General features: G+C 41.9%; 2 protein-coding genes and 1 pseudogene across 17 annotated transcripts; 2 read left to right on the top strand and 1 right to left on the bottom strand.

The window, feature by feature from the left end:
* The first annotated feature begins 83,060 nt into the window (after positions 1-83,060).
* On the top strand, positions 83,061-165,620 carry DEUP1 (deuterosome assembly protein 1). 5 transcript variants are annotated; one of them, XM_038568327.1, is made up of 15 exons: positions 83,061-83,366; positions 83,881-83,951; positions 102,354-102,525; positions 103,910-104,005; positions 111,167-111,301; positions 115,384-115,497; positions 117,666-117,908; positions 125,976-126,121; positions 129,277-129,382; positions 134,370-134,567; positions 136,417-136,503; positions 142,629-142,652; positions 145,795-145,991; positions 153,773-153,887; positions 165,477-165,620. In XM_038568327.1, the coding sequence occupies exons 2-15, from the start codon at positions 83,923-83,925 to the stop codon at positions 165,603-165,605; spliced, it is 1,791 nt and encodes a 596-aa protein (XP_038424255.1). In that variant the 5' UTR covers positions 83,061-83,366; positions 83,881-83,922; the 3' UTR covers positions 165,606-165,620. The 5 variants fall into 5 exon arrangements, with proteins under 5 accessions (XP_038424255.1, XP_038424254.1, XP_038424252.1 ...); XM_038568324.1 differs by lacking the exon at positions 165,477-165,620 and adding an exon at positions 162,632-163,359 and having other exon boundaries at positions 83,063-83,366; XM_038568329.1 differs by lacking the exon at positions 165,477-165,620 and adding an exon at positions 162,426-162,535 and having other exon boundaries at positions 83,063-83,366.
* An 11,564-nt stretch (positions 165,621-177,184) lies between these two features.
* LOC119864919 lies at positions 177,185-177,688 on the top strand (annotated as a pseudogene).
* Positions 177,689-186,970: 9,282 nt separating this feature from the next.
* SMCO4 (single-pass membrane protein with coiled-coil domains 4) lies at positions 186,971-249,715 on the bottom strand. Of its 12 annotated transcripts, XR_005375485.1 has the most exons (4): positions 249,701-249,715; positions 243,879-243,919; positions 208,370-208,441; positions 186,971-187,749 (listed from the first exon to the last, which is right to left on the bottom strand). XR_005375485.1 is itself a non-coding variant. In XM_038568330.1 (2 exons), the coding sequence occupies exons 1-2, from the start codon at positions 189,805-189,807 to the stop codon at positions 187,386-187,388; spliced, it is 492 nt and encodes a 163-aa protein (XP_038424258.1). In that variant the 5' UTR covers positions 189,808-189,908; the 3' UTR covers positions 186,971-187,385. The 12 variants fall into 12 exon arrangements, 1 of the variants encoding a protein (XP_038424258.1); XR_005375488.1 differs by lacking the exons at positions 243,879-243,919; positions 249,701-249,715 and adding an exon at positions 246,918-246,939; XR_005375486.1 differs by lacking the exons at positions 243,879-243,919; positions 249,701-249,715 and adding an exon at positions 237,525-237,741.
* Positions 249,716-288,358: the final 38,643 nt, after the last annotated feature.

The following is a 288,358-nucleotide window of genomic DNA, read 5'->3' as shown; positions in this document are numbered from 1 at the left end:
GTAATAACGAGTTGTACTGGAAAAAAGGAAGAAAAAAATAGGAGGGGGTATCCTCTGGTTCTTTATACTGTAAATCTCTCGACTTCCTCTGGAACTTTCCAGCGCTGCTCGGCCCAGAATTTGCTCTTCCCCTGTCCTTCCAGCTCGTCTTCTGGGGGAGGGCCTGCTGTGCTGATTCTCAGGTGTGTGCACTCTCAGCTGCCCTGCCCCCTGCAAGGTGCATGGCTCAGTGGGAGCTGTTTACCCCGGAGGCCTCTGTTCCCTGGTGGCCCCACTCCATTCCAGGCACAGGGTGACACCGGGAGGAACAACCACACTGGCAGCGGCCAGCTCTCCAGCCCTGGAGTCAGCTTCCTGCAGTAACTCCCGCGGTCTCCCCGTCCACACTTGCCTGGATGCTCCGGGGGGCAAGAGGCACTGATCTGCACAGCTCAGGGGCGCCCGGGGACAGAAGAGTCCTCACTGTCTTGTGCCCTCCCGCCTCCGCCTGTCCCGGGGGAGCGCAGGATCCTGGGCTGTGTTCCCCGGCGCCCTGGGCTCCGGGGCCTGTGCTGCTGGAATCGCGCTCCCAGGGCCCCGGCTCTCGAAGGCAACAGGGCGCAGCCCCCTCCCCACAGAGCCCCCACCGGACCCACTGGCTTCTCCTGAGGCCCCGCCAGTGCGCTCCAGCCCTTTACCGAGCTCAGCCCATGGTGTGCGGTGCGCTCTCCCCCGGAGCGCCCCTCCTCTGTTAGTGACCCCAGGACACTGGAGGCTCTACTCCCCTCCTGTAATCCTGCTTGATTTCCCTGTTGAGCGCCTTTCCATCTGGGAAGAATCCGGTGCGGATTTTTTAAAGTTCCTGCTTCGGGATTCCTGGGTGGCACAGCGGTTTAGCACCTGTCTTTGGCCCAGGGCGAGACCCTGGAGATCCGGGATTGAGTCCCACATCGGGCTCCCAGTGCATGGAGCCTGCTTCTCTCTCTGCCTGTGTCTCTGCCTCTCTCTCTCTTTCTCTCTCTCTCTCTCTCTCCCTGTGACTATCATAAATAAGTAAAAATTAAAAAAAAAAATACTTAAAGTTCCTGCGTCTCCGGGGCTGGGCTTTCCTGTCCTCCAGGCTTTCACCTCCCCACCCCACGCCCCACTTAGCCTCACTCCTCACGGGGGCCCTCCCCCACTTGATTCTTTTTTTTTTTCCACCTTCCTACCTTGTTAGGAGCAAAAACCCTTCTCTCTGTCACATTCCAGCTGTTCTCTAAATCTCAGGTCGAATTTGTAGGTGTTCAGGATGGTTTGAAAGCTATCAGGTAAGTTGGTGGGGCCAGGTGAGTTGAGGACCCTATTCCTCCACCATCTTGCCCCAGCCCCCTATTTTTGTTTTTCTGTAACTGAAGACACATCCATCTTGATCTGGCCAAGTACAGACTTAAAACTGGGGCATATAGTCAGGATTAATGTACGCTCTGACACTGCACATAGAGATGGGTTACTTTTGAATGAAGATGGGCCATCCACACGCCATCTTAAGTTACCACTTAAGTCATGCCTTGCTTCCATTTCTCTGAAAACTGACCTGCAACCCCCCCCCCTTTTTATTGAATTTATAACCCCGATCTCTATAGTTTGGTTTGGGTGATCATTTTTACAGCAGAGTTTGACCTCATAGCTTTTATGTCAAGGGCAGGTATCTGATGTGTGGACTCTAGAACTAGCACTGGGAGAGACAGAATGGTCTCTCTGCTCTCTTATAAAAATCGGGAGCTGTGGGCAGCCATCCTCCAGCATATGGAGGGCAGAAGGAAAATTAATGCAGGCACAGTAACAGCTGTAACAAGATGTGTTGAGTCCCCATCTTGGGACAGGAACGGTTTGGGGTGCTTGGCAAGTATCACACTTTGACTTCTTTTGTGCATTTCCTGGATGAGAGCCTTGAGGCACAGAGAGATTCAGTAACATTCCTGAGGTGAAACAGACATTAATGGATCTGGGTGATCAACCCAAGGATTCTGAAAATAGAGTCCACAGGTGACCACTGCACTCTACAACCTCTCATACATTCTGGATCTTGAGCCTGTCCATTTCTGCCTCCTTTTCATCGCCTAATTATGGCCTCACTTTTTTGGGGAAGGGTCTGCCTTCCTTCAACCTTGTTTTTCCCCCCAATAGGAGTACAATTCCATACCCCTCACCTGCTATGTACACACTATTACCAGGTTTTCGGGGAAACAAACCTCCCCACCCAGTCATCCCCTAGGAATTTCCTGGTATGGAACAGCTCTCCAGAGGAAGTGGGACTTCATAAAAACCTTGACAACACAGGAAATGGGGAACTTTACTCAGAAAAACCTTTTTTAGTTAAAAACAGTACACAGATCATAAATAAGTAGCTTACTGAATTGTCACCCAGTGAACATAGCTATGAAACAAGTCAAGATATGTTACCAGCATGCCCAGAAGTCCCCCTCGTGCCCTTTTCCAAATACTATTCCTCCCTCTTACCTCAAAGTGAACCATTTCAAAACTCTACAGTAACTTTGCCTAGTTTTGAATTTTACATAAATGGAATCGTACTTTACATATTTTTTGTATCTGGCTTCTTTTGCTCATTAGTAACTTGTAAGATTCATTATGTTGTTTGATGTGGCTATGGGCTGTCTACTTTCATGAATGTGTAGAATTCCATTATATGAATATACTATATGTTTGTCAATTCTGCTGTTAATGGACATTTGGGTTGTTTCTAGTTTGAGGATATTATGAATAAAGCTATTATAAGCATTCTTGCACATGTCTTTGGTGAACAAGCACATAATTTTGTTTGATTTATGTCTGGCAGTGTAAAAGAACTTTTAACCCAGGAGGCAGGATGCTGAATGAGACATATTTGACAACAAGATCATAGGAAAAACAATTTCTGACGAATGAGGACATCTTCAGGCCATAACCTTTAAGAAATATTCTTTTTCCATTTAAATTTGGGAAAGCTTATAAAAGCATGCTTCTCAGAGAACAGGAGCTTCTGTAGAAGGTGTTCATGGGCAGACAGAATTTTTTCAGAGTACATTTATCATTGAGAGATACTAGCCTGTGGTTTCTATGATAGTAAAAGATAATAGAGCTAGAGCAGTAGAGCTACATGGATCAGAATGTGTGCAGTTATTGTTCAAAAGCCTGACATTAAAAAAAAAAAAGCCTGACATTTCAGACACAGAGTCTGAAACCCATCTGGATTATCAGGAAGCAATTCATCCAAAGAGACTGGCATGGATGGGAACTTGGGAAGATGGGAGAGTAGGAGGATCCTGAGCTCACCTCATCCTACATTTTCAACTAGATATCATCCACATCCAGGTCAACAAACTGGAGAGTGATCTGAAGATTGGTAGAAGAAACTCCACAACTAAATGTAGAGAAGAAGTTGCATCTGGAAGTGAGGAAGTTCAGAAAGGTAGAAAGACTGCCTGCAGCGGGGAGAGAGTGCGCATGGAGAAGGCAGAGAAACAAGTTTCACACCAGGAAGTTCACACAGGGAAGGCTAAACCTTAAAAGGTTTGAGTTTGAAAACCAGAGGGGCTGGGGGCTCCTGGGTGGCTCAGTTGGTTAAGCGTTCATGCCTCCAGCTCAGGTCATGATCCCAGGGTCCTGGAATTAAGCCCCACATCTGGCTCCCTGCTCAGCAGAGAACCTGCTTCTCCCTCTCCCACTTCCCCTGCTTATGCTCTTTGTCAAATAAATAAATAAAATCTTTAAACACACACACACACACACACACACACACACACACACACACAAAACCAGAGGGGCTGAATTCTGTGAGTTTGTAAAACCAGTGAGACTTGGAGCCTGGATCATTAAAAGTCAGCTTAGTACTGGAGGAGCTTGAGGGTGGTGGTGGTCAATAGCTGGGTCACCACCCATAGAGACAGCAGTCTGCATGGGGAGGCAACATAAAAAACACAATGCTGAGTGGGAGGGGCAAGACGGCGGAAGAGCAGGGTCTCCAAATCACCTGTCTCCACCAAATTACCTAGAAAACCTTCAAATTATCCTGAAAATCTATGAATTCGGTCTGAGAATTAAAGAGAGACCAGCTGGAATGCTCCAGTGAGAAGAGTTTGCGCTTCTATCAAGGTAGGAAGACGGGGAAAAAGAAAGAAATAAAAGGCTTCCAAGGGGGAGGGGCCCCGCGAGGAGCCGGGCTGAGGCCGGGGCAAGTGTCCCCAGGACAGGAGAGCCCCGTCCCGGAGACGCAGGAGCTGCACCGACCTTCCCGGGGGAAAGGGGCTCGCGCGGGGAGGTGGAGCAGGACCCAGGGGGACGGGGATGCCCTCGGGCTCCCGGGGACACTAACAGACACCTGCGCCCCGGGAGAGCGCCCGGAGCTCCCTAAGGGCTGCAGCGCGCGGCGGGACCCGGAGCAGCTCGGAGGGGCTCAGGCAGCGGCTCCGCGGAGGGGGCTGCGGGGGGCGGAGCAGCTCGGAGGGGCTCGGGCAGAGGGAGAGGCTCCGCGGAGGGGGCTGCGCGGCCCGGGAGCGCGAATCCAACAGCGCAGGCCCCGGAGCACAGGGCGCCGGGACACAGCCCAGGATCCGGCCTCCCCCGGGACAGGCAGAGGCCGGGGGGGCCCAGGACAGCGAAGATGCTCCTGCCCCGAGCTGAGCAGATCAGTGGCCCCGCCCCGGAGCCTCCAGGCCCTGCAGATGGAGAGCTCTGGAGCTACTGCGGGGGCTGAATCCAGGGCTGCAGAGCTGGCCCCGCCACTGCGGTTGTTCCTCCTGGGGCCTCACGGGGTGAACAACCCCCACTGAGCCCTGCACCAGGCCGGGGGCACAGCAGCTCCCCAAGTGCTAACACCTGAGAATCAGCACAACAGGCCCCTCCCCCAGAAGACCAGGTAGACGGACAACTTCCAGGAGAAGCCAAGGGACTTAAAGTACACAGAATCAGAAGATACTCCCCGGTGGTTCTTTTTTTTTGTTTTTGTTTTGTTTTGTTTTGCTTTGCTTTTTGATTTGTTTCCTTCCCCCACCCCCCTTTTTTCTCCTTTCTTTCTTTTTCTTTCTCTTTTTCTTCTTCTTTTTTTTCGGTTTTTTCTTCCTTTTTTTTTCTCTTTCTCTTTTCTTTCCTTCTTTCTCTCCTCTCTTTTTCTCCTTTTCCCAATACAACTTGCTTTTGGCCACTCTGCACTGAGCAAAATGACTAGAAGGAAAACCTCACCTCAAAAGAAAGAATCAGAAACAGTCCTCTCTCCCACAGAGTTACAAAATCTGTAACTTACAATGTCAGAAAGCCAATTCAGAAGCACAATTATAAAGCTACCGGTGGCTCTAGAAAAAACCATAAAGGACTCAAGAGACTTCATGACTGCAGAATTTAGATCCAATCAGGCAGAAATTAAAAATCAATTGAATGAGATGCAATCCAAACTAGAAGTCCTAACGACGAGGGTTAACGAGGTGGAAGAACGAGTGAGTGACATAGAAGACAAGTTGATAGCAAAGAGGGAAACTGAGGAAAAAAGAGACAAACAATTAAAAGACCATGAAGATAGATTAAGGGAAATAAACGACAGCCTGGGGAAGAAAAACTTACGATTAATTGGTGTTCCCGAGGGTGCCGAAAGGGACAGAGGGCCAGAATATGTATGTAAACAAATCATAGCTGAAAACTTTCCTAATCTGGGAAGGGAAACAGGCATTCAGATCCAGGAAATAGAGAGATCCCCCCCTAAAATCAATAAAAACCGTTCAACACCTCGACATCTAATAGTGAAGCTTGCAAATTCCAAAGATAAGGACAAGATCCTTAAAGCAGCAAGAGACAAGAAATCCCTGACTTTTATGGGGAGGAGTATTAGGGTAACAGCAGACCTCTCCACAGAGACCTGGCAGGCCAGAAAGGGCTGGCAGGATATATTCAGGGTCCTAAATGAGAAGAACATGCAACCAAGAATACTTTATCCAGCAAGGCTCTCATTCAAAATGGAAGGAGAGATAAACAGCTTCCAAGACAGGCAGCAACTAAAAGAATATGTGACCTCCAAACCAGCTCTGCAAGAAATTTTAAGGGGGACTCTTAAAATTCCCCTTTAAGAAGAAGTTCAGTGGAACATTCCACAAAAACAAGGACTGAATAGATATCATGATGACACTAAACTCGTATCTCTCAATAGTAACTCTGAATGTGAACGGGCTTAATGACCCCATCAAAAGGCGCAGGGTTTCAGACTGGATAAAAAAGCAGGACCCATCTATTTGCTGTCTACAAGAGACTCATTTTAGACAGAAGGACACCTACAGCCTGAAAATAAAAGGTTGGAGAACCATTTACCATTCGAATGGTCCTCAAAAGAAAGCAGGGGTAGCCATCCTTCTATCAGATAAACTAAAATTTACCCCAAAGACTGTAGTGAGAGATGAAGAGGGACACTATATCATACTTAAAGGATCTATTCAACAAGAGGACTTAACAATCCTCAATATATATGCCCCGAATGTGGGAGCTGCCAAATATATAAATCAATTATTAACCAAAGTGAAGAAATACTTAGATAATAATACACTTATACTTGGTGACTTCAATCTAGCTCTTTCTATACTCGATAGGTCTTCTAAGCACAACATCTCCAAAGAAACGAGAGCTTTAAATGATACACTGGACCAGATGGATTTCACAGATATCTACAGAACTTTACATCCAAACTCAACTGAATACACATTCTTCTCAAGTGCACATGGAACTTTCTCCAGAATAGACCACATATTGGGTCACAAATCGGGTCTGAACTGATACCAAAAGATTGGGATCGTCCCTTGCATATTCTCAGACCATAATGCCTTGAAATTAGAGCTAAATCACAACAAGAAGTTTGGAAGGACCTCAAACACGTGGAGGTTAAGGACCATCCTGCTAAAAGATGAAAGGGTCAACCAGGAAATTAAGGAAGAATTAAAAAGATTCATGGAAACTAATGAGAATGAAGATACAACCGTTCAAAATCTTTGGGAGGCAGCAAAAGCAGTCCTAAGGGGGAAATACATCGCAATACAAGCATCCATTCAAAAACTGGAAAGAACTCAAATACAAAAGCTAACCTTACACATAAAGGAGCTAGAGAAAAAACAGCAAATAGATCCTACACCCAAGAGAAGAAGGGAGTTAATAAAGATTCGAGCAGAACCCAACGAAATTGAGACCAGAAGAACTGTGGAACAGATCAACAGAACCAGGAGTTGGTTCTTTGAAAGAATTAATAAGATAGATAAACCATTAGCCAGGCTTATTAACAAGAAGAGAGAGAAGACTCAAATTAATAAAATCATGAATGAGAAAGGAGAGATCACTACCAACACCAAGGAAATACAAACGATTTTAAAAACATATTATCAACAGCTATACACCAATAAATTAGGCAATCTAGGAGAAATGGACGCATTCCTGGAAAGCCACAAACTACCAAAACTGGAACAGGAAGAAATAGAAAACCTTAACAGGCCAATAACCAGGGAGGAAATTGAAGCAGTCATCAAAAACCTCCCAAGACACAAGAGTCCAGGGCCAGATGGCTTCCCTGGGGAATTTTATCAAACGTTTAAAGAAGAAACCATACCTATTCTCCTAAAGCTGTTTGGAAAGATAGAAAGAGATGGAGTACTTCCAAATTCGTTCTATGAGGCCAGCATCACCTTAATTCCAAAGCCAGACAAAGACCCCGCCAAAAAGGAGAATTACAGACCAATATCCCTGATGAACATGGATGCAAAAATTCTCAACAAGATACTGGCCAATAGGATCCAACAGTACATTAAGAAAATTATTCACCAAGACCAAGTAGGATTTATCCCCGGGACAGAAGGCTGGTTCAACACCCGTAAAACAATCAATGTGATTCATCATATCAGCAAGAGAAAAACCAAGAACCATATGAACCTCTCATTAGATGCAGAGAAAGCATTTGACAAAATACAGCATCCATTTCTGATCAAAACTCTTCAGAGTGTAGGGATAGAGGGAACATTCCTCGACATCTTAAAAGCCATCTATGAAAAGCCCACAGCAAATATCATTCTCAATGGGGAAGCACTGGGAGCCTTTCCCCTAAGATCAGGAACAAGACAGGGATGTCCACTCTCACCACTGCTATTCAACATAGTACTGGAAGTCCTAGCCTCAGCAATCAGACAACAAAAAGACATTAAAGGCATTCAAATTGGCAGAGAAGAAGTCAAAGTCTCCCTCTTCGCCGATGACATGATACTGTACATAGAAAACCCAAAAGACTCCACCCCAAGATTGCTAGAACTCATACAGCAATTCGGTAGCGTGGCAGGATACAAAATCAATGCCCAGAAGTCAGTGGCATTTCTATACACTAACAATGAGACTGAAGAAAGAGAAATTAAGGAGTCAATCCCATTTACAATTGCACCCAAAAGCATAAGATACCTAGGAATAAACCTAACCAAAGATGTAAAGGATCTATACCCTGAAAACTATAGAACACTTCTGAAAGAAATTGAGGAAGACACAAAGAGATGGGAAAATATTCCGGGATCCCTGGGTGGCGCAGCGGTTTGGCGCCTGCCTTTGGCCCAGGGCGCGATCCTGGAGACCCGGGATCGAATCCCACGTCGGGCTCCCGGTGCACGGAGCCTGCTTCTCCCTCTGCCTGTGTCTCTGAGCCTCTCTCTCTCTCTCTCTCTGTGACTATCATGAATAAATAAATAAAATCTTTAAAAAAAAAAAAAAAAAAAAAAAGAAAACCAGATAAAGACTACTAAAAAGAGAACTACAGGCCAAATCTTTGATTAACATAGATACAAAAATCCTTAACAAAATACTAGCAAACTGAATTCAACAATACATTTTTTGAAAAGGCTTCCGCATAGCAAAGGAAACAATCAACAAAACCAAAAGACAACTTACAGAGTGGGAGAAGGTATTTGCAATGACATACCTGATAAAAGGTTAGTATCCAAAATATACAAAGAATTTACACAACTTGATACTAAAAAACCCCCAAATAATCCCATTAAAAATAGGCAGAAGACATGAACAGATATTTCTCCAAATCAGGGATATGTAAATCATCATCAGGGATATGTAAATCAAAACTACAATGAGCTATCCTAACTTCACACCTGTCAGAATGGCTACAATCAAGAACATGAGAAACACCAGGTGTTGGCAAGGATGTGGAGAAAAAGGAACCTATTTGCACTGTTGGTAAAAATGCAAACTCGTGAGCCACTGTGGAAAACAGTATGGAGGTTCCTCAAAAAATTAAATATAGAACTACGCTACAATCCAGCAGTCAAACTACTGGGTATTTACCCCAAAAATACAAGAACACTAATTCAGGGGTGCCTGGGTGGCTAAGTCAGTTAAGATTGCTAATTCAAAGGGATATGCGTCTTGATACTTGTAGCAGCATTATCTACAATGACCAAGATATGGAAGCAGCTCAAGTATCCATGGATTGATGGATGGATAAAGAAGAAGATAGATAGATGGGTAGATAGATAGATATAATGGAGTATTATTCAGCCAAGAAAGGAGTGAAATCTTGCCATTTGCAAAGACATGGATGGATTTAGAAAGTATAATGCTAAGTGAAATAAGTCAGTGAGAGGAAGACAACCATATGGTTTCACTCATATGTGGAATTTAAGAAACAAAGAAGCAAAGGGGAAAAAATAGGAGACAGACAAATCAAGAAATAAACTCTTAATTAGAGAGAGCAAATTGATGGTCACCAGAGGGGAGACAGGTAGGCAGTTGGGTGAAATAGGTGATGGGAATTAAGGAAAGTATTGTCATGATGAACACAGGGTGATGGACAGGTGTTGAATCACTATATTGTACACCTCAGACTAATGTAACACTGTATGTTAACTAACTGGAATTAAAATAGATACTTTCAAAAGAGAGAGAGGGACTGGCATAGACTGAGATAGAGCAGGGCTTAGGCTGGAACATAAAGGTACAAACCTAACAGCAGGATGAGAGCAAATGAAGAAACTCCAGGCAGGAACCAGCACAGGCAAGATGCTGAGCACACTAGCTGAGGCATATACTGTGTTTCTCCCACCAGAATGCAAGCCCCACAAGGGCAGGGAGAAGGAAGAAAAGATAAGATATGGGGTGAGCAGTGCACAAGAGGTATTGTATGACATCCTGGGGAAAGCTGTGCCTGGATTTAGCTGTGCCTGAGCCGGATGCACCCTGACTTCCCAGTTTCACGAATAACACAGTTCGAGGTAGGTTTTTACGGCTTGCATCCAAAATGATCTTCACTAACAGTAACTTACCTTACATGTTGAAGAGCCCATCCTCTTCCCTCCTACCCTGCACTGCAGGGAGAGCTAGAGTTAGATGGATTTGATAAAATAGATATGATTAAAATTAATGAGAGACACAGAACATATTTGAGAACCAGAACAATGTCCAGTGCTTGTGATAAGTCGTAGACAAATAATGGCTGCTAGAGAAATAAAAGGGATAGTTTCCTGAAAGAAAGATGTTAAATTTGGTTCCTTAAGGTATCTGTGTGCATAGACATCACTTTGCATCGGAGTCTTCTTACCTGGTGTGGCAAGATTTACATCCCTCTGATTTATTGGTGTTAAGTTCTCAGCATGGAGACTAGCACAGAGATGTTGCTATGACCAGATGATATAAATCAATGATTCTCAACCACAGACCTGTGTTGAAGGGACTTAGAAATATTGCCTGGAATCTATGAACTGACAGAGTGTCTGCCTGGAAGTAGATGTCCATAAAACCTTGTTTCTGAAAGAAAGAAAGAAAGAAAGAAAGAAAGAAAGAAAGAAAGAAAGAAAGAAAGAAAGAAAGAAAGAGAGAGAAAGAAGAAAGAGAGAAAGAGAAAGAAAGAACGAAAGAAAGAAGAAAGAAAGAAAGAAAGAAAGAAAGAAAGAAAGAAAGAAAGAAAGAAAAAGAAAGAAAGAAAGAAAATGCACATAAAGCATTACCAGTGAAATTACAAATGAAACATTTGGCTCATACAGATATATTCTAATGCTTTAGATGATATGATTAATAAAATAATAAAATTTCACTAAAAGGCTTTATTGATTTAATAAAAGCTCCTTTCCCCTGCTAATAGATTCTCAAGTAACAGCTACTAAAATACCTAATACCTAATCATTATTTTATGTTAAAAATGCATCATTAAACTTGAAAATGGGGACCCTGTACAGACGATAAGTTTCTTAAAGTTAGAAATTTGTCCCCCATCACCCCTATTATAGTGCCTTGCATGTACTCAAAATTATATAATGAACAGAATACAAGGTGAGTAATAATCATACCACATGAGAATACTTCTCTCATCCTTTAAAATTCATGTCTTAAAGCATCATTTTATTGTTAAATATAGCCTACAGTGATACAAGTCCATATATGTACATTTTTAGACTTATGAAATTAATACCCTTTGGTCACTTGTGGGAAAAGAAGTGGAATATTGCCAAAATTCCAGCCCCTTCTCCTAAAAGTGTCATATCCTGATCACAAGCCCTTCCTTTTCCTAAAAGTAATCATTCACCTACCTTTAATGATAAATATATTATTTTTAAATCTATATATCCATCCCTAAACTAAGTAGTTTAATTATGCCTACTTTTGAACTCTCTACATAGAACATGTCATATGCATTCTTTTGTGTCTTGCTTCGTGGCTCAGTATTACATTTGTGTGATTCATCCACGCTGTTGTGTATAGTTGCAGTTTGTTCTTTACTATTCTTTTTACTTTTATTTTTTGCAGTATAATTCATATTCCATAGTGTATCTATATTGCAATTTATCCAGTATACTATAGATTCACATCTAAGCAATTTCCAGTCTGGGCAAATGCAGTTTTAACAGAACATTTAGTTAATTTGTGTTTCATGGAATTACTGATATGTTTGGGTTTAAATTCACCATTTTATCTTGTTCCTCTATTTATCCCACCTATCTCTTTATTTTTCTCTCCTTTATGTATTTTTTGGATAATTTTCTATCATTTCTATTTTTTTCTATTACTAGTCTAGAATGTATACCTGCTGTTCTTTCCTTTCAGTGGTTCCCTAAATATTACAAAATCTATACTCAAATTTAAAACTAAATTAATCAACACTTTGCCCCCCCTTAGATAATATTAGAACCTGAGAATATTTTAACCCAATTTTCTTACCCATCCAACTTTTGTGTTATTCCTATCATAAGTTTTAATTCTCTTTTTGTTGTCATTAACCTAGGAATGTATTATTGTTTAGATAAACTCACTTATGCGTCTGTTTCCCTTTTCTGGATCCAACTCAGGGGGTCTTGTTTCCTTAGATGCTTGATTATTTATGACACTATGCTGGTCATTTTTCTTGAAAAATTATTTGTGGAGTTTCTTTGAGATCTGGCATGAAGGTATTTTCCTCCAGAGAAGATATGAATGTGCTTCCTCATAATGCCTAGGAATATATCAGCCTGGGATTACTTTAAACCAGATTTGTATTTTGGGGCATTTTGTACTACCTAGATGAAATTAATTTGGGCTGCAAAACTGTATTAAGACCCATTAATCTGAGACTGGTTCCTTCCAGCTCCCCCTCCCCCACACACACACATTCTGATCAGCAACAAGGCGACCTACACTTCCATCCCCCAGGAAAAGTGATGAGAATGGATTTACTCTGGCTCACTTTATTCTGAAGGTATAACCCTTTGGGATTCCAACATAATGTTGAGGCAGCATCTTTAGAGTTCATACTTGGACAAGCTCTAGGCTTTTTTTCTTCCCTCCTCACTTTGTGATACATTAAAAGCAAAGCTCAAGTTTTCATGGATTGTCATGAAAGTGACTTTCATGTTTTTCAAACCTCTCTGGGTTCCCATTTCTTCATACATTTTAGTCAAATCATTTCATACAACCTTGTTAGATCTTTAATTATTTTAAATAAGATTTTATTTATTTTTTTAATTTTTATTTATTTATGATAGTCACACACATAGAGAGAGAGGCAGAGACACAGGCAGAGGGAGAAGCAGGCTCCGTGCACCGGGAGCTCGATGTGGGATTCGATCCCGGGTCTCCAGGATCGCGCCCTGGGCCAAAGGCAGGCGCCAAACTGCTGTGCCACCCAGGGATCCCTAAATAAGATTTTAAAACCATATCCATTTCTAGTTGTTTTCAGTAAGAAGGTGTCCAATATAAAAGATGTCCAAAATTACCACAAATTTTTCTCATCCATATGTAAGTCCCTTTGTAATGTGTCTTTGTCAATTTTCCCTTCAGGAGGCAGATTTCTGCTTTTCCACTGCTTGAATCTAGGCTTGGCTGCTTGCCTTGCTCTGGCCAATAGAACATAAACAAATGGAATACAAGCAGAGATTTTCTTGTCCTTTAGGACTTGCTCTCTCTTGGTGCTTTTGGGAACTTTATAATCATCATGATATGAATGGATCTAAGCTAATTTACGGAATATTAAACTACTTCCATCACCCATGCTAGCAGATAGCCATCATCAGTTGTATGGGTGATGCCAGCCACATGAGTGAGCCCAGCCTCTGCCATGTGGACAAAAGACAAGTTATCTCATTTGAGCCCAGTACAAACTGCTGATCCACAGCATCGACAGCATTGAGCAAATGTTTTAAACTGTTTAGCTTAAGATGACTTGCTATGGGTAAAAAGTCAACCAATATACCCTCCAATGCGTAAAAGCAATGTCCTTAGTTATAATTTTTTTTTTAATAGGGGGCACCTGGGTGGCTCAGTGGTTGAGCGTATGCCTTTGGTTCAGGTCATGATCCTGGACTCCTGGGATCCCACGTCAGGCTCCCCACAGGGAGTCTGCTTCTCCATCTACCTGTGTCTCTGACTTTCTGTGTCTCTCATGAATAAATATATAATTTTTTTAAAAAATGGTTAATAGGTTATATATCATCACTAAAGAAAATTGTATGTATGAAAAGAAGAAAATTCTAAGAACACCTCAGAAATAACAAATGTTGATATTTTAATTTATTTGTCTGAATATGGGTGTCTTTATGCTATGTGTTGTGGGAGATGAGCTGGCAAGTTTTGGTGTGCGTAGGATGATAATACATGACTACATATACACACACCAAAATATAATACAGACCTACACATACACAGGCCAATCTTTAGCAGAAACACATGAACAAAAGATTATAAAATATGCACTGCTTTGTAATATGCTCTCTATGTTTAATCATATTTTTATATAGGTGAAATTTAGTTAACATTCTTTAGTATCCTTCAGTATCCTTTAGCTGTTAGTATCCTTTTTTCAAAGGGGAACGCTCTTGCACTGTTGGTGCAAGCTGGTGCAGCCACTCTGGAAAACAGTATGGAAGCCCCTAAAGAAATTAAAAATAGAGCTACCCTACGACCCAGCAATTGCACTGCTGGGTATTTACCCCAAAGATACTGATGTAGTGAAACACTGGGACACCTGCACCCCAATGTTCATAGCAACAATGTCCACCATGGCCAAACTGTGGAAGGAGCCTCGGTGTCCTTCGAAAGATGAATGGATAAAGAAGATGTGGTCTATGTATACAATGGAATATTACTCAGCTATCAGAAAGGATGAATACCTGCCATTTACTTCAATGTGGATGAAACTGGAAGGCATTATGCTGAGTGAAGTCAATCAGAGAAAGACAATTATCGTATGATCTCACTCATACGTGGAATATAAGGAATAGTGAAAGGGACCATAAAGGAAGGGGGGAAACTGAGTGGGGAGAAATTAGAGAGGAAGAAAAACCATGACAGACCCCTAACTCTGGGAAACAAACAAGGAGTTTCAGAAGATGAGGAGGCAGGATGGGGTGATGGGCACTAGGGAAGGCACTTAAGGGGATGAGCACTGGGTGTTATCCTATATGTTGGCAAATTGAATTGAAATAAAATATTTTAAAAATAGCACTACAAAAAAAGTATCCTTTCTTCAAAGGAATTAAATAGGGAATGTCAGGAACCACAAACTGGAGTTAGAAGAACATAGCAAGTGAGTACCTCAGAAGGGCAATTGATTGATGAGGTTAGTGAGAAAAACAGGAAATGGTTTCTTGCCTGTAAAAAATTCTGAATTTTTTATTCTGACCATATTTATATTTTATCTGACCCTCTCCCTCCAAACATGACATTTGTTTTTTGTCTGTTCAACAGAGCACTTCCTATTATGGCTACAAAATTAAGGCTAATCCCTGTGGTTAGCTCTGAAAGTAGTTGCCGAGAGGTCTCAGACTCCTTACCCTGGTACTCAGGCTTTGTTGGCTCCAGTGTACCTGGGCTGTGGAGGCCACACACACAGCTGCTGTCTGAGGACTCCACAGCTCCTGCTTTTTCCCGTCAGGGTAGCAGGATACCTTCAGTGTGAGTGATTTTAAGCTGTGTAAAGATCTAGGTTCTCAGAAAGTCTCCAGAGTGCTTAAGACCAAAACACCAATTTGCCTTTCTGGAACTTTTCTTTATAGAAAAAAGAGTACCTGAACAACATTTTTCTGATCCTGACATAGGCAGGAAATGGCAGTGAAATGAATCAGTGAGTCAGCAGCCTCTGTGGGCAGCTTTCTCCATAATGGCAGCCTCCACACTACATCAAACCATGAATATGGCAAGATGTTGCCCATGTGATGTCAGGCAACTGTTCTGAATTAGTGAAAAATGGTTGTTTCAGCACAAGGTGGGCAAAACCTGTATTTGTGAACATTTCCTCCCTTGATATATTCCCGGGAATCTTTTGGCATCCATGATCTCAACATTGGTGTTCAGTCCACTGATGAAAGTCAATGTCCTTAAGGACTACTTTTGAATGACCTGGCATCGGAAAAAAAGGAAAAGAGAGCTTTTGAGTCTCATTTTCCTTGAGGCTATGAAGAAAACTACTGGGCACCTGAGGTAACTATTCTCAATGTGCCATCTCTGAATAAGGAAGGTGCAGATTTTACATCTACAAATTAGATACTTAGATCTAGACTGACACTATAGTGGGGCTTGTTTTATGTGTGACTCATTTGAATAGTATACACTCATCACAGCATCAACCTCTTGAGGTTGCCTTAATGAAAGAAGCTCATCAAGGATTTTCTGGCCAGTCTAAAAGGTCCAAAGCTTGAGCTGTGAAAATAGTTCCAGAGTTAAGTATACTATATTCCTCCCTCACCGCTACAACCTCTTCTGTTCCCCCATGATATTTTTTTAAAGAATTATTTATCTATTTGAGAGAAAGGGAGACAGAGAGAGAAAAAATGAGAGAGAAAGAGAGAGAGAGAGAGAGCAGGAGGAGGGGGAGAGGGAGAGGCAGAGAGTATTAAGCAAACTCCAGGCTAGGCATGGAGCCTGACTTGGGGCTCCATCTCATGACCTTGAAATCACAACCTGAGTCATAACCAAGAGTTGGAGGCTTAACTGATGGATGCACCTTGGCGCCCACCCCTTACAAAAAATTTTAAATGGGATGTTTCTAATTTAAAAAAAAATCTGGATTTCAAATATTGCCTTGTAAAATCAGAAACTCTGCCCATGCATGACCTGACTTCTCATCTGGCTGGTGTAGAGAGGCTATGTCCTCCTTAGAGGGGGCATACACTCTGTAGTTAGCCTGAGCCCAGCATACTCTATTGCCTCACTCACTCAGAAGCTCAGTATACTGTTTTACTCAACTGCTTCCTTCCTCTGTTTGCCTACTGGACTCTACATTCATCTGACGTTTATCTCCGTTTAATTAGTAAGTTAGTAAATGAAACTGTGGTCAGCCATTTGACATCCTCAGTCCCTCATTCTTCAGGTTGCATCTAGACCTTTTGCCTTATCTTCCCCTTCATTTTCCTCTCTTACAGCTAAAATTCAGAGTTCCCTTTACCCAGATCTCAATGACATGAAAATTTTGGCTGTTGGGAAGCCCACATACTATGGTTTACACTGAGACCTGTATCTTCTAGAAATAGTACCATTGTCTGTCTTCTTATGACTTTCAGAGATTTATACTATTATTTGTACAGGCCAAAAGAGCTATGTGAGTCTGGTAGGTACCTTCCTGAAATAAAGAAAACCAAGACAGTAATTTTCTTTTTACCTTTGATGTTTATTTCATGTGATCTTTATTATCATTCCAGGTAATTCTGTTAATAATAAATATGATTTTGACCCCTTGCTTATTTCTTGACCATTATGAATCAGAAGAGTGGGGTTCAGCTTTGTAAATGTTACTGTTTTAGAATTGAGAAAATATTTCTTAAGCCTACATCTGGATCTCTGTATTATTGGGTGAGGCAGCTCAATCATCATAAAACAGTTCTCTGACCTCTGGGGAAGAGATACTTCTTTTTCATCTGCATTTATGTATTCAATTTGAGTCACACTGTTAATAGACTATTTAAAGTACATGCTTTGGTTGATGTATTATTTTCTTGTTAATTCAAGTTGCTTCATCCGTGCATGTTTTATCTCCCTCTCGTGGCTAGTGGTTACTTAGTGCAGTTTTAAACCATTGATTTTGCTCAGGTCTGTGTAAAAGATCGAAAGTGAGAGAAACTTGAGGGAAGGTCACTTGTAGGAGACTACCGCAATAGTCTAGGTTTGTGGAATCATATTGGCGGTGGCCAAGCTGAAAGCAGTAGGATTGGAAAGAAAGGCATACATTCATTACCTGATTAAAAGGCAATGAGTTAGAAAAAAATCCTTGAGAGTATAATGCTAAGCAAAAGAAGCCAATCAGAGGAAGACAAAGACCATGTGATTTCACTCATATGTGGAATATAAGAAACAAGACAAATGAACAAAGAGAAAAAAAGAAAAAGAAAAAGAGAGGCAAAATGAGAAACAGATTCTTCTTTTTTTAAAAAAAATTAATTTTTTATTGGTGTTCAATTTACCAACATACAGAATAACACCCAGTGCTCATCCCCTCAAGTGTCCCCCTCAGTGCCTGTCACCCACTCACCACCCACCCCCCGCCCTCCTCCCCTTCCACCAACCCTAGTTCGTTTCCCAGAGTTCGGAGTCTTCATGTTCTGGCTCCCTTTCTGATATTTCCCACACATTTCTTCTCCCTTCCCTTATATTCCCTTTCACTATCATTTATATTCCCCAAATGAATGAGAACATACACTGTTTGTCCTTCTCCGATTGACTTACTTCACTCAGCATAATACCCTCCAGTTCCATCCACGTTGAAGCAAATGGTGGGTATTTGTCTTTTCTAATAGCTGAGGAATATTCCATTGTATACATAGACCACAGCTTCTTTATCCATTTATCTTTCGATGGACACCAAAGCTCCTTCCACAGTTTGGCTATTGTGGACATTGCTGCTATAAACATCGGGGTGCAGGTGTCCCGGCATTTCATTGCATCTGAATCTTTGGGGTAAATCCCCAACAGTGCAGTTGCTGGGTCGTAAGGCAGGTCTATTTTTAACTCTTTGAGGAACCTCCACACAGTTTTCCAGAGTGGCTGCACCAGTTCACATTCCCACCAACAGTGTAAGAGGGTTCCCTTTTCTCCGCATCCTCTCCAACATTTGTTGTTTCCTGCCTTGTTAATTTTCCCCATTCTCACTGGTGTGAGGTGGTATCTCATTGTAGTTTTGATTTGTATTTCCCTGATGGCAAGTGATGCAGAGCATTTTCTCATGTGCATGTTGGCCATGTCTATGTCTTCCTCTGTGAGATTTCTCTTCATGTCTTTTGCCCATTTCATGATTGGATTGTTTGTTTCTTTGGTGTTGAGTTTAAGAAGTTCTTTACAGATCTTGGAAACTAGCCCTTTATCTGATATGTCATTTGCAAATATCTTCTCCCATTCTGTAGGTTGTCTTTGAGTTTTGTTGACTGTATCCTTTGCTGTGCAAAAGCTTCTTATCTTGATGAAGTCCCAATAGTTCATTTTTGCTTTTGTTTCTTTTGCCTTCGTGGATGTATCTTGCAAGAAGTTACTATGGCCGAGTTCAAAAAGGGTGTTGCCTGTGTTCTTCTCTAGGATTTTGATGGAATCTTGTCTCACATTTAGATCTTTCATCCATTTTGAGTTTATCTTTGTGTATGGTGAAAGAGAGTGGTCTAGTTTCATTCTTCTGCATGTGGATGTCCAATTTTCCCAGCACCATTTATTGAAGAGACTGTCTTTCTTCCAATGGATAGTCTTTCCTCCTTTATCGAATATTAGTTGCCCATAAAGTTCAGGGTCCACTTCTGGATTCTCTATTCTGTTCCACTGATCTATGTGTCTGTTTTTGTGCCAGTACCACACTGTCTTGATGACCACAGCTTTGTAGTACAACCTGAAATCTGGCATTGTGATGCCCCCAGATATGGTTTTCTTTTTTAAAATTCCCCTGGCTATTCGGGGTCTTTTCTGATTCCACACAAATCTTAAAATAATTTGTTCTAACTCTCTGAAGAAAGTCCATGGTATTTTGATAGGGATTGCATTAAACGTGTATACTGCCCTGGGTAACATTGACATTTTCACAATATTAATTCTGCCAATCCATGAGCATGGAATATTTTTCCATCTCTTTGTGTCCTCCTCAATTTCTTTCAGAAGTGTTCTATAGTTTTGAGGGTATAGATCCTTTACATTTTTGGTTAGGTTTATTCCTAGGTATCTTATGCTTTTGGGTGCAATTGTAAATGGGATTGACTCCTTAATTTCTCTTTCTTCAGTCTCATTGTTAGTGTATAGAAATGCCACTGACTTCTGGGCATTGATTTTGTATCCTGCCACGCTACCGAATTGCTGTATGAGTTCTAGCAATCTTGGGGTGGAGACTTTTGGGTTTTCTATGTAGAGTATCATGTCATCGGCGAAGAGGGAGAGTTTGACTTCTTCTTTGCCAATTTGAATGCCTTTAATGTCTTTTTGTTGTCTGATTGCTGAGGCTAGGACTTCCAGTACTATGTTGAACAGCAGTGGTGAGAGTGGACATCCCTGTCTTGTTCCTGATCTTAAGGGAAAGGCTCCTAGTGCTTCCCCATTGAGAATGATATTTGCTGTGGGCTTTTCATAGATGGCTTTTAAGATGTCGAGGAATGTTCCCTCTATCCCTACACTCTGAAGAGTTTTGATCAGAAATGGATGCTGTATTTTGTCAAATGCTTTCTCTGCACCTAATGAGAGGATCATATGGTTCTTGGTTTTTCTCTTGCTGATATGATGAATCACATTGATTGTTTTACGGGTGTTGAACCAGCCTTGTGTCCCAGGGATAAATCCTACTTGGTCATGGTGAATAATTTTCTTAATGTACTGTTGGATCCTATTGGCCAGTATCTTGTTGAGAATTTTTGCATCCATGTTCATCAGGGATATTGGTCTGTAATTCTCCTTTTTGGTGGGGTCTTTGTCTGGTTTTGGAATTAAGGTGATGTTGGCCTCATAGAACGAATTTGGAAGTACTCCATCTCCTTCTATCTTTCCAAACAGCTTTAGGAGAATAGGTATGGTTTCTTCTTTAAACGTTTGATAAAATTCCCCTGGGAAGCCATCTGGCCCTGGACTCTTGTGTCTTGGGAGGTTTTTGATGACTGCTTCAATTTCCTCCCTGGTTATTGGCCTGTTCAGGTTTTCTATTTCTTCCTGTTCCAGTTTTGGTAGTTTGTGGCTTTCCAGGAATGCGTCCATTTCTTCTAGATTGCCTAATTTATTGGCGTATAGCTGTTCATAATATGTTTTTAAAATCGTTTGTATTTCCTTGGTGTTGGTAGTGATCTCTCCTTTCTCATTCATGATTTTATTAATTTGAGTCTTCTCTCTCTTCTTTTTAATAAGGCTGGCTAATGGTTTATCTATCTTATTAATTTTTTCAAAGAACCAACTCCTGGTTCTGTTGATCTGTTCCACAGTTCTTCTGGTCTCGATTTCGTTGAGTTCTGCTCGAATTTTAATTAACTCTCTTCTTCTGCTGGGCTTAGGGTCCATCTACCGTTTTTTCTCTAGCTCCTTTATGTGTAAGGTTAGCTTTTGTATTTGAGTTCTTTCCAGTTTTTGAATGGATGCTTGTATTGTGATGTATTTCCCCCTTAGGACTGCTTTTGCTGCCTCCCAAAGATTTTGAACAGTTGTATCTTCATTCTCATTAGTTTCCATGAATCTTTTTAATTCTTCCTTAATTTCCTGGTTGACCCTTTCATCTTTTAGCAGGATGGTCCTTGAGAAACAGATTCTTAACCATAGAGAACAAACTGATGGTTACCAGAGGGCAAGTGGGTGGGGGGATGGGTGAAATAGGTGATGGGGATGAAGGAGGGCACTTGTCATGATGAACAGTGGGAGATGTATGAGATTGTTGAATCACTATATTGTACACCTGAAGCTAATATAACACTGTATATTAACCATACTGGAATTAAAATAAAAGAAAAAGAAAAATTCTTGAGAAAGGAAGCCAAGAGGAATTTCTTCAAGCATTGAAAGAGCTTCTGCAATAGGTTGTTTTCTAGAATTCTAGTTTCACAGGCTGTTAAAAGAAGAAAAGTTTGAAAAGGTTAACAATTTGTTGTGCTTCCATCATCTTAGATATTTTAATATGTTAGTGTGCTTTGTGAACCTGCAAGAGTGTGATAAATTAGGTCACATTCACCAAATTTGTTTGAATATGGAATTCTTTTTGGAGGACATCTCATAGTATTAGTCTTCTGTGGAATACATTTTGAGATAAAAGAAGACAAGCAAGACACTGAGGACTTGCTAATAAAGTGCTACCCTGGATTGAGAAGAGAGAATTTTCAGATAGTGCTTAAGTAACTTCAGAGAAGATACTTTCAGTATTGCAGTGTGCTATGAGACAACATCCAGGTGTCCCCTTCAAAGTTAAGGAACTCACTTTGTCAACTTTGAGGCATGTTGCCAGCAAACAGCTTACAAAGGAGGTCTTGTCCAGAAACTTCTCTTGGATGAAGGTAGTTGCTTTACCCAAATACACAGTCCCTCCCCAGGGGCAGCCTACATCCAGTGATAGTTGATACGAAGGTACAGAGGCTCAGGTCCTTGTTTTGATTCAGATTATTTCTGATATGTCATTCCAGTTAAGAGCTCCCCCAAGGGTTGGCTAAGACCTCTGTTAAAATGCATCATCATTCAGTTTCTCCTTTTGTCTTGTCTGAGCCAACTTTCAGGCAGGAAATTGGTGAAAGGAGAGGCCATGTCCCGTAAGGAAGGAACTGGCAACATTATGGCAAGTATATGGAAGCAGTGATCCTCCCAGTTCTTCCCCAAAGGGATCTACAGTCATTTATTCAAGCTACCATACACTGAAAGGAGAATATCCAAACATTTCAAGGAATTTGGGACACTGAGTCCAAGTTGACTTTGATTTCCATATGATCAACTGAAGTCTTTGTCACAAATATGTCATAATGGCCACTTTATGAAATTGGAGTTTAATGGGGATTAAGTGATAAATGGAGTCCTAATCCCATTTAATACAGGAACCCCTTGATCTAGGTCCTGGTTCACTATGTGTTCACCAGCTCCACGGATCTACCTAGTAATCCAATAATCATTTCTCCAGTACCTACATTATAATTTTCATGGACATTCTGGTCATTGGCTGCAACTTCTTCACATTTATTCTTTTGCCTATGGGGTAACAGCTCTCATACTGTGGAAAGCCAAATGGTAGCCTCTGAAGAGGCTATAGAATATAGACTATAGAAACAAGACTATAAAATCAAAACAATATCACTTCATGGAGGAATGGCAGAGATTGGCACTACCCTTAAAGACCTATAGAAAAAAAAAGACCTATAGGATATAGGGGTGGCAGCCCCTATCATATCCCTTATTCATTTAATTCACTAGTCTGGTCCCTATAAAAACCAAACAGATCCCAGGGGATAAAAGTGGATTATTACAAACTTAACAAAGTAATAGTCCCAGTTTCTGCTGCTGTATTAATTATAGTATCTGTGCTGGAGCACATTAACAGAGTCTCAGGTGAATGGTAAGTAGATATTGATCTGGTGAATGCTTTCATTTCCACCTCTGTCATGAAAGATGATCAGTTGAAATTCAAGTGGGATAGATAACAGTATACGTACAGTCTTGCCACAGGACTATGTTAACTCTACTATCTTCTGTCGTAATATAGTCTAAATGGATCAAGACAATCTGGACGTCCATAGTACAACATATTGCTTTACCACATCTATGATACCGTGTTTATTGAGCCAGATTAAACAAGGAGTAGTACATCAGAAGCTTTGGAAGACTTGGAAAGACATACTTTCACCACAAGGTAGAGACGAACTCTTCAAAGATTCAAAGACTCCTATCAAGGCAGCCTGAGTGGCTCAGTAGTTTAGCACCACCTTCAGCCCAGGCCGTGATCCTAGAGACCCGGGATTGAGTCCCAGATCAGGCTTCCTGCATGGAGCCTGTTTCTCCCTTTATCTATGTCTCTGCCTCTGTGTGTGTGTGTGTCTCTCATGAATAAATAAAATGTTAAAAAAAATACTCCTATCAGTAAAGTTTTTAGGAATCCAGTGGCTGGGCCATGCTGGCACATCCCCTCCAAGGTGAAGTACAAATTATTACTTGTGCCTCCCACCATTAAAAAAAGAAGCACAATAACAGGAAAGCCTCCTCAGATTCTGAAGGCAACAACTTCCAAACGTGACAACATTACTCCAAACTATTCATCAACTGACATGGAAAAAAGCCTCTTTGAGTGGGGACTAGAGTAGCAAATGGCTTGGCGGCAGTTCAGTTTATGAAACAAGTAGCCCCACGGCCTGAGCCATACCAATGACAGTTCTTATGGTATTTGATATGTATCTGGTCATGGAGAGGCCATGTGAAGTTTATGACAAATCTCAGTAGGAAAATCACAACAAAGGGCACTGGGATTCTGGAGCGAGGAATGTCATCCTCAGCAGAGAACTATATGTTATTTGCAAAAGAGTCACAATAGAGTCTAAGATATAAATGAGGAAGGAACCAAAACTCTCCATCATGAGTAGGATTCTGACAGTCTTGCCAAGTCACAAAGTTTGGCAGCTCCAGAATCCACTCTCCAAAAAACAGAAGTGGTACATCTGGGACCAGCATGAGCAGAGCCAAAGGGAGCAAGTAAATTGAATAATCAGGTCATTCAGACTCCTATGTTATCCACCACTATTGCACTGGTGCCTCTTCTTTAGCTCACACCAGGGTAAGTCTATTATGACCTGAAAGAAAAAATAGGATGAGCTTGGTTCATTGGTGAGCAAGCCTAATATATGGGTGAAGCTGTAATTAAACTGTTACTGCACTGCAGCTCCAATCAAGAATGGCCATAAAAGATAGCAGTGAAGGGAAATCCTTGTAAAGAGCAAAGTTTATGAAGTGTCATGGTCATACACTTAGAAAGAGAAGTGTCTTACCCTGATATTAAATGTGCGTGTGTGTGTGTGTATGTGTGTGTGCATACTCATGGGATATGGCAAATGTCTAGCTTGGTTGGTGAAAGAAATAGGAAAGGAGGAAATTAGAAGGTCATAGCCCAGAAAAAGTGGGAAAGAAGCATTATATACCTTAGGGAGTGGGCACTCAAAAGTGTGAAGATCTTTGTATGATGTGTTAATTCACACTGGAGAGTATTCACTATGGAAGAGGCACTAAACCACCAAGTAGGCAGAAAGACTTGGCCACTCCAGTACTGGCACAGTGGGCACATGACCAGAGAAGCTATTCTTTCAAGGAGTAAGGCTATGCAAGGATCCCATAACATGGGTTCCCACTCTTCAAGGCCAACACAGGTACTATTGCTGTGAAATGTCTAACCTGCAAGCAACAGAGATGAGGATTGAGTTCTCAATATTATGTCATTCTTAGAAGAGATGAAGCTTCCATTTGATGGCAGAATAATTACATGGAACCTCTTCAACCCTGTCACTTCATCTTGACTAGAATGTGTATGTATTCTAGTTACGGCTTTTTCTTTCTTGCCCATATGACTTCATCCAGCACTCTCAGAGGGCTCATGGAATAACTGATCTATTGGTATGGGATCCCATATAGCACTGTAATTGACCAAGGGATTCACTTACAGCAAAGGGGTTCATACCATGGGAGCCACTGATCCTATTTAAATTCACCACCCAGAAGCTATTGGCCAGATAGAGCAATGGAACTGCTCTTTGAAGGCAAAATTAGGGCACCAGACTGGAAATGTTGCTTTATAAATATGGGGCACATTCTTTAGGACCCAATATATACTCTAAACCAATGATCATTATAAGGTACTATGTCCCCACTATATAGGCTACCTGGGTCCAGGAACTAAGGAGTGAAAGTAGTAGTCCCATTTATCATCACCCTCAATAAAATACTTGAAATTTATGCTTCTATCTCCATAATGTTAGACTCTGCAGATCTAGAACTTCTGATTCCCAGATGTAGAATGTTTCCAACAAGGGACAAGCATGGGTCCCATTGAACTTTAAGCAGGTTGTCTAATCTCTTTGCGCTTTGCCAAGGCCAGTAGGCAAGGAAAGGAGTCACCAGCCTGCCAAGGGTAATTGATCCTTATCATTAGGAGGAGAGATGGTTGTTGTTAAATTACAGGAGCAAGCAAGAATATGTTTAACTCCCAGGTTAATCACTACCACGTGTCTTGTTATTCTCTTGTTTAATTCTAACAGTAGCCATGGCCTAAGAATTGCATGTTGACCAGGAGGTTCAGACCCCACAGGATGAAAGCCTGAAACACCCCACCAGGTCATCCACCTAGACCAGCAGAAGGTGCTAGCTAGGATGTGGGGAATTTAGAATGAGCAGTAGAGTAGGATTACTTGTAGCCTTATGGCCATTTGTAGCTGCAGGGGCTTACAGTTTAGTCTACTAACTTTCTTCTAGTCAGTTTACCCAAGAACAGAGACCAACAAGAATACTCAAGTTGTTTTCCAAGATGGGGTGAATTTATGAGAAGCAAGTGGATTCATGTAGCACAAGAGAAGGACTTGTGTGGGTGTTGTGATGTGCTACCAAGATCCCCTCTTTAGGACTGAGCAGTCATCCCCCCAGCTGCCAGGAGGCCTTCCCCCAAGAATCACCTTTGGACAAAGGGAACTGTCTCACTCAATATCATGTCCTCTTCCTGGAGGCAGCTAGGATCCTGGACTACATGGGGAACAAAGGCCTTATGTCTCCTGCTCAACAGGATGTCTCTGAAAGGTCATCTCAGCATCAGAGCTTCCCAGAGAATCAGCTGAAGCCTCTGTTACAACTGTATTATAGTCCCGCCTTTCCTTTTGTTTGATACAGCTTTCCCCACTCTCTGACAGCTGTTGTAACTGAGAGTCCTCCCCATAAACCACATGCACATAAATCTTAGAGTCTTTTTCCAGGGGAGCCAATCTCATGACAGATGTGAGATTTAAGGGTTCTCTCTATAGCTTAGGCAGCCTGATATAAATCAAATGTCTGATCACAGTCCGATGATTATGTTACACTAAATCAAGCTGGGTTTAATGGACACTCTACGTCCTTCTCAATTTCCTGCGGATATGGTGGGAACCCTGAAATTTCTTTTCAGTGTGACAGAATAGCTGGGTGCTTCAAAAGCTAAGGGAGTGTTAGTGTGCCTAGGAAGGGGTTTTGAGATCCTAGGAAGGGGTAGCGAGATCATGGTCCTGAGCCTGTGGTCTAAGAAGGATGATTGTTTGTTGCATATCAAGGAACTTCTGTTAGCCCACACTCTTAACTAAGAATGGAAAGGGTGTGTTGGGTTCCTAGGAAAGAGATATGTCAGCAGATGTATGCACAAAAAAAAAAAAAGCCAAAGATAAGCTTTTGTTTCTCCAAATGGAATATAGGCTTTGTGATGATTATGTTAGTTTACTACTTTCAAACCAGACTTGGCTGAAATGAAACATTTTTGATGAGCTTCAACATAGGTAACTCCAACCCCAACTTAAAAATTCCTGCGATCCATTAATTCTATCTTTGGTAGACACCCCCAAAGAAACTCTTGTACATTTGAAAGAATGTTCACACAGCATTGTTCACTGTATCACAACTCGAAGCAGCCCAACTATCCACTTATATGATGGAATATTGTAATATTCAGCAACAGAATATAGCAGTTGAAATGAACTACAGCGAAATGCAAAAATATGGATGAATTTAACAACAGAACATTCCATGAAAAAAGGAAGCACCAAAGGATTACATAGGATATGATCCCATTTTTATAAGAGTACAGAAACTACTAAAATTTTTTTTGAAAAGGTATTTTGTAAGAATACATATAGATGTAATAAAACATGAAATGCAGGCTGATGGTTTCCTAGGATAGGGGACTGTCAAGAGATGCTTGATTAGATGTACATCATTGTCATGGACCTAGCTTTTAGGCTGGTGGTGAGTAGGTCTATGATGTTTATCATGTTATGAAGTATTTTGGGATCCATACATAGATCACTGGTATGAGTGTATCATGAACCAAAGATTATGATCAATAATCCAATTCCAGTCCTGAAAGGGGCAAAAAAATAAACCAAAAGATGACCATATCTAATTTGCATCTGAAATGTTACTCAAGTTTTTAGTATTACCAAATTATATACCCAGAGTAAGTACTCTAAGTTGACTCATTGGACCCCAGTCTGCATCCTTTTTAGCATGCAGAGGCCAGAGAGTACAGTTCTCAGACTTCCTTGCATCTAGAGATTCACAAATCAAGTGTAGTCAAATGAGACTTTGATTTAGAACTAAGGCCACATGAGAAGAGACGTAAGATGTCACACCATTTGGTCAGTGCAGAGATGGTTAATAGAGAGGCAGTGTATTCAGGAGCAGGGGACTGGGATATTAGCTTCCTGAATCTGCAGTCTCCTGACCACTGCAGAGGCAACTACTCCCCTGACCCAGATCCACAGTTTGTATTGGGAGCTGTTCTTGCATGTTCAGCCAAGGGGGGCAATTCTTTGCCTCCCACTGGCACAATAAACCATAAAATAGGCTTTAATAAATCCCTTTCTCTTAAACTTGCTGAATAGGTTCTGTTTTTCAGAAACTTAATACTGGCTGATGCAATACCCATAACAGATGTTTTCCTATTTCTCTATTAGCAAGATAATATTAAAAGAAAAACAACTGTCATTGATCAGTCCTTTTTTTATTCAAAGCTTTCTTTTTATTGAAAAGGACCTAATCTTCCCTGTTCTTTAATTTAAATAAGAGTGACACATATAAATGGGAAATATGACAGATAAAAGTTTTTTATTTCTCAGAGTTTATCTCATTTGAGATAGACAATATGGTCTTATACCAAATTGCTATGCAAGGGTCATACTTCTTTATAGTGAAACAATATGGTACTTACTTAGTATTAAAATTCTACAAATGTAGAAAGGTGTGTGACACTGTGATAATTAAATAAAATTCAACTTGCTATTAAAGTCACATCTACTGAGATGTTCCTAATACATAATCATTAATGAAGAAGGCTTATTACAATCCCAAAGTGACAGGAAATGTATGTGATGTGGATACTTACTCAGATAGGTCACTTAACTAGGGAAAAAAGAGACTCAATGGGGTATCGTTCATCTTCAGAGAATGGCTTAATCTCAAGGCAGGAGTCCTGCCTGATTATGTAGTGTGGCTCTTCACTGAGACATGCCTAGATTGGACAGAGTCTCTGCAAATGACACATCCTGGGGAGGACCCTTCTGTTTCCCATGTGTTGAATATGTAGCAAAATGACAATCAAGGACATGAAAAATTATAATAATGTAATTAGAGTAAGACCACTACTTACTGCTAGGCTCGTCTTCCTGTGATTTGTTTTCTGCTGTAAGTGCAATTGAGCCACTTAAAACGATAAAGTAGAAGACATTTCATTAGCTGCCCAACTGAGCTTCCAGAAGGGCCAACCATACCTACAATGGGTGTTGAGGGGCATGCAGGAGAGTGTTGGGGGAAGAAGGCAAGAGAGGAAGGATTAGTTACAGCTAATTTCATCTGTGTTGAACACCTGACTAGAAGAAGCTCCAGCAGAGAATTTGAATTCTGATCCACAAAAAAACCTAACATCAGTGGTAAATCTGATTCTTAGCTGGGGCTGGAGACTGTTGGTCATGTGCAAGAGATAAGCCAGTAAAAGAAATTCACGGGTAGAAAGAGCCAGAGTGAAGCAAACAGAAAGACACACAGACACAAAGAGGCTCCATAGCCTCAATCTCCGTTCTGCTAAGAGAATATAATCTATTCTTAACAATGCCTCAAAGCCATGCATGAAGACACACCAAGGCAACCTTCACAAGCCATCTGCTTAGATACTGACCAGCTGCCACATTGAATAGACAATAATTTCCACAACCCCACTATGACTTTCATGGGATGTGGGCACTTTTGCCTTCATGAGTCCTTTCTTCCATAAAAAAATTACGTGTTATATTTTATGACTGTGGTGGTATAGATGCAAATATAATCTAGGCTGGATCCATTATTACATATCCATGGTCATTATTACCATTTTCCCCTTATTTTAAAAGCAACTAAAATTAAGATATCTCTGTGAGCCCTGAAAGCATCATGCGGCACCTGGGCATAATATCATAGTACTGTGAACCTAACGGATGAGTCAGACCTGTGAATTTCTAATACTTCTGAAGATTGGAACAGAGTCTCTGCAAATGACACTTTCTACCCAATAAGGTATAGGGACTTCTATAGAGCATTAAGTTATAATTTCAATTCTCCCTATTCATTTTAATAACTCTTCAGTTTCCTTTTAAGGTGGACTTTAAATTCTCCACATACATCATGTAAAAAGGCGTGACTTGTTTGTCAGCAGATACTTCCGGTTCCAATACATCTGTAATCTGGCTGTCGGTTTTTACATGGTTGTCATTCTCATCCTAGAAATTGGTGCGTTCATTTCCCCGCCTCACTTGAGGAAGTATGTGACTTTGAACTGAGCCACCTTAAGGCATGATTAGCTTTCCAAAATGAGACTGTCTCCTCAGAGTATCAACTGAGAAGTATTCAGGGGAGAGACAGAAAATTCATCAGAGGACATTGCAAGAGACCCAGTGCAAAACTTGCAGGGAAAATGGAATAGATGTGACCAGCTTGTTCCAGATCTGATAAATTTTAACTGAGTGACTTGGCTCTAGAAGCCATCCTTTAGAAGCCTAGCCTCCTTGTCAGTCTCAAGGCCCAGAATTAAATTAGCAAAGGCCACTTAGTAATATTCACAAGGTGGATAAATAGTAGCTATCAATATGACAGATTCTCAGGGACTCTGTATATTAATAAAATATTTATAACTTTTGTTTGAGAATAGCTTTTGATGTTGATTTTAGGTTATTTTCAGTAGTTTCGCTTCTCTTTCTTAGTACTTCACAAGTCAAGTAGGGTATAGAGCAGATTTTATTAATATTTGGGGAGTCACAGGAGTGCCTGGATGGGCTTGGTCAGTTAAGTGTCTGCATTCCGCTCGGGTCGTGATCCCAGGGTCCTGGGATGGAGCCTTGCATCAGGCTCTCTGCTTGGCCAGGGGTCTGTTTCTCCCTCTCCCTCTGCCCCTGCCCCCCAATTTGTGAGCATATTCTCTCTCTCTCAAATAAATAAATGAAACCTTTAAAAATAAGTATTTGGGGAGTCACAGATCCCTTTGAAAATCTGAAAAGCTGTGAAGTTGCCCTCTATAAAAGAAATAAAAAGCACTCACAGATCTCCTGGAGCTCATCCATGGATCACCCATTTGAAAAATCTTAATATAGGGGCACCTGGGTGGCTCAGTGGTTGAGCGTCTGCTTTCGGTTCAGGTCATGATCCTGGGGTCCTGGGATCGAGTCCCACATCAGTCTCCCTGCAAGGAGCCTGCTTCCCCTCTGCCTTTATCTCTGTGCCTCTCATGAATAAATAAATAAAATCTTTTAAAAAATCTTAATACAGAGAAGATAAATAATTTAATTAATGGAATATTTAATAAATATATGTAGAATTATATGCCTAAGAAAATTAGGATTTCGCACTTTTCCTTTTCATGTGTTTATAGGAGTATTGACAGAAATTGATCATATAGTAAACCACAAAGTAAATCTTAATAAACTCCAAAAATAAAAGTAAACAGAGAACGTATCCTCAATATTTTCTGATCAGCATATAATTGAGGTAGAAATTATTAACAGAAGTTTGAACCAAAAATTCTAACTTTCTGAAAATCTTAAAACTCTCTCCAAGAAACTTGGATCAAAGCGAAACTCAAACTGTGCTTACAGACCACTTATAAAATAGCAAGGGTAATGCTGCATATCAAACACTTGAAATGTGGCCAAAGTTATGCTCAGAAGCAAATTTGTACTTTTAAATTCTTTCATTGCGAAATAATAATGGATGGAAACACGTAAATTAAACACTCAACCCAAGACATTAGAAAAAGAGAACAGCAACACAAACATAAAGGAAACATTAAAGATGGAATTAATAAAAATTTAGACAGAAATTGATGAATTGAAAAATAAGAAATTAGTGGAATTTATATTGAAATGTACACAATTTGTATGTACTTAATGAACATTGGTAAATTGTTCTGGCTCTTATCATCCTCAGGATATTCCTGAATGTCTTTTTTATTGTTTCTGGTAGTAATAAGTGGAATTATGGTATAGATTTTGAAGCTAATAAAAATATTAACTAAAAATTGTAAACCCTTTAGTGGCTTATGAAACAATGCCCTCTGCTTTATCTTCCTTAACACTTAAAACAACTCTGGTGGCTAGGTATCAGCATTCCTATGATTCCCGTCAGACAGATAAGGAGACTGAGAGAAGCTGACCAACCTACTATATAGAATATTTCCTTAAATGCCATTCATGATCATCTAACCCCAGACAATGAGGAGAGGTGAAACAGATGTCGGTGTATGTTTGAGAATTTTCCCATGCCGAACATCACTTTGCTCATTACCCCTGGAAAGAGGAATAAAACGCGTGCTATTGTGTTTAGAATTCAGACAGCAAGTACGTTTGGGCTTAAAACTCAGTACTAAGAACCAGATAACTGAAGTTAGCCAGGAAAATGGTATGCTTCGTGCACCTTGTCTTCCGACCAGATAAAAACTGTGAGCCAATAAAAATTAGACCTTTGCTCTTCACCTGGGAATGAGAAGAAAATAAACCAATGAGAACCAATGAGGGGATCCCTGGGTGGCGCAGCGGTTTGGCGCCTGCCTTTGGCCCAGGGCGCGATCCTGGGGACCCGGGATCGAATCCCACGTCGGGCTCCCGGTGCATGGAGCCTGCTTCTCCCTCTGCCTGTGTCTCTGCCTCTCTCTCTCTCTCTCTCTCTGTGACTATCATGAATAAATAAAAAAATTTAAAAAAATAAAAAAAAATAAAAAAAATAAAGAACCAATGAGTATGACTATGCCTGATGTTGCAGAGGTGTGAGATGGGAACCAGCGGGAGGATCCCTGGATCTGATGGATAGTAGCTGGGGTGCTGTGCAGGGCGACAGCTCCGCAAAACTCAGCAGCCTTCTTTCGGCATCCATCCTGCTTAGGGCACACCCTGAGACACAGGTTTGCTTACTTTTGCAGCACCTTCATATAGGAAGCTAGTCCTGGAGAAATCGTGATGTCCATTTCCATTCACCTCAAAAATAAGGATGCCTCCCCACATGGACAGGGGATCCCAGAGCCAGCAATAAAAAATATGTGCTATTTGGCAGTTATTCCCATTTCCATTTATTCCTTTTTGTCCATATCACTTAAATTACAATAACATCCCTTGCCTTTTCTTTTTTTTTTTTTCTTTTTTTTGGTGTCTCCTCTATAGGGTCCTTAATTGGATGATAGCACGTGATTTGGTCGACTAAATTTTAAAAGGTCTGAAAATGACTTGCCCTCAACCAGAAGACATTCTGTCCACCTGCCAAAGATTCTGCTGTTAAAGAAAAGATGTTCTAATTCTGGATCTGATGTTTTTCTAGTTTTGACCTCTCCCACTACTTCATGAATAATTCTACTGCAGACAAAGCTTATCTTAGGGTGGTTTTCAGAGTCCCTAGTTCCTGCTATTACCCTGAATTTTCTCATCACTAGTGCTAAATAAGGTACTAAATAGTACTAATAGTACTAAAAAGGTTTCTGTTGCACAAATATCTTCCCCATTCACTTCCTAAAGTGCCAAGTTAGAGTCATGTAGCGACTCTCCATGTGAATGGAATATAACTTCAGAATCTTGAAGCAACAGAAAGTTTTATAATGGAGAAGATGGATATGGTGAAAAACAAGAATTAAGATCAAAGAAAGCAGAAAAAGGTAAAAACACTTTTAAAAAATGATAGACACAAAGGAGAATAAGGTCTACTCTCAGTCTCATGGGATAGTATAATAATCAAATTATTACAGTTTTAGAAGGTAACCTGCCAATTTGGACTAAGACCAATCACACATTCACTGTAATAGCTAATACTGATTTAAATTCTACAAAACTGCAGCACATGGAAGTGAAGGGATCTGCCGAAAATCATATAGCCAGGGACTAGAGTAGCTGGAATCTGATCCTGGCTGGTCTGGCTCCAGAGCCAGGGGGCTTAAGGAAGTTAAGGCACATGTCCAGGTTCACAGAACAAGCAAGAGACAGAGCCACGATGCAAATGCAAGCTGGCTAATTCCAAATTCCCTACTTTCCACCTCCACTTAGTCTTGTCTCTAAGAGCACTCAGGAGTGCTTGCATCTTTCCCAACCTGGCCTTGGCCTTCACTAACTAAAAGTACCTCAAGCAGTAAATCCAGGCAGGTGGGCCTTTGGGGAAAGCAGAATTAGCTAATGTCAGGTCATGCAGATCCCCTCCACTCCCCCAGAGGCAGAGTCAAAGGCATTGCCCTTGTGTCCTAGAAGGGATTCCCTACACCATTTCTGGAATGATATACAGGGGATTTGCTCTGTCAGACAGTAAGCAATGTCTCCAGTGGAAGTCCCAGGGGTGGGGGCTGGCCAGTGTTAAGGGGAATAATTTAGAAGAGAAGAGAAAAGTATTTTCCCTTCTGACCTGAGGGGGCCTGTGTCTTCCTGTCTATACTGTTCTGGATTTAGAGGGAGAACCAGACAGAGAGTTGTCAGATCTAGCCGTTAAAAACACAGGATGCCCAAGTAAAATTTGAATTTCAGATAAATAACAAATAATTGCATATTCCATGCATATTTTATCTGGCAATCCTAACTGGATGGCATGTTTTTATTTTGTAAGAATGGGATGCCACTTTCAGAAGATCATCTGTACATATAATATTGCTGTGCAGCATTTTGCCTTCAAACTTGACTTTCTCACTGGTGGAAGGTCCAGGCTGATGTCTTACTCTTAGACTTCACCTCTGTGCCTAGCAAAGTGCCTGGCACACATAAACATTCTTTCAATTCATCTGAACCCTAAGAGTAGGTTGAAATGAATAAGTGAATGAATGACGGGAATTTATTATTATAAAGTAGACTATTTAGAAACGATTTCAGCATCTTTCTGAAAAGTGACCTCCTCTGTGAAGCCTTCCCAATACTCATCCATGTCAGTCAGAGTTCTCCAGAGACACAGAACCAATAGGGTGTGTGTGTTTGTGTGTGTGCAAATATATAGAGACAGAGAGAGGTCGATTTATTATAAAGAATTGGTTCATGTAATTAAGGAGGCTGGCAAGTCCTAAGATCTGCAGTCTGCAAGCTGACCCAGGAGAGCTGACCCAAGAGAGCTGGTGGCACAGTTTTAGTCCATAGGTTAGCAGGCTTGAGACCCAAGATGAGTTGATGTTTCAGTTTAAGCCAGAAGACAAGAAGAAAATCAATATCCCAGTCAAAGGCAGTCAAGCAGGAGGAATTTCCTCTTATTCTGGAAAAGGTCAACCTTTTTGTTCTATTTAGGCTTGACTGGTTGGGGCCCATCCACATCAGTATCAGTGAAAGCAATCTACTTTACTCAGTCTATCAATTTATTTATTTTTTTTAAATCTTTATTTATTTATTTTAAATTTTTATTTATTTATGATAGTCACACACAGAGAGAGAGAGAGGCAGAGACACAGGCAGAGGGAGAAGCAGGCTCCATGCACCGGGAGCCCGACGTGGGATTCGATCCCGGGTCTCCAGGATCGCGCCCTGGGCCAAAGGCAGGCGCCAAACTGCTGCGCCACCCAGGGATCCCTCAGTCTATCAATTTAAATGTTAAATTTATCTAAAAAACACCCTCACAGAAACACCCCAAATAACGTTTGACTAAATATCTGGGCATGCCATGGTTCAATCAAATTGATGCACAAAATTAACCATCACCTCATCCCCAAGCGAATTAGTTGTCCCCTATGGGCTATACAACATGTGAAGGACAAGTATATTTAAAGAAAGGTACAAGCCATTGGCCTAAGCACTTTAAAGTTATTAGCAACATTTTAAGTGTTGGCTATTCCCACTCCTCTACTGGCAGATTCTTCTAGTCTTTTTGGTCCTTTGCACACATTTCTGTGATGGCTACACCCCAGCCCATTGTGGGTTCCTTCAGAACAGAAACTTAGTGCCTAGCACTAAATAAGACCTCAAGTATAGATTATTTTTAAAAATCTATTTGTCCTCTTCCCTGAGCATTGCTTTTTTTTAAAGATTTATTTATTTATTTATTTATTTATTTATTTATTTATTTATTCATTCATGAGACAGAGAGAGAGAGAGAGAGAGAAGCAGAGACACAGGCAGAGGGAGAAGCAGACTCCATGCCGGGAACCCGATGTGGACTCCATCCCGGGTCTCCAGGATCACGCCCCGGGCTGAATGAAGGCAGGCGCTAAACCGCTGAACCACCCAGGGATCCCCCTGAGCATTGTTTTTATAGATAAAATGCTCTTAGTTGTTTTCAACGTGGAGGTACCAATGTGTTCTGAACATGAAGGACAGACAAGCTGCCCAGGGACATGCTATAGGGCATGGGAAAATCATGACCTAGTGACTGTAACCCCCACAAGCTGCTGCCACATCCTGCCATTGGATGGAAAATCATCATTTTATAGATGCCACTGCTGACATGACACATACCAATCCCATTTGGAGGCACCTGAAAAGATATGCTCATTTGTGGGACTCTCTGTAGGGTGATTTAGACCTTGCTTTCTCCCCAAAATCTCCTCCACTTGTCCACTAGGGGGCTTGAATTTTAATCAATAATCACACAGAACAATGCCTGCAGGTGTGGTCTATGGACTACCTAAATGAGAAAGTTTCAGGTCATTGCTGGAAATGCAGACTCATGAGCTTAAATCCAAACATATCATATCAGAATCCCTGGGGTAGAAAAATCTCAATTTTATTTTAGTTTTTCAAGATTTTTTTTAAAGTAACCTCTACACCCATGTGGAGCTTGAGCCTACAATCCTGAGATCAAGAGTCACATGCTCTACCAACCGAGCCAGCCAGACGCCCTGAAAAAAATCTCAATTTTATTAAGTTCTCAAATTATTCTTACATCCACTAAGGTCTGAGATCCATAGCTTTAGAGTTTTCAAAACACTTTCATATATATAAAACTAGCATCAAAATTTCTATTAGCCTTGCTGTCATTAGTCGTATAATACAAATTAAGAAACAGAAACATTGTATTTATTTCCTAACACTTCTTTAAGAAATTACCACATATCTAGTGACTTAGCTTAAAACTGTACAATTTGTTCTTTCATGATTCTGGAAGCCAGGAATCTAAAATCTGTTTTACTGGACTAAAATCAAGGCATCAGCAGGATTGGTTCCTTCTGGAGGCTCCAGAAGCTTCTTGCTTCTTTCAGCTTCTAGAGATTGCCTTGGCTCATTCCTGTATCACTCCAATCCCTGCTCTGTCTCCACATTGCCTTCTCCCACGTTATCTTCCTGCCCCCCTCTTTTTTTCAAATTTTATTTTATTTAAATTCAATTAATTAACATACAGTGTATTATTAGTTTCAGAGGTAGAGTTCAGTGATTTACCACTTGCATATAACAACCAGTGTTCATTACATTGGGTGTCCTCCTTAATGCCCGTTACCCAATTACCCTGTCTCTCCCCATCCTCCTCCCCTCCAGTGTCAGTGTGTTCCCTATAGTTAAGAGTCTCTTATGTTTTGTCTCCCTCTTTGATTTCATCTTACTTTATTTTTCCCTCCCTTCTCCAATAATCCTCTGTTTTGTTTCTTAAGTTCCACATATGAGTGATATCATATGGTATTTGTCTTTCTCTGAGTTATTTCACTTAGCATAATATGCTCTAGTTCCATATATGTTGTTGCAAATGGTAAGATTTCATTCTTTTTAAGATTTTATTTATTGGAGAGAGAGAGAGGAGAGGGAGAGAACACTAGCAGGGGAAAGGGAGAGGGAGAAGCAGATTCCCCATTGAGTGCGGAGCCTCAGTTGATGTAGAACTCAATTTCAGGACCCCAGGATCATGACCTGAGCTGAAGGCAGATGCTTAACTGCTGAGCCACCCAGGCACCCCAAGATTTCATTTTTGACACCTGAGAAATATTCCATTATATATATATGCTATATATTTATATATATATGTATATATATTGCATCTTCTTTACCCATTCACCTGTCAGTGGACATCTGCGGACCTTTGGCTATTGTGGACAATTCCCGCCTTCCTCTTGTAAAGATTCCTATGATTACCCTGAACAAACCTAGATAATCCAGCATAACCTCCCCATCTCAAGATACTAATGTAATCACACCTACAAAGTTTCTTTTCGAGACACGTTACCACATGCACAGGTTCCAGGGATTACAATGTGAACACCTTTGAGGACACAGCACAACTTGCTGAGATCCCTAGCTAGTGAATGGCAGAGCAAAGATGCAAACCAAAGACTTGTGTTTTCAAATTGAAAATTCCCACGGTTTGTCTGTATTGTCTGTAGGTACATCATTGAGCATGCGTTCCTCAAATTAGCTTCAATTGGGTACTTGAATTGATTGGATGTGTGACAGAACAATTCAGAGCATAGGAAAAAAACTATGCTCAAGTGGAATGCCACAGTAAGAACCTTGAGTTTTCATGAGGTGCCCTGCAATGGGCATCTGGAAAGATAAAGGTGGATGGAGAAGCACCAAGAACTTGAGATAACTTGGGGACAGGGCTAGAGGCAATGCCACCAGCTGAGGAACTTCTACATTTACTAGAGACGAACTCTCTTCAGACTCCAAATTGGAGAACTTAAGGATACCCAGGGCCATAAAGGAAGGCTTGTAGTCTTCCTATCAAACTATGGACCCAAGCCAGTAGCACCAGCAGCACCTTGCTAGAACATAGACACCTAGACCCCACTCCAGACCAACTGGATCAGAATCCACATTTTAATGAGCTCTCCAGTGTTGTGTATGCACATTGAATTTTGAGAAGCATTGGCTTTTGTCACAGCCTATTGCCTTTCTCTTCATAGAAAAGTAGAGCTGTTCATACCTTTCAGGTTCAGGGCATCATTATGATCTGAAACTGGTCATTCTTAAAGGGATGCTGTAAACTCTACATGAGCTGACTGATATAAAACACAGAGGAAAGGTCTAGGTCAAGATGCCCTCAAGGTTATCTGTTGTCGAGTTGGGATAGATACTGGATTCATTAAAAAAAAAAAAAAAACAATTCCAAGCAAAAGAGGACAAGAGTCAAGGACATTCTTTGAACATAGCCTCTGTTCAATTTAAGAAATCTGGAAAACATCCAAGTATGATCTTAGAGCTGTAGTCGTGTAATGCTAAAAGCTACTGCCAGGTCAGAATAAACTGAAAAGAAATGTAAATGCCACCTGAATATAATATAAGAATGCATGTCATCCAAAGGTTAGCACATTAATAGAAGAGCAGATGTAAAATATGAGAAGTAATTACAAAGCTTTATTCAATTATTTTTAGAAAAATCAATTACTCGAAAAGTTATATATGACTTATGTTCTAATTTGGTTAAGCCTGACATGGATACATTTATTCATCCAACTAGGCAAACATTTGTTGAATCCATCCTACAAGTCAGGAACAGTGGGTATAAAGGTAAACAAGACACAGAATTTATTCTCAAGAAATTCACAGATGAGACATATAAATATTTTGTTTGTTTTTGTTTTTAAAGTGCAGTATAGGGTAGTAAGTTCTGGGCAGTAAGTACAAGATATCAGATGTAGATAGGAATTATAGGGTAATGATAAGTGTGTGTAATAAGTACAAGATAGTAAGTGCAGGGTAATAGCTACAGGGTAATAAGGCACAATCTGTGACAGAAGCAAAAAGGAAGAAGCAACAGTGTTGGTGCATAAAGTAGAAGCAATAGAAATTTTAGAAAATACAAAAGGCAGGAAGAAGAAAATAAAAAGGATGTACCAGGGGTGCCTAAGTGGCTCAGTTGGTTGAGCATCTGACTCTTGATTTCAGCTCAGATCATGATCTCTGGGTCATGGGATCAAGCCCTGCATCAGGTTCCATACTCAGCAGGGAGTCTACTTGGGATTCTCTCTCTTCCTCTGACCCTCCCCCTCCCCATCATTCTCTCTCTCTTTCAAATAAATAATCTTTTTTTAAAAAAAGCATATACAGACTCACTATAGGATTTCACAATTAAACTTTTGCCACGTACCCTTTAGGACTTTTCCCCAAGCACACACATCTTGTATTTACTTCTGATTTACAAGCTGAACCATCCGGAACTGCTCCTTTTATAGACTGAAAATGATTGACTATTGGCAAGTTCAGATGGTTCAACTTAACACTTTCAAAAATGTCTGGAGATAACTTACAATAGTAAAATACATAAAACAGATTTTAAAAAAAATGAGAACAGAATGCACTGGAAACAGCAGGTATATAAATGGTCCCAGGTATCTGAGATGCATTAATTACTGCCTTTGCACCTTATAGTGTGGCTGAGTTTCCTGGCAGCTAAGCAAAGGCTGAAAACCTATTCTGTTATTAAAATTCTCTTTGTAATTAAAGGAAGCACATGTTGTTCACCTGGAAAAATGAACTTTTCCTCCCAGTGAAACAAAAGTAATTTATTATTTTAAATGATGCTCCTTACTTGACTCTCTTCATTGGAGCAAAAACCAACAGTGGCCTAATTTAATGCTGGGAGAGAATTTCAAGAAGCTCAAGGTCTGGAAAACTAACAAATCTCTCAGACTCAGTCTCAGAAAACTGCTTCAAGTGAGCTTTTAGCAAGTGTCAATTTATAGACAAACTAGCTCCTAAATTCTCTTGAAGTGCTGGTCATCTCTGTCATTAATTAGCACTTCGTGTATTTTAGGTGCCGGGAATGTTGTCAGAGTTCACGTTCTTCAATGACAATTTCTTTAGGAACCTGGTTCTTCCCCAAGCAAAAAATCATTTCTCTGTTACTTACATTTGCTCAGGGAGGAGGCCAGAGATGACCTCAGGTGACTTCTCTGAGGAAATGTCACATTATCAGGCCTAATGAGAGCTGAAATGCTGAATGTCTTTCAGGGTCATTTAGTGTGTCCAGTATTTCTGTGACCTTGCTTACCCCTAGAGACATAGCTATCATTTCACCCTTTCTGGTTCCTGCCAACGCCCAGGAACCTAAGCCTGTTCTCTTTGTCTTTACTTCTTTTATATTTCTGTTGTTTCCACCCTTTCTCTCCGCATCACTTTCAACATATCCTCCAGGAAGAGAGGATTTGACTGAGTTATAGCTATATGGAGCACCTTTATGAAGCAGAATAAGGTGACCACATAGGCTGTGGGTTAAGAATAAGGGCCCGACATGCAACTCTTTTTTTGTGTGCGTGGAGTTTTAAAATGTATTTATTCATGAAAGACACAGAAAGAGAGAGGCAGAGACATAGGCTGAGGGAGATGCAGACTTCCTGCAGGGAGCCCAATATGGGACTTGGTCCCCAGACCCCGGGATCACGCCCTGAGCCCAAGGCAGACACTCAACCACTGAGCCACCCAAGACCCCCCCTGCATACAACTCTTAATCTTGGGGTTGTGAGTTTGAGTTCCACTTAGGACACTTAAAAAAAAAAAGAGTAAGGGCTCTAGAGTTAGGCAGACAGAAAGACTTTGGGTTCAACCCCAGCAACTCCACTTCCTACCTTGTGACATTGGGCTGGTTACTAAGACTCTCTGAAGGCATGTGCGGGCCACAAGACATATGTGGTCATTAAATATTTAGCTATTATTACCATGTTCAGCTCTTGACAACTACTTTTGACTCTGATTTCCAGGTCAATAAATTTTGGCCAGGTAACCAGCTCACATGCCCCTAATCCTGGTAACTTTAAATGCGAGGAATTATCTTTTCTTCTAAAGAGATGATAAATATGGAAGGCAATTAGTGCTTTACATATTGTTCAGAAAGGTCCCATTTTTGCATGAAATGGGTTGCATTTAGCATCGTAAGCCTGGAAGATATAGTTTGAGCTTTAAATAATTAAAGACATTATTACAAACTATTTTCTTTGACTACAAAAAGAAAGAACTAGTAGAATAGCATCCTGAGAGACTTGCCAAGATTCATCTACTTTTGTTTCTTAATTATTTCCTAAACATAAATCTTGATGCCACAGCCAGATTGGGAGCTTAACACAAAACTATATATTTCAGTTTCTTTTTAGTTCCCCAAATTCCTAAGCAAATAAATAATAGATTCTCCAAAAGCACGCATGGTCTCTCTCATTGAAGACATTTAAACATTAACTGAGTGGTAAATGGAAATAGCCTGCATTTTTTGATGGTGGTGGTGGTGGAATGCAAACTGGTGCAGCCACTCTGGAAAACAGTGTGCAGTTTCCTCAAAAAGCTAAAAATAGAACTATTGTGCAATCCAGCAATTACACTACTCGGTATTTAACCAAAGGACACAAAATAGTGATTTAAAAGATACATGCGGGAACCCCTGGTGGCTCAGCGGTTTAGCGCCGCCTTTGGCCCAGGCCTGGAGACCTGGGATCGAGTCCCACGTCGGGCTCCCTGCATGGAGCCTGCTTCTCCCTCTGCCTGCGTCTCTGCCTCTCTCTTGCTCTGTGTCTCTCATGAATAAATAAATAAAATCTTTAAAAAATAAATAAGAAATAAAAAGATACATGCACCCCAATGTTTATAGCGGCATTATTTCCAATAGCCAGATTATGGAAGCAGCCCAAGTGTCCATCAACAGATGAATTGATAAAAAAGATGTGGCATATATAAATATATATATATATATACATATATTATTCAGCCATAAAAAAGAATGAAATCTTGCTATTTGCAATGATGTGGTTGGAGCTAGAGACTGTATTGCTAAGTGAAATAAGTCGGAGAAAGACAAATACTATATAATTTCACTCATATGTGGAATTTAAGAAACAAAACAGGTGAACATAGGGGGAGAAAGAGAGAGAGGCAAACCATAATTACAGACTCTTAACCACAGAGAATAAACTGAGGGTTGTTGGAAGGAAGGTAGGCAGGGAGATGGGTTAAATGGACGATGGGCATTAAGGAGGGCACTTGTTTATGACTTTCAAGGTATGGAGCAGAAATTCTCTTGGAGTCTTTTGAAAATGCTGTGCTTTTATCGTTTTATGCCCCCTGCTCCACATTTACCACGGTATTTAGCCGAACTATGGTTGCATGGGAAACAAGACAGACCCAGGTCACTTCCACTTCTTGTGGCTCCTGCATTAAAAAGAAGTTTTAGGGGCACCTGGGTGGCTCAGTGTTGAGCATCTGCTTTCAGTTCAGGTCATGATCCCGGGGTCCTGGGATCAAGCCCCACATCAGGCTTCATACAGGGAGCCTGCTTCTCCCTCTGCCTATGTCTCTGCCTCTCTCTGTGTCTCTCATGAATAAATAAATAAAATCTTTTAAAAAAGAAAGAAATTTTGCTTTAAAATATTTCTTGGTTTCACTTTCTTCTCTCTGTTCCCACCGCCATCATCCACACCCAGATCTCTCATAACAACTCTCCTTTTCAATCTCTGCTGCTGCCAATTTATTCATTTGAAACACTGCTTTCATTATATCATGCCTGTTGAAAACATATAGCAATGGTGGAGACTAATCTTTGCACATTTTCATCATTTACTTAACAGTTTATAATTTTACATGCTATTTTATTCGATATACTGCAAACTCTGTGAAAGGCAGGGACGGTATCTGTTTTGCTTACCATTATACAACAATTCCTAAGCATACAATAAATATTTTTTGCTTAACTAGAGTTTTGGACACTCTTGTACATGAATAGTAGGAACATAAATTGTAGGGAAATTTTCCAGTGTATTTATATGCATAGAAAAAACTGCTAGGGAAACACAAATAATGTTAATAGTGGATATCTCGGAGAAGTGGGATTATGGATGGCTTTTATTTTCTGGGTCATCTAAAAACAAAACGAAAACAAAAGCACCCAGTTCCAGTATTTTCCCTTAACCTACTTAAATATGTCTCTTCCTTCCTTCCTTCCTTCCTTCCTTCCTTCCTTCCTTCCTTCCTTCCTTCCTTCCTTCCTTCCTTTCTGCCTCCCTCCCTTCCTCCCTCCCTCCCTCCCTCCCTGCCTCCCTCCCTTCCTTCCTTCCTCCTTTTCTTCCTTCCTTTCCCTCTCCTTTTGGCTTATCCTTTAAAAGGGCCTTCATAACCCTGCCTTATGATATATGGGAAAATTGTTAAGACAGTACATCCTGTGGAGAAAAAGGAACACTCATGCACTGTTTGTGAGAATCCAAACTGGTACAGCCATTGTGGAAAACAGTATGAAGTTTCCTCAAAAACTTAAAAATAGAATTACCATATGACCCAATAATTCCACTACTGGGTATTTAGCCAAAGAATACAAAAACACAAATTCGAAACAATATATGCAGCGCTGTGTTTATAGCAGCATTATTTACAAGAGCCAAATTATGGAAGCAGCCCAAATGTCCATCAATAAACTAATGGATGAAAAAGATGTAGTACACACACACACACACACACACACACACACACACAATGGAATATTATTCAGCCATAAAAAAGAATGAAATCCTGTCATTTGCAGCAACATGAATGGAGTTAGTATTATGCCAAGTGAAATAAGTCAGAGAAAGACAAATACTATATGATATATGTGGAATTTAAGAAACAAAACAAATGAGCAAAGAAAAAAGGAGTAAAAAAACAGACTCTTAACTATAGAAAACATAGAGAGGAGGGAGGAGGAATGAAACAGATGAAGGGAATTAACAGTGCACTTACCATGATGGGCACTGAGTAATGCAGAGAATTGTTGAATTGCCATATTGCACACCTGAAACTAATATAACTGAATTTAAATTTTAAAAAGAGAGTAAATCCAGGGCAGCCCGGTGGCTCAGCGGTTTAGCGCTGCCTTCAACCCAGGGCCTGATCCTGGAGTCCGGGGATCGAGTCCCACGTCAGGCTCCCTACATGCAGCCTGCTTCTCCCTCTGCCTCTCTCTTTCTGTGTCTTTCATAAATAAATAATAAAGAAAATCTTAGAGAGAGAGAGTAAATCCAAAGAGTTCTTATCACAAGATGAAATTTTTCCTTTTTTCTTTTCTTTTTATTGTATCTATGAAAAATGGATGTTAGCTGAGCCTACTGTGATAATTATTTCACAATATCTGTAAATCAAACCATCAAGCTGTATGCCTTACACTTACACAGTGATGTATGTCAAGTATTTTTCAATAAAGCTGGGGGTGGGGAAGCCCTTCAAAATCTAAACCCATCTTACTAGATCTCCCACTGGTCTCTCATTAGAAAGCCCTCCTCCAGTTAATTTTTTAAAATATTTTATTTATTTATTCATGATAGACAGAGAGAGAGAGAGAGAGGCAGAGACACAGGCAGAGGGAGAAGCAGGCCCCATGCCGGGAGCCCGACCGGGGACTCGATCCGGGGACTCCAGGACCACGCTCTGGGCCAAAGGCAGGCACTAAACCACCGAGCCACCCAAGGATCCCCACCTCCAGTTAATTTATCCATCCACCTATCCAAAAAATATTTGAGAGCCCATGTGCCTGGCACCATGGAAGGTAGGAAACAGACTCATGAACAATTCATTACACTCCAGTGTGGTTGATGATATATTAGAGACACATACAGAGGGCTATGGGAGAGCCATGGAGGGAGTAGCTGACTTTGCCCAGTTGTTAAAAGAGGCAGGGGAAGTATCTGGAAGAGAAAACCATATTTGAATGGGACCTAGGAGAGGGATTTAGTCAGGCAGGAAGGTGGATGAAAAATATTCTAGGCAGAATGGGTAGCTTATAAGCAATTCCATGAGGGGGTGCCTGGGTGGCTCAGGCAGTTAAGCATATGCCTTCAGCTCTGGTCATGCTCCCAGGGTCCTGGGATCAAGCCCCATGTTGGGCTCTGTGCTCATCAGGGAGCCTGCTTCTCCCTCTCCCTCTGCCTGCTGCTCCACCTGCTTGTGCTCTCTCTCTCTCTGTCCCTCTCTGTCAAATAAATTAATTAAATCTTAAAAAAAAAAACCATGACCATGAGGCCTGCAATTTCATGCATTCCATTAGAAATACAAGTGTCTGTTTTACATGGGGTGAAATATCACATCCTTGGATCTCAGTCCACAGGTGGGAGTCACTATCTACAATGAGATAGCTTAAGTCCTGTTTCCTCCAGTAAGTCTCCCTGGATGCTCTTGGTACCCTGGGACTTCTTCCTTCTTGCAGACCCATTGCCCAATTATTTGGCACTTGATTCAAGACCTCTTTTATTATTCTGTTTTATTTCTCCCATCTGGTTTGCATCGTTCTTAAGATCAAAGAATGCACCTTCTATTCATTTCTCTCATACCCACTTCAGTACAGTCAGTGTACCATTGTGCATCATAAGTTCTTAAAACTCATTGCCAACTGATAGATGCATGGCCCTTTAGCTTCTGTTTTCAGTTACAAGACCATCTGAATGGTTAATTCTCAAGGTGACCCACTGGAGCATTTTGATAAACCACTGGGATAAGTACTGATGTGCAATCATCCCAAACCATCTTCTGAATCTTCTCTCACAGTAGAAAGGGCAGGTCTACCACTGGTGCAGAACCAGAGTTTCTATAAATAAGGCCTGCTGTGGCCCCATCAGACCTTTCACTGCTGACTGAAGAGTGGGGGGTATTTAGTAAACTCCTGAGATCACTAAAGTCTGAGGTAATCTCTTATGCCTCATTAATCTGCGATGTTTGAAGTAATCGTTAATGTGCAATAAATCTCTAGTCTCTGAAGGTTTAAATCACACAGATGTGTTGCTTCAGATGAATAACAACAGAAATGATTTTGCCATCCAGTCACTGGACCCACATTTAGGGAACTGACAATGTTCAAAGCACTGAACTGGGGTCTTTTCCTGTGCCTCACACTTCTGTGTCTTCACTGCTTTATGTCATAGTGGAAAATGGACTAGCTCACAAAAAAGTGGACTGGAAGTTCTGTGAATGCAAAGTAAGTGGTTATTTAGTTTTCAAATAAATCAAGGGAGGGGCGCCTGGGTGGCTCAGTTGGTTAAGTGTCCAACTCTTGATTTTGGCTCAGGTCATGCATGATCTTAGGGTCCTGGGATCAAGCCCTATGTTGGGCTCCCCACTTAGCAGGGAATGTGCTTGAGGATTTTCTCTTTCTCACTCTCTGCCCCTCTCCCTGTTGTCCCCCAACCCCTGCAATAGATAAATAACTCTTCAGAAAAAATAGATCAAGGGAACTTTTCCTATTGATTTAAGGGTAAAGACTTCAAAGTTCTTTCATTCCCCCATTCCCTCCTTCTTGCCTTTAAAAAATGTTTATAGAGAATCTAGATCAGATACTCGAAACCAAGGATATGATGATTAAAAAAAAGAGAGAGAGAGAGAGACATAAAAGATACAAACTTCCTGATATAAAATCAGTACATCCTAGGGATATAATGTACAGCCTGGTGCCTATAGTTAATAACAATGTATTGCATATTTAAAAGTGCAAAACAATGAAATCTTAAAAGTTCTCATTACAAGCAAAGGTCATTAACTACATATGCTGTTAATGACAGATGTTAACTAGATTTATGGTGGTGATCATTTTACAAAATATACAAATAGCAAGGCATTACGTTGTACACCTGAAACTAATGTAATGTTATATGTCAGTTATACCTTAATTTAAAAAAGAGAGAGAGAGAGACAAGATTTCTGCCCATGTGGAGCAATAATATTTTTCACCTAGAAAGCAGAGTTGTCTAGAGCTCTCTATTCCTTTGATCTACTGAATACCCATTTTATGCCAGGCATTAGTAGGGTCAAAATAGGTCATGGGAGTTATATATGTCCATTACTTGAAAGGAGGCCTTTTATTTGGATGATGATAATAGTAAGTACTTAGAGCATGAGATTCGGATTTAAAAGACTTGAGTTTTCCCCTGCGTTATATTAAGTATGTGAACTGAGAAAATTCTATCTTTCTTTGTGCCTCTGTTTCCTTATCAACAAAACTGGGAGAGTAATAAATACCCAATTCTTGGGGTTTTGGGGAGCATGTAAGATAACGCTCTATGCGTCTGGATCTGCCTATCTTACTCCCCAAATTGTCTTTCCTACCTCCCCATCCCTTCTACCTCACTAACTCCTACTTATCTTTGAAACCCTGGCTTAAGTAGTATCACTTCCTGTCAGGAGTATTTCTCTTTCTATCCCTAATGATGTTAAGCAGTCTCTTCTTGGCCATCATTGTACCCATCCAGGCTTTTATATTGTAATTACCACAAGATACTGTCCTACAGAAGGGTAGAGCCTATGATTTATTCACACGTTCTGTACCTAGCATAGTGCTTGGCTCATAAGCAACACTTAAAAATCTGTTGAATAAGTGAATAAAAAAGACGTTGGGAAAAAGATAGATTTGAAAGTATTAAACCAAAGTAAGTTACTATCCTCAGCATCATTCTGGGACAGGGGCACTGCAACCAAAAGAGGACTTGGCATGACTGAGCTATAGATGTGTATTCTATTAGTCCTCTGATATTTTGCCATTTTGAAAATCACCACAGCATACTCTAATCTATCCTGACTGATAAAGTCACCAACTCAAGTTGGAAAAAAAAAATAGAGCAATTTCCTGGGAATATAAACATGCTAATAATATCAAAAGCATGTAGAAAAAACTTGCCTAAAAAGTATGTACCTGAGTTGAACCATAATACGAAGAATCTTGTATACTTTATAGGGGGTGTTAAGTCTCCGTTGACTTGAGTCTCTTTAAAATCTAAAGAAATTTCTCTAGATTTCTCAGCACTGAAGCAGGAACCAAATTCTGAACTTACATCAGAAGGAAATTAGATGCAATACTTTTTGAAACAAGGCTTTTAGCAAAACTTGTTCTAGGATCTTCTACTAACACAATCACTGCTTATGTGGCCTATTCCTTGTACCTCTTCCCTAAATGTGAATGGTAATGAGGATTGTCTCATGATTTTCTACTCCAGGAGTACAAAAGAGGGAAACATTCTTTTATGGGTTTAGTTATGTTTTCTTTTTTGTTTGTTTTTATTGTGAAATACACACACCACACACCTAAGTATATGAAATGTATATTTGCAACTTAACAAAAAAACCTATAAAGTGAAATTGATATAGCCACTACTTGGGTCAAGAAATAAAACGTTGCCAAGACTCCAGAAGTGCCACCACGTACTCCTCTCTCTGGAGGAAACCACCAGTCTGGCTTTTGGGAAAATCATTTTCTTACTTTTCCTTGAAGTTTTACTGCAGTAACTATTTTAAAACGTGTTATACCACATATATGGTGGTAAAATTTATGTACAACAAAATGTACCTTTAAAGGATATAGTTTAGTGAGTTTTGCAGATGTACATACTTATGTTACCAGTACCCTAATCAAAATACAGAATTTCTATCACTCCGGAAAGTTTCTTTGTGTCCCCTTGCAGTAAATCTTCTAGGTCCCAACCCCAGACTACCACTAATCCACTTTCTATCACTATTGGTTAGTTCGGCCTCCAATAGAATTTTACATAAATAGAACAATACAGTATATATTGGCTTCTTCCACTTAGCATAATCTATGTCTGATTTTGAACAGAATCATAATGTATGTCATAATTTTTTTGAGTCTTGCTTTTTTTGGTCAACATTTATAAAATTCATCCATAAATTTGCATGTACCTATAATTCATTCAGTTTTATTACTGTATACAAACCATTGTATGACTACAACATAATTTATTTATCCTTTCTGTTATTAGTACAGTTGGGATATTCTATAGTTCCACTGCTGACATGTACTGATTCTGTAAGTTGATTTTATATCCAGCTAGCTTGCTTGCCTTCTTATTAGTAATAGCAACTCCTCTGTAGATTCTTTTGGATTTTCAGTGCATATATATATTCATATTATCAGTGAATAATGACATCAATCCATAAAATCTCTATATGTCTTATTCATTTTTCTTGTTTGTGTGACTGCTTTCACAAGAACCTACAATACAAAGTCAGATAGAAGTGCTGATAGCAGTATCCTTGTATAATTCCAAATCTCAAAGAAAAAGTTTTTTATTTTTTAAAATGTTTATTCTAGTGTAATTATTATACAGTGTTAATATTAGTTTCAGGTACAAAATATAGGGATTCAACAGTTCCATACATCACACTGTGTTCATCACAAGTACAGTCCTTAATCCCCATCACCTATTTCACCCATCCCCCCATCCTCCTCTCCTGGTAACCATCAGTTTGTTCTCTTAATTAAGAGAGAAAATATATACTATTTTATATTCCATATTCTTATGTATATCACATCTTCTTTATCCATTCATGTACCAATGGACATTTGGGCTGCTTCTATAATTTGACTATCTTTGGCTTGAGAGGATGTCTATTACCAAAATACAGAAAATAAGTTGGCAAGGATATGCACAAATTGGAATTCTTGGACATTAATGGTAGGGATGTAAAATGGTGCAGCTATTGCAGAAAACAGTATGGTGGTTCCTCAAAAAATTAAAAATAGAATTACCATATAATCCAGCAATTTTACTTCTGGGTATATATACAAAAGAATTGAAAGCAGGATCTTAAGGAGATATTTCTATTTATTCATGTTTTTAGCAGTATTGCTTATAATAGCCAAAATGTAAAAGCAACCCAAGTGTTCACTGACAAATGAAGAGACAAACAAAATATATTTATACACATACAATGGAATATTATTCTTCCTTAAAAAGGAAGGTCAGACATATGCTTTAACATAGATGAACCTTGATGGGATCCCTGGGTGGCGCAGCGGTTTGGTGCCTGCCTTTGGCCCAGGGCGCGATCCTGGAGACCCCGGATCGAGTCCCACGTCGGGCTCCCGGTGCATGGAGCCTGCTTCTCCCTCTGCCTGTGTCTCTGCCTCTCTCTCTGTGTGTGTGACTATCATAAATAAATTTAAAAAATTAAAAAAAAAACATAGATGAACCTTGAGAAATGAAATGTGCAGCCCAAAAAAGGAGAAAAACTATATAATTCCACTCATATGATGTACCTGGAGTAGTCAAATTCATAAAGAGTAGAATTGTTGCCAGGAGCTGAGGGGGTGGATGGGAGATAGGAAATGGGGAGTTGTTGTATAATATAGAATTTCAGTTTTGCCAGATGGAAAGAATTCTGGAAAACCCAATACCCCTTCATGATAAAAACCCTCAGTAAATTAGATATAGAGTGGAACTTTCTCAAACTGATTAAGACCATCCACAATAAAACCTACAACTAATATCATGCTTAATGACGAAAAACTTGAAGCTCTCCCACAAAGATCATGTACAAGCAAGGATATCGCTTTTCATCATTCCTTTTCAACATCATATTGGAAGTCCTTTTAAAAGGGAAGAAAAGAAAAGATATACAAGATAGGGAAGGAAGACATCAAACTGCTTCTGTTTGCAGAGAACATGATCATGTATATGGAACACTCGAAAGCATTGATGAAAACCTCCTGTAACAAATAAGTGATTATAACGAGGTTGCAGGATACAAGGCTAATGTAGAAGAATCAATTGCTTTCCTATATACCAACATGAAGAAGTGGAATTTGAAACTCAAAACGTGACACCATTTAAACACTAGTACACTCCCTCAAAATGAAATGCTTAGGTGAAAAACTGACAAAATATACATAGGACCTATATGAGGAAAACTATAAAACTCTGGTGGAAAAAATCAAAGAAGAACTAAATAAATGAAGAGATATTCTGTGTTCATGGATAAGAAGACTTAATATTGTCATGATGCCAGCTCTTCCCAACTTGATCTACAGATTCAATTCAATTCCAATAAAAAATTCCAGCAAATTAGTTTATGGGTATTGATGAACTAATTCTAAAATTTATATGGAAAGGCAAAAGACCCAGAATAGCCAACACAATATTGAAAGAGAATAACAAAGTTGGAGGATTTATACTACCTGATGTCAAGATTTACCATGAACCTATGATAATCAAGACAGTAGTATAGATGAGAGAATCAATAAAGATCAAAGGAATAAAATAGAGAGATGAGAAATAGACTCCAAAAACATAGTCAGCTGATCTTTGGCAAAGTAGGAAAAGCAAAGCAATGGAGATAAGATAGCATCTTCTACAAATGGTGCTAGAGCAACTGAACAACTACATGCAAGGGAAAAAAAAACCTAGAGAGAGACCTTAAACCCTATACAAAAATTAACCCAAGATGAGTCATAGAAAGACCTAAATGTACAGGTCTAAATGAAAAACTATAAAGTTCCTAGAAGATAACATAAGAAAAAGCCTAGACAACCTTGAGAATAGTAATGAATTTTTAGATACAACACCAAAGATATGATCCATGAAAGAAGTAATTGATAAGTTGGCCTTAATTAAAATTAAAAACTTCTGCTCTGTGAAAGACAATATCAAGAAAAATCACAAAACAAGCCACAGTAGGCAGAAAATATTTTCAAACATCTGATTTAGGACTGTTATACAAAATCAACAATAAGAAGACAACCCAATTTTAAAAATAGGCCAAACACCTTAAGAAAAACCTCACCAAAGACAAAATACAAATGGCAGCTATTTGCCATGTTTGGCATAAGAAGAGATATTCCATATATGTCATACAAGAAATGCAAATTAAAACAATAAGATACTATTACACATGTATTAGAATGGCTTAAATCTAGAACATTGACAACATCAAATGCTGACAAGGATGTGGAACAACAGGAACTCTCATTTATTGCTGGTGGGAAGGCAGTGCCACTTTGGAAAATTGTTTGGAGGTTTCTTATGAAACTAAACATACAACCCAGCAATCATGTCCCTTGGTATTTACTCAAAGGAATTGAAAACTATGTCCACACAACACCTGCAATGGATATTTATAGCAGTTTTATTCATAATTGCTGAACTTGGAATGTCCTTCAGCAGATGAATGGTTAAACTGGCACCTATAGACATTGGAATATTATTTAGTACTAAAAGAGAAATGAGCTATAAAGCCATAAAAAGATGAGAAGGAAATATAAAGGGATATTTCTTAGTGAAAGAAGCTAATTTGGGAAGGCTATATCCTGTACAATTTCAACTGCATGATATTCTGGAAAAAGGCAAAATTATGGAGACAGTAAAAAGATCAGTGGTTACCAGCGGTGGGGAAGTGGAGAGATAAATGGGAAGACCACAGAGGATTTTTAGGATGGTGAAAATACTCTGTATGATACAATGATGGAATATGTCATTATATATTTGTCCAAACCCATAGAATATATAACAAAAGCATGAACCCTAAGGTAAACTATGGACTTTGGGTGATTATGATGTATCAATGTAGGTTCATCCTTAGTAAAAAATGTACCATTCTGATTAGTGATATTGATGATGGGAGAGGCTATGCGTGTGTGCACACAGTTTTATGAGAAATCTCTGTACCTTCCCTTCAATTTTATTGTGAACCTAAAACTGCTCCCCCCAAAAAATCTTAAAATTAAAACAGAGAGAGTTCAGGAAATGGATGGTGGTAATGATTGCACAACAGTGTGAACATACTTAAAACCACTTAATGGCACACTTAAAAATGGATGATGATAAATTTTATATATATTTTACTACATTAAAAAAATTCTAGGAGGAGAGTTGGCTCAAATATACTTGTTGACTATTACTAGAAATGGAAGTTGTCAACTCACATTTATATTAAATAACTACTCTTCGGCAGGATGATGCCATGTGCTTTCCATTATTACTCATAAAGTTAGTAATAATTTAAGTAAGAGCTACTTGTTTCTTTGGCAAGAGCCACCGAGCAGTTGTGTACTTATGATATAGGTAGGCATGGCGCTAGGTGCTGGAGGTTCAACAGTAAACAGCATGAGCTCAGGGCTGCCTGGGTGGCTCAGTTGGTTAAGCACCTGCCTTTGGCTCAGGTCATGATCTGAGCCATGATCCCCGGTCCAGGGATCAGGCTCTGCACCGGGCTCCCTGCTCAGCAGGATATCTGCTTCTCCCTCTGCCCCTCCCCCACCTCTTGTGTGTTCCCTCTCTCAAATAAAATACATAAGATCTTTAAAAAAAAAAAAAAACAGCATAAGCTCAGTTCATGCCTGCAAAGGGTTAACAGTCAATGTTCTCCTGCAAGATACAGATGCCAGAATAGGATCACATGTAAGAACAAAAGAGGAGCACTTCTTCTTGGCTCCTGTGTTCTAGGCTTCCTGCTAAATATTTGCCTACCTTATTTAATTCATCCCAGAACTTTGATGAATTTAGGAATTCCCATTCCCATTTTACAAAGGATAATCTTAAATCTCAGATTTCACTTACGTGAGATTGTACAACTGCTAAGGGAGTGGTAGACCTGAAATGCAAACACCAAGTCTGCTTCTCTGTAGCCCAAGTCCTCTTTGCATGTGGGTTCCCAGAACAGTTCTGTGGATTAAGCTGCCTGGAGGCAGTGTTTCACCATTAATACAGAGAAGACAGTGAGGACAATACAGTGAGTTTTCTATCAAAACAAAACAAAACAATATTTCATTAATAGTCTGTCCTATATACTGCAACTTGCTTTCTTTTATAGTTTGGTACTAAATGTTTTTTTTTTTTTCTCTTATGAACTGATCCCCATCATAATAGATAGTAGTTGTCATCTGTTTTTAGGATCTCAATATCTAAACTCTATTCCTGTTTGAAAAATTATGCACTTTATAAATCTTTGTGGCAAGCACAGCCTGCCTCCAAACCTAAAAGCTCACTTACCCACCTATCCTGCAGCAAGGACATGAGCCCAGGAGCTACTCTCCAGTAATGATAAATTCACCCCAGACTTAGAGTTTGAAACCAGAGTTATGAAGAACCAAGAACTGCCCAGACTCCACTCTGGCAATGAGTGGTGGCAGCAGCAATGGCTGTATCTGGCTCCAAGGGCCATATGTCAGTGAAACCGTCCAGTGGCAGCATTAGTGATGTTAGTAGTTAACATGTGGCATCTACTGCTTGAAGGCATGAGCAGTGGTGTTTTCATGGTATCAAAGATACAATCCCCACAGGGGGCCTGATGCAGGACTCGATCCCAGGACCGTGGCATCACAACCTGAGCCGAAGGCAGATGCTCAACCGTTTAGCCACTCAGGTGCCCGAAATTCTTTCTCTCTTAAATCAGCCAGAATTAGTTTCTGTTGCTTGTAGCTAAAAACTCTGTGAGAAGAGTTGTTTTAAAACTCTTCTTGACACTCTAAAAAGTATCAATATTAAGCAGTTCCCCCAATTTTGGGAAAAAAAGGATATTGGTGTATGAAATTTTAAAATATTTAGGAACCATTGCTTTGTATTATGATGCTCTGATTTGTGTATTCAAAGCCCTATCTAATGAATTAAGCTAGAATTGATTTTTCTTTTCAACTAGTTATAATGACTAAACATAACTCTGGGTAACCGTGTGGGCTGCATTATTTGGTTGTTAATATGGCCAGACTTGCAACAAGTCTGTCTTAGCAAACAAGCCAGATTAACTATGTGTCTATATAATTGCTTTCTCAGCCTTTGTGAATTGTTTGATCCAGTTAACTTTATAGATTAGCTCCTCTTTTTAAAAGATTAAAACAGCATGTAATTAATTAAGTGATTACCGTATTGATTCATTATATTTACTTACTGAACGCAGCTATAGGTTTTTACCAAGCATGATGCCTGGCACACGCAAAAGACACAAAGCTTATGATCTCAACTATAAACCATTCTTTTCAGCTCCCTTGAAAACACCTTTAGCAGGCCAACCACAGTGACTTCTTATCTGGGCTTTTCTAATTGCTCCCTAGCTAGTTTTTCTTCTTACCCTTGCTCTTCAACAATCCATTTTCCATTGAGGAAGTAGGGCATTCTTTTAAAACATTAATTGGATCATAGTATTGCTCTGCTATAAATCCTTCAAAAATGTTCCAGTATCCTTAACCTTAAATCTAAAGTTTTTAATACAACCTGGAAGGCCCCATGCAATCTGCCTATATTTCTAATCTTATCTCACTCCTGCCCCCTGCCCGCTGCCCCCATGTCCCAAACATACCATCCCTAGCCCCCCCACCCCGAATTTCTGAAATGCTTTCATCTCTGGCCTTCACACATATGATTCCTTCTGCCTGGAATGTTTTCCCTCCTAACTGTTCACCTGGATAACCCCTACTTAGACTTCCTGTTTTAGATTTCACTTTCTCAGACACCTTCTCTGACCACCCAATGTAAGATAGACTCCTGATTTACTCTCTCAACATATGATTTTTATTGTGAGATTTGTTTGTTTGTTTGTTTGTTTGTTTATGAGAGACATGGAGAGGGAGGCAGAGACACAGGCAGAGGAAGAAGCAGGCTCTCTGCAGGGAGCCCGATGCGGGACTCAGTCCCAGGACCTGGGATCACAACCTGAGCGAAAGGCAGATGCTCAACTGCTGAAGTACCCAGGTGCTCCACACATGTGATTTTTATTATTTTCTTTCACGGCTCTTATTGCAATCTATAATTCTATATTTTGATGTTTGCTTAATGTTTGTCTCTTCCACTGCAGTGTATAAGCATTAAGAAGATAGGGGTGGCTGTCTTATTTACCACCTAGCATCCAGTAAAACTCCCTGAATGGTCTCCTTAAACACTTGTTGAATGAAGTTAGCAAACAAATCCAAAGCTTATAAAATTCCATGTAAAAAATGGTGTCCTGGACAGGAAGTGCTAGAAATCACAGAAACGAGGGAATTCAGCAGAAAGCTAAGGAAAGTCTCAGGGAAAGTAGCACTTGAGGGGGACCCTCAAAGTTTGGGTAAGATATGAACAGGCTCTGGTGAGACCTCTGGGGAGAAGCTTCATTGATCAGGGCAAAAGGGGTGACCAGGGCAAAGGTGGCCTCTGAGGAGGAGGCAGAGGGATCTCCCTGCTAGATAACCGAGTAGTTAGATATCAAGCGTATGGCTTGCCTGATTCCACGCCAGCCCCTGACAGGAGTGTGCTTGCATCGTGCTGGAGCCTAGAAAGCTGAAACTATCCACCCAGATTCAACCTAGAGCCTATCAGGCAGATAGCACCATGCCAGGTTTGGGCAGAAGTGAACATCTCGCACACGAGTCCACACTTCTGCTACTGCCTTTTGCAAACACAGTTGTCAAAGCACTTGTTTCTTTTGCTTTGCTTTGCTTTGTTTTTTTGAGGCCATTGTAGCAGAGATTCCAGAGTCTGGTTACTAGCTTCCTGGCTATTGCGAGGCACTGTGTATCCCTCCTTGCTCTAAACTTGATTTAAACGTAAAACTTTCTCACTTTCCAGACCAAAACTGGGTAAGACCTGCTCTAGTCTGGCCACTTGCAGGGTGTTTGAGGATATCATCCTCTTTTCTTTCTCTGTTCTTTATCCACCTTGCTTTCTGGTTTATGATCGCTCTGGGGGTGGAGAAGAGAGGGGTTGGAAAGAGAAGGGGAAAGGAAGGTTCTTAGAGCACTTTGTAAGATGGCCTCACACTTCCTGGGTCTGGCAGACGTTTCAAGTTGCCTCACTTTTGAAGGTTCTTTAGAGACCCTGCTCTCATGGTGGGCTTTCACCTGTGGTCTTCCTGATCTGGCCAAATACCTGCTATTCCTGCACTTCCTCCCTCTCTGAGCTCTAGGGAATGGGTGACCCACTCAGCGTCATTTCCATTGAGATCTCATTGTCCCTTCAGGGTTCCTCATGGAAAAGATCTGGAACAGTTCTCCTGACTCTTGAGTTCACGCATATGGCCCACATCCCTGCCAGAGGAAACATTCACACGTTCCTCTTCCAGGAACTGGTATGCTACACATAGAAACCATGTGTAGCATACCAGTGCTTTTCTCTCCTCTGCCACCAAATCAGTGTGCAAGCCCAGCTCCAGCCTCTTGAGTTCACCAGGAGAGGAGCCAAGCTGCACCCAGTTGATTCTCCAGCTACGGGGAAACAGGGAGCTAGCTACCAAAGTAAATCTTCGCAGCCCATCTGACTCAGCCTGTGCTAAGGGTGGACACCCTGCCCCCGTAGGATGGAGGCTTGAGATACACAGCACACCGGCATCATTCTTTCAAATCCTTCACACCAGACCCTCTCTCCATCTCCGTTCTGTACCATTGAAGCCCATTTGAAGTGGTAGGAGTGACTCACCTAATCAGTTTCCGGGACATCTCTGCTGCCCACTTTGAAATTTCTGCAGAGTAATCTGTTCTACAGCAAACTGATCACATCGTTGACTCAGGGGGTGCACACCTTTTAACATCTTTTTGCACCAGCATTAATGCAACTTCTGCCTTCCCCACCTCCAACTTCTGCCTTCTTCAGAAAACATTGCTCTTTTTGGAGGATCCCTCACATCCTTAGCTCCTTATGTGGGTTACAATCAGCCCTAAACCAATTAGGAAAATATTCTCCTGGTCTATTCTGGTTCAGGTTCTTGCAGTCATGAGAAAAACATCCCAAGAGGGACACCAAGCCATGGAGGAGGCAAAACTAAGACCCGGAGCCCTTATGGTGGTGTGGCTTGGATTGCTAGAGCTTTAAACTTCTTGTCATAAAAGATAAAAGTCCTTGTTATTTTAGCCAATTTGAGTCAGAGCTTCAGTTATTAGCAAGCAAAAGGTAGTGATCTATACATTTCCTGTGTCAGGTTACAAGTCATGGACCATTCACTGTGGAAATATTTGGTTAGCGGAAAATCTTTGGTTGTTGAAAACATTTGCTAATGGAAACAAACGGAAACATGAGGTGATAGAGAACATTGATAGGCATAGCATCCCATCACTTTTTTCTTCCTTAAAATTAGGGGTGGACCCAATGTGCTCCTCTGTATTTGGGGGAAGTAGAAAAGGTAAAGGAATGCCAGAGGGACAAACACCCCACTAAGACTAGCAGCAAACCTTTTTAAAGTAACTTTGGAAACCATTCTGTTTTGTGATTGTGGTTTTAAGGTTTCAGTTGCTCGGGCACTGTTAACAGCACCTGGACAATTAGCATTAATTCAAGATAATTGCTTCACATACATTGAAAAAGTCTGCTATGCTTATTTCCTTTTCAATGAAATTTTTATCCTAAGTTACATTGCCTTATGAGTCTAGTAGATATTGTCCCAAAAAAGGCAAATCAACCCATGAACTTCTGAACTTGACTTTTAATTAAATGAAGGTCTTTAGGGGAAGTTGCTGTTTCTAGCCAACAAGGCTCTTTAGTTAACCATTTTGTTTTTATTCTATTACAGTGTTTAATTCTATCAGTTTGGTAAATTACCTCTGCACTCTGTGTATTTCTGGGAAGCTCGGGATCTCTTTGTGGGTATTTTGATGTGTTCAATGTGAAGAAATATGATCAGGCTCTAAGCAACGCCACTTTGCTTCTAGCTACCTATAGCATCAATGATAAAAATAGACAGGAATGAGATACTTAGGATGGCATCATCTGTGTTATGGCTGGAGAAATAATCAATAACCTCTGAATGTCTTTGGCATCTTCCCCTTCCACCACTTTAATTCAGACCTTCATTATCTTGCTGGATTACTGCAAAGCCCCTGAAGTGGTATCTTTTTAATCTCCTGTTTTTCCCCCTCTTTGGTCCAGCCTCACACTATTTCCAGATAAATCTTACAGGCACACAGCTCCCATAGCATCACTGTCTCACTCAAGAGCCTTCAGGGACCCCCTCACTGTCTACCAAAATCAATAGCATTCAGGGCCCTGGTGTTCAAGGGCCTTATAAATATGACCCGAACACACTCCTCAAACTTTTCTCTCAATCTTTCTCCGTGTGAACTGTATGATTTCAATCAACTGGACTGCTTGCTATTCCCCAGGTGTTCCTCATGCTCCCACTTCTCTGAGCCATGCTGTGATCTTTTTTCTAGGATGACTGTTGTCTCAGTCTGTTCGGGCTGCTATAACAAAAATCCCATTAGGTAGGTGATTTAAACCACAGACATTTATTTCTCCCAGTACCTAAGTCTGGGAGTCCAAGATAAAGGCACGGGCAGATTTGGTGAGTGGTAAGAGCCTGCTGCCTGGTTCATAACCAATGGTCTTCTTGCTGGGTCTTGCATGGATAGCACTTGGACAGGGTTGCATGAGAAGTGAAGTCCCTCACTGTTTGAGGGAGCCCTGAGGTTACAGTGTGGAGGCAACCATCCAGAGGGGAAGAGGCAAGGGAATGCCCAGGGCAAGAGGCTCACCTGACTGGGTGACATGTCTCTGTATAAGAGACCTCTGAAGGGCCTTCGCAGCTTGCAACCAGAGGGTTCTACCTCACCAATGGCCAGCAGATGTGTGGTCAGGTTTCACCAGGTATGCAAAGCAGTAGGGGCTCTAAGTGGTTAAAAATCTGCTTGTTTGGCCTATTTTTAAATAATCAGATGTGTAAAATTCTGAGTGTGCTGCTGGTAGGCTTTTGAACTATCATCTCAACCTGCAGTGAAGTAATAAACAGCCTACAGGTCAATACCCACAGACCATCTTTGGCTCATTTATAAAACATTTTGGGCAATAACTAGCAGTCAGTGCCAAAGCAACCATTTACAAATTGAATTAAGTACTAAACATTTACAATTTAGGAGGTGCTCCAGCAAATGACTTGACCTATCCTTTGGAATTATAAACTAGGAAAGAATGGAATGGATTTGATGGGTGATGTGCAATACTTAGGAATAGGGAGTGGGAAGCATAAAGTCAGCATAGATGCTCCTCTCTGTTTTTATTTGGAAGTGAAATCATCTCTCACTCTCCCACTTCTTTCCCAAATAAGTCCATGCGAACTCCAGTCAGCGTTCAACGCAAGATGCCCAAACCATAGTGTTGCTCAGTATGATGGAAAACAGCCTTCTTACCCTCTGCACCCCAGCCCTGCTCACCCTGGTGCTGGGACCTCTCGGTCCCCCCTATGACTGCTGTATAGGTTAGTGTCATGGAGGGACTTCCCCTCTAAATGGAGGAAATGAAAATGCTGGGTAAAATGTACTATTCTTCCATGAGGTGGTGCACCATTAGAATTGTTTATGTAATCAGAATTTAAAATGTCCCACAAATTGGGACACCTGGTTGGTGGAGTTGGTTAAGGCCTGCAACTTTTGGTTTTGCTGGGGTCCATCTCTGGGTCACCAGATCGAGTCCCGGGGTTCTGAGATCAAGTCCCACCTCCCGTCTGCTCTCAGAGGGGCGTCTGCTTAGATTTCTCTCTCCTTCTCCCTCTGCTCTCTCCACTTCCTCCTCTCTCTCTCTAAAATAAATAATTTTTTGAAAAAGTAAAATAAAAATAAATCAAATGTCCCACAATTCATATTATTCCCCAAGAGAGTACATCTTCCTTGTTTTAAAACTGGAAGCACCTATAGTTTAGACTCATCTTCTACAGCCCAGAGTTGCTAAACAAACAAACAAACAAAACCCTCAGTTATTTGTTTGCATGTAAGTCCAGAAACACAAGCAGAGATGCTTCAAAAAATGAGAGCTTAGCATTTTAGAAATGCACAAGTCACTTAGGAAGCTTCTAGGACATGGGTCACAGTAAAATCTAAGATTTTTGATTACTGCTTAAATAGTCCCTGGAATGTTTTCTTTGTTAATTTGAAGAGGTAGTTTTAATTGTGTGATTCTTGATATCTGTGTTTTGTCCAACAAATATTTATAGAGAATTTGCTACGCGCCGGGCACTGGACCAAAACATGGGGACACGGCAGTAAACAAGTTGAATGTGATTGCTGCCCTAATGGCATGGGGAATGATGCAGGGGTCAGAAAGCTGTCCCAAACCTTTGCTTCTAAATTGAAGATTCTGACAAGGTAGGACAAAAATAAGTAGTTGTACTGTTTTATTTTCTCTCCTGGGCTTCCCTGAGGCTGGAACTGATTGGCTCCAGTTGCAAATCCTACAAGAAAGCGCTTTTTTTGTTGTTTTCTTTTCTTTTTTTTTTTTTAAGGGAATTCATAACTCTGTAAGATACTACTGGTCTGAGGACTTGAGTTTAAGTTCCAATTTGCTTCACCAAGGTCTCTGATCAGCCTCAAAGAGGCCAATTCATGGAATCCCACAGTCTAACTTATCAAAATATTCATTTGACCTTGAAAACATTCTTGTTGATGCCATGCAGGTAGAAAACAAATGAAGTATTTGAACAAAGTGTTTGCATCAGTGACTCCAAATTGACACAAACTCTGTAGGTGTCTAGGATGAGAAACCTCTCTAAGACTCATTTTATTTGGTGCCTGCAGGGTTTTGTTATTCTCTGTGCTAAAAGATGACAAGCAGCATGTTAATTAAAGAACTGACATCCTTCAATTTACTCTTTTCTCACTACTTGCAATATTCCTCCTCCCCCAGCTCCCATCCCCATTCCTGCCGGTCCCAAAGAAGTGTAAATGAAAGGTCTCACAGTTCTTACATGAATAATTTTGGGGCAGATCCTGTTCTTTTCATCAACCACTTCACAGCAGAGTCAAATTGTGTGCCCTGTTATGTTAAATTTTGATCTTTTTAACACAGGAAAAATCATTTTGATAAAGGTTAATGCCTCCTTAATATTTATACACTTGAATCATATTGAGAATGCATTTTGAAATTCTGAAATCTTGAATTAATATGACAACGTGCACAGACTGTGTGACACTATTTGTAATTCATTAGCACATACTTTACAGTATATTAGCATCAGATGTGGAATTCTCTGTCATGCTTCTGGCAAGTCTGTGAGTTTCAACCTAGTCTATTCTCTAGCACTTCAAGGTTTTGACATAGATGTCCAGAGACAATTCCAAATGATTCTTGCAGATCAGGAATACATTAATTTATCCAGCAACCTGCTAGGTATAATATATTACCCCGAGAAACTTGCTTACCTAGCAGCCATCCAGCATATGTTTGTCTAGTTTCAAGCAGATTTTGAACACCAGACTGCCGCAATGTAAATGAATTGTGACATGATTCTGGTAAATGGGGGACTGCATCTGCTCTACTGCACCTGGCATGTGTCCTCCTTGCATAGTGAGTCTACAGATGATTAACAGCCCCTACAACTCACATCATTTTGAAATAGTGCCTGGATAACCCCACATGTATCGCCAGTGGCTCCTGCAACAGATGGAAATCTAACAGTATCATAGATTTCATGAGTTTGTTCTTTGCTGATGCGAAAACCCTCTGGAATACTTATTTTAATGACCTGATCTCCTGGGCATCTGAAAACCAGTCTCTGAATGGCAGATCCACACAGTGCCCAAAACAGTAATTTAACGGCTATACTTAGTTTGACTATCCCCTCAGAAATCCTAGCTCTTAAAAATTCCCAAATCTCTAAAAATCCTTTGGCATCATAGAATATTCAGAGTTTCCCTGAGCTTGAAAATTTTTGTAAGGAGCATAGCACGGGAGTTTATGTTTAAAAATATTTATAAGGATGTTTCTGGTCTTATTATTATTAAAAAGAAAGCTGCATCACCTGAGTTTTAGAATTGACAGGGCTGCTTCATATTTATTATTAATCGCTGTGACCCAACTATTGAGAACTGTGGTACAAGATTTATGAGCCACTGCAGTGTGTGTGTGTGTGTGTGTGTGTGTGTGCATGTACACATGTATATACGCACATAGAGCGTTATGCAACACAGAAGATACACAATCGGATGCATGAACATGGCCTTGTCTTTGTGACTGTTGTTGTCTGTACAAGCCAACTTAATGCTGCTTCTTCCCTTTGCTCTCAGCCTCATCCCCGCCCTGCTGCATCATCCCTCTGGTCCTGTGTCAGGGACTACTAATTTCTTCTTAATGTCCATTTTTATCTCTTCCATGGTAATATAATGCTGGGTTTTAGCTAGACACTAGACACATTGCTGCCCACTGAAATACACATTTTCCAATCTTCCTCGCAGCTAGATATGAACAAATGACCTCATTTTTGACAATGAGACATAAAAGCACCCTCCTTGGACCCTTTCCATCAACCTGCTGCCCGGAATGCCAACTCAGTGGCTCGAGCCCCACAGACATCTTGTGCAAACATCAAGTGAGGCCCACACAGTGACCTGGAAGGGCACTTGTGCTCTGACACCCAGGGGGCCTCGCCAGCACCAGGCCGCCTATCTTCAGAGTATTTTAAGTAAGAGAGAAATAAATCTCGATCCTGTTCAAGGCATTGTTTCTTCTGCCATTGTGCTCAGGCAAACTGAATCTCAACTGCTGGCCACTTCTTCTACACCTGCCCATGATGCCATCTGTGCCTCGCTCTGCGCCCTGCCATCCACGCTACCATTGGTGCTCCTGGGAGCCAGTTCTTGCCTGTCTAGTACCCTTGACTGATTATGCAAGGCCGGCCAAGATCTGATGACTGCCTCTGTCCAGCCTCAAGCCGGCCATTCCTCCTCAGCTCCAAACTGCATGTCTCAGCGGCGCTGCCATGCCTCAACACATTTACAGTTTGGGCTTTGTTCTCTCTAGAATGTTCTCCCTGTGCTCAACAACGTGAGAAACTCAAGTCTCAGCTCGAATGCTGAGCCCCCTCTCTGAGATCTTGTGTGATTCCCCCCAGCACAGCAAACGAATGTGTCGTTTCTCCTATAGACCCCTGCACTGGGTTAACTAATTGTACTGTAATCCTTTGCGTTCTTGTCTCCATGATAAACTATAAGCTTCTGGGAAGCAAGGACTAGGTTATTTCTTCCTTGCATATCTTGTATCGAGCTCATTATAGTCACTCAACATATGAAGCTGAATGTAAAAAAAAAAAAAAAAAAGAATGAATGAGTGAATAAATGAATGAATGAATGATTCTGCCGAGGATTCATTCCATTACATAGTACTGTCCCCACTTTATTTATTTTTTTTTAATTTTTGTTTATTTATGATAGTCACAGAGAGAGAAAGAGAGGCAGAGACACAGGCAGAGGGAGAAGCAGGCACCATGCACCGGGAGCCCGACGTGGGAATCGATCCCGGGCCTCCAGGATCAAGCCCTAGGCCAAAGGCAGGCGCCAAACCACTGCGCCACCCAGGGATCCCTGTCCCCACTTTAAATAACAGCTCCAACTCCTTAGTTGCTTATGTGAAAAAGAGCCTCCATGATGTTTTTAAACCATACTAGAATTTTATAGTTGACCATTTTAATGTTTTTGTTTTACCTTCTTCATCTTGAATCTTTTTGGAGTTAAAAATGACATAAAATGTATAAATAAGTAAACCTTATATTTAATTAGTTGTAATAATGGCCACTGTGTATACAGCATGTTACAGTGGCAACTTGGCCCTGCCAAGCATTGCGCTAAGTGCTTTACGTACTTTATTTTATTAAATTTTTGCCATAACCCTTTGAGGTAGGTATCATGTTCAGACTCTTTAGTTGTAAATGATAGGAACCCAAGTCAATCTAGTTTAAGCAAAAGGGATTTACTAGATTGTATAGCCAAAAGATCTGAGGGTATGGGATTCAGCCAGATCTAGGGCTCAAACTATACTGTTAACGTGCTATGTGTATCCATCCCTACATCTTACTCTGTACTTGTCCCTTCCTGCCTCTGACTTGTTCCTTGTTACTATCCCTACCTCTATTCTTCTCCTTGTCTCCATCTCTGTCCTCATTTCTAGCTCCATCTCTATATCCCATCCTTCTTCCTATCTCTGTGTCTCCAGAAGTCTCTATTCATACAGCAATCATGATGGACATCAGCAGACCCAAACTTGTATCATCCCCCTTAGCAACCCAAACATCAAGGGAGCATCTTACTACAACTTGGGAGTGAAATCTCAGACAATTGTCTGCTTGGCTGCCTTGGGTCATCTGCTTCTCCCTGAAGTTGATAGTTATTAGGGAGAAAGGTAATGTGGTTTTAGCCAGGTTTGGTCATAACCAGTTGTGTGGCTAGGACAGAGTGGGTTCAGGCCCGACCTGAACTAACCACATGGTGTGAGTGTCCCTACATAAATAAAGGAGTTCCAAAAGAAGGTGAAAACTACTAGGCAGGCAAACAAAACAAAACAAAACAAAACAAAAACAAAACAAAACAAACAAAACCATGCTCTCTCCTTACAGATAAGGAAACTGAGCTCAGAGAGATTATTTTATTTTCCCAAGGATACACAGGAGGTAAATCATGGAGCTGGGCTTCAAACCCAGTACTGTCTGACTCTAGAGTCTTTGTCCCCTAAACATTCTGCTGAATGATATTCTTTTATACAGTACTAAAAAGTAAACACTAAGCCTTCAAAATTTAACTGATGACCAGAAATAAAGAAAAAATAATTTGTCCAAATTTGTGACATAGGGCTAAGGCTGTGATCTGAATTGCTGTCGCTATGCAACCCAACTGAGGTAAGTCTCCTTACCAAAGAGGTATATTATTTCTTTTTATAGCCATCCATAAACAAACAAAAACATATGGGTCACTTTGTACCTTCAGGGATTTTATTGTTTCCTTTTGGGGGGAAGCTTTATTCTTTAAACAGGTAGTCTCCACAGAATTATTTTCTGAATGATGCTCAGCTTCTTTTTTTTTTTTAAGATTTTATTTATTTATTCATGAGAGACAGAGAGAGAGAGAGAGATTGGCAGAGACACATGGAGAGGGAGAAGCAGGCTCCACACAGGGAGCCCAACGTGGGACTCGATCCCGGATCTCTAGGATCACACCCTGGGCTGACGGCAACACTAAACCTCTGAGCCACCTGGGCTGCCCATGCTCCGCTTCTTAATGCCTTTTCCTAACTAAACATAATCGTAGCAATCTTAAACTATCCAAGTGGATTTCAGTATGTACATTGTGTATGTACACTATACTTGTCTTGATGTTGTTCTTTTGTTTGTTTGTTTTATTTAGTATCTTTTTTAAAAATCTGAGTGTAGTTCACACACAATGTCACATTAGTTTCAGGTGTACGACTTAGTGACTCAAAACCATGATAAAATACCACCATACATCAGAATAGCTAAAATCAAAATGACAAGAAATATCAAGCAAGTGTTGGTGAGGAGGCGGACAAAAAGGAACCCTCATGCATTGTGGGTGGGAATGTAAATTGGTGCAGCCACTGTGGAAAACAATATGGAGGTTCCTCAAAAAATTAAAAATAAAGTACCATATAACCCAATGATTTCATTATAGGGTATTTACCCAAACAAAAAGCACTAATTTGAAAAGATTATGCATCCCTGTTTATTGCTGTTTATTGGAGCATTATTTATAATAGTCAAGATATGAAACAAACCTAAGCATCTATCAATAGATGAATGGATAAGGAAAATGTGGTTTATGTATGTATATGTATATGTATAAAATATTATGTATGTAACCTAAGCATCCATCAATAGATGAAGGGATAGGGAAAATGTGATGTGTGTTTATGTGTGTAATATTACATAGCATAAAAAGGATGAGATTGTGTCATTTGAGACCACATACATAGACCTGTAGTGTGACAAATCAGTGCATTGTTCTTAATACTGCTCATACTTTTTTGGTTTCCCTAATGCAATACAGGCAACCCTACCTTCATACTTTCTATGTTTAATCTCTCATCCATAAGAATTTTAAAGATGTAAAACATGCCATGTCGATACTAAGGGATTTGGGTGCAGGGAATCATCCCAGAGATCATTAAACCCAATAATCTCATCTCACAGATGAGAAAAATCAGATTCAGAGGTTAAGCGGCTTGCCCAAAGCTGCTCCACTGGTTTGGCAGAACTAGGGACTAGGTTTTCTGGTGCGCTTTTTCTAACATTTTACCATTATCCATATTGTACCATATCTCATCTACCATGCACTGTTAGGTTTTCCTCTTCAGAACCTGAAATAAAACCTTCTCTGAAACTCTGTAGGCCAGAAAATTCAAGCAGTAAACATTTGTCCTGGCATACTAGCCATGTGATTAATATAAAGATGAAGCAAACACAGTCGAATTCCAAGGAATATAAGGGTGCCATTGAAAAATGCCAGGAGATTTTCTTTTAAAGATTTTATTTATTTATTTGAGAGAGAGACAGAGAGAGCATGAGGGGGGAAGGGAAAATGGAGAGGGAGAGTAACAAGCAGACTCTCTGCTGAGTGAGACAAACAGGCTTGATCCCTGAGATGGAGACCTGAGCCCAAGTTAGACACTTAATTGACTGAGCTACCCAGGCACCCCAAAATGCAAGATTTAAAAAAATTTTTTTGAGATTTTATTTATTTATTCATGAGAGACAGAGAGAGAGAGAGAGAGAGAGACAGAAATACAGGCAGAGGGAGAAGCAGGCTCCATGCAGGGAGCCAGACGTGGGACTCGATCCCGGGACTCCAGGATCAGGCTCTGGGCTGAAGGCGGTGCTAAACCTCTGAGCCACCCAGGCTGCCTGCAAGAAGATTTTTAACAAATGCTGTCTGTGCTCTATGGATTTAAGTATGCTTCTTGAATCTTGTATGGAAATTCATTTACATCACAGACAAATAAACCAACCACTGTAGTAGTAGAAATGAAAAGAAAGAAAGAAAGAAAGAAAGAAAGAAAGAAAGAAAGAAAGAAAGAAAGAAAGAGATATAAAGGAGAATTATGATAAAAGAAGGGACAATAAGTCCTTGCAAATGACTGTTAAAAATTGTCCAGGTAATTCTGGTATTCGATTTTTCTCTCACAAAACATTTCTTTTCTTTTGCTTTTAATAATCCCTTTTATGAAGCTGTTCAAACCTCATTAAATTGTCATGTTGTCACGGTCGCCTTATCTCCAAATGTGAATTAACTATATGTTGACTTGAAGAAACATTTTTTCTTCTATAGTGTTATGCCAATATCACCAGTGAGAAGATTTGCACTACTTTGAAAACTCTCAAGTAATGCAGTTCTATTAATCATAGTGCTGGAAAGCTTCAAAGTCTACCTGCATGTTCATGTTCAAAAACCTAAATGGCTTTTTAGAACTGTAGCAATTTCACTGGAATAATAGAGTTCTATAGTGGTTACTTACATCCTTTAATTAAGGCATTTGACAGAATTAGGTATACCAGGATATATGTTCTCATTCTGTATACCATAAAACATATTCTGGATTTGTTTTCACTTACGTTCAGGAATGCAGGTCGAGACCTATGAGAGATCAAGTATTTCCTCTTAGGCCAAAAATGGCAAATAGTTTTCATGGGAAGACCCAGCTTCGTTATACCTAGAAATAGGTATTGAGAAGGTTTGTGAGTCTGTTTCTAGGCCCTGGGGGGAAAGAAAGCTGTTTTCAATTAGTAATGTCTCCCACAGACAAACAAGGGACAGGTAGCTCTGTGGAGTGCACTTACACTCTCCAAAGGATGGTTCTCATTGTTTCTATTTTCCTTCTGTTTCAATTTTAATTTTTATCAAACCTATACATGTACATAGTTAGAACCTAAAATAGTCATGGTCAGAAAGCCCAACAGGAAGACAAAGGCTTATAATAAAAACAGTAGTCTCCTGATCGACCTCTTCCCACTCCTGATTTTCACTCCCAAGGCAACCATTTGAAGTTTGGGAGACTGTTCTTTTGTATTTGCCTTGGCAATCCTCAGGGTTGTTACTTGGCAAACAGCAAACTGACTCCGACAGTTGGGTAGCTCATGAGGGTGCTAGGCTTCTAGAAACTATGGTTAAAGCCACGTGATAGACTGCCTTAAAAAAAAGAAAAAAAAAAAGTTCTACCACAACTTGCCCCACTGGCACCAGTGCTACTCTGGAACTCAACCTTGTGGTGACCTCCAGAGTTCAGTGATTCTGCCCCTCCCTCCCCGGCCGAGTTTGTCCATGTGGGGCCTCTTCGTCAAGGTCAAACTCTCAAGGGAATGAGTCTGCTAGTGGAGCCCAGATCATTGATGGCTTTGCTAGCGGCCAAGGGCACCAGAACAGACCTTGGGGTTTATTTGGAGGATACAGGGCTCATATGGCAGTAAATTTCCCAAATTTCCCCTCTGTTGTACAAAAGGAGCTGGACAGCCTGAAAAGAAATGACAAATATCTATCACAGCTTTTTTTTTATTTTTTTAATTTTTATTTATTTATGATAGTCACACAGAGAGAGAGAGAGAGAGAGAGAGAGAGAGAGGCAGAGACATAGGCAGAGGGAGAAGCAGGCTCCATGCACTGGGAGCCCGACGTGGGATTCGATCCCGGGTCTCCAGGATCACGCCCTGGGCTAAAGGCAGGCGCCAAACCGCTGCGCCACCCAGGGTTCCCTCTATCACAGCTTTTTAAGGGATATGTTTATTGCACTACTTTTTAATTTTGCATTTTACATATTATCTACGCTAATATAAGATAATCATAACTCCCCCAAACCCAGATTTCTCTTCATCTATCTACCCATCTCTATAACCATACAATATTTTTTCATACATCAGTATTTGAGTTTACATTATTCTATCCATTTAAACGTTATTTTTATCTGAGCCAGTATTTTATTATATTCTTTTCTCATATAATGTTTTGTTTCCCCTGAAATTAAGAATTATCTCTTCTTTTCATTTGACAGTTTTCTATATACCTGTCATTAAGGCATTCTGAATTTTATTCCAGTACTGTAGTTTCTGGTATCGTATTTTAAAATTTCTAGGTGGTTGATTTCGTTTTCTAAATGTTCTCTTTTTACAACGTATGTGTGTGTGTGTGTGTGTGTGTGTGTGTGATATGTAATGCTTTTTCTTGTTTCTCTGAAGATAATAATTGCCTGTTTTTCTTCTGCTTCCTATGTTGTTTGCTTCATCTGTGTTATTTTTTCTGTTTGTTTTGGTCTTCATGTTATTAAAAGTTGCCCTCAAATCTCTCATCATTCTTGTTCTGGCTCATATTTAAGAAAGAAACCTTAATATTGTGAGACGGAGTAGGGCTTATTAAAGACTGGGCTTCACTGAAGGATAATTGGGAAGAACATAACCATTTTTGGGAGGGACTTCTGAGTGGCAACATTTTATTTTTTTCCTCATTCTTCTCTTCAGCTAATTACTTTCCTCTGAGAGAACTCCTCCAATATCCTGTCCTTAAATATGGCTACCAGCATTCTTTTTCTCTTTAAGATTTTATTTATTTAGCAGAGAAAGAGAGAGTAAGAGCGCACAAGCAGGAGGAATGCAGGCAGAGGGAGAAGGAGAAGCAGGCTCCCCTGATGTAGGGACCCTGGACCCAGGGTCCTCGATCCCAGGACCCTGAGATCATGACCTGAGCCGAAGCAGACGCCCAACTGACTGAGCTACCCAGATGCCCCTACTGCCAGCATTCCAAGACCTGAGCCATGGAAGAGGTTGTTTAGAATAGAGGTTTTCATTCCATTTCCCTGTGTTTGGTAGGGTAGCCCTGTTCTTTCTGCTGAATGCATCAAGTCCAGAGACCTCTGGTTTGACATCTCCAGAGAGTAAACCTCTAATTTTCTGCCAGTTTCACGAAGAGGCAGTTACCCAGCTAGAGAAAGGACCTGGGTAATAATCTACATCCTGTGTAGACTTTCAACCAACCCTCTTGTTTTCTTCTCTACCTGTTCTCCCATATTCTGAAGTACTTGGCAGAATCAATTCCTGAGCTTTTTTTTTTTTTTTTAAATCCTTGGAATGGGTTGATAGGCTTCTTAGGTTTAGTCCTGGTGGGCTTATATTTCAGCTTCCTGTGGTCTGTGGAGTTAGCCACCATTTATCCATGGTTAATAGTGTGAGAGTTCTCCAGAGCAGTTATCCAGCTGCTAAAATCATACCACTGTCTTTTTTCTTATTCTCTCCCACCATCTCTATCTGTATCTCCCTCTCCTCCTTCTTTTCTCTCAGTGTGTGTGTTTGTGTGTGTGTGTGTGTGTGTGTGTTTATAATCCTTTACTGTTACTGTAGTGGAGTTTTAGGAGGGAAGAATAGGTAAAGCATGTTTCAATCCTCCATATTTCCATGTTAATTAGAAATACTTTGTTACATATTCTTTTTAAAAATCTTATCAATATTTACCATGTAATACCACAAATAGAATTGAAATTACAGTTTTCACAACTTACATATCTGTTTTTATCAACTTTTAATGAATCAGATCTTCAGTAGGAAAAAATTGGCTTTCTTCTTAGACATTATTTGACCATTATGTTGAGACTTGGGTGGGGTATCATCTCTGTTCTCTTTCAATCTCAATTCAATATTTATGGTTTACTGTTAAATCTCTCCCTATTATGCACCTTGCTACTTTCTAATTATATAAGCAACACATTTTTCTTTTAGGAAGTCTAGAAAACACAGAAAAACACAAAGCAGTAAAAAAAACCATTACTCTTTTTTTCAGCATAATATGTAAAATTCACTCCTTTTCAGTCCCACTAAGCTAATTAACAACCATCTACCATATCTCTATAAGCACTGTCAACATTTTGGTCTGTAGGCTTCTAGGTATTTTTATTGTTTATACCTACATAGGCAAGGTTAGATTTGTTCCTCCCAAAATATAAGATCATGCTATACATATCATTTTAAAACTTCCTCTGTTTTTTTTACTTAATGGTATATTGACAACATTTTTCTAAGTTAGTATTTTTTTACATACTTCATTATTTGTAATGGGTATTGAGGTAGTTTTAGGATACCTTCATACATAAAATAACTCCACTAACTTTCGATACTCCTCTCCAAAAGGTAGAGCATAATTCCCCTCGGAGTGTGGGGTTAATGACTCACTTCTAATGAACAGAAAATGGTGAGGTGACAGTGTGTGACGTCTGAGAATAGATCCTAAAAGACATTGCAGCTTCCCCTTTGCTCTCTCTCTCTCCCAGACCACTCATTCAAGGAGAATCCAGTTCTGTGTCACCAGAACACTCAAGCAGCTCTAAAGAAAGGTCCACATGGCAAGAGACTAGGGCTGCCTGGCAGTAGCCAGTGAGGAACTGTGGCCCTCCACCAATATACATTTGAGTGGACTATCTTGGTAGTGGGTGTGTCAGCCCCAGTCAAGCCTTCCAATGAATGCAGCCCTGACTGATATCTTGACTATAATCTCATGAAAGAGACTAAGCCAAAACAACCCAGTTCATTCTTGATTCCTCTGACCCACAGAAACCATAATATATTACATGGTCATTATAACCTGCTATGTTTTGGAGTAATTTGTTACACAACACTAGATAATGGATACTGCTTTTGGTACCTAGGAATTGGGTGCTGTCATATTAAAACCTAAAAATATGGAAGTGGCTTTGGAACTGGATAGTGGGCAAAGGCTGTCAGGGCTTTGTGAAAGAGTGTTAGGAAAAGCCTAACAAAACTATAACTGGAAGCCTGATTGCCATTGGCAGGCTACAGGTGAAGGCCCAAGGGTGAGTGAGCAAAAGCTTTATAGAAACTGGGAAAAAAGGGATCCTTGTTATGCAAGACAGAAAACTTAGTAATACCATCCCCTATGGTAATGTGGAAAGTAGAATATGCACCCAATGAACTGGGTGATCTAGCTAAAGAGATGTCCAGGTAAAGTGCTGGGATGCTACCCAGTTTCTTCTTGCTGGTTACAAGAAAGTATAACAAAAAAGAGGGAAACTAAAAGAGATTTTTAAACATGGAGAAACCAGACTGGATGGTTTTGGAGATTGCCAGCCCTGCCAAACAGCAAACAAAGCTCAAATTAAGAAAGGATTTCCCAATAAAGTTTGAATCAAGGCCACTACCAGAAAGACCTGTTCTAGAGATGAGGCTGAGGGTGTAGCTACAGAATATTTTATTTATGACCTCAGGAAGATCTACGGAAGACAGTATTTCAGAAAACTCTTCAAACAACAGAGTTTTAAAGAAACTTAAGGATGCTGTCCTTCTGTAGTTCAGCAGAAACCTAAGGTAGAGAGGATTTACCTTGAAGAGACTTGGGGGTGTGGCTTTTGTCAAATGAAGGGAACTCCAAAGACTCATAGAAGACTCACAGGTTTCTAAAAACAATTCTAATTACAGAAATACCACGAGCATAGACTGAAGGAGACAGAGATAATACACAGGGAAATGAAGCACTTGGAATCCCAAAATTTTACTGAGAAAGCTACACAGCTCCAAAGGTTACCTTTCAAGGGAAAGAAAGAATGAATCAGAAGAGGTTATCAAGTACCCAGAATGTGGAGCCAAAGGCCACAGAGAATCATTCCTGGGCAGGAGTAGGACTGAATTCAAATCAAGAAACTTCTAACATGTGACTTAGAACAGTGATTTCTTTGGGCCTCCATTCATCTCTTTTTGAACAGAGATGTCTAGAGTCGTCATTCTTTTCCTGTCCCACATATGCATTTTGGGTACTCAAGGAGCTATACTAAAGGAATGACACCTGAGAAGCTTCAACCATACCTGAGTCCAATTAACACAACATGTTTCTGAACTTTAAGCTGATACTGTAAAGGGCCGAGACTTGAGAGTGGAAGGAGGTGGGTTTGGAAGCAGATGAATATGTTTTCCATGTGAAAATAATTTTAATAATTTGTGGCCAGAGGACAAGTTGGGATGGTTTTTAAATATGCCCACAAATCATCCAACACTCTTCCCTCCAAAAAGTGGAAACAAAATCACTTTCCCTTGAGCTTAGACTGGAGCTGATGACTTGGAATACTGCAGAATTGATATAATATTGATATTGTAGAATGTTGTAGAAATGATAGTGTGTGACTTCTCAGGCGAGGCCATAGAAGGGATGGTAGCTTCCTTCTCGCTCTCTCTTAGATCACTAGCTCTGGGGGAATCGACTGCCATATCATGAGAATGCTCAAGCAGCTCTAGGGAGAGGTTCATGTGGTCCATGTGGAGAGGGACTGAGGCTCTCTGCCAACAGACACGTGAGTGAGCCTTCTTGGAAGCAGATCCTCCCGTCCCAGGCAAGCCTTCAAAGACTGCTGGCAAACATTTTGATTCACGATAGACGCTGAGCTAGAACCACCCAGCTAAGCTGCAGCCAAATTCACCACCCTCAGAAGCTGCAAGATAATAAAGAGTTGTTGTTTTGAACTGCTAATTTTGGGGATAACTTATTACCCAGAAATATGTAACAGAAATATGTTGTTCTCCCCTCTTTCTTTTTTGTTTTCCAAACTTTTTAATTTTTTTTTTATTGGTGTTCAATTTACTAACATACAGAATAACCCCCAGTTGCAATTATAAACAATGCTGCAACAAACCTCCTTGAATATATATCTTTATATTCTCAAGATATTATTTCTGTAGGATGAATTCTTTTTAAAAAAAGGATTTTATTTATTTCAGAGAGAGAGTGAGAGAGCACGAGCAGGAGGGAGGGGCAAAGAGAGAGGGGAAGTAGGGGAAGTAGACTCCCTGCTGAGCAGGAGCCTGATGGCTTGATACCAGGACCCTGAGATCATGACCTGAACCTTGAGATCTTGACCTGAGCCAAAGTCAACACTTAATCAATTGAGCCACCCAGGCACACCTCTGGAGGATGAATTCTTAAAATTGGTCTGGCTGTGCACATTTTAAATTTAGATAGATGTTGTCACATTACCTTCTCCAAATAATTTTAACAATTTACACTCTCCCAAATGGTGGATGAGAGTGAATCTATATCTTGGCCAATTTTAATGTTGTTAGTCTTTATAATTTTTCTCAGTCCTGTGAGAGAAAGTATCTTTAATTTTATTAGTTTATATTCCTTAACCTTTCCTGAGGGTGAGCTTTGCTTTTTGTATATTTAAGGTTTGAAAACCACATTGCTTATTTCAGATGAAGTTTTCTTTCCACACTCCTATTCTTTCATCCTTACTCTTCCATAGTGCAGTTTCTGAATGAGTGAACAAAGGAATCATTGAAATTTAAATATGCAGAAAGTCTTCATTTAACCCCATGGGATTGACTTCTAATTGGGAAAAAGAATACCTTAGCAACCAATTATTTTAATTAGCTTTTCCCTTCCCCTTTATCACTATTTGATTATCATTCAATTGTTCTCTGACTAAGCTCTTTATTTTATAACTTGCTTAGGACGATCTGTTTCTAGAAGTGGCCTAGAAATGAAGGGAAAACATAACATAGCAGAATAGCTACATAACAAATAATAATACTAGTAAACAATAATAATGGTGATGCTATTTGCAACTATTGCTAGGCACCTACTATGTGACAAGCACATCATATACATAACTGACCTAGTTTAATCTTTTCTACAGCCCTGTAGGCATTATTATTTCCCTCTATAGAAACGAGGAAACTAATATCCAATGAAGGTAAGAAAGTTAGCAACAATCATATAGCTATTAAGCAGTAGAGCTGAGATTCAAACTCTTGTCTGTATGGATTCAAAGCCCGCATTCTTTCTACAATGCTCAGCTGACTTTCTTTGGAAATAAACATTTATATAGTTGTTTTCCCTTATTATATGTTCAAAGAAAAAGGAAGGTTCAAGAAAAGAAAACAACTGTACAATTTTAAATAATGAACGCTGAAATTATGTTTTTCTTGCCTAGAGGGCAACTGCTTACTGGTGTTGATTCTTCTCTCAGAAGAATGAACTTTTTTTTTCCCTTTCATGGTTTGCAGACTTAATTTGGCCATCAATGGGTAAGTGACTTATGCCCAGTTAAAGTGAGAAAATGCAATTGAAACACTTAACTATGAAAAGAGAAAAAAAGAAAATGTGGTTTCCTTTTACCAGTGATCATCGGTCTCTACCATCTAAGAATTTCTGTCAAACTGAGAAAATTCTCCCAGTCTGTTCAGAAATAAGGCATAATGAATTTCGAACACAACACCATGATAATGAGATTGATGCCTTCTTTACAAAGCAATTTACAAACTTTCCGAGATAATTTGGCTTTCTGGATGGTGAGGCCACCACAGACTGAAGGCGAGTATACCTTTCAGGTACATTCCCAAATGTTCCACCAGAATCATGTAAATTCATTTTTTTTTAGAGCACATAGCTTCCTTAAATTGCCAAAAGTTGTTTCTAACAAGCCTTGTGTGGAATCACAGCACTGTTAAATGCAACCACATGGGGAGGAAATAGCCCTGTTTGTGAGAGCACTGTGAACTAGATTTCATGCTACATATTTCTCTGCTGCTTTTTCTGGACACAACTTAGAAGTTTTATAATTGTAGTCTGGGAAAAGGAAAAGAGAAAAATGTTTGCGCTTTTTTCCCCCAGATTGGAAATGGCCAACTCATGTTCCCTCAGTGCTGAACTCAGATGCCTCCTAGAATCACATTTTATTATAGGCATAACAGCTCATATTCAGTCGCAACAGCGACGAAGCTAACATGTTTTGTGCCAGGAACAAAAAGAGGGCATAATGGTAGCAACGTGATGAGTAGTCTTGCCACACAAACCTAAACAACTAGAGTGCTGGGAGTCATTTGTCTTCAATTTGTGTTTTGTTCCACGTGATCATTAAAGTGTGACAGTAAAATGAATAAAACACTGGTATCTCTCTAAAACAGGTGCTGCAGACCCTCATGGTGATGACAGAATGTTTATTCATTAATGTTTGTTTGAGGTACTTTTTCATGTATCTCTAACTCAATTTTATTCAGCCAACTGCACGGAAACCATGGTTTATAGGATAAGCAGAAAACATGACACTCAGAGATAGCCAGAAAATAATTCTCAGTTCATAGGAGTCATTTCAATAAAATTAAATAACAACACAATAACAATAATTGATTTTCCTATTATGAATTTCTGTGTTCGAAATATATTTTAAAGCCACATTGTCTTATTTTATAAATGGCTATATTGTGTTCTTTAATTTGTATAGTGGGAACTCATGTTTAGCCTAATAAAGATATGAATGGTTACATGTAGAAGTAGTTAGAGATATGTATAAATACATGGGTTACTATAGACATAAATATTCCCCTTGCCTATCAGCTAAGAGGGCCTACAATCAATGACACCCAAGTAGAAATGAACATACATACTGCTCATATCTTGGTTTCTAATTGCCCTTTAAATACAAGGAAATGGGGTGCCTTCAGCTCAGGTCATGATCCCAGCGTCCTGAGATCAAGGCCCATGTCAGGTTCTCTGCTGGGAGAGTTAGCTTCTCCCTCTCCCTCTGCAGCATCCCCGGCTTGTGCTATCTCTCTCTCTCTCTCTCTGTCAAATAAAAAAATCTTTAAAAAAAATACAGGCAAACATAGAACGCTGGAGAAATGGCTGATTCTAGGACTGAAGCAGGATATATACATATACAAGATGAGCCTGGAATATCGTATAATGCCAGAAAGCAATAAAGTGCTTTCGAAATACAAAACTAAACTAAACCTCACAATAATTAAGGTATGTCAAAGGAACACAGAAATTGACTAAAAGAACTTCCAATGGCCAAAACTAGAACAATTTGAGAAACAAAATAAATGAAGTAGCTTTGGATTATAATTCAAAATACACAAAAAATATCCATTAGTCCATACTGATATAAATGGGTGAGATGGGAAAAATTTTCTGTGCAAAGCCTTGTGAGGTTCCAATTTAAAGGCATAACTCCCTACCTGGAGTGAGCCCAGGCTTTGTCTTTTGTCCCCTTTGCTCCATGAGACCAACAAAACTGGGGCACCTGGGTGGCTCAGCAGTTGAGCATCTGCCTTCGGCTCAGGTCATGATCCCGGGGGTCCTGGGGTGGAGACGCACATCAGATTCCCCGCAGGGAGCCTACTTCTCCCTTTGCCTATGTTTCTGCCTCTCTCTGTGTGTCATGAAAAATAAAATAAAATAAAATAAAATAAAATCTTAAAAAAAAAAAAAAAAAAAGGCCAACAAAATTGCTGTTCAGTTTTGTAGTCATTCCTTCCAGAGCATCAAATGCCTTCCAGGAAAAAACAGCATTGAATGCTGGACTCACTTCTCTAGGTTCTTGCCTTTTCCTAGACTTTGACCCAATAATTTCTCACTATTATATTAGCTTGGGACTTGAAACACTTTAACAGAGATGAGCTTCTGGAAAGAGTTGACTCCTGCCTCCAAATTTGTTTTCCCCACCTGGGGACTTTTCACTACGGCATTGCCCCTGCCATGCCTGGTTCCAGGAAATAAGTAACTCCATCCATGAAACAAGACGAAAATCTTGTCTTGTACAAAATCTTTGGTTCCTGTTAATACCCAACGGGGGATCACTTTTCAAAACCACTGTGCTAAAACACTAAAGGTCAAAAAATAAATAAATAAATAAAAATAAAACACTAAGGGTCTATAAGAAGGAAAAGCAAAGGAAAAAATTATGATTGGTATATTCCAAATAATTTGTTTTCTGAACCTACAATAAGACCTGTTGTTTATGACTCCCATCGAGAGGACACAGTCCTTTGGCTCATAGGCCCCTGGCCAGCCAAAACTAAGAGGTAAGGCCTCCCCATTTACTCTTAATTAACTTTGGAGATGCAGCCCTTACTAGGAGAATTGATAGGACTGTGAATCATAATGAAGTGAAAGACTTTTCCTGCCTGCCTAAGGGTCCCAGTAACATATTTCTCTGCAGATGTCTGGTCCCTCTTCCAACCTAGAGATGATTAACGAGGGTTTTGATGAAGGATACTTTCATAGTTCCTCTCAAATTATATCCAAATAATTTAGAATCTCTCTCATTGCATGACCCCTTGCACTTAACAACCAAAGCACTTTAGTACATTGGCCAAGAACCTGTTTTCTGGAGCTGTGCTGTCCAATATGGTAGCCACCAATCATGTGTGGCTATTGAGCACTTGAATACTGCTCTATGAATTGATTGTGCTATAAGTATAAACTATGCACCAGATTTTGAAAACTTAGTATGAAAAAAAGAATGTATAACATCTCATAATTTGTTATATTGACTATATGTTGAAATAATATGTTGGATATATTGAGTTAGATAAATATATTATTGCATCTAACTTCACCTACTTTTATTTTTTTAATTTTACTACTACAATATTTAAAATTACATAAGTGCTTTGCATTATATTTCTATTGGACAGTGCTGCCTCTAGGGTACTCTTGGTTCTAAAGACTGAATTTCCTCTTCCTGAATAGTTATTTTTCTCAACAACTGAAGTTTTTCCAGAAAATTCTTTAATTTGCTTCCATGTATGGAAGCGGTGTGATATAATAAGAAAAAGCACCTGGGTTCTAATCTCAATGTTTGTTATTAACTAGCAATGAAAGTAGTCAAATCATTTTAACTCTTTGGGCCTGAGTTTCTTTACGTAAAATGAAAGGGTTGAACTAGGTCCCCTCTCTGGTTTCTTCCAGTTCTATGATTATTTGATTATTATTATTATGTTAAAATTTCTTCTAAAATATTTTCCATGGGGGATCCCTGGGTGGCTCAGCGGTTTGGCGCCTGCCTTTGGCCCAGGGTGCGATCCTGGGGTCCCGGGATCGAGTTCCGAGTCGGGCTCCCAGCATGGAGCCTGCTTCTCCCTCTGTCTGTGTCTCTGCCTCTCTCTCTCTCTATCATGAATAAATAAATAAATCTTTAAAAAAATAAAATATTTTCCATGGATAATATAGATTTAGCTTTTTGTTATGACGTATATATAATTTTTGAACCTTCTTTAGAAGATACTATAAAAATAAGTATTTCCTTTCTTAAAAAGACAGACTTCAAGCTAATTTATATAACTTTGCATATGCTCAAGTGTACTTTCGTTTTCTGTGCTGTAATCCTAAATTTTGCTGTGAAAACTACTTTGTTAATGATTATTTTTTCCATTTTTAAGGTTCAGTCTATGGCCATGATTATTATTTATTTTATATAGTTGGTCCCCTAGCTTCTTCAGAGATCATTCTCATTCTTCAGACATATATGTCTCCTGTACTGTCTTTTGACCATTTCTGGTTATATTTACATCTTATTGTGGCCTTGCTGTGTCCTCCCATTCTCTTCCAGTACTGAACTTTCTTGCCATCTCTTGGCACCAGCCTGGTCACACTCTTACCCTCCTTTGGACTCAGGGACCTCCTACTTTCCTTATCCCTTTCAAAACAATTTCATGTGAAAAAGATACAATAATAGGTACATTTCAGGGTAAATTCCAGTCTCTGCACTTACTTCTTACTTGAAGGGGGGAATGGGTAGGGGAGTGGGTAGGTCAGTCTTTGCATTTTAAGCCTTAACTTTCATCTCATTATGAAAGCCTTTATTCCTATTAAATTGAATGGAGTGTTTCCATTCTATATTTAATTTTTTTTTAACTCCATCAGATACTTTGTAAGCCCTGCTCATTTCCCTTCTGTCTTGTGAAAATGTGGCTTTAAACACATCTACAGCCAGATTCTGTGTGCTCAAGAAACCTAATTTTTTGTACCGAGTTTGAGGAGCACTAAGTTTTGACTAAGAGGATCTAGATTCATTAGCTTAGCTGCGTTTGAACCAGATGTGTAATCCTGGCCAAATCCATTATTCTGAGGTTTACGTTCCTAATCTGCTAAAAGGAGCTGTAAGAACCCTGTGTCACATGTGTCACACCGTACTTGTGAGCATCTAAGGAAATAATGAGCATGAAAGTCTTTACCAATGGTAAAGTGCCACACAGCACGAGTGATACAGGGCATCCTGAAACTTCATTAAATTTTGTTCCTACTTCCAGTTTCCCCTCTTCAGGTCAGAATAACTACACTGACCCATTAAGTTTAGACAAGAATAAAGAATATGACTTAAGGTTTTCAGAATAATGGAAAGTTTCAAGTTAAGATGAAATGATCACTCTCTTCATTCAATCATAATGAGAGTTATGAAACACTTATTAGAACGAATAACCTAAGGTACTTTACACAATTCATCTATGAAACTCAATTTGTCAAGAGACAGCAAATGGTTTTTTGAAATTCAAAAGGAACCCGAATGGAGGGATTGGGATCCATGTTAAGTTGATAGTCATGTTAAGTAGCAAATTCATGTTTATGTTATGAACGTGGAGTGCAAAGAAAAGATTTTAAGAATTAGATGTCGATCAACTGGGTTTTGAGAAGAATGCTGTTCTTAAAATTGATGCAGAAGTACTTTCCAAATACAAATTCAAGTGCCTAAAAATATTATTTAAGGTATCAATAGAAAAAATTGTGTGTGTGTGTGTGTGTGTGTGTGTGTGTGTGTGTGTACAGGTCTATATGCATATATTCTTTCCTGTTCTTTAAAATCAGAGATATGAGACAGAGCTTCTATCATCAATTATTCTTGGAATTTAGTGAAAAAAGAAAAGAATTTGGAACCAGGCACCGGGTTCCCTCTGCCTTCCCCCACTTGGGTGGTGTTTCCTTCTCCGGCAAAGTAGTGCTAAGGACCCGGTGTGCTGTGTGGGGAGGACAGGTACAGTTGCTGCCGTAGTGATAACCTGAGTGGCTGTGCACCCCGCAGTGCACTTGAAACGCCGCCCCCCAAGCTGTTCTGAGGTGAAAGACGCCTTGGTGAGGAGAGAGGCAATTCTCTGCCCCAAGTCTATTTTAGTTTTTATACCATTTCAAATATGGGGGAGAGGGAAGAGGGTCGGGGGGATTTAAGGAAGTTGGATGTCAGGGCGCCTCGCTGGCTCTCAGTAGAGCCCGCAACGTTTGATCTCTGGGTGGTGAGTTCGAGCCCCACAGCGGGCGTAGGAAAGACCCTTTAATAGAAAATAAAGAAAAGAAAAAAAGAAAGGAAAGGAAAGGAAGAAAAGAAAAAAGAAAGAAAAGGAAAGAAAAGACGAAAGGAAAGGAAAGGAAAGAAAAAAGAAAAAAGAAAAGAAGAAAAGAAAAGAAAGGAAAGAAGAAAGGAAGAAAAAGAAAGAAAGAAAGGAAAAAAGGAAAGGAAGAAAGAAGGAAAAGGAAAGGAAAGCGAAAAAAAACGGGAAAGGAAAGAGGAAAATGAAAGGAAGAAAAAGGAACGGAAAAAAAAAAAGGAGGCAGGGAAAAGGAGAGGAAGAGGAAAGGAAAGGGGAGAAAGGAGGGCGGGAGGAAGGGAAAGGAGCGGGGGGAGGGGGGAGGGGGAGGAGAGGAGAGGAGAGGAAAGGGGAAAGGAGGGGAGGGGAGGAAAAAGGAAAGGAAAGGAAAGGAAAGAAGGAGGAGAGGAAAGGAAAGGAAAAAGGAAGAAAAGGAAAGGAAAGGAAAGGAGAGGAGAGGAAAGGGGAAAGGAGAGGAGAGGAAAGGGGAAAGGAGGGGAGGGGAGGGGAGGGGAGGGGAGGGGAGGGGAGAGGAGAGGAGAGGAGAGGAAAGGAAAGGAAAGGAAAAGGAAAGGAACCGTGGCAGAGACCCCGTGCCCGCTCCCCTCCCCGCCCGCCCCGGGTGGTCCAGGGGCGAGGACCGAGGCAGCGGTGTCGGGAGGGCCTCGCCGAGCACCCAGCGGCGGGTCCCGGGGGCGCGACCCGAGCCCCGCACGGCCGCCGCCGCCAGCCCTGCCCCCGCCCCGGGCGGCCCCGAGTTCGGCCGCGTCCCCGTGGCAACCAGGGCGGCTCTGCGGGCGGGCGGCTCCGGGACCCGGAGGCCCTAACGGCCGGGGCGGGCGGGCGGGCGCTGGCGGCGGGAGCGCGGGGGGGGCCCTGGGCGCGGCGGCGGGGGGGGGCGGCTCGGGCCTCCCGGGGAGCGCGGCGCGGCGCAGGTGAGCCCCCGGCCTGGGCACGGGCTCGGCGCGGCCCGCGGGGGCGGGGGCGGGGGCGGGGGCGGGGGCGACCCGGGGCCGGGCGGGGACCTCGCTTCCCGGTGCCTCGTTGCGCTGGCGCCCAAGTGAGCGGTGGGGAACCGGCGCAGTGAGATTAGCCTCGGTGCGTCCGTCCGGCCGGGCTGTGGTTCCGACGCCGCGGTCCTCGCCTCGCTGCTCCCCGAGCCTCTGGTCCTCGGTCTGGGAGGGCCGGAGCCCGCAGTCTCCCTCCTCCTCCTCCCTCTCGGAGGCTGTTTCGTTGACTTTGATGTAGTGACTCGGGAGTTGAAGTTCTCTTCGATCCTTCCATGTCATTTTTTAATTAACACTTTGTGGCTGGGATAAACGTGTTCCTCCTTCCTCTTTCTTGAAGGCAGGTACCAACATCCAGGTAAGCAGGTGCCCACAGAGCCATCGCAGAATTGTAAGATTTATATTTTTATAAACACTCTTAGCCTGTCTGTCCTAAATCTCATAGTATATTCGTTCTAACAAAACCCGGGAAGGGCCAAAGAAGGAGTTGACTCAAATACAAGGCAAACTTTTAGCAGACAAGAAAGTTTGAGAACATTTAGCTGTAACTCCCCTACCATAGGAATTCGGTTTTACTTATCTCGTGTGATGAGCACTTTGCAAAGTACCTGGCACCAGGGTGTTGTTCAGGAAATAGTGAATGACTGCTCATTTCAGCCAATACCATGGATTTCGACTCATAGCTAAACCAGTGTCCTAAATGCGTGGGGGAATTTTTTTAAAAGGCCCTAATTTTCTACATTTTGTAGCACCAAAAGCTGCTACACTTGGAGAAGCTCACACTACATGGTTTGCTGAGAGCAGAATTTTCTTGTTTTATAGGTTAATAAGTGTAAGTGTTTTAATGATCTAGATCATTTTTCCCCTAATAGATTAAAAATCAAGAAACAAACCAGATACAGCAATTTCTTGACATGGAGAACCAAGCCCATAATACAATGGGGTAAGTGCTGATTGAAAATTTTCTGTTTATTAAGTGGGCCCTTAACTATCCCCAAAACTCCCAGATGATACACAAATTTTGAAATTGAGCATTAATATGAAGGATGTATCAATTACTTTTGGTGAGGAAGATGGGGGGAGATTCAAGTGATTCTAATTAAGAACCTATGATATGAATCTTTCCAATTTTGACTATGGGTCAGTACCCAAAAATCATTATTTTCCAACTTTTAGGGAGTTTTTTTTTTTTGGTGTTTTAGGATGGTGGGTGCCCATACAGGCCTCCTGTGCTCTTGAGAGGAGCTCCCCTCAGTTTGCTCCTTTCTTGCTACATTGAGCGTTCCAGTCATGCCTCTTACATTTGCCCTTAAGGCTGAATTCAACACTTAAACACAGCCTCAGAACAGATTTGGCTCCCACAGAATCTTAACTACAGAGAACAAATGGACGGTCACCAGGGGACGAGTGAGTGATGGAATGGGTGAAATGCGTGATGGAGATTAACGAGTACACTTATCATGATGAGCACTGGGAGATGTATAGAATTGTTGAATCACTATATTGTACACCTGAAACTAATATAACACTGTATGTTAACTCTACTGGAATTCAAATTTAATAACTTAATAAAGTTAAAAGAAAAAGATTTGGCTCCTCAAACAACAATAAGAACTGGATATGTTACCAAAGTCTTCACCATTTGTAAAAAAATTAAACTCCCTTTTACAAATATCTGTCCCTACCCCAACTGGGGTTAGGGGGCAGGTGAGGGGCAAGGGGTAGTGAGTAGGGACAGTGGGTAGGAGTGGTGCTGTAGTGCCTAATCTTGACTATGACTGATTTGCACTCATCAAACCACTCCAAGTGTCTCCCTTTCAGTTATTCTGCTCAGACCATGACTTTGACATCAGGCTAAAGGAAAGCATCATAAATTTGGGTAAGAATAAGGTTGGTTTTGTAAATCTTGCTGCATACTCCTCCTTACAATATCTCAGCTAGGTATTGTTCTCTGTACAACCAAGAAAATCGAGTGTATTATAGTCTAAGGTCTTGTGACAAAGAGACCCCCAAATGATGACCCCAGTGGTTTAAATAAGAGTGAAGTTTATTTCTGTTTCATGAACAAGTTTTAGGATAAGCAGACCAGGACTGGGAGGGCAGCTCCGCTGCCTCTACATGATTTTTGTGTCTGGATCCAAAGTGAAGGCTTCAGCTTTTACCACCGTGCTCCTGCCAGAGGGAAGGGGGAAGGGCAAGAGGAGAGAGAATTTGGTTCTTTTTTGGAGAATGTGCCCTAGAAATAGCAGGACTCACTTCTAGTCATTTCCTACCGGCCAAGAAAGAAGGTTTGGGACCTGTGCTCTCTAACTGAGCAGCTCTGTGGCCAGCTAAAGCCTAGGCAATAAAAGAAAGAAGAATGGATATTGGCAGACAGGTAGCAGCCTCTGCCATGTTTCTGAGCTCAGAAAGATAGAAAGAAAGAGAAATAAAGTGGCAGCTTGCCCCAGAATATACAGCTGGTTAGTGGAAAGGTAGGATTTGAATTCAGATACGTGTAACTCTAATCCCTGAAGCTTTGCTCCACTGGAAATGAGTGGTAGTGAGATGTGGGTGCAGAATCAGGTTGGGATCCAGGATTGAGCAGGTGTTAGGTCCCTAATATGATGGTAGCAGTAGGGTCTGAGATGCAGATTGAAGGTCTTGGCCTTAAGGTTTGGTACCAGGAACCCCTTCACTCCTGCGAATCTGAGGCTGCGGAGACTGCTGTTTGTCTTCATTCATTCTTTTGGGGGAAAAGTGTAGACTATTGAATGCATGACAAGCACAACACTAAGTCTCTTGGTTTATACAAAGATCATTAAGAAACAGATCTTAAAGAACTTAGAATTTAGTAGGGAGCCATAGAGCTTGTCTGGGTACAATGTAACTACAAACCAGAAGTGAATGAGAATCACTAGAGATTTCCATGAGGAACCACCCTCCTCATCCCAGCAGACATGGGACCAGACATTGTCTACCATGGTCTACAAAGCGTGGAGAGCCACTTTGACTTTGCTTCTGTCCTGCATCCTTTTGAGATATGTGTAAAAATCTAGATCATAAAGACAGTAAAACTTCATTGGGGGTGTGTTACAGAGCCTATCTAACCATGTCACCTACATACACAGTAGTATTTTGTGGCACATCTTCATCTAACAGATATTTATCTAGAGTCTACCATATGCTGTTAATGGTCTAAGCACCTGGAAGAGAGCAGTGTTCAAAACAGGCCACTCCTCCAGGGGTTGGTGGGAAATACTAACATGTTTCGTATGGTCATATGAAGGAAAACAAAGCAGGCTAAGGATGGGAGGATGAATGGGGTGATCAAACATGGGTTCCTGGTAAGATGGCGTTTGAGCAGGGATTATTTTGGGCAAAGAGAATCCCAGATAGTAGGAACAGAAAGTGCAAGGGTGTAAGGAGGGAGCTTTTAGACAGAATGTTCATTGGGTCAATCATTATTCTCTGGCACGTGGTTTACCATAGGGTTTGCTTTTAATTTTAAATCCATGATTTCCCGCAATTATAGGTGTTTGTATCTGTGCCATTAATCAACCTAAACTCCTTCTAATCAAAACAGCTGTATTTGAGTTTGTCCTTTTCATTTGTTTTTAGAGTGTGTGCCCAGAACATAAATAATAACAGAATGAACAAATGGTCTATTTGTCCTGGCCTAGTTAAGAGAACAGTGTCTAGATTTTGCTTTGTTTGTTTCCTTCTTGATTTCTACTCTTACTAGTATGGCCTCTTAGGATTTATTTTACTTATCTTGTTCTACTGAGTTTTGAATTGAAAAATCTGGTTTAGTTGTTTTTATGATTTCTGTATTTTATGATTTCTTCAAGCATTTAAAGCTTAAGTTTCTCCTGAGCACAGCTCTGCTGTGGGCCACAGTATTAGAGATTTCACACATATAGGTTAATGTGTTTTGTTGTTGCTGAAATTCTCCTTTGCCTGATAGTCATTCATATTGCCATTTCTGCTGTCTTTTTAGCTTACTATAGTCTGTATTGTCCTTTTCATCCCCTTTGTAATGGAAGAAACTCAGTCTTTTCTTTTCTGTGTAGGGAGAAACCCAGTTCTTCTCTCTATGCCTTTCTTCCCTGTGTGCCTTTATCTTCACAGAGAATACTTCATTTCTGATGCTTTGGTCATCAAATATGTGGCATTTTTTCCCCACCAAGCAATTGTCTGTAACACCAGCTGGGTATCCTACAATTTAACACAATTTTGACACCGTCTACCTGGAGATTGCACAAGATCACACAGGTAAAGGGCTCAGGCTGCTTCTTCTACCACTTCAGATGCCAGTAGCAAGCCCGAGTTGCCACCTGTGCTTCTGACCCACCAGATCCCCACCTTGGGTTCAATTAATTTGCTAGAGCAGCTCACAGAACTGAGGGAAACACATTTACCAGGATAAAGGCTACAGATGAACAACCAGTTGGAAGAGAGGCATAGGTCAAGGTGTGTGGGAGGGGGTCTTTGGTCTTTGGCTTCCATACCCTTGCCAGGTGTGCCACCCTCCCAGCACTTCTTGTATTACCAACCCAGAAGCTCTCTGAACTGAGTATTTTGGGATTTTTATGGCAGCTTCATGATATAGGCATAAGGGATCATTACCTCCATTGGGAGCCCTTCTGCCTTCTCAAGAGAAGAGAAGGTAGGGCTGAAAATTCCAAGCTTCCAATCATGGCTGGTCTTTGCAGTGACCAGCCTTTATCTAGGAGCCCACCCAGGAATTGCCTCATTAGAACAAAAGGCACTCCTATTGCCTGGGAAATTATAAAGGTTTCAGGAGCCCTGTGCCAGGAATCAGGCTCAAAGACCAAATGTTAGAGCGGAAGATGCTCCTGGTGCTTTTATCATTTAGGAAATGGCAAGGGTTTTAGGAGCTCTGTGCCAGGAATTAGGGGCAGAGACCAATATATATATTTTCTAGTATCTCACACTCTTGTTTTGAAAATTTTTATATCATATCATGTCTCTTGTAAAGAATATATGGTTAGATTTTAAAATATACCTCAATTGGAGAGTCTTTGCCATTAAAAGGAGGATTTATGATCATTAATATACTAATGTTTGACCCATTTTGATTTCCCCAAATTTACCAGTCTGATCTAGTTTCCTTTTTCCTCATTTTCCCTTAGAAGTTTTACATACTATTTTATAAATTGTCAATGAACATTTTTTACAAACATTTTAAATCTGGACTTCTCTTTTGGCATCTTGAATTTTAACTAAATCTTTGACTTCCCTCAACCTTTTCCCTCTGTTAAAACTTAACCTTTGGTAGTTCCTGTGCTTCCCCAGTCTCTTTTTCAGCTCCAAGAAATAATCTGGATTTCTAATTCCTGGTCACTCTTAATTCAGAGTATTAATTATTACATATGGGATACAGTTAATTATTATTGCATTCTTCTATTATTTTAGAATCCTTTTTTAACAGCTATAAGTTTGCATTATTACTATAGTTATATGCAAAATCTACCCTGTTCTTAATTTAAGAAACTTTTGAATTCATTTAATTTGACTAAAGTACTTCCTTAGATCTTTCCATACAAATGAACATGGGTGAAGGGTGCCTGGGGGGCTCAATTGGTTAAGTGTCTGACTCTTGATTTTGGTTCAGGTCCTGATCTCGGAGTTGTGGAATCAAGCCTCATGTCGGGCTCCACACTCAGCAGGGAGTCTGCTTGAGATTCTCTTTCCCTCTCCCTCTGCCCTTTCCCCTGTGCATGCAGGTATCTCTCTCTCTCTCTCTTTCTCTCCCCCCAAATCAATACATCTTTTTTTAAAGAATGAACATGAGTGATATACTTCTTAACTTGTTACATGTCCAAATGTCTTATTTATACTCTTGCACAGGAACTCTGCGACATTACTCTCATTGTCTTGAAGTGTTGAATGTTGCAGAAGGAAGGTCTAATGCCAGTGTCATTCTTTCTTGTTCAGATTTGTTCTTCCTTCCCCTTCCTTCCTTTTTCTTTCTTTTTATGTGTATGTGTCTGAAAGTTTATAGGATTTATTTTTATCCTTAGAATTTACACATTTACCAATATGACTTTCTAGTTATGGATCCTTTTGCAATAATCCTTCACAGCATTTGGTGAACACTTGTACACTGAAGATTCAAATCTCTTCAACTCAATGACGTTTTCTTATACTTCTTTGCTTAATAATTCTCCACTCTCTTGTTTCATTCCCATCTCTTAGAAGGATCATATTTTTTTCTTTTTCTCTCCTAATTTTCATTATTGTACTTTTTGCTTTATGTCCTGGAGGAATTTCTTGAGTTTTCTCACTTTTATTTCAGCACTGATTACAATTGTTTTTACTGCTTCTCCCCCAGGAGTTAGTAGTGGCAACCATGTTTTTATTTCCAAGAACGTCTTTTTCGTATGTCTATTTTGATGTTACTTTTACATAGGATAAGCTAGTTTTGTTTTATCAATGCAATTTACCCTTGGCTTTTATTAAAAATACAAATAAGAGGTGTTTGAAATGATCTCTTATATCAACTCCTTTACAATCAGTTGTTCTAGGGGCGTGTGGGTCTGGTGGTGTTCTCTACCTCCTTCAATTTGTGCCTCTCCCTGGACCCCCAACAGCTGCTTCACCACCAGTCCTTTTTCCTGGCTTCTGCTGCTCAAAACAAGAAATCAATTCGGTCTTCTGAAGAAATTTGTCCACCAGCTACAGTGCAGCTGCAGCTCCCTGTGGGCTCAGCATAGCTACCAGCCAGGAAGTTACACAGTCTAGTGTATTGAAGATTACTAAAACTTATATTTAGTAAACTTACCTCTGAAGGTCATTTCCTTCTCTTTTTTTTTGAGATTTATTTATTTATTTGAGAGAGAGCACACGCACAGGAAAGAGAGCACTTACATGCATGCACTCCTGAGCATTCACTTGGAGAGATGAAGAGGGAGGCGGGCAAGTGGACTCCCTGCTGAGCACAGAGCCCAGCAAGGGGCTCCATGCGGACTATGTGTGAGGGGCTGGATCAGAGGGTTAACTGTCAGAATAAGAATTACACAGATGCATTGAGCAATCCTGAGGTCAATGAAATACATATATAGAATCCCAAAATGTATGAATTCCAGAGTATTGCTTTTAAAAAAATGTTTTTTCCTTGTATAGGTGGATTCACCTATAATGGATTACTCTTTAAAATATTTTCTAACTAAAAAAGAACATTTTTCCAGATCTTTCTTTACTTAGTTACACATGTATGTAGTTTAAAAAGTCATTTGGTTCCTGATGGCTGCTATCAAAAAACACCAATCTCCTGTTCCCTCTCCAGTTTTCCATGCCCCAGAGACAATTCTTTTGGCTGATTCTTCTGGCATTTATCTCCATATTTCTAAATAACATGCTTATCTTGCTGCTACTTGATTTTTCCATTTTAGGCATTATCTATTGACATCCACAGTGGTTAATTTTCCTGCCTCCACCACCTCATCCCCACCATACACACAGTCTCACACATATACAGCCTCACATACACAGTCACACTCACACAGACGCACAGAGTCATACTTCCCATTCTTCCATCCTCTCGATACACCATAACTTTGACTTAATCAATGTTATGTTTACGTTGTTATGACTTTATAAATGCTTTTCACTTCTGAGTGAGTGAAAAAGACAGCATATAGTGATGACTCTTCCTCTCCTATAAATAAAACATTCTGTTTTCTCCTGTTATTAAATGTTAATAACTCTAGTATCTTAACTATATTTTTTTGAAGTTTTCTTCTTCATAATTTCCTTCAAAAAATGTCTTCCTGTTTGTTTTTTACCTAGTTGTGTGAACTGCTTTTCTCAAATGTCTGTGATCCCTAACCACTCACTCCTGTGTAAGATGGCAGAGTCAAAGCTGCCAGGAAACTCCAATGTGTTCACAGGCAGTGCCTGTTGACAGGGAGGTTCACTGCATGTCATCAGGCTAGTCTTGTCCAGTCTCTGTTGAGACAGGCTAATCAGATTCTAGAGAACACTCTTCTAAATTCTCCTGCTTAGAGGGTGTAAGTTGCCTGTCAGCATTTACCCTATACCTAGTTGGGTTGCTTCTTGGCTTTCTCTACTGCTAACCACTATTATCTTTGTCCTTGTAGGTTAAAAATATATCTTTGCTTTATTTTAATAGGATTTGGGAAGGAAAAGTGTTTATAGGATTTGGGAAGGAAAAATGTTTATGTCCATCCTTCTTCAACCAAAAGTCTCATTTTTATCTACTAAATCATTTACTGTACTTTTGATTCTGTGACTTCTATCATTGATCTTGTTCATGGAATCTTATCATATCCTTCCTAAAAATCTGCTGCATGATCTGCCAATTTTTAAAAATCTGCCATGAAAGTCAAATTTTCACAGGACCAAGACAGATGGATAATAAAGCATAACTTCTCACATCTAATTCAGAAAAATCCTTTAAAGCAGTACTATACGTGTGCATCTTTCTAAACCTAAGTGTTCCTTCCCTTTGAGATATATTAATTCATAATTACAACTTTACTTCCCAGTTTCTTAGTTTAATACAATTTTAATTATAATTTGTAAAAACATCTAATATAAGTCAATATATTGGTAATTTAATAAATTGTAGTTATATATTATTTTTTGAAGATTTTGTTTATTAATTCAAGAGAAAGAGAGAGAGCATAAGTATAAGGAGTTGTAGAGGGAGAGGGAGAAGCAGGTTCCACACTGAGCAGGGAGCCTGATGTGGGGCTCTAACCCAAGACCTTGGGATCATGACCTGAGCTGAAGGCAGACACTTAACTGACTGAGCCACCAAGACACCCCGAAATCGTAATAATCTATTGTTTTCGTACATTGACAATTCTTTTTTTTTAATTTGGTTGATTCTCTTGCCTTCTGAATGGCCCAGTCTATACCCTCATTATTCTCCCTCCACTCTTTATTCCCACCCAGGCATATTCCTTTTCAGAGTAATCAAATTTGGTAAGTTGTAGTTTCTAGTTTCCCTGAAGAAACAAAGTGAAATAGACCTGGGGTAAAATCCTGATATTTTACTTTGACAGTAGATCCTGAAATGTTAACACAACGCTTAGTGATTATAGGAATTCACTGAGTGATTTTAAAAGGAAGGGATGGGGGAGAGAAGAATGGAGGGAAGAAGGGAGGGTGTGGGGAAGGAAAGAAAGGAAGGGGAAGATTCCTTGAGAGACTAATTAAGCTGCTACCATATTTAGGCAAAGATTAAAAATGCCACCATGTAGGATACATTCATGTGTACTTTTTACAGGACAATGTTTATGAAAGATTAATTGCAGTAAAGTTACTTTAAAAAAGAAAAAGCAATGGTATGTGTAAACCCAGGCATGTACATCACGGGCTAGGCACACTGACCATGTAAAATGGGAAGTGCCTAGAGGGCTTTGAGCAATGCAGTGACATCCTTTGACTTAGTGTTTTAAAAGGCTTATTCCAGTTGCTATGTGGAGAATAGACCACAGCAAGGTGAGAGCAGGAGGGATAGACAAGCTTAGCTGTTGCAGTAATTCAGGTGGGAGATGACAGTGATTTAGATAAGCTTGGTAGAGGTAGAAATAGTGACAGAAAAGCTGACAATATTTAGAAATCGTGAGTTGGATGTGTGGTATGCAAAAAGGACATGGGCAAAGGATTATCCAAAAGCTTTTCACCCACCATTTGGAAGGATAAGTTGTTATTTATTAAAATAAGGAAGGCCAGAGAAAATGCAAGCTTGGTTTGAGAAGCCTATTTCACATCCAACTGAAGATGTCAAATAATTAGCTGTCTATACAAGTCTCCATGTATCTTTCTACTCCCCTCAGTGGGGGGCTTTTTTATTTGTGGTCACCTTATGGTTACAAGATGGCTAACCACCGCAATCATTACATCTGCTTTCCAGAATGGGAGCAGAGGAAGGGCGATGGGTAAAACCAAAAGAGCACATGCCAAAACTTTATTGTGGCTTCTTACAGAGGCCAAAGCCTTGAAACAAGGATTTGGATGCAAGTAGTTTTTTGGGAGATGAGAAAATGTGGTATATTAGTTTCCTGTTACTGCCATATAACAAGCCTGGTGGCTTAAAACAACCAAATCATAAGCACATGCACAGTTCTGGAGTCCAGAAGTCCAAAATCAGTATCACTGGGTCAAAATCAAGGTATCCAGAGGGTTACATTCTCTCCAGATACTCTGGGGAAGAATCTATTCCTTGCTTCCAGATTCTGGTGGCTGCCAGCATTCCTTGGCTTATGGCCACATCTCTCTGACATTTATTTATTTATTTATTTATTTATTTATTTATTTATTTATTTACTTGAGAGAGAGTGAATCCACATGAGCAGGGGGAAGGTCAGAGGGAGAGGGAGAAGCAGGCTCCCTGCTTAGAGAGCTCTACATGGGGCTCAATCCTAGGACCCTGAGATCATGACCTGAGCAGAAGGCAGATGCTTAACCAACTGAGCCACCCAGGTACCTCTCCTCTCTCTCTGACCTTTAAAGCCAACATCTTCATATCTGTCTCTGGTTCATCTCCATATCCCTTCTCCTGTATGTCAAATCTCCCTCTGCCTCTTTCTTAGCATGCACCCAGATAACCTAGGATAATCTCCCCATCTCAAGATCTTTAACTTATGCAAATACCTTTCTTCTAAATAAAGTAGCATTTATTTATTCCAGAGGTTCAAATGTGTACAGGGGCTGTTTTTTGGCCTACCACTTATGGGAAGAGGCAAGTAACGTAAGGAAGGGCAAGTTATGAAACCAGCTATCACTGAGGGTGACTGGAACAAAAGCCTAATGGGGAAACTCTGGAACCCAGTATAAAGCACAGCCCTCAGAGTTATCCCATCCAAGGAGCAAGTATTTACACACCAGTAACTGACAGTCACTGGTTGAAGATTGAAGATTGCTCCTGGGAGGGCTTCAATTTCCTGTTACTTCTGGCCTGTCACACAGGTAGCAAGAAATGAAAGTTCTGTCCACTAGGAATCAGGCCAAGTGCCCCCAAGTGGTAAGTGAGGGATGTATGGGATGCCAAAAGCAAGTGCTCTAGCTCCCTTTTAAATAGCTTCACGGCAACTTCTGCTTCCCTTTCACAGGCCGGATTTTGTTCCATGGCCATGCCTAGGTCCAGGAGAGACTGCCAAATGTAGTTGTGTTTTTAGCTGGACACATTTCCACTTTGAGTAATATTGGAGATCTGTTATGGAAGAAAGGAAGGGTGATGTTAGGTTGGCAGCTAGCTGCATAGGAGACAAAAATGAAATCAGACAAGTGATAAGGATGACTCAGACCAAAGTTTTATTACTGGACATGGTGAGAAATGATCAGAATTTAAGAATATATATTGGAGGCAGTGCCAATAGACCTGTTGTTCTGGTTTCTCTCTGTTGAGAGAAACACAAATCGCAGATCATGAGGGTTTTTATCATGAGCAACTGTAGCACTGGTGCCAATTAAACAGATAAAGTGGACTGGAGTGGGAGCAGGTCTGTGGTGCAGGGAGTCAAGGGCTGTGTTTTGAATATGTGAAGTTTGAGATGCCTAAAGGTGTCCTGTGGGAAAGTCGATGTTAAATGGTAGGTAGTTGGATATAGAAGACTGGAGCTCAGAACTCAGGCACTAGATATTTGGAAGTTATCAGAACAAGCTGGCAAAAGAAGGTTCATTTCCAACATTCAGGAAACAGTGTATTATCTATTTTCCTATTATTAGACAGATTTTGTCAATGTTTACCTAATTACTGCTAATTCTTTGCTGTTAGGATCCAGTGAAATAGCTGGCTCTAGTTTTAAATAGAAAAAGGGTAAAATGGCTATTCTCATTTGTACTAACACTGCAGTCTTTCATGTAATAGACCTTTTAGCAAGAGGGAATTTTAATTGTCCTCTTAGAGATTGCCTTATAGGACCCAACCCAAAGCATATGTAGTATATTACTAATTATCCCATGGTTCTCTATTAATATGAAGTTTAGAGATATATGTTTATGAGTGTAGTGAATTACTTATATTTCTAGATAACAATAAAAATCACCCTGAAGAAAGGGTTGGTGCCTGCTAATATTTCACTGTCTTCTTACATCATTCAGTCTGTGAACCAAGATGTTACTCAGAAGAGGAATGGTCATTATAGAAAAGTTTTGAGAAAAAGTTTATCTGTAATATAGATATTTAAAAGATCTTCCATTCTTTTTAGAACATAAAAATGTGAGATTTTAAACTTGTATGTACCTAGAATTCTAATAAAAATATTGATATAGGAACTTGGAAGCTATCACATTGCGTTTTATTTCTATAAATGTCTTTCTTTTATAATTATGATGAAGGCTCTAGAATAAGGCTTGGATAATTTCATGTAAGCATCTTTTTGGGAATGGTGGGATTTATACCTCCTCCACATCCCAACATTAAGATTATTACAGATGAGGGAGCAGAATGGACTGAGTATGAGCCACCATCTCAAATATGCAGTAAAAATAGGCATTATAATGCTGCTAAGTCAGCAAACACTAATGATGACAGTAAATAGCATTTTTTTGGGCAACAAGAAAAGTGCTTAAGAAAAGTTATTTTTAGTTATAATTTGGTAACTAATTTTGAATGAGGGCAACCATGAAATTACGACTGAGGCATCATAAAGTATTAAGCCTTTCACTTTACTGTCTTAGAGGGAACAGTCAACTATAGAGCAGGCCAACATCACAGACATGTCTATGAAAGTGGGTTCTGGGACTTCTGGGGTCTCTCCCATTGGATCTATTTAGGTTTCTGGTGTGGTGCAGTATTTGATATACAGAATAGGGTCTATGAGCCTCTACTGAAAAGTTAAATTCTATTGGTTTAGCTAAATATGTGGTAATGTAACTAAGACAAATAATATGTTGCTACATTTTAGAATGGGTTTCATTAAAATATTTTGGAAAGTTAAGACCTAATATGATGGCTCATGTTGCCCATCACGTTTTGGAACACATTTTCTTAGACTATTCCATGTTGCATGATATAGCCTCCTCTTTCTCTTCTGCCTATGATGACTTTCTCTATGATAACTTCCATATTTGTTTTTCAAACGCCCTCTTCTTTCTGTCAAGCTCAAGATCCATTTCTATTTGATATCTTATGTCCCAAAATGAACTCACCTTGGTTTTATTTTTTTTTAACAGACCTTTTTATCCATTTCTATTTTCCAGATTGATGATGGGTAGACTGCCCCTACATCCCACTTGGCCCAGAACAATCACTGGTTTCATCTTTGCCCTGGCAAAGATTACGTTAATAAATGTAACATTATAAATTATATTAGAAATTAATATATTGATATACGTAAGTTAATATAAATTATCATTAGTGCCCCTTTCGCTTTCAAAATTGTCCTGGTTTGGATAATTGATCATATAGTTGCCATAGCCATCTGTCTGATGAAGGTCTGCCCTTCTAAGAATCAGCATGCAATCCCATATATGAAAGAACTTTGGATATGTGTGTTACTCCAGCCTTTTTTCACTCTGAATGAGTCACCACATTCCATGTCCCTGTCCTCCTCCACACATTGGCACTACTACCTCCATTTATATCATCAGCTTTTTTTTTTTTTTGCTCTCTTCATCTTTAAGTTTTATATCCTTATATTTTGACTCTAGGCTCCTCAGATCAATATATCACCTGAAAGTCTCAGTGAGCCCCTTCCTTTTGGTTTAAGATCTCTGTCCTCGCCCCACAATCCTTCTCTTGTGAATTGGCTCCCGATAATAAACCCAGCAATCAGGGCCAGGGCTTGTATGTCTTAAGGAGTGTATCAGATACAATCCACCCTGTCCCTAAAGTTGGAAGACTTAGAGGATTTTTTCTTTTTTAGTGCCTTAACGTTTCTAAAATTGGAGTAATAAGACCTATTTTACAGGATGTTGTAAGGATCCATGAGAGGAAGAACAGGAATGTAATTAGCATAGTGGCAGCCTGGCATTTAACTAAAAGAAGAAATGAAAATATAAATAACGTTAGTGCCCAGCTTTGTAAGAAAGCTAAACTAGCCTTTTGTATTTCATTTTAAGGTTCATTAGCTTGAGGAGCATATACTGATGCTGTGGAGACCAACTGCTCTTAATTATCTTGGAAAAACTGAAGGAGGGAAAATATACCAGATTAGATCATTGAATTTCAAAAAGGAATATTAAATTTGGCAGAAAGCTGAGTTTGATGTAAACCTGAGTTTGGCTAAGTCTTTGGGAAGACTCTGGAAGGGATTATGGGTGGGTTTGTGAGCATCCGGGGAGGAAGCAGTGGCCCTGGACTCAGCACAGACGTGCCTCCATGGCTGTGCACTAGATCAGCCTTGGCTCACAGGGCTGATATGCAGGTGCATCAGGAAGTGTATAGATAGGATCTTCTTTGGGCTTTGCCATAATATTTTACAGGGCTTTTCATGACATTTTTTTAAATTTTTTTTATTTATTTATGATAGTCACAGAGAGAGAGAGAGAGAGAGGCAGAGACACAGGCAGAGGGAGAAGCAGGCTCCACGCACTGGGAGCCCGACGTGGGATTCGATCCCGGGTCTCCAGGATCGCGCCCTGGGCCAAAGGCAGGCGCCAAACCGCTGCGCCACCCAGGGATCCCCTTTTCATGACATTTTTATGGCGGGGCCGGGGGACAGGGACGGTGGAGAGGAAAGATCGTAAGTTTAATTAAGTGGATTAGAAACTGATTATAAGAAAAGGGATCCCTGGGGGGCGCAGCGGTTTGGCGCCTGCCTTTGGCCTAGGGCGCGATCCTGGAGACCCGGGATGGAATCCCACGTCGGGCTCCCTGCATGGAGCCTGCCTCTCCCTCTGCCTGTGTCTCTGCCTCTCTCTCTCTCTCACTGCGTGCCTATCATAAATAAATTTTTTAAAAAAATTTTTTTTAAATAAAAAAAAAAAAAAGAAACTGATTATAAGAAAAGAAGCAACCACCAGATCCCTGTCACCCTTGGGCTTGGTAGTGGAATGCCACAGAGCTCTGTCCTCCATCCTGTCTTGCATGATATTTTACGGTCACTTGGGGTAAAAAAACATATTTATCTGTGAAACAAGTAATGCTTATCAGATCTGCAGCTGACAGAAAACTGAGAGGTATGGCAGGATCCCAAAACAAAAGCTCCTTGAGGAAGGCTTCTGTGGTAACCCACCCTGTCCAAGTTTGTATTCCTTACCCCTCCCTTCCTCGAAAAGCTGCCTGGGTTCATCAGCCTCGTATTATACCTGCCTTGCAAGTGTGTCTGCGTACAGGTCTCTGTCTGTTTTCCTAGCTCTACAAAAGGGGAACAGCCAGTGAATGACTGCTTCATGCTGAGAGGCTGCAATGATCACACTGAAATTTAATAAGGATAAATATAGGGCACCTGGGTGTCTCAGTGGTTGAGTGTCTGCCTTTGGCTCAGGTTGTGATGCCAGGGTCGTGGGATCGAGTCTGCATCAGGCTCCCCGCAGAGAGCCTGCTTCTCCCTCTCCCTCTGCCTGTGCCTCTGCCTCTCTCTGTATCTCTCATGAATAAAATAAATCACATCTTTTAAAAAAAATAAGGATAAATATATTTATTGGAGCAGTCCCCCTACCCCCAGTGAAATAAGCGCAAGACATTGGCTTTGTAGCATGCATGGAATAGGTTCTTAGACAAGAATAAACTCACCTTGAAATGCTATTGTATCACTGCTTTGCCTTCCCCTTCCCAAATTCAAAGCTAAGGTGATCTTCATCTGCTCGAATAAAAATATCTAAAACAAAGGATGTGAGAGTCCCTGTCGAAACTGATTAGACTGTACCTGGGGTAATATGTTCCAGTTCTGAATGGTACATTTCAAGGAGGAAATCAAACAGGAACTTGTTCAATGGAGAGCCACCAGGATTCTGAAGGGTCTGAAAGTCTTTCCATAGTCATTCACTTTTTCATTAATTCAATAAATGGTAAGTTAAGTATCTAGTATTTTCCAGGCAGTATACTCAGCAGTGAGTGGTAGAGAAAAAAGAAATCTCTACAGGCAATTGAAGAAAATAAACAAAGACCACCCAAATGAGAACAAATGAAGCCTATTTATTCAAAGCTTGCTATATAGTAAAGGAGTTGCAACCATCATCCGTACTTGGATGGGAAAGGCTTACAGTGAACAAAAGAGAAGGTTTCAGATCTGTTTTCATCGGATGGAGGCTGTTACGGGGATCCTATGTGATTAGTTTGGGGAGTGTATTTTGGCTTTTTCTGAGTTGCAAGTGGAGGCAAAAATTAAGGAAGTTGTCAGTCACTGATTGATCCTGACCATTCTAGGACTATTGCTATAGAGGTTGTGGGTAAGGGTCTGTTATCATATGTTCTGGCCATTGTCTGCTTGAATGTTCATTATCTACTATTGAACAATGAGAAAACTTGGAAGAATCTGAAAGTACTGGTAACTACATTTGACATGTCAATAACTATATGCAAGTACTTCAAGGTGTACTCTGTTGAAAAGGCATTTGTTCTGCATGGTCCCAGTGGATCAAACTAGAGCCAGTGGATGAAAAGACTCTTCAAAGTAAAAGAACTTTTAAAAAACTCATTGCTTTCTAGATACAATCTCAGACAGTGGTTGCCTGGGAAAAAGAGAAATTCATACCTCGGCTGGGTGACCTCCTGGTACTGATATTGCAAAACAGATCACAAGCCTTAGCATGCACCAGAATCACTTGCCATCTTTGTTAGCGATGCAGAATCTTGGGCTCCGTTCTAGACCTGCTGAATCTGATCAGTGGGGCATCATAGAGGATTCTCTTATGAAACATTTGTGAGAGATATGCAAACACTGGATGGGTAATTGGACAAGATGACTTGTAAAAGCCCTTCCACCCTGAGTCTAAATACCCTAATTTTTGCATGGCATAGTCATAATCAGAAAAGAAACCATTCACTCATTTATTTAACAATATTGATTGAGTAGCTTCCATTATGTCACACTCTACTTTCAGCCTATATTTTAATTCCATTATAGTATGGTGCATTCCTACATGCCAAAGAGATAGTGATGAAAAGATCTCATTTGTTCATTTTTCAGAAATTTATTGAGCATCTGCTATGTGCTGGAGCACTGTGCTGAGCTCCAGTGAGATGGTGATGAAAAAGACCAACATAGTCCATTTTCTTTCACAGCTTACAATAGCAGGAAAGAACAGAATGTTTTTATAGTAAAGGTGATACATGTTGTTATGAAAAAGAAAATGATGTGAAAACAATTCTTTTTGTTCTGCTGTTTTTCTCCACATCGTAACTCCAATTAAAATTTGATCAATTTATTTATAGAGGAATTAGTACTTCCTTTCCTCAGGTTTGTTTTGGGTTTTAAGTAAAAATGGAGAGCCTTTGTGCCTTAGTCCAGAAATGCTAGAAGTCATTAGAATGGCACTTTGTATTTAAAAGCTTTCTGATGTCAAAACTGGTGAGGTCACTGTTGAATAAACCGATCAAAGCGACATTCTTCATTCAGGTTGACTGGGCATTTTAGAAAGCCCTGGAAACTCCGAGTTCTTTGGGTTCTAATACCTGTTTCTAATTCTATTTCAATGGAGCTAATTTATATTTATATTTTTCTTTTTTTTAAGATTTATTTATTTATTTATTTATTTATTCATGATAGACACAGAGATTGAGAGAGAGGCAGAGACACGGGAGCCCGACGTGGGACTCGATCCCGGGACTCCAGGATCACGCCCTGGGCCAAAGGCAGGCGCCAAACCCCTGAGCCACCCAGGGATCCCCTAATTTATATTTTTCAAGCAAGTCCTTACTTAAACATCATGTCTTTTGCTGTGTAATACACAGCAAGGAGCTGAAGATGGGAAGCAGCTGCCTAGGATCTTGATCTAGCTCTTTCAACTGATTACTGTGTGACCTTGACCCCTCTGGGCCATAGGTTTTTCAGAACGCTAAATGATCCTTAATTACCTCTAAAATTCTGATTTGGTGAAACTAAATGGAGAACATATGTCTTACCTGCTTTTCCCTCCCCATGTTCCTCCCACCTACACAAATATATTAGAAGCCCCATCACCACCATTGAATGGATACTGAAATAACTTGCCTTCTAATCTGGACATGTGTGTGTTCTTTAGGCTGAAATCTGAGGCATCAAATCTGCCTGTGTATCCATTCTGAATAACTGGATTTATGCCAGTTCCCTGTGGAATGTATCAGCTTCCTTGAAGGAGAACCCTGCCCTAGAAGCACCCAGCTCTCTATCATCTCACAACTAGCACCTCAGAAAATCTAGCTTTTACCAAGGGCTTTGTTTCAAATATAAATAGACTCTCTGAGATCCAAGATATTACCCCTTATCTGACTGAGTATCCCCATTATCTAAAGAGTTACATTACTCTGCCCCCACTTGCCTGATCAGATTCTTTCCAAGGGGACACCAGCCAGATCACACCAAGTTCCCCTCCTGGAGGAGTAGCACTGTAGCCCAGTGAGTACCCTTGACTCTGGTCTTACCTAGCCTGGGGTTGCTCTTCTATCCCTGATAGGCATGACTGAAGTCCCAGTTTATGTGCCATCAAACTTACTCAAGTTATGATAGACATAGGTACATGTATATTTACATGGAAGAGCATTGAATCATCTTTCATAATTTGAATTTTCCATAGAATCAGCCCACTTGAACAATGTTAATTAATTTTTTTTTTTTTTTTTTTTTTTTTTTTTTTTTTTTTTTTAGCTAGCTAGCTTTATTGTGACCTTGTTTCTCACATAACCCCCATGTGTGTTTTCATTTTAGGACTTCCTTGTCTATTGTTCCAAAGTTTATACTTTGAAATAATTTATCAGATATTTATTAAATGTTGTCAAGGCTTATAAAATATTGGGATGCCTGGCCCAGTTGGAACAGCATGGGACTCTTGCCTGCCCCAGTTAGAACAGCATGGGACTCTTGATCTCGGGGTTATAAATTCAAGCCCTACGTTGGGTGTAGAGATTATTTAAATAAATATTTTTTTAAGAAAGTTTAAAAATAAAAAGGACTTTCTAAGTCAAAACCTTTGCCTCTGGAAGACCCGTGTGCTACCACATACACTAAGAAGAGAATAGAAGTGGTGTAACCAGTGTATTGCATTATATTATGACAGCAGCTATGCTTTAGGAAATGTCATTTAAAAATTTTTAATGTATATTCACTGTTTACTCTGAAATTAGCTTTTGGTTTTAGTTTAAATTTTAACCTCTAACTTTTTTCCTCTTTAAACAATTGAACAATTTGAGGAAATAATGATCAAGGTATTCAGAGCAATGGAATCATCTTTCTTGTCCTTACATTTTACTCCTTTAAAATGTGTTTTACTTTTCAAACATTGCCAGAGCTTCTCCTTGTGAGGCCGAACTTCAGGAATTAATGGAACAAATTGACATCATGGTAAGCAACAAAAAATTGGATTGGGAAAGGAAAATGCGGGCTTTGGAGACACGATTAGATCTTCGGGATCAAGAGTTGGCAAATGCACAGACTTGTTTGGATCAGAAAGGTCAAGAGGTACTGAATATACATGTTAATTCAGACAGAAACCATATTTATTCTGTTGGAATATGTTTTTCATTACGTATGCTTTTTGTCAGGCATCAGCAGTAGCATTTATTGCTTGGAATTCTGTCATAGTGTGTTAAACATGTTCTATCAAATAAATGAGGATCAGAGCCTAAACCCATAAAAATTTGCTGATGCAAACACAACATGTCAGTGCCATCTAGAAAAGTAAGCATTCAGTATGTATGTGAAACGAATATTGTTTGCAAGCAAAGATGTCAGTGGTTTTGTAGCCGTAGAAACAAAGTAGTTGTCCAAACTGTGTCTTTGGAAATGGCCAAGTTCAAGAGCCTCTTTTAATCCCCTAGAAGAATATTTCCTGAAAGAAGTGAAATGTCAAGACATGATTTCAGGACAAGGGAGAAAAGAGTTTGGTGAAGGGGGTGTATGTATATATCTGGGCACCTTCTTAAGAGAAGTGTCCTCAGCCCCTAAAAAGTTTGCTTACAACCATGGTGGTGATTGTAGAATGTATAAGTGCTCTCAGGCTTCCAGAGGAGTTCAGGAAAACCATATCTTTACCTAATCACAGACTTCTGTGTCTGTGAATTTTTCTTCAGGGCAAGGTCTAAGAGAAGTGTTTACATTAATCATATATTAAAACGTCATCAGTCAGCCTGTTCATCAGCCATTCCTTTACCTTTATTGGCCTCTCAATAGAACTTAGTTTTTGACATAGTTAATGGAGTTATTGTTTGGCATAGTTGACTTAGTTATTGGCATCTTGCTTCCTTCCATAGGAGAGGTGGGCTAATCAGACTTGGAATATGCCAGGGACTATTTTCTGACTTCCATATTTGTGACAACACAGATGTGTACACAGGTGCTTTACCTGCTTTTTTAAGCAAATTCTGTAAGCCAAACCCCTAAGAACTCCTCTGAGACATTATTCTTTTCTTTTTAAAATGTTCTTCTAAAAAGGTAGCAGTTATTCCATAGTGCCACCAAAGCAGAGCTCCCATTGAAGGCAGTGGCATCAAAAATAAAAGCCGAAGTGTATCTGTAGAGGCTGTGCCTGAATAATGATGACATAGCCCCCTGAAAAGATAATGCAAAGTAAATTCTAGACTTTAGTTTAGAATGTGATGGTGATATGGATCTTTCGTCAAACATCCATACCATACTGTCCTAATGTGTACCCAGTGGAATAATGCTAGCAATGTGTGCCTTGTGACTTTAATTATTAATAGCTATTTTAAGAACTGCAGTACAAATATTTATTCTTGTTTTGGTACAGCAGTTTTATTTCAATTGTGCTCTTCCTTTGCATATTTTCTGATTTTGTCAGGCAAAAGTTGAGAAAAATACAAATTAAATTTTATTCTTGCTGCAGGTGGGGTTACTTAGACAGAAGTTGGATAGTCTGGAAAAATGTAACTTGGCAATGACGCGAAATTATGAAGGACAACTGCAAACCCTAAAAGCTCAAGTAAGGAAACTTATTATAATGTAATCTCATTTGTTAATTTAATACATTTTGATATATGTTTTTAAATATAAATTGTATCAAATTTATAGACTTATAAATTGTATTTTATTAAAATGGATTATTTTTAATACAAGTAAAGTTCTTGTATTTTAACTTAGGGTTATATGTTTGACCCTGTCTTTCACTGTTTTATTAGATTGTTTCTTTTCTTAGACCATCAACTCTTTATCCCTTTAACTGTTAGCAGAGTGCAAGACTATTGCCTATTTATCAAGTGATTTGTTGATTAATTACATGATAATAATTAGTTATATGAGCAACAAAAATAACTTTGGTATTACAAAATAGATAATTGAAAAGATAAAACTGGTCTTTATTACTTTGATACTGGTAGGGCTGTTTCATAAATGACAGATATTCTGAATAGGGATACTGAATTCTTTCTTATTTATTTCTGTATCTCCCCACTGTGCTGGCAAGCCAAAAGTCTTCTCTACCTTACCTCAAATAATACATAGGGCAATCATCATCTGTGCTTCTCAGATCTGGTGGATGCTATGTCCTTGCTTAACTTTGTAAATGAATCGATGGGAAACAGTTTGTGAAATTTTTGAAGTGCGAAGATTTCATAAGTGGTGATACAATTAAAGAGCCTCTAAAGTAGTGAATTCTTTCTTAAGTACCTTTTTAGGGAGGTTATCAGCCATTAAGATTGGAATATGAAACATTTGATGCCACTTAATAAATGTAATCTTAAAAGACTATCTCTTAAATTTAGACATTTTGCCTGCAATTCAAATAGCTGCCACTAGATGGTAGCTTGAATTATGAAACTAAATTGTTTTTCCTGTGCCTAAGCGTTTAATGCTTAAGTCAATCAACCTTGTTTTTTCTGTAATTATAAAGCTCTAAAACAGCAACATATATATTAAATCACTATATTATTCAGTACAGAGATACCACGATCTGGAATAAGTTTGAAAAAAATACAGAAATTGAGATACAAGTGAGGTGCCATCTCAAAATTATATTTCATTAGTTCTTATCACTGCTTACCAGATCTTTAATCTCTGGGTTTTTTTCACATCTACTGTTAGAAAGTTGTGAGACTTGTTTACAGGTGCTGAGCGGTCACATAATATATGAATCCTTGCCATTTGATACTCTGCAGCTCTATTTTATTACTTGTCTGCTGCCTAACCAACAAATATCCTTATGGCAATTTCACAAAAATGTGTTCTGTGGAACACTAAATTGAGAGTTTAGGAAATGCAGTTTACTTCTTCTCTGCTCCTGGACATTCACAATGCATATTAGCATATTACAGGGTGTGAAAAGTCCTGCTTTAAACAAATCCATTTGGCCTTTTTAATCTAGCATTTTTCAAAACATATGTGCCCATGGAACTCTCTTTATTTTTTAAGCCAAACCCTGCTTAAACTGTAGTACAGTATTATAGTGTAAACACTGTAAACAGGTGTTTCATAGAGTACAGGTTGGAAACACTACATTGTTTTTGAGAGAGCAGCCATCTGCTTTCACTGCAGTTTACTGCTTCTCTTTTCTTCTCGTGCTAAAAGAAAGGAAGAAAGAACATTAGGGAGCAGAAGAGAAGGAAAGAAGGAAGGAGGGAAAAAGAGAGAATTGGTTTGCATAAAAGCTAGTAATATGTCATTCTTCTAACCAGAAAATGCTGTCATGTGGCAAACACGCTTTGGTTGCTGCTAGCTCGCTCTACTGATTCCTTCTTTGAAATTCCTGCTTTAAGTACAATTTCCTTTTCCTGAAATATCTTAAGAATGCACTTTACCACAATCTTCCTTGAATAACTCAACTCCATCAGAACTTTCTCATAGAAATTGCTTCCTTTTTAGAAAGAGAATATGTTTTTTCCTTCTAACCATTATGAAACTATGATTAAATTGTGTGTATATTTGAGATTTTCACTTTGGGAAAGATGGAGTAAATGCATTTTGATCCTGCTAAATAAACTAGAAAGCCTGGGCATTATTTAAAAAATGACATATAAAGACTCTGAGAAGTGGAGGGAAGAGACAGGCCACCTAGGACCTTGGTACCCAAGGAGCGACATAGTGGTGAGTTCCCTGAGATTTCTTTTTGCCTCTAATATCCCAGTCTGGGTAACAGAGAATCTGACAACCCAGACACTCCAAAAGGCACAAACAACAAACAAAAAGAATCCCAAGGAATGCTGCTTTATACAATCAAAAGACCTGGAAAAAGACAGCCTAGCAAAATTACACAGTTTTAGATAATAACTGCTCTACTCCAGCCGGACACCGCAGGAAAAAGACTTGAGCCCCAAACCCACCACCGCCCCACCCCACCACCACCCCCAGCACAGACTGGATAGACAGCCTCTCTCTCACCAGGTAGCCCAGGCTCCCCAGCCTGGGTGGTGTTAGACAAGACCTGAGTGGAGAGTCAGGACTTTCATCACAACTGTTAACAAGGCCCTCCCCAATCCATGATGTTAGTGGAGGCCACGTGGAGAATCTAGACTGGTGTGCCCATTTGGTGGTGATGAGGCACCCCCCCCAATGATATCAAGGGAAGCCAAATGAGGAGTCAGGACGTTTACCACCTCTCAGTGGTAATGAGGCCATTTGTCCTCACCACCCTTTCACTGAAGGCCATGTAAGAAGTAGTAAAAAGTACCTATGCCCCTCCAGTCAAATTGGTATCAGTGAAGACTATATAGTAGGGATCCTGAACCCCCATTCCCACACAGCAGTGATAAGGAATGCCTCCCTCCTGTTACCACTGAGGCCAAGAGCTGGCCTCCCACTGCCCCTGGCAGTGATGAGGCACGATCCCAGTTTCCTTGCTGTCAGAAAAGGATGGCTGAAACATAATCCCTAAAGAAAACCTAGTGTCTCATTGCACAATACCCTCAATGTCCAAGTTTCAATAAGCGAATCACTCATCCCACCAGGAACCGGAAGATCTCAACTAGAATGAGAAAAGGCAACCAAGAAATGTCAACAGTGAGTGAATACAGATGCTAGAATTATCTGACAAGAGTTTTAAAAAAGCAGCTGTTATAAAAATGCTTCAGTGAGCAATTACAAACATACCCGAAACCAATGAAAGTTTTAGCAAAAACAAAACTATAAAGAGCAACCAGTTAGAAATATTATCTCTGGAAAATACTATAACCAAACTAAAAAATTCAATGGATGGGCTCAAAAGTAGAATGAAGAAGATGGAGGAAATAGTCAGTGAGCTTAAAGATTGCAGAATAGAAATTACCCGACCTGAACAACATAGAAAAAAATAGACTAAAAGAAAATGAAACTAAGGGACATGTAGGATTATAACAAAAGATTGGGAATTTGTGTCATCAGAGTCCCAGAAGGGAAAGGGAGTAAGACTGAAAAAATATTCAAAGAAGTAATGGCTGAAAAGTGTCAAAACTTGATAAAAGATAAACCTAGGGGTACCTGGGTGGCTCAGCGGTTGAGCATCTGCCCTCAGCTCAAGTCATGATCCTGGGGTCCTGGGATTGAGTCCCGCATCGGGCTCCTCATGGGGAGCCTGCTTCTCCCTCTGCTCATGTCTCTGCCTCTCTCTCTCTCTCTCTATCTCTCATGAATAAATAAAATATTTTTTAAAAAAGATAAAAACCTACAGATTCAAGAATCTGGGTGAAATTCAAACAAGATAAATACAGAGAAATCTATACCAAGACACATCATAGGCAAAGTTCTCAGATCTAAAAGACAAAGAAAAAAATCTTGGAAACAGGAAGAGAGAAATAACACCTTACCTATAGGGAAAAATCAATTCAGATAACAGATTTCTCATCAGAAACCATGGAGGCTGGAGGATATGGAACATTTTTCAGTTGCTAAAAGAACATAAATGTCAACCCAGAATTCTATGCCTAGAAAAAATATCTTTAGGAATGAAAGGAAAATCAAGTCCTTCTCAAATGAAAAATGACTAAGGGAATTTGTCATCAATAAACCTACCTTCAAAGAATGGCTAAAGAAAATTCCCTTAGCAGAAAGGAAATCACAAAGAATCTTGAGACATCAGGAAGGAAGAAAAAACAATGGAAAGAGTTTTAAAAAAATAGGTAAATGTAATACTTTCCTTCTCTTGAGTTTTCTAAATTGTTTGACAGCTAAAGCAAAAACTATACCAATGTCTAAGGTGGTTCTTAATATATGTTGAGGAAATACTTAAGATAATAATATAAATGAGTCAGGGCAAAGGAACATAAAGAAATGTAGGACTGCTGCATTTCCCTTGAACCAGTAAAATGTTGACACTAGTAGACCATAATGAGTTATGTATTTATAATGTAATACCTAGAGCAACAGTTGAGAAAGGTATTTAAATTGATATATTCAAAAACACTATAGGTAAACCAAAATAGAATTCTAAATAATGCTTAATCCTGAAGAAGACAGAAAAGCTAAAATAGAGAAACCAGAAACTAGAAAACAGAAAACAACAACAAAGAGTAAGGCTTAAGCTCTAATATATCAATAATCAGATTAAATGGACATTGTCTGAATATATCAGTTAAAAGATGGAGATTGGCAGAGTAAATTAAGAAAATATGGCCTAACAATATGTTCTGTTCCAGAAACTCACTTCAGACGTAACTATATAGGTAAATTGAAAATAAAAAGGTAGAAAAATATACAATACAAATTTAATCAAAAGAAAGCAGAAACAGTGCAGAGATAATTAGTGGAGAAAGAATGTATTTTTAACAAACAATAAAGGGACAACTGAATATCCACATGTAAAAGAATTAAGCTAGACCTAAACCATAGACAGAAATTAACTCAAAATGGATTAAAGACCTAAATGTAAAAATATATAAAATCTTAGAAAAAAACAAGAGTAGATCTTCATGACTTTGGATTAGGCAATGGTTTCTTAGATTTGGCACCAAAAGCACAAGAAAAATCAGATAAATTTAACTTCACCAAAATTAAGAAACCTCTGTGCTTCAAAGGACACCATCAAGAGAGTGAGAAGACAACTCACAAAGTGGGAGAAAACAATTATAAATCATATATCTGATAAAGGACTAATATCCAGAATTAAAAAAATAACTCATACTAGTCAACAACAAAAAGTAAATGACCTAACTTTAAAATGGGCAAGGATATGAATAGACTTCTTTCCAGAGAAGGTATACAAGTGTCCAATAAGCATATGAAAAAATGTTCAACATCATGAGTCATTAAGGAAATGCAAATCAAATCATGACATACCCATTCACACTGACCAGGATGGCTGTAATAAAAAGGATGGACAATAGCAAGTGTCAGTGAGGACATGGAGAAATTAGAACCCTATACATTCCCAGTAGTACTGGAAAATGGTAGAGTCATCTTAGAAAACAGTTCTACCATGCCTAAAAAGTTAAACTCAGAGTTTCCATATGATGCAGCAATTCCAGTCCTAGTTATGTACCCAAGAGAAATAAATATATGTATTTACACAGAAACTTATACACAAGTGTTCAGAGCAGCATTATTTATAATATACAAAAAGTAGGAAGAACCCAAATGTCCATCGATTGATGAACAGTTAAACAGAATGTGGCATATTCATGCAATGGAATACTATTCAGCCATGAAAAGGAATGAAGTATTGATCCATGCTACAAGACAGATGAACTTTGAAAGCATTACGTTAAGTGAAAGAAGCCAGACACAAAAGACTACATAAAGTATGATTCCATTAGTAAGAAATGATCAGAATAGGCAAATATATAGAAACAAAGTAGATAAGTAGTAATTTCTAGGGACAAGGATGAGGAAGAAATGTATAATCATTCTAACATTCTGGGCTTTCTTTTTGAGGTAATGAAAATATTCTGAAATTCAGTGATATGATTGTTGCACAACTTTGTGAATATACTAAAAACCAATTAATTTTATCTTTTAGAAGGTGACTTTTATGGGAGGTGAACTACATCTCAATTTTTAAAATTATATGAGAAAAAGAAAGCAAATGTGACTCTATCAATAGCAGATAAAGTAGACACGATCGTTCATAGCTTTATTTGTGATAGTCAAAAACTGGAAACAACCAAACTATCTCAAATATGAATGGTCAAGCAAACTGTGGCCCTATTCCATACTGAGCATAATACTGAGCAATAAAAAGGAAGGAACTATTGACATGTATGTATATCTTTAGGGCATTACGCTGTCAGAAAATAGCCGATCTCAAAATGTCATACACTGTATGATTCCATTTTATAACATTCTCAAATGACAAAATTATAGAGATAGAAACAAATTAGTGGTTGCCAGGGATTAGAGGTGAGAAGATGAGAGGTATGAGCATCACTACAAAGGAAGGGAGGTCTCTGTTGGAATGTTTCTGTATCTTGATCGTGGTTGTGGTCACACAAATTTAAACGTGATAAAATGGCACAAAACCATATATATATATAGTACCAATGTCAATTTCCTGGGTTTAATATTGTACTGTATAATTATACTGTAGAATTTTTTCAAAAGTGAAAATAAAACCAAAAAACTTTTGTAGTTACCTAGAAATTTCTTCACAGATATTGATGGACCATGCTGCTTTTAATCTGTAATTTGAAGGTATAACAAGAAACAGAAAAAATAGTATAGAGTCTAAGTTAAAAGAATTATTGGTAAGAAAAAGATTGTATCAATTTGATACTTCAATTTATTTAAACTTATATGAACATGAATAAGTAGTATATGCTGTTTGTATCTTTTAAGTTCAGTACTCAGTTTTCTTGAATAAAATATACACTTGTTATTTTATAGGAGTTACTGAAATTAAAATTGTCAACACAAGATGGCACTAAATAAAAGAAAAAAACTTGGTTTTTAAAACTTCTGAGCTTTGCTACATACGGTTAAAACAAACCTAAACAAAACATTTATCGAGTGAATCATTTGTGCAGTTAATGAAGTCCCAAATTTACATGAAAACTGAATGCTGTTCAGCTTCAGTAATTTAGTTTTAATAACTGGTCCTGTCTTCACTAATCAAAACATTTAAGCATTACTGCATTTTCCAATCATGACTTAAATTTTCAAAGAGGTGCCCAAGAGGAGAACTCTTGTGAATTCCAGTTCAAAGCACCAGTTACAGGAAGACATTAGCATTCTCTCTTACTTACAGTTTTCCAAACTGACGAATAGCTTTGAAAAACTGAGGCTACATCAGATGAAACAAAGTAAAGTTCGGCGAAAGGAGTCACCACACCTCAAAGAAGAAATACCCTTTGAGCTGAGCAATTTGAACCAGAAATTAGAGGTGAGCCATATGTACTGTCTTAGTTTCTTCATGCGTGGTAGGATTGATTTGTGCTGCTCTTGCCGGCTGCCTGTCTCTGATGGCACGTACAGCTGTGGTAACAAACACCATTACAAATCAGCTTCTCATTCAGTGTATTTTCTTAGTTCACCTTCCCTTTAGGCACTTAGCGAATTAAAACATCACTTTGATTTATGCATCTTTTATACAGATCAGCATTTTTGGAGAGGCCCCCCTCCAAAAAAAAAACAGAGTTCAAAGAAACTGCAGATGTTGAGTGAAATTGAAGGACATCCCTGGGGTCAGTTAAATTGAATATCTAATAAATCTTTTAATGGCTATTTAACTATTAGGTACTTAAATCCCAATGAAGCCTCGTAACAGTTTTTGGAACAGGGTTTGAAGTTCCACGGTTTTTTCTTAAAGGGCTAGGGCCACTCCAAGGTACTACCACATTATCACCCAGAGTTTCTGAAATCTCTGTCCGTAAAAAGGTTTACTATGTCCCAGATGCACTTATTTTTTCCTCCTTAATTTCCCAACCTTGGAAAAAACAAACCCGCGATTTTTCTTCCCTGTGCTCTTGAGCATTCCTGCTAGAGGTCATGTAACAGCACATAGATTCAATTATAAATTCTTGCTGGAACCTGAGCCCGGTTCCTAGGGCTGCTCCCGTTATCATTTGTTAATTGACCTCAAGTTAGTCCACTTCATTTCTTCTTTTGTTCTCAAGCCTTAAACCCCAGTACCTGCTCCCCATCCCCAGCCAATGATTTCCCTTTCTTCTCCTTTGCTGGTAGGTAATGGTTGGCATCCCCCAGTCACCCAGGTAGAGACCTAGGAATCTTTGATCTGTTCCTTTCTCTTAATCCCCATGTTCCAGCCCACGTTTGTCTCTTTTCCTGGTCTCCTGCCTCTTATCTCCTTCCTCCTCTCTAATTGTCATTGCCCTCTTTGATTTTCATTATTTTACTCTTCAATTAACAGTCCTTCTCAAACTTTCCCTCCAAAATATCTTTAAAAGAAGAAAGAAAAATCTAAGATAAGCCCTCAAACCAGCCTGGTGCAAGAACTTTGCTGGAAGGCTTGGGTTTTAGCTTATAAATTCCTGTAAATTTTACATTCTACTGAATAATGTATGATTTAAAAAAAAAATACAAAACTACTACCGCTAAGTAAAACTGACTCTACAGGAAAATGTACCATGTGTAACTGTCTGGCTCTTACGGCTTCAGAAATATCCTGGTATCATAGAAGATGCCCAAAGATGTGCAATATAATACATACGCTTTCACTGAAAATGCAGAGCGCAAGTCACCGATTAGCCTTCTGATTGACTTTTCATGGGGTTTTATGGGACAACCACATTCATATAAATTCAGACAAGAAAAAGTCCTAAAATTAATATTAACTACTTTGTGTGAACACTCTACATTTAGGGAATGGAATATTTACACAAAATATATTTCATGAATTTATAGATGAAATATAGATGTAATTAGTAGCAAATGTGGCAGCTGGGTGGTTCAGTTGATTAAGCATCTGACTCTTGATTTTGGCTCAGGTCATGATCTCAGGATCCTGAGATCAAGCCTTACGTTTGGGCTCCATGCTGGGTGTGAAGGCTGCTTGAGATTCTCTCTCTCCCCTCTTTCCCTTCTCTTACCCTCTCCCCTGCTCATGCTCTAATATATATATTCTGCCTCATTTTTTACCATATGTATATCTATGACCTGATAGGTTTGTACTTATATAAAATTTTTAAGCACACTGTGTAGGTAGCTTAATCTGTATAATTATGGAAACACTTCATGTACCTGTTTTTACTTAGAGCCATATAAAAAATTAATGTGTAAGAGATGGGCTGTCCCAGTTTCAGTCTAGATCTAAGAATGTTTTTCCTTTGGGATAAATGTTTATTCACTGTTCTAGTAATAGAGAAATGGGAAATAGCATGTTGATGCAGAAGAACATGACAGTTTATAATTTAAAATGCTTCCTGACTGACTCATTTATTTGCCTTGTGACCTTCAGGCAAGTTGTTAGCCTCATAGGAACTTTATTTTTTCGCCAGTAAATGGGTTTAAAATACCTTATTGGTGACATCGTGGTTGTGTGAGAAAAAATACACATATGTATATATTTAGATGCACACTGAAGCGTTTAGAGGTGAAAATACATGAGGTCTGGAAGTTGCCTTAAAATACTCCAACAGAGAACGAGCAGAGAGAGAAGTGGAATAGGGATGGTTAAGTTGATGGTGGTCAAACTGGGTGAAAGGTACATAGGAGTTTTTTTTAAATCTCTACTTTTATGTAAGTGTGAAATTTTCATACTACAAAGTTAAAGCCATCTTAGAGGTGGAGGTTTAAAGAGTCTCTGATATATAACAATCACTGAAGAAATGTTAGTTCCATATTCCAGTATTTAGTAAAGAGATTTAAAAACATATTATACAGAAATATATATGTATACAGAAATATATATGTGTATATATATACATATATATGTATGTGTGTGTGTATATATACATATACATATACATGATAATTTTAATGACCCTGACCCACTATCAGCCTTGAAGACCAAAAAAGTTCCAACCATGGAGAACTTATTCTCGAGGTTTAGGCAGACCCTCTGGAACCTGAGAGGACACCTCCAGTCTCTACAAAAATCCTCGTAAAGCTCTCTAGGTCTCCGTATGGTCCTATAACTACTGAATATATTGTGCTGGCTTGAAATCAGTCTTGAAATCAATACATCTCTAAGATCAAGAAAGCCAGGACTGTTATGAGCACCTGCTGATATGTTTACGACACATATTTCTAGCCTGCTTGGCCTCATTCTTGACCTCATTTCTACTGGTTGTAGAATTTGTAAAGAATTGAAGCTAATGCTCCTGCCTCCTCTTAAAGCATCCTGAGAAATATTTATTTTCAAAATTGAGAGGAGCGCCTGGGTGGCTCAGTCAGTTAAAATGCCTGCCTTCAACTCAAGTCATGACCCCAGGGTCCTGGGATTGAGCCCCACATCAGGCTCGCTGTTCAGTGGGGAGTCTGCTTCTCCCTCTTTCCCTCCCCCTGCTCATGCTCTGTCACTCTCTCTCTCAAATAAATAAATATGTTTTAAAAAAAATATTGAAATTGTTGGGTGAGTATTGCTAAATATTAGTATTATCTGAAAGATATAAACCATGTAAGTCAACTTTGCCCACATTTTGACTCCTGACTCCAAAGACTCCTTCCAAAATTAAAAGAAAACAGGAATTTTTAAAATCTACATTGTACTAATTTTAAATACTAGCTATTTTGTACAAATGCCTAGTTTTGTAAACTTGTCACTATTATTAAAGATGCTGTTTTTATGTACCTAATTTTGAATTGTTGAATGTCAGAATAAAAGTCAATAACTTTAAATGAATTGTTTCCATTTATCTTAATAAATATAGTTTATTTATCATAAGGTATTATCATATATTTAAAAGGGCCTATCCATATTTTTCCAACCTTATGACCATCATTCAATTTCAGGTCATCTTTAATCACTGTAAGAGCCTCCTAATTTATAACCTTCCTTGACTAATTGATTCCCAGAGCCATATCCTTTCCTTAAGTGGTGAACATTCATGCTTTATGATTATACTACTTGAACAAAAACTTGTAGAACTGAGTGTATTGTATCCAGTTCATTCCTCCACTTCTTCCCCAGGGTAGCTCTGCTGATATGGCTAAATTAGGCCTGAGATGGTTGTTTTGTTGGCAAGAATGAGTTAATTTTGGCTTTACCTTGGACAGTAGTGTTGAAAGCCACAAAGGGACAAAATCACTAAATCAGTCCAAGCCCCATCCCATAAAAACCAACAAGCAAACAAGCTAAGGATACAAGTTTGGTGATAAGAATCAGAAGCTATATCTAGTAATAAATCCAAGATTAGTGATTTAATATTTATTTTTTTCCAAATGGGGAAAGAATGGATGTAGTTCTTTAAAATGAAGATGTACAAATGAAAGAAGCCTTAATCATTGTGCTTTTAAATGAATAATTTTCTTCAATTTATGTTTGTCCCTCCACTTTTTTAAAAGGAATTTAGAGCAAAGTCAAGAGAATGGGACAAGCAAGAGATACTATATCAGACTCATCTGGTTTCTTTAGATGCTCAACAAAAATTATTATCTGAGAAGTGTAATCAATTTCAGGTACATTGTCTACTACTTATAAAAAATTAGAGGTTAACTATTATTACTATCTTTGTAATCTTATTACAGATAGAGATGCCAGCCAAGGGAAAATAACCAGAGTATGTCTAATACTGGGTAAAGTTGCAAGTGCATGATAATTTGTAATGATGACTTTAGTCTACATGTCTCAACGGATGGTACTTTTAAAAGTGTCCGTTGTTATTATGTCATTAAATAACATCTGTTTTTGCATGCTTATGGGCAAGTCACTTAGAAAGTCTGAGATTGCTTGGTCCCTGACCTCAAGAACCTTACAGCTTAGAGGTAGAGCTAACACATGTACATATTTATAGATAATTAATGGCAGGCGAATGGGAAATCTTTTAGAGTTCAGAGGAATAAGGAAAAAATTTGGGCTGAGTTAGTGAGGAAATATCCTCCAGCAGGGGTAGGACTAGGGTTGGGCCTTGAAGAATGGATGGATTTTGAAATATTTTGGGTGGTGGAAGTAACAAGTGAAAATCACTGAGGCAAGAGAGCAAAAGGCAAATTCTGGGTGTAGAAAGTGGGCCAATTGGCTGGGAGTCCCTGTGGAAGGTGAGGAAGGGTTGGAGATGGTAAACCTGGTGAGTTGAATACAGATTATATAATAAGCCTTAAAGTCTTGGCCAAGGAATTTGGAATTTTTATTAAAGCCAGTGAGAAACTACGGTTTTTGTTTGATTTTGTTTTTGTTTCTTATTTTGCATTCTTTAAGGTACTTACATAAATTACATTACATAAGTTATATATGTTCTCTGAATTTAACAATACAAAAATAACGTGAAATTAATAGCTTCATCTTCTCCATTCTTATCAATTTAATACAAACATTTAATAGGTGTTTTTCTTTCTATACTTTTTCTTTTGTTTGTACAAACATGTAAAATGTGTATTTGGGAGAGTTTGTATATTTTTCCTTTTTAAAACTTTGTTGTTTTATTTAATTATCCCTCCTCATGCATATTCTTTCAAGTCATTACTTAATTCTCCATAATACTGAATAGAATTTGGTTTCTATTACAATATGTATCATAGTATATAGTAGATATATATACCATAATTCTTTTTTACTGATGAACATTCAGGTTGTTTCTATATTTTTGCTAATACTATAACAAATATCCTTGTATTTACATCTTTAAATGCTAGTATTTTTCTTTTGTTAGAGTAAAAATCCTAGAAATGATTCTTGAGCCAAAGGGTATTGTGTCCATTCAAATTTTTATTTTTATTTTTTTTAAAGATTTTATTTATTTATTCATGAGAGACAGAGAGAGAGAGAGAGGCAGAAACACAGGCAGAGGGAGAAGCAGGCTCCACGCAGGGAGCCCGACGTGGGACTCGATCCCAGGTCTCCAGGATCACACCCCAGACCGAAGGTGGTGCTAAACCGCTGAGCCACCAGGGCTGACCCCCAATTTTTAAATATATACTAGCATATCACTTCCTAAAAGGTTATAGTAATTTCCATTCATTAACTGTCTATGGGGGTACCTGTACTTTCACCAACATGGAATGTTATTAGCCTTTTGATTTTTACCAATTTGGACTGATAGTAGATTTACTTGATTTGTTTTGCATCTCTCTGACTACTTGTAAGGTTGAGTATCTCTTTGTATCCTTCTTAGTCTTTTCCATTTCCTTTTCTATGAATTGCCTGTTTATAAACACCAATTTTTCTTTTGTGTTCTCTTTTTCTTGTGGATGTATAGAAGTTTTTGTACATTAAGAATTATTGGCCCTTGTTATATGTGTTGACAACTTTTTCCTATAGTCCAGCTGTTTTTGTTTAATTGTTTATTTTGCATATTTTTCATCATATAGACATTTTCAACTATTGTGTAATTATACCCACAATTTTCCTCTACAAAATATTCTTTCTTGCTTGATAAGACTTCTCTACCCCAAATCCCCTCCCCTACTCTGCATCTTTGCTCTGAAGTTCTACAAATACATTTTCTCTTTAGGTCATCAGAAATTGAAATTTTTAAAAAACACAAGACTGAATTACAAAGAGCGAAGCTCCATTATAAACATATTGAAAGATATTTTTCCCAAGTCTTTTCTATCACTCTTGAATGTTATTTATGGAAGCTTAAATATGATATTCCTCACTTCATTAACACAGTCTTAATTTTTCTCAGAAACAGGCACAAAGTTACCAAACTCAACTAAGTGGTAAAAAACCATGCACAGAAGACAGCAGCTCAGAAGATCCTCGGTTGATGTGTGAACCAGATCACAGTTGCGAAACCAGTGAAAGAGATGAGTTCATTATTGAAAAACTAAAGTCAGCTGTGAGTGAAATAGCATTCAGCAGGAATAAGTTACAGGATGAAAACCAGAAGCTCTTACAAGAACTGAAGATGTACCAAAGACAATGCCAGGTGATTATTTTCCAACTGATATTGCCCACAAGTTGTAGAAATGAGTACTCAACAGGTACATGGATTAGAAAGCTAATATTCTATTCCATGTGTAAGTTCAGATCATATTTCCTCTTAGCAAATAATTCTTACTTGATGAGTAAATTCAGTAATCTCATAGATGCTTTACTCCACCAGGGTGAACCTCAGTTCTACAGTAGTATCAGAATAATGCATTACCAGGACAGCGTAACAGCGCTTGCTTACAGACCTCTATGCCCTACACCCGTGGCCCCACGATTCTCTCTGACCCTGAGCCTCTTGGACTTGCAGGAATCCTGGGTTGGAGACCCAGGAAATCAGTAAGGGTTCAACAATCTAATTACCTCAATGAGAGGCATGGAGGCCACTTCCTGTGATTTATCACGGTTTACTTTACCATAGTCATTTACCAAGTAGCCTGGAGTTTGGGGGGTGTTTGTTTGTTTTTTGAGTAATGTAATGTCCACATTGGCAGATGGGATCACTGGTTATTCTAAGCATTAATTTTCTTCTTAACCCAACAGTCTTGTCTATCTCTTCCTTCTTTCCTTTCTTTCTTTCTTTCTTTCTTTCTTTCTTCTTTCTTCTTTCTTCTCTTTCTCTTTTTTTCTTGTTTACTTCTGCATCACTAAGAAGGGTATACAGCATTCATCAAAATTGGTCATCACCAATTTCTGTACTAAATATGTACATTGGGTACATATTTATGGATATCCCAGTTACTTGACCCATTCTATAGTTTTATCCCCTGTTTTGGTCTCATCTCCCACCTACAAGCACTCAGCCTTTTTCTACCAATTCTAACATGTTGACTGGCCCATTCTTAGTCCGACTCTATTCCTTCCTCATGCTGAGATATACTTTGGAGGTCACTATGTGAGCAGACTTCCATTTCTCTAAGATATTTCTTGGGATCTTCTGCCACTTAAACTCCCAGGGTCATTTTTTAGTCTTGGGCCAACTCCTCATCCCCCCATCCTGCCACATTATATATGGGATTAGTTCTCTTATTTCTTTCTCTGCCAGCATCTACTCCTCCATGTTCCTCTATCCCCATGTCCGCAGGGGGGCAGAACACAAGACTCCCAGCTTCTCTTCCATGGCATTTCTAAGAGAAATACATCTCCTCCGTCCCCAAATCCAGCTTTGTTTGGGAAGGGGGGTGTTATTCTAACACAAATCAGAATATAGATGTAAACAAACAAAACAAGCTAAAAACGGAAATGCTAAACACTGAACAAGTCATAAATCATCTAGAAATTGACGGGATACTGCTGATGTTTTCTCCAGCTTTGCTGTAATAGAAATAAGACTAGTCCTTACTCTTCTACTCTAGAGGTTGTCTAGGTGGCTCCCAGTGTTCAGCTTGCCAGTCAGCCCACCTGGTCCCGTTTTAGCTGGGTTTACAGGACTACTGATTCTGATGGGATTTTCTGTCAGGAGCTCATTTCTCCATCTCCCCAGGCAGGGGACACATGCCCTTGGCTTTGAGTTAAAGACATTCTGCAGCTCTCTTTGTACTGCTAGAATCTGTACAAAGATCACAATAAGTAAGGAGAGTATATTTCTGGGTCGTTCCTGAATATTCTCCCCTGCGCTTTAGGTCATCCAGCACAGACTGAGGAGTTAGTCCTCTTTGTCCCTTGTGGAGGTCTTTTTGGTTCTGGTCCCCAGAAATCTACTTTCCGTTCTGCTGTCTTTAGTTTGCTCTAGACATATTTCACTAGTGAGCCCAGATAGAAAGTTCGCTCCTATGCTTCAGTGAAGTTCAGCTTCTTCACCAACATCTTCATTTTAATCTTGCCGAAAGAATTTTGTTTGGACCTCTTACAGCATCCAAGAACGTCCTCTTTTATAGACTGAGGCTCTTTTACGGGCTTTTGGTTCTCCAGCTCACTTATGAAATATAAATAGCCACTGTACCCTGTATTCTAGAAAGAGCCTCTGTTCCACCCTCTTGGCAGCATGACTGACTTTCTCTATAATGCTTTCCTTGACCAGCTCCACCCTTCTCCTTCTCAGAACTTTATCTTTTATATGTTTCCAGGAAGGGAACATTGGAAAATCTTGTTCAAAGAAAGAATGTTGCAAACAGAGGAAGAGTATACATTGAGAAACATTCATAAATTCCCATTCCCAGTTCAAGTTGTAATCTCTACCCTCTCTCCAAGTGAATGCTTCAGGTGAATACTTTTCACATTGACACTCCTATTGACAAGAAGAGAGAAAGTGCAACCAGAGAGTGTGAACGGGTAGCAGGAAGTTAGGCCTAGGACCAAGGCCAAGGCCTCCCTGTCTTTAGCAATATCATTTAATTGATTTACCCTCCTGACCCAAGTTCAACAGAATATGACTCATATGCTGCCCCCCCCCGCCCCCACCCAAGGTCTCTACAAACTTCTAAGGGCTTACTGTGCTGTACTCCTGAGAAGGCTCCCTAGGTCATCTAGGCTAGGGAAAGTCCATGTCATCCACTTTGACTTTTCCTGAGATATACATATATGAATGTACATAATAATTTACTAATGTTCCTGAATACATACTAACAAAATAAAAACCCAGCTACTCATAAAAGTCAATAAATCATGAAGACTCTTATTGATGTTTATACCAAAGGTTATAAAATAACAGTATTGATTGCCCCTAATGTGGTGTCTTTCCTTTAAATCCGTGATTCTCTTAATTAAAAAAAATAAAAAATAAAAAATAAATAAATCCGTGATTCTCTAGTGGAGTGATTTTGCTCCCCAAGTGACATCTAGCAATGCTTGGATACATTTTTGGTTGTCACAACAGGAGAAAGGGGTGCCATTGGCATCTGGTGGGTAGAGGCCAGATATGCTATTACACATCCTGTAATGCACAAGACAACGCCCAAAACAAAGAATTATCCAGACCAAAGCTTAAATAGTGCTGAGGTTCAGAAAGCTGGCTTTAACTTTTGCAATTTTTCTGATATTCTTCACCAGTAATTGTTTTACGATGTTTTCCATAGTTAATGATACATTTTAATATGACTGTTATTTACTTATTTTTATCTATATGCCAACTTCTATGAGAAAATTCACCAAAGTTATTTTCACAGATTTTTTTCTTCACTAAAAAAAATAATAATAATTTAGTTATTTTAGGAACATTATTAAATTTAAACTAAAAATCTCCATTTTATATTTTACGGAAGAATCACATGTATTAAAAACAAACCAAAGTATTCTGGAGTATGCTTAACACATAAAAATATGTTAAAGCTTTAATGAAAAGATCTTTAAGGAGTAATTTGGTTCAAAATCTTAAGGTAGCTAACAGATCAGATTTCTACTCCCAAGAAAACACTACTTATTCTTGATTCACTTAGAAGAAAAAAATGCTGAAATTAATGCTATTATTTGGCCTTTTCCCTGTTTTATTTCCAAATTTGACCTATGTTTCATTCTCTTGATTTAAAGCATATACTAAATAAGAAGATAATCAATTATTTACTATTTGGTAGCTTATTTGAAGGTTTAAAAATCCCTGCTTCTCTCAAACCATTAGGCAAATTTCTAACTAAACAGATGGGCCTTTAACTTGTTTTACAAAATTTATATTTTACCAAATGGTAATAATTAGAGGTAAATAATCACTTAACCAGTGCATGTGTTTAGAAAGAAGTTTCTCTTCTCTTTTTGCAAACCTGTCATATGACAGTGTTCCACATCTTGCACATGAATTTAGAAAGACAACCATTTCAATTTGAATGTCACTTATTGTATATAAAATTCTCTTTAGTTTACAACACATTTTAATGCCAGATGCATCTGAATTTTCACATGAATCACATCTTCTAACTTGTCTTTCCACAACTTTGAAATGTGTCAGTATACATATTAATTCCATTGCATATATTTATTTTCTATGGTGTACACACATTTTTAAAATGTGTTGCATTTCCCATTGGAGGTTAATGACAAAAAGAAATTGTTCTCACCTTTCTAATATCTATGCCTTCCCATAAATGACCTTTTTTGTTTACTTGTTAATGTGTCATTAAGGTACTAGAGCAACACTCTCCAGAAATATATGTCCAGAAATATAATGCAAGCAACAAACATAATTTAAATTTTTCTAGTAACCACATTAAAAGAAGCCATAAGAAATGAATGAAACAAATACATAATAGTAATCTATTTTATTCAACATATCTCTAAAGTATTATCATTTCAACATAAAATCAATGTAAAAAGTTACTAATGAGGTAGCGATATTTTACATTTCTTCTCATACTAAGTCCTCAAAATCTGGTGTGTATTTACACCTACAACCTATCTCAATTTGGAAGCCAAGTAGTCACTGGAAACACTTGATCTGTGTTTAGATGTCATAAAATTTACAGTTCAAAAAGTAGATTTACAGGGATGCCTGTCTGGCTCAGTTGGTAGAGCATGCAACTCTTGACCCTGGGGTTGTGAGTTTACTTTTTAAAAAAGTAGATTAACATACCTAAATTGTTCCAAACAAATTTGAGAGTATTCTAGTAACTGAATCAAGTACTGAAGAATCATTTTCCTAATACTGGCATCCACAGTGACAAATAATTAATTTGATTTTTCTGCAAAAGCATGCCAATTTTAAAACTACTTCTAAGTTAAGTAAATGCCCTAATTCTGTGTCAACTCAGTATTATTAACATTGAATTCAAAGGGATATTGCATAAGTCAAAAAACGACTCTCAATTTATCAATACCAGCAAAGCCTCTTTTCTTGTACTTTCATTGCCTAAGTTTACATAATTCTGTCAATTATAATTAAAAGCTTTTGCATATTCATGTTAGAAAAATGTTTCAAATCATTATTACTGATTTGTATTATGAAAAGTTTCAATTTTAACATAAATTCTCGTACCTTTGTAGCTAGATCATTAATAAGTTTTTTTTTTCCCTTAGTGACATGGTATCTCCAAATATCATTCTTACAGGTATTATTTTCTAAAAACAGTAAACAAGCTATTATTATCACATTTTACAGAATTGTAATTACCTGTAGCTCATGGTGACTGCATTTTATTGGCCCGAAGTTAGGGCCATTTTATACTTCCCTTCCCCAAATGAAGGAAGACCTCATTGCCTACATGCAACTTCAAGTCGTGGCAAATTTGCAAGGCAGATGATGCCTTCTTCAGTTGGTCAAAGTAATGGATGACATTCACATCAAGTTGTTTTTCTACTTGCTAATCTATTGTTTCACATTTGTTTATTTTGAAATTTTAGGCTCATCTGAAAAATCCCCTGTTTGAAACAAGGACTTTATTCAAGCACATCTTTGCCCAACAAGTTTATTAAATCACCTAGTTGAATATATTTTTGCTTTTATTTCCAAGTCAACCAGGAACTTCTGAGGCTAAAGTATTGCAGTGAGGTCCTTCACCAAACCCACGTCTTGGGTCTCTTGGAAAATAATATAAATTTAAGGGTTTGGTTTAAAAAAAAAGTTGTTTTTTTTTTTAAGATTTTATTTATTTATTCATGAGAGACACAGAGAGAGAGAGAGGCAGAGAAATGACAGAGGGAGAAACAGGCTCCCATCCAAGGAGCCGGATACAGGACTAGATCCAGGGTCTCCAGGATCAGGCCCTGGGCCAAAGGCGGCGCCAAACCGCTGAGCCACCTGGGCTGCCTAAGCTTAAAAAAAAAGTTTATCTGGAAACTTGTATGTCTTATTCTGTTTCCATAATTATATTTCTAGGCTCTTTGAATTTTGGGGTAGGAGTTAATGAATAAGAAAACATATGCCCAAAGCTTGTACATGAAATTTTATAGCAATCTTATTCATAATGGCCAAAAAGAAGAAACATCAAATGTCCATCAACTGATGAATTAATAAAATGTGGTATATTCATACAATTAAATATTATCCATCAACAAAAAGGAATAAAATACTGATACATGCTGTAACATGAATGAACCTTGAAAGAGTTATGCTGAGGGAAAGAAGCCAGGCACAAAGGCTACATATTGTATGACTCCACTTGTGTGAAACGTTCAGAATAGACAATTCCATTAGAGATAGGACATACGTTAGTGGTTGCCAGGGACTAGGGGGAGGGAAAATGGGAAGTGACTACTAATGGGTATTGGGTTTATTTTGGTTGTGATGAAACTGTTCTGGAATTAGTAGTAATGCTTGTGAATATACTAAAATCCATTGAATTTTATACTTCAAGTGGGTGAATCTTATGGTAATTGGATTATATTTGAATAAATCTGTTATTCCTATATACAAAGAGTTATTTTACAGATGATTTTTAAAAATACCTATAATCAGGATGCCTGGGTGACTCAGTGGTTAAGTGTCTGCCTTTGGCTCAGGGCGTGATCCTGGATTCCCGGGGATCGGGGATCGAGTTGGGCTCCCTGCGGGGAGCCTGTTTCTCCTTCTGGCTGTGTCTGCCTCTCTCTGTGTGTCTCTCATGATTAAATAAATAAAATCTTTTTTTAAATGCCTATAATGTTTTCTACAGCTTTTATTAGGAACTTCCTGTGCTTATAACACCCCACCCTCTCTTTACCAATAAGCTACAGATCTGTTCCACTAATTTTGCATGAAAAAAATTATTTTTGCATTTTGAATGTTCCAATTGGACTTTTAGACAAAAGACCTGGATTTTTCTTTTCCAAAATCTGCCACTTGTAAGCTATGTGACTTTGGAAGAAGTCTGGCCCTCAATTTCCTCATCTACTGTAGTGGCAATGGATTTGATGACCTGGGTAAGGTACACTTAATAGTTTCCCTGTGTAAGTGAGTAGAAGAAACCTGATGATTTAGAAGGACTCTGCCAAAATAACCTTTCTCCCAGAGAACAGCCAAGTACTGCTGGAGAAAATCACTCAATAGGTCATGGTCACAAATCTCGGATGAGTACTCACCACTAGCAGAAATTCTCTTGTGTTGCTCCAATCAGCTAATTCTCCCATTCACATTGCAATCCATTTCAAACCCTCTCCACTCTTAAAAATCACTCCCATGGGGGCACCTGGGTGGCTTGGTTGGTTAAGCATCTGCCTTTGGCTCAGGTCATGATCTTGGCGGGGAGAGGGCCTAGGATCAAGCCTGCATTGGGCTCCCTGTTCAGTGGGGAGTCTGCTTCTCCCTTTGCCCATCCCCCTGCTCTCTCTCTCGCTCTCTCTCTCTCAAATAAATAAAATATTTTTAAAAAATCACTCCCATGCCCCCACCTCCCCTTCTCCTTCTAGTGACATCATTTTACTTCCCAAGGAAAATAGAAACCAACAGAGAACCACTGTTATCTCTCCATATCCAGATGCCTATACTTGTCTACATTCCATTTTCCTTCCTTCTTTCCTTTTGCTTTAGGCAAATCTCTTCCACTTGGACTTTGGGACCCACTCCACCCACCTTCCCAGGAACCAAAACCATTACTGTTATTCTTCCTCTCTCCTGCCTGGACCCTTTCCAACAGCTTTCAAACTTGCTCAGGCATCTCAACAAAATAAACAAAATAAAACACTAGATTCACAGGATTGCTGATGTTTCTAGTTGTTGGATAAAGTAGGGCTATTACTGGGCAATAAAGACATAGACCATGGTTTATAACTCTTTGTATTGGTCAGCTTTGAAATTAGATTCTTCTTGACTATTGTCTTTAAATTGGGAATTACTGGCATTAATCCAAATTTCACACATTAGTATTTTATTCCTACTTTTATGATTCTCTCAAATTCACATACAGTGTGACTGGATTTGGTTGGTGATTTGATTATTCTTTATCACTAGACTATAAGCTCACTGAGAACAGAGTCTATGTATCTTCAGTGTTTTGTTTTTTGTTTTTTGTTTTCTTCAGTGTTAAGCACATAATAAGGACTCAGCAAATATTTGTTGAGTAAATGAATGAAGGAATGAAATTCTGTAAGACAGAGCCAACCAAGGAAGGACTCAATAGCAGTTCATTTAGAATTAGGCTAGTTCACAGATGTTAAATATTTTTAAATATATTATAATCACAATACCCAAATGTGTGCATTGAACCTGTTTGATGTTTTTATGTAGGCCATGGAAGCAGGACTCTCAGAGGTGAAAAGTGAGTTGCAGTCACGTGATGATCTCTTGAGAATTATTGAAATGGAACGATTGCAGCTGCACAGAGAATTATTAAAAATAGGAGAGTGCCAAAATACTCAAGAAAATAAAAAAAGGTATATTCTTTATACTCAGCAGCCTGAGAGAAACTGTTCAAGATATGATGTTGGAATATCTTAAGAGTTTTATATTTAAACTAGAATAATAAGTCTATTTGTTTTGTATTAACATCCTGTTGATTATTGGGTAATATTATGGATTAAAAACAAAATCTGTGATGATTTCATCTTCAAAATGAATATATTTACTTATCTAGAAAATTGTTTCATGTTCTGATTTATGGATACTTACCTATCACAGTGAGTGAGAAATTTTCTTAGAACTTTTATTTTTCAGGATATTGTAAAAACAATAGTATAGAACTGATATTTAATTGTATATGTTAATAAATAAGATTTATTCCCTATTTTCAAATGCTTTTGATTGCCTATAAGCCAAGTAACTGTTATTAACTTTTTCACTTGTAAATGTTATATTTATTTTGGCCTCCATAATCACTACCTTGTCAATTCCTTTAAGGGTTTTGTTAGAACAGATTTTTTTTCCTCTTTTAAAATCAGGCAGATATTGTGTATCCCATAATCACAAAGGAAATGGGACTGCTAAGGATTATGAAATGTTCATACTTATGAGTAGAAAATTTGACTGTCCAAACAATTCATTGATGTTCTAATTCTCATTGGAACTTGAATCCTTCTCAAGTCTGAAGGCTGATGGAAGGCCAATGAGAGGATTTTAAAAACTGACTAACCAAATGGTAAGGGATATTTTATTGAAAGATGATTACCTTGCTTTAAAGGCAATAATTATTTCTTTAAAGTTGCTGGACTTGCTTGAATTTTTTGAGCTCTACACTTAACAAGAAATGGCAAATTAAGCTTCCTAAAAATGACCTATTGTGTGTCTCACCAAGGATGTAAAATGCCTATTAGCCAGTCAGCAATATAGAGTGCTCCACATGCAAGCTAATAGACCATCGTCACTGATCATTAACAAATCTATTGAAAAAATATAATGTGCAAGGCACTGTTCCAGTGGGGTTAGTTGATGAGAAATGTCTTTGTACAAAGAATGTCTATGCCTAAAAATATAAGAAATTTCCTAGAAAAGCAAACCTTTCACCCCCATCTGCCTCTTGATTTGTGGAAGAACATTGTAGGTACTTCCATGTGGACCTGTCTTACAACGCCAATGCCGAATTCCAGGCATTGCCAACTTATCTTCAATACATGACTTCATTCAAAATTTTGTGGTTATTCACATAGTTGTTGTTATGCCTAATGCCAGTCTCTATTTAAATTGGCATTTATTTGGGTCTCTAAACTTCAGTTTTCTTACTTGGAGGGTATTCCTCAATTCTAGTATTCTGAGATCTGATGGAAAGATAGATATTTAACTTTTCACAGCTAACATTATATTTCAGACTTAAGGCCTAGTCTTCTCAGCCTTCATATTTCCAATGGAAAGTTTCTAATCCTTTTGGTTTGTTCTCATATGAATGTAATTCCAATGTATTGTTTTGGTTTCTTTTCTTTGGACTGTGTTTCTTCTTTCCAGTTGTATTAAGGTGAAGCAGCCCAGGCTTCTTAGTGCAGATGCACAATAGTTTTATAGAAGTAGCATAGTAATGCTTTTACTCATTTTCAGAACCTTTCTCAATAATACTAAGATCTTGTTACCTTTTCCTTTTTTTTTTTTTTTTTAGCTACTGAAGCACCTTGGGCTGATACGTTCTGAGAGTTATTAAAAATATTTCCAACTCTCCTTTCCTACATGACAAGTGATAATTCCTTTATATATTATTATTAGCATTTTACATTAGCATGATTATTGTTTTCTTCTTTTAACTTACCTGCGTTGATGTTTGACATTTGTTCCAGTCGCTCAGTGAAATTTACAAGACAATCATGAGGTTTTTTTCCCCCCAATCAGTTCAGCATTCCACTCCCTGAAATTCCTTAAGAAGAATTGAAAAATAAGAAATGTCATTTTTCACTCCTTTCAAATAATAGCAAATAAGAAAAATTTAAGACTGATTCTGAAATAATGTTGGAGGAGAATATTAGATAAAATGTTCACAATATATTACTGAGTAGGATACAAAAGGGGACTGAAAAATAATGCGTGATACATTTTAATTGTATGAGAAACATATGTATTTATACACATGTACATAGAAAAAAGATAATTAATATACACAAAAATGCCAACAATGATTTTCTTCTGATGATGACATTATACTAGTATATACTCTGATATACTCTGTTTTCTACAGTTAACACATATATTTGATAGAAGAAAAGCAATCCAGTCTAGATAAAGTACCTAGGGAATATCACTATTCATTTATACCTTTTTTAAAGATCCCTTTATTTTCAATATTTCCCTCAGTTATTTTTCAATCACTACTTGGATTTTGTGTTGTGTGGTTTAGGTTTTTGATTGATGGAACCTTTTAAAAAGTTCTTTGGACATCTGAAATTGTACTCACTTACAGGTGGGTACATCGCTCAAAACACCAGACTTTACCAGATTAGGCAAGCAATAGCATGCTAGTGTCCTTGCCTGACTATCTTTCTTTTTCTTTTTTAATGAGTTTTCATTTACCAACTTCCCTGATGTAGAAGTGAACCTGCTTGTATTTCTCCAAACTTCCTGTAGAAATGGTACTTTTTATACTAGTTTCTGCTTTTCCCCTCTGGTATCCATATGTGCTAGCAATTCTATTTTGTAAATTAAGCAGCCAAGGAACAGATGTATTTGAGCTTTCTCTGGGTAGACTGTCACATTTAGTCATTTTGGATCACTTTTATGGAGAAGTTGCCCCCCTCTGACTTCTGCTGACATAGTTCCTTCCCATGATGCATAAGCAGGTTAGATGCGTTTCCCTTTTCTTTAAGGGGGTTCCAAGTTATTTTATATAAAAATCTTATCTACATATGCAAACCCAGTATTCTGCCAATTTTCAGTGTATAATTGAAATTCCATATTAATTGCTACCTCTTATTTTTTTCACTAAAACCATTTGCACTCAGTTAAATATGTAAATACTTATGGGATCTGAATGTATGAGAATTTGCAATTTCTGGAACAGAAGCTTTTCCAATAAACTAATAGTCTATCTCTGCAACCTACGATAGTCTAAATCAACGACAGAATCAGGACAGTTTACCAAGTTAAGTTTTTTTTTTTTTTTCACTTTAATTTGTAGAGTTGAATCCTCTTATTCACCTTCTACTAAAGAACTAGAAAGGAAAAGGAAAGAGCTGTTCTCAGTGACCCTAGATCAACAAAATCATGAAAAAGAATTGAATAAGGTATGGAAAATAATGCGCTTCATCCTTTCAGGCAGATCTGAAGTCTCTGAACACAAAGGGAAGAGGAAAACCGTCCTTCACATTCCCTTCTTTTTCCTTCTGTATTTTCCCCTAAGAGAATAACCTACCAGGCTGCTAATTCTTACATTTTTCTGCACAGTGCTATAAAAGACACAAACCTTCCATCCTCATTGTGCCTCTGGGAAACTGTGGCTCCATCACAGGTAGCTTACAGCAAGAAGTATGAGAGCCCAGACTCAGGCATCCATCTGTCTAGTAGGTACATAAGCTTGGGGAAGTGGCCTGTGCCAGATGCTAGGGTTCCTCATTTCTAGGATGGGGATGGGATCCTAAGCACCTGCCTCATACAATTCTGATGAGGCTTAAAGGGGTGAATAATGACTTTGCTACCTAAATAGCACTCCCCATGCGCCAGGAGGGGCTCTAAGGGCCTAACAAACCTCAGCTCATTGATTCTTCAAACCACTTTAGGAGGTAGGTACTAATACCATCTTTTACGTTTGAGGACAGTCAAGCACAGAAAAGTTAGGTAATTTTCCCCATATTACACAGCAACCAGGCAGATTGATCATATTTGAATTCAGGCAATCTGACTCCAGAGTCCATACTCTTCCCTTAGGTTAAAATCCATTTAAAAAACGCACATCAGGGATCCCTGGGTGGCGCAGCGGTTTGGCGCCTGCCTTTGGCTCAGGGCGTGATCCTGGAGACCCGGGATCGAATCCCACGTCGGCTCCCGGTGCGTGGAGCCTGCTTCTCCCTCTGCCTCTCTCTCTCTCTCTCTCTCTCTGTGACTATCATAAATAAATTAAGAAAAAAAATTAAAAAAAAATAAAAATAAAAACGCACATCAGATGCTTAGAGCAGGGCCTGCCTAGCTCAGATGAAGCACCCAACAAGGGAAGGCTGCCACTGTTAATGGTTGCACCCACCTTTTGTCACTGAACACCTAACTGGTGCCAAGTAATCTGCCAGGAGCTGGGAATACAAGCATGGATAAGGCCTGGGCACTGTCCTCAAAGGCCGTGTGGTTCTCAACTCTCTACCACAAGTATATTCTCTTCTCCCTGTAGCAAAATCTAGTTGGAGTTTCCTTTCCATGAGCTTATCATGGCTTCTACTCATGTCTCTGGTCTTTAGGTTTGAGGACCACACCTAGATATTCAATGTTATATGATCTAAACAGTTGTTAAAAGTAGGGAAAACCTGGGCATGGCTTCGAATCATCATTTATCCCAGCACAGAGCCTGACACACAAAAGTGAAAATAAATATTTGGAGAACAAATGAATTAATATCAAGGTTATGATCTCCCATACCTGAAGAGGCTCATAAATTTAGTTGTCGTGTGTATAAATTCAACATTTATTGCACATCTAGTATGACTATATCTATTCTGCTTATTTCTGTAGGAAATACAGTGACACAAAAGACAAATCCTGTCTCCCAAAGAGTTGACTGTCAGGTAGCTAGTAAGTGTAGAAAAGGTATTATGAATTAATGATCATTTTCCTTATATTTTTGCTTAATTCCATGAAACTGATTTTACTATTTAAACATAGAATTTTTTTAAAAACTGTTCTTTATTGGTGTCTGCAATGAACGCATTATGATAAAAAGACTGATTAAAGCCACCTAAAGTATATTTATACCGTTCTTAACCTCATAGACTTGATAACACTTTGAATAACAAGGAATCTACTGACACTGCACAGTTGTGCTCTGAAGGAAGAGAACACTAGGCACAAATTCTCTTCATAGGCTCTTGGAGACCTCTAGATAATGCACTGCTGTGCAGGAAAGGTAACAAATGAATTGTGTATAAATAGCTATAGCTCCCAGGAAGTGTTTGTGGAGAGCATTTCTATTCTCTTGTAATAAAAGCAACAAGAGCCATGTATTATGAATCTTGCAAGTGTTTTATTTCTCTTTTTTCAGTGTAGAACTATTTTTGTCATGTATTCCGTGATGAAATTGACATTTTTAATTAATAAAGCCAAAAGTCATTTAGAGCTCAGTAAATTAATCTCATTTAGAGGGAAGCTTTGCAGGAGAACATGTTTTAATATCTAAATGCTCTGAAAAAAATAAAAATAGTTTACTCCTTTTTCATGATAGTATATTCATCTTTTTTACATTTTGAAAGTTCCATTTTAAGAGAACATGTTAACTACACAACAGGGATGCAATCAGCAAAATCCAAACTGGGACAAACCACAGAAGAACCCCATTGTTTCATCAAATAAATTATAAAGAGAAAAATTGGAGAGAGGAGGTTGGAGATGAAAGCAGACATGTGACATTGTCCTCAGGGTGAGGATATCTGTACCTCTCTCTCCTAGTCTCTTCCTTTTAGGGCTGGGTGATAGGCCCACCCCTTCTCTTCTCTGGGAGTCTTTTTTTTTTTTTTTTTTTACTCATCTGTTTAATGATGGGGTTGGGGTTATACCATGTGACTCCTAAGGTCATTTCCAACTCTGAAAAATTTTTTTTTTTTAAGGGTCAAGGGAGGGACAGAGGGAGAAGGGGAGAGGGTATCCTAAGCAGGCTCCACACCCAGTGCAGAGCCTAACATAGGACTCAATCTCACAACCCTGAGATCATGACCTGGGCTGAAATTGAGTCGGGCCCTTAACTGACTGAGCCACCCAGTCATCCCCCACAACTCTGAAATTCTAAAAATGTTAATAATAGGAATAGAGGGATGCCTGGCTGGCTCAGCGGTTGGGCGCCTGCCTTCGGCTCAGGTAGTGATCCCAGGATACCGGATGGAGTCCCGCATCGGGCTCCCTGCATAGAGCCTGCTTCTCCCTCTGCCTATGTTTCTGCCTCTCTCTCTCAGTCTGTGTCTCTCATGAATAAATAAATACATCTTTAAAAATAATAATAATAGGAATAGACTCACATAAGGGGTTGGTGGCATAGAGCTGAGGACAGGTCGAGTTTTCCTTCTGAACATGCATCATTTGTATGTTAGGTCTTCCCATGCTTGCTTGTTCCAATGTGTGAACTACCTTCCAGGATTCTGCTCACAGGGGTTACAAAGCACAATGGGTAAGGTCCTGGAATCAGACTGCCTGCCACCAGGAATGTGACTGTGGAGAGTTATGTATGTAACATCTCATTCCACAAAATAGAGAACTGCTCTAGGAGTTAAATGAGATGATATATGTAGACTACCAGAATACACACAACCACATACAAAAAGAGAGGCTTTACAAAGATGTGAGCCAGTATCCAAACTTAGATCACAATTCAAACAAACAACATACTCATTACAATCTTGATAAAATTTTAAATTCGAATACTTCCTGGATATGTGATGATATTGAGGAATTGTTATTTTTTAAGGTACGATATTGGTCTTCTGGCTATGTTAAAAGAAAGAGTGCCCTTATTCTTTTACAGATATATCCTGAAATATTTCAAGATGAAATGAAAAAAAAGTAAATTTTAGAAGTTCCCTAAGGAAATTCATATAAATCTCTGTACATGGACTCCGTTAAACTCTCCAGCCTTATTTCTCACAACATGCCCAGTCCTGTCCACTCCAGACTCCTCTTGCTTCACTGGGTGTGCATGCTCTCTCTGGCTCCTAGAACCTTTACTGCACTCTTTGCCAGGAGGCCCTTCTCCATCCCTGCCTTCCATCTGGCTTCCAATTCATCCTTCAGTCTTTGATGTCCCCTCCTCTTGGAAGCCCATCCTGACATCCCCAGGCTGGGTTAAGCACCCTTCTACCACATACCACTGACATGCATTGCTCCTCTGTGTTCTGTTTATTTTTGTTTCCCCCAATGGACTACGATTTTCTTGAGATTGGTGATTATGTATTTTATCTCCAAATCTCAAGAATTAGACGTGGTGAATCATTTCTAGAAAGGTGGTAAGAGGCTGAACCAAAGACAGTGGTAGTAGAAATGGAGAGCAGAGGAGAGATTTAGGAGAAACTGAAGTACAAGGGACAGAATTTGCTGCTTGACTGCATTGTCAGGTGGGGAGGAGCCCAAGGTTATCCAGAGGTCAGTGACAAGGAAGGCCTAACTATGGTTAAGAATTGGACAGTCCACAGGCTTAAGAGGAAGAGATGATGCATTTTCATAGACACTTTCAGTGTGAAATTTATCATAACGTGATTCTGAAAAACATAATGTTTAGTCACAAATAATACACACAATTTAGGCAAAAAAAAAAACCACTGAATTTAAAGCTAAGAGTCCTAAGTTCTATTCCTAGCTCTGCCAGTTAATAGCTTTTTGACCTTGAGCAAGTCACTTAACTTTGCTAAGCCAATTTTTCTCCCTAAAAACCTGCTTGGTCCATATGCCTCTAGGTAGTGAGTCCTGCGTCTTTCCACCACACATTCTGCAGTGGTCATTTGATGGGTGTAAAGTTAAGTTATAGGGTGCCTAGAGATGACAGTAAGGCATTATGCACTAAAATTTTAAGAGGGTAGATCTCATGGTAAGCATTCTTACTACAAAAAAAAATTTTAAGCAAAAAAGGAACAAGGAAACTTTTGGAGGTAATGGTTATGATTATTATGTAGGTTGTAATGATAGTAACATGAGTATATGTCCAAACTCGCCAAATTGTATACGATAATTATGTAGTCTTTGAAGACTATTTATACCTCAGTAATGCTGGGAGGCTAAGTGCTTCATTATATTTTGTTCACCTTCCTGTCAAAGTAGTTATCAAAGCAGTATCAGTAATAAGTGATGATTTGCATATAATAGAAAATAGATGTGAGAAATGGAATTTTGAATTTGAAAGGAAAAAAGTAAATGAGCCATTTATTGTAAGTATCTATTTTTAATTCATCATTGATCAGAAAAGGTGGGTAAAGTGGGGCCTGCCAAAGGTTTAAGATAGGACAGGAAGACTGAGCATGGCTAACAAAAGCCTTAAGCTGCTTGACAAATAAAAAGATTTGTTAATATTTGCCTGGAATATATCTGCTGCAGATAAGAAGCCAACTCTATCAGGAGGAAGAGTACCATGGCTCTGAGCAGGAAAGAATGAGGAATGAAATCTCTGACCTAACAGAGGAGCTCCATCAGAAGGAGATCACTATAGCAACTATCATGAAGAAAGCTGCCCTTCTGGAAAGACAGCTAAAAATGGAGTTAGAAATAAAAGAAAAAATGTTAGCAAAACAACAGGTATGCAAGAGGGCAGGATGGCACTTTCCAGGTCACTGTGTTGCACAGTAGTCTTCCTCCTTGACTAATAAAGCATTGGATTTCTTGATATTGTTTCTGAGACTAGCATCCCGGAAATGCTTGGTGGAGCCACATAAAACCTTTGCGAAATAATGCAAAGTGTGGGACACCTAGGTGGTTCATTCGGTTGGTTAAGCGTCTGCCTTGGGCTTGGGTCATGATCCTGGAATGCTGGGATTGTGGTCCCAGAAACCAGTGCCACATGGGGCTCTCTGCTCAGTGGGAAGCCTGCTTCCCCCCTTCTCCCACTGCCCCTCCGCCTGCTCATGCTTGCTCTCTCTTGCTGACTTTGTCTCAAGTAAATAAATAAAATCTTTAAAAAAAAATAATGCGAAGTATCATCAAAAGAGAACCAAGGGAAAAGTGATGACACAAGATAATTGCACTAAATCTCATCCTAACATTTTCTTGTGACACATATTTTGATCACCTCCCACAGAATGCTCTAGTCAAAGATTTCTTCCTGAATTTATTTTCTGTAGTTCCATTAATATTTTTGTCTTTAAGAAAAAGCCTCTATTCCAGCTTTTTGTGGATACTTCTTACCCCCATTTTATATATTTATTAAGGAGGAGTAAAAAAAATGGATGTTGAAACATGAAAATTATTCCATATTTACTGAACTCGATGCACCATATGGTTCATGGTGAAAGAAAAACAACAATTATACCATTCTACTATTAAAATACTGCAAGTAACTTTGAAGTCCACCCCTCCCTCCTTTGGCTTCCTCCTTTTTCTCCTCCCTTTCTTTCATCCTATTTCTTTTGAAATTCCTCAATCCTTTACTCATCATCAAATTGATGATCTGTTATTAAAAGCATGAGGTTTATCTGCTTTTCTTACCCCAAATCAAAAGGCTTTGAGGGCACCATTCAATGACTTTCTAGGCATATGAGGGTCACTTCACAAATAAGATGGCTATTTAAATCCTGTGTGTTATAAAAACAAGATCTGACTTTGCCCAATTATAAGCCATAAACTATGATAAATTCATACAATACACAGGAAAACAGCATAGATGAGATAGTAGCATTGATTGTACTGCTATAGGAAAAGATATTTTAGAAGTATTAACAGTGATTCGGGTAGTTGGATTATGAATGAATTACTTTCTTTATACTTTTATGCGTTTTTAGGTTTTTGATCAGGAGAATATATTTTGTAATCTACAAAGTAAATAAATCATTTTAAGGGAAGTGTTTTCTATAGAAATGAGGCCTATCTAAGTAAAAGAGCAGATGTGTGTAAGTACTAGTCAAGTAGAAGAAATCAGGGAAAAATAAATTAGACAGAATAAAGTAGTCATCAGACAGAGAGAGCAAGAGAGAGAGAGAGAGAGAGAAAGTAGTTTGGCAGAAATACTAGAAAGAACAAAATTAAACATAAAAGTAATATTTTCGTATTATAAAAATTAATTAGGTAATGAAGAATTCAATGGGCATTGTTATTAGAGCATGTTTTTAAATCGTGATTTTTCTGGTGTTAATTTGCATAGGGTAGAAAAGTTAGAAGTGAGATATGGAATTTTGGAATTGGAAAGAAAAAGCAAATGAATCGTATTGTCAGTATGTGTTTTTAATTTAGCACCAATCAGGAAAGGAGGGTAGAGTGAGGGCTGCCAGACTGAGAACTAAAGGCAAATATCTGATTTATGATGATCAGGCCTAACAAGTGTTTCTCTTCCCTACACTTAGAAAATCTATAGATTAGTAAAATTTCTTCTAATACAGTTGTGAGCTTTTATTATGATTTTTGCATTCACTTTTACCTCCCGATCTGCTTTCAGGTCTCAGATATGAGATATAAAGCTGTCAGAACTGAAAACACACATCTGAAAGGAATGATGGGCGATTTAGACCCTGGACAGTACATGGTAATAACAAGCTGCAACCATTTAGTAAATCAAACTGGGACACTGCGTCATTGGTCAGGATTTCCCCAGCCCTAATTTTACTAAGCACTTTCTATGTGTCAGATGTACAGGAGTTGGGGTGGCAAATTATTTTGCATTTGGATTGAATTTACTTTTATCCTCAGACTAGAACGTTTAAATTTCTTGTTTTTTTCTCCTTTGCTCTTTTCTTGGGTTGGGCTAAATTCTGAGCATTTCCTCAAACATGCTACTCGCTCACTTTTGCTTCTGCATTTATCTCTGAAATCCTGCGTCCTGCGTGGCCTGACTCCCATGTCAACCATAGCCTTGATGCAGCCACTCCTGAAACTCCAATCAGAGTGAACTGGTCCATCCACACTTGGTCTGTACTTTGGTCTCACTTGTTTTGTAGCCTGTCACTTCCTCAGTGATGGTAAAAAGGGACCATGTTATATTCATGTTTGTATCACCATCACCTCACAATGTCAGGGGTACAGCAAGTGTTCATTAAATGTTGGCTGAATAAAAGGAAGGATGAATAAACAAATGATTGAGGATTGGCCTTATAGTTTTGACCAGTGGCTCTACAGACTGACCCCAGGGCAGCTTAAACAGACTGTGCCTTTCATTTCAGTTGTTCAATAAAACAGTTGAAGGTTGGTTTTTATATATCAATATGAGAACTTTTATTTATCAAACTAGGGAAATACCACTGTTACTTGTTTAGCATTTCTTTACTTTGGGAGAAAATTCTGAAAATAATTTGCCTGCCATTGAGAGAATGGAGAGGATAGAAGATGAGCAAGGTAAGCTGGTTCAGTTTCCTCAGCTATGACAGGAGGAAGTTGGGGTGTACAGGTTTCCATGATCCTGTATTTCTGGAATGGGAGCTACTCGTTCCCATAATGGTAAGTATTCAAGCATCAGAGAGTTAGAAGCATTCTGCAAGCATTCTGCCTTCGGCCCTGGTTACAGATTCTGTGATTGGAGGACAGATGGATAAAAAGGAAAGTATATGTGGCTTCCCTATCTGTTACATAAAATCTGTGTGACATTTAGGACTTTTATTTCTAAACACTTGACACGCAAAAATTTAAATTGGGTCCTGCCCCCATGAATGTCTTATTTTTTCCCCTCTCACAAAATGGTTTTTGTGTTATTTTTCTTTTTATTTTGAACTAAATGTTTTTCGGTGTGAATTCTGCGTCATCACAGCCCACACTGAGCCTGCTTCGCTCTGGCTTGTATAGGCATTTGGCTTTCTTCATTTATTTGGTTTTTTTTTTTTTTTCAAGAAATAAAACACATAAAGATATGTAAAGAAGCTGATTATCCAACTGTTATCCCCAGTCCCAAGGTGGACTCCAGAGATATCCAGTGCTTTAAAACCAATATGTAGCATTCTATAACTTTTTTCTTGCTCATGTACACATATAGAAGGGAGAAGCTGAATGTCTCTTTACAGAAATAAGTATATAGTAAGTACATTATTCTAAACTGCTTTTTAACTATATATCATGGACAGCTCTATGAGACAGTAGGAAAACATCTTTTTTATCCTAATTTCTTAGGAAAATAAATATACACTCATGTAGAATATATGTGATTTTTAGTAAATTGAATCACAACTTATATACTAGTGATTTTCATGCAGGTATGTAGTCATATACTATTTAGGAGTTTTAACTTTTTTAAAAAAGTTGGATTACATTATACACACTTTCCTGTGTCTTGTTTTTGTTCATTCAACAATATCTTTTGCAAAGCATTCAAATCAGCTGGTTTAGGTCTATTTCATTCTGTACAATGGCTTAATAATATCCTTTGATGTGAATCTATCAAAATTTATTCTTTTTCAGAATGAATTCATTTGTAATTAATTCAACCCTTTCTAGATTTTTGCACAAATAAACAATACTGTAAAAAAAAATTCCTCATACATACTCAATTCTTAGGAACAGGTTCCTAAGAATAGGATTGCTGGGTCCACCTGAGTGGCTCAGTAGGTTAAGCATCCAACTCTTGATATCAGCTCAGGTCATGATCTCAGGGTCGTGCTGAGCATGGAGCCTGCTTGAGATTCGCTTTCTCCTCCTTTCTCTGTCCCTGGCTTAAAAAAAAATGGAATTGCTGGTCAGAGGGATATGTATTTTTTAAGATTTATTTACTTATTTGAGCAAGAGAGAGAGCATGAGCAGTAGGTGCAGAGGGAGGGAGACTCTGAAGCAGACTCCATGCTGAGCATAGGGCCTCTTGTAGGGCTTGATCCCACCACCCTGAAATCATGACTGAGCTGAAACTAAATCGGCTGTTTAACTGACTACACCACTCCAGTGCCCCTGTACATTTTAATTTTAAAACATCTGTTGTCAAATCACATTTCTAGCATCTCTGTACGTGCATACCTTTTTTGTTTCCTCCTTAGCAGCAAGAGGTGTTATTGCTCTTTTAAATTTTTGTCAGTCTGATGGATGTGAAGTGATGTCTCAGTAGTACTTTAATTTCTACTTCTCTGGCTACATAGAGTATATTTTTGTATATTGGCAATATACAATGAATTCTATTCTTATTCATTTCTTCATTGAGATACCTTTTTCTTGTCAATTTGTAACAGCAATTTCCTAAATTTATTATTTATAATTTTATTTATGATATCTTTTTACCATACAAAAAGTTTTATTTTTTTGTCAAATACATGTATTTTTTTTTGTTTATAGCTTCTGAGTTTTCTTCCTGGAATATCAAGGTTTTTCCAACTTCTAGACAGTATACACTGTGAGTGTGTCTTTGATGATTTTTATATTTTTTCACCTATGACTTTAATCCACTTGAATTAAAATTTTACATTAGATATAAAACAAGAACCCAATTTAAATTTTCATATGAAGGTTCAGTTCATTTTATCCAGCTTCTGCAGATAATTTCCTGTTGGGTTTTATTTGGAATTGAAATAACTTTACACATTGCTTTGAAAGAATTGGCACTTTTATGATAGTAAATTTTCTCATCCAAGAATAAGACATGGCTTTCCATTTCTTCATGTTTCAGTTTATGCTCTTCAATAAGATCTTACAATTTTCTTTGCATAGGTTCTATGCCTTCTTTTAAAATTTATGCTCAAGTGTTTTATAATTCTTGTCACTGTTATAAGTGGAATATTTTCCTTTTTCCACTTATTGTTAATATAGTAAGAAAGCCAAATTGTCTTTTAATTCTAGTAGGCATTTTACTAGGGGCTCCTAGGGTTTTTTGAGATATACAATCATTTTAACAAAAATAGATAGTTTTAACTCTTTTCCTACTGTTCATATCAATTATTTTTTGTCATATTGCATTTGCTAAAATCAATATTTAATAATAATAATAGCGATTGCTGACAAAACTAATTTTTTATTTTCAATGAAATTGTTTTAGAGTTTTACTGCTTAGAATAATATTTGTTTTTGGGTTCTGGTCTTATATATTTTTATTCCTAGTTTATTTAGAGTTTTTAAGATTTGCTGCTGGCTTTTACCAAACACCTTTTCAGCATAAATGACACCATGTGGGTTTTGTCTGTTAATTTGTTAATGCCTGATTGACTGTGGTTGACAGATTTCCTGATACTGACCTATCTTTGAACTTTTGGAAGAAACCTTCTTGGTCATTGTTTTCATTTGCCAGGGCTGCCATAATGAAGTACCACAAACTAGGTGACTTAAAACAATGAACACTTACTGTCATACAGTTCTGGAAGTAGAAGTCCAAAATCAAGGTGTCAACAGGGCCACACTCCACCCCCACCCCCACCCCCCCAAAACCCGTAGAGGACAGTTCTTCCTTACTTCTTGATAGCTTCTAGTGATTTCCAGCCATCTTTGGCAATTCCCATCCTCTGTCTCCACATGACATCTTCCTTGTACATCTGTCTTCACACAGCCTTCTCTGGTTCTCCATACTGTCTTCCCTGCATGCATGTCCATCTCTGTGCCCAAATTTCCCCTTTTTGTAGAATACCTGTCATATTGATTAGGGCCCACCTTCGTGACCTCATTTTTACTTGATTGCCTACCGAAAGATCCATTTTCCAAATAAGGCCACATCCTGAGGTGTACTAGGAGTTAGGACTTCTATATATATAATTTTTTTAAAGATTTTATTTATTTATTTGAGAGAGAGCGTGCTCATGAGCAGGGGGCGGAGGCAAAGGAAGAAGCAGGCTCCCCGCTGAGCTCCTCTGGTGATATGCTTTCTCTTAAAGGATAGATCCATCAACCACTCCAAGTTACCTCCTTTGGATTACCCAATGGCTCCCAAGCTCTCCACTTCTTGTACTGGCCATACTTTTCTAACATAATCTTTCCTCATGTTACTCCTTTCAAGAACATGTGCTCAATTTCCAACTGGAAATCTGAATTCTTCATAGTCCATGGCTTCCTTAATCTGGCTCTCCTTCTTTGTTTCCCTTTAGTGACCTACACAAATCCTCTGCTAGAGCTAGGCCTGTCTTAGCCGCATTTGCATACGTGATGGCCATTTCTCATGCTCTTTCCTTGCTTCCAGGCCTTCACACATGCTTTCCTTCTACCTAAAAATTCCCTTTTCCTACTTCACAGAGCCATACCCTATTAATGTTTCAGGAAACTTAGCATAAATGTTACATGTTATACAAAATCTTCTTTGATTTCTCTCTGCTATGTTAAGTATCCCTTCTTGAAACTATCATAACATCCTTTACTTAACATCTATTGTAGCACAATGTTAAAATCACCTATTTCTTGTTAGCTACCCATCTCCTTACCAGTAGGCTCATTGAGGGCTGTTATGGCTCTAGTTTACCATTGTACCCAAGCACTTAGTATAGTGCCTGAATGCAGGAGGCAGCAAAAAAAAAATATTTTGTTAGATGAGTGAATGGATGAATCCATTATATGTCCTCCACCTGAAAGCTTTCCTTTACTTTTACCAAACTAAAGACATCGTTTTACTTTACTAAATCCTACCAGTCCTTTCAGACCAGGATTACGTTATATCTCCTCCATGAATTTATCTTCAGTTACTGTAGACTCCATTTACTTCTTCTTTCTTTGACTTTCTTTAGCAGTTATAACAATTTAGCATTGAATTTTAAATTGTCTTATTTTTTATTTTTTACTGTATATATGTCTTGTCTCATCAATCATAGACTCCTTGAGGGAAGAAGTGGCCTGTGTTTTATACTTCTTACTGTAGGGTTTAGAATAGCATAGGGCTCAATGAATACTTGTGGATTTATGCGTCTCACCTGTAGTGTAAGAGGCATAAATAAGTTTTCATGGAAATTATTGCTCACGTCATTAAAGAGATTGCCAGAGCCTTGTTTTATCTTACCTCCTGCATGATCTTAGTCTGATAGTTGTTGCCATTCATTGATTCAGAAAACATTTGAGTTCATACTTGGTGTAATGTGATATGATACATAGTTATACTTTATATTAGTCACTATTTTTTCATACATGTTAATTTTGTCTACTCAGTTTTGCTGTATTTTCCATTAAGGCAGAGTCACTTTTTCATATTTGATCACCTCTGACCTCTTAATACGTGTATATAAACAGTACATATTTGTTTAAAGATGGGTTAATTGGATATCATAAAATGGAATACCACTGATGAATGGCCCTCAGAGTGATGCCTTGTTAAAATAGTATTTAATCACATACACTTTATGTAGAATTGTAATTCATATAGAAGGTTGACTTTATAATTGCTCTCTCTCTTTTTTTTTTTTTTGTATGTGAAGATCTGGAATTGACTTTGATAATTTCAAGCCACTCTCCAAAGAGAAAGATCTCTATTGAATTTTAAAAAGAGCAAAGATAATCCGTTACTCTTTAAGAGTATGCAATCTATTATGTCATTTATTTAGCACTCACTAGTTTAAAGATTTCACATTAAAGAAAATTCCAATCTGTTAAAATCCCCTAGTTAGATAGTTAATTCTTTCTGAAATAATTGTAATGGATAAATAATCATGGAATTAAAGAATTGGCACTGAAATTTTACCTCAGGCAATAAGAAATAAAATATTTACATAATTATTTTTAGATTTTCTAAAATATGTGCTATTTGGATAATACTCAAATAATTTTTTTTTTCCTTTCTAGACAAGTGAAATTACTGATGTTAAGGTAGGTCATTTTAAAATCACTAGAACTTTGCAAATGTTTCCACTTGACTGTGACGCACCCTGCTTATTCGCACTTAGGGAAAGAAAGTTTTAAGAAAGCCCTCCCGCAGTGGTAGGAGTTAAGAGCCCTGCATTCAGTTATTGCCCTTTGCATACTTGGTGCTGTGGCAGCTCCCATTTTCCTGTGCAAAATCCACTGATGGGGCTCACCACCTCATATGTAAGTTTTCCTCAGGTCTCAGTGAGATACTCAAGATAGTAATAGAAGTAGCTCTGAAAAAGATGTTTTCCTTGGATTTGTGCAAGAACGATGACATCAAGTAAAGTGTCAGGGGCTGACCTTTATTCTTCTCCTGGGTAGCTCATGAAAAATCAAATTTATCATGATGGATTTTTGTGATTCCATATTTACCTAGACCCATAGCATATTTAGTAAATTTTCCTTCATTTAAGAAAGATGACATAAAATCAGATTTAATCAGAACTTATAATTTATGGTAATTTTTAAGACTAATTTGCCCTTTACTATCCATAAAGGTTGCCAAATAAAGTAATAGCCTAAAAAATTAGTACCTTCACAAGTCTCTAAACCACCCATTGACATGTTAAAAATTAATATACTAACCATAAAACATGATTGAAGTTGATCCCTCTGTAGAAATACATTGTTAGCATATTATTTTGGAATATATATGAATTTAAAAAGAAAGTGTACGTATAAAATACTATTATTGAGACACTTCAGTAACTCAACTAGCCTCATGCTAGCATGTCAAAGCAAGTAGGCACTAGGAGGTTTTGCCATTTCAAGAACGAAGCAATCGATTAAAACTACAAACCCCTAAAATTGGGGGGGGGGGGAATTTTGAGATAACAGGCCTATATAATAAGCAATCAGAAACACAGAGGTAGAATTTATTTTTTTTCCAGAGGTAGAATTTAATCAGTGCCTTAATCTTCACATGATAACCATCTAATGAAGGATTATTTCCTAAAATTAGTATAAAAGTATTTAAAAGAAACATGAAATGAGAGAGCCCAAAAATGCTGTCAAGGAAAATAGAATATGCTTTTAAGTATAAATCATGTAAATACATCACCAGTGTAATTTTTTCAGGTCATCACACTTATTTAATTATGGTGCATTTAGAAAGTTATAGAGTCTTTAAAAAAATTATTACTATCGTTCTTAATCACTTTCAACCAACACTGGGCCAAACAGAATCACAGATAAAATCTAATTTTATAGAAAAATCTTGAATAAAATGATAATGGAGCAGCAGACCATCAAGAATTATATATTTTCATGAATAGATGTTTTTTTTTTTAGGAGTAAAATTTTGAATCTTTTCCATGACCTTTCTTGATCAGATCTGCTTGTATGAATATTTTCCTTATGAAGGGCAAAATTTTATAAGACCACTTCCTTTATATATTATTGCAAATCTGCTCTAATTCTAGAATAAACAATCCTTTCTCTTGTAAATTGCATATTACTCTTTCATCCGCACTAGTGTATCTCAAATGAGCAAATGTGAAGGCCTACTAAGGGCAAGGGCCTAAAAAGCAGAGAAATATCTTCAGTGGTCCTTCTTTTCCAAAGAGCACCATGGTGCATAGCCATATAATCACATAACCCTCTCTGAGTTGTTTTGGGGGAGTTTGCTGTCGTGGAGAATTTTCTCCGATTCAAAATTTGGGACCTTTCTAAAGATTCATGAACTTCTATAACATATTGGGCAACAAACAGAAAATATAGTAAGCAGGCTTGGCCTTGGAAGCAAAAAATAAAATAGGTAAACATTTTTAATACCTAATATGTATACAATTCTATACTTGTCAATCCTGATACTAATGTGGTAGTATATGAATAATTTAAAATGTGCAGTTCATCAAAAATTTTTTTTTCAACTTTACTTATTTATTCATTAGAGACACACACACAGAGGCAGAGACACAGGCAGAGGGAGAAGCAGGCTCCTCGCAGGGAGCCTGATGCAGGACTCGATGCCAGTACCTCAGGATCATGACCTGAGCCAAAGGCAGATGCTCAACTACTGAGCCACCCAGGTGTCCCCATCAAAAAATATGTTAATGACTTTATGGAGTGTATAGCCCATGGAATGGCTTCCATGTCAAAGCTTTACATTTAGAAACTTCAAAATAAAAGTTCTAAGCCATTTTCATCTGTAGTCTTACAGGCTTTTAACCATAGAAATCTGGAGCTTCAGAAATGATACTTGATCCATGTTGTGCTTTTTGTGCTAAAATATTATGCTCTGACAATACAGCAGTATTGTTGAATTAGCAACTACACCACTCACAGATACCTAATCATAGGACTAGAAGGAGCTATGTAGACTCATTTAAAACATTTTCTTGACCTTATAAGAATATATTCTGTTTTTTAAAACTTTGTGAAAAGTTTAGACTCTCCCTAAGAAACTTCTTACAGCATTTAATTTAAAAAGCACCAGAAATCTTTGTTCTTGCTCAAAACCACTCATTTTGTGATTTAAACATGTTTTGTATTTTCTTCTTAAGACACATTAGAAATTAGGTGGCACATACCAGGTAGTAAAACTTCATCATGAAGCCACATTCCTCAAAACTGTGCTACTAGCACAATCTCAGCTCTTAGATCTTTGCTTTAAAGTGGTCCAGAGTCAGACTCTAGTCTGTATGGATTTTGTATATAATTTGTTGCGTCACCCAACAGCGGGGAATCAATATGGGATTTTCTATAATGACATGTGTTATTGTGATCAAAGAAAAATGTCTTTCAAAATTGAAATGTATGTTAATTCTGGTTCCATTATTAACACCAGAAGGCATACCCTATAAACATGAAAACTCTTAAATCCAGCCAATCTGTTCTTGATTCAGAGAATGCTAATGCATAAGTGAACACGGGTACTAGTGTAGGCATTGCTTTTATTGCAATGTGTTCAGTGGTAAATACTCAGTATCTGTGTTGTGAGGAGGTAAGAAGGGGAAAAGGCTTTTGGATGTACATAGGAGTAGAGCCATACCACTGACTCCAGTCAAAGACACCTTCCAACAGACATGTCTAAACGTACAGAAAATATGCATCGCTTATAAGGAACAGTTTTTTCAGGGATTTTTTTTTTTTTATTCTCTAGAGTATGGACTTCACTAACAGGGAACATTCAAGGCATACATCTATTAACAAACTAGAATATGAGAATGAAAGGCTCCGAAATGATCTTGCAAAACTTCGTGCCAATGACAAATCAGCATGGGCTAACCAAAATACCTATGAAGAAATGGGACGATACACCTATCAAAACCAAATAAAAATGGAAAAACATGAAGATAGGTATGTTAACTCCCTTATATGAGGACACACATGAATGAACATACATTTAGAAATGGAAGTTTATTTTGAAAAAAATTAAAATTGAATTTTATAAACTTTTGCTCTTCAGTTATTTTAATTTTATTTTAGTGATAATGCAGTAGTATAGATCTGTTTTATATGAAATTCTGTATTGTCGCTAGCTTTCGAACTCTAACTGTGAAATGGTAGTGTTTTGGTGAATGTCACTTCACACCCTTCTTAGACGCTGATGTGGCACTCAAAATATATAAGCAAGTATCTTATTTTTTAATGCCATAAAAAACAGATTTTCATATGTTACATATATTTAATCAAAGTACAGATATAGGATGATGTCACTTCCAACTTAACTTCAAAATATGCACTTCATACTGACACTCCAGCAGTAGCAACAAACCATTGGTCACTTCCTGGGGAAAGAATTGGGTAGGGTAGGAGGACGATTGGGTAGGAGGTCTCCTCTGAGTGAAGAGAAGCATGTGGAGAATTACATGATCCCCTTTTAAAGTGTCTTAGTTCAAAATTTAAGTAAATACATCAACCATAAAATTAGACTAATTTATTCAACTTTAATAAAATATTTTTGGAATCCAAACTGTCCCTGGAGATTTTTCACTCTTTTTCCAGACTTCGAAAATTCTCAGCAAAATAAACAAGTTTCTTTTCTACAAGACAGCTCTAAGTCATTAATATGCTAATATACGTTGTGAGTTTCAAGAAGAGGTGTGGTGTGCAGGACTCTTAAACTTACTTAACATTGGATTTATTAACATTTCATGGCGCCACAAAATGATGAATTGATAGGACTCAACATCAGTACAACCTTTGCTCAAGAACTCATAATACTTACCAGGAAAACCTTACACACTATTCTCATATAACAGTATTTACAAGCTTGGGAAATTTACAGCCTTTGTGATCCTTAACTTCCCATCTGATAAATAGGAATAATAATTATAAGTTTTTTGTGAGAATTATAGAAGAACATATAGTTCCATGTAAAACACATATTTCCATAAATGTTAGCCATTCTTACTGATGCTGTTATTACTGACAAAATTGTTAGCACTTATGATAATATGAATACTTCTTCAACAACTCACAGTGCCTAAAAAGGTCGGTTTTGATGGCCAAATGGCTGAACCTGGCATTTCCTCAAAGATAGTCCTGTGGAGGCGGGGTGATGCCAGGCTCATCTTTGTAACTAAGCACACCCAGTTCTACAGGGGGTAGATCCATAAATCCATGGCACATACCAAAAAATATGTGTGTTTAGCATTCTTGCAGATATAGCACAGCTCTCTACTTGTGTCACCTCTGCCCTGTACGTATTAGAGGATATATCCTAACCCGATGCAAGAAACAACAACCACTCAAAAGTGCTAAATGAATAACCTTTCTTCAAGTAGTTGGGGAAGGAAATGAGGGCAGACTGGCTGCCACCCTAAAACAAACACCGGCGGTGGGATCCTGGCAGGGGGCGGACAGAACAGGTCACTGAGGCACTGCGGTGGGCCAGTTCTCTCGTGAATGTGTCTGTGTGTGCTGCCAGGGGAACGGAAAATCTGTCCAAAAGAGTTCTAATTTTGATTGTGGTATAGAAATATTTTTTCTGACATAGAATAAACCCTCCCAAAGTGCCTTCCTACTCTACAGATTTATTTCTCTGTGGGTCAAATCATGACCCCGTGTATACAGTTTTTTCATTGTAAGGGAGAAGCAGGCCCCTAAAGATATCCTTTATAAAGGGTCTTCCTGGGTTTGTTAGTCAGGACTGGCCTGTATGGAGCACCCATTAGGTGCAGAACACTGTTTCCTATTCTTGCTTGTTGGGAAGAATTCTGAAAGCCTTAGATGAAGGTACCAGGAATTGTGATTTAAAAAGCAGTTACTCTGCCTTTTATTACTTTTAAAAAGTAATTTTATTGTTTGGATGGCCCCCTTTTTTCTTTGTTGGACGGCACAGAATGTGTTAAAAGGGCCTAACAAAAACAAGACAGTAGGAGACACAGAAAGCTACACAAGAGGTAAAACGCTCAGCGCGAGATGATCTTAATAAGCAGTTTGGACTACTGTTCCTGCCGCAGAGCCTCGTGTCCTGCCAGTCTCATCTGTTGAAAATTTCATTAAATTTGTTTTAATGCCTTGTCTGATTTCAGTGTTCTCCAGTGACCTGATTTTTAAAAGAAACAGCATTTCAAATGTTCTGAATAAATTATTACCATGTAGAAGCCGCTATGGGGAAAGCGTTGTTGAGTTGCAAGGACAGCGGGCTCCTCGGTGGAGAGCTGTGAAGTACATGCCTTTTAATTTCGGCAAGTGGAAAATGAAGTGTTCCTTCTCTCCCTCACAGCACAGCTCAGTGAAGGCAAATAGTAAAAGCTATACGTACTCGTCAGGCCTAAAAATCATCGGAACATACGGAGTCATAGTTACGTAGCAATGGCTAATGCAGGAAGTTCTCATTAAACTATTTTAGAGAGGAAAAAGCTTTTAGGCAAAAGTATATGCAGATAGTGTTCCACAAAATTTTTTTTTCCCAGTTAAATTAGAATTTCATTGGTGTTCAATTTACTAACATACAGAATAACCCCCAGTGCCCGTCACCCATTCACTCCCACCCCCCGCCCTCCTCCCCTTCCAACACCCCTAGTTCGTTTCCCAGAGTTAGCAGTCTTTACGTTCTGTCTCCCTTTCTGATATTTCCTACACATTTCTTCTCCCTTCCCTTATATTCCCTTTCACTATTATTTATATTCCCCAAATGAATGAGAACATATAATGTTTGTCCTTCTCCGACTGACTTACTTCACTCAGCATAATACCCTCCAGTTCCATCCACGTTGAAGCAAATAGGGGGTATTTGTCATTTCTGATGGCTGAGGAATATTCCATTGTATACATAGACCACAGCTTCTTTATCCATTCATCTTTCGATGGGCACCGAGGCTCCTTCCACAGTTTGGCTATCGTGGCCATTGCTGCTATAAACATCGGGGTGCAGGTGTCCCGACGTTTCACTGCATCTGTATCTTTGGGGTAAATCCCCAATAGTGCAATTGCTGGGTCGTAGGGCAGGTCTATTTTTAACTCTTTGAGGAACCTCCACACAGTTTTCCAGAGTGGCTGCCCCAGTTCACATTCCCACCAACAGTGTAAGAGGGTTCCCTTTTCTCCGCATCCCCTCCAACATTTGTTGTTTCCTGCCTTGTTAATTTGCCCCATTCTCACCGGTGTGAGGTGGTATCTCATTGTGGTTTTGATTTGTATTTCCCTGATGGCCAGTGATGCAGAGCATTTTCTCATATGCATGTTGGCCATGTCTATGTCTTCCTCTGTGAGATTTCTGTTCATGTCTTTTGCCCATTTCATGATTGGATTGTTTGTTTCTTTGGTGTTGAGTTTAAGAAGTTCTTTATAGATCTTGGAAACTAGCCCCTTATCTGATATGTCATTTGCAAATATCTTCTCCCATTCTGTAGGTTGTCTTTGAGTTTTGTTGACTGTATCCTTTGCTGTGCAAAAGCTTCTTATCTTGATGAAGTCCCAATAGTTCATTTTTGCTTTTGTTTCTTTTGCCTTCCTGGATGTATCTTGCAAGAAGTTACTGTGGCCGAGTTCAAAAAGGGTGTTGCCTGTGTTCTTCTCTAGGATTTGATGGAATCTTGTCTCACATTTAGATCTTTCATCCATTTTGAGTTTATCTTTGTGTATGGTGAGAGAGAGTGGTCTAGTTTCATTCTTCTGCATGTGGATGTCCAATTTTCCCAGCACCATTTATTGAAGAGACTGTCTTTCTTCCAATGGATAGTCTTTCCTCCTTTATCGAATATTAGTTGACCATAAAGTTCAGGGTCCACTTCTGGATTCTCTATTCTGTTCCACTGATCTATATGTCTGTTTTTGTGCCAGTACCACACTGTCTTGATGACCACAGCTTTGTAGTACAACCTGAAATCTGGCATTGTGATGCCCCCAGATATGGTTTTCTTTTTTAAAATTCCCCTGGCTATTCGGGGTCTTTTCTGATTCCACACAAATCTTAAAATAATTTGTTCTAACTCTCTGAAGAAAGTCCATGGTATTTTGATAGGGATTGCATTAAACGTGTATATTGCCCTGGGTAACATTGACATTTTCACTATATTAATTCTGCCAATCCATGAGCATGGAATATTTTTCCATCTTTTTGTGTCTTCCTCAATTTCTTTCAGAAGTGTTCTATAGTTTTGAGGGTATAGATCCTTTACATCTTTGGTGAGGTCACAAAATTTTAAAGTCTAATTTTTAGCCGCTTCCTCCTTAGGTGAGGAAGATTGCGTAATACATTTTTATTTTTTTCAACTTGGTTTTATTTAAATTCAATTGATTAACATATTAGTGTATTATTAGTTTCAGAGGCAGAGTTCAGAGATTCATCAGTTGCATACAATACCCAGTGCTCATCACATCACGTGCCCTCTTTAATGTCCATCACCCAGTTACCTCTTTTGGGGTCCAACAGAGGTCTCCCCTAGCAGTGCAGGTGGTTCATCCCATCAGAGGAAGTTGCCTGCTTGGGTGTGTTTAATCTGATCCCTTAGTCTTGAGGTACCACAACTGGTTTGTGAGGAAGATTTATCAGTCATAGAAACTGAAAAGCCGTATTTTTTTTTCTGAAGGTTTTTTTGTTTTGTTTTGTTTTGTTTTGTTTTTTTAGTGGTCAATGATTCATCAGTCTTATATAACACCCACTGCTCATCACATCACGTGCCCTCCTTCATGCCCATCACCTGGTTACCCCATCCCCTATTGCCCTCCCCTCCAGCAACCCTCAGTTTGGTCCCTATGGTTAAGAGTCTTTTATGGTTTGTCTTCCTCTCTGATTTCATTATTTTATTTTTCCCTCCCTTCCCCTATGCTCCTCTGTTTTGTTTCTTAAATTCCACATATGAGTGAGATATGATAATTTTCTTTCTCTGGTAGACTTACTTCGCATAATACATTTTTAAATAATCTTTTATCCACTCAGAAATAACCCAATTTGTGTTGTTGTTTTTCATTCCTATTAGAAGTAATAAGAAGTTCTTCATGCTCATCCACTTAAACTGTGAAGCGTTTTAGGATATTGTGGCAGATTTGCTTTTGGATAGGGAAGTTATTCAGAACTTTAAAAAATTATGAATAAGATGTAATTGAATGTAGTGAGGATGTATTGAATATTTTTAAAGTTTTTAAACGGTTTTGAAGTTTAAGGATAATTTATAAACTAATTTGGAATAATGTTATCCAGAGCAATTAATATATGACTAATTTTAATGACAACTCAATTTTATAATGGGTTTCGTCTCTATATCTGATACATACTTAAAAGTCAATGTATGGTTTTAAAGGTTACATCATGTACTGGAAAGAGTTTAGTGACCATAAATATTAATCACTAAAATTGCTTCAAATCGAGTCAATAAATAAAGATTCTAACACCAAGAAAGCCACAAAGTTGGTAGGTTTGTCATAACTACTCTCACAGAGTCCCTTGTCAAGGATGGATAGTCATCTAGAAGCAAAAAAAGCCCGTCATGAAAATTTTGTACCAATGTGTTACTCAATAAGGAGCAAAACATAGACTGAAAAGTTGCAGGCCAGGAAATACTGAGCAGTTCCTAGAACAGGGAACATTGTGTGGAGTGTTAGGAGGTGAGGCTAGAAGCAGGCAGATTAGCACTTGTGAAGGGGTCCTGTTCCACACTGAGGACATTTTCCTGGAGCCCAGTGAAAATTAACAGAACGCCAGGAATGGATGTACAATCAGACAACTCTGAAAACTGCAGACAGTTGACTCCAAGCTCTCAAGTGGGCAGAGCTCTGCTCCCAACAACTGGGTCCTGCCCTCCTGGCAGAAGTAGGCAGAGGCCTCGGACTAGGACCTGTGGAAAAGACAACTGAAAAGACCAGCTTATAAGAGGGAAATAAAAGCCTTCCAAAATGTCTTTTAAGATAGCTTTTAAATTGATAGACTGCAAGGTGGTTTTATGAAGTATTGGAATAGCTGCATTCTAGAAGAACTTTGCAGATATAAAGATGCTTTTTTCAGATATAAAGATGCTTTAAACCAAAAGTATTTTAATCCACAATGTAGTCTTTCCTTTCAATCTCTACATTTTATTGATCTTACAGTAAAAAGCATGTTCATATATGTTTTACTAATTAACACTGTAAACTGTATTGATACATCCAAAGCAAAATGGATAATTGAGATAATTCTGTAGATAATTTAGGACAAATAATACTTTCCCTGAAATCTTTGTATAATTGAGATTACAAAGAGATATGTATGTCTTGAGTCGCTTCTATAATTATCTTATTTTTCCCACTGTGCTTTGAAGTATAGATGGTAGCCTCACTCAAATTAAAAGGTTCAGCTGAAGACTCTATGCAGATGTACTCTGCAATTGTTATAATTCTATCTGAATTGTGGGATGTTTCATCTTAACGTGCACATCATAAACCATGTTATTTCAGTTTAATTTGCTGTTCTGTTTCCATGGTAATTATGGTTTGGAAGAATGGATTAAAAAAAAGATATATTTCAAGATAAGTAAAAATGGAAAACATGCTGTGTTTGTTTTTATGTCCTAATTTACAGATGTCTCACTTAACTTTTATTGCTATTTGTATGCATCACTTTGAAAATGTTTACATAATAGGAAATAGGTCTGTATAGATAGATAGTCTCTGGATAAGAGGAGAGAACAATAATGTGAATTTTTTGGAACTATGTGAAATTAAAATATGAAGGCTTTGAAAATGGTAAATCAATACCTCTGGAGAATTTGAATAATCAATAAAAATGAATAAATAATTTTAAGTTGAAGGGATTCTTATGTTTTCATGGGCTTTGATGATTTTGATTAAATTTCAACCCCAATTTCATGAATTAATGTTCAGAAAGACATTTAGTCCCAAATAGCTCATACTGTTAGAACATTTTTATGTAAAATTTTATGGGAATTTGGTTCAGTTTTTGTTTTATTATTCATTTGTTTACTCAGCATACCAAAATTTAAAATCTCACTGGTATTTTATTCAGTTTCATTTTCTACCTTATATTTTAGCAAAAACAACCAATTCTGTAGTGTACCTTTCATCCTGATTATGGAGTTCAATTCTCCCAACCATCTTTTTTAATCAATGAAAAAAATAAAAGTCACAGAAAGATATAGTTATCTGCTCAAGGTCAAGGTCATACAGCTACTAAGGATGAGTTTAGGAGATGATACAAATTGAAATAATGTCACAAATAGTTAAATCCTATAGGAATGAGAATTATTGTACAAGGGCTTGTTCTAGCATCAAAAAAAAAAAAAGGCAGCATAATTCTGTTGAGAAAGCCATCGAGGTTAAGTGAAATAGAGAATACAGAAAGAGGATTATTTAGAATTGTCAAGGGCAGCAGTGTTAGCTGTTTTGAGATTCTTTCCAAACTGGTATCATGTTGTTTAATTAAATGGCAGAGGGACCCGAAAGTAAAACACAGAAAGAGATACAAAGTAGGCAATAAGAATTGAAGAATATTTTTAATAATTACAAAGTTTTCTGTTCGTTATTAATCATTAGAAATGACTCATCTGGAAAATTATTTTCAAAGAGATACTGAGATAAGAAGGCCAAACTTTTTGTTGTGCTTCCCCCACTGTTACATCAAAGAAATTGAAATCTTTAGCTACATGAACAGGCAGTGTCCTTGGTAGCGGTAAATGAGAACCATCCTTCTCTTTTAGACTTAGCCAAGATCGTGAGCCAAACAGAAGTGCAACGCCTCCACTGCCACCTTTGCCATTTCAAACCAAAGAAATGACGAGTCCCCTGGTTAGTGATGATGAAGTGTTCCCGCTGGTGAGTTGCTCGGTTGTTGGTTAATTTTTTTTCCTTTAAGGAATGACTACTCCTACACTGATACCTATACACTGATGTTCACATAGTTGTTAAGAAAGAAAATATTGCTTCTTGAATAGGACTCCAAGGTGGATCTGTGAGTCGTTTGGCCGTGCCTTTCTACAGAAGGAAAAGAGATCCATAATGTTTCATCAAGTATTTCAATCTAAGGCTATTTTCTGAGATTCATCATCCATATTGTTTTATATGTTAATTTTATGTAGTTAATCCATTTTTGTTTCTCGATAGTATTCCATTGTAAATAAATGCTGCATAGAATGATACTACAATTTATCCATTTTACTGTTGGCAGACATTTGAGTTATTTCCAGCTCAGGAATATTACAAATAATGCTGCTAAAACATTCTTGTATGTATCTTTTGGTACACACGTGTACACATTTCCATTGGGTATATTCCTAAAGTGGAATTGCTGGGTCATAGGATATACTTAAGGTCAGCTTTAGGAGGTAATGCCAAACTGGTTCTCTAACTGTTTGAGCCAGTTAATACCCCAATAAGTAGTATTTGAGTGTTCTTCTTTCCACCACTTGGTACTCTCCGTCTTTTTTATTTTTGCTTTCCTGGCCAGTGTGTAGTAACTTCCTATCATGGTTTTAATATATATCTGGTGAATAATAAAGTTGAGCACCTTTTCATTGGCCATTTTGATGTTCTCCTTTGTAAAATGTCTGTTCAATTCCCTTGTCTAACTTTCTGTTGGATTGTCTTTATTCTCATCGATTTGTAGGAGTTCTTTATATATTCTGGATATAAGCCCTTTGTTGATTATATAAATTGCAAATATCTTCTATCACTTTTACTTGCCTCTTCACTTAATAGTATATTTTGGTAACCAGAAGTTCTTAATTTTAATACATTCACTTATGAATCTTTTCCTCTGTGATTAACATTTTTTGGTAACCTATTTAAAACTTTGCCTGTCCCAAAGTTACAAAAATATTATCCTATGTTATCTTTTAGAACCGTTAGCTCTTTATCTTTCATATTTACATCTACACCTGGAATCAATTTTTGCATATGGTGCAAGGTAGTATTCTCAATCCCTTTCCCCATGAAAATATTCAGTTGAATTTGCACATATATTCTAGTCCTATGGATTCTATTGAATTTTCTATATTCCAAATCAAAATAATGACAATTTATTTCCTACTTTCATATCTTTATACCTTTTTTCTATTTTGGGCTTTACTTTACTAAGGCCTCCAGTAAATGTATCCTTCTCTCATTCTCAATTGCAAAGGAATTTCAATATTCCGCCATTGTGTATGATATTCACTATAGATATTTTGTAGACTCCTTTTTAAGATTTTTTTTTGAGATTTTATTTATTTATTCATGAGAAACAGAGAAAGAGGCAGAGATATAGGCAGAGGGAGAAGCAGACTCTCTGCACGAGCCCAATGTGGGACTCGATCCCGGACCCCGGGATCACGCCCTGAGTCAGACGCTCAACTGCTGAGCCACCCAGGCATCCCGATTCCTTTTATTAATATTAAGCAATTTCCCTTTTATTTCTAGAGTGCTGACTTTGTTCGTGAATTAATTTGGAATTTTATCAAATGCTTGTACTGCTTCTTTTGAAATGACCAAAGCAAAAACAAAAAGAAACGACCATATTAGTTTTCTCTTTAGTTTGGTTAATGTTTTTTCTTGTTAACTCAACTTTGAATTCTTGGAATAAACTGCACTCGATAACTGCATTTGGTCTGTTCATACTGGCTTAGACTTTTTGTTTTGTGTTCACTAGAGAAATTAGCCTGTAATGTTCTTTTGCTGTCCTTATCAAGCTTTGGCATCAGATTATGTTGACCTCATAAAACAGGTGGGAAAGATTCTTAATTTCATATTCTTCTGTTTCTTCATTTTCCTTGACTCTCTGTGTTGGTTTCTATGCATAAAAGAGCCACCACTCCCTGCCTTAAGAATGTGATTTCGTGTAGGTTAATTTCAGTCTTATATTTTTCAGTTCCTGAATTTTCATCTGATTCTTTTTTTGCATTTTCCAGTTCTGTGCTGAATTTCCTGCCTTATGATTTAATTTCTTGAACATAATAATCACAGGGTGTTTTTAAGTAGATATTTACCTCAGAAAGTGAGTAGTAGTACTCGTAGCAATTGCTTTCACTTATATTCAAAGTATATCATGTAATTTTTTAGCACCTCTCCATGTTATACTAATATTGGATGCAAATTATAAACAATGACAACAATAGGAAATGTTTAAACTGGATGGGGTACCCCATGAGTGCTTTTCTGCTTTTCTGGAATCTGTTGGCTTCTTTTGGTAGAGATTGGAAATAAGATTTAAGGTGTTTTGGAAGAAGACTTTAAACCATTAACTTTTGAAGTGTTAGAGATCTCTAAAGCCTTGAAATGTTCTTTTGTGTTCCTCTCAACATGAAATGCCAGAATTATTTGAAAAGAATAAAATTCCATACCGATAAAATAACTGAAATAAACCTCCTTATTTAAGTTATGGGAACCACTGAGGGGAGTTAGCAAATTTTGTATCAATAAAATCTGGATGCTGAAGGACTCCAAAGTAAGCATATATTCCAGTGAAACAAAGCATGATGAATTGCTAAATGCCATATGGTTCTAATGTCAGATGATTTTAGCATTTTAGGCTAGTTAGTCTCTGCTCAAATATTACCTCATCATGGGTGCCTGAGCAACCAACCTACAGTAGCACCTCCTTCTTGATTCCCCTACCCCTTGTCCTGGTTTTTATTTTTTTCATAGCACTTTACCATAACACATTTATGTCTGCTCGTGTGTTTGCTTCCCTCTTCTAGAATTTAAGCCCCATGAATATAGGGACTTTTTCTGTCTTCGCTTACTGTTGTAGCCCCAGCACCCAAAAAAGTGTGGAGCATTAGTAGGCACCTAAAAAGCATACCAGCGTATCTGTTGTCTTAATAACAAGGATTGGGCTTCCTTCCTTCCTTGCATCACTCCTTTGAGGAAGTTCAGAGCCTCAGAGTTGCCAGGAAAAAATTATCTCCTGTTTTAGGTCTGGGCATGGGGAACTTAATCTGTGATGGAAGCCCCAGAATTCCCTGAAAGACATGGTCCAACCCACTGTTCTGGGTTCAGTAGTTTCCCTCCACCTCCACATTTTAACTTCTACATCAGTACTATTCCTTCCAAGACCACCAGCAACCTTCTAGTTCATTAAATATGCTTTAAGAACTTGTCTTCCTTAATCATTTTTTTTTTGAAACTCTCATATTCTCTGGCTTCTATGACACTATTCTCCATTGATTTTCCTGCTGCCTTTCTGGTTACTTTTTCCCAGTCTACTTCTCAGCTTCTCTCTCCTATACCTGTCCTTAAATATTAATGCTCATCATTCAGTCATAAAATCAACATTATAAGCACCTAGTGTATGGCAGGTTCTGTTCTAACACATCTTCGATGAGACATAGAAGCCTACAGTCTGGTGAAAGAGAGGAATCTCACCAGTGGATGAATGGATAAACAAATAGCATTGCAGACACACAATGGAATACTATTTAGCCATAAAAAGGAGAGAAATACTGATATGTGCTATAGTGTAGTAGATAAACCTCCAAAACACTATACTAAGTGGAAGCAGTTAGGCACAAAAGGTCATATTTTTTATGGTTCCAACTACATGAAGTGCTGAGAATAGGTAAATCATAGAAACAGGATGCAGATTAGTGGTTACCAGGGGCAGCTCGGGGAGCAGGGAATGGGGATCAGTAGCTTAGTGGATCCAGTTTCCTTTTAAGATGATGAAACTATTTTGGAACTAGATAGAGATGGTGGTTGCATAACATTGTAAATGTACTAAATGCCACTGAGTGGTTCATTTTCAAATGATTTTACTTGATGTGCATTTTACCTCAAAGAAGGGAGGGGTACAATTAATGACTGGAAACAAATGAATATATATTTTTAAAAATCAAGTAATGATAAATTGTATGAAGAAAAGAAAAGCCAATGATGTGACAGGAACTGATGGGAGTGTGAGGGATTACTTTAGGTTGAGTGGCCTGGAAAATGAGGAGAGGACACTGAGGAGACCTATATTAAGTTGAGACCTAAATTAACAACAACAAAAAAGGCCCAAAGATCTGGGGGAAGAGGGCTTCAGGCAGAGGGAACTCCTGGTGCAAATCTATAAGGCAGGAATAAATTTGGTAAGTTCAAGAACCAGTCCTGGAGCCTAGGAGAGAAAGAAGATGGAATGCACTGGGGACAGAGAAATAGTCAGATATGTAGAGACTTTATGCCAAGGGAAGGAATTCGAATTTTGGGTGGAAGAAAAGGAGGTGGGTGGGGGTGGGGGTGACTGAAGGGGGCACTTGATGGGATGAGCACTGGGTATTATTCTATATGTTGGCAAATTGAACACCAATAAAAAATAAATTTATAAAAAAATAAAAAAATAAAATATCTTTTAGAGAGATTCATGTCTTTTGAGTGCCAAATAAATAATAAATTATAGAGGGGCAAAGGTAGAAGTGGGGAGAGCAATTTTCAGGCTATTTCAGTAGTCAAGGCAAGAGATGATGATAGCAGTGTAGACAAAGGAACATGTTGGATCTGGGAAATGTTGTGGAGAACAGACCAGACAGTCAATGGGTTAACTCTGGGGAATGAAGGAAAGAAAGGACTCGGAGATGACTCCTAGGATGTAAGCCTGAGCATTGGGTGGATGCTAGCATCACTTTCAGACATGAAAGACTAGGGAAAGGAGTAGGATTGGAGGAGAAAATCATGATTTCTAGATTGGGCACTTCAATTTAAAATGTTCATTAGACATGCAAATGGGAATATCACATAGGTGTTAGGATATGTGACTCTGGTATTCCAGGAAGACATCAGAGCTGGAAACAAAATATAGGAGTAATCAGTGTATGGCTATAAATCTATAGGACTAGACGAGAATACTTTAAAGGGTATAAATGGGGAAACTGTCCTAAGACAAAGCCTTAGACTATTACATTTAGTGTTCCAATGGGAACCTTTAAGGAGAAGAGGAAAGGTTGATGGCGAAGGAGGTGGGACTCATGAGTGACAAGGTTCATTTGCAGAAAGAGCCATTGAGAAGACACAAAGGAATAGAATCCATGGTGTAGGTAGAAGTAAGAGTCTCTGAAACAGATTATGGCATGAAATGTAGATACAGGTGCAACAGGGTATAGAGAGGTGAGGGAGCTCCTTCCTGAGAAGGAGACAAGGCCACCAGGTAATGAGTGAGAAAGTGAATATGCTAGGGAAGTGCAACAGAATGGTCAGGCATTAACTAACTGATGTTAGTTAACCATCAGTTAATCAGATGTTAACTAACCATCTGATATTTGAGGTGGACTTTGAGTGAAAGCAGTCCCCACAGTACACAATTCCTTCTCCAGCTGTTCAGGTGCATGCATGGCCAGGCAGGTTATTTAGGCCTAGGTTTTACCAAGCACCTGAGACAAAGACAGGATGTTGGTGGGGGAGATGGGGAACGAGTTGCTGAATGATTATAATGACGGATCTGGAATATAAGCAGAGTTAGAAGGGAATGGATGATGTGAGAAAGTGGAAATACTAGACTAAGCTGGAAGGATAATAGATGGGTTGCTGAAATCTTGATTAATAAATAATGCAGTTTTCATTGATGACAATGTTGAGAACATAACCATGGGAGTGGGAGCCTGAAATGAAGTTCTCTCCAAGATACCGTATTTGAACTACTTTTTATTTAATTTGCATGTCTTGGATTATTTCAATCAGACTGGCAGCCTTAATTACCTGTAACTTTGAAATATCTCTAATCTATACCTATCTTTTGAGTTCTAGACTGATGATATATCTCATTTTCTACATGACAATCTGAGACCCAAGTCACCTCTAATTCAGGATTATTCAAAATCAAAAGTACTTTCTTCATTCATATATTAATTCAAAAATTTTGTTTAAAATATACCCTGTGCCAGAAGCTGTGCTAGAACCCAGGGAATCAAAAATAAATAAGACATTACCCTCAATGAGCCCTTTTACTATTTTACTTTTCTCATAAGTGGCATTGATGTCACCCAGTCATCACTCAAGCCAGCAGTTAAGAAGTCATCTGTTTGAGATCAGGTTTCCTAGCATCTGAGACAGAGATTCTTAGGAAGGTGGTTTCTTGAAGGTAGTAAGTCTCGGCAGAAGGAGAATCAGGGAAGCAGTCTAAGGAGGGAGGAAAGCTAAACAAAAATGAGCTAAAAACAAGCTGGAGACTAACTTGGCCTGGTCTCACCAGGAGCTTGGAGCATGAATCGCACAACAGAGTTGGTTCCCCTGGAGACAAGAAGTCTGGTGTTCTGTGCCCTGTGTCAATCAGTCCTCGCCTTAGAGGAGAGGGAATAGGCTGCGGGGGATATTACAACTTCTCAGATGAGGCAGGGGCTCTTAGTCCAGCTGAGGGCAGGTCTCCAGAGAACCAACCCCCCAGCAAGCAGGAGGACAGATGTGCCAGCCTGGTGAAGGGAACCCCGCTAGGACACCAACAGCATCCACTAGAGTCTACCTCTTGAGCCACTCAGATCCATGCTCTGTTCATGTTCATTCCATTCAGGCCTATCTTCTTCAAGATTCTGGCTTGTCACATTTCTTGGAAAGTTTGTACGAGGAGGGTCAGTGGGACAAACTACAGGCCTTGATGCCACAACTGGTCTCAAGAACTTAATGGATGGTCATCATCTCTTCACCCATTCTAGATACCTCTCCATCTCAGCTAGCACTTACGTTAGTCCAGATAGCTTGCCTTGTCGGGTGAGCCCCTGGTTCCTGTGTCCTCCTCGGGATGTGGTTTGTCGTTTACAGTTAAAACTGGGCACAGGAGTATTAAAAGAAACCTCAGTGGCTAGCTGAATATCAGACATGTTCCTCGCTGCTTCCATTGTGTAGTAGTAGTCTTCGTGATGATTAGGGCCAGGTACCTCTGCCAGTGTAGTACCTCTTTTCTGTGCCTCTGATCCTTTGGCATGAGGAGCCCGAGGTGGCTAGGTGCCAGCCAGTGCTTTTTTTTTTTTTTTTTTTTTTTCCAGCCAATGCTTTAAGCTCAGTGAGACTCTTACAGGTATCATGGTGGAGGCATTTCCCCCTCTAAGATCCAGGGCCTGTACATCCACAGAGCCTCAAGATACAAAGACACAAGGTAGAAATTCTCCAAGTGGGTCAACAAAATGATGGAGAGTGGAGCCATTCTTCCATCCTCCCTTTTGTTCCCAGATTCATGTATTCTCCTGCTGGAAACACAGTAGCATATAACAGCCATTGGTTGAGAGTCTGTACCATGTCCTGAAGAACGTACCCCATCCTCACAGGATATAATTTCCCAGCTGATGCCCCACCCCTGCCTTCAAGAAGCCTATCAGAGCTAGCATCTTGCAGATGGTCTGGATGGTGAGACCAATGCATTCCATGGTCATGACCCCTCTGCCATACTCCTCAGCTGTAAATTAGGTTCCTTTACTATTAGTCAGGATCCCATGTCAGTAACTCAGTCTCTCTGTGAGCTGCCAGGTAGTGATCAAGGCCAAGGCCCTTCAGGCAGGAAAGGCAAACCCAAAGAATATACATCAGTGCTGGTGAGGGTAAAATATTGCCCCTTCCAAGGTGGAAGGGACCTAGTGTAAATTAGTTGCCACCAAAAGGCCGGTTGGTCTCCTTGAGGGATGGGTGCCATATCTGGAACTCCTCAGCTTTGGTCTCTATTGCAAGCAGGTGGGACGCTCAACAGCCATAGTTAGCTACCTTAATCTTGGTGAAAGTGGGACCGTCCTGACAGGCCCATCCATAATTTCCACTGGAATGACCAAGGACAGAGCTAGAACCAGTCATCCTCTCCACTTCTTAGCTGCTTGGCCTCAACTAGGGCCAGTAGCATTACAGGAACGGTTCTGTAAATAGTGTACAGTTTTCTGCTACAGATGGCGTGGTCTTGCTCCAGAATCTTAAGGTTCTTCAAGGCAACTTGCCTAGTACACTTGGCAGAGGCTACACAAGGCAATTTTATTTTATCAGAGATTCTCCTAGTATGGGATCTGCTAAGCCATTTGGCAGGACTTAATCAGTTAACAAACAGTTAAATGAGCACTTCCATATTACCACAAAGTGTGTAAGTGGGAGGCTTTGTCAGCTCTAATTGGACAAAGGAGATACATTCCAGCATTACGGCCTTCCCTGCCAGAAGCCACTTGTACCCCGACATGCATCATGCCAGCTCTCCTCACCTGGCTAACTCCAAACAGCAATTAGCTCCCTTTTTCAGCCAATCCTTAATTTTTTTTCCTATCTAAGTTTTCTTTGCCCAAGTCTATCATAATCTTTATGTCAGCTTTTTGGCGTTGCCTATTTTCAGATGAAAACCCTTGGTTTTACAAATTAGTCGAGTATGTTTTAGGCAAGTTCCATGGTAATTTTCTTGTCCCTGTCCCTGCTTTTGCAGTTGAACATGTAACTATTCATTTCTAGAGCTTTTGAATATGCTGGTGGTGTGATGTTTTCATTCTTTGAGGATTTTTCACAAGCAGTCACTGTATTACAACAGCAGAGAGAGTTAGTCTGGATTATTTCATTAAGAGGTATGTGGGACCACATGCTCCGGATGAAGCATGCCTGGAAACAGGAAGGTTTAAAAGGCTTTGTATTCCTCATCTAACATTTCTTTCTTTCTTTAGTCTCCCCCAGATATAGTCTTCCCAGCCTCTTTGGCTGCACAGCATTATCTCCTGGAGGAAGAGAAGCGAGCAAAAGAATTTGAGAAACTTCTAAATACACATATTGATGAACTGCAAAGACATACAGAATTTACTCTTAATAAATACACGAAGCTAAAACAAAATAGACACATATGAGCTTTTAAACTCTTTCATTTGCTTCCCCACCCCAAGAAAAAAAAGCTCTGGCAAAATATTGACAAAGCTGAATAATGAAACTGAGAAATTTTGTTCTGTTTTCTTAAGTAAATCGTTTCTGTCAGGTAGCCAGAAAATAGTAAGTATTTTGTTCGATTAAGCTGTTTGTATTTCTACATTTACATAATAAATTGTTTGGCTCTAGAGTTACTATAAGATAAACATGACTACAAAAGAGATTTTTTTTTCCCAGTCTAAGGAATATTGTGGAATTAAATAGGGGTTTTTATCCCCACTTGAATCATGTATACTGAATACCCATTTCCTCTGTAACAACACAAAACCAGGGAAAGGGAATGTCACATTCCAAATAGCACACTGAGTGCGGCTCAGTTGTACTAGGTTTGAAAACTCAAGGATTTTTAAAAATGAGAAGCATTATTTTGAGCCATGTGAACATCCTAAAATTTCTTTTAGGGAAAAAAAAAAAAAAAAGCATAGCTTTACTGGTTCTGCATTCATCCTTGTAATGTTTTAACACAACGTTTTAACACAATAACACAACACAGTGGAATGTGCTATTTACACACTTAAATATATGTGCCAGCCAGAGATTAGTGCTTTCTTGTTAGTACTAATTACTTCACAGACACGGAAAAGATAAAGAAGATAGAAAACATTACTGTTGTTACAATCCTCTTTGTAATACCTCTGTTTTTAATACAATAAAGGAATACAAAGTTCTGTGGACTGAAAACATAAATGCTCAATCTGTATACAACAGTAATAGCACCATAGTGGACAATAAAATTTAAGTTACAAGCATATAAGCATGATAATCCATTCTTCTTTCTTTAAAAATGACATTTATATAAAGATTATGAAAAATCCCTCTAGTTATTCAAGGTAAGTCCTACAGCTCTTAGAGGTTTCTTTCTCTCTTCGAAAAGATTAAATCTCAACATACTGCAAGATTAAGTCAAGATGTCTTTAGATAACAAGTGCCATTGTCATGCGAAAAATGCAGAGCCCTGTTCACTTTAGGTGATGGGACCCTACAGATTTGTATAGCTCTTGATATTTGCAGAAAGCCTTCACACAGCAATATTCATTTCAACTCAAAACAAGCCTGTGAAGTCAGCAAGGTGAATATCCTTATTCCTGGGAATCAAGCTGTTAGGAAACTTCTAGAATCAGGGTAGTCAAGAAGAGACAGGGATGCCTGGCTTCTAATTACTGGCTCCAGCTCTTACTATTTCCTAGTATCACCTTTTGTAAGCAAGTAGAAGGGGAATAAGCCTGTATCCATAGAAGCCCTTTTTCATGATGAAACATCTGAGGGGTACAGAGCCTTTAGTGTACCCCAAAAGGTCCCTGTGAGGAAAATAATACAAGTTATGGTGCTTTAAGATTATTTAGCAATTCCTAGCCTGGACACAAAATACTTTTCAGTGTTATCTTTAGAAGATGGAAGAAGGGCCACCTGGGTGGCTCGGTGGTTGAGCATCTGCCTTTGGCTCAGGTCATGATCCTGGGGTCCTGGGATCAAGTCCCATATCGGGCTCCCCAAAGGGAGCCTGCTTCTTCCTCTGCCTTTGTCTCTGCCTTTCTCTATGTCTCTCTCATCAATAAATAAATAAAATCTTAAAAAAAAAAAAAAAAGATGGGAAGAAAAAGTATGTTTAGGAAAAGGGCATTCCATAAACAATTCTAAAACCTTTGTATTAAAAAAAAAACTTTGTATTCATAATGCAAATGCAAACAATGCAAAAGCTTACATACATGTATCTCTATAATCCCCTAAATCTGAATGCCACTTCATTCTTTTCAGGGTTGATACATGATTTAAAATTGTGTGCTGAAATAAAGATCTAGCTACAATGTTCTTAGAACTTAGCAGAGTCAAGAGAGCATGAACTTGGAGCAGGTCCAGGACTAACAGTAAATTCGCTCCCCTGGATCATTATTTTAAGTCCCTAAGCAAACTGCTTCTAAATCACTAGTTTGGCATTGCACTTAATACCAGCTTTCTTAAAACAGTAGTTTTCAGTATTTTTTTGCTTAACAGCGGGATTCATTGTTCAAAAGGAATCAGATGCTAAAGCCCAGCCCATATATAATCAAGATAAAAAGCAAGCAAGCCACTCTGTTTGCATGCTGAGAGGAGGGAAGGATGAGGCTCCCCTGCGGCTCACACTGGCTCCTCAGCCTCTCCCACCCTCCAAAGACCAAAGGGATGCCCCGGGGCGGTAGCCCTAGGGGGGGTGGGAGGGATGGGAGGAGAAGCTGATGTGCTCTGTAGGACCCTAGCACACAATACATTTTCCTACAGAAATTGTGGCATGGATAACAATTATAGCCTTATCCATTCTACCAAAGCCACCTTAGCCCATGATTTAGCTAAAACATAGTGGGAGGAGGAGAAAGAAAGAAACAGGAGAAAGACCTAAGAGGCCATCTAGCCCTGGAGATGGCTCAAATGGGACATGTGACTTAATTCTGCCTCATTAATGGCTTAAATATACACTTCTACTTCTCAGTTACTCAGGAGCATATTAACTGATCTGGGAATTAAATTTGCGGGGAGGAGCGCGGTCTGCTGAAAAACCAGAGGTAACCCCCACATTTCAGTTGAGATGATAGACATCTCTTGATTACCTGCCAACAGAGCTGCTCCGCTCAGCAGAGCTTGGAGTCCCCCAAGTACCAGCACCGGAGCTGCAGCCTCACCCAGGCCCGGCTGTCTCCTCTCGCCCTGGGAGAGCAACCAGAGCCAAGCATCTTCGAGGCCACCTAACTGGAGAGGCCTGCCCTGGCGGGGTTTGTCTGAGTCCCTGCCTCAACCAAGGTTAACCTGACCTGAGCAAGCTAGAATCAATTGTAGTTTCAACAGTGATGTTGGGTGCTCTCTTCCCCACCCCATTATCTCTGCTAACATCAGTTTCTTCATTATCTGTGTGCCTCCTGTCCCTCCCAATGGGCCCAAAAGGTCCTACAAGAGAGGAGTACTCTTGGGCATCCTGCCTCCCTCCCCTGTGTTCCTAGCACGTAACCTCCCCTGGTTATGGGAGGTCCTGGTAAGGAGTGATTGAATCCAGACATGGAGGATACCTTCAGCAAAGGCCACGAGTAGAGCAAATTCAAGGCGGTTTATGGAACAATGACAAAACACGAGATATATGAAATTGTCAGCTGCAGAAGGTGCACAGACTCTAAATTTGTCTGAATGCTGGTGAATGTGAAGAGACCTTTACTCATACTTGACCTCACATATGACCGTCTAAGTATCTATGCATTCCTTTTATGTTTCAACTGATGTCTAAGACTCTGATATAGAACCATGCCTAACAGTCAGAGCAAATGAAACCCCAAGAATCCCAGGTTTTGAGCAATATGGTAGAAAGCGTGAGAGGGATTTGAGCCCAAGGACTTAAAGCCCAGTTAGCAACTGAAACTCAGCCCAACCCTTCCAATCCTGTAGCCTGGAGCATCACCCGAAGCTAAACTCTAGGGGATAAAATATTCCAAACTGATAGAAGGTTCTTCTCTCGAACCATGAGGCTGCACTGTGGCCCAGGGATAACAGTAAAAGGACCATGGGACTACTGAGTCCTGGCTGAGAGAAGATCCTGGGGGAAGGTTTTCATGACCTTCAGGGCCACAGTGAGGCCAAAATATCAGCAGAAATCACCCAGGCAGTATTGAGAAGCTGCCGCTCATCACCATCCTCCAACATCGGTCAAGAGGGGCCAGCCAGTCTTACAGCAAGGATAAACATGAGTCAGAGTCAGGCATGCAATTGCTGTGATGGTGGCCGAAAATCTCATGGCATAACAGAACTGCCAGGTAATCTAGAATCACAAAGTTTCAAATAGGGAAGCCTTCAGCGGGGCCAAGCATAGAATGAAGGAGGTGCTCAGAGCCACTTAGCAGGCCTCATGACTGGACTAGACATTCCTAGATCTTAAAGGTTCTCGATACATTAGTACAGCTTAGATCTGTTGGAGGCAAGTTACTCTCCATGCCTCAGCCCCATGACCTCAACAGAGGTTCCATATCTTTATCTGTGAACTGTGTCCAAAGACTGCCGAGGAATGAAGAAGGTAATATGCAGGATTCCAAGTCTCCATATTCCCTCCCATCCTTGACCTTGTCTCTTTGATTATAATCATTTCAGTGTGTGTGAAGTGCATTCTAGTTTTAATTTACATTTCTTTTATGACTATACAGAAAACACTCTGGAACATAGCGGGTACTCAGGAAATGCTAGCTGCTAGCACTTGTTGCCATCCTTGCCCTCTGAAGCAACAGGTCTGAGTTCAGAAGACAAAATACAACCTCAAAGAACAACACCATCATTTATCCAGGCCCACGTGTTACACATTATTAGAGAAATTAAACTTATTTCATCTTTAGCAGTTCTATTAAGAAATAATTTACATACCATAAAGTTCACTCAATTCCAAGGGTATAACTCAATGATATTTTACTAAATTTACAAAGTTGTGCAATCACTACCACAACCCAATTTGAGAACATTTCCATCACTCCAAAAAGATCCCCATGCCCATTTTCAGTCACTCCCTGTTCCTGTGCCCAACCCCAGGCAGCCACTGAACTGCTATTTCTGACATTTACCTGAACATTTCATATAAATGGATTCATATAATATGCATGTGTTTGCATCTGGCTTCTGTCATTTAGTTTTTTTGGTATGTGCGATTCATATTTTAGCATGCCATCAGTATTTTGTTCTCTTTTTATTGCAGCCTGGTATTCAGTTGTATGAAAAAAAACATATTTTGTTTATTCATTTCACTCACTGATGGACACTTGTCATTTCCAGTTTGGGGCTCTTCTAAATAAAGCTGTTATGAACATTTACATACAAGTCTGTGTGGACATATTTTCATTTCTGTCGAGTAGATTCCTGGGAGTCACATTTTGACTCACATTGTATATTCACTTTTAAGTTTTTTTTTTAATTTATCTTATTTATTTATGATAGTCACATAGAGAGAGAGAGAGAGAGAGGCAGAGACACAGGCAGAGGGAGAAGCAGGCTCCATGCACCAGGAGCCTGACGTGGGATTCGATCCCGGGTCTCCAGGATCGCGCCCTGGGGCAAAGGCAGGCGCCAAACCGCTGCGCCACCCAGGGATCCCCTCACTTTTAAGTTTTAAAAGAAACTATCAAACTGTTTTCCTGAGGAGCTGTGCCATTTTACATTTCCACTAGCAACCTATACGGATTCCAAGTCTCCATATCCCCTCCTATACTTGTTCTTGTCTCTTTGATTATAATTATTTCAGTGTGTGTGAAGTGCATTCTAGTTTTAATTTACATTTTCCTAATGACTAATCATGTTGAGCATCGTTTTTTGTGCTTATTAACCATTCATATTTTTTGGTGAAATGTCTGTTCAAATCTTTTGCCCATAATTACATATTTTCTTATTGAATCATAAGAATTCTTCATATATTTTGGATTTAAGTCCTTTATCAGATATATGATTTGCATAGATTTTCTCCTAGTCTGTGGCTTATCTTTTCATTTTCTTAATGGTGTCTTTTGAAGCACCTAAGTTTTTTATTTTGAAGTAGTACAATTCATCATTTTTTGCTTTTATGGATTGGGCTTTTAGCTTTATATCGGAGAAATATTTGCCCAGTCCAAGATCAGAAATATTTTCTTCTGAAAGTTTTATAATTTTAAGTTTTATATCAGGTTTGTGATCCATTTTGAGTTAATGCTTTTGTATAGCTTAAGGGTCTAGGTTCATCTTTTCAAATGTGGACATGCCATGGTCCTAGCAGCATTTATTGAAATAATTATTCTTTCCCCCATCAAATTGTCTTGGTACTTTTGTTGAAAACTCAGCTGTCGTAAATATAAAATATAAGGGTTTAATCCTGGGCTCTTAATTCTGTTCCATTGATCTATATGTCTATCCTTAGGCCAGTACTATATAGTCTTAATTATTGTGGCTTTGAAGTAAGTTTTGATATTGAAAAGTCTAAATCTTCCAACTTACAAGATTGGGTTTTTTAAAAAAGATTTTTATTTATTTATTTGAGAGAGGGAGAGAGAAAGAGAGCATATGACCAAGAGGAGGGCAAAAGGTGAGGAAGAAGCAGACTCTTCACTGAGCTGGGAGTCCAACACAGGGCTCCATCCCAGGACGCCAAGATCGTGATCAGATGCTTAACTGACTGAGCCATCCAGGTGCACCTACAAGATTGTTTTGGCTGTTTTAGGCCCTTTCTATTTCCATATAAGTTTTAGGATTAGCTTGTCAGTTCCTGATTTTTGCAAAAGCTGGGCTGCTGGGATTTTGATAAGGATTAAAATGGCAATTCTCTGCAAATTGATCTATACTGAATCTCAATTTGGTGAGAATTACCACTTTATAATACTGAGTCCTCCAATCAATCAGTAAACATGAAATGTCTCTCCATTTACATGGATATTTTTAAATTTCTCTTAGAATTGTGGTACATTTTTCCATGTGTAAGTCTTGCAGTTCCTTTGTTAAATGTATTCCTAAATATTTTATTCTTTTGACACTACTATGAAGGAAATTGTTTTCTTAATTTCATTATTATATTGTTCATTGCTAATATATAGAAATACAATCAATTTTTGTATATTAGTCTTGTATTCTGTGATCTTACTGAGCTCATTTATTCTAGTCGTGTGCCTTAAAAATTTCCACATACAAGATGATAATTGTCTTTAAATAAAGATAGTTTTTATTTCTTCCTTTCCACTCTGGGTGCATTTTATTTTTCTTGCCTGATTGCACCAACTAGAAACTCTAATACAATGTTAAATTGAAGTAGTGAAAAGAATCATGTTGCCTTGTTCCTGATCTTAAGGGAAAGGGTTCAGTCTTTATCCAGTAAGTGTAATGTCAGTTAGAGGGTTTTTGTAGATGCTTTTTTATCAGATTGAGCAAGTTCCTATCTATGCCTAGTTAGTTGAGAGCTTCTATGATTGGGTGTTAGATTTTGTCAAATATTTTTTCTGCATCTATTGAAATGATTATGCAGTTTTTGTCCTTTATTAATATAGTATATTATATTCATTTATATTTTAGGATACATTGATATTGCATGCAATAATCTTTTTTATATGCATCTGGATTCAATTTACTAATATTGTATTGGGGATTTTTGTGTTTATATTTATGAGAGATAGTGGTCTGCAGTCTTCTTGTCACATGTTTGCTTTGTATCAGGGAAATTCTTGCCTCATTGAATGAACTGGTCATTATTTCTTCAAGTGTCTGGTGGAATTCACCAGTGAAACTATGTGAACCTGAGCTCTTCTTTGTGGAAAAATTATAATTATAAATTCAGTATCACTCCTCACTATAGGAATAGTGAGGAATAGACCTCACTATAGGTCTATTTAGATTTTCTATTTCTTCTTGAGTAAACCTGGGTGATTTATGACTTTTAAATTCAGTTTAATCTCTATAATGGTGCCTCAAAGAATCAGGCCCATTTTATTTTAAGACTTAGAAGATCAAATGATTTATCTCAAGGCCAGATATCTGGAAAATGGCCAATATGTGGGTTCCAAAGTCCTATTTCCACAAGGCCCCACTAGCTTTAATCAGTATTGGGCTTTTTTTTTTTTTTTAAGATTTTATTTATTCATGAGAAACACACACAGAGAGAGAGAGAGAGAGAGGAAGAGACACAGGCAGAGGGATAAGCAGGCTCCATGCAAGGAACCTGATGTGGGACTTGATCCTGGGACTCCAGGATCATGCCCTGGGCCGAAGGCAGGTGCTAAACCACTGAGCCACCCAGTGATCCCCTAGCATTGGGCTTCTTAAAGTGAGCTCCCTCACCCCCACCAAGAGTCGCTGCTAAAAACAGTCCTCTTTTGAGAATTCCCTAGTCACTCCAAGTTTTTCTTTTCTCAAAACCTTGTGCCTCCCTGGAGTCTAAGTTGCTGACAGCAGGAACGCTGCCCACAGATCCTGGTTCTCCTCTCTTTAAAGCCCTATTGAGAATTGCTGCCTTAGGTCCTAGCATGATGCTCACAGGAAACCATCCTGGGAAGGCATCTTAGGGTAGATGCCACACTTAGCAATTTAAACAGAATATTTTCCTCCCTTGCCTGCCAAGGAGGGGGGAAACAAAATGCCCAAGGACCTAAGTGGTTAGAAGAAACCACGCTTATTTTGATACTGACAGTTGACAACTGACCTCTCCTAGGTCAAAAGAGCCTGATGTGTGACTTCCTAAAACGCAGTTCACTCACACAGAAATTATATGGAAGAACTCATCAGAGATAAAATTTATTTGGCTCTGTGTGCTTCACATCAAATAAAAAATTAAGCTTTTCATTTACTTTGTCAATATATCTTTTATGGTGGGGGTGTCTGGGTAGTTCAGTCAGTTAAGCTGCCAACTCTTGCTTTTGGCTCAGGTCATGATCTCGGTGACCTGAGACCAAGTCCCACATCAGGCTCCTTACTTGATGGGGAACCTGCTTGAGTATTCTCTCTCTCCCTGTGCCCATGTCCCTCCCTCTGCTCATGCTCTTGGTCTCTCTCTCTCTCACTCTCTAAAATAAAGAAAAAAAAAAAACTTTTATGGTGAACTTCCTAAACAATATGTTTTACTGCTTAAAAGATTATTATATAAGATGAGGCCAAAGGGTTTAACACTAAGACTATGCTATGTTGTACTTGACATATGAACAATAGATCTGTCTTCAACAGAGAGTTTTATACATTAAAATGATAAAATATAAAATAACTGAGCCAACATTCTTCCTATTTGGTATGATTTATTTTGGATTTTGTTTGTTTCTGAAAACAAGAACATTACAGCTTTGAAATTCTTCATTTTCATCAGCTTGGGGAAAGTCTTCCAAACTGAGCTCAAACTGTTTCTACTCTGAACATATCTCTTGGCTGAGATGAATTATTTGATGAGTCATTCCCAAATGATTTTGATGGATAAACTGATGAGTAACCAAACTAAAACAGCTCTTTGGCTTCAATACAAAGTTTGCTACATACAAAGCTGAATTTATAATAAAAGATTTTTATATTAACAAGAGTTTAACCCAAGAATTTTAGGAATACATATATGTGTGTGTGTGTGTGTGTATATATATATATATATATATATATATATATACATGTGTGTATACATAAATACACAAAATCAACAAAAATTATAAGGTGGGAGAAAACTTTTGGAAGTGAAGAATATGCTTATGACACAGATTGCAGTGATGGTTTACGGTGAAGCATACAGGTGTATACTTATCTCCAAATTCATAAAATTATATACATTAATTATATACATTAAATACGTATAGCACTTTGTACTGTACTGTATTGAGATATAACACAGTGGTTTAAAAAAGCAAACATAAGTCAAGAACATCTCAGAAGTTGGAAAACACACATGGTTATGTCACTATTTTTAATGTTAAAAATATGAGTACTTAAGAAAATATAGGATTTAACAGCCAAACATAATGGCTTCATTTTGGAAAATATGCATTTATTTCATTGAAGATATACTAGATGGATAAGGCACCCAAAATTGTGGGTCTGTTGTTTAAGCCACCTAGTTTGTAGCACTTTGTTATATGACCCTTAGCAAATGAACAGACTCATATATCTCAGACTTGGAGCTGAGAAAGGTGACAATCTTGAAATGGCAAAGGATACAAACAAAAAAGCCCCAACAAGGCCTGCTCTCTCTAAATAAGAGGGGGAGCCTAGCAAGGCAGAAAATATTTACACAATAATCCCTCTAATTCAGCTAAACACCTCAGAGAAAACTGTGGCCCCACTCTCACCTCTACAAGCAAATGTAGACAGAGGCCTAGATTTACACCCTTGTCCCAAACTCCTTGCCAGAGTGTCAGAAAAAGCTTAGTAGGGTGGCAGAACTTTCATTCCCACCACTGGGTGATGAGGCACCCCCTTGGCAGTATCAGTGAGGACTATGTGGGGAGCCCCCGTGAGGGAGGAACAAGGCAGCCCTACCCCTCTCCAGTAGGGTGATATCAGTGGAGGATATGGAAAGGCAGGATACTCAGCCTTCCCCCAACAGTGTCACTGGAGTTCCTCTAAGAGTCAGTAATGAGGCCCCTTATCCTTCCCAGTCAGGGTAGTTTCAGAAAAAGACTACTGTGAAGCCAGAACTCCCACCCAACTCAGCAGTGATGGGGAAGCCCTCTCTGCAGATATTAATAGAGGCTGAGTCAACATTTGGACTTCCACTATCAACTGACAGTAATGATGCTATATACCACTTCCCTGCTCAGAAGTTGTTAGAACAGGTGTACTAAAGCACAACATTTAAATAAAACCGAGAGTCTCATAATATAGTGCCCTAATATACAAGTTTCAATCAAAACTCACTTGTCATATCAAGAACCAGGAAGATCACAACTTGAATGAAAAAGACAATCAATAGAGGACAACACCAAGATGACACAGATGTTAGAGTTATCTGGCAAAGATTTAAAGTAGCCATCATAAAATGACTCAGCAAGCAATTAGAAACATGCTTGGAGGAATGAAAATATAGGAAGGTTCAGCAAAGAAATAGAAGATATAAAGTGAAACCAAGTGGAGATCTTAGAACTGAGAAATATAATATTAAATAAAAACTTGGTGGATGGGCTATAATGTAGAATGGAGAAAACAGAGGAAATAATCAATGAACAACAGGAATCATCCGATGTGAACAACAAAAAGAAAACAGAATGGAAAAAAATCTCAGAAATGTTTAAAACTATAACAAAAGACCTAACAATTGTGTCAGTGGAGTTTTGAGAAGAAAGAAGAAAGGGAAGGACTAAAAAGTACTCATAGATATAAGGCTTGAAAATTCCCCCCAAAGCTCAGCAAACCCCAAACAGGATAAATCCAAGGAAGGCCACATTATGGCATAGTATAGTCAAACTTCTAAAAACTAAAAACAAAGAAAAAAAATCTTGAGGCAGTAAGGAAGAAACAACACCATATCTATAAATATAAACCAATTTCAATTAAACCAGATTTCTAATTGGAAAACATGAAGATCAGAAGTAAATGACACAATGTTTTCAAGTGCTGAAAGGAAAGAACCATTAACCCAGAATATTATACCCAGTGAAAATATCCTTAGGAATGAAGAGGAATTCAAGACATTCTCAGATGAAGGAAAACTAAGAGAATTGGTCACCATTAGATCTACCCTAAAAGAATTAAGGAAGTTCTATAAACTAACTAACTAAATAAGTAAATGGATGGATGGATGGATGGATGAATAACACCACTAAACAGAATACACATTCTTCTGGAGTGCCCCTAGAACATATGCCAAGGTATAACACAACATGGGTCATCAAGCTAATCCCAACAAATTTAAAAGAAATGAAGTAATAGCATATTCTACCACAAGAGAATCAAACTAGATATTAATAACAGAAAGAAACTAGAAAATCAAAAATAGGGAAAGAAAGAACTAAAACAACAGAAAAATCTCCAAACAGTTGAAAACTAAACAACATCCTAAATAATCAATGGGTCAACTGGGATGTCTCAAGGGAAATTTAAAGATATACTGAACTGAATGGAAATGAAATGTAACATAAAATTTTTGAGAAACAGCTAAAGCTGCCCTACAAGAGAGAACTTTATAGAATAAATGAATACATTAGAAAAGAGAAAAAGTCTCAAATCAGTCATCTAAGCTCCTCTCTCAAGCATCTGGAATGGAAAGAACAAAATAAATCCTAAGGAGGCAGAAGGAAGGAAATAAAATTGATAAGAGCATAAATCAATAAAATTGAAAGCAGAAAAAACAATAGAGAAAATCAGAGAAACAAAAAGCTTATTCCTTAAAAAATAATCAATAATACTGACAAATCTCTAGCAAGACTGACAGAGGGAAAAAAAAAAAAAGAAGATACAATTACCAACATCAGGAATGAAACGAGACATTACTGAGACTCTGCAGAAATCAAAAGGATAATAAGGGAATGCTGTGAACAACACTATTATGAATGCTGTGCACACAAATGTTTATGTGACAACTTGGCTGAAATGGACCAAGTTCATTCCTTGAAAAACACAAATTACCACAACCCACTCAATATCAAATAGATCACTTGAATAACCCTAAAACTGAGGAAACTGAACTCATAATTTTAAAACTATCAAAAAAGAAGTTTCCAGCCCCATATGTTTTGACTAGGAAATTCTTATAGAAGTTTGAATAAGAATTAACAGAAACTCTACATGAACTTTACTAGAAAATATAAGACTTCCCACTTTACTTCATAGGCCAACATTACCATGATCCCCAAACTAGACAAAGACAATACCAAAAAAGTGCAGACCAGTATCCCTCATGAATATAGATGTAAAAATCCTTAACAAGATCTGCAAATAGAATTCAGTAATATATATATAAGGAATTATACACCATGATTAAATGAGATTTATTCCAGGGATTCAAGGCTGTTTCAATATTGAAAAATCAATCAATGCAATCTGCCTAAAGACATACAAAGAGCAAAGAAGAAAAATTATATGTTCATATCAACTAATGAAGTAAAAACATTGACAAAATGAAATACCATTTCATGATTTTAAAAACTCAGAAAAATAGTAATAGAAGGAAACTTTCTTAACCTGAAAAAGAACATTTACCAAAAAAAAAAAAACAAAACAAAAAACCTATGGATGATATTTTACTTAAAGGTGAAAGAATGATCAGTAAGTATGTCCATTCTCACCATTTTTACACAGTACTGAAATTCCTAGCCAATGTGATGAGTGTAGAAAAAAAAAAAAAAGGCGCCCAGGTCAGAAATGAAGAAATAAAACTTTCCCTATTTGCAGATGACATGACTGTCTAGTAGAAAGTCCCAAGAAATCTACAAAAGAAGTCAAAGAATTAAGAAGTGAGGTCAGCAAGCTTGCAGGACACAATATAAACACAGAAATCAATTGTACTTCTATATCCAAACAATGAACACAGGGATGTTGAAGTTAAAAATATATCATTTACAATCATTCAAATAAATGAAATAAGTAGGTGTAAATCTAAAAATCACATGTGGGACTTGTACGCTGGAACACTGAGAAAGAAATGAAAGATGATTTAAATAAATGAGATTTATAATGATGGATTGGAAGACTCACACGAAAGATCGCAGTTTTCCCAAAATCAACATATAGGTTTACACAATTCCTGTCAAAATTTCAGCAGGATTCTTTTTTTTTTGGTAGACATAGACAAGATTATTCTAAAATTTATATGGAAAGGCAGAGGAACTAGAATAACTAAAGGAATTTGGAAAAAGATAAAGAAGATCTAGTCTACCCAATTTAAAGACAATATACAGGGAACGTAAGCAAGACATAAGACATGTTAAGTCTCATATTCTATACAAAAATTAACTTTGTTTTAGTAATTAACACATTGTAAAATTTAAAAAAATGGACGATGGACTTAAAATGTAAAATAAAACTTTTTAGGACAAAAACAGAAGAAAAGCTATGGGACCTATGAGAGTTCTTACACATGAAGGAAAAGCAGAATCCATAAAAGGAAAAGTTGACAAACTAGAAGTCAACAAAATTAAAAATATTTGCTCTGCTAAAGTCCCTGTTAAGAAAAAAAAAAAAAAAAAAAAAAAAAAGCTGTAGTCCTTGGGTGACTCAGTCAGTTAAGCAACTTGGGCTCAGGTCATGATCTTAGGGTCATGAGATCGAATCCTACTTTGGGCACAGCACTCAGTGAGGAGTTTACTTCTCTCCCTCTCCCTCTACCCTAGCTCCTGCCCACACGCCCTCACTCTCTACATAAGATAAATAAATCTTTAGAGAAAGGGGAGGGGGGAAGCTACTGGGAAAAAATATTTGCAAACCACATATCTGAAAAAGAACTAACATCTTAGAATGTATGAAAAGTTCTCCAAACTCAACAGCAAAAAATCCAATTAGAATATGGGTAAAAGGCATGAAGACACATTTCATCGAAGAGACTATACAGACTGTAAATAGGCACATAAAAAGATGTTGACATTATTGGCCATTAGGAGAATGCAAATTAAAACCACAATAAGATATCACTACACATCTATCAGAATAGCTAAAAAATAGTGACAACACGAAATGCTGGCAAGAACACAGAAATTGGATCACACTGCTGGTAGGAATGTAAAGTGGTACTGCTACTTTGGAAAACAGTTTGGCAGCTACCATATGATGTAGCAATTGCACTCCTTGGCATTTATCCCAGAGAAGTGTAGACTTATGTTCGCACACACACAAACCTATCCATGAATGTTCATAGCAGCTTTATTCATAATAGCCCCAAACTGGAAATAACACAGATGTCCTTCCACTGGTGAGTGATTAAAAAAAAAATAAGTACAAAACAGAGGTCAGGGAGAGAAGTGTATGCAGAAGAAGCATCAGAGAGATGCAGGGCTGCTGGCTGTGAAGGGGGAGTAAAGAGACCACCAGCCCATGAACTCAGGCAGCTTCTAGAAGCTGGAAAAGATTTTCAAAGCAAAAATAGAGTTGGAATCTTGGCAGAACCGGACAAAGAGAAAAGATTACTAACAGATCTTGGCAGGACTGGGCGGAGAGAAAAGAAAATTGCTAATGCAGAGCCCATCTTCAACAAATCATTGCACTCCTGAGACCCTCTCTTAATAAGGACTTCCGGGACCGTGCTGAGCAGCAGCAGCATACTGCAGCCCAACAAAAGGGCCTTTGTAGCACATAGCCCCCCTTTATCTAGATACCTCATAACTCAAGATGCGTTTGGGAGTCTTATTCTTCTCATTTTACCTTGCCTTGACCCAGATTGGAGAAAATATTTTACTGAGTGAACTTGTTATACCAAATGTCAAAAGTACGGTCATCCAGTGCTGTACAAACTGTGACTCTCATAATTTTGATGAACTTTTCTATCTTGTGCTTCCTTAAAAGGATGGTCCATGTAAGTGAAAGCAAAACAGGAGGATAACCAGGATGATGAGAGCTTTGGGATTTGTGTTATCCGAGGAACTGATGCTATCCATGACTATAACTTTTCTGTTACCACAGGTTTTTAACTCTAAATGAAGCTCTGAATTGGATGGTCACATAAGTTCACCCCAAAGCCCCCAACTAGTTGGACTAAGTATCTCATGTCCACAATAGACTTTCAAGAACCATGTATAGTGGCTCAGATTTTATTTTTTTATTTTTTATTTTTATTTTTTTAGTGGCTCAGCTTTTAAAGAAATGTCAGTGGTTTTTCAAAATGTGAAGAGGCTAACATAAGTTACATTCGTATTTGCTGTTTACAGAGTTGATATAGCCAACCTGTCATCCTGAAATATTCTTTAACCCATAGCTAGTTCTCCTATTCTCAATTTTAGAAGAAAATCCAGGATAAGACTAAGTTACCAACCAATCTTAAACATCTTCTGTAAACCTATGCCGTGATCAATAATGTGACTAAATGCTATTAAAAACACTTCTAAGAAAAAAAGTGATACATCCAAACAATAGAACAGCAGTCAGCAATTAAAAAAAAAATTGATTCAAACAAAGTCCTAGAGGACTATCCAGGGAATTATGCTGAGTGAAAAAAGCCAATCCCAAATGGTTATTTTTATTATATAGCAAAACATTCTTGAAATGGCCAAATGACAAAACCAGATTAGTGGTTGCCCTGGGACAAGGAGGGAGCTGGGGTCAAAGGGAAGTGGGTGTGGCTATAAACAGAGACTGTAAGCATGGCAGTAATGAGCTGTACTTTGTGCCAATGTCAATATGCTGGTTGTACTAGGATATGGCCCTATAGGTTTGAAAAAGTTAATGTTGGGAGAACTTGGTAAAGTACACAGAGGATCTCTATTACTTCTCACAACTGCATTTGGATCTACAATTATCTCACAATAGAAAGTCTAATTTTTTTTAAAAAAGTAGTTATTCTTAGTTCTCCATCTGTTCAAAAACAGATGGCAGGCTGGATTTGATCCACAGGCTGTAGTAGTTTATGGAGTTTAATGCAAACACCAAGAAACACTATATGTTCATTTAATGGTGTTTTAGATGCTAAAACTTTTTTTTTTTAGATACTAAAACTTTATAGAGATTTAAGCACAGAGGTCTTAAAATGTGTTTTCCATCATTAGTTCTTACAATTACTGCAGTGGTTTTCTAGAGGGAGATGTCCATTCCCACTCCTGACCTGAAAGGGATACAAGAGTGGGTCTGTCCTCCTCTGGATTTGGTCTTCAAAGCCTTTGCTCTTGCTTTCATATCCGCATCGTGAGCTCAGGTCTGCTAAGCCAGCTACCACATGTCCATTTGCTTCCCATCTTCCCATGCGTCGTTCCTCTTGACTGCTCACTTTCTCTTCATCCTGGGAATTCTGTTTTCCTTCATCGTTTCACCATTATTAACCAGAGGTCTTCATTCAAATAATCACAGGCTGAGCCAACACATCAGGGACTTGTGTGGTTGTCAGCGTTTAGCATGACATCTGGGCTTGTCATCATTCTGGGCCAGTGAAGACCTCGGATGTGGGCATAGACTCGACCCCATGGTAACTTCATGCCCATGGATTCAAACTTTCACACTGGATGTAGGTGAGATTAGTTCTTATCATTACTGCAGGTGCTTAGACTAGAAGTCAGGGGTTCAGATCTCAAGTGAACTTGCAGAAGGAAGTACTGTAATATATCCTTATTTGTTAATAAGGATATATTATTATGATGGAGAATAATAATAATAATAATTATAATTATGGGGCGCATCTTCTCCAGTTGCAGGCTGTCTTTATCTTAGATAAGAAGTCAGAATCAATGAGCGTACTTGCAGGAAGGGATAGGAGATTGAACCAGTAACTTCTGTAGACCTTTCTCAAAATATGTACATGTGTAGCTTTATGGGAATGTGCTCTCAGTTCCATGTAGCAAATTTACATGGCAGCCATGAGTTATATGCCAGCCTGGGGAGATGCCCCCTTGGGGGAGAAAGCTCCTAGGTGAGGCAGTTCGTCAGTGAGACAGGCCGTGGGCCTGTCAGGATGATGCACATCCTTTCTCAGGCCATGCCACCCATTGAACTACAGGAAAGGTTAGAATACAATAGAACACCAAGTAGTCCTCAAGGTCACGGCTCACCTTGGAAGTTTGCATGAGGGGATTTATAAAGTGCAAAGAACTCCTTGTGTTAGTTCTTCTGCTTGACTTTTTGCAGAAGTGATACATGATGGAGGCATGCACTTATACACAAAGTGGGGATTTGGAGCATTGTTTTTTTTTTTAAGTTTTGCCAATGTGACAGGTAAGATGGTATTCTGTTATTATTTAAACCAAAATACTTTTGTTTATAAAATTGTGCTTTTATTTCCCCCATGGTCCTGCTGCCCATCTGTATTTTGTGTGTGTGTGTGTGTGTGTGTGTGTGTGTGTGAGAGAGAGAGAGAGAGTATGTGTGTGTGTGTGAACTATGTGTTCTCTCACTTCTTTAAAAATATTTACTAATCACTTCTGTTAGTTCTTCTCCCATTTCATTGACCTCATGATTTTGAGGAAGTAGACATTAAATAAGTAAATAGGTAACATGATTTTTGTAAATGTTTCTGAAACTTAAAGAACCCAAGAGTTTGATATATGAGTCAGATTTATTTATACATATATATGTATATTTGAAATTGTTATCAAAAAGAAAACCTTGATCATTTTGTACATATTCATAATTTCTAGATCTTCATCATGAATTATATAACTCTATTATCCTTTATCTCTTTTATGCTTTTTGCTCCCACTCAACTTTAACAGTGAGGTTGTGAACACTGCTTTCTTTTGGTTTCCGAGACAATTTCAAGTTCTCATGTTTATAGATACAAATATTTAACGCTATAAATTCTTCTCCCAGCACTCTGTTACCCATATTGTTGCTTCCTGCACGTATCACTGATCTACTTTTTGCCCTTTTACTTTCAATGGTTTCAAATCACTTTAAGGCGTATCTTTTTTATATTACGTGTACTTGGGTTTTCCTTTATAATCCTATTCGAGACTTTTTCTTTAAGTATATCCAGGCCACTTATATTTACAGAGAAGACAGCTCTTTGGTTTTGTTTCTATCATCATATTTTATACTTTTTATTTCTATCAATGCTTTAAAATAATTTCCAATATGACTTATTTCCTTTGCTCATATGTGTTCTGATCACTTTAAAGGTTTTTATTTTGTTTTACTTTTAGTAATTACCTTTGTTTATTAATCTCCTATTCATTTAGCTTCTATCTAATGACACTGTAGAAAAATGATGAAGGGTGCCTGTATGGCTCTGTTGGTTAAGCATCTGACTCTTGATTTCAGCTCAGGTCATGATCTCAGGGTCATGAGATCGAGGCCTGCATCAGGCTCCATGCACAGCATGGACAGCATGGAGCCTGCTTAAAATTCTCTCCCCTCGCCCTGCCCCTCCTCTGCTCATCCTTCTCGCTCAAAAATAAAAAAATAAAATAAAATAAAATAAATAAAATAAAATAAAATAAAATAAACGATGACAAAATAATAGTATGCTTTTACCTCTTCATACTCCTTCACTGCTGATTATATTATTTCTACTTATTCTTTCAGTACTTACCCTTATACTTTAAATTATAAACTTTAAATAATTTTTACTAATAACAAGAGCAAGAAATCAAAATACTTCAATTACCTCTTACCTTCTCTTCCTATCTCCAACTTCTGTTACAGCATTTTTGTAAACATAACTTCTATAACTTGATCCTTTTTTTTTTTAAGATTTTTATTTATTCTTAGAGATACACCGGGGGGGGGGGGCGAGGGGGGGGCAGAGACACAGGCAGAGGGAGAAGCAGGCTCCATGCGGGGAGCCCAACACGGCATTCAATCCCGGGTCCCTGCGATCATGCCCCGGGCCGAAGGCAAGCACCAAACCACTGAGCCACTCATGCTGCCCCCTTCTTCATCTTATAGTAAATTCTTCTGCTGTAGTTCCTCCACTTATCTCTTGTTTGGGCTTTATCCTCTTGTAGCTTCTTTACAAACTCCCCATGAGCAACATATTCCTTAATTTTCCCATGTTTGTGTGCATGACATTCATACAGAAGTGGTAGTTTGATTGATACATTTCCTTAGTGGAATGGACACCCATCAGGAATATGTGTCTGTTTTGTTCACTGGTGTATTTCAATGCTCAGAAAAGTATCTGGTATCTGGTGCCTATTCGCACTATAAATGAATATACAAAGGAAAAACACAAAAGTGGTCTTGGGTAGGGCTTTTTCCTCCTGAGAATTTGGCCAGCATCAATCTTCTAGCACTAAATGCTAAAGATGGCATTTGAGGCCTGATTTCTACCAACAATTTCTTTTTGGTTCTTAGCAGTCTGACCTGGAGGTGCCCGGGTGTGGTTTTATTGTGTGTTTACCTTGCTTAGAGTTGTTGAACTTCTTGAACCTGTGGGTTTATATTTTTCATCAAATTTGAACAATTTTAAGCCAATTTTTATTAATGTTCCATGTGTGCTTTTAAAAAATATTCTCTGTTGACTGAAAAGATCTGTATTTATCTACTAGATCAAGTTGATTAATTTTATCATTCAAATCTTCTGTCTTTGCTCTTTTCAGCTGATTTATCCATTTCTGAAAGGTGTATCTTAAAATCTCTAACTAAAACTTGATCTATTTTTAGTGCATCCATGGTCACTTGCTTTACCTATTTTGAAGCTGTATTGTTAGCAACATACATATCTATGATTATAGTGTCATTTATTTTTGTTACTTGGTATATGTCATCCTTTGCCCCTCATGGCATGCTAGTCTTATAACTGTTTTTGCTAATGTTAAAATTGCTGCCATGGCCAGTCTGAGAGGACTGCATGAGGCAGGGAATTTCAATGTTTCTCAAGAATCCGGCTGGATAAACAGATGCATAGACCTCCAACTGAGCCAGTAATGCAGTTAGAGGCAGAGGTATTTCAAGGTGGAGGGGCTTGCAAAAGGAGTCCACAATGGGCTTTATGCACTTACTCTGGTCCATGTGAGTTGATGTTTTGTGAGTTAGGCCTAATTCCAACAAGGCTTAATATGCTTTCTCAAAGAACTGAGGTGATCAGCATGTGGGCAGCTGTGCTTTGTTTCAGTAGGAAAAGGAATATTTGCAGGTGAAAACAAGTTTCCTTCCTAGGAAGGTTCAAAGATAAGACAGCCTTCATATAACAATGAGGAAGTCAATGACAAGGAAGGAGAGAGATCTTTACCTGTGGCAATACCGAGCATCCCAATGCTTGCTCTGGTCTACTTTCCTTAAATTATTACTCAACAGCGTAAGGGATTAAAAGCTTTTTGAAAAGACTGGCTCCTTTCCAGAGAACTGGCAGGCAGGGAGCTAATACAGATGACCAATCGAAATGCACTGAAGTCAGAGACCTTTTCCTTGTAAAATAATGAGAAAATACTCAGAATAGAAGAGGACAGACTGGTTACTAACCTGCACAAAGCTGCATAAGAAAAATGAGGCCTGACAGAGTGGGCGAGGCAAATCCTACATGACTAAGTGCTCTTCCCTGATCTTGGAAACCTGGCGGAAAGTGGGACAAGAATCCGGAGGATGTGCAAACCCTCACCTGGTTCTGGTACACATATCCCGAAAGGGTCAAGATGGAACTACTCACATATTTCCTTGATCTTAAGATTCTGTACCTCATTTCTAATGCTTAACCAAGTCTGTAGCAAATATTGTAGAGAACACAGAATTAGAGATGGCTCCTAGTGACAAAAAAAATTGCATTCAAAATGAGGCAGACATCTTCAGGTGGACAGACCATGTGGGACGTTTTCAATACAGAACTATAAAGGAATACATGCACACACACACAAACACATGCATGCACGCACACATATATGATGGGACTTCCAAAAAGAAGGCTAAGAGCCACAGTTTCAAGAGATTTCCTTCTTTTTCTACCACAAACAGGTAAATAAGGATGTGAGATCCTTTGGGGGCAAAGGGAAGGACAATCATCCCTTCAATCCTCCTGACAACTCTGAGGCAGGTGTCCCCATCTCCAATTTACACGTGAGTCTGACTGCATGCAGACTTCCTATTTCCTCCGCAGGATACATGAAGAATAGGCAGGCGTGGGATGCTCTGTTTTGAACTGACAGACAAGGAATTAAAGCTGGTAGCTTCAGGGCCAGGAGAAACACAAATACATCTTGGTATAGTGATTTTTTAAAAACACATCAAGTGACACCTTTTAAACCAACGACAATGGTTTCTATTCCTGTTTCTAGCCCGATTCCTCTTTTGGAATTTGCTCTTCAAGAAACATTATGCTGGGTAATGAGGGCTCTGAGAGCCAAGAGCCCAGATCCTGTTGCATAACCTCAGCATGACTCTCTGTGAAACTCCTAATAAATCATTCAGTTTTGCCTTGAAGCCACTAAATACTTGGAATAATGTGAAAGCTGGTGTCTCAAATCATTACCAGGGCACCCACATGGGAGTACTATTTACCCTGGGAATCATTAAATTCCACCTGCAGTAAATTGGCATCTGCTCCCTGCCAGGAGGTGGCTCACATCAAAGTTGTGTTAACTTTTGAAAGTCCATTTTCAGCCCGCTTTCACCAAGGCTGTCTGGTAATTGTCTTCTCTTGAAAATCCAGATCAAATCCACCAGGCCCCCTGACAGAAAACAAAGAGGAAAACAGGGAGTGAAAATAAGAGCCAGGAGCGCACCTAAAGGATCTGTTACACGTTGTTGTCAGTCCAGCAAGAAGCCTTGGGAGGCGGGCCTTGATGTAGGTTCTGTGAGGTTTCACAAGGAGGAAGTGAATGGTGATTTCTGAGCATCTCCAACATTCTAGGTGTGATGTCATGCTCATCTCCTATTAATCGTCCCAATCTACATAGGAAAATGAACTCAGCTCAGGTTCTGGAACCTGACTGAGGTCATCTGGCTAGAAAGTGGCTGCATTATAAGTTCCCAGAGCCCTCTCCTCACACCATACCCCAAATGTCCTGGGCAAGAAGGCCAAAATGTTGTAATAAGGAACCCAGGAAACATATGTCTCCTGGATTGTGATGGGTTTACGGGTCCTTGCCTAGTGAGCAACAGATGAGAGACTGAGCAGGCTGTTAGATACCCAGTGGGCACAGCTGAACCCGGGCCTGTTGGTCTAAAGATGGAGTCCAAGGCTGTTCACGTCAACTGTTACCAGTACTGTTCACACACATCTAGGCAGGATAAGTTTCTTTAGACAGGCAGAGCGAAGAGAAGGAAATTAGTATTTATTAGGAGGTAACAGATCTTACAATGAAGAGCACTGACGCTGGAGCCAGACTGTCTGGGCCTTGATCCCATGTGCCGTCTTGCTGGAAAAAGACCCAATGTGTATGTGCACGTGAGGGTGGCTGGATGTGGGGGTGGCAGAGATGGATGAGCAGGAAAGGCCTTGTGCTGGCTTGCTGAAACTGGTCAATAGCTCCAGGAGGTATATTGTATTATTCTACTTTTGTATATGTTTGAAATTGCCCATAACAAAAGCATAAAAATAAATCTGGGCTGCTCTACACGGACAAGTTTCTTGGCTTGCCTCAGTTTACTCATCTGTAAACTGGGTACTAACAGTACCCACCTCCTAGGGCTGTATGAGAATTATACAAGTTAATACATGTAAACTACTGAGCTACCGTTACTATTTATAGAGTCACCCCCATGTCCCAGGTGCCCAACCTGGCTTTACAAATTTACTTTTTCAACTGATTTCCCCCCAACAGCCCTATGAGACAAGATACCTTCCATTTTCATAGGAGGAAGTAGACTCAGAGGGGTTCTGGCAGCAAAACCTGCATAAAACCCAGGTTAGTTAGCTCAATAAACCTTGTTTTCTACTAGATGGCCCACTTTCCTAGAAATGACTTGACTAGTTATTTACAGACGGGAAACTGAGACTCGGTGGGCTTCTACGGTTTTCTTCAGTGTAGGCTGTGAACTAAACACAGAGCAGGCAATCACATGACATGTGATCTGGGCTCTTTCTAGTGGGGAGGATGGGTTGTGCCTGCACCAGCCTCACACTCACTCCTGGGGCGGGGGGGGGGGGGGGTTGGGCACAACCCCTCATTTCAGTGGCCCCGTGGCCACTGCAGAGAACAGGGATGCCTCCTCTTTGCTCTGTGCCTCCTATCTTTCACAGACTACAAGCACTGGGGCTCGGAAGAGAACCAAACAAGGGAGAGAAAAGTAGAAACCTAAGAAAAACTTTAGGCTAGCAGCCTCTGCATTTGATAAATATTTTAGTAAATCTCATGTCAGGGCCATGGGCACTTGAGTGAGTCTAAGGCCACGCAGTGTCTCCCTCTGAGACCAGCTCCCACGGAGGGGCCCACAGAGCTGCCAGCCCCGCTGAGTCCCAGGAACACAGGGCATCAGCTGGGGTCCTTCAACAGCTGCTTCGTCTTCCTGAAGAACTCGCTCCAAGAGGCCCCAAGTCCCCAGCCAACCACCTGAGGCATCAGTGAGCAAGTCATGTAGCCACCATGATTAGAAAAGCACTTCTCACCCCACAAATCTCTCTGTAATCAGTAATGATGGGAGGACAGACGCCCTCAGAACAGTCACCACGAATCTGACTTCCAAAGAGGGGTCACTCCATCAGGAACCGGGGCCAGGCTAACAATGCCCTCAGAATACAATGCAGAACACCTTTCTAGCAGGGCCAAATTGCATCAAAAACTCAGCTGGACTGCAAACAATTTGCATCCTTTCAGCAGGAACAGAACGAAGTCTGACCTTTACCTCAGGACCACTCTGCTACTGCAGCTTCTAACTGGTGTAAAAAGCACTTGTAGTCCTATTCCAATTAGAACTCTTACTTTGCTCACACAGACCAATTAGTGCACCCTCTCTGCCCCTCTTAAGAGTCTCTCCATCTTTAACAGTCAAAAAGCACAAACCATATTGAGGATTCAGGCGGGGAGGGAGAGGGAGTGAAGAGGGAGCTGGGGGTGGGGGGAGGACTGAAGACGGCCACCGGCCACCTGGAGAGGGTTCCCCACAGACACACAGCACCTTCTTGCGCCTCCGAGAGCAAGGCCACTTCCTGGCAAAGCAAGATAAACATCCAGTTTAAGGCTATTATCTCCTTTATTCAAAAAATAAATATTTCACTTTTGAGTCGACATATTTCAAATCACATTAAGCACAGAGAAGAAATACAGTCCCTTTGGAAATTGTGAACACATGTAGGAAGAGTCATGTTCTAAACAATGTGGATGGGGTAAGCACTGATTCCAAATGATTCATGACCCAGAGATGCCTCCTCTCACCGGGTGGAGCTACATATTGATCTTAGGAGCGGAAAAAGAAACACACGCGCGCACACACACACACACACGCACACTGCTTTGAAGTCTGAAAGGCACATGAAGTGGACCATAAGGTGTATGGCACGTTCACTGATAAAACGTTCCCTATTCCCTCCCAGGGAAATTGGAGAAACTTTAATCAAGTCAAAGACCAGAGAAGACAGGGTGCTCTTGCTCAGAGCTCAGCATTAGGAAAATCTCTGAACACGAAGGCCATCTTTCTTTTGCCTTCCCCCTCCCGGGCCTCTGCTGCCTGCTGGGGAAGTCCCGCAGCGCTCATTCGGTGATGGCGGGGCGCGTGGCCACGTACACGAACACCACGATCAGCAGCACGACCACGGCCAGCGTGGGCAGCACCACCGTGGTGATCTGCTGCCGGGCCTCCTGCATGGCCTGCTTCCGCTCCTTCTTGTCCTTGGACGTTTCCTTCTTGGGCTTGCCTTTGAGCTGCCGCATCTTGCCTGAGTGATGCTAGGAGGGTGCGTCGGAGAGGGTCTGGAAGGAAGGGCCACACTTCTCCGGCCTTGGCACCGAACCTCCTGCAGAAAGAACGATGATCAAACATGAACAGAGGGAAAGGGAAAAGGAACCATCGAGTGAAAGGCAATTGTGAACCCAGCAACTCCGAAGGCAAGGGCGTAGGGACAGTAGGGCTCTGGAGACGGACTCTGCATAGTGGTGTGGGGGTGAGCTGGAGGGACCCTGCGCTGCCGGGCCCGGGGGCGCACGGGGAACGGGTCTCCGGCCTGCTCACATAGGGCCTCTGTGCACGCTGTCTCCGCGTAGAGGAGAGGGGGGCACCCGTCTCTCCACCGCTGAGGCTCCTCCTCTCCAGGGAGGCTTTCCTCACTGTTCTGGGTGCCACAACGTCCCCAGCCATCTGGAGGGGCGAGCGGCCAGCAACCTGTGCTCTCCAGGCACGTGGCTCCGTCCTGCCCAAGCCTTGGGCCCGATCGCAGGCCGGGCCGGCCTCCCCGGGGCTGGAGAGAGCCCAGAGGCACGGACTTCTCCGCTGGCACCGGTTCACCCCTCCGTCACACCTTCCTGAGCACCTACTGCGTGCCGGGCACTGCCCAAGATACTGAGAAAGAGGTGCAGGACTGTCTCACCGTCACAGTGCCCGCGGTCTGGGGGTGCACGGGGGGTGGCAGGCAGAGTGGAGACCTGGGTCAGACAACAGAGACTGGCTGGGCCCGTGTCCTGCCGCCCACTCAAACTAGGATCCTGGCACATTCCGAGCCCCGAGGAGGTGCTCAGGTGGTGAAGCCGTGCTGTCAGGGGCCTAAGGATGAATTACAAACCCGTGGACTTTAGAGCAACAGTTCCAGACAAGTGTGCTTCTTAGCTTTAAGCAACAGCAATCTTTTGGCTGCTGATGAGACGGAGGAGTGTCTGGCACCTCTCAGGATCCCCAGAAAAGCCAGAGGACCAGGCTCAGGAAGTGAGCAGGACAAGGGAGCAGGCGGCCATAAGCAGAACCCAACTCACACCATGTCAGCACCTGGGCTCTATCACTGGAGCAGGAGCCCCGGCGGCTACGGCTGCTGTCCCTAGAGACTAGGTGTAGCTGCTGTCACTGTCCAGGATAAACCGCCGGCTCCCGTGGGTATCGGACTCGTCACACCGAGGCCCAATCTACCCAGAGCCCAGCCGCTGAGCCTCTATAGTAGGTGGAGTGTTTTCTAAACACAGCAAAGAGGGGGAGGCTGGATACCAGACAAAAAAGACATCTGTCCCTTACGGCATCCTGGGACTAGCGTGGAGTTAGATGCTCTCAGAGGCAGAAGGGCAGTACCTGCCAATGTTCATCTGACAAAGACACTTTTTTCTTCAAAATCTTTATTTATTCATGAGACACACAGAGAGAGTGGCAGAGACATAGGCAGAGGGAGAAGCAGGCTCCCTGTGGGTAGCCCGATGTGGGACTCGATTCCAGGACCCGGGGATCATGCCCTGAGCTGAAGGCAGACGCTCAACCACTGAGCTGCCCAGGGGCCCCCTGACAAAGACACTTTTGTGACCCGATTCTGTGTGTGTACTATTTTCCAAGGGCCGTGGGTGGCCTGTCACCACACTGAGGAGGAAGATGGCGTTTACACCTGAGTGACAATGTTAAATGGCAGAGTCTGGAATGTGGATTCTGAGACAGAGGAGGTCTTATATGAGACCTAATCTCTTAGCAGTGCTCTCATTGCATATGGACCTCAGGACTTTTTTTCTGTATTGCCCACACCAGGCAGAGTTTCTTATAATGCAAGATGACTGGTTTTCGTGCACTGGGATGGCATAAGGCCAGCCCGAAGCTGATCTTAAAGTCAGGGCAGCCCGATTTTGGCTGTATGCAATTTCCGTTAAGCTTTTAAAAATAACCCACTAGCACTTTCTTAACACCTGACAGGTGTAGGAATCCCTGGCTTCACCAATTCTTTACAAATCTTCCACAGGCTGCTCAAAAGGACCTGGACGTACCTCTGACTGGATGAATGGCTGTGGCCGAGTCCCTCAGCCTCACCGGGCCTCACCGCCATCAGCTGAACCATCAGAAGGGCTTCTCTCACACAGGCTGACCGTGGCAGTTGGAAAAGGTGCTTGTCCATGGGGCATACCCACAGGGGCACAGTACAGGTGTGGAGCCAGAGGGAGCTGGTTCCCTCTCTCCACAACTCTCCTGCCTGTAGCCCAAGTGGCCTCCCTGAGCTTTTTCTCCTCTTACTGAGCTGCTCACCTGGGAGGGGCTGAGAGTGGCAGTGTGCCCCTTGCAGGGCCTTGGTGAGGACGAGACGAGAACCCGTGACATGGTGCACAGCAAGCAGGAGGCACCCACTGTCCATTAGCTGATGCTCCTGGGACTCACCCCAACAGCCTGTGAGTTGGATGGGAAAGGGAGGAAACCAGGGAGCAAGAGAAAAAAAAGTCCTGCCACTGATCACCCACTGGTCACCTGGTTTGTAAACAGCACCAACAGGGGTTTCTAAGAGAGCAATGGACAGCAGAGCATCATCCCTTGTGGACTCTGAAACCACAGCCCGCCCTCCCACTCTCCCTGACACGGCCTCAGGATCGTGAGGAGAGACGAGCCATGAGCAGCCCTCTGGTTGCAGCGCTCTCCGTGGAGTTAATGGCCTGTGGGTCTAAGAAAAACAGAGGACCTGCCCTGGCTGCCCACATGACCCCTCATGGGACTGGCCATGGGTGGGTGGCTCCAGGAGCCCAGGGTTTGCAAGGGCCAACAGTCCTGCTCAGTTAGCTGCCATCTGCACCCTCCTGCATTAGCGCCACGGAGGCTGCCCAGCCCCTGACATCTGTGAGATGCCTCCAGAAGTTCCTGGAGGCTTAGAGAAAAGCCTCACATTGCTGGGGACAGCACAGGTCTGGTCGGGAGTTCAAGGCCAAATGCACAGGTCTGAGTTCTGGGCTCTCCAGTAGGTCACAGCAGGCAGTCTCCCTGCTTCCGCTCACCTATACTGAGGCCCTCAAAGCACAGCCCCATGTTCTCCCTGGGGCCCCCGAATCAGGGAAACCATCTCTGAGAGGACACTGGAGAAGAGGGAAGGGGACCAGCTGGGACAAAAGTGGGGTAGAACATGGGGTACCTGGGTGGCTCAAAGGTGAGCATCTGCCTTCAGCTCAGGTCATGATCTCGGGGTCTTGGGATCGAGTCCCGTATCAGGCTCCCACTTCTCCCTCTGCCTGTGTCTCTGCCTCTCTGTGTCTTTCATGAATAAATAAAATCTTTAAAAAAAAAAAAAAGTGGGGTAGAACAGCAGAAGTGGCAGGAGCAGGAGAAGGGCGGCAGCTGGACCTGGAAAGGGCAGCAGAGGCCAGGGTATCCGGAGGCTCCCAGGCTGTGGTAAAGAGGCACGTTTTCATCCCAAGAGCAGCATAAGGCACTGGAGAGCTTCAGACAGGGAGGCACAAAGAGGGGGATGGTTCAGACCAGGGGAGGGAGGAGGATGGCATTGGGCTGTCTCTTGGGGCACAACCAGTAGGCCCTACTTCAGAGTAGATGTGGCCTGCAAGGTAAGGGGGGGGGGAACCACAGGTGAACAGGCTGGGTGGTAGTCCTGCCTCACGAGCTGAGGGAGAAGGGGTGGGGGAAGGGGGAGACTTGAGAAAGAACAGTCAGTGCTCCGCTCATATCTATCCACGTGTGAGGACGCCTATTGGGCATCACCATGGAAATATCAAGGAGGCGGCTGGAGCAATGACTCAGGAGCCCGGTCTGGGCGGCAGATCTATATTGGGAAGTCATCAGCTACTGGACAAGGTGAGCTCGCTAAAGGCTGGGCAGATGGAGATAGGGCCAGGCCTGGGCCCTGCAGCACCTGCAGTCAAAGGGCAGGCAGGGAAGCGGCAGGCAAAGAAGCCAGGGGAGATGAGGCAAAGGAAGGGGAGAACCAGGATATAAAGTCTTAGAGACCAGGAGAATCAAGGGCACTGCCTCAAAACACTCCTGAGAGCCCATGAAGCAGCCTCTACTGGTTTCAGCAACATGAAGCTCTGACACGAGTGGCTCCAGGAGCACGAGGGGAGGCTCAGACGAGGGCAACTACAAGCGAGTCCGCAAACTGTTGCTCATCAGAGGAGAGGAGCTTGTGCCAGAATGCAAAGGAACACGCTGCTTCCTTCATTCACAAAGTTTTGCCACGAAAAAGAGTCAGCTGGACTCAGTGAGGCAGAGGGCACTGCTGACTTACATTCTGTGCAAACTTCCCAGTCCTGGCACAGCTTGTGACAAATGGTTCACGTGCTGGCACTGTGACGGGCACTTGCCCAGACAACTGGTCTGAGCTCTTGCAGGAAAAGCACATGCAGCTGGTACAGAACCTGGGGGGTCGGGGGCGGGGTATCCAGCAGAATGGGAGAAACCTGGTGCTGACAAGGTGGAGGTCTGTGGGAGCGTGCCGAGAGCACCGAAGGACCGTTCTGCCCTTGAGAGAAGCAAAGGCACAACTCTGAATCCAACAGGAGGCAGGCAAGGAGGACGGGGACAGGAGAAGGCAGGTCTGTACTGTGTGGTAGGAATGAGAGGCTTGGACTTTCTCAATGAAACAGGAAAGGGCTCGGCTTCGAGTCTGAGGAGTGGGGAGGTAGGCCTGAGGAAAGAGCAGGCATGAAAGAACCGTCCTGGAGGGTAGAACAGCAAACTTTGCAGGGAAACGTCAGCCCTTATGGCTCAAGTTCATATATGCTTAAATACCCGGGCCCTGCCTCCTGGGGCCATCTGAGGACCACCTTGCCACACGCTCCAGCCTCGGCTTGCTGGACCACAGGGCTGGCTCATTCAGGCTCGGCCAGGCCCTCTGAAATGTGTGCCTGCCTCGAGAAATCAGCCTGTATTTCAGAAACCTATGCTAAGAAACAGTAAGGGATGCTGGAGTTGGACGATCACACAGCTGCAGCCACTGGGGAGCCATCTGATGCCATGTGCAGAAGAAAGCGGGAGAGCTGGTTGGGGGAGAGGAGACAGGAGCCCAGGGGACTGCACTCCCGTCTTTGTAGTGGAGTTTCCGTCCGACCCGGCTCTGCGAGGCTCTGTCCTGACGGTACACGGACGGTTTCTGTATCTTCCGATGACCGATACCTCTTTCCCTGGAGGTGGCTCCACCGGCTCTCTAGCTTCCAGTGAAGAGAGCCCTGGCCACAGTAACTGCTCCAGTTCCACCCACGAGCAATCAATCCAAAGCCCTGCCTCAGTCACAAAATCAGGGAATGGCAGAGTCAAAGGTCAATCTCGAGTCTGACTCCGAAGCCCAATGGTCATGGCCCACCTCTGCCTGCCCACCTGCCCCCTATCTCCCTGACCCACTCCCCGCCTTGGGGCCACATCACTGCTTACCAGCCCCTGAGGGAGAGGACACTGCAGTCTGGCTCCTTCCCAGCAAGCAGCCCCAGCAAGACAGAGAAGCCACTAACACAGTTTCAGCTTTACAACTGGGACTGGCACCTGGTCCCCACCTGTGCCTCTAGCTCCCCTAACCCGGGAAACGGAAGACTTCACAAACACCGGAGTCCCACCCGATTCCAATGAAACTCCAGCTGCCTGCCCCCTCCCCCACCAATGCCAGTCCATGGCAACTGGTCAGCACTGCAACATTCCAACTGGTCCCAGTGTGCGTGGGCAGGAGGCAGGGAGGCAGAGAGCAGGGGGTGGGAACACATCCTTTTATACAGAATTAAGTTTATGACTTTTCTCTGATTATCATCTTCCAGTGTTTTTTATGTAAACATGTGCTTATTAAGGTCTTCACGTGTATTTTTTCCAGTTTAGAGCTCCTAATGCACATACAGTGTTGAACTCTAATAGGGAAACAGCCAGGAGCAGAGGTAAGAAGCAGGGTGTGACACCAGGTCTGAGCCTCAGCTCAGCCACGTCCAGTCACACAACCTTTGGCAAAGTACTTAATCTCTCACGCCCTGACTTTCCTCCTCTGTAAAATGAGATAAGAAAACCTGCTTTAGAGAGCTGTTGAAAAAATTAGGATGTATTATCTGAAATATCTAGTACACTAATAGGTCATACAGGTGATCAATAAATGGCACAGAGGAACTTGCTTTCCAGGGAGGTCTATCTGGTAGAGATTCATATAAAGGGAGGCGCCACCAGGGAATTCTTGCATTTTGGTTTTGTACCATATAACCCATGGATGATGGGGTTCCCCCAGTTTTTTCTCTTTTGCCCCCTGAAAACTACCAGTTACCAATCTGGGGGTGGGCAGGCTGGTTCAAAGGCCTGAAAGGAGAAGGCTGGTTCAGGTGGAGGGAAGATTCAGGATTACACAAATCACTGCCAATTCTCATATTCCAGAACTGCTAACCCCTTCACTGCTCAAGGTAGCAAGTGGTCGCCACTAGCCACATGTGGCTCCAGTATCAGAAATGTGGTCCAAATTGGACTGTGCTGGACTGCAAAATACACAGATTTCGAAGACTTCATACCAAAAGAAATCGTGTAAAAGTTGTCATTTTAATTTTTATACTGATTCCTGCTGCAATAACACTTTGATAGTATATTGAAATATACTATTTTGATGCTGAAGTCTCATTCATGTTGAAATGACAATATTGTTAGTATCCCCTGTTGAACTGACAATATTGTTAGTTTCCCCTGTATTCTATGTCCTGTTTTAATGTGGCTACCAGAAAGTTTTAATTCCATGAATGGTTCACATGACACTTTTACAGGACAGTGCTGGGCCTCCCCTGGGCAGTAAGGAGTGCCACGTCCTGCCCTCTGAGAAGCTTTCCACAGCTCAGCCTCAACTCACAGCAGGGAGGAGCCCACAGACTTTACAACCCAGCCCCGATCTGCTGGGGACCCTCTCCCCCTGCACCATCACCTGCCTGATGCGGTCTCTCTCATCGTTGGTCAACTCCCCCAGGCTGAAGCAGTGGCTCTCTCCTCAGTGCTATCTCAGGGCTCAGTTTATGCCTCCACTGCAGCACTGGCCAGTGGCTAGTAAGTGGCCGGGGCTCTGAGGCCCCCGCTGGACTGTGTGCTCCCGGGGGATGGCAAATGTGTCTTGCTGGGTTGGCATGGTGCCCCTCACATAACAGGTGCTCAGCAAACACCTGCTGGATTAAATATCAAAGCGAGAATAGTCTCACAGGCAATTCATCTTTCGTACTAACCACAGTTACAGTAGAAAATTCTACAATGCAGCAGAAAAAGTTGTAGTAGAGAATAATAAAGTAGCTAGCTGCCACTTCTAAATGCTCAGGTCATTCTCCACACAGTCTTGAAAGATTGGTATTCTTTACCCCTTTTACACGAAGAAACTGAGCTTCAGAGGAACATGGGGATTTGCTCAAGATCAAATATGATTAGGGAGCCAGTAGTCTCAACCCCAGCGTAAAATCCCTAATAAGCACTTGCTAAGTATTTTAGGAATGAACAGAATTAGGATCTGAACTCAGACCTAATTCCAAAGTCCTCCAGTCCTCTCTGTGGGGCCCCACTACACCTTCCAGGTACCCCACTGCCGCGTGGCAGCTATCACTTCCTGCGGACTGTCAAGCTACCGCACTATGGCCATCTATGAACACACAAAGCTCACCTGGACAAGGAGAAGGGAGCTGGGGCTGTGTGTGACCACTTTTTGCAGACAAGAGAGCTGGGGCTTAGGGAAGGCCCTATAGAAGGTCAACAGTCCAGCTGAAATTCCCCTAGCTCTAGCTGGCCTGGGAACCCTGCTCCTCATGCCGCACCTAGCTGCCTCTGGTGGCTGGGCATGCCCTAGAAGCACATGGGGTGATGGGATGCCAACTCAGAAGTCCATGCCTGGCTCCTGCCCATCAGCCTCAGGAAGGGTATGCAAGAGGGAGCCCGGGCCCTCCTGGGCTTGTCTCACTTGGCAGCGGATAAAGCCTGTTGCCTATAGCCAGACTTGCCCTAAGTCCTGAAAAATATCACTGCACACCAACCCTGGGCTGGGCGGCACACCTTGGTTGAGATGCACCATATCCTGCCTGAATTTTCACCCTGGGCCAGGCTGCTCTGATGTCACCTGACTTCCCTGCTGTCTGTTTTTACCCGATGTCACAGGTTGCTGGAAGGATGCGAGTGGGGAACAGCACGGCCTGGCCGAGTGACAGAGGTAAGCGGCTGAGACCTGTGTCAAGCGCACCCCCACATCCCCACACAATCAGGTGCGACCTGTGTCAACTGCACCCTCACATCCCGGCACAACCGATGCGAGTACAGGAGCCAGGCCCAGGTGGTGACTCCCCAGGGAAGACAGCCACCTCGGAAGACTGCCCGCCTTCTTTCCATCTCTCCTCACTGGTCACCTCTTCTCAAGTGCCATGCCTCTCCTGTAATTTGGAAAAGGCAGTTTAAGGTGCCCACCGAGATAATGGCTGCATTTTTTTCCTCCCTGGAAAGCAGGCATGCAAATGAATGAACACTGGGGATGAAGGGTATGTGCGAGGGGGGCTGCGTCATTACCCTAACAGGAAGCACTAGAAGGCCTGAGCTGTTCCGTGCCCCATGCTAGGAGGCTGGGGAAGCTGCCCTGCATTCAGGGAAACAAACTGTGTGCTAGAGAGCAGCAGCTCTGTGGTTCATCAAGTGTGCCCACTTCGTTCTCCATCCCTGGTATTTAGCCATAATGGGCCTGTGATCACTTAGCTCCAGTCTGCCGCAGAATGTGGGGGCGGGGGGGGGGGGCAGGCTGCCAGGAGACTTGTGCAAGACGGGACTCCTGACACCCGCTAAGCACCTGCTGATAACATCAGCGCCTTTCCCAGGAACGCAGACATGAGCACACAGTGACACCCACGTGCACGCCAGCTCCAGCCACCCCCCTTCCTGCCCCTCCCTGCTGCTCACAGGCCCTGAGGTCCGGGGGGCTCTCCACCTGATGGCCAGCGGGGGGATCAGAGCCCCCGACAGACAGGAGCCACCAGACACCAACATGGAGGCACAGAGTTCTCTCAGCAAGGGCAGAAGGAAGAAGAAAGTAGGTAATTTGGCGAAGCCAGTGTCAGCTACTCCTAAATAAAAATCCAAGAACACAAAAGAGCCTTCAGGCAGGTTGTGGAACAACACAGACATGAAAAGCTGCGGTTCTTAGTAAATTAGCTAGGTACCATTCCTCTGGCACTCTGGGGTTTACGAGAGCCTTCCTGCACATTATGCGTCCCCCCCCCCCCCAGTCACTGTGCAGGTTACATATTTAACAAGAAAATGAGCATACAGAGCAGTTAAGTTCATGTCGGGGTTTCCCTCCTTGTCCTGGCACTTTTAGGGTCTGTGGCCCTGGGCAAGTAACTCTCAGACTTCCAGTTGGTCTATCTATAAGCCAGAGATAAAAGTACCTATCGCTCAAATCTGTTTTGAGCACCTACTGTATGTCGGGGGATATAACGGGGTTACGGCTACGAACAAGACAGGCGGAATGCTGCCTTTGGGTCGCCTATGAGGACATGGGGGACAGACAACCCACAAATGAACAGAATGTGTGTCTTATGATGCTATGTGCCACAGAGAATGTCAAGGGGGGTGGTACAGAGGTGGCGCATTTAAAGTAATCAAGGAAGGCTTCATGAGAAGGTGACTTTGGACCAGAGACTCTGGAAAGTGAGGAAGTGACCTGTGCGGATTCTTGGGAAGACCCTCCAGGCAGGGCAGAGCATGTGCAAAGGCCCGAGGGTGGCCTCCACCCCACCACCAGTGGGATGAGAGGCAGTGCCGTGGCCAGCATGACTGGAGAGGGCAGAAGGGAGCGTGCAGAGGTGAGGGCGGGATGAGCGCCACTGGAAGGTGCTGCCCGTATTTAAAAAGAGCACTGTTGGACTACTGGCTGCAGGGGGACGGGGCTGAGGCAAGGAGACTGGTGAAGACGCTTGGGCATCATTCAGGTGTGACGTGGTGGCGTGGGCCAGGGAAGGGGCAGATGTGGTGAAGAGTGCTCAGATCCTGAGTGTCCTTTGAAGGCGGACTCAACATGATTCACCAGCAGACTAGAACCAGAGGGTGAAAAGAGAAATGGACTAGAACCTGAGCAAGCGGAAGAATGGAGGGGCCGTTCAGGCTCGTGGAGAAGAGGCAAGGCAGGTTGAGTGGGGGTGGGGAAGCTGGGACGCACGGAGTTGGAGATCTCAGTGGAGAAGGCAAGTGCACAGTGGGATGCAAGAGTCCGGTCCAAGGGAGGCAAAGAGGGGGCAGTGATACAAGTAGGTCCCAGAGAGGAAAGGGGCAGAGAGAGTGGAGACCACCAGTCAGCAACTGCTCAGCCCAGGACAGGGCCTGGAGGTTAAGTGTCTGCGCTGAAATCCCGGTTCTGCCGTTTGCCAGCCCTGTGAGCTCGGGCAAGGTGCTTCATCCTTCCAGGCCTCATACTTGTCATCTGAGAAATGGGGATAAAGATCATGTCTAATGAACTGATGAGAAAAATGCCTGGTACATACTAAGTACTAGGTCAGGTTAGCTAGCATCCTCCTCCTCCTATTATAAAAAAAGGATCAGGATTATGGGCTCTGGGGACAAGAGTTTTGTTCTGTTTGTTAGGTAGTTAAGGCAGTTCTAGAATGCTCACATCACAGGGGGAAGTGCACCAGGACAAGGAAGGGAAAAGAACTGATGGACGCACCCCTGGGGAAGGCAGAGCGGGTTCTGGGCCAGCAGTGTGGTGCTGGCAGTACTGTCGTGTGACCACAGCAGCATCTAGTCCACCTGCAGTCAGCGGTCGCAGATCTTCAAACGAGGAGAGTCAGATGGCACCCACTGGCCAGGTGGAGGACTTTAAACGGAAGCAGGGCAGGGGGTTGTCAGGGCTGTATGACCAGTGACAGAAAGACGTGAGGACCGCATGGGATTACAAAAGCACAGTGCTGGGGATAGGCCCTGGCACCCCAAACACCTGCTGTTCCTCAAGGACGGGGCCTGTGTGCCCCGTCCGGGGTGTCCCCCTCCCCTCCATCCCCAGTACACGCAGAGCTCAGGTCCTGAGCGCCCTACTGATTCCCAATTCTGCTCCGCCTCTGGAGCCACGTCCCTCTTTTTGTTCAACTTACAGTCACATTTCTCAGGACAACTTGTGACAAGATGACCCCTCTCCTGCTTGACTCTAGGAAAGAAAGAAGCCCGCATGAACGCAGGCCGCCTGCACCCGCGCCTCCCAAGAACCCGCAACAGAGGAGGCTCTTCTAGCCCTGAAGAAATAGTGTCCTGCCAGGACTTGCCCTGCAGTGACACGAAGCTCTAAGTGCTCAACCACCACTCCTCTCACGGCACCCAGGAGAGGACAGAGGGGAAGCAGGGCCTTGGATGGATCTTGTTATTTAAATGTGTTATTTAATGAGGAGTCAGAGAGAAATTCCTGGCGCCCAGCAACTTCATTCCAGCACAGCAACTCTGTTTAAAACCCGCTGACCTGAAGCAAATCCAACCACAGAAAGGACAAAAGAGGCAACCAAAGAGAAATAAAGTAACGAGATTCCTGCAAGAGGGTTGGGAACAATGGCTTTTGAGACGCTCAGACGCTCAGAAAGCAGCACAGTTAACCAGCGGTGCACACCACACGGCCTGAAACCAAAGTTCTGCGAGGGAACATGGAAACTTACTCCGAGCAACCACTCCGAAAATGTAGTATTCTGTTCCATGTGATTAGGAAAAATGCCCATGCAACCCCCTAATTTCACAGTCTGTTCGCAGGCTGATATCCACTGGGTTGAGAAGACCTCCCCGCAGCGAGGGCCGCTCGGAGGTAAGCCACGTCCCGGTGGAGGTGGAGGAGTGCCAGCTCGGGGGCCGGAGGTCCCTAACCGGAGAACGGAACCGTGGGCTGCAGGCCTCTGGGTCAGCCGTGCCCGGGAAGGCAGAAGCTGAACTGATGGTGGAAGACGACTACTTTTGGAGGAGGGAGCTCTCTGCCTCTAGGGGAAACCAAGAGACGAATGGCATGGGGTTCAGAAACCAGAGGGAAGAGATGGACCCGGGTTCCACTGGGACAGTCTTCTGTGCCTTGATGAGTGACAGGCTGCTGGGAATGGAAGGCAAGCAACCAGTCACGGCTGTGCGAGCGCTCAGAAAGGCTGCAGCTGTATCGAAGCCTGTAGGTTCCCTCAATTCACCTGCTACTCAATTAGGTAAGATAAGACACAGGCACTAAACGTGAGCATCGCTCATCTATCACTTTGTTAATGACAGCTCGACTCTGTGACAGCTCAAAACTAAGGCAAGGTTTGGGGGAAATTCATGAAAACATGCACACCCGCCAATTATATGCGTTGGTTTTTTTTTGTTTTGTTTTTGGAGGCCGTGCTTTGCTAACTTGTCCATCTCAAATGTGGCAGATGTGAGTGAACATTCATCCCTGGAGGCCAGGTCTGGGGCAGAGCCACTGCAAGAATACAATTTCATTTGTCTCCTCTTTTATCTAAAAATGTCAAGCAGTCGTTTATAACACTGGCCGATGTTCATGGCACCGCGATAAAAGCCTGCTGTGGCTGTCACTGAAGGCTGACCATGTCCCTGTGCGGGGGGCTCTCATCGGTCACAGGCTCCCACCTGAGAGGCGAGAACGGAGGTCTGGGGAGGTGAGATTCACTTGCCCAGGACCACAAAGCGAGTAAGTGGTGGGACAGATTCAAACCCAGACAGTCTGGTTCCAGAGCCCTGCTCTTACCCACTAAGGGATATTGAATTCTCCTCAAACAGATATCCATATTCGCTTCATTACCCTTTTTGTTTCTTCAAAGATTTATTTACTTGAAAGAGAGAGAGAGAGAGAGCAGGGGAAGAGAAAGAGGGAGAAAATATTCAAGAAGGTTCGCACTGAGCACAGAGGGCTCGATTTCATGACCCATGAGATCAGGACCTGAGCAGAAACCAAGAGTTGGACCCTTAACCAACTGCACCACCCAGATGCCCCTCAATATTCTTTAAATGTTATTTTCCCTAAATCTTTGGGGAAAACGTGACCAAGGAAGATGCACCACATGCCCCCCCCACCCAGGGCTCTGACTGCACATGGGCCTGCTGGGGAGCACCCAGGAATACAGGACCACAGCCCTGCCATAACTCATCCACCTGTCCTCTCGCCCCCATGGCCAGGTGTCAGCTAACGAACAGTCCTCAGCATGCCGCACAGTCTTCATGTTCTGGTAGGCAGGGACTTCATTAACAACCAAGATATCCTAAGCACTGGTTGTTTATGGCATCTTTAAGATGAAAAATTCATCTCTGAGCTAAATTACAGCAAGTTAATTACAGAGCCTGGCTGATGGCAGACAAACTGGGAGAGAGTGAGGTATTGACTGAATTTTCAAGTGTGAATAGCAACCACAACCACACGCACTCGAGCCTGCACATCTGGGCCTTCCTCAAAGAGAGAAAACAGGAGGGCTCACCCCATCAAGAGCATCAGTCTCGGAGGCAGGCAAGCTCTCTCAGCCATTCATGGACTCCACATACAATTGCTGCGCAGCGGGGCGCTGGGGACGAGCTCATCACCCCAGGGTCACTCTCCCACCAACTCATTCATTCACTTACTGAGCACCTCCCACAGGCCAGGCACCGACTGGCTGTCAGTGAGGAAGAGGCAGACTGGTGCATCTGCTCAGTCACTGCTTCCCCAGACCCGGGACCACCTCCATGCGCCAGGCACCATCTCGGCAGTGGGGATGGAGCGATGAACAAAACAAAGCTCCTGCTCGGATAGGACGTGCATGCTAGCAGTGGGAGGCAGAGGAGAGGCGAAGATGGAATATGTCAAGGAGTGAAGAGCTGTGAAGGAGAAAGCGCAAGAGGACTGAGAGTCGGGGACAGGCTGTAACTCAGAGGGTGTTACAAGGGACAGGCAGGGAACCCGGAGGCAGGAGCTCACCTGAAAGGTGTGCAGCACTGCACCTCGTGCATCCCCACCAGAGCTCTCAGCTGGTGGGAGGGAGCCGGAGGGAGCACCCAGGGGTGAGAGGATCAATCCCAAAAGGACTCTACAAACCCACCAGCCAATGTCTTGAAGCCTATAATTTGTGCTCCCCTGTAGGCCTTGTCTGCTGCCCAAATTCAAATACTCTGCAAAAGGCAGCCGTAAACCGAGCAGCGATCAAATATTTATGCAGTGGCGTGTCGGCATTCTCGGGAGGGTTGATGTGGGGGTGGGGGGAAGGAGGATGACCCCATCACACAGTGACCACTGTGAGGCTGCTGGCAACCAAGGCAGATGCAGGCACCGGCATGTTCTCCCCTCCACCACGAGGTCTTCACTGCCACGCACCCACACATCTTCCTGCCTCCACCTCCTGGTTCCTCAATCTCCAGACAGAGTGGTATCACTTAACCCGAGGTCCAATCTCAGTCCTCCAGCCAGCAGGCCTTCCGAGGCTCTCAGGGCCAACAAAACATGGTGCGGATTCAGCCTGGCCTTCAAGGCTCTGAGTGCCGAGCCCAACCCTGTCTCCAACATCACATCGAGCAGTCACAGCCCTGTCCCCTCGGAAGGTGGCAGCCGAACAGGCCAACCTGTGCCCAGTCCCAGGGCTCTCCAACTTGGCCTGCTTTACACACCCTCGCTGCTGAGAAAACGTTCCTGATCCTCTTAGTCAACATCAGTTACCCTTTTGCCTACCCTTATGCCTTTAAAATGGCCCTTCGTGGGGCACCCAGGTGGCACAGTTAAGCATCTGACTCTTGGTTTCAGCTCAGGTCTGATCTCAGGGTCATAGGATCAAGCCCCATGTGGAACTCTGCACTCAGCAAGGAGTCTGCTTGAGATTCTCTCTCCCTCTCCCTCTGCCCCTCCACCCTGCGCGTGCACACACATGCTCTCTCACTAAAATAAATACATCTTTAAAAAAATAAATAAAATGGCCCCTCTCTTGCTCTGCCTTTTCAAAGAGTTAACCATTCTTTGTCTACCTCCCTCTCCTATCAAGGGTTCAGTATTTGCTGAATGGTAAAAGCCTTACTAATGTTGCCTAGAAGTTGGAGGTTTTCCTGGACACCTCCCCTGCCCCTTTTCCTCATATCAAATTCTTCCCTAAGTATTACCAGTCCCTATCCTAGACACCTCTCAAACATATCCTCTCTACTCCATCCCCACTACCAGTAGGTCAGGCCCTCAACTTTGTTTATGAGGATTTCTGCAACAGCTTCCTTACCTGCATTTTTCCTGCCTGACTTTCCTGTTTGTTCAAGCTCTACAAAGTGTAAATATTTCTAAATTCTTCTAAAATCACTGCCTGTGGAGGCAGGGCAAAGGATGCTACAATGTGTCCATCCCCACAAGCAAATGAGGGAGATGCATGCATCTTCTTTAGCAAAGCATACAAAGGATTTTCATTTAAACCTCATATAGGTTTTAAAGTCTAGTTGTTGGGAACTTTTGAGCCAAAAAATATCCCTGGCATAAATATGCATTACTTTATATGTCAAGGTTAACCACCAACCAAATCATGCTAAACTAACACTGAGAAAGCCAAGCTAAGTAATTGCTAAATTCAGCATCTAGATTCCTAGCAATTACAAATTATCACTAACCCAAGATGGTTTTGATGTTGCAGTTACAGTGCCATTTCCAACATCCATAGGAAGTCCAACGGCCTGTAGGTCTGTGCTTCATAGGAGCCTAAAACATACCACTTCTAAGCACGGTCGGGCAGCCAGACCCCAAAGGAACAGGAAGTGGAGTCATTCATAAACCCCAGCACGGCAGTAATTTAACACCAATCACATCTCAGTAATTTCTAAAAATGTCTTTGTGATTTCTGGTAGAGAGCCTATAGACATGCCTTGGAAGTCTAGGGTATTTTGAGTCCCATACAAAACCTGGTAAAAGGCCTTGTGTATCTGAATTGGGTCAGTGCCATCAAGAAGCAGCCTTGAAAGTAGAGACCATGCCTACAGAATCCCTGGAACAGATCAGACAAATCTGATCTGGGAAGCCCCAGCATAGAATGTCATGGCAGTGTTCCCCTGCAAGATCGGGGCCCTGGCCTGTGGTCAGTCCCCAGCCCACGCCTTCACTTGCAGCAGCCACAACCACCCTTGGACAGTTCTCGGGGTGGGCCATGCCCCTGCTGACCTCCCAGGCCCCCATCCAGGCAGTGGTCTCAAATACCCTTTCCCACCTCCTTTCTCCCAGCCACTCCTCCCTATGGCAAACTCCTCCTTTAAGGCCCATTTCTTGGGGGTGCCTGGGAGGCTCAGTCCCATGAGCATCTGCCTTTGGTTCAGATTATGAAGCCAGGGTCCTGGGATCAAGCCTCACGGTGAGCTCCCTGCTCAGCGGGGAGTCTGCTTCACCCTCTGTCCCACCCCCTGCTTGTGCGTACTCTCTCTCTCTCAAATACATAAATAAAATCTTAAAAAAAAAAAAAAAAAAAAAGACCCATCCCATGGGTCAAATACTCTTGCAATCATTTCATGACTTTCCAGGCCCCGAGGTGGGTAAGGAAGGGGCTCATCTCTGTGCTCCCATGGCACCTGTATTAGGATCACTTTGCCTGGTCTTCTCATTATGATCTGTGTTTGTAACTCATCAAAGTGAACCACTTTATCACAAAAAAATCACAAAAAATCTCAAGTTCAAGATCAGAGCAAAATTGTCTTGATTTGAGGTCATAGTATGCCAAAATGACAGCTGGAATTTCAGTTTCCCCATCAATTACCTTGAATGGAAGGCCCGAGGAGAACAGAGAGTGTCACTCAGCAGAGACAGGTTTCACTGATTCAAGTGTTTGTGCGTGCACAGTGCCACAAACCACACAAAAGTTAAGCCCAAGGTTAAGTAAGGAACATGTGTGGGCTTCAGGATAGGAGAAACTTTTTAAAAAGGAAAGCTGAATGCTAATATGTAGTGTGCTGCTTTTCTTTCCGTGTAGAATGTCAGTCTTCAATATCTTCTGGAAGGTGGGGGGGGGTGGGGGAACCAACTTCCAGTCATGATTTCTGGAGCTAAAGGGTTTGCACGTCTGACACTAAACTATCTGGAAGGAAGTCTACTTGGTGAGTAGCAAAGCTATTAACATTTTAGCAGATTACATATTACTTATTTGCTTATTAAAGTTCCAGATGAAGGGGCCCCTGGGTGGCTCAGTGCTTGAGCACCTGTCTGCCTTTGGCTCAGGTCGTGTGATCCCAGGGTCCTGGGACTGAGTCCTGCATCAGGCTCCCTGCATGGAGCCTGCTTCTCCCTCTGCCTATGTCTCTGCCTCTCTCTGTGTGTCGCTCATGAATCAATAAAAAATCTTAAAAAAAAAAAAAAAAAAGTTCCAGATGAAATAGTAGTCCACCTCTGTGTTCTAAGAGTTGATATTCTGGGGTTTGGAGGAACAAATCACTCCCTACACCATTTTCCAGAACACGACATCCATTCTAAGAACTCCTTTGCCACGCTGACAGTTATTTTATTGCCCTTGGAAAATCAAATTCATGACACTCTGCTGAGGAAGCCAAGAGTGAAAGGTTAAGGAGTCTCACAAGCCGCTTGAACATGATGTCACCAGTGCTGCGAGGCCTCCTGCCAGGTCTGGAGCCCCAGACCGTGCAGTCCTCTCTGTGGGCCATGCTGGGCATATGGGATTCATCCACATGCAGGAGGAGGTTGTGACAGGTGTGAGCAAGGAGTGAAATGGTGTGACAAGCGTTTTAAAGATCACTCTGAGTCCAGAGTGATGAGCAGAATGGAGGGAAAGTGGAAGCGGGACAAGTAGCTCAAAAGCCTTTGCAGGGACCTAGGCAACTAACTGGTGTCACTGGCCTTGGGGACTGGACATGGGAGGGCTACAGATGAATTCAAGGTCTATATTAGAAGCATTGCAAGGACTTGGGGATCTGGAGGAAGAGAAAGGTGAGTGTTAACAGATGACTCCCCAGTTTCTGGCTGTGTGCCCTAACGAGACAGAGGAGGGGAGGTGTGCGGAGGGGCTGTGGTAGAAAGACACCGAGACAAACGTTGCACCCAGTGAGTCTGAAGTACCCTCAAGACATTCAAGTTTGTGAGCTGCTGTAACAGTATAAAATGTCCTACAAGGCACAGAGGAGTCATGTGGAATGACAAAGGCCAGGGGTCTTCTCACTGGTGACCCCCCCCCACCTTCCTTCTGGGGTGCCTAGATATCCTACCACCACGCCAACCTCAAGGTGGGGGATATCACATAAGGAGCGTATGGGGCCAACCTGGGCCACATGCAGGCTGCTTCTATGATGCCCTTCAGGAGGGATGCACAGACCAGCTTTTGAGACAAGAAAGCAGTCACTTTAACAGGAAAATGCTATTCTCATCACACCACAATGGGAATTAAAGTACGTAGCCCAATATTTTGTTTCATTACAGGCACTGTAATAGGTTTGCTGATTTCTCGATACTGATGTTTTCCAGGAGTCCCAGCAAAAGGGCCTTGGAACCTGATCCTGTGTCCTGCGTTGGGGACTGACTCCAAGCTGGACTCTCTCCTGGGGAAATGCTAACCTAAGGTGCTATCAGCTACAGAGGAAGGTCTCCCTCTGAACAGAAAACCAGAGAAGACAGCCTATTTCAGGAAAACAATGACTCACTGAAATCACATCCTGCTCCTAAGTTAATATGCCTCCTGGACTAGAACCTGGTTTCCTACCATGGGTCTATTTCCCAATTCCCCATCGAAGGACAAATCAAAATGTCATTTAACAATCTGCTTTCTAATTAAAATTTGAGCCATTTTTTTTAAAATCGCATTTAACTACACAATTCCACATGGCAATAAAGCACTGTGCTCTGCCGCCTTGATTAATAGAAGCATTTGCAATTATTTAAAGGAGAAGGGAGAGAAAAACCAGCATTAGCAGCATTAGAAGTGCTAGATTAAAAAAAAAAAAAAAAAAGATATGGCTAGATTAAACCCCTGTTAGTGTTTTTCAGTTTACTCATAGAGTAGGACAGCGTGGTATTAATGTAAGCTAATTAAATTTCCCTCATTTAAATAAGACCCAACAAAAATAAAACTTCTAAGACTGACTGGAAGGTCCTAGAAGAAAGAGAACTACTTCTTCAAGGAAGTGGCCTGGCTGGGTGGGGAGAAACACCAGGGTCAGGCTGCATCTCCTAGCAGGAGGTCAAGGGCCCTCTCTCTGGAGGGAACGCGGGGGTGGGGAGGACAGGTAAGCGACAGGGCCCCCGGTTTTGTGATGGCAGCAGTGGCTTCCAAGGGGAAGGACCAAGATGGTGCTCAGATCTTACAGGTGGACGGAGGAGGGGGTCTGCCATCCAGCAAACAGGAGGGGCCCCAACCACAGCACGACCAAAAGGCCACCTCACGCAACCCCCATTCAACACCAGCCAGGGGCAGGCGAAGGCCACCTGGGGAGCCGGGCCCCCAAGGTCACTGCTGTCCTGACTTGCCTGTCACCTCCCTTCCCTCTCAGTTTCTGGGTTATTGCTCTAACCCCGGGCCCATGTTGCCCATAAAAGATAAATGTCAGACGCAAAAGCTTAGCTTCAAGAGATTAGCAATTTCTGATGAACCTCAAAGAACAGAATGGACTTGAGAATGACAGGGTGGAGCTGGCTGGCTAGGGGGGAGGCGAGGTTCGAGGTTCGCCAGTGAATGTTCACGGAGCATCCAGGCACAATTCAGATATGCCCTCAGGGGGCTATTTACGGGAAGACTTGCAAAGAGGCGACTACAATCAAGCGTGGAAACACCAGGGTGGGGTGGAGGGAGCTTCACAGGGAAGGAGCCGTGGAAGAAGGGCAGCCCGGGGAGGGGCCCACAATGACCGAGCCGGGCTCATTAGGACGCACGTCACTGAGAAGGGGATGGTACTACGGGGGTTCCAAGCCTGGAGAAGTCACTATCCACCAGGAGGGAATAAAAAGGATGGACTTCAGGGCGCCTGGGTGGCTCCATCAGGTAAGCGTCTGCCTCTTGATTTCGACCCAGGTCGTGGTCTTGAGAAAGGGACAACTGAGGCCAGTTAGGGAGAGAGAGGTAAGGGCACTATGCGCTCAGGCTCAGAGAAATCCCAGATGTGGAGAAATGCTGTGGACAAGATATTAACCAGAGGGAAGGGGACATAACAAATCCACCTGTTGGTTCTAAATATAGACGAGATATTTTCATAACATTTACAAATCCATGTTGTTCATCTTAAATGTTATAGACAAGAAATTTACTAAGTTCCCTGGTCAGTTTTCTATAAAAGGCCCACCATAAAAGCCCTCGACGGTGACCTATCAGGGCCACTCTCCCTCTAGGGTACACCTTCGCTTTCCTTTCTGTTCCTACCTTCATTTAATAAACTTTCATTTCACTTCACCCTTTTGCCCACGAGATTCATCTTTCAACTCTGGGAGACAAGAACCCTGCAACCCAGCAACAGTCTCAGGGTCATGAGATCAAGCTGAGCCCTGGGTCTGGCTCTACACTCAGCAGGGAATCAGCTTTAGTCTTGCTCTCCCCCAACCCTATATGGGCTTTCTCTAAAATAAATAAACTAAATCTTAAAAACATACAAACAAACAAACAAACAAATAAATAAAAGGCTTGATTGCCAGGGAAGTAGCACTGGTTAAGACCTTCAGGGATCAACAAGAACCTGGCCAGGCAGAGAAGAGAAAAGAGTACATACAGGACTGGGCATGTTTGAGGAATGCCAGCAACAGTCATCTCTCCCCAAACACTGGCTTCCTTTAGAAGAGAATTTCAGTAGGTACAAATTTACTTCCTGCTTACCTTTTAACTTCAAGAACTGCAGTTTCAGGACTTCAGCAAAATGATTTCCAGTAAAGGTGACTCGAGTTGTTCCTGTTGAGAAATCAGAATAAGAGGCATAAGACGTTTGGGGGAGCTACCCGTCCACAGACTCCTTTTGTGGGATCATCCCCCCCAGTCCATGAGGAGAGGGCAGTCCCATGACACCCCTCCCCAAACTAATGACATGGACACTTGCCCCTGCCAGCTACACTGCCTCCCTCTCACCTTGCCTCATTTGAGGATGAAGATGTGCCAACTTAGGCAAGCAGCAGTGAGATCTCACCCCGAGAAAGACACACACATGCATACAGGAGATGAGCAGGAACGTGCACTGTGCTGCCCCTGAATTAAAGAGCCTTCCCAATGCAGTTTCCAGCAGGCTGGTGGAGCTTTGCTCCCTGCATTCCTGAGATCTGAGATTCCTAGAACAAACCCTCTGCCAAGGTAAGCTGGCTGGAGAGCATGGCTGTTCCTTGCAACCCAAAACCAATGACTTAAGAATAAGAGGTCCGGGGTTGGGACCAGAAAAAGAACAGAAGGAGGGGGTGAAGAAAGAGAGGCATCTGGGACAAAGCCTTGAGAAAAATAAAAGAAGATGGAAGAAAGCGTCCTGGACCTCTCAACCCTGTCCCATAACAGCTGAGAGGGAAGGATGGGAGGGATGTGTGAGACCCAGAGAGTAGACTCGACAGAGAATTCCTAAAATCCCAGCAGTATTAAACATTAAGATAGAGGCCTAGATATTGGTGAAAGGGGGCTCTTAATATAGGCATTATCCATAACAAATTAAAGCAATTCTTCCAAAGAATTCTGAAAAGCACCTATAGCAAACGAGGAATAATTAACTATATAACATCCATCTCTAATAAAATAAGAAGTGTAATAATTTGAAGATTGACTTACTGTGGAGTTGTTTTTTTTTTGTTTGCTTGTTTTTGGGGTTTTTTTTTTTTTTGGTCTAAAACAACAAACATTTTATTTATTCATGGCCTGGTGGGTTTGGTTTTATTTATTCAAGGTTTGGTAGGTCAACAATTAGTGCTGGGCTCGGCCAGGTATTTTTTGTCTGGTCTTGTCTGGTTCACATATGGAGCTACAGTCAGCTCAACTGGGCTGGGTGGTAGACCAGAAGACTTAGCTCACACACTAGCTAAGTCTTGTCTGCTTACTTGGTTTGTTTTAGTAAATGTAAGTCCCCCCCACCCCGAGAGCTTCAAAGATGTATGCCTACTATCCCCTTGCCATATTTTTCCATTGGTTCTTGAGTTGGTCAACTATGAACTCACCCACTGCAGGGCTTCACAAATCTAACCTCTTCTAGGCCCCTCTACCAAGGAGCGATGATCTTGGTGAGTGAAAGGGAGGGGTGAAAGGCAGAGATGGAAAGGTTCTTCAGGAGCCCTGAATGCTGAGTTAAGTTGGACGGACTTTATTCCAGCAGCATGAGAGTCCAGATGACAGTCATCTAATCACATATTCTCCAAGAGATAATTACCACTCAGATAATGTAGAAAATTAAAATTGGGCTGCAGAGGGAAAATACGACCCAAACCACAGAGACTGAAGCAATGAAGTCAACAGCAAGCCGTGACCTTTACCTCTGACAGGATCCCTTGCCTGCTACTGTTGGCCATCAGCAGCAAAGACTTTACAAGGTTCCCCTGCTTCTGGGCCTTCTAAGCAGCTCAGTGCCCCAGGGGTTCCCTGGAGCATCCACTTTCACTCAGCAGGTCACAGAAAAGCACCAGGGATACCAGCTGACCAGCAGAACAAGCTGAAGGGCTGCACTCCAGGCTGCTCACCCCAGGCCCGGGTCCCGGGAGGCTGGCACCACATCCTGTCTCTCTATTCCAAGCAGCAGAGGCACCTGTGCTCTAATCTCCATCCTACCACCTCTTCTCTGGGCCTCTATCTCCTCGACCATAAAAAGAGGGAGGGAGACTAGACCACTGATACTCAAAAAGTTGGTGGTCATCCACCAACTCTTCACTGCTGGTTCACACCTTTTCCAGATTCTGGTGGCTATTGGCATTCCTTGGCTTGTGGCCACACCTCTCCTCCACTTCACTGTCTTCTCTGTGTGACATCTCCTTCTTCCCCTCTCTTATAAGGGCCTTGTGATGGCACTGAGGGCCTACCTGGATAATCCAAGGTTATTTCATCTCAAAAATCCTTATCTTAATCACATCTACAAAGACCTTTTCTCTAAATAAGGTAATATTATTTGGGCACATCTCTGGGGCTACCATTTAGCCCACAATAACTGATCTGGATATTGCCCAATGTGTGTGTGACCAGCTGTACCTGGTATGCACTGCACACTCATATCAGAGCACCACTGGGGGAGAAAGACCACCACCCTTTCACTCAGCTAGGATCCCTGCTCTTCCTCTGCTGCCCTGGGGCAGTCATATTGCAGTGGGCACCCCCTGGGAAAGGAAAGGAGGTTAACAGGTGGTAGGGGTACAAAACACAGGTACAGACTTTCCCTCAGGCCTTCCCAAGCTGGTCTCCCACCTTCTTTAGCAGGTAGCGGACAAGCTGCCCCTTCCTTACCCCATTGTCCTGTCCTTCAAGCAGCTTTAGTTGTAAAGTAATTAAATTGATCTGTTTTCTGTTCCAGTGTTTTCAGAGCTTTCAATGTCCAAGTTTGAGAACACAAATAAAACCGTTTTACTAAAATCCTTGTATACCTAGCACTGTCCTGCCACTAACATGTCCTCTCCCCAACACCCTTCCCTGTAGCCTCAAAAACACTCAGGTTTCCTAACAAAATGGAGAAAGCACTGGAAGACTTGACAAGGCAGGGACAGAATTTCACTAGAAGTTTTCTTGCTTTGCAAGAATAGTTCTTGCTAAAGGAACCACTATGTTGAAACCCTCTGCTATGTTACACATCAGCTTTAAAGGGCAGACGATGTAAAAAATGGCTGAGAATGTATAAAATGATAACACTCGATTCAGGTATGGCCACAGTAAAAGAGGCACTCTGTTCATTCAGCTACTACTGGGAGTTATGTAACAGGCATAATCTTTCTGGAAAGCAATTTGGCAAATTCTTATTAAATAGCTTAAATCGTAATTTCTTTTTTTTTTTTTTTTCGTAATTTCATTTTCAGAACACTACGGTAGAGAATGAAGCAGAAATGAGGACAAACCTCAATGCTCAAAGGTACCCATGACAGCGTTAGACATGAGATAAAAAACTGGAAATAAACTTACTAGCCAACAAACAGAAATGATGTGATAAATTATTTGTGTTCACAAATACGGTTTATGCAGCTATTAAAATCACATTTTACATGGGAGTGCCTGGGTGGCTCAGTCAGTTAAGCATATGCCTTTGGCTCAGGTCATGATCCCCAGGTCCTGGGGTCGAGCCCTGCATCTAGCTCCCTAATAAGTGGGGAGTCTGCTTCTCCCTCTCATCCCACTCATTCTCTATCTCTCTCAAATAAATAAAAATCTTTAAAAAAAATAAAAAATATATTTTAAATATAAATGACACTTTACAAAGAATTTTTAATGAAAATAACAATCACAATGATAACAGCTAATCCTTACATGGGCCAGGCATAACTTAAGCTTATTATTCCCACTTTACAGATCAGAAAATGGAGGCAGCAAGAATTAAGACACTTGCCCAAAGTCATCCTGCCAGCAGGAGATAGCGCTGGGGTTTAAGCCCACCCAGTCTGGCTCCAAAGTCCATACTCTTGAGCCCTGTGGCAGGCTAAAAACTGGCCCCAAAGATATCATGACCTAAACCTGGAACCTGTCACCTTATACAAAAAAACGGTCTCTGCAGATGTGATTAAGAGAAGAATCTCAGAGGCCCTGGGTGGCACAGTGAGTTAAGCATCTGATTCTTGGTTTCAGCTCAGGTCGTGATCTCAGGATGGTGAAATCCAGCCTGCATGGGGCTCCACACTCATTGTGGAGTCTGCTTAAGACTCTCTCTGCTCTCCCCCCACCACATGCATTCTCTCAAATAAATAAACCTTAAAACAAAACTTAAAAAATAAGATACGAATCTTACAATGAGGAGATACCCTCAATTATCCGAGTGGACCCTACAGGCCACCACCAGTGTCCTCATAAGAGAGGCAGAGATTACACACACACACACACAAAGCACATGAGGCAGATATGGGAGATGAGGCCACATGCCAAGGAATGCCAAGGGTAGGACAAGGAGTGGCTTCTCCCTAGAGCCTCCAGAGGGAGCACAGCCTTGCCTATACCTTGCCCAGAACTTCTGGCCTCCAGAACTGAAAGAGAATCACTTTCTGTTGTTGTAAGCCTCTCCATTTATGGAAATTTGTTACAGCAGCCCCAGGAAGCTAGCATAAGTTCCTATGCTGCTCTGCTCTCAATGCAAGAGAAAAATATTCTTATGTGAAATAGGAAAAGTAGAAATAGAAATTTATACACAATGCTCTTAATTATGCGTACAAAAATGCATGCAAATACAACAAATGGTTTGTAGTGATTATCTCTGAGTACTAGAATTATGGGTAATTTTCAGCATTATGCCTTTTGATATTTTTCCAAGTTTTTACAATTAGTGTGAATTACTTTTATAAAGGGAAGAAAATTATTTTTTAAAAAATTAGCAACTCATGATATTCCTATAACTCTAACTCAATCACAAAAATTAGAAAACAGGAGGGGCCAAACTCCCTGAGAAGATGATTTCTTCAGTCTCAGAGCAACACCTGTAAAATCAGGAATCCAGATGCATGCCGTTCTCAAAGTCACTCCACTCAACCCTCGGCCTCTTTAAAGCCTATTAATTTTCAGACTCCGGCAGGAACACGACGTGGCTGAAAAAGTTTCAGGCTTTGAAACAAAAAGGATAACTGGAGCTGGTAAATGTTTTCCTGTCTATGGATCCATATGATGGGGTATGAGGAGGGGAGCAAGGGAGATTTTTTATGCATTCCCAGAGCTCATCCAGCCCAAAGCAGTGTGGGCCATGTGCCAAGAACCAAAAGCACTGGTTAATAAACATGTAAATGTTTGATTTCTCTGTAGGTGACTTCACAGAATGAAACATCAAATTAAACACTAGGTTAATCTTCTTACCGAAGTCCTGACTCCAAGGCTATTCTGACACAAAACCCTCCCACTGGCATCTGCACAGGCATCAGAAGACCAAAGACCAATTTTACCGTATCGACATCACATCCCTTGATTAAATAGATTCATGGAAAGAGTGTATTAACATCCCCAACCCCCCTTTTATGGGAGATACTGGATCAAAATAGAAAGTAGGATGTGTTGTGTGTTTTGTTTGGAGTGGAAGGGAAGGGAAGATCGCTGGTCCCCTCCACAATGCGCCAGGTCAGAGCAGTGGAGCGTGAAAAGCACATTATTAGGTTTTATTCAGCCCACCCTGTGCTGTACGGTACAGCGAGTCTGGGCCCTGGGCTGATGAGACCACAGTGCGGAGCTCATTCTTTAGTGTCAGATTCTTCAGAGCACACTTACTCATTCTTTGTTCAGCCAATCAATGTATACACACACCTACTATGTGCGAGGCACTGAGTGGTGGTTGGCTCACATTCTAAAAGATCATATTTCTGAAGCACTATCCTCTCAGGTGAAACGAGTGGGCAAATAGCCCACATCTTAATGATCTTCATTAGTTGTTTGGATCACAGGGATACCAGCCGTGGCCAAGTATTGCAAGGAATACCTAAACAGATCGGGCAGAGTCTTGAAAATGGGAAAAAAACAGAAAGCAAATGGTTTAGCACTGTGTATCTTCCTTTTCTCCAAATCTTTTTATTTTATTCATTTATTTATTTTTGCTCGCATTGCATGCTTAAATCTACTAGCACTTAACCTTAGGAGGTACTCATAAAATATCTGAGATATAACTAATGGACACAAGTAATCAGTTTCATCTGTAAAAGTAGAAAAGCCAGGCTACACCATGATTTCCCAAGGAAAATTCTGAGAACCCTAATACTTTGAGATATGCCAAGAAAAGGAGGTTCACATGCCATTCATCTTGGGAAATACCACACTCTGTGGCCTCCCACCCCCCTTCAGGAGTCACAGTGCACATTACACACAGTGAAGGATCTGCGAAATCCTTCAATTCAAAGCTTGCTTACTATCCCCAAATCTAGTCAAGCACAGATGCCCCTCATGCTTAACACTTACTGACATCACAGAGAACCAATGTTCTAAGGAAATTCTGGAAAAACACTGGCCCAAACGCTTCACTGGTTCAAAAAACATTTATTAAGCCCTTGCAATAATGATATGATGATGATGAAAGAGCCAAAACGGAACGAGTTAGCATTTAATAGGTACAATCCTTGGCATTACTGCCACCAAGATAAATATATGAAACCTGGCTCACAGTGTACAGTCTACTGGAAGAGCCCTGAGAACATGATCAGTAAAACCAGTATATATAAAAAATCATGTATATGTGTGTACACATACTTGCACACAAGGATGGAGAGCTGGTGAGGACAAGTGTTCCTGGTAGATGGGAAGCAAGAGACTCCACTGTGTGTGGATGAATGAAGACAATTTGGTTTTCAAAGTATGGTCCAAGACCCTCTCGAGGGTTACTGCAAGGCCAAAACTATCTTCAACTGTGTTGACATTTGCAATGATGGTACAAAAGCAACGACAGGTAAACCTGCTGGTGCCTTTGCAAAAATCGAGGAGTGGCATCGGACCATATTAGTAGTCACCGTATTCCCCACCACCATGCACTCACCATTAAAAAAAAAAAGTCAATTTCATCTAAGAATGTCCTTGATGAAGCAGTAAAAAAGTATTAATTGTATTAAATATCGACCATTAAGTACACATCTTTTTAATATCCCATCTGACAAGATGGTAAGCACTCATAAAGCACTTCTGCTGCCAGCCAAAGTGTGATGGTTGTCAGGAAGGAAAAGCACTCGTGACAGAGCTGCAAGATGGATCAGCCACTCTTTTTCATGAAACACCATTTTTATTCAAAAGAATTAACAGAAAAACTGTGGTTATTCAGACTTGGGTATTTGTAGAAATTTTCTCAAAAATGAATAACATAAGCTGGTTATTTCAAGAAAAACTGATGATGTTTGCTGCTAAAAAAAAAAAATGAGCTTTTGAGCAGAAACTAAAATTTGAAAAACTTGTATCAGCCACTGTGAGCTTTGGAGCATCCCAATACATATAGACTTTTCAGATGAGGATGGTAGTAATATTAACAAAAGTACTATTTTCCAAATGGCTAAGGTGTGATGTTTCAAAATGCATAAAAGATCCTTCCAATCTGCAAGGTGGACCAACAGATTTTAATGTAACAAAGTATGAAAAGTCCATTGATGGGATATCCGATTCTCCACTTCAACAATCACTTGTCAAGCTCTGTTCAAAGACTATCCACAATTTACTGAAAAGGTCATTAAAACACTCCTCCCTTCTCCAACTAAGTTTCTGTGTAAGGCTGTATTGTCTTCACACAGTTCACCCAACACAACATATTGCAATAGGATGGCTGTAGAAGCATTAGTGAGAATCCATCTGTCTTCTGAGAAAGCAGGCTTCAAAGAGATCTGGACAAATGTGAAACAAAGTCACTCTTCCATTAAATGTTTTTTATCTTAGAAATCGTTAACTTCCATTAAAAATATTACTTACGTCACCATGTAATGGGTTTATTACTGCTATATTTAAGCTAATTGAATAAGTATTTTAAACCTTTTCAATTTCAATTTCTAATATAGGCTGCGAGATTGCTAGATATGGTCCATGTATTTGAAAGTTCTTTGGGGAAATCATTAATTTTTAAGAATTTTGTTTTGTTCTGAAACAAAAAGTTTGAGAACAGCTGGTCTCGTGGCCAGGGAGCAGGGAGGCGCAGCAGGTGGTGTGTGGAGAAGAGGCAGCAGGGAAGGACACCCGTGGTCTCCCACACAATGACGAGGTGTTCTGATCTGATCTTACAAGAGCTAGGGAACCGGGTAGAAACTGACCGGGTATGGACAGATCTGCTTTGAGAAAGAGCAGGGACACCACAAAGGGGCCCGTTACTCCAGGAGCATACAATTCCAAAAACAAGTCTGTGTGCTAGGAAGTCAAACCGTAGCACTCTGGAGGTCCATTGTAACAATCGGGGGAAAATGAAAGACCAGTTTCTGTAAGAGAGCAGGAACAGAAAAGTATCAACATTTAATGATGGAAAGGAAAGAAGTGGAGCCTTGCAGAACAGACTGGCAACCAAAAGGAGGGAAGGATTCAGTAACAAAGAGCAAGGCTCTTGTTACTGAGGATGCCACAGTCAAGATGCATTTCAGGCAAGTTTGGAAAATAAAATAAAAATAAAGGAGCCAGCAAAGAGCAATAAACTGCAGCAGTAAAAGGGGGAATGAATATAGCCTGGAGAAGACAAACAGAAGTGTTTAGAAATAAAAAGAGTAGGGAAGAAGGGAAACCAGCTCCCGTTTCCAGAGTGTGAGCTCCACCACCACATGGGCAGGAGCAGATGGGGCAGGAAGCACTGCAGGAGCCCATGAGAGTCCCGCAGCGCCCCCCAGAGGAATGGGAAGGCCGGCCTAGACAGCCAGGCCGCTTGAGCAAGTGGCTCACCCAGGGAGACCTGGATTATACCAACCCAGAACACAGACTGTGTAAAACAGACAAAACACAACTATTGAAAGTTGCTCACAAGGAGCCTACAGTCGTTACTAAGTTAAGAAGAAGAAAGAAGAAAGGAGAGAAGAGAGAAGAGGAAGAAGAGAAGAAGTAGGAGGAGGAGGAGGAGGAGGAGGAGGAAGGTAGTTGTAACTGAAATGAGAATGGTGTCCTAGAGAGAACTCCAGCTGGAAGATCTTGGGAAGGTGCTTGAACTCACTGGACCTTGGTTTTCTCTTCTGCAACATGAGGAGTCTACTATGGACGTCCCAAAGTTGGGGGTGGGGAGAATAACACATCGCAGACACTCTGAGCACACATCTGGCATATGGCAGATACTCATTGAACAAAAGCTGTAATTATCATCACTGTAGTTATGATATCAGGGCCAAAGCAGAATGTAGAATAGCCATTCACTAAAACTGGCCATGAAACCCCCAAAGTCAAACATCAAGGTTTTAAAAATCACCAGTATATAAGCACAGAGAAAAAAATCTGAATGGCTTTGCCCGAGGCTACGCTCACTCAACAGATGAGAGAACTGCCCTTGACCTTGGTTGGGCCTGGTATCACGGGGCCTGCAGGGTCCCTCCACTAACAAAGGAACACTGTCAAGCACAAAAAGATCCAAGTAGGAAGGAAGGGAAACAACCAAACCACCTTCCTGAACAGCCAACACTGCTACATCTCCTGACCACCATGATCAGCCCTGATGGAGGGGGGTATATGGTCATCACCCCCATTTTAGGAACCAGAAGCAGTCCCATGGCTGAATCGCAGAGAAGTAGGGTAGCCAAGGCCTCTATCTCTAGACCTGGGGATCTAGAACTCTTTCACAAGACCACAATGCCCATCCCCACAGGAACTGGAGGGCCCTCCCCACAGATGTGGGCCAGCAGCTCTTCACCCAGTTAGAACAGAACACTGGGAATCCACTGGTTTAAAAGATAATCTCAAACAAACAAACTCACTCAAGGGGCACCTGGGTGGCTCAGTTGGTAAAGCATCTGCCTTCAGCTCAGGTCATGATATCAGGGTCCTGGGATTGAGCCCTTTATTGGGCTCCCTGATTCACAGGGAGTCTGCTTCTCCCTCTGTCTGTCTGCTGCTCTCCCTGCTTATGCTCTCTCTGTGTTAAATAAATAAATAGAATCTTAAAAAAAAAAAAAAAAAACTACTCAAAAGATTCTGAACCATCTATAGAGGTAAACATGGTCAATCAAAGAAATGCTTTCTAGAAAGGTCAGATAGGAAAAGGAGAGTAAAGAAGATTTTGATAGATATAGTCAATGCAGTCAAAAATGAGACTCCTGCCTTTCTTTATCATCCCTGGTTAACAGAATCCCCGGGCCTGGGCTTGTGAGCCAGTTCTACGTGACCCTGCTCCAGAGAGACATCTAGCGAACAAGGAGCTGTTTCTTTATGGACGTAGTAAGTGCTGTGAACTTGCAGGCCAGGTTACCATGTGGCAGGTCATGAAGGGCCTGGCTGAGTCCGAGAGGTGAAGGGAGCACATGCAGAGGCCCCAAGGGGGTCTCAATCCCACGAGACAGAAAGAGCTATAAGGCTTAAGCGGCCAGCAGGGACCAGGCTGCACAAGCCTTGTGAGCGCCCAGACTGTATTTCTCCCCAGAGCATGTGACCCTGCTCTAGAAAAGCAGCATCCAATTTGCATTGTAAAAAGTTATTTCTTGTGGCCCCAGCTCAGAGTGAAAGCATAGATGTCTGTCAAACAGAAACTTCCCAACTTTTTATAACTTATAGAATGAGAAAGACATTTTACTCTGCAACCCAGTACATGTGCACATACACACGCACACACAGAGCCTATGCGAGGCAGGCCAGCCCTCGGCTGGAACCCTGACATTCTCTGTGACTCTAAGCCAGTTTCTCAACTTCCCTGAGCCTGTTTCCTCATCTGAAAACAGGAATAATAATAATGCCTCCTGCATTGGGTTGTGGGGCATAAATTAGCCAATATATGTAAAACCCTTAGCAACTTTAGTAATCTTTTTCTATATGACTATTATTATACACAAATACATGTTTCACAAAATAAAATTCCACCTTACTACATGCACTGCACTCTAATGGTTTCCCATTCTCCTTTCCTTCCTTTCTCTGTCTCCCTTTTTTTTTTTTTTTATGATTTTATTTATTTCTTCATGAGAGACACCCAGAGAGAGAGGGGCAGAGACACAGGCAGAGGGAGAAGGCTCTGGCAGGGAATCTGATGTGAGACTTGATCCCAGGACCCTGGGATCACAACCTGAGCCAAAGGCAGATGCTCAACAACGGAACCACCCACGTGCCCATCTCTCTTTTTTTAAGGCTTGTAAATACCCCTAAATTACTTCCAGAACCCAGTAACCAGTAACTAGAGTCATCAGCTACAGTTGGAGTTGGTAGCTTGGGCTGGGGTGATGGCAGTGGAGAAGCAGGAGGGGACAGAGCTAACAGGACTCCATGACAACCAGATACAGGGGTGAGAGAGAGGGAAGTGGCACAAGGGCTCTCAGGCTCTGATGATGGTGCCATTTCTGAGACAGGGAAGCCTGGGGAGGTGCAAGTGTAAATCTGTGGGAGGACAGAGATCAGACTCGTGAGTCTAGATACTCTCTTTCCGTCTAGACTTTCCGCCTGGAGGAGGATTTGGGTGGGGGTGACGGAAGGAACCTTCCCTGAAACACTTCACCAAGCAGGGACCCACGCAGAGAAATTTCACATCAGGACCGCAGATCCTAATAAAGAAGGCATTCTTACAGACTGCGCTCGGGGAGGTGGACAGCTTTCGTGAACCAAGCACAGCACCAAGTCGTTGATGGAGGAACGTGGGGACTTGGGACTCCTGCCAATGCCTTTCCTTATCTGATCAACATGAAGCACTAATCACATTTAATTAGAGGCCATGTGCCCCTCTGTTTCCTCCGCTAGGCGAGCCACTTCGAGGCAGGGACCACCCTGCTCAATCTTTCTCCTCCCCAGGCCTCCCTAGCATGCTGCCCTGCCTGCTGCCTATAGTAGGTGTTCAACAAACATCCACCGAATGAATGCCGGTGATTCCACACAGTAAAATTCCCAAAAAGGCCACTTATGTTGCAGGAAACTAAGATAAGGCAGAGCAAATGGGGGGGGGGAGGGGACAGAATTTACTGGGAGAATTCTGATCATTGAAGGGTGCATGCCAACAAAAAGCCAACTGTTCACAGAGAAAATGAATTTTCAAGAAAATGTTAAATTCTGTAATGTGCGATGGGTATGGATCTTCATCACCATGACCAGAAACACGAAGCAGGTCTGTGATGGAGTCAGGAAGACAAAAGAATATAAAACAGGGAAAATGAAGCATAATAGGTATATATCATTTGGCCTCTTCCAGAGAGCACCCTGAATGTTCAGTTCTTGGCCTCTCTTCTCTTGCCTCTTCCCCTCATCAGCTCTAGGCCTTCCGGTGATGCCTCTCTGTTTCCAATCCTCTACCATCCTTGACAGCCCAATACCTGTTGCGTTATGTGTTTCTTTCTCTAAATACATAACTTGTTTCCCCAGGAGACAGGAAAGTGGTTCCTCACATTCTGATCCACTGCACCTCACCTCTGGCACAGACGAGGCACCCCATGGTGGTTGATAAATTGATTTTTACTCTGATTATTTAATTTTGTCATTAAATGCCAAATCCAGACACGTAATTTCTAGTCTTACCCCCTTTAGTGGCAACTGTTACTAACACTAGGATTTTTAATAGTAGCAGCCACATTTATCCAGCACCTACCACATATAAGACACGGCTAAGGACTGTAAATACATCTTCTCCGGTAACTCTCAATCTGCAGGGTTGGGATTATTATTCCCATTTTACAAGCGGCAAGATTGAAGCTCAAAGACAATACAGGTTAGCAAGTAGCAACACCAGGATTCAAACCCAAGGCGACCTAACTTCAAAGTCAAATAAATGCACACTCTAGAATTTCAGCACTAGTTTCTCTAGCATGGAAATGTAGGGAACAGCCCATCTGATATGGAGTCCATCCTCAGTGCTCACCAAGACATGATTAGAGCTCACCTCAGAGAAAGCTTTTGTAGATCTGAAAGGGCCCTAACTGACCAACACCCATTCATTCATTGCCTATGAATACCTAAATCGGGCCAAGCTTGTTTTAATTCTGTGATTAAAAAAAAAAAAAAAGGAATATGCTAACAGCATCATTTGTTTCTAAAAGAACATTTAAGGGACGCCTGGGTGGCTCAGTGGTTGAGTGTCTCTGCCTTTGGCTCAGGTCGTGATCTCAGGGGTCCTGGGATCGAGTCCTGCATCAGGCCTGCTTCTCCCTCTGCCTATGTCAATGCCTCTATGTCTGTCATGAATAAATCAAATCTTTAAAAAAAATTTTTTTAAAGAACATTTTAAGTTAAACAAAGAAACAAACAGCATTCAGAACAATCAGCTCATCAGTGTCAAATAGTTAATAAAATAATCACACAGCTTGTCACAGCCTCCCTGCCTCCAATGTTACCATCCTCCCCAAAGTTTTCACACACGTGTTCTTTCATCTGAACATTCCAGTACGTGTGAGTCAACTATTGTTACCATTGTACTCATGAGAAAAAAGGTGAGCTAAGAGAAGCTCAGTGACTGCTGAAGATCACAACACCTATTTTTTGGGACCCTTGGTTATAAGCAACTAAACAAAGCACCTCCAGTGAGCTGAGGCAAATGAGCAACTTTACCACAGGAAGGGCAGGTGGCAGCTGGGGATTCCCAGATGAACACATTCCTCTCTCTGCTTCTCTGCCTGCGGCTTCCTCCTACCCCCCAACAGGCCAGCTCTCTCCTCCAGACCGGAAACCAGGGCCACCAGAGTTCAAGACCCCCATTCCCATTTCACCACGTCTGAGGGAAAAGCTCTTGGGCCTCCAGTTCAAAACGTCCAAGACATGGGCTTGAAATGATGTCTACTAGGCCTTTCTGCTCCCCTCTGACCTACACTGGGTAGTAGGTCCATTAAATTGTCTCCCTTCTCCAACACCCAATATCTTTGATCTGACTGAGAAGTCCACAAGTAGCAAAACCAGTTCCGTGCTTTTCTTTTGTATTTTCCATGTAGAAGGCTGCCTTCCATTCACTTGGGTATAGGATGTTCCTGTACTGTGGAAAGCCCCATGTTAACATCCAATTCCATGGCTGCAATTACTGTCTTGGAGTCTCTGAGACCCCTGGGCCTCACAATAAATTGTTCTTTCACCAAAACAAACAAACCCCTCAGAGAGAGCCCTGACTGGCCTAGCCAGGTCCACCAATGGTCCACCAATGGCACAGGGGCCAATCAGGAAGGACATTTAGGCAGGCCCAAGAGTGGAGGAAGGAGAAGCAGTTCTCCAGGAGTGGCAGGGAGTGGGGGGTGCCAATTCCAAAAGAAGTAAGGGAATTAAACAGATTAAATATCAAAACTAAGTGGAAGTCCTATACACACATGACTCAGCCACTGCTCTTCAGACCCAAGTCCAGTGATCCTCTTTCTACACCAGGGCTGACATTACCTGGCCGTAAACTGTGAAGTGACAACAGAAAAGAACACTAGATAACAAGGTGCTAACTGCATAGTAAAGAGGTTTAGCACAAACATCAGAGAGAGATCAATGTGCCCATTTCCATTGAGTAATGTCCTAAAATTTGAGATCTCCATTCCACCATCTCATGCTAGAAGAGCTGAAAACTGTATTTCTTCATTGGTGAAAGTCACCAACTCCCCTCCACCACCACACCTCCCCTCTGCCCTTACAGCTGAGGGATGACAGCCTCTCCTTAGGTCCGGGTATACTTGTTCCTCTGCGCTGCTGGAAGGTTCATCTGGGCCCAGCTGATGACTAAAGGTCCCTTCTTCTGAGGAAAGAAGCAGGACTCAGAAACGCAAACCAAGCCTACGAAGATGCACCCAGTTGCCCAACGCTCTGCAGGGACTGGAGGTGGGCATGGCAGGGTGAGTGCTCAGCCCTCAGAGGAAGCTTGCTCACATCTCAGGAAGCAGAGGCGAGGAAGGGAAGTGGGCAGGGGGTACTTCTCCAGCACTGCCTCCTTAAACTGCTACAATTCACTCAGGGTTCTTTTTCTCCTTCTTCTTGCACTTAATCAAGTACTGCTGTAGCTTTCACTCATTGCCGGGCACTTCTCGAGGTATTTCACAAACATTCCTTGTTTTAGTGGGTGTGGAGGTGAACTTTCACCAGCTTCACCAGTTGCAAGGGAAGGGGTTACAGACTCCTAAAAGGACCCAGGTTACAGGATTTTTCCCCTCCTTTTCTCAAAAGTCTAAGCAAAACCTAGAGGTCTTATATCAATTCTCATTTCTCCGCCTCCAGCATCTTGCATCTCTCCTTGAGTCCACCTCATTCTCTCCTTCCACAGAAATGAAAACAGACCAGAAACTTCTCTTCAGACTCCAAATCTAAAGTTAATTAAGTTAATGAAAAGCTAATATCTATCTATTAAGCACTTACTGGGTACTAAGCACTTTCTATACCTTATCTTGCCTAACTCTTGTCATGTTCTATAAGGTGACGCCTGCCTTTCAGCCCACTTTACAGAAGTGGGAACAGGCCAAGGGAGGGGAGGCAACCCTCTGGGCCACCATCCCAACAGGCCACTAAACTGGCAGCTGTGATGGGGGAGGGGCAGCGATGATAGACTGTGCATCCCTACTTGGGTCCATACTAAAGGCCTCACTGGAGCACCACTATTGTGTCGCTAGAAAATCTACCCTTGAGAAGAACACATGTGGGCTGCCTCTCCAAAAAAAAATTTTTAATATTTTATTTTATTTATTTAAGAGAGAGAGAGAGCGCGCGAGAACAAGAGAGCATAAGCAGAGGGAGTGGCAGGAAGAGGGAGAGGGAGAAGCTGCTCCCCACAGAGCAGAGAGCCTGATGCAGGACTCGATCCCAGAACCCCAGGATCATGACTCAAGCTGAAGGCAGGCACTCAACTGACAGAGCCACCCAGGGGGCCCCCAAAGTGTTTTTTTTTTTAACTTGAGGCAAAATTTGCATAACATAAATTAACCATTTATGGTAAAGTATTCAACTCAGGGGCATCTAGGACATTTATAATATTGTACAACCACTGCCTCTACCTAGGCCCAGAATATTTCCATCACCCCAAAAGAAAACTCATACCATTTGGGGGTCAATCCCCATGTTCCCCTCCCCCAGCCCCTGGCAACCACCCAGTGGTGATCTCCATGGATTTGCCTACTCTGGATATTTCACATATATGGACTCATACAATATTTGGCCCTTCGTGTTTGGCTTCTTTGTCCTATAGCATAATGTTTTTGAGGTCTCTTCACAATGTAACATATCTGTAATTCATTCCTTTCTCTGGCTGAGTAATATTCCGTTGCATGGATATACCACACTTTAGCCATTCATCTGTGGATGAACATTTGGGTTGTCTTCACTTAAGTCCTATTAACAGTGCTACTATGAACATTCGTTAAAAAAAAGAAAAAAAAAAAGATTTGAGTCCTCATTTTTTATTTTTTCACATATATACCTAGGGTAGAATTTCTGGGTCCTATGGTAATTCTCCACATAACTTTTTTTTTTTTAAATTTTATTTATTTAGGATAGTCACAGAGAGAGAGAGAGAGAGAGAGAGGCAGAGACACAGGCAGAGGGAGATGCAGGCTCCATGCACCGGGAGCCCGATGTGGGATTTGATCCCGGGTCTCCAGGATCACGCCCTGGGCCAAAGGCAGGCGCTAAACCGCTGCACCACCCAGGGATCCCTCCACATAACTTTTTGAATAACTCCCTAAAATATTTTTAAAATATGAAATTCCACAAAGGAAACTGAAAGCAAATACAAAACCACAGTGAGATCAAAGAATTTTAAAGATAGATGTTCTTCTAGTCTCATCCTATTTTTGAATAAGTTCAAATCTGGACAAAAGGAACCCAAACAGCATACTTCCATTTGAACATCAAGAAGAGATAATTTAAAAAAAAAAAAAAAAAAAGAAGAGATAATTAAGATACACAATTCTACGAAGCAATTAACACAGATTGCCTGTCTCCACAATATGTTTAACAACAAAATCACACCTAAACCAGGCCTCCACTGAAAAACCCGTGTTGTCAGCTATGAGATTTTTAAACCAAAGAAAACAGCCCAGAAGACCCAACATAGGCCATGAACCAGGAAGGCTCTCTGTTATCAGGGAGGACTGGATTCTCTGCTCTGGCTCTCATTTTTAGTAAAACTATTACTTTACTTTGGAAAGATATAAGACCCTAATGACAAAAATGTGGACTCTTTATAAAACAGTCTTGTCAAATCATACGTCTTTGGGGCAATGTAAATCAAAACCACCAGACATTACTACACACTTATTATATTAAAACAGCCAAAATCCAGAACACTGACAATACCAAATGCTGGCAAGGATGTGGAATAACCAGAATTCATACTCATTGGTAGTGGGAATCCAAAATAGTTTGGCACTGGAAGACAGAAGACAGTTTGACAGTTTCTTACAAAACTGAACATACTTTCACCATATGATACAGCAATCACACTCCTTGGTATTTACCCAAAAGATATGAAAACTTATGTTCACACAAAAGCCTGCACATGGATATTTACAGCAGCTTTATTCAAAACTGCCAAAACTTAGAAGCAACCAAGATGTCCTTCAGCAGGTGAATGGATAAAGAAACAGTGGTATATCCAAACAATGGAATAATATTCAGCACTAAAAAAGAAGTGACCTATCGAGCTATGAAAACACATGGAGAAATTTAAAATGTATATTACTACATGAAAGAAGCCACTCTGAGGAGGCCTCACACTGCAATTCCAACTCTATGACACTGTGGAAAAGGCAAAGCTATGGAAATAGTAAAAAGATCAGTGGTTGCCATGGGTTGGGAGGAAGGGCAAGATGAATAGGTGGAGAACAGAGGATTTTTAGGGCAGTGAAAATACTAGATATAGGGCATTGGTTGAATATATGTCCTTGTGTACTCTGTCCAAATCCTTAGAATGTACAACACCAAGAGTGAATATTAAGGTAAACTATGGATTCTGGGTGATGACGTGCCAGTGTGTAGGTTCATCAGTCGTAACAAGAGTACTGCTCTGGAGGGGGTGCTGATAATGAGGGAGGCCACGTAGCAGGGAGGCAGGCGGGGGTATGTGGGAAATCTCTGTACCTTCAGGCAATACTGCTGTGATCCTGACACTGCTCTGAACAAGCAAAATCTTAATTTAAAAAGAAACTATGTCCCGTCCTATAAAAGAATATTTCTCATCAGCTCTAAACCATGAGCACTACTTTAAGAATGACCTGCTAGGGGGATCCCTGGGTGGCTCAGCGGTTTAGCGCCTGCCTTTGGCCCAGGGCGTGATCCTGGAGACCCGGGATGGAGTCCCGCATCGGGCTCCCGGCATGGAGCCTGCTTCTCCCTCCTCCTGTGACTCTGCCTCTCTCTCTGTCTATCATAAATAAATAAATAAATCTTAAAAAAAAAAAAAAAAAAAAGAATGACCTGCTAGACGGGGGCACCTGGGTGACTCAGTCAATTAGGCGTCTGCCTTTGGCTCAGGTCATGAGGCTGGAGTCCCGGGATCAGGCCCCACACTCGGCTCCCTGCGGAGAGGGGAGTCTAAACCTCTCCCTCTGCCTATGCCTCTGTCCCCCCTCCAGCTCCTTTTCTATCTCTCAAATAAATAAATAAAATCTTTCAAAAAAGAAAAAAGAATGTCACGCTGGAAACTTAGTCTGGGGCCCAAGGGAGAGTAAGGCGAGCATAAGAATCAACCCAGGACACACACCCACACCCTCTCTCCGTATCTGGTCTCTGAGCAGCTTTTGCCAGGCGGACAATCAGCAATGATCTTAACTGGGAGGACAGTGGCAAGACGGGAACACAGAGGGACTATACCTAAAGAGGACACGTTGGCACCTTTAAATTAAGTGAAGAAGCAAGCAGCTCTCTGAAGGACACGGTAAGCCAACTGCAAATGACAAAACCGCTTCTTCTGATACAAGCAAGACACCAACATGACAGGGACGGCTGGCGAATCAGGTGCCGGGCCCACGCGCTGGCAGCATTTGCTGGGCAGGTGTTCAATTAGGCAGGAAGTGGGCCGAAAACAGCTCAATTAATTCATTGTGCATGCTTGTCCCCGGGAACAAGGAGATAAACCTCAAACGCCAGTGGCAGGCCAGAGATGAACTCCACAGCTCCACTTTTTGCAAAGGTCGGGGCTAGCAGAGATGCACGTGCAAAATATAAAATTACAGCGAGATGAGCTCTGGCAAGCTCTGGAAAATTCCGGCTAGCGCCAAAGGCCAGAAAGGAAACAAAGTGAGAAAGTGGTTTATTACAAAGCAAAAAAGTCATCCCTTGCTCACGAGCAGCTTTCCCTGGTCAACCTCAGGCACAGGCAGCCCCGTTGCTTGGTTTGGGGAAGGTGGAAAGGACAAACAGAATTAAAAAACCAATGGCAAAGGGAAAGGATCCCCCTTACCTGCAGCCTCCCCCAGGTGGGAGGCTGTGCCCAGCTGAGGCTTACTTCCAGCCCACCAGGCACACCCATGGTCTGAGTCCACTAGGAAAAGCATAAAGAGCCTAGAGTTGTTTGGCAGAGGCTAAGGAAAGGAAGACCAGCTGAGAATATAAAGTCAAGGGAAGGGGATCCCTGGGTGGCGCAGCGGTTTGGCGCCTGCCTTTGGCCCAGGGCGCGATCCTGGAGACCCGGGATCGAATCCCACATCGGGCTCCAGGTGCATGGAGCCTGCTTCTCCCTCTGCCTCTCTCTTTCTCTGTGACTATCATAAAAAAAAAAAAAAAAGTCAAGGGAAGAAAAACAAACGTCATGAGGACAAACATCGACCAGGCAGAGAGCTACAGGTCCTTAACAGAAAGTGGGTTCTCACCCCACCCCCACTGGCAGCCAGCATCACATCCTGAGGCCTCAGAAGAAATAGAACATGCAGCACACAAAACAGAGCAGTCGAGCTCGGAGTCTGAAGCATCTGGGCCTCTCCCTTGTTTTAGAGAAAATAATACTGAGGTTTGGCAACATATCCAAGCCCAGCTATTAGCAATGGCAGAGTCAGGTCTATAATCCCAGTCTCCTGGAAGCCCTTCCACTGATAACATCAGTGCTCACGATGATGAGGACCACGATGATGATGTGAGCTGAAGAGTTCATACGCACACATGACCAAGAAGGCTTTACATTTATCATCCAATTAATCCTCCACAAACTCACAGGTGGTGGTACTATTATTAGCCCATTTCACAGATGCAATGCAGACAGGTGAAGGTACTTGCCCAAAGTCACACAGCACAGGCAGATTTATGACAACATGGATGAAGCTGGAGGGTATTATACCAAGTGAAAGAAGCCAGACACAGAAAAATAAATCCTGTATGGTCTCACTTATGTGTGGGATGGGAAAAAAGTCAAGCTCGCAGGAGCAGAGGATAGAATGGCCCTTGCCAGGGGCCGAGGGGTGGGGTGAACAGGGAGACGATGGTCAAAGAGAACAAGCTAAGTTATAAGTCTAAGTTCTAGGGGTCTAACTACCGCTCAGTGACCACAGCTGGTAACACTGTATTGTATACTTGAAATCCGCCAAGAGTAGATCTTAAGTGTTCTCACCACACAAACAAAAAAGTGGTAACTGTATGAGCCAATGGATGTTACTTAATTGGCTGTGCTCATCACTTCACAGTGTAGATGTATATGAAATCATCAGTTGTGTTCCTTAGATATATACAATTTTATTTGTTAATAATACCTCAATAAAGCTGGTAGAAAAGCAGGACAGGCTGGCTGGAAATGTAGGTCTAGCTGAAGTCTGTGCTCTCCACTATGGCACCTGACCCTCCAAACAAGGGAGAAAGTCACAATTCCAACTAAAATATACACCTGAAACTTTCAATCACTGAATAATTTTTAGTGTCTTTCACCCTCCCCTCTCAAGATACAAAATCAGCACTAAGGGATGGATATAAAGGACAAAAATGTTTTAACTTTGGGGTAGAAAGACAGCTACACGACAGAAGTAAACAGACTTGGCCTTGAAAAGCAGGGCTAATGACAAAACCAAGTCTCTCTGGGGTTTTGCCCAATGTCCATACCCTGAGAACGTCATGTATTTACTTTCCTACAGCTCATTCTAACTGGGCTGTGGTGCTGCTGGGCCCAGTTGGCGATTTCAGGTAAACCAGGATTTACCTGATCTTGGAGCTTTCCCTGAACACGTCACGACTACTGGACCCATAAGCACCTATTTCATCACATACGTGGCTATGTTCCATTTCAGTAAATAATCAGTTGCCTCTCTGGTGTGTGTAGAGCACGCATAGTTGAAAACAACAAAACCCATAACATAAAAAAAAAAAAAAAAAAAAAAAAAAAACCTCTTGCTTTTTGATTAAATAAAAGACACCTAGCTTTTCTAAGAAATGTCGTTTATATGATCAGATTCCACGATGATAGTCCTAGCTCACTGCACACGGGAGATACTGTTTTCTCTAAACAACAAAACCAGAGCACCTCCCTGCATGCACAGACATCAGCTCCACTGCAACAGCCCCTTCCTGTCCCTGCACGACCAACCACAGGCTCGGGCTTCCAGCCATCACGGATGGAGCTCCAGCAGGGGCTTCCTGCAATGCACCTGTCGTGAGGCACGAAGTCTCTCTTACTAGTCACCATAAAAACAAGGGCAGCGCACAATGCTTCTTAACGGCTCAGCAGATGCTTCTCAGGTGCCAAGCCCTGGGCCAGAGGCCCTGAGCTCGACTTCTCTCTTCCAACCCTCGCCATACCCGAGGCAGGCACCCTGATTACGCCAAGCTTAAAGATGGGGACGGGGAAGCTAAGTAGGGTTAAAGAAGTGGCCCCAAGCTATGCACGTGGCCACGGCACGCCCAGGATGCAAACCCAGCGTCCTCAACTTCAGAGCCCAGCGCTTCGCTGTCACACGCTTGGCGTCTCAGCTTTTTTCCTCACTCGCAAAGGGAAATAGCACGGCCCTCGTCTCCTGTGAGGACAGCACAGGACGCGGCCTGACCCCTTCCAGTCTGAAGGAAGAAAGGAGAAACGCAGTAAGTTCTCCCAGATGGAGGGATAGACCAACCACATACTCGGTCGACACTGGGTTAAGGATGCGGGAAACATAAAAAGAGAAAACAGACCCCTGCCCCCAAGCACCTTACAGTCTAACCTGTAATGATCTAAACTATAATCCCTATCTCTCTAGGACATGTTTGACCATGACCCCCAGGCAGAAATGGATTTCCATCGTGATCGGGGGCTCACACATCAGCCTTACCATCTGTGATGTCCTGATAGTTTTTACTCTGTCCCTTTCCTTTTCAGTTCTTTATGTGTCAACCCACTAAATTGATTCTATGACTATAGATCATGGCTGATAGCTTGAAAAGCCCTGTTCTGGAAATGCCCCATTTTCACTCTAATTAAAAAAAAAAAAAAAAGAAAGTTCTTCCTTAGATCTAATTTAGGTTTCTAGGGCTGTCAGGTTAATTAAATTTGTAAGGCTGGATACGTCCTCAGGGGAGAGGTGCAGTGTATCAGATTAGTTAGGGGCCAGGAACCTGGACGGACTGGCCGACCTGTTAGCGAGGCGATTTTTCCAGATCTTGGCCTGTAGAATAGGGAGAACACCACTCACGCCTTGGGCTCATTACAAAGCACCTACCTGGTGCTGGTTTGGGGTCTCTCAACAGAGGCAGCGTGGACAGGAGGCAAGCCTGGGCTGTGGGACCCCGGGGCAGGACTGCAGCCTTCTGGGCCCCTCCGGCTCCCTACGCCTCCTCGTGGTTCAGAGCCAACTCTGCAAAACCAATGGCTGCTGCTGCCCGCAGCCTTCTTTCTACGGCATCAAGTAAGTGATCCCAGTTCCCCCAAATCTTTCTTTTTTTTCTTTTTTAATTTTTTATTTATTCATGAGAGACTCAGAGAGAGAGGCAAGACACAGGCAGAGGGAGAAGCAGGCTCCCCACAGGGAGCCCGATGAGGACTTGGTCCCAGGACTCCGGGATCACAACCTGAGCCAAAGGCAGACGCTCAACCACTGAGCCACACAGGCGCCCATATCAACCGTGCTCCTCACAGAGTACGACACATAAGCTGCCTAGGCTATCACAAGGCATGGACCAAGTCCCTGCCCCTGCAGAGCTTCCCACTGAGCTGAGCAGATGGACAAACAGGTTAACTGTCACCCACTGTACCAAATCCTGTGGCTGAAGCCTGGACGCCCAAGCAGGGAGCGGTTCATGCTGGACAGTCCTGTGCTTAATCCTACTTGCAATTCTTTTAGTAAGAAAAACCACAGCTTGCAAATTTCTCATTTATAATGCATTCAGGTCGAGAAACCACCACTACCACCACCATGCCAAGACCTTGAAGAAAAGCATCCTGTGGGCATCCACCGCAATGAGGCCTGCCAGGACTCCAGGTCTATCTCCCTGACGGGGCTGCAGAAGCAGAGGTCTGTGGCAGCTGCAAGTCACAGTGGGTTAAAGACAGAACGTAATAAACCATTCATTGAGTCCTGAGTGATTTTATGTACATTGTCTCATTTATGTCTTTCAGATATTAGTATACTCCAATTTCTAGGATACAAACTCAGGCAGATTAAGTAAAAAGGCTGGAGAGAAATCAGGATGGGCCCAGGCACTCCTGGCAGGGAACCGCACCACAAACCAGCCAGCAGGGACAGTATCTGAGGAGGAGGTTCTCTCGCTTTCAGAATACAATGGATTTTAAATAAACACCTTCTCTGGTGTTTCCTACTAAACTTCCAGAGGAAGCTATGGGGTGTGCTACCTAAAAGTCTCAGGTCTGTGGCATCCCTTGAGAATCCGTATGTGTAAAATGTGGTGACAATGGCCTGCTGGGGGTACTCAATGAAGCAATGCCTCTGCCAGCACCCAAACATTCCAACATGCCAGCAAATATAAATGACCATGGGCAGTAGCATTACTGCCAGGACTCTGTGAGTAGCCTAGGGGAAAGGCACTGTAGAGAAGGACACAGCAAACACACACCTAAACCTGTTTACTCCTCAAAAACAGAGAGAGCATGGAATACCAAAGATGGGGGAATATTCCAGTCAACAGCTGGTACGTACAGGCGAGGTGGCTAAAAGACTCCATTACCACCTGCACTATCTGGTGGAGCTCACCATCTCCTTGTACTCACCCATGGCCTCAGGTAAGAACACCTAGAGAAAAAGAGGGAAATACAGGAAAATCCAACGAAGAGTAAAAACTGAGAATCCCGAGCTCCAGTGACATCTGAGTGACAGCTGAAGACATAACTCCAGTTCTGCCCAGAAGCTGCTTTGAGTTGGGGGACCCATCCCCAACACCCACAGCTGGGAGGTCACATCTCGCCTGGGAAGAGACTGGGGAGTTGCTCCCACACTTCCCTGCTCCCAGCCAGGATGTCTTCCATCCCCAGGGCTCCTGAAACCAAAGTGGTGTGGGACAAAAGGCCAGACTCTGCTTAGAAGACACTGGGTATGGGGCACCTGGATGGATCAGTGGTTGAGCATCTGCCTTTGGCTCAGGTTGTGATCCCGGGGTCCCACATTGGGCTCCCTGCAGGGAGCCTGCCTCTCCCTCTGCCTGTGTCTCTGTCTCTTGTGTGTCTCTCATGAATAAATAAATAAAATCTTAAAAAAAAAAAAAAGACAACATAGGGTACAAGTCTCTGGCCTTGCTACTTACATACTTGGACTATGAGCAAATTACTGCACCACTTTGATTCTGTTTCCTCACCAATAAAACGGACTCAATAATGTCCATTTCCCAAGGTGGTAGTGAGGATTAAATGATGTAATGTATGCAAAAGGCTCTGCACACAGTAAACTGGCAACCCACTGCCATTACTAAAGTAAGCTGAAGCCAACTCATACTGGGTAAAAATTAAATCAGATTTTTGTTTTAAAGATTTTATTTACTTATTTGAGAGCAAGAGAGACTGAGACAACACAAGCAGGAAGAGTGGCAGAGGGAGAGGGAGAAGCTGACTTCCCACTGAGCAGGGAGCCCAATGTAAGACTCGATCCCAGGACCTGGACCTGGGACTCACGACCTGAGCCAAAGGCAGATGCTTACCCAGCTGAGCCACCCAGGCGCCCTCAATTAAACTGGATTTCTTAAAAGAAAAAAGGTTTCATGAAGTTAGCGAGGATCAACAGTTTTCAGAAAATTCAAAGAAGCAGGGTGGAAACCAACCATACGCCCGTGGCGTCCTGAAGGTTTCTGAAACCTCTCCACCGACGGCTCTCCTACAGGAATGCAGGAGGGGAGCATCCCATTACCTCCAGACTCTTCACACTTTATAAATACACTGCACAACCAACCAGAGAGCGCTTCCTGCCAACCTCCCCAACAAACAAGTCGGACAGGATCTGATCCGGAAATTAAATGGCCATGCAGCCCAGCCACGTATGCTTCAAAATAGATACCCGTGACCTACTTCGTCTTTGAGCACCGTGCTCAAAGCCAGAAGCAAGTGGCTGCTGAGACAGGGCCACGGACTTCAGCAGATCCTGCACCCCTGGATTTCTGGTTGCATGAAACATGCACTGATACAATAATGACTCAAAAGACTGTCTTGGGGGTGGCCAGACAGAAACCCTAGACACAGAAGTCCTGCTAGCAGCTGCTCACCTCTGGCCTGCCCCAACAATGCACTTTCATTCATTTGCACTAGATGCTGCACTTCTCGAGACAGTCACTTGTCAAGCTACCTGTCCTCGCCCTTGTACTGTATCCTGAGGATGTGCATCTTCCCCTATAAATAGTGGCTTTTTTTGAGAGTGAGGCCCCACCTTTATCTTGAGATTGCACCCAGGGTCCTGCACAGAGCACAGTGTCTTAGTGTGGGGGGAACAAGCATGGCATCTACCATGAGAAGGTGAGCTCCTCCCCGCACCCCGACCTGCACGACCTCCAGATCCCAGCCTGCTCCTATGCTTGGCCGCTCAAGATCAGATGACAGAAAGACAGACTGGTGTCTGCTGTAAAGACAGGGAAGACAGACAAGTCCAGAAACACATGGCTAAAAAATGATTTCCGACATGACAGTTCATTTCACCTGAGATGTGAGTCTCAGGAAGGGTAAATCCATGGACCTTGAAAGAGACCCATTCTAGAAAATCTCAGAGCATCCCAACCTATGGTAGTAGGCAAACAGTGGAATGCTGTTCTTCACCAACTAAGCCATGGTGGAGGAGACAAGCTGACGGCCAAAGCGAAAGACAACAAAGCGAAGCAACCCTGCTACTCTTCACCTTCAAATCCATCCCCGTCAGACCTTCTGGGTCAGCCCTAGACACTCCCCTCTGCCATGGCATATTCAAAATTCCCCTCCTAGGGATCCCTGGGTGGCGCAGCGGTTTGGCGCCTGCCTTTGGCCCAGGGCGCGGTCCTGGAGACCTGGGATCGAATCCCACGTCGGGCTCCCGGTGCATGGAGCCTGCTTCTCCCTCTGCCTGTGTCTCTGCCCCTCTCTCTCTCTCTCACTGTGTGCCTATCATAAATAAATAAAAGTTTAAAAAAAAAAAAATTCCCCTCCTAGGGGCACCTGGGTGGCTCAGTGACTGAGCATCTGCCTTCAGCTCAGGTTGTGACCCCGGGGTCCTGGGATCGAGTCTTGCATTGGCTCCCTGTGGGGAGCCTGCTTCTCTCTCTGCTAGGTCTCTACCTCTCTCTATGTCTCTCATTAATAAATAAAACCTTAAAAAAAATTCCCATCCTAGAAACTGCCCGACAACCCCTAGTTCACCTAGCACTTTCCCCCACATCTTGACATGTCAACATCTACAATCGTGGAAGGCAAGCAGAACAAGCCCTTTTACCACCCACTTAGAAATGAGGACACTGAGGACAAAGCACGTTGACCACACGGTGACATAAGCACAAAAGCACAGACCTTTGAACTCCAAGCGCAGACTAGATGAAGCCAGGTATCTGAGCTCCAAGCCACTGCTCTTTCCAGGGCACCCCTCTCTGAGAACCTTCTGGAAAAGTCTAACACCCAACCCTACCCAACACAGTAGCCCACACGCTTCAACCTTCATCAGCCCTCATGTCCATCAACAGGTGGCCCCCTGCGTCAACCACATGTACACCGAGCCAGGCTCATCAGCCACCTCCATGACAAATAGAGACCTAACCCTAGGACTTCCAGAGGAGAGACACACATGAACAGGCTGGTTTTCTGCAAATATGCAGTAAGTGTGGGGCAGGGTAAGTAACCATAGGTCCCCAACAACCACTAACCAGAAATCCCAGAGCTCTGATTTTCAGGGTCCTGGGTTCAAATCCTGTCTCTGGAACTACTTAATCTCTGTGACCCGAGGCAAGCAACTTTGTTTTCCTAGTTTTAGCTTCCTTGTTTATAAAATTGATGAACTTAAAAAAGAGAGAGAGAGACAGATCCCACAGTGAATGTACTTAATGCCACAGAACTATATATTTAAAAGTGGTCAGAAAGGCAAATTTCATGTTATATATATTCTACCACAATTTTAAAAATAGGTTAACATTTATATCTTTTAAAAAAGGATCTTCTAGATTTCTAGTGAGAAATAAGATATAGTGGCAACTTCTTACAGTTTTTGTCACATATTAAATCCTAATTTATTATAGTCATTTTAATAGTTTTTATTATAAAGACAATACACTTAAAAATTTCCTGTTATTCCACAATCCAGGGATAATTTCTGAAGAGAAGCTCTTCCCAGTATTTCTCCCATGCATGGACATTTCTAAATTGGGAATGTAAAATTTACGTAATTCTATAGTGGTGATCCATTCTTTTCTGCCTTACTGGTAACTGCAAAAACAATTTTCACAACACCACCCAGAAATAAAAGGGCTTTGTTCAAGGCAAGGATGAAAAGTTGCATGAAACTTGAGATGGGAACAGGAACTCATGTTGGACTACTGGAGACACCTGCTTCCAGAGCCAGGGTAGAAATTTATGCCCAATCCCCTGCCACCTGTTCTTTTCCCCATCAAAGTTCACCCAGAAAGTAATCACTCCAGGGGTCTGACCAAGCAGGCCAAAGGCCATGCGGTTGCCCTGTGGAAGCTCTGCATGTGTCAGGCTCTGAGGGACAATGAGTTCATGTTCCTGCTGGCCCCCGAGGGGAGATGGTGCAGACAAATCACCCCAGGACCCCTGCATCCCAGGCCAAGGGCAGGGTGGAGGCAGGACGGCATCAGGGGAGGAGAGCTGAGAAGGGAGACACTCAACCCCCCCATTTCAACCAACTCCCAGGTCAAAGATGAGGCCAGTAAGGCCCAAGGAAGCAAGTGATGTTCCCAAGGCCAAAGCAAGGAGCCCAGTCCCAGCAGACTGAGCTCTGAGGGCCGCAGGCCTGTTCCCAGCCCAGCAAAAGAGGTCAGGGCGTGCAGCCAGCAGATCCTGCCCACCACCAAGTATTTATTTACTGCGTGCTTGAGGCCTGTCCGCACAGAGGTAAAGCCCCACCACCCCCACTCTTCCCCAGGGCACAGGACAAGGAAGCAGTTTCATGGGAACAGCCTGTCTGGCTCCCACTCTTAGGCAAGGCTTCTGCTTCTCACAAGCCAGACTCCAGACTTCCTGGGGGTGCCACCTGAGTCAAACCTTCCCATAGTGTCTGGCAGAGAAGGCCACACGATTTCAAAGGCAGCTCCTCTCAGGAAGTCCTTTTGATGTCCTAGGGGAAGCAAGCACCCCCAGAAATAATTCTGGGGGAAGAATTACAATCTCACAAAATACTTTTCTGCTCATTTTCTAGCCAAGAACAGTTCTCCCAACTTTCATTATGTATGGGTGTACATTTTGTTTGGGGGAGGGCCCTGGGGGTGATGGTTGAAATCTGTGAGTGATGCCCAATGGCGGCTCCTGGAATCCTACAGAAGAGCAGCTGCTCCCGGCCCTGGGGGATTCGATTTCCATCTCTGCTCACACGGAATTATCTTCTCAAGTGGTGCTTTCCCAGAGGGGTGACACCGCAGGAGGCCTCCTAGCTACCCTAGCAGGCAGAGGCCGGGAAGAGGCCCTGAAATCAGGCCCACCCACGGCCCACTTCTCTGGAGCCCTCATCACAACCCTGCCAGGCCCTTTCCTTCCGAGGCCCAAAGAGGAAATTAAATGTCAGCCAGATAAGGAGATTTCCCTTCAGCTCTGATGCCAAGAATCCAGAGTATGATTCCCCCAGCCACCCCACAAACCGAACGGGCGCAGGCCTCAGGCCCTCAGGCCAAACGCGTTGAAGCCAGGCCACCGCCAGGAGTTCCTCTTCAATGATACTCAGATGGCAGGCCTCAGTGTTCTTGGGGCAAACAAGAGCAGCGGGTTGAACCCTGGAGGCCCGTTCCGGAGCGCCAGGAGAGCCGCCAGCCGCAGGGTGAGGACCGCACGCACATGGCTCACCCGCGCTGCACAGGTACTTCGGGGCGGGCCGCCCGCCCTGTGTTTTCAAGGCCAAATGCGGCCTGCTGCCCAGGGGAGCTGACTCGACGCTTTTCGCAGCGTAGTGACTTTATCCACAGAAGGATCCGGGGAGCTAAGCGCACTGAGCTCACACACTGACCTCAGCATTTTCTAAACCTGCCAGGGCGCTACCTTCACGTGGGCCCGCGTTCACCAGGCAGGCCTCGGGCTTGCGGAGCACAGGCGGCTCCGAGCGGGGCGGACACACACATGCCCGGCGTTTCCGGGCACTCCCTGCTACCCCTCAGCCCTGCCTGGCTACTTTCTCTTCTATGTGCCTGTGGTTTCCATGTGGGGAAGTGGGCGGGTCAAAGACATCTAGAAGGACAGAGGACAGGAAAGGGCAGTGGATCAAGGGTCAGCAGAACACCAACACTTAAAGAAGAAACCAGAGAGGGACGCCTGGGTGGCTCAGTAGGTGAGCGTCTGCCTTCGGCCCAGGATGTGATCCCAGGGTTCCGGGATCGAGTCCCGCACGGGGCTCCCTGTGAGGAGCCTGCTGCTCCCTCTACCTGTGTCTCTGCCTCTGCGTGTGTGTGTGTCTCTCATGAATTAATACATGAAGAAGAAGAAGAGGGGGAGGAGGGGGGTAGGAGGAGGGGGAGGAGGGAGGTGGGAGGAGGGGGAGGAGGCCAGGCGCACACAGTTCCGTGATGGCCCTCTTGAGCCTGGAAATGTCCGTAGATGAGCTGGTCGGTGCCCATCCTGCTTCAGTTCGTGCTCACAGCCCAAGACCGCAAAAGGCCAAGGCCCTCACAAAGACTGGCAAAGACCTGCAGGGCGATCCAGGATGCCCTCATGTTACCACCCAGCCCACACACTCTCCTGATCTCACACACGTGTGTGCACAGGACTCGGGCCACGCGGGCCCCATACCATCCCGGCAGATGCACACACCGCCGCAGGCCTCTGCGCCCTCCTCATCACAGCCCTCCCCATCCCCCACTTCTCCGCATGGAAGTTCAAACACACCCTCTCCCCAAGGCCCGCCTGATCAACACCTCACCCCCTGTCCTCTGTGCTCGGTATGTCCCACTTTTCATCAGTGATCACCACCTCTCATACTGTTCAGGGCTCAACAGTGCCCTCACCCCATCCACATCCACTGGGAACCTCAGAACATGACCTCAATTGGAATGGGTCTTTGCAGAAGTAATAGCTCAGACAAGGACACAGCAGAGTACAGCGGGTCCTCACGCAATGACTGGTAAAGACACAGACTCAGGGAGGCCACACGGGGACAGAGGCAGAGAGCAGAGATATGCTGCCATAACACCAAGGCCTGCCTGCAACCACCAGAAGCTAGGATCGCCCCTCAGAGCCTCCAGAACTGTAAGCCATCCAGGTTGTGATGCTTTGTCACAGCAGCCCCAGAAAACTCCTACACAAACCATGAATTGTAACCATATATCATCTGTCCCCACTTAGTGGAAAATAAACTCCAGAAGAACAGGATTTTAGTTTCTTTTGTTCAGTGCAAGACGCCTAGCACACAGAAGCATATCCAGCACTCAGTGGGCGCCCACCCAATAAATACTTCTGGATGAATTCTGACTCAATGAAGATAAGCTAAGAAGAGAAGCAGGGATGCTGTACCCATCCTACAGAGGGCAAAACTGAGGGGCAGATGATCCAACTTTGCTCAGAGACAGAGGAGCCAGGATCACAATGGAACGGGGACCTTGTTTGTTCATTCGATAAATAATATTGAGCTCCTCCATGCGCCAAGTGTCACGCTAACCCACAGGCAGCAATCACTACCTGCACGTGTGGATGGAGGGGCTGGAAGGGTGGGCCCCAAGCTCAGGTGTCCCTCAGCGAGGACCGGGACCCTGGGTCTCGGTGTCCTCATCTGCAAAACTGGAAGGCGGATTAGAAGGCATGCCTGCTGGGCACCAGATGGCTCAGTGGTTGAGTGTTTGTCTGTCTTCAGCTCCAGGTCCTGGGATCGAGTTTCACATCGGGCTCCCCATGGGAAGCCTGCTTATCCCTCTGCCTGTGTCTCTGCCTCTCTCTCTCTCTGTCTCTCATAAATAAATAAAATCTTGAAGAAGAAGAAGCAGCAGCAGCAGCAGCAGAAGCAGCAGCAGCAGCAGCCGCCGCCACCATGCCTACCTGCTCTCCAAGGGGCAGGCAAGCCCTTGCGTCACTTGTGCTACTTCTCAGGTCTGTGGAGTCGAGATGAAGTCTCTGTCCCGCTGCCCTACATTTAGGGCAGCACATTTGGCACCTACCATACTCTGCTAGGAAATCTCTCACACCACAGGCCACATCTCATTTGCAGAGTTAACTTTCACACGCACTATTTAAGATCCTTGTCACCTTGTCTGGATCCTGCACTCTGCAAGCCATGCATTCTGCCCAGGTCCCATCCACATCCCTGCGGGGCGGCTCTATTCCTCCCAGGCCTACAGATAACAAGCTCATATGCTAAGTTTGGCTCTCAAGAGTGAACTTTCCTTTTCCCCCTCTGGACTTTGGAGGCCTTAGGTACAGCCTTCTCCATGCGCAACCTGCAGGTCTCAGACCACCTATTTGTGTGAACCAACCACCTAGAGACTTCAAATGAACCTGGCATCACACACAGATGCATGCACACACACATGTGTGGACATCACTCCCTGAACAGCACAACTAACTATAAGTGATCAGGGGTATGAAACCAGCACAGACGTCAACCGGGGGTTGACACCATTAGCAATGTAACCGGGTAGAGAAGGTCAAAGCCTGAGCTTTGGAGCCAGGCAGACCCGAGTCTGAGTCCCAGCCCTGTCTCACCTTGGACCCTGCTTGACTTTCCCTCTCTGTACTTAGCGAACTCATCTCATGAGGGCCTCAGGAGGAGCCAGCGGCAGCCCTGCGCAAAGCACCTAACACCCTGAAGCTCTCTCTTCCCCCACCTGGGAACAGGCAGCACATGGCAGTGGGGGAAGTGGAGGAAGAGCCTCAACCCCACAGAGGAGGAGACCTGGACCCCACCTCCAGTCTGAAACAGCCAGCAGTTTGGCATAGGGAAGGCACTTCACCTTTTGGGCCCTCCCTCAGCCTCCTCACAAACGAAGGGGAAAGGCTGTACTAAGGATCTCCCAACACTCAGTCTACACCCTCCCCCCCAAAAAAAAAGAAAGAAAGAAAAAGAAAAAGGCCTCTGCATCGGGGCTTTGGGGTTTCACAGCAGGAGGTCTGGTGTAAGCAGAGAACATCACACCTGCTCTCCTGCCACACAAGGTTCCCAGCCAAAACCTCCTGCTCTTACCCCTTCCTTATTCCCACAACCCTAATGGATCTCAAGCTGGCTCTAGTCACCTGCTGATCCCCTGATGCCTCTCCTTGTAATCACTACACTCTTCGCATTTTGATATTAGCAAATGTAATGCACATTCATGGAACTATAAACATTTATCAAGGAAAAAGGATACACAACATAATTACTCACTGAGCACTTATTAGGTAATATGCTGAGAGCTTTACAAACATAACTCTCTATATCCTCACAACAACCCTGTGAGGTAGGTACTAATATTATTCCTGGTTTACAGATGAGGAAACTGAGGCCCAAGGAGAAAACCGAACTTCGCTTAAGTCACACAGCCATAAATGCTAAGTGGAAGCTGGAACCCAGCTTGCCTGATCCTAAGAACTTCTGCACCACCCCAGGCTGACTCCTCTATCACTCCTTATCTCTGGGCCTCTCCGAATGGCAGGTAAAGAACACTGTTGGCCAGTAATCCAGAGCTTCCCAAAGCCCACCGGAGGGTTCAGCCTGCAGGGATGGCCCAAGTGAGCCCAATCGTGGAGGCCTCGAGACACCTCCTCTACAAGGTCAGGCCCCTGGAACATCTTCTAAGAAACCATGGCTCTGCCTCAAAGCACCCTGCTAAGAGGCAAATCATCATAGTCCCACAAGCCAGGAGAGAGGGAAACCACTACACTGCTGGAAGAAAAGACCTGCTCCACATAGAATCTTGCTGCACCATATTCACAGACGCTACTCCAGAAACAAGAACGTCTGATTTTCCAGCATGCAATCTTTAAATGTTCTTCCAGTTGAGGTCTCCAGCCTCGAATCCCTGCCTTGACAATAAGGACAGATGGGTCTCCAGGTGCTGCTTACACAGACTTGCCTCCTTAGGAAGAGGTTCACAGAAATACTCTGGCAGCTTACATCAAAATCCAAGTGTTCTAGGACAGCGCCAAGCCTCTGGGAAAAGCAGGGAGAGTGTGAAACCACAAGCGTATGCTTCCAGGGCCATGCTGACACCCCTGGTGGCAGGACACTCACACCACCCTGCTCAGAGTGCTGGTCCTTGAGAGCTTGGCTCCCTCACCCTCCAAGGTTACTACGAACTTGGCCACCGAGATCCAGACACCAAATGATGAGGCGCACAGCCTCACCAATAATCAGTGAAATGCCTACTAGCATTATTCACTTCTTTCCCTCAGAAGAATGCTAGCCCATGGAGAAATGGGCAGCCTCACACACCACTGGTAATTCAAACCAGGGCAGTCCTTGAGAGCACATGGTGGGGGGTACCCCTGTAACAGTTTAAATGTGTAGGACCTGGGACGCCTGGGTGGCTCAGTCAGTTAAGCAACTGACTTTTTTTTTAGACTTTATTTATTTGAGAGACAAAGAGCAAGAGAGAGCACAAGTGGTGCTTGTGGGAGCACAGGCTCCCCACAAGTGGTGGAGAGTGGCAGGGAGAGGGACAAGCAGACTCCCGCTGAGCAGGGAGCCTGACGTGGGGCTCGATCTCGGGACCCTGAGACCATCACCCGAGCTGAAGGCAGACATTCAACCAAATTAGCCACCTAGGTGCCCTAACCACCTTGATTTTGGCACAGGTCATGATCTCTGGTTGTGAGATGGAGCCCCAGTCAGGCTCTGCGCTTGGAGTGAAGCCTGCTGAAGATTCTTTGTCTTACTCTCTCCCTTGCCCCTCCCTGCTCATGTGCCCTCTCTCTCTCTCTCTCTCTCTAGTAAATAAGTAAAAAAATAAATGTGGAGGACCCTTGATACACCAATCCCACTCCCAGAGAACCACATGCATGTGTGCATAACAATATGTATGCATGAAGATGTAACAGCAAAACCAAGGAGTTGGTTTACACATCTATGAAAAGCGGGCCAACTCGTAAATTATGATATATCTATTCCATAAAATATTTTGTAGAGAAGTAAGAGACAAATTAAGACAGGACAACTACATGCATGAAAAGACATATAGACATGTCTTATATGTCTATATAAGACATAGCAGGTGAAAAGGCAAAATAGTGAACCAGTATAGAGGGCGGACTCAGTTTATGCTTACAGAAGAAACAAAACTATGTATATCCATGTTCTATATGGGCTGATGGAAAGCTGCAGGATAGGCAACAAACTGCTTGCACTGGTTCCTTCTGAGGCCTCAGCAGAGAGGCAGCAGGTGGGGGAGGATCTTCCATTTTCCGCTGCTTGAATGGAGGGTGGGGTGCGGGAGCATCATATACTCATGTATTACCTATACTATTCCAGAGAAAAGCAACTGAACTGATAAAATGATGATGCGAACAAAACAGGCTTTTGTTCTGGAGTGAAACTGCCCCACCCCACTCCCTGTGCCAATTTTGACGTCACACTCCAAGGTCTATCCAAGAGTGACTGACAGGGTTCAAGTTCAGGTTTTTGTTTTGTTTTAAGATTTTATTTATTTATTCATGAGACACACAGAGAGAGAGAGGCAGAGACACAGACAGAGGGAAAAGCAGACTCCCCAAGGGGGCCCAATGTGGCACTTGATCCCAGGACTCCAGGATCGCACCCTGGGCTGAAGGCAGGTACTCAACCGCTGAGCCATCCAGGAGCCCTTAAGTTCAGTTTCTAAGCCACCGAGGACAGACTGGATTGGGAGCAACAGGGAAAAAGGGAAATGTTGGGGGCAGAGACGGTAAGAAAAACTTTTGTAAAAGTTGTGGAAGCTACCCATCAGCTGAACCCACCCTGCACCTACTGGCCTCCAGAACTCACTGTTCTAACACTTTCCTCCCCATCACCCCTGTAGGATGAGAAAAGATGAGAAAACCAAAATTTGAGAGAATTTCCTTCTTCCAACAGCAGAGGAGAGGCCAGCAGAGCTGCTCCCAGGGAGCCCAAAGAAGTGGCCGGGTCAGACTCCACCCTCCCCACAAAGGCACCAGGTGCCAGGCTCCTGGGAGCACAGCAAGGGCAAGACCAGCAACCCCGAAACCCCAGGCCCACTCCCTGGAGTCCCTCCACTTAGGCAACCAGCCCAAGCATCTTTTCACACTCACTGCGGAAATCCAAATGGAACCAGTACACAAATCAGATGGTCCTGCCAACAGAACAGCAACAATGTGGGAAAAGAGGAGCTAAATCAATGGTAGCCTGGCTAAATATATATTTATTCTTTCTGCTTGCCAGCAGTCGCATTTCTGTAGATTCAAATATTTGATAAATGTCTTTTTTTTTGCTTCCCGGTAATAATTAAAACAAACACACACCCCAAACACATGGGCACAGCTAAACGCGAAGCCAAAAGAAAACCAACAAAGGGGCCTCGCTTAGGGCACCAGGTTCAAGAAGCAGGCGTGACAGCTAACATCCCCAGGCAGAAACGCCGTCCCACTAAACAGGTACCCCGTCGGCCCAGCAGACAGGCTCGCCTGGCACTCCAACCTCCAACTGCCAGGCGCCACCGAAAGGTGCCCTGAGGGCAAGTAAAAGAGGTTCTGTCCTGGAGGGAGAGGGGTGAGCATCAAGCAGAAAGCAGGGGAGCTGAGTCTCCTGCAGTGACTTCTCCAAGACGGCTGTGACTGCGGACGCCAGGAAGCCAACAGCCCAATAAAGGTAACCCCTGGCCCCCTGGTGATGAGGATGAAGCCTGAACAAAGGCAGAACCTGATCAGCAGGCTCAGGTGAGCAAAAAGAAACCATCTAAAGGGCAAATCGAACTCCGGGAAAAAAAAAATTTGTTTTTAAACATTTTAAATAAATAAATAAAGTGCATGGGGATTACCCATTCGGGAAGATGGAAGCCAGAACACCAAGCAAGTTTATCATGGGACAGGGCATGAGACCAGCACAGTCCTGAGGCAGCAGCAGTGCATGCACCCTAGGATGGGAACACATGGCCCTAGCCACCAGGACCATCTCCCCTTGATCTGACTCTGGTTTGCCTGAGTTTGGTGTGGCCCCCGCAGAGTCTGCACACACACCCCCATTTGGGGGGGGGGGCCATCTCCTCCCAAGGCCAGCTGCCTCTGTGAACTCACCCACCACCACTCCCATCTCCTGGCCAGCCCCCCACCCCATCCTATGCTTGGGCACCACAAGTCACCCTGACCTAGAGGCAGGTCACCTCTCGGGGAAGAGCCAGAACTGGAGACCATGCCCCCTGGTGGGCCCACTGAGTCTACCAGCAAACAGTGGGGTACAGACTCTACCCTGAGGAGGTTCCCTTCTTTGAGGGCCTTTCCCTTTGATACTTTTCACTTGCTTTGAATGCTCACATGTGCATTCCCTGAACAGTGTTAGAGGAACTTGAATTCTATCCTCTGAGATGCTTCTGGAAAAGTAGAAATGGTAAGGCCAGGTGACAGGCAAAGAGAGGGGAAGGCGCCTTCAGGTTTTACTTGGGCGCCTTTCTCAAGCCCTCAAAAGACCGAAGGGGTGATCTGGGTTTCTGCTGAGGCTGCCTTCAGTCTTCTGAGAGTAGCATGGGCATCAGAGTGGCTATAGGAGGAGTGAGAAGACACAAGAACAGGTTGGATTTGGTGCCTCCGGCTCTCAGCTCCCACATCCAAAGGAACAAAGCACGATCCATCCTGACATGTCCCTGTTCGCCATCACCACTGCCACTGTCACAACGTCTAAGCCCTTATCACCCTCCAACAGTGCCAGGCACTCTAGCAGACTCGTTTCCCCAGTCCCAACTTCCTATGTCACACAGCCCAGTCTAAGACACAGACCCAACCCCCTCTGCCAACCCCCCCAGCCTACAGGACAGAGTCTGACCCTGGAGGAGCGTGCAAGGCCTCTACCTGCGAGGGTACTAGAATCATACAGGTCACAGCAGACACTCAGACTGACCTCTCACTGGTTACGTGGGGGCACACACACATGTTCCTATGCCCATGTCCTCATCTGTGCGTCGAGGATAGCATGACCAACCTCCAGAGCTGCTGGGAGGATTACATCCAGGTTGTGGACAGCCTTGCTCCCCGAGAACCATGATGCTGAGGACTCCACCTGTCCCCCACCTGGCTTGGGAGACTGGAGTCTGCTTCCCCATCTCTTCAGAATGAATGGCTACCCATGAACTCAGGGGCAAAGAAGGCACATTAGAGATCTAGACTCGAAAGGTCATCAATATAAAAATGAGGCTTAGAGAAATGTGAAAGAAACCCAAATTAACTCCTTATCAAAATAATGCGAGGGAAGCAACAGGGGGAAAAGAAGGAAAACATTACTTTGGGGAGGAAATGTTTTAAAAATACATCGCTGTATGATTTTTTGGACTTCATTTGTTCCAAAGATTAGGAAGATTACATTTCAAAAGCTAACAAAGGCGACACTTCTTCTTCTTCTTTTTTTTTTTTTTTTGAAGTTCTTTCTTAATTAATATCCTCAGAGAAGAAGTACTTTTATAGGCTGACTGAATCTTAATAAAATTCTCAGAGAAATTCTGGCATCAGTCACAACAAACACCCTCTTGGAATTTAATTTCCTTTCCAGCATACAACTTACTATGGAAACTCATTTAAGATGCCACCACAACCAATCAAAATCAGTCTGGAGCTCAAGAACTTCAAAGCCCCACAAGAGAGTCTTTTAGGATGAGGTAGTGGACATGATGCCCATGCTTGGCCACATCCTACACCAGACAGAGATTTCCCCGCACCAAACTTTCTGGCTTGTCAGATCCAACTCTTCCATCTCCTGCCCAGCCCTTAACCAGCCCTGCCCTCCCACCTTACACTGTAGCACTTCCAATGCCTCCTTCCAGCTAGAAATGCTTATTCTATATGTTGACAAATTGAACACCAATAAAAAATAAATTTATAACAAAAAAAAAGAAATGCCCCCCAAAATCAGGATCTTCCTCCCTGCCAAAATGAATAAAAAGGAGATGGCATGAAATGGGCAAAGGGTGAGGCTAGCTAGCCTCACCCATCTTCAACTTTCCATCAAAGACCATACTTTCCAGCTTCTGGATTTGCTCTTTTCCTCCTTTTAGGTGGTGGCAGGGCCTGGAATATTCACCATGAGCACTGGGCATTGGGGCAGGAAGGCAAAAGCTGTCAGAATTATTCCTAAGTACAAAAACGTACCAGAAAAGCCTTTTTCCCTTGAGGACAATTCTCACTGGAAGATTTAACCAATCCCATTATCCTGTGTGCCTGTGGGCAAGGGGAGAGAGAGGGGTAAATGACAACCTCCACCGGGCACCCGCTGTGTATCTCATTTAATATAAGGCATTGATCCTGACACCAAGGCCTACAAGATACCAAGACTCATGGGTTCAAGCTTCCAGGGTCCCCAAGTGCTTACATGAAATATTATCATGGGCTAGAGGGTCCCTTACCGTTCACACATTGCTTTTTGCAAACATTATCTCCTTTACCGGCACAACCCTGTAGGATAACAAAGAATTCCTTTTCCACTATTACAAAAGGGCTATTTGGTTTAAAGATCATCAGTAACTTACGCAAGCCAGCTGTAACACTTGCTGAGTTTTCTGTGTCTGATAAGTGGTAGGGACTCAAATAGTAACTACTATTAGCATCGTAATTTTCACTAATTTAATAGCCTTCAGTGAAAGTGAAAATTTACACACACAGACAAGCACACATATATATGCACTATACATATATTTTAAAGATCTGCTCTAATTAGCTGGGCCTCTCCTTGTTGGAGAGGATATACTTTTAACCACTTCAAACTCAGAGATAACCACTAACTATAGCTTCCAAGAAACTGACAAAAAAAGGATTACTGAAAATGATGTGGTCAAACCCAATATGGATTTTGAAAGCTAATGGAAGAGAACAAAAGGATAGGAGCAGTCAAGTTATGATAAAATACAAACAACAACAACAACAACAACAAAAACAACACCCTCTCCTTCCAGCATAATGGCTTAATCATTATGTGCTATCTGGCCCGGTCATGTCATTTCACCTCTGCGGTGACCCTGGGCATCCAAACAGGAGAGCCTGCAGAGACCCAGAAGTTCTAGTGAGAGGCTATCCCAAGGGGGCCTGAGGTCTGCGCAACAGACCGCAGGTGGGGTGGCCACATTATGACTTCAGGTTATTTTTAATGTGCTGCATCTAACGAAGTTTGCCTGTGAATTATGCTCACTTGAAAAGAGACCAGGGAAGTTCAGAAGTGCCAGATTCAACAGGAATCAGCTCAGGACTTCTCGAACCACAATGAAAAAAGATGACAAAGTGGTGATACAAGATCTCAGTATCAGTCAGCCAGAGGAAACCTTTAGTATAATGGCAATGACAGATCCTGGGGCTATTCTTCGAGTAAGGCTACACCAAGACCAACCCAACTGAGCATCCACTCAACGGCTTGAAGGTTGAAACGAAAGAAAAAAATTCAGGTCTGTACGAAGGATACATGTAATTTCTTTAAAGCACAGTTAACAACTTTGTATGAAAGACAACTAAACAGCCACATACACACTGACCGCATAACAAGATTCATACTATAAATCTAGTACCGACTACCTAATGATAGTTTTTGTTTTGCTTTTTGTGATCTTTCTTGCATCTTACCTGTTGTAAGGCCATCCTAATTTCTTTATAATCGACTGATGTTGACCTCGTGTGACTGATCTAGCCTCACAAGGATCTAGTCTCCCTCAGAAGCTGACCCCTGCCTCCACCAGACTGTCTAGCTGTTTCTATACCCCATTTCAGAGAAAAGGAAGCTGAGTCCAGAGAGGGCCCACCCAAGGTCATACTCCTTGCTAATATACCCAGGACTAGAACTAGGGTTCAAAAGACCCACTGTGTGAGTCCCCAGCTTCATCGATGTCGGAAATGACCTGGCATACTTGTGCCCTGAATACAAAGTTTATTTGAAAAAAGAAAAGAAAAGAAAAAAAAAGCATGAGAACATGAGAACATGAGTCATCGCTGTCGTCAAGGGGCACCGCACAGGCTATTCTAATAAAGCATCCAGCATCCCCAGGACCACTTGTTTCTGGAATAAGCAGCCTCAGCCGCGGAACACAGGGCCGCGTCTTACCCGCTCCGGGATACCCAGGACCCCGCGAGCAGACCCGCGAGCCCAGCCCGGGGAGCCCGACATTCCGTCCGCAGGGGGGAGGGGGGAGGGGGGAGGGGGGAGGTCAGAGGGGTGCTTTCAGACGGCGCCCCGCGGCAGCCAGGGTTTCGTGCCGTCCAATCCCGCTCACCCTGGAGCCCCTAAGTACCCAGTACCCAGGGAGCCCTCCTCAACTTCCCCAGGCCCGAAGCGCTGCGGAGTGGGAGACCAACCCGACAGCCGGGGCGGGGGGGGGGGGGGGCCCGGACCCCGCGGCGGGGGAGCGCGGGCGGGAGCTCCCCTCCGCCCTGCAGGCGCCGAGGCCCCGACTCGCCGAGCCCGACCGGGTCTCGGGGTCTGCCCCACGCGGGCGGGGTATGCAGAGCGCACGGCCCATCGCTCCGCCCCACCGCCGCCCGGGGCTGGCCCCGGAGGGCTCCCCTCCCCGCCCCTCCCCTCCCCCCCTCCCCCTCCCCCCGCAGCCCGAGGCCGGGGCGCACCCCCTCCGCGGCTCCGCGCCGCCCCCCGGCCGGGACCCCCCTCGCCGCGCCCCGGGGCCGCCCCGCACCCGCACTTCCCGCCCGGCCCCAACTTTTCCGGCCGCGGCCCGGGCCCCGCAGCGCGGGGATTCCCGTCCCGAGCGCCCCGCCGCCCCGCCCGCCCCGGCCGCCCCGCCCGCACGAGTTGCGCTCGGGACCCGCTCGGCGCCCGGGCCTCGGCCGGCAGCGCGGCGCGGCGCGGCGGAGCGAGCGGAGCCGGCGTGGCGGGAACCGGGGAACCCGCTGTCCCGGCGCCCGCGCCCCCGCCCGCGCCCCCCGCCCCCCGCGCTCACCTCCCGCCGCCGCCGCCGCCGCCGCCGCCGCCGGGAGTACGTGGCAGTGGCCGCCGCCGCCGCCGCCCGCGCTCCCCGCCTCGCCTCGCCTCGCCTCGCCTCTCCTCTCCTCTCGGCGCCCGCGCGGGCGGCTCCGACGCGCCGGACCGCAGCGCCAGGCGCCCTCTGCCGCCGGGAAGCCGAATCCTCGCGCCCTAACCCTAACCGGCCGGCGACCCGCCCCCGCCCCCGCCCCCGCCCCCGCCCGGCCCCCACGCCCGCCTCCCAGCCGCCTCCGCAGGCCGCCGCCTCCGGGGAGCCCGCCGGGACCGCCCAGCCGCTCGCGCCGCCGCTGCACCCCCCGCCCCCCGCGGACGCACCTCCCGCTCCCCGACGGCGGCGCCCGGGGCCGTGCCCGGGCCGGGCTCCCTGCGCTGGGCCAGGCCGCCCTGCCTGGGAGACGCGAGTGCGCGGCCGCCACGCGGGGAGGGAGCGACCGAGCGAAGGACCGGCACGAAGCTGTGCAGCCCGCGCCCCGGAGGCTGCAAACCCCAGGCCGCCGGGCGTCCCGACCGGGACCTGGATTCGTAAATCACACGGACACGTGCGATTCACCGTTTAGTTTCCCACCTCCCACCTGCACCGAAGCCGCGCAAAGCCCTCAGCTCAGTGCCGTGCGGCGCTTTTAGTCGACTAGAATTCGGTTTTGGATCGACCGCTTAAAAGCCGGGAAATCTCCGGAAAGCGCATCTCCCTGGCTGTAAATCAATAATCAAATCTCTGTCAAATGCGTTGTGCTCAGGATTAGATGAGATCATGCGTGGAGTGTAAAGCACTTTGCACCGCTGCCCCGCCACATACACACACACCCGCCTTGTATACTGTCGTATCTGAACGGCCGCTTTTTCTAGTATTGCTGATCTAGTAGGTAATAAAAACTATGGGCAAAAAAATGGCCACCTTTCACCTGAGGACAGCCTTAATGCCCTGTGCCCGTGGAACTGTCACCTGCCCAGGAGGGCGGGCCCTGGCAGCGGGCCTCCCCAGCCCCTCCTCTGCCCACCACCAAGAATTCACTACTGTTGATCTTTTAAAGAGCTGTAGAGCTGGCTCTCCTGCAGGGCTTTCAACCAGCCTTCTGGTGGCCAATCTCTTAATTAACAAGTGTTTATTTTATTGCAAAGGCACTGAACAGTGTGAGTGCAGACCCCCCCCCCCCAATCTATTACCTCTTCCTCTCCCCTTTGCCTCTCTCTCCGCACATGGATGCCACCTTTTCACTTTTGGCCACCTGTTTCCTGCTGCTCACTTAAAGCAGCAGTGAGGAAAGTGTCCTGACCTGGGATGGGACTGGGCTGGAATGCCAGCCCACACACCGTGGGCCTTGCACACCCCAGTCAGTCCCCAAAGGGGTAAACTGTAGAGAATAACACTCATCTGTGGCTCTGAGAGAGAATTGGTGACCTTGTCTCTGAGAGAAGTCCCTGGAACATAATAGGTGTTTAATAAAAGGCAACTAGTGAATAATTAATTTAACAAGCATTTAGGGAGCATCAACTGAGTAGTGTAGGTGCTGGAAGATCAAGGAAGATGAACATGGGTGCGGTGAGACGGCAGCCTTCAGAGGAGTTTGAGTTCTGGTAGATGAGACAGGCGCATACGGACCACCACACGTTCGAGGGCAGAGCGATGGGGGGACGTGCATGCCATTAAATATGAAATTCGCAAGCCTCAAGTTCCAATCTGGGGCAGAGGTATTACTGTGTGGCTTGCTTGAATTCATTATAATTGTAAATGCCACTTTCCTCTAAATATTATGTACATAACTTCCCAAGGCCACTGCTAAAAATTAATGAATAATTTTATGAGGCAAGCAGAGCCATTTGATGTAGGATTCAGTCCCTTAATGTGACTCCAAATGCTTCCTTATACTGGTAATAAAGTCTATATTGTATCTTTGTGAAAGCTTCATAATTTATAAGTTAAAGTTCTGTATCTCGCAACGCGTGTCTAAGAAGGGAACTTCACACATCGTTGCACGAATGACCTCTAACGAATCACACCCAGGTATCCATGGCCTTGCGCTGCCCTCTCTCCCCCGCTGACCCTAGGCTAGGTCATAGGACCTGCTTCGGCCACGGGACGTAAGCAAACAGGGCCCAAGCAGAGTTGATTGATGAGCACTTGTGCCTCATTCTTTGCTCTCCTGGGATGCTGGGAAGAAAGTGAAGACAGAGAACATGGAGAGGATAGGTTTTCTGGAAGACGTGCCGCACTGGGGCCCCATGTGACCCTGTGAAGGGGACAAGGACTCACACTCGAGGCTAAATCGGGAAACACTACCTTGTGCATCAGCGATGTGCGGTGCTGTGCTGCACCAGGGATAAACCATAGAAGCAGTGCAGCAGGAGGGGGAGGTCTCCGATGGTGAAGTCTCAGTGCCTCTGTGCGTCTACAGAAGTAGGAGCCCTCAGAACTGAAACTGGGTTCGCAGTCTGGCTGCAGCTGCCAGGAATAGAGGTCAGCAGCAGAGCTTCCTAAACCTCCTCCTTCAGCCTGCTGTGGAATTCCAGGCTCATCCACGGAGGGCAGCAGGCCTATGGAGAGGTTTTGGCCATTCAGGGGCAACACGAGAGTCATAAGAGCAAGATTTTTTTTTTGCCAAAATCAAAAGTTGGCAACCTTAGTTGCCCACTCCCCCACCCCCCAACTGTTTTTGTAACAGTACTGGTCCATGCAACCTGAAAACCTCAGAAATGACCGCTTTTCGATCTCAGGCACCTGGGTAAGCCCTGCAGGGTCTCAGCAGACTCAGTGTCCTGTCACTCATCCTGTACTTATGGCTATTGGTTTAGTCATGCACACCCTGCCTCTGTTTCCCTTTCTCAAGTCTACTGGGCAGCCATACAGCTCCACTGGTTAGGACATGGGGCTAAGGAGGCTTCACTCCCAGGACTTCATCTGTGACTGTGGCTCTGGAAATGTCTCGCTGGGAACGAAGCCCTGAGTTGGAGGTCTGGTCAGTTACGAGTGTGTGTGTGTATGTGTGTGTGTGTGTGTCCTTACACTCGCATGCAAATGCATACGTGCTTGTGGCAGGGTGAGTCTGTTCTACCAAAGGAAAGCTACTTAATGCTAAGAAGAGATATGGTTTTAGTACTTTTTTAACAATGGGGAAAACAGACCTCAAACATTTAAGTAAGGCCTAGCTGAACCCAGAGGTCAAACAATGAACCCCTCAAGGTGTCAGTTGAACTTCAATCTGATATGAATTCCCAGAAGCCTGACCTTATGGAAAGACTTTTTTAGAACTAGGCAAGGGGTGAAATTCATATTCCCTAATCCAAAAGGGGAAAATACCAAACCTCATATACTTGAGGAGTCGTATAGCATTAAGCCCCAGACATTTGCATTTCTACCAGAAGCAAGACTACCCATTCCATCCAATTAGCTAGAATTTGAATTCCTCCGAGAGAACCACTGCATAAGTATCCAGTATTACAATAAACATGTCTTTTTCTTACCGGTAGTAATTTTAAATATTTTTTTAAAATCAAAGACTTTGAACAAAATCATACTTCTTCAGTTCTATCGGAAAGGTATCCTTGCCCACTTCCAGAAAGCTGTAAAGTCCCATATAAGGAAAAGCCTCAAGATCTCTGCCTTCACTTGTACGGAGTCCAGACGAAAAGTTCAACCAAGAGCTTCATGCTCACTGCCTCTGGTCCCGTGAAATGTAAGTCCTCAGCTGAAGGATGGGAAGGCGTCCCTCCTGCAAGCCCGCTGCGGCAGCCCTGGCAAGAACACCACTAAGCCAAGAACACCACTGGATTCTGTCAATTTAGTTTCTTCACGACTTTCTCCCTGCTGGCAAATGTTAAGTTTCTATTTCAGGAGAAATAAGAGCTTCATTAACTTGCCTGTCTTCGTGCTTCTCTAACCTCTAACTCCTTTAAGCTTTCTTTCTCTCTCTCTATTTTCTTTTTAATTTTTTTTATTTTTTAGTTTTGTTCTGAGTTTGGTTTTTGATTGGGAAAATAAGACCACTAACTCCACACCCCCTCCCCCGCCCGGAGGCCCGTTAAGGGCAGGACAGTCCACGAGGGGAGAATGGACGCGCCCCCTTCATTCCATAGGTTGTAAATAGTCCGTTTCGGGTTTTAAATTCCAAACCAAAAAGCGGTGCTTCTTAACTCTCAGATCTGTAATCTCAAGATCCCCATCAATGACTTGCCTACCAGCTGTCCCTTTCGGTCTGGCACATTTCTAACATCAAAAGGTGTTTCTTAAAAACTGTGTCCTTGTTCCCAGTTGAGCTTCATCATTAATAGAAAGCGCTGGTATGGTTTCTGGCCGGCACTTAACTTTCCATCACTCCACACACATTTACTGAGCACCTTGTATGTGCCGGCAATATATTGAACTTTGTGGATATGGAGGCAAGCAAAAAGACACAGTCCTTTCCCTCCCGAGAGAAGCTCACAGACCAGTGGAGAGAAAAATAAACATAATTACAAATCATGCTAAGTGTTTTGAAGGAGAAGAACAAGGTACTCTCAGAGAGTATAATAGAGCGACCTAAGTTTAAATTGAGAGGTCTGGGAAGATCTTTCTGAAGTGACCGTGAAGCAGAGACTTGAGAGATGATTGGGTATTGGCCCAGTGAGAAGCCCATCAGGTCCATGGCCCTCCTTACCCACAGTTTCTATAACTCTTAGATAATGACCATGATGAGGTGTGCAGCTTCTCAGAGCCTCGTTCCTTCCAGAGAGGGGCCCTGGAAGCCCTGTTTCCACACAGGCACAGGGCAGGGACACCCCAGGTTCTCCTCTCCTTAGCCCACCCTCTGTTCTCTGAACTCCTGACTCCCCTTTGCAGCATTCCAAGGGAATATCACTTAGGTTAGCAGTGCCGGCGAGTAGTTTACCCTGATCCTCTGTGTGTGCAGTCTCTACTTCCAAGCTGTAAGCTCTTAGCAGATGGCTCTGTGTTATTCTCCTACTGTAGTACTCACAGTGCCTGGAAGAGAGCTTGGCTAGTAGCTACTGTTCAGTGAACATCCATTCAATGGAATTGAATTTTATCCCTGCATTCAGGAGTGCGACAAACATCTGATGTGAAATAACAGCCAAATTAGGTAAAGTATGCGTTAGAAAAGGTTAAAAGAAACTGGCATACAGTGCACAGGTGCGAATGTGCTTCCTAATCCTTCAAGGAGTCACCTTGAACGGCTTTGACTCTGTAAGGCCACTCTTCCTCACTTCCAAGACTCCTCCATGGTAGGATGCAACACTGATATACTTCCTGAGAGTGGGGAGGAGGAGAGAGCTGCTTTCAGTGTATACACGTATTAAGAGCCCTGTTACGATTTCAGAAACATCAGAATGTTCCCAAAACATTAAATTAAAATTAAATTTTAAAAAAAAGAAAGCGGGGGCGCCTGGGTGGCTCAGTTGATTAAGCATCTGCCTTGGTCTCAGGTTCTGGTCTCATGGTCCTGGGATGGAGCCCTGCATGGAGCTCCCTGCTCAGACGGGAGCCTGCTTCTCCTTCTCCTTCTGCTCCTCCCTCCACTCATGCTGGCTTGCTCTCTCTCGAGTAAATAAATAAAATCTTTAAAACAATCTCAGTACTTACCACTTCTTTTCATGGAATGTAAAGTAAACTCTCTCTTTTGCCTGCCTCATGTCCACATCATTATTTTTTCTTTTCTTTTTCTTTGAAAACCATTTTTTTGGGTAATAGTGCCTCGGATTCCTTCTGACAATTATTCTTCCTCATTAGATACAGTCTGCTGACATATTTCATCCAGGTGCCTAGCTTCCTTTAGTGAAGAGAAGGGCACCTGACCCAGGTGAGGCCACTCTGACATGAACAGAACATGGAATGATGATCAGAGAGTTGAAAGCCTGGCCGTGGATGGAGCTTACTCATCCCAGGTGTGGGATACAGATAAGACTGTCCAGAAGCTTCTCCCACAAAGACTCTCGAAAACTGCCTGGTTCCAGAGTTAGTTATTTACAGCCAAAAAAAAAAAAAAGAATTGTTAAATGGCACAATGCCCTTGGCAGTTGGTACATCTAGACCTGGAGTCTTTAACCTGAGGTCTGCTGGCTTGAAATGGTCCATGGATGGGCACAAAGGGGCCCACAGATGCGATATAATTTTTGTTATCTGTAGGTAAATGCTTTTTTTTTTTTAAATGAGAAGACCTGCAGACAGTTTTTGTTAGATTCTCAGAGGGATTCCCTGGCTGAAAACTGATTAGAAACCATCGATCCCGGAGCAAGGATCCTTAACTAAGATCTGTGGGTGACCTTAGATGAGTTTAAATTATATCTTTGTCTTCACAAACTTACATTCATGTTCCCTTTAGTTATGATCATAAGCAACAAGTTATGGTATTATTAGGAGTATCTATGACTTTGCCACCAGTAGAAATCAGATATTTTCATATCATATTATAGTGTTACAGATATTTCAAAATATAATTTACACCTCTCACTATTTTAAAAGTACAATGTTATTAAAGCCACAGCTAGATGTTACTGGATGTGTTAATAAAGAAGCATATATTTGACTACCAAATACTTCAGTATTTTATAACTGCATCTCAATATAATTGGTTTCCTTTGTAATCCCGTATGTTTTATTTTATTCAGATCATTGTTCTGAGAGAAGACCCAAGAGCTTCATCAGACTGCCAAGGGGTGGGTGATACAAGAAGTTTAATAGCCCCCTTAGGAAAAAACCTAGTAGGCTGGTCTCCAAGCCTTACCTATATTGATCCTAGAAAGCTAGGATCTATCCTGCTGTTCCCCTCCTTTCTACAATTGACATAATGGCTCCCAGCATTGCAAGCTCTGAATTCTTCCAAAGCAACAGGCATTCATTGCTGGTGGCCCAGAGAAACACACAAGCTCCTCTGTGTCATAGGAAAGAAACAAAAGCAAAATAAATAAATATATTTTTTAAATGAGGAGAAAGAGAGAGATCCAGAATAGGTAAATCCATAGAGATGGCAAGCTGATTAGTCGTGGCCAGGGGCTAGAGGGAGGGGAAATCAGGAATGATTGCTTAATGGGGAGCATGACTGCCTGATGGATGCAGGGTTTCCTTGGGGGGTGATAGGTCGGTGTTGGAAGTACATGGAGGTGACATTACACAGCACAGCACTGCGAGTGTACTAAATGCCATTGAATTATATGTGTAAAAGGGTTAATTTTATGTCATGTGAGTTCCATCTCAATAAAACATAACATAAAGTAATAAATACGTAAGAGGAAATTCCATTATAAATTCACCTGGGAATTCAAGGTCCTACTTCGGGGAATAAAGAAAATAGAAAAGAGATCCCAGGGTGTTATGATAGTTTGATTCCCTCTCTCCCCCGCCCCTCCCTCCCCACCAAGTTGCTCATGTACACTGCAATTTAGATCACTTATGAAATTGCTAATGTGTACTTTAGCCTACACATTAAACTACGGTTTGCACTTATGCATATTAAAACACACCACTAAATACTCATCTGACAAGCTATATTTTAAACTTCAAACAAGGTTTTATTGTGCCTGGATGCATTTTAAAATACCTCTTAAATTTTAGCTGGAGTGAAAAATGGCTGGCAACAATGATTGATAAGGGAGGGTAGAGTTTCTCCCTTTCTACCTCACACATTCTGCTTCTGCTTGGGGGACAAGGGCCTGGCAGCCCCCACTGCTTGAGAGCTCTAGAGAGCTTTCCGGAAAAGATTTCAGGCATGATCTTATTGCCTTGGGCAGGGCGTGAGGGGGATCACTGCAAAGCTTCCCATTCCAGGAACTTTCCCAGCACTAGGACCTCAGTGCATACCTTTAGAGCTTGTGGTCTTTGCCAGACCTCGGTCAGAACAGGCTTGGGTTCACTTTCCTCAAGCCCCTCTCCCACCTTCCTCACTCTCTCTGCCAGGATTTTAAAGAACAAGGGGTGGTGGAAAGGGAGGTGGGCAGGGGGATGGGGTGACTGGGTGACGGGCACTGGACGGGATGAGCACTGGGCGTTATACTATATGTTGGCAAATCGAACTCCAATAAAAAAATATACAAAAAAATTTCCTTTCCTGTTCACCAACCCCTATAGCTGCCACAGCCTGCAGGAGAAGGCACAGGCAGCTCAGCCCAGAAGGGGAAAACCAGAACTGACATTTTTGGAGGTGCAGACAGTGCCCAGGGCTGGGTTAGGGCTTCACCTCAAGTATCTCATTTCATTTTAGGGAGAGCACCACCATTTCTTCCTGATCACCCAAAGTCCCGCTGGGCAGGCCTGCACTCTTTCCAACCTTTTCTCCTTGGCCTTTTCAGACTCTATTTGGCCGGGCTCCTCTACTCACTGCCTCCTGACTGTGTCACAGGGGCCTGCACCTAGAATGTTCTCCCCAGAATGTCCCAGCTCCCACTCATTGCTTGAGGTTTGGATCAAGCTGACCCTTCTCCAAAAAGTGCTAGTGCTCCTGCCTTCCTCAGAATCCTTGTTTCAGACTTACTGCTTGTTGAGAGTACACAGGTGTCCCCTGGCCTGGAGTCTGTGCCTCGCCTCCCCTGCCTCCCCTAGGAGGCAAAACCCCCCTGAGGGCAGGGACTGCAGGACCCAGTAGGAGGAAACTGCTTCATTCTCTCCATCAGCATGAGATTGTTTTTTTTCCAAGCTGGAGCCCTACACCTGTCTCCCCACTCCTATACTTCTCTTCCCTCTGCCCCCCCCGGAAGTCTGGGGGGTCCCCGAGTCCTCCTAGCCTCCCTGACTTGCACAGGTGAGCCAGGCCTCAGTCAGGCCATTTCCTGCTACACCATCTCTCCTAGACACAGCCTGCCCCCTCCTCCACCCTTCCCCCCCCCCCCCCCCCCGCCCCACACCCCGGTAGTGAGAAGAGGAAAAGGACTCTTTTCCCTCCTTACATGTCTAATGACTTTATCCCTTTCAGGCAGGGACTTTGGGGAACTCATAGCAAATGAAAGTGAGGTCACTTCTTCAGAGAATGAGCAGGCTGTGTCCCCTGTCTCTGGGGGTCTGAAGGCCACCGAGGTGCTGAGATGTGGTTCGCCCTGGCAGGGAGATGGGGTGCAATGGAATTAGCACCTGCAGGACAAGACAGGGGCCTTGGGGTGGACATGGATGGAAGGCCTCGCTGCCAGCATCGTGGGGTTGCAGTGCTGCTGTAAGGCCCCGAGGGTCCCCAGCCATGTTCCTTTGAGCTCGTGATGGTTTCTTCTTTCCTTTTGTGTTCAAAATGCCTAGCGTTTCAGTTCTTCTGTTTCGATTATGTAGCTCTTTCCCTGTTGCACCATCTTTCCTAGATGTACCTGCCGGTTGGGAAGATTAATTAGGTAGGTGGGGGAACACCCACATGTTTTCTGGGAACACAGGCCCAGCTGGAGAAGGGCAAAGAGGGCCAGAACGAGTAGCCTTCACTCAATTTCTGCAGAGGACCAATTGTCACTTTGGGAATGTGTTGACAGGTCCAGGGAGTCAGGAAAGCAGGACAAGGAGTGGAGAATAGGAGAGCAGAGGAGGAAGGAAGAGTCTCCAGGAAGAGAGGACGGATGGTGATTGGGGAGGACACTGAAAGCCCTCGACGCAGGTCAGCCTGACCCGTTCCCCCGGGCGGTCGGGCCCAGGCTGGCAGGGCAGCAGCCCATGGAACTGCAGCCCGCACAGCGACAGGCTGAAGATGAGCCTTAGACCAGGAGCTGGGACCAGGTGGAGCCTCAGAGAGGTGAAGGAGCAATCAGCCAAGAGCCACAAGCATGAGGGAAGTTGGAATGAGTGATGGCATAGGTGCCTACTGGAGGGCGGAGCCCAGGTCCAGCACTTGTGGGAAGGGAGGAGAAGTGAGGGGTGGCCTGGAAAACCCAGCACCCCTGCAGCAGAGAGACTGATGGACTGAGCGGTTTCTTCCTGGGAGACCCAGCTGCAAGGTAGGGCCTGAGAACCAGGAATGAGGCAGAGGCACATCGAGCTGTGTGAGAACAAGGTCTTCAAAGACAGAGGCACCAGGGCTTTAAAAATTATTATTTTTGTGGCAAAAAAAAAAAAAAAACACCACATAAAATGTACCATTTTAACCAATTTCAAGTGTGCAATTCAGCAGCATTAAGTCCATTCACAGTGCTGTGCGACCGTCACTACCACCTGGTTCCAGACCATTTTCACCCCATTTTCACATTCATCACCCCAAATGGAAACCCCATACCCATTAAGCTCCCCATTCCCCACTCCCCACCAGCCCGTGACAACCATAATCACTGTCTATTTCCAGGGTTGCCTGTTCTGGGTGTTTCATGTAAATGGAATTGTACAACCTGTAACCTTCTGCATTTGCCTTCTTTCATTTTATTTTTTATTTTTTTTAAAGATTTTATTTATTCATGAGAGACACAGAGAGAGAGAGAGACAGAGACACAGGCAGAGGGAGAAGCAGGCTCCATGCAGGGAGCCCGATGTGGGACTCGATCCCAGGTCTCCAGGATCACGCCCTCAGCCGAAGGTGATGCTAAACCGCTGAGCCACCCGGGCTGCCCGCCTTCTTTCATTTTAGCATGATGTTTTTGAGGCATATCCATGTTATATAGCATGTGATGGTTTATTTTCTGTGTCAGCTTGACTGAGCCATAGGGTGCCTAGGTATTTGGATAAACATTCTGGGTGTGTTTATAGGGGTGTTCCTGGTTGAGATGAACATTTGAGTGGATAGACTGAGAAAAGGAGATGGCTCTTCCCCCACCCCCGAGGTCCCCTGTGGGTGGGCCTCACTCAATGCACTGAAGGGCTGAGTAGAAAGAAAATGCTGAGCAAAAGAGCATTTGTTCTCTCTCCCTGCCTGACTGTTTTCTAGCTGGGGCATCAGTCCTCTCCTTCCTTTGGACTCAGATTTAGACTGGAGCCTACATTGTCAGCTCTCCTGAGGTCTTGGGACTGCAGGTCTTGGGACTTGTCAGCCCCCATAATCACATGGTATAATTCCTTATTATATATGATGTAATATTAATGTATGACATATGTTAATATATAGTGTATTTATATCTATTAATAGATAACATTACTATATGAGGTATATATGTATATATCTTCTATTGGTCCTGTTTTTCTGGAGAATCCTGATACAGAATCTTGAATCCTGTTTTTCTGTTTTTCTGGAGAATCCTGATACAGAATCCTGAATCCTAATACATAACATGCACCAGCACTTCATTCCTTTTAGTGGCTGAGTAATAGTCCATTGTACAGATATCCTGCATTTCTGTTTCCATTTGCCCATTAATGGGCATTTGGGTTGTTTTCACCAAGTTTTGAATTCTGATTAAGTCACATTATTGAGGGATGCCTGGGTGGCTCAGTGGTTAAGCGTCTGTCTTCAGCTCAGGGCGTGATCCTGGAGTCCTGGGATGGAGTCCCGCATCAGGCTCCCTGTATGGAGCCTGCTTCCCCCTCTGCCTGTGTCTCTGCCTCTCTTGTGTGTCTCTCATGAATAAATAAATAAAATCCTAAAAAAAAAAAAAAAAAAAAAAAGTCAAGTCATTGAATCTCTCTGGGCATCTCTTATGTCACATGTGAAATTCTTACAAGGATTAAGTGAGATGAAGCACATAAAAGCCCCACAGAGAAAGGAAAAGCAATAGTTTTGTTTCCTTAACTGAAAAGGGGTCCCAGATCAAAGTAGGGCTGACAGCAGAACTATCTCGTGGTGGATTTGGGATCTTCAAATTCTCCCCTCAAATCAGAAACAGGCCCAGAGCTGGAGCAGGTGGAGCACAAGAGGTCTTAGTTCTGGGGGCCGGAAACTAGACCCTTCCTTGCCCTCCCCCCCTCCCTAGTACACACACTTAAGGAATCCCATTCTAAATCAGGGCCCCCAAAACATGGGTATACCTCTGTTTCACAGTGTCTTCAGCCAGTAAATATTGTGAGGAAATATCTCACATTTAACTTGTTTGAAATACCACACATTTTGCGAAGGTCTGAAAGGGAATGCACACACTGCCATCATGCCTGATCTTAAAAATAAGCACTCTTCAGGTTTATTTACAACTTTTGTTCAGATTATTCCATAGCACGCACTCACATTATATAAAACTTGTGAAAAAATAACACCTATCATTCCCTAAATCACAGTAATTTCCTAAGTTTACACTTATATTCGTTTTTTTCTTTTTTATGTTCTATAACTGTAAATGTCACTCTCAAAGATGTCATAAAAGGCAACCTGAAAAGTGAATTTAAATGCGCTGAGTCTTCCTTGCTAAAGGCACACAGACAGAATAACTTATTCTACGTTCAGGGGTGGCCAATTCAATGGCCAACACAAGGGCAACTGGCCTGGGGCTCATGAGGCTCAGGGTACATGTCTTAGTGAGGCCACGGATATGCTCCTTAACTGCTCTGTGCCTCAGTTTCCTCGTTTGTGGATTCCATCCATTCAGCAGCACTCCCCGAGGACGACTGGAGGCCAGGCACGGTGCCAGGCTCTGGGGTTACAGAAATGAATAAGACCTACACTCCTTACTCCCAGAAACCCACAGTCAAGCAGGAAAATAGCTTAACTCCTTACCATGAGCCAGGGATTGACTGTTCTTGCATTTCATATGTATTAACCCATCAGATCCTCCTAAAACCCCAATGAGATGGATATTGTTATTAGAGATACCATTCTTTTTTTTTTTTTTCTAAGATTTTATTTTTTTGAGAGAGAAAAAGTGAGCAAGAGAGAGCACAAGCTCTGGGGACGGACAGAGGGAGAGGGAGAAGCAATCTCCCTGCCAAGCAGGGAGTCCAATGTGGGGCTCAATGTGGGGCTTCATCCCAGGACCCCGAGATCATGACCTGAGCTGAAGGCAGATGCTTAATCCACTGCACCACCCAGGCACCTCTAGAGATACGGTTCCTATCTTCATTCCACAGAAAACTGAAGCTTAGAGCAGTGTGGCAATTTACATGGCTTGTCAAAAGCAAACCCAGGCAGTCTGACTTTAGAGCTTGCCCTGTTAATCCCCACAGAACCATGCCCCCATATATATTTACATGACTGGCCTCCATGTAAATGATCCAGAAGCATAGAGCCGAGCAATTGATTTTACCTGAATGAAGTTATGGAAGGCATCAGACATGACTGTCCCTTGTCCAAAGAGAATGAGTAGGATCTCACCTGGCAGGAATAGAAGAAAGAAGCAGAGAACTGAGAGCAAGAACTTGAGGTGGCTGAGTGTGTGGCATTGTCAGGGGTGTGAAGAAGCCCCCGGTGAAAAGATCAAGACCATACGGTGAGAGTGAAGATTAAGGACACAGGTCTACCCTGCAGGCCCTTCCAGCCCTTAGTCCTCTGACTTGCTACACATTGTATCTACAGCCTTCATTTAAGGATATGCAATGTGGATGTCTACATTAGCAATCACTGGAGTTTAAGAAAGCATCTACCTCTCTAACCGAACACCTGAATTCCCTTGAACCAGTTTACCTAGTGTGTGGTGTATTTCAATGTGCATATCGGAACATCTGATATTTACTGAGCAAACGTGTTGAGCATGAAATCACTGTACAGCCTCCTCTCCATTTTGACTGGACCACCATAGGGGAGGGAGAGCCTCATGTCTTGCCTGCAGTCTCTGCTTTCTTCAGTCTGTGTCCTGCCTTCTGTGGGGCATTAATCGAATCACTCTGATTTCCTGGGTTCTGTGACCAGCTACTGCATAAAGCCTGTCCTCTTTGGCATGGCATTCAGCACCTTTCTTCATCCTTTGTGGTTTAGCCTTCAACACTATCTCCCACAGTTGTCACCCCTCCACAGTCACCCCATCTACCAACTTCCAGGTGACACTAAACCACTCCTCATCCAAAGAGTGTGCACCTGCAGTTTCTCTGACAGCCCAGAGCCGGTCACTCCTTCCTCTGCAGCTCTTTGCTCTTAACTGAATGGCAGTATGCTCCCCATCGCCCAGCTCTGTCTGAAACACTTAGATGTTTCCTCAAGCCTCACCTGGCTTGCTTTTCATGTGATCACTCAGCTGACAAATGTACACACCTTTAGTGACCATATGAAAAGCTGGCCTGTTCAATCTATAAATATTGTCACGATTAAGTGGTCACTACTTACAAAGAAATGTGTAGGGACGTTTTTAAGTATTTTCTTAATATTCTTAAGATAAATTCATCAACTCATTCACTAAATATATATTGAGCACCTCCTCTGTTCTGTGCACAGACTAGACACTGGTGATAGAGCAGTTGAGCAAGGCAGTGGTTAGCAAACCGCTACCAAGGAGCTTACAGAACATTCTAGATGGGAAAATAGATGGTAAGAAAAGAATAAACATGGCCCTGACAGGCTCCAGTAAGTCCTCATCAGCAAGGACTCATCAGCAGGAAAGAATGTCATCATTGCAGGGAGCTACCTGGATGGAGTGGTCAAGGATAGCCTCTCCAAAGAGGCAATGTTTGCATTGACACTTGATGAAGGAACACAGGTCAGCCATGAGAAGAGCTGAGGCAACAGCATCCTGAGCCAAGGATACAGCAAATGCAAAGGTCCATAGTGGGAAAGGGCTCTGGAGTAATTGGAAGGGAAAGGAACAGAGTGTGGATACTGGAAAAGTTCGAGAGGGAAAGAGCTAGGGCTGTCCTAAGAGTGAGAGAGAAAGCATGTGGAGTGTTAGTGGATGCTCAGTAAATGCTAGCAGTGAATCAATCATCATTGTCATCACATGAGTCTGGAAAGATAGAAGATAGATCACGCAGGTCACTGCAGCCCATGGTAAGAAATATGGGTTTTAACCTAAGGACTATTGCGAGTCATCAATGGGCTCTCAGAATTTTTCCTCTGGCTGCTGGTGAGGGTGTCGGGGGTGGGGTTAGGGGTTAGATTAGAGCAGGACAGGAACAGAAGCAGGGGAAGTAACTAGGAGGCCTTTGCAATAGTTGAGACAGGAATAAGAATGGCTAAAATTAACAACACAAGAAACAATAGGTGTTGGCGAGGATGCAAAGAAAGTGGAACCCTCTTGCATTATTGGTGGGAATACACACAGGTGTAGCCACTCTGAAGAACAGTATGGAGGTCCCTCAAAAAGTTAAAAATAGACCTACCTTACAAACCAGCAATTGCACTACTAGGTATTTACCCAAAGGATACAAAAATACAGATTTGAAGGGGTTGCACCCCGTTGTTTACAGCAGCTTGATCAACAATAGCCAAACTATGGAGAGAGCCCAAGGGTCCATCAGCTGATGAGTAAAGAAGATGTAAAGATGTGGTGTATGTGTGTGTGTGTGTGTGTGTGTGTGTGTATACACACACATGTATATATCACATATATATCATATACATAATATATATTTATATATTTGTAAACCACATATATATGTGTGTGTATGTTTATATACCACATATATATAATGGAATATTACTCAGCCATCAAAAAGAAGGAAGTCTTGCCATTTGCAGCAACATGGATGGAGCTAGAGGGTATTACGCTAAGCGAAATAAGTCAATCAGAGAAAGACAAATACCATATAATCTCACTCATATGTGGAATTTAAGAAAAAAAACATGTGAACATATGGGAATGGGGAAAAGAAAAAGAGGAGAAAGAGAAACAAGTCATAAGTGACTCTTAATGATAGGGAACAAACTGAGGGCTGATGAGGGAGGTGGGTGGGGGATGGGCTAGTTGGTGATGGGGATTAAGGAGCACATTTGTCATGATGAGCGCTGGGTGTTGTATGTAAGTGATAAATCACTGAATTCTTCTCCAGAAGCCAATATCACACTTTGTGTTAACTAAAAAATATATATATTTAAGTAATAATACTAATTGGGACAAGAACTTCATAGGAATTTTTTAAACACTTTTATTTTGTCTTCATATAATTCATAAAAATGAAATTGTGCTTTTTGAGTCAGCTATAGACTTTTGACACAAGATATGTGTATCTTCTGGTGTCCATGTTTAATGATGGGTGGATTTATGCTGCTCTCTCAAGAATGCCGCTGGCTGCTTCCAACGCCAACCATCAATTCTCTGATTCTCTGGATACTACCTGCGTGCCCCACAGTTCAGTTCAATTCTGACACTAACCACCTGGCATTAGTGTCAGATCCCACAATTTAAACTGCTCTGTTCCACAAGACTGCCCTCACTCCAGACATCAGCCACCAGTCCCAGGGCACCTTACCTCTGACCACCTGGCTATAAATCCCAAGTTCCATCACCCCCTCCTCAGGTTCAATAATTTGCTAGAATGGCTCACAGAACTCAGGAGCACATATTACTTACTATTATCAGATTTTCATGAAGGATACAGTTCTGGAACAGCCAAATGCAAGAGATGCACAGGGTAAAGAAGCGGGGGACAGTGCATGGAGCTTCTGAACTTTACTTGGACATCTTCCAGCACCTCAATGTGTTCACCAACCTGGAAGCTCTCCAAACCCTGTCATTTAGAGGGCTTATGGAAGTGTCATCATGTTGGCATGATCCACGCAATCTCTGCTGCTCCTAGCTCCCCAGAGGTTGAGGGGGGAGAGGATGAAAGTTACAGGCTTACTAATCAAGGTTTGGTCTTTCTGGACACATGCCACCATTCTGAAGCTATCTGGGGGCCCACCCAGAGTCACCTCTTTATGTCAAAAGATATTCCTAGCATCCCTAACACTCAAGAAATTCAAAAGGATTTAGGATCTCTGTGTCAGGAACCAAGGACAAAGGCCAAATATATGTATTTTTTATGATGCCCCACCTACCATTGGACTAATTTAAGTATTTTATCTGAGGAGAACACTCTTGTTTATTGCATCTAAAATAAAATATATGGATAAATAAAATAAGTTAACTTCCAATATCCATTCCAATATGCATTCTTTGAGAGAGCAGCATAAATATAAGTACAGCAAAAATCTTCCTGAGTGGCATATGTCATGCCAGGTAAACCTTGTCATTTTGACTTCCCTGTGCATTACCCTCAGAACCCCATTAGTTCCCAAAGAACAGGCTTGGTGATTTTGGTGTGTGTTTGTAGAGGCAAATATTTAGCTCACTGAATGAGTGTTCAATAAATGTTTCCCAAATACGTGAATGAATACTCTGTGTTATGGACTGAATATTTGTATCCCTTCCCCAATTCACCTGTTGAAATCCTAACCCTCAATGTGACGGTTTTAGGATGTAGGGATTTGGGGCACCCGGCTCAGTGGTTGAGCATCTGTCTTTAGCTCAGGTCATGATCCCAGGGTCCTGGGATCGAGTTCCACATCAGGCTCCCTTCCGGAGCCTGCTTATTCCTCTGTCTGTGTTTCTGCCTCTCTCTGTGTGTCTTTCATTAATAAATAAATAAAATCTTAAAAAAAAAAAAGGATGTGAGGATTTGGGGATGTGAGTAGGTCATGAGGATGGAGTCCTCATGGATGGGAATAGTGCCATTATAAGAAGAGATTTCTCTTTCTCTCTCTGCAGGCAGCCACCAAGGAAGGCCATGTGAATACATAACTAGGAAGAAAGACCTCACCGAGAACCCAACCCTGCTGCACCCTGACCCCAAACCTCCAGCCTCCAAAACTGGGAGAAACAAAAGTCTGCTGTTTATACCCCCCAGTCTATGGTATTATAGCAATTGAGCTGACTGCACCTTGGCATCAAATGGACCCTTCCCTTCAGTGGTTTGTAATCCATCTGGGGAGAAAACAGAGGCGCGAACACTTGAATAATTATTTTCACAATCCTCATGGGATAAGGTGCTGGTGTGTGGCTGGAGTTAAGTTGGGTTCCAAACAGTCTCGCAGTGTGTCCCTCGGTGCATCTCCTCCACTTTCCCATCATTTTCTGCAAAGGGCAGTCATGAGAAGTACATAATCCACATGAAGTGCTTAGAGCAGAGCCTGGAATGCATTACAAATGCCATCAATCTGAACCCCAAAGAGGATATCATTTTTGTGCGGAGTAGCACCGGGCTAAGGCTAAAAGTTGTCTGTTTGGGTTCCTTAGAAACAAGATTAATAATGAGATGTTGGAAAGCCTGTGGGCTCCGGCATCCTGTGAACAGGGGAGGCTCAACCTCAACCCAGCAGAAAGGTCTTGGGTCTTCCAAAGAGCAGCTGTCGTTGGCAGCCCCTTCCCCGCCTCTGGGACCTTGGCTGGGTGCTCCTCAGTGGGGCTGGGGAGGGTCAGCTGGGGAAGGGTCCAGGGCAGGCTGCGGCGGGAGCGCCTCCAAGAAGCCGGCTGGGCCGCGGGGGGCTGGGGGAGGCCGGAGCCCACGCCCGCCCGCCGCGCTCAGCTGAGCGCTGGCCACGGTGCTGGCACCGAGGCTCCGGGGAAGCGTGACCTCTCGGTTTGTTCTCTTCTGCGCAGACCGGCTTCCAGGGGGGGCTCCCGGCGCCCGCCACCCGCCGGCGGGGCAGGGAAGGGAGATGGAGTCCTCAGCCCGCTTCCGCACAAGCCCACCTGGCCGCGCACCCCCTCCAGCTGGAACGCCGCGGCCGGCGCCCTGGCAGCACCGTGGATCGAAACCGCGAGGAGCCAAACTGCTCTCCTTCCCCGCCTCCCCCGCTCGCTCAGCCTCACCCCTCCCGACCGTCGCTATCAAAGGCATGCCACACCTCAGAAAACCCAACTGGAGGAGCCAGCCGAAAATTAAGGTGATGTGCCAAGCCCCTGACACATCAAATTCTTCAACTGCACTTAAAATGGTATCTGACACATTTCTAGAGCATGACATTTTTACATAAGACTGGATGCGGTTATGGGACTATCTGCCCATCTTCTAAAGCTTCTCTTTGCTGCCCCGGATCTAGTTCAATGACACAGTCTGTTGCTCTTCCTCTCCATTATCTTTCGCTTCTTCTATTTATACAGTATATTCATTTATATTGGAATTTTTCATGTATTTTATCTTTAGTGTAGGGAGGCAAAAGATCACAGCAACGGAGTCTGGCTGCCAGGGTTGGAATGTCAGCCTCCCCACCTACTAGCGGGTGACCATAACCTCTCTGTGCCTCAGTTGCCTGATGTGGAAAAATGGGGTTTCTGTGAAGCACAAATGAGATCACGCATGCAAAATACTTGAAGGAGCGCCTGAAACGCAGGAGGCCCTCCCCCCCGTTGGTAATCTCCGCATTCCCCGAGCCTCTGGTCAGTTACTTATGTCATTACCTTGTCCCTTTGTTAGCTCCATTCATTACAAACATAGCAGGCATTTAGTTCATTCGTCAGACTTTTTAATGGAATTGTTAAGTATTTTAATTTATGGTGATGATAGAAATAATATGAAATAGCAGCAGTTAATATTTACCTAGTGCTTCCTGTGTGCTGGCCTCTCTGCTCAGCTATTTACACGTATCACCTCATCTAATCTGTCTAATTACCAGTTTCCAAAGGCTGGACATGGGCTCGTATTGGCACAAGACTACACTTGGTATCAGTCTAAAGTCAAGACATCAGAAAGCATTTTTCCTCAAAGATATGTTCATTTGAAGAAATTAATTCTTCTTGCTTTTTTTTTTTTTTTTTTTTTTTTTTGGTCTTAAAAGATTCCTCCTTTTATGGTGAGGGTAGATGATAGTTTCTTTTGAACATTCCTACTTGGAAAAATAAGACTGGTAGCCCTGTGTTGGTCACTAGACTTTGGTTTGGGTCCACTAAATCCAACAGTCTGAAATCTGTAAATCTGTTCTTCATCACAAAGCTGATAGGTAGATACTGTGATTCTCATTTTACAAATGAGAAGCCAAGACTCAGAGAGGTTATGGGACTTGCCCAAGGTCACACAGCTACAAAAGGAGAGCCCAGCATCCTAGCTCTTAAGTTCTTGATGATAACATTGATTCAATCATGGAATGAATACCCACCACATGCAGGACACCCACCTCACTTCATTCTCACACCTGCCCTGGGAGGTGGTGTGAGCCCCCATTTTACAGAATAATGGAACTTGAGGTGGTTAGGTATTTGCCAAGGCCCTAGAATCTGAAAATATAAACACAGCATTGGAGCATACTTCTCGGATTCCAATTCATTTTCCTTTTGCACCTACCATGTGCCAGATACCCTGATGGAAGCTAAGACTATCAGAAATAGCGCAGGGGCACCTGGGTGACTCAGTGGTTGAGCATCTGCCTTTTGCTCAGGTCATGATCCCGGGATCCTGGGATCGAGTTCCACAACAGGTTCCCCATAGGGAGTCTGCTTCTCTCTCTGCCTGTGTCTCTGCCTCACTCTGTGTGTCTCTCATGAATAAATAAATAAAATCTTTTTAAAAATCAAAAAAGAAAGAAACATAAAAAATGTTCTCTGGCCTCAAGGAGTTCATGGTCTGTGCAAGGAGACATTCAAGTTATGATGCTTTCTGATAAGGCCTATACTGAGGTGTGTCTAAGGTACTTTGAGAGCACTAGGGAGGGAGAAGTTTATTTTGACAGATGTTTCTGACAATATTGCCGTATCTTACCATATTGTATTTTAACGAACCTTATATGAACCTTAGGGTTTTTATGTCTTGTGAACACTTGGCAGGATATCTTTTCCATTAAGAGCATATTTCTTGTATTATATATAACATGATGCTCTGAATAGTCATTTGGTGAGGATCTTCTGACATCCTAGAAGCTAACACAGTTTAAAGATTGAAAACCATTTTTAATAATACAAAAGACATGAAATGAAACACTTTGAATTCTGAAGGCTCTATTTTACCCGAAAGTGACAGGACATTTCTCCTTGTGCCATTAACTGTGCCAGGTCAGCACTTTGGCAAGAGACGGAGAACCTGATTGTACACTCCTCCCTCTCACCTCACTGCTACATGCAGAGTTTTTTTAAAAAAAGGTTTTATTTATTTATTTGAGAGAGAGAGAGCAGTAGCGAGAGAGTGAGAACATGAGCAGTGGGAGAGGGAGAAGCAGACTCCCCCCCTGAGCAGGAAGCCGGACACAGGGCTCGATCCCAGGACCCTGGAATCATGACCCAAGCCAAAGGCAGACACTTGACACACTGAGCCACCCAAGTGCCCCCACACATTCAGATTTCTATCTAACGGTTTATAAACAGTAAGATGGGAGGAAATACCAATAGCAGCTGAAGGTTAAATTACATCACAGCCAAAAACAAAAACAAAAACAAAAAAACAAAGAAAAAAGGTATAAAATATGAATTCTTCTTTAATCCCCAAAGAGGTATCTGGTGAAATGTCCTCAGGCCAAATTCTTCCTGGGAGCTGTGCTGTGGAGGCTGAGTCAGACAGGCTGAGCACAAGAAACTCCCACTGACGTCAGTGCACATTTGGGGAACAGGCTCTTCAGGCTGCAGTCATGCAAGCAGCCTTCCAGCCAAGTCTTGCCCTTGGACTTCACCTTTGAGGGTTAACACATCACCCTGTTTTCAAAGGTGTGGGCAGCCAGCTGGCTTCTGTCATAGGGTATTGGGAATTGCCAAGTCTCAACCTTTGGAGAGGGATACGTTTCCTGGCCTACCAGGGCACATGTCTCTGTAGTTTACAGTGTCCTTGAAACTGGTTCATTCCAAGTAAATGATTGTCTAGCCCAACACACAGAGGCTGGGCTTGCATCATCCTATACGTCTCGTTTTGTTTTTTTTTTTAATCAATTTCCCAATTTTCACTCTTTAACAAATATTTATTGAAGGACTTAGTGTAAGAAAGGTCCAGACACCCAGAAGAGTAAACATAGACCTATGTGGTTCAATCCTGCATGAAGCTTAGGGTCTAGTTGAAAGCCAGACAATCAATCAAATCAATCCCACTAGTGAATGTGTAATACCAAATAAGAATTAATAGACTCGGGAGGAAAAGCAAGCTGTTTAAGAATGAATAATAAAAGAAGCTGACCTAGATTGAGGCGTTACGTGTGAGGAGGGTGAGGAGGAGATTTGAGGCAAAAGCAGAGAAACTGGGGAGCAGGGGCAGCATGGTGAGGCACCCAGAGCTGAGCAGAGCTAGGCCAGGTAGGGCCTGCAGGGTCAAGTGTGAGCCTTGTCCTAAGAATAATGAGGGCTTCCAAAGGGTTCTAAGGTCGGGGTCATATCTGATGTGGTCAGACATGCCTCTGGCAAAGCTGCCCCAACAGCTCTGTAAAGAAGAGCGGGGTGGGAGGTTGCTAGTGAGTAGGAAGGCCAACTAGGAGATTATCATGGCAGTCCTCTCATGGTCCTGTTGGTACCGCGGCCTGGGGTAAGCAACCATGGAGGGAGAGGGGGAAAAAGATACCTCAGGTGAATGTGGCTGGACATAAGCATGAGAGAGAAGGAGGTTTTAAGGAGGGTGCCTGACCTAGCTTCCACAGTGAAGTTTGGAGAGAAAAAAATTGATACAGAAGATACATATATACTGTTGGAATGTGTACTTGTTCACACAGAGTCGGCCTACGTCTTGTTGAACATTTATGCAGGCGTATTCTTTAAGTCACCCATTTCAATTAGAGTTACATGTATCAGCATGGATCAATGTAAAAATATAATGTTGAGCAGAACGAAAAACAACTTGCAGCATGTGTGTAGTATTATACTATTTGTATACAGTTTTAAAATATGTAAAACAATACTATGAATTATTTATGAATTCATATATCCATGGTTTAAGAATATGCAAATAAATGATAAACACCAAATTTAAGAGAATGATTGCCCCTGAGAGGGAGGAAAGGGAATGGCTTTGGGAAGGGGTACTCGGGAGCCTTCAACTGTACCCATAAATGTCCTATTTATTTTTTTAAAACATCTGATGCAAGCAGAGCAAGCATGCTAAAGTTTGACAAGTTTAAAGAGAAGATTTCTAGGTGCCTAAAATATTTCAAATTTCTTTAAGGTTCACAGTCTTAGTGGGGAAATAATAATTGTTACAAGAGAGGCATTGATAAAATATTATGGGAGGGCTGGAAAGGAAAAAATTGATTCTAGCAGGAGAATTTACACTGCTAGCTTTCTCATCAATAGAAATGTGGGCAATATATGTGCCTGGTACTTTGAACTCAATAAACATCTAAGCACCATCACGTTAGCTCTTAGAAGCACAAGTGTGACTGTGCATGGTCTGTAACATCAAAGCTTACATGGTCTAGAAAGGGAACAGACTTCACAGACACAACGAAGTGGTAGCCAGTGAGTGCTGTGTTAGGGTTGAGCAAAAGGTTCTGAGATCCCTACATCTGCCTGGATACGAGGGGAAAAGCAGAATCTCCAAGAAACAGAAATACATAGGAAGAGAGAAGAGGAAGGGCAAGAGAGGTGGCAGGTACAGAATATATAAAGGTGGAAAGCCATAAAAAACTCAACATGACTAAAAATGAGCCTTGAGAGGGACCAGTTTATGAATGGCTCTGCACAGGGTGCTGAATGCCTGCCTCCTCCTAATAAATATTTGCAGGAAGGTGGAAAAAATCTCTATCTCAACCTACAGCCAAAGAGCAGCCCATGGCAGCATTCTATCAGGAGAGTGGCAGGATGTGACTAGGAATGGCATGAAGGGAAATTTTGGCTGGGGTTGAGGGGCGCAGAGGTGGGAAAAGACAGGAAGCTGTCACCCTGGTGCAGGGGAGGGCTCCTGTGACCTGAGTAATAGGGAACGAGAGACAAGAGTCTCATTTGAGAGAAATGTTTAAAGTCAGAGTCAGGAGAACTGAATAATTTATTAGTGGTAGGAGATAACCCAAAGAAATAGGTGGAACACCTTCCCCCTTTTTTAAAATTCCCATTGGCTGGTTAGATGGACTCCCTAAAGATACACTTTTCATGAGATAAAAATGTGTCTATTTGAAGTATATGGTTGGATACATTTTGACAAATGTACACACCCACAACCAAATGTCACCGCAAACAAGACAGGGTATTTCCATCATCCAGAAAGTTGTCTTATGCCTTCTACAGTCAGGAAACAACTCCCCCACCCTCCCCAACCGGAAGTAACCACTTACAAGGTTTCTATCCCAATAAATTAGCTTTGCTTTTTCTAGAATTTTGCATAAATAGAATCATACAATATGCATTCTTTTTTGGTCTGGTGGCTTTCATTCAGCATAATATTTTTGAAATGCATACAGGATGTTGCCTCTGTTAGTAGTCTGTGCCTTTGTGCTGAGTACTATGCGATTGTGTGGATGTACCACATTTTATTTATTTAGCCACCTACTGATGGATGTTTGAGCTGGCTTCAAGTTGGGGCTATTACAAAGAAAACTGTTATGAACATTAACGTGCATGTCTTTGTGCAGATGATGTTTTTATTTCTCCTGGGGGAAATAGCTAGGGGTTGAATTGCTAGACAATGTGGCATATGTAAACTTAACTTTATAAGAAACTGCCAAACATTTCTCCAAGTGGGTGTATCATTTTATATTCACACTAGCAGCAAATGTTGCTCCATATCCACGCTAACACTTGCATTGTCAGCCTTTTTTATTTTAGACATTTTTTTGTGGGTATATAAAGGGATCTGGTGATATTAGTCTTCATTTATCCGATACCTGGTGATGTTATGCATCTTTTCATGTGCTTGTCCACTTGTATGTACCCTTTTCTGTATTTGAACCTTTTGGTTATGAGTTCTTTATGTATCTTGAGAGACCAGGAAGATAGAACAAGCATTCGCTGAGATAAGAAGCAGTGGGGGAAAACAGTTTTGAAATAATGGAGAGGGAGACAGAAACAACAAGCTCAGCTTTGAGCCCCTATGGTTAAAGCACAGGTAAGATATTTAGGTTGAAATGCAGGAAGAAAGCCAAAAATGGCGTTCTGGAGCCTAAGAGAGAGCAATCCAAAAACATGTTGAATTTCGAGAAGTAGAGTCCCATCTGACAGTGGCAAATATCATGAAAAGGTTGAGTAATGGCTGAAAAAAAGTAGATGTTCATATTTCAGCTGTGGTTTTTGTTATTTTTGGTTGTTTTTTTTTAATTTTTATTTATTTATGATAATCACAGAGAGAGAGAGAGAGAGAGAGAGAGGCAGAGACACAGGCAGAGGGAGACGCAGGCTCCATGCACCGGGAGCCTGACGTGGGATTCGATCCCGGGTCTCCAGGATCGCACCCTGGGCCAAAGGCAGGCGCCAAACCGCTGTGCCACCCAGGGATCCCAATTTTTTGTTTTTTTTTAAAACTGTGGGTGACAATCTGTTAGAAATCAGTTTAGTGGAACTTTACCAGCATTTTTTTAAAAATGAGATAAAATGGAAAAGTGCCTTGCAGGTACTAAGGTTAAGTGTACTTTCATGAAACTGTTTTGTTATACGTGTGCCTTACATACTGGAGTAGAGTGGAAAATATATCTTTCACTTTGGATTATGGCAAAAGAAAATCTTAGAAGAAAAGAAGCCACAAATGTCCTTCCAATGCTATCCTAGTATATGGTGGTGGCCAAGGATGTGGACCTAGTCATATCAGGGTTCATCTGGTCTCCTCCTCATTAGATGGATAATCTGGAAGTTTTTAATTCTCATTTTCCTTAAACTAGATTGGGAATAATCATAATATTTACCCCAACGTGCTGTGGACGGGGCTGCTTTTGTGCACAGGGGAGCCCTGCACCCTCTCCCTCAAAACAGAAGCAGGCAGTATAGCCTGGCTGGATTTTAGCCCTGGGCCCCTCTGCTGGGCTGCCGGGTGTAAGACCAACATGCACAGGCTTTTGCCCCATGAGGATTAAAAGGCTTATGCTTGTAAACTACTGTGCACAATGCCAGGAACAGGCAAGCTCTTTACAACCATAGTTTGCTGTCATTAGTAGTTGTTATTCTTGAGAAGAAGCCAGGTCCCCCATTAAATTAAGGAAATGGAGAGGCGCTTGGCTGGCTCAGTTGGTTAAGTGTCTGCCTTTGGCTCAGGTCATGATCCCAGGGTCCTGGGATCAAGCATCGTGTTGGGTTCCCTGCTCAGGGTTGAACCTGCCTCTCCCCTTCTCTCCCCCTCTGCCCCTCCCCCTGCTCATGCTCTTGCTCTCTCTCTCAAATAAATAAATAAAATCTTTTTTAGAAAAAGGAAATGGAGATAATGCATGCAGATTAACCTTAAAAAGCTTGGTTGAAGAGCACCTGGGTGCTCAGTTGGTTAGGCATCTGACTCTTGATTTCAGCTCAGGTCATGCATGATCTCAGGATCCTGGGATCGAGCCCCATGTTGGACTCCATGGAATCTGCTTTGACCCTCTCCCTCCCCTCACTTGTGCTCTCTGTCTCTGTCTCTGTCTCTCTCTCTCTCTCTCAAATAAATACATAAAATCTTAAAAAAAAAGGTGTGGTTGAAAAAAACCCACCCAAATATTTATTAACTAATGAACCAAATATGGTAAACCCACACAATGGAATATTATTCAGCCATAAAAAGAATGGGAATGCTGATATGAACTGGATGAAGCTAGCTAAGTGAAAGAAGCTAGTCACACAAGTCCACAGACTGAATGGGAAGTACTCAGAATGAACAAATCCATTGAGGCAACATGTAGATTTAGTGGTGGCCAGGGCCTCAGGGGAAGAGGGAATAGGGTGTGACCACTTCATGGATGTAGGGTTTCCTCTCAGGGTGATAAAAATGTTCTGGAACTAGACAGTAGTGGTAGCTGCACAACATTGTGAATGTACAAAATGCCATTAAATTGTACACTTTAAAATGATAAGTGTTATGTATATTTTACCATAATTAGAAAAATGGAGTGTGCCTTGGTGCTTCTGTTGGTAAGTGCCAGACTCTTGATTTGGGCTCAGGTCATGATCTCAGGGCTGTGAGATGGGGTCCTGACTGTGAGATGGAGAGTCTGCTTGAGAGTCTCTCTGCTCCCCCTCAAATGAATAAATAAATTTTTTTTAAGAAAAGCCTTGTACAACTTAAAGAAGCTCACAGCCCTTTTACCATCTCCTCAAGCTATATTTCCTGCCCCTCCCCCAAAAACAGTTTGGTTGGGAGCACAACAGAAGGATTAGCTCAAGATGATGGTAGTGCTGAAGGAAGGTTTTGGGAGTAGGGGGTGCAATGTGGGCGGAAGAGGAAGGCCAGGAAAGGGGAAAGTGATTGGAGTAAAGGGAAACAATTTCCCCAGTGCAGAAAACTTCTGTCCATCTCCCCCAGTGGCACAAATTTCTGTGCAGCTTTGAAGATTTCTTAAGGACCTGTGCTACTCGCTGAGCAGGCTTTGATGCCACCAGGACAATCTTTCTGTCAGAAGGACCCTTAGGAGTTGAGGTAGGCATGAGGGATCCTTCCTGCCCTCATTAGACATGGAGCCTATATTACTGCTGCTCTCCTAAGGGAGAGAGGAATAATTGGAGAGATAATTAATAATAATAATCCCCCCAACTGCCTCTCTGGCAGGTGCTTGGCTATGGCCCCAGGAGCTTGGAAGCGAAATAACTCTTTATCATAAACTGATTTTTCAGTGAATGGGACTATTGGTATTAATAATCAGAGTCAATTTGCTATTATGTACACTAGTGAGTGGAACAACAATGTATATATAATCTGAAGCACAAGATGGTTTTTTAAATGCTTTGCATTGTGTTACAGGTATTTGACTCTCCTTCAATATATTTACTTTCTTGATTATGTCTGACCTGAGCTCATTTAAAAATCATTTTGCATTCCTAAAAATGGGCCACAAAGGCAGCCTCTCCTGGCTACTTTCTTTCCCCAAACAAGCTTGGCACTCCCCATTCTTTTTTCTTTCTTTCTTTCTTTCTTTCTTTCTTTCTTTCTTTCTTTCTTTCTTTCTTTCTTTCTCTCTCTCTCTCTTTCTTTCTTTCTTTCTTTCTTTTTTTACAATTTATTTATTTATTTGAGAGAGAGCATGAGCAGGGGAAGGGGCAGAGGCAGAGGGAGAGGGAGAAGCAGACTCCCTGCTGAGCATGGAGCCCACCGAGGAGCTGGATCTCGGGACCCCAAGATTATGATAGAGCCAAAATCCAGAGTTGGACACATAACCTACTGAGCCTCCCAGGCGCCCCACCACCTCCTAAGATATTTTTTTTAAAAGATATTTTGATCTTATACTAAAAACCAATTTTTAAAAATTGTATAAGCAGAATCACCAAGAGCAAGACACATCAGAACAATCATGGCAGAATTAATGAGTCTCAGTCTAATTTGCCATAAAATATTTCGACCATATCTACTAGTGAATAATATTTAAATCTCCTTGTTAGTCATTCATTCAGTAAACAATTTTCGAGGGCCATGTAGCAGGTGCAGGAGATGCAGAAATAAATAAGATGTGATCATTGCTCTCAATGAACCACGTTATAGTAGAGGAAACAGACATAGAAACAAATATTTGCTCTCAAATTCAATAAATAGATAAAAAAAGCAATCAATTCAGCCTGGGGTTGAGAACTTCAATAAGGAAGCACATGAGAGCTATCTAAAATTATTGCCTTCTGTAGCCTTAAGATTTCACATAGGTAGATCCCACCCAATCAGAAATAATTATTCCCCTGTGTGCCTCAGACTCTGTCTAAATTATTATTGATATTTTAATTTTTTTCATTTATTATTATTAGTTTTGTTGCATTATTACTGTTTGGCTTTTAAAGAACACATTCCAGCATCTTTCCATTAACCTAAAAGAATAAGTTAAAAAGAGTAACTGCTTGGGATACCTGGGTGGCTCAGTGGTTGAGTGTCTGCCTTTGACTCAGGTGGTGATCCGGGAGTCCTGGGATCAAGTCCCACATCAGGCTCCCCATAGGATGATTCACTTGTTTAAGCCATCCTGCCTATGATATTTTGTCACAGCAGCCCCAGGTGACTGATGGATTAGCCTAAGATCACTCATATCAGACATTAACTAATAAACAAAATCTTGGGCCCTGTGCTCCACTTCAGACTAACTGAATAAAAATTTATGTAGGGAAGGGAATAGAAAACTGGATTTTAAACAAGGGCCTCTCATGATGATAATAAAACATAGTAAGTAGGAAAGGTTCTCATCCACACTGAAGTTTTCACATGCAGACAGCTTGCTCATTTTATAGAAGAGAAAACTGGAGTCCAAAGAAGAGAAGCAGCATGTGGAGCAGAACCTGCAAGCCAGGTCTCCTCATCCTGAGCTTGCTGCCTTGTCCACTGCCCCAGCGGGGGCCCTGAAAATGTGCTGTTGGAAGCCAAATCTGGACCCAGAGCACAGATGTCCCAGCAATGCTGACTGGACTCCAGTAATCTGACTCACGAAAACTGAGATTTAAGCAGGTGTGGGCATGGTGTGAAGGAGGGCCACGAGCTCCCTATCTCTTAGCCTTGCCCAGGCCATGCCCTTTGCTAAAACAACCCCACCAAGTGGACTCTTAATTATTCTGCAGTTAGGTTCCATTCCAGTCCCTCAACCCTTCCTCTTGGGGACACCTGGTGGCTCAGAGGTTGAGTATCTGCCTTCAGCTCAGGGTGTGATCCCGGGGTCCTGGGATCAAGTCCCACATCGGGCTCCCCACAGGAATCCTGCTTCTCCCTCTGTCTGTGTCTCTGCTTCTCTCTGTGTGTCTCTCATGAAGAAATAAATAAAAATATTTTTAAATGAATAAATACGAACATACATACATACATACATACATACATAAATCCTTCCTGCTACAGGTGAAAATTAGTTCTTATTTTTTCCACCTGGCAAAGAAAAAACATTGTATATAACAACCCCCATTTAATTAAATGTATAACCAATACATTTCCAGTTTTTTTCCTTGAGCAAACAACCAACTTTGTGGGGTCCTTAGGCAAGGCCCATTTCTTTACCCTTTCATCAATGTGTTTGTTTTTATAGTTTTCCAAATGCTTCCTAGAGTGTGGGGGCCCCAAACTAGCCACAATAAAAATTTAATATACAGTTATTAAGTAAGTCTATAAATAAATAAAATAATGATTTTCCTTTATTCCCTCCTTCTGTGTTGGTTATGAGTTTCCACTGCCAGAAAGAATAACCTGTAAGAACAAAAAAAAGGACTCAAGTGTTTACTCATGGGAAATCTGTCATGCAGAATGTTAGCTTTTGAGACATGCAGATCCGTGGTGTCAGTCCTAACACCTGACCTGGTGTCACATGGCCCTCTTCGTGTCTTTAGATACCGTTCATTTTCTATCTTCTGATTGCTTTGTCTGTTACCTCAATCTTGTCTTTATCATCTCTCATTATAAAGCACTTTCTTTTCTCTTTTAAATAATGGGAAATAGATAGATAGATAGATAGATAGATAGATAGATAGATAGATAGATAGAAATTGTTGTCATGGAAAACCTCAGTTCTGCTATTTACCTAGGTACAGCAGGGGCTCAGAGACAGGCAGGAAAGGACTCTTCAGGGACCAGAAGAGATCCCAGGCACATTCAAGTCGCTATGCAGATAAGCAAGGGCCTGAATGAGGTCAGGCTGGGGCTATATTTAATGTTTTACCAAAACCAACTGGATCTTGTCACTCCCCTGCTCAAACACACACACACAGACATGCATAGTTTAACATGGATCTTGGCATGGAAAAGTATGAAATACATGCTAGCAATTAAATATGAGAAGAAGGAGAGGGAGGTTGGGAGTGGGCAGGAGAGAATTTTCCAGGCAGCCAGAGCATGCTTTCAAGGATAATGGAAGAATTTGTTAATGGACATGTCTATATGGGAGAAAATGCTTGATTAGGGGTATTTTCAGGGGCTCTAAGCCACATGAGACTTGAGGAGTGTACCACCTAAGTGTTATACCCTTAGGATCAGAAAAGGTAGTAGTTAATATAAGCAGACAGTCTGTCAAGCATCAGTTCTGTTCACCAAGAGCCATCTGGCTAGATCTGTTACTAGCATTGCCATCACAGGAGCCTAGCCTCAAATCACAGAGTTGGAAAGGGCTCCGGAAATCACCACATCTGATATTCCACCCAGGTACGATAACAGCACTACCTCACAAGATTGTGGTGGGAATCCATGAGTTAATATTTGCAAAGCACTTGGAATAGTGTCTGACACATAAAAAGGCCCCCATGAGTGTCCATTGAATAAAGAAACACCATTTGTGGAGTGTGGGCACCAATCAAGGGGTTGCACATACTTGTCAATATTTCACCCTCTCCTGGATCCTTATTCCACTTCAAATAGGAGGAAACTCAGCAAGAGGAAATGACTTGTCCAGTACTTACTGGTAGCATGTGGTGTTGCTGGGATCCAAACTCAGTTTGATTTCTTTTCTTTTTTTTAAGATTTTTATTTTATTTATTCATGAGAGACAGAGAGTCAGAGACACAGGCAGAGGGAGAAGCAGGCTCCGGAGGGAGCCCGATGAAGAACTTGATCCCAGGACCCAAGGATCACGCCCTGAGCTGAAGGCAGATGCCCAACCACTGAGCCACCCAGGTGTCCCCAAACTCAATTTCATTTCAAAATCCACGTTGCTCCTACTGTTAGCCTTCATATTCCAGTGCCCTTGACAAGAAGCCTTGTGGGGCCCTGCACACTTTTCCAGGCAGGATTCATCCTTCTGAGAGTGGCCCATTCTATAGGTAGAAACAAGCTTTATTTAAAAAAAAAAAAAAAAAAAAAAAGTCTTCTTTATATTGAGCAGAAGTTTGTGTCATGTGGTTTCTCCTCTTTGGGCTACATGGAGAAAGTGTCATCAGATACCTGCCAGCGGCTCTCAGGAGAGATAACAAACCTGGAACCTGAAAATCACTCCCCAGACCAGTTTCCCCAGTGTGTACAACAAGGTGACTAATCCATGGGGTTGGGTCAGACTGGAAGAGGAGGGTTTGAGTGCCAGGCCTCTGTGTCCTTGAGTTTTTGCTTTGAAGAGACTCCGGGGCCTCTCTTCAGATGGTTACACCTACAGCGGGACTGGCAACTCTTGCTGGGGTGCGATGGGGGCAGAGCCAGGGGTACCCCTGAGAACATGGCTCCTGTGGCCTTTCTTGTGCCAGAGCCCCAAGCTTTAATCACAGCAAGCCCCACTGTGACCAAGGACGGCTGGTGCCATCATGTTAGTGTCCAGTGGGGGTTGCAGGTCGGAGGCAGCTGCCAGAAGGTGTCACTGGAGAACACTCCAAGGAAAGAAGAGACCATGAGCCTGTGCTGCTTGCCCCTAGGACAGTGGTTTACAAACCAGAGCTCTGCAGACTGGCACACTGCATCCCCAACCCAGCTCTGGCACCTAAATCACCATGGACCTCCGGCATCTCTGTCTCCTCTCCTTCCCTTCCCCTCCTCTCCATAAAGAGGCTGGTAATAATGGCTCCTACTCTGTACCGTTGTTCTTAACAATTGACTGAGATAACTGGGGCAGGGGTTACGAAAAGCACTTGGCCTTCCCCAAGTGTTCAATTAACATTAGTTATTATTATGTGGAAGTTTCACATACATACAATTCTCCGAGACTTGCAGCAAATAGGCCAGGGCCCATCTGACAGCTGAGGTTTAGAAAATGAAGCCATTTGACCACAGGCACTGAGGTTTAAATGGAGGTGTGCAGCCTTGGAGAAAGAAGCCTGCAGACCCAGGAAATCAGCCCCACTGGGTGGAGGGGTGGAGGAGACAGAGAAGATGGAAAGGGGAGTGGGAACAAGAGGTGCTCAACCCTGGCCCTGAAACACCACAGAGTTCTGTGAATAAGAGGCCAAAGGAAAGCCCAAAAGAAGAAGGCACGCTCACTGGCCCACATGAAGCCATCATAAAAGGGTCACCTGGAGTGTATGCTGGGCAGATGATCGGTGACTTGTTCCAGGAAGAAAGCCCTCCAACGCCTCTGCCTTCCTAACTCCCTCATCCTGCTGGGAAAGTATCCACATAGATCCAGTCTCCATGCCCCAAATCCCTCCCACCTCCTCTCTAGTAACTGCTGTCCTAGACTCCTTCAATAAAGTTCCGAAGGGGATCTGAATATGCCACCCCAAAATAATGCCACTGTAGCATAAGGAGTATTTTGAATTACAGACAATTAAGAACCAGCAAACACCTAAAGAGCTATTTGCTCTCCCCCTGTCCACCTAAACACAGATAAACATTTCCCTTTGCTAAGGCATTCCCCCTCCTATCTCCCATACCAGGAGGAGAGCAATTCTTATGCCTGGAGGCAGATAGTGGGCATCAAGATGAGTCTGCACAAACCTTAATAGAAAAATCCTTATCTTCCATTATATTTAACCTTATATTTAGACACACACCCTCATCAATTTATTGCCCCTAGTAGTTCTTTTCCTTTGTCTTGTTATGTCTCTTCAAATGTATTCTCCTTGTTAAGATGGCATATAAGCCCCCAGGTCTTTAATGCCTCTCTGGGTCTTTATTTCTTTTCTATGACAGCTTCTGCATGCATACAAATTAAAATATTTTTTTTACAAATTAAAATATTAACTTTAAATAAAATGTGTATACCTTTTCTCCTGTTAATTTCTCTTATGTCAGTTTAATTTACAGGCCCCCGTTACATAACTTAAGAAAGTAGATGAATAGATTTTTTTTCCTTTCCTCCAATTTGAAGGCTTTTATTTTGGAAATGGAGAAAATACCCTGGGGAAGGTAGCACATTGACTTATAGACTGTATACTTTTGGGCTATAAATATATATAACTAGTTTATTGGTCATATACCAGCACCTAGCCTGGTGCTTAAAAAGAATATATATATATATATATACATACATAAATATATAAATTTGTAAATTAGTGAATAAATAACTGATGCCAAAGTACTGCCTGAAAGCAGGTTTTCTAGTGTCTGAAAGAGAGTAAGTGCTTAATAAATGTGGAAATTAAATGATGCTGTTGTAGGAAGGGCCCCTCGTGAAGGCAAAGAAGATCAGGTTAGCCGATTTCAGTTTTGTTGAACCAGTTTTGTTTTAATTGCTCTTGGCTGTTTGGGTAAGACTTCATTTCTCTGGTTTCCAACTGTGTAGGAAAAGAAAAGAGAGTGATCAGAAGGAAATGGTATACTTGAGTTATGTTATCTAAAAACAATGAATGTGTATGCATGTCCAAAGATTTTTGGAACTAGTTGGTTCTCATAGATCCCATAGCTTGAGCAGCCTTTCCCTATTGCAGGGCTCAAAAAATATCTGGTAAAGTAGCTGAACGGAACTGTGTATGTTGTCAAACTAAACTATTTTGGTGTAGTTGAAGAGTTTATTTACTGTATCCTGAGCTAAGGGGTCATTGATAAATACTTACCTTGCCTCATCCTTCTATTCTAATCTATGTCCTTTCTTGTCATTTTTCTGTTTGCTCCCCATTCCCTTTCCCTCTTATTCTTTTGAATCGATAACATTGCCACCTGTTTATATGCGCAAGCACTGCATTCATGACCAGAAACATTCATTTGCTTACAATTCAACGTTTCTCAAAAGAACTGCCTTGGGTTGTGGTTCCTCATGGACGCTCTGAAGTCCTTCATTTCTCTTTCATCAATGTTTCAGAAACATTTCCCCAGATTTCAATTGGGTCTTCAGAGTTGCTAGACCTGTGATTTAACATCAATGAGAAATCAGGCCATCTAAAATGGTAGTATTTCCTTGATGTCTTAATATTGTAACACCTCAGCCACATAGATTTTTGTTGGATGGATAAAAATAATGAATAGATGATTGAGGAAAAGAATGAAATAAAAGAAGAGAAAAGAGCATTTTTTGTGGCTCTGCCTTAAATAAAATGGCCCTTATTAATAAAACCTAAATGTAGTGGAAACTCTACTCCCAAACATTCTGAAGTTTTAGATATTTTCCCCCACCTTAACATGAATCTATCGGACATAAATTAATCTTTGCTTGACTAGTCAGATGCATATTTCTCTGCTACAATGTTGAAATACACTTGGGGATTATTGGAGCACTTTATCATCTGCATGCAGGCATTGAGTCTGGACGTCTGCTAGACGTAGTAGACTCTATCTCCTCCTTCTATGAGCAATTACAGCTGCCACTAGCAGCACCCTAATGGAACAGGTTGCTTCTAATCTCTGCCTGGCTAAGAAACCAGTCATTCAAGCAAGTTAAAATTGTGTCCAGTATAAGAGTAAATCGATTCTGAGTGAAGAATCATGAAACTATCATAAGAAAAGTATATGAGCTTAAGTTTGCTGATTTGAAGCCATCTGTTTTCATGCTCAGTATTTGATTCTCCTCCGGAGTTTTTTGCAGTCTTTGTTGTGAAGGGGGTGAATTTTTTTGCCTTAATTTGGGGTCATCTACTTTGTTTCAGCTAGCTGAGGTTGCCACCTAAGTGACCCTGATTCCTCTTCTACCCCGAGGGCTAGCCCCAGCCTCTCTGTGTCTTTCAAGGAAGCACATTTTCTTAGTATAAGAATAAGATTATTTTAGATCAGACTACAACAGTTCCTGGACTGGGATTTAGAAATCCTGGATTCTAATACGAAATTACCTAATTCAGTGTCTGGAACATGATATATATATATATATATATATATATATATATATATATATATATATATATATTTTTTTTTTTTTTTTTTTTTTTTAATGGTAAAATTCACTTCTCTCGAAACCACCCTTGGAACTTCTATGACACTGTGGCTTATCACTGAATGTTTGTTTTTTCCCTCCTGGGTTAAAAATAAAAATGGCTTAAAACATACGTACAAATACACACACATATAAATAAACCCTACATAATTGTGGTCCCACTAAATTTGGATTCATGAAACAAGGACATGACTCAACTTTATTTCTGGAAGATTACTTACTAGGGTTAAACAAAGTCACAAGAAGAATATTGAAGATTGAAAAGTAAAAAATGTGCTAAAAGACTACACTTTAAAGATATTTAGTTATCTATTTATGAGAGAGAGAGTGAAAGCGTGTGCATGTGGGGGGGATGGGCAGAGGGGAAAGGGGAGAGGACAATCTCAAGGAGACTCCATGCTGAGTGCAGAGCATGATGCAGAGCTTGATATCACAACCCTGAGATCAGGACCTGAGCCAAAACCAAGAGTCGGACTCAAGCTACTGAGCCACCCAGCTGTTGCTGAAAGACCACAATTTAGAAGCATCAACTTACTGTACACGTAGTCACTAAGCTAATTACAAATCATGGTCATCTCTAGTCACAAAACTGGCCCTTCCAAAACACCCACCTGGCAATATCTACACCTGGTCTGAGCTACTATTTACGTTTCGAAGTACCAAAAGTGCATTTCCTTGGAAACATTCCCTAAATCAGACATTTCTTCTCCCTAGTTAGTCTCAATAAACAAGGTTTGGCAGAGCAGCCTAGAGAAAGGAACTGAACCAGAGCAATGCCAAGTATGCATTTATTCATTTTCCCCTTTCATCTTACAAAAGAAGAAGGATTCTAATCTTTTGATTTGCCTGATGTATTTTGACAGCATGTACTCCTAGCTGCTCTTACAAAGATGCTGAGTCCCAGGACGGTCCTCCGTTCAAGCCATTAGTCCTTTCCCCCTGCTCCTTCTAAACATGGCAACCTCCACAGATAATTATCCTTCCATAGATAAGGCAGGCTATATTTTAAGAATTTTTTATGTAGTTCAATCGACATAATGGGTTTACAGCAGGGGAGATGCATTTTAAAGTATTATTACCAGGAGAGAATTTCCCAAATCCCTAAGTTATAAGGATAGAGACAGCAATTTAGAAAGAGTAGAGCAGAAAGTCTTTCTATGTGCATTTCATAAAATGGATTGTACTTCATGAATTTCAATGTGGCAGGATATTCACACTGCTGTCCTGCCATTACCAAAGAAGATGCTCGTTGTAAAAAAGAAATATGCATGACTGTTGAGGATGTTGGGTTATTAATGACTGTGTTCTGCGCTCTGTAAAATACTTCATTGGAATGTTGTCACCTGCACAGAAAGATAGGCACAAACTTTCTTACCTAAATTATCTTGCTGAAGACATTCAGAATATGCTAACTCCACAAATCCCCAAATAAAGAGCCAGTTTAACAAGCCCCTGTGCCTTAAATTTAATGGAGGGCTAAAAAACCAGAATCCTGACATCTATGGATGATTCTTCTCCAGTGAGTTGCAAGATATTTCTATTAATTGCTTCATGTAGTTAGTTTTAATAAGCAAAACTGTGTCAAAAGCTTTTTGTAGTTTGCAAATACATGATTGGCATATGAGGTATTGTCAGTAATAAAAAATGCGTGGTGCTAACCAGTTTAAAGATAATATGTAGGCCCTCTGTGAAAGGTCCAGGATTTCCTCTGCTGGGTGCAGGAAAGGGGGCTGTGTATCTGGGAAAAGAATACACAGGACTTTTTTTCTAACACTAACCACTCCTTCTCTCGAGTTCTTGATTCTACTTCTTTTAGTCTCTTTCTGGATTTTATTCTTTTTGATTATAATGTCAAATCTCTCCTCTTTCCACTGGCTTCTCCTTATGGGCATATAATTTCATTCAAGTCTACCTCTGCTTGAAAACCTTTCACTTGCTCTCAATGCTGGGCAAATTGCTCCACTAGCCAACACATGCACCCCCTCACTTTTTTTTTTTACCTCGCCACTCCTTTCGTACAGTCCAGAGACCCACCTTCAACCTCTACCTCTCATTGGAAATTACATTATGTACAAATGACCTTGTGATCCCAAATGTAGTGACTATGTCTTAGCCTCTCTGGAGCACTGATATTGCTGGTGTTTCCCTCTTTGAGACTCTATTTCCTCCCTCGAAGTGTGGGTGGCACTCTGTGATCACAGTCCTTCGCGCTCCTTCTATCTCTGAGAGATCTTTCTTTCCTCTTCAAGTCCCCCAAGTGTGGGCATGATCCTGGATTAAATCGTCTTCTCCTACAGTCTCTCAGAACCTGCCTGCTCTCGTGGTTCCCACTGATCCTTCTACCTGTGTCGCCATCCAATCTTTCTCCCAAAGAGTCTACGTAGTGTTCCCAGATGCTTGTCAGAATGTTCCACTTGGATCTCCCTCCAGGACCTCGGATTCAACATGTCTAGAACTGGATTTGTCAGCTGTCCTCCAGAGCAGCTCTTGTTCTAACTTCCTTCTCTCTTCCTCTTGAGTGTACCTCAGAGACTAGATGAGACACAGTTTGACCTCATTCTACTCTTTGACCCTTCATCCTTCTAGTCACCAACTCCTGCCACTTTGTGCCTTTGTGAGGCACTTCTCAAATCCTCTGCTCATCCCTGCTGCTGCCGGCAGCTTAGTACATACTGTGCTCCTTTGGTTAAGCCAGAACTTAATCCATTCTCCCATATGGTCCAGGTAAGAGTTGATGAAGAGAAGAATATGATGGACATGAGAATGATTTCCAAATATCTGATATACTCCCACTTCCAAATGGAGGGAGTGAATTGACCAGTGCCAACAGCTCCTCTCTAATATCCATCACCATGTAGGCACCTGGCCACCATTTCTGTGAACCACCGAACCAATGCCTGAGCCTGGCAAGAATACTGAGAAAGGCTCATACCCAGGGGATGGGACATTCCTCAGATGGCATCTTTGGCTTGAGGACTCCCCAGTAGCTTTGGAAAACTCTCTTAGAGCTGAATTGATCTATCTAACCTTCCTTTCTTCTCTCTCCCCTTCATCTAGGATCAGACCTGTACTGTGGTCTGATGGCTCTTTCAGTGTCCCTACTGCCCTGGCTCTCTCTCCATTTTCCTTCACGGATGTTTTCCTTAAAAAGTCTCTTGCATAGCTAGTCCCATTTTGGCTTCTGTTTCCCAGAGGATCTAGAGCAACACAAGGAATTTATGAAAGTTTTGGAAGATAGT

This window comes from Canis lupus, chromosome 21 (genome assembly GCF_011100685.1).
Source record: "Canis lupus familiaris isolate Mischka breed German Shepherd chromosome 21, alternate assembly UU_Cfam_GSD_1.0, whole genome shotgun sequence".
Lineage (NCBI taxonomy): Eukaryota > Metazoa > Chordata > Mammalia > Carnivora > Canidae > Canis > Canis lupus.
This window is presented reverse-complemented; position numbering and strand designations above follow the sequence as displayed.

Bases quoted from the DNA above. Each gene is read 5' to 3' on its own strand.
- SMCO4 (XM_038568330.1), bottom strand. From the start codon at position 189,807: ATGGACAAGCACCTTTTCCAACTGCCACGGTCAGCCTGTGTGAGAGAA. The intron at 187,750-189,679 runs GTACGTCCAGGT...TTCTTTCTGCAG, and splicing joins AGCCATTCATCCAGTCAGAG to GAGGTTCGGTGCCAAGGCCG.
- DEUP1 (XM_038568324.1), top strand. From the start codon at position 83,923: ATGGAGAACCAAGCCCATAATACAATGGG. The intron at 126,122-129,276 runs GTATATTCTTTA...TTTAATTTGTAG, and splicing joins ACTCAAGAAAATAAAAAAAG to AGTTGAATCCTCTTATTCAC. The intron at 145,992-153,772 runs GTATGTTAACTC...CTTCTCTTTTAG, and splicing joins ATGGAAAAACATGAAGATAG to ACTTAGCCAAGATCGTGAGC.